Source organism: Ceratotherium simum, chromosome 25 (assembly GCF_057802395.1).
Source record: "Ceratotherium simum simum isolate JZ-2026a chromosome 25, ASM5780239v1, whole genome shotgun sequence".
NCBI lineage: Eukaryota > Metazoa > Chordata > Mammalia > Perissodactyla > Rhinocerotidae > Ceratotherium > Ceratotherium simum.
In genome coordinates this window covers 19,764,201-20,008,580 of record NC_141924.1, presented here as the reverse complement: position 1 = coordinate 20,008,580, position 244,380 = coordinate 19,764,201, and the positions used below count along the sequence as shown (strand labels likewise).

General features: G+C 42.5%; 6 protein-coding genes, 1 long non-coding RNA gene and 1 pseudogene across 11 annotated transcripts; 3 read left to right on the top strand and 5 right to left on the bottom strand.

The window, feature by feature from the left end:
• Window positions 1-1,793: 1,793 nt before the first annotated feature.
• NT5DC3 (5'-nucleotidase domain containing 3) lies at window positions 1,794-63,709 on the bottom strand. 3 transcript variants are annotated; one of them, XM_087449023.1, is made up of 14 exons: window positions 63,461-63,707; window positions 41,917-42,101; window positions 34,560-34,634; window positions 34,044-34,099; window positions 28,236-28,326; window positions 27,188-27,325; window positions 24,741-24,801; window positions 24,248-24,350; window positions 24,002-24,103; window positions 21,404-21,485; window positions 20,006-20,092; window positions 14,048-14,188; window positions 8,498-8,562; window positions 1,794-6,243 (listed from the first exon to the last, which is right to left on the bottom strand). In XM_087449023.1, exons 1-14 carry the CDS (start codon window positions 63,645-63,647, stop codon window positions 5,991-5,993), a joined length of 1,626 nt encoding a protein of 541 aa, XP_087305149.1. In that variant the 5' UTR covers window positions 63,648-63,707; the 3' UTR covers window positions 1,794-5,990. The 3 variants fall into 3 exon arrangements, with proteins under 3 accessions (XP_087305149.1, XP_087305151.1, XP_087305150.1); XM_087449025.1 differs by lacking the exon at window positions 63,461-63,707 and adding an exon at window positions 43,708-43,804; XM_087449024.1 differs by lacking the exon at window positions 20,006-20,092 and having other exon boundaries at window positions 63,461-63,709.
• LOC147913747 (putative tetratricopeptide repeat protein 41) lies at window positions 63,701-126,242 on the bottom strand (annotated as a pseudogene).
• Window positions 126,243-137,058: 10,816 nt separating this feature from the next.
• Window positions 137,059-148,532, bottom strand: LOC147913746 (putative tetratricopeptide repeat protein 41). Its single transcript, XM_087448609.1, is given in 4 exon segments — window positions 137,059-137,249; window positions 137,252-137,509; window positions 137,512-137,651; window positions 148,456-148,532. Coding segments are annotated over 4 exon segments (666 nt in total).
• A 1,013-nt stretch (window positions 148,533-149,545) lies between these two features.
• On the top strand, window positions 149,546-166,110 carry HSP90B1 (heat shock protein 90 beta family member 1). The gene is made up of 18 exons (XM_004418039.3): window positions 149,546-149,709; window positions 150,677-150,779; window positions 151,784-151,925; window positions 152,469-152,585; window positions 153,885-154,216; window positions 157,971-158,082; window positions 158,307-158,426; window positions 159,101-159,217; window positions 160,682-160,819; window positions 160,917-160,994; window positions 161,124-161,189; window positions 161,443-161,712; window positions 161,988-162,233; window positions 162,761-162,897; window positions 164,506-164,584; window positions 164,676-164,831; window positions 165,184-165,309; window positions 165,816-166,110. Exons 1-18 carry the CDS (start codon window positions 149,661-149,663, stop codon window positions 165,843-165,845), a joined length of 2,418 nt encoding a protein of 805 aa, XP_004418096.1. The 5' UTR covers window positions 149,546-149,660; the 3' UTR covers window positions 165,846-166,110.
• A 2,646-nt stretch (window positions 166,111-168,756) lies between these two features.
• Window positions 168,757-176,283, bottom strand: UQCC6 (ubiquinol-cytochrome c reductase complex assembly factor 6). The gene is made up of 2 exons (XM_004418040.3): window positions 175,876-176,283; window positions 168,757-169,868 (listed from the first exon to the last, which is right to left on the bottom strand). Exons 1-2 carry the CDS (start codon window positions 175,981-175,983, stop codon window positions 169,737-169,739), a joined length of 240 nt encoding a protein of 79 aa, XP_004418097.1. The 5' UTR covers window positions 175,984-176,283; the 3' UTR covers window positions 168,757-169,736.
• LOC147913745 (uncharacterized) lies at window positions 175,448-179,033 on the top strand. The gene is made up of 3 exons (XR_015556372.1): window positions 175,448-175,953; window positions 176,603-176,748; window positions 177,723-179,033. It is a non-coding gene; the product is annotated as an uncharacterized LOC147913745 (long non-coding RNA).
• An 837-nt stretch (window positions 179,034-179,870) lies between these two features.
• Window positions 179,871-198,519, top strand: TDG (thymine DNA glycosylase). Its single transcript, XM_004418041.3, has 10 exons — window positions 179,871-180,045; window positions 187,869-188,011; window positions 190,105-190,346; window positions 191,120-191,189; window positions 192,383-192,518; window positions 192,718-192,800; window positions 192,880-192,974; window positions 195,381-195,552; window positions 196,016-196,141; window positions 196,554-198,519. Exons 1-10 carry the CDS (start codon window positions 180,023-180,025, stop codon window positions 196,682-196,684), a joined length of 1,221 nt encoding a protein of 406 aa, XP_004418098.2. The 5' UTR covers window positions 179,871-180,022; the 3' UTR covers window positions 196,685-198,519.
• A 114-nt stretch (window positions 198,520-198,633) lies between these two features.
• On the bottom strand, window positions 198,634-236,623 carry GLT8D2 (glycosyltransferase 8 domain containing 2). 3 transcript variants are annotated; one of them, XM_004418042.3, is made up of 10 exons: window positions 236,230-236,623; window positions 221,231-221,275; window positions 219,032-219,124; window positions 212,623-212,794; window positions 208,622-208,739; window positions 207,365-207,449; window positions 206,397-206,509; window positions 204,028-204,194; window positions 202,740-202,852; window positions 198,634-199,240 (listed from the first exon to the last, which is right to left on the bottom strand). In XM_004418042.3, the coding sequence occupies exons 2-10, from the start codon at window positions 221,247-221,249 to the stop codon at window positions 199,068-199,070; spliced, it is 1,053 nt and encodes a 350-aa protein (XP_004418099.1). In that variant the 5' UTR covers window positions 221,250-221,275; window positions 236,230-236,623; the 3' UTR covers window positions 198,634-199,067. The 3 variants fall into 3 exon arrangements, with proteins under 3 accessions (XP_004418099.1, XP_087305147.1, XP_087305148.1); XM_087449021.1 differs by lacking the exon at window positions 236,230-236,623 and adding an exon at window positions 223,814-223,882; XM_087449022.1 differs by lacking the exons at window positions 202,740-202,852; window positions 236,230-236,623 and adding an exon at window positions 223,814-223,887.
• Window positions 236,624-244,380: the final 7,757 nt, after the last annotated feature.

Here is a 244,380-nt window from a genome sequence, read left to right as displayed (position 1 = left end):
TTCTTAATTCTGTTTTGTTTGCTTATTTGTGTGCTTATTTTAAGAAGACATGAGAACCACAATGAGTCACCATTTCACACCCACTAGGATGGCTATTAGCAAAAAGACAGACAATAACAAGCGTTGGCAAGGATGTGAAGAAATTGGAACCCTCATACATTGCTGGTGGGAATGTAAAATGGTGCAGCCACCTATGAAAACAGTTTGGTAATTCCTCATAAACTTATACATAGAGGTTACCATATGATCCAGGAATTCCACTCCTAGTCATATATCCAAGAGAAATGATAACAGGTCTACACAAAAACTTATATACTATGTATGTTCATAGGAGCATTATTCATAATAGCCAAGACGTGGAAACAACCCAAATGTCTATCAACTTATGAATGGATAACCAAATCATATAGTGAATCTGTATAAATTATATATCCACACAATGAAATATCATTACACTCTGAAAGGGAACTAAGTACTGATACATGCAACAACATGGATGAACCTTGAAAACGTTATGCTAAGTGAAAGGAGCCAGACACACAAAAGACCATATACTGTATGATTCCATTTATATGAAATTTCCAAAATAGGCAAATTCATGGAGACAGAAAGTAGATTAGTAGTTCCCAGGGACTGGGGAAGCGGGGAATGGGATTAACTGCTAAGAGGTACGGGGTTTCTTTTTGGGGTGATAAAAATGTTCTGGAATTTTACAGTGGTAATATGTTGGCTCCGGAGAGTTCTTCACTGCGCAATGCAGGATGTCTACCACACCATGTCCCTGCCCTCAAAATGCCAGAAGTGCCCTTCCCGTCACAGTGACAACTGAGCGCCCCCCAACCCACACACTTCCAAATTGTCCCTCGGGGGTAGTACTGGCCAGGCTTGGGAATCGCTGCTGGGGACAGAGAAGTGAGTGGCTGGGTTGAGCTATCTCAGACTCTCCTCTCTGTTGCCCTCATGGCCCAAATATCTTCATTCCACCTCATCGGGGTTTTCTTGAGCCAAGTCCAAAATTCTGGAAGCCCCAGAGTGTCCTGTAAGCTTTTTCACACCTCCAGGAAAGGGAAGAAGTCCCGGCTTCAGGCAGAGGAACAGCTTACCATCTCCTCCAGGACGACACGCCATGATGGGAGCAAGGCCGCCTTTCCAGGAAATCGCTCCCCGAAAAGAACATAGGACGGATTCCCTAGGGAGTACCACTACCACCATCATAGGCACAAAAAGGCACATGATTAAGAGGAAAAGCAGCAGGCTACCCGTGGGAGGAGTGAATGAGAGTAAGGGACAGACACAATGAGAGGTCAAGGATATTTAGATATTGAAACACACACACACATTTAAACAGTTAAAAAAAATAAACTCTTCAAAATACTTTTAAATTTATCCAAAACCCAGTAGTGAATTAACTTCACAGCATCTACTCCTAATTCAGTATTTTCTTCCCTTAAAATACTGCCTCCAATTTCCAGCTTTCCTGGTAATTCGATTGCAGACAAACCTGTGGATCACCATCTCCTCCTCGTTCTCAAGGAGAGAACTGTCTGGGAGAACAGAAATTCCAGATGGGTCACCTGCTGCCCACCTATAGCTAAGCTCACACCAACTACACAGTCTTCAAGCTCTGAACACAAGCAAGTGTGCTTTGCTGGGGGTGATGGGATGAGGTACAGAGAAATGAACCACAAATCTTTCACCCCTCCTCATGGGGATATTCTTTTTTGGGCATATTAGGATTTGATATGGCTTTGCCTCTAACTTAAGCACACAAAACAGATGCTTTACAATAAAACTGGATGATACAATTCAAACTTTTATTTGGCAATAAGTTCCATATCCTATGACATAAAATCAACATTCAAAATGAATAGCAAATTCACATTTAGAATAAATAGTAAGTCTACCTAGTTTGCATTTGTTGTGCCTGATGTCATACAGGCACAATTTGTCATTCTGCTAAATAATTAGAAAACAGTTTCTGAAGTCAGAGTTCAAGCCTGCAGAACTAGAAGAATACAGAAGCACTGTTGCCGGCTGGGTTCCCCGGAAAGACGCCGAGATGGAGATTCACGTGCAGGAAGTTCACAGGGAAGTGCTCTTGGGGTCAACAGCTGGGAAGGGAAGGGACAAGAGGGAAGGAGGCAGGGCTGGAAGGGGGAGGAGCTGGGCTGCCATGCAGACAGACAGGCCTCAGCTGATCCCGGGGACTCTGGAGCTGGGATGGGCCCTCAGAGTTGAGCAGTCACAGGTTACCGGCTGCTCCAGGAAGCGGGCGTGACCTTGTCCGAGGGCCTCCTCAGAGGGGAACTCTCAAAGAGGGCCAGCAGCTGCCGACGGTCAGCAGACAGCGCCCCCAGGAGTTAGGGGAGTAAGTCCTTCTGTCCTGAAGGTTATCTGGGCAGCCACGCCCATCACCCACTACCAGCACCATCACAGCCTAGTGCAATGAGAGGTATATCAACCAGTGCCCGAGCCTGGCGGCTCAATTACACACAAGGACAGCAACGCCATGGGCTGGGAACACAGGATTTTACCACTGGCCACACAAGTACATAGGCCCAGAGAGCAGCTCTTGGGGGATGGGGCACTTACCTACAGAGCTTCTTTCTTCCATCTGCACCCAACGGTAAGGTGTTCATCTGCAGGCTTTCAACAGGGTGATCCTGCCACTGCCACCAACTCAACCCACTAAAGCAGGAGTCAACAAACTATGGCCTGAGGACCAATCCAGCCTGAAGCCTGTTTGTCAATCAAGTTGTAATGGAACACAGCTGTGCCCGTTCCTAGAGTAGCAGCCACAGAATATGCCCCGCAAAGCCGAAAATGTTTACGACCTGGCCCTTTACAGGGCTGAACACTGCATTAGAGAAACTTCACTCCCTTTCCTTTCCTTAACCCACTAGTGGTGTTAAAAGTTAGCTGAACTTGGAGCCAACTTCCCAAACACTAATGAGAAAAAAAAGGAAACTGGTACCAAAGGAAATCGATATGAAGAGGGCAAAACATAAGCTCCCTAGTAGTTGAATCGAGCAATCAGCAGCCCTGGCTCTGGCCACATTTAGTCCTGGAGCATTCTAGACAAGGGCCCCCGAGTGGGTCTTTGGCAGCAAATGAGCACTCGGCATAGTGGAATTCAATTCCACTATTTAGCGCACTCTCGACTGCTTCAAAGGCCTTTGGGGTGGAAGAGAGAGGAAACGCCATTCAGATCACTCAAAGCTAAATTAGCTCAGAGGAAAGATGACTCCTCACTTCTCCTTTGCAACGCATTCAAAGCAACCAGTAATTCAGTCTGAGATGTGCCCAAATTAGTAACAGGTGGTTTATGTCACATGGTGATAGCAGAAAACGGAGCTGAAGAGAATTTAAAAGAGGAAAAAAGAGGCTATGTTAGGAGGAACGTGGGAGCTCTAAACCAAACTCCTAAAATATTTTAAAAGCCAGGTTTCATCTATAAAACCAGCTGGCATGGACTGTCCCTGGACTATGAATTTTTGTTCACATAATTCTTAGAAAATCAGTCTAACCAACGCTAAAAACAGAAAATATTTTTCAATGTGCAAACTAATTTTATTCTGTTCACTTTCCAAATTGATTTTTTAAGTGGTAGAAAATAGACTCACTTCCCTTATACCAATATGCTTTCAACAACGTGCACACCAGAGAACAAACTGGAAAGAACAAAATGCCCAGTGCAGTGCACCAAATCCCAGTAGAGTCATGGCAGCAACACATTAAAATCTATCTTGATTGAGCAGAGACAAGGAGAATGCCTCTGTCCTTCACATGGAGATGGCCGTCCTGCCCGGCGCTGCTGGCTCTGCCATGGGTTTGCAGTCTGCCAGGCGCACGCTTGGTGGGCCCTGCTGAGACAGATGCCAGGCTTCTGCCACACAGCAGCTCTCAATCCTACTGCCACATTCAGTGGCCCAGAGACTGAAACCTTAATTGGTAATAAATTGTAAAATTCATTATTCATACCCAGAAAATGTATTTCTCCCCTAAGGCTTGTGTCACCTGACCTAGCCATACATGAAAGCAGGTTTTAAAAGTAGTTCTACTTTATTCTTGAGTAAACAAAACACCTTGTAACTGGCACCTAGGAGATATCCAATGAATATCTGAGTAGATAAAATCTAAGAAATTTTTTAAAAAATAATACCTACTTCCTCACTCAGCCTCTCCAAAGCAGAAACCGTAAGACAAAAGCACTAGCGTCTCCTTTGCGGACCCCAACACCGAGCAGTTCTGAGCATCCCCCGCACCCCTTAAATGCCAGTCTGCAACACACTCTGATACTTAAAACACCTAGGAGCTAACAAATAGCCAACAAAATGCCCACCCCATTCCGAACAAGGAATGAGCCACTGTGTTTATAATAAAATATAGAAGAAAAAAGGGGCCTAGTTGGGTCCACTGGGTCTAAAAGGTCACCTTCACTATTAGAGTTAAATACACGAAAATATCACACGTAAAATCCCATGATAATGAGCGGCATTACAAAGCATGCTATATAACTCACTCACTCAATTTTTACATTCTGGAAGGAAGCCTATAGAATGCCAGGCTAGCATTTCATTAATAGCTGGCTCTGATACATTTATACATTAACATTGCTGAATAAGTGAGCACTCTGCACAGCCCCCTTCCTGTATCTGCCATCCTTTAGGTTTAAGGACATGTGTCACTTCACTGTCCTGAGAAAGAAACAAGAAATAGTTAGCTAAGTCATTTCCAACTCTTTTTCCCTTAGCTTGAATGCCCTTTATCCTCCCCCACCTTAAACACAGACACCTAAAGAAAAGCATCCAAACTCCAAAAATAGCCACACAAACATGGCAGCAAAGAAATCTGAGGGGAGGAGAGGTGGGAGATGGCTAAGCGGAGAGGTCCACCTCCCTCTCTGCACTGATTCAAGCACGTCTCCTCAGCTGATGTCCATGAGAGAGGCAGGCAGCTGACAGCTGCCCTCCAGACAGGGAGAGTTTCTGGTGATGCATACGTTTACCGAGATTCCAACACAACCCAGTGTGGGTCATGGCATGGTATTTCATTACAAGGACATTTTTTTTCTATTTCATTCTCTGTCCTCCAATGAGCACATTAAACCAACATGGGTGGCGTTTTCGGGTGTAAGAATCTCCGGGGAAACCCACCACAAATGCCTTGGCTCTTCCCACCTGCTCGTTTCTCGCAGCCTTGTTCTACAATATCTGTTCTACTAGCTGGAAATTTAACCAGAAGCTCTTCTCTCCTCACCTCCTTCTCCAAGGAAAAGAGTGAACCCGCCCAGCACATGCAGCACCTTCTGTCCTTCCCCAGGGTGGGGCAGGATACAGGAAGCGGACACTGAGGACAATTTGGGGTCAAGGACCTGCAACATCTCTTGTTTTTTCTCACTAAGACTTTCCAGGAGGCTGAGTCTCCTTTCAAGTGATGCTCCAGAATCCCAAAGTCCTCATGCCGAACAATGTGGGAGCCGCTGCTGTTTGGGGATCATCCTGCTACTGACTGTCGTGTTCTGCTATTGTAGACCTCACTAAATCATCGGCTTTCTGCACGCAGTTTATCACTGCACATCATCGTGGCCCTGCACTTCCCCAAGCACGGCCTGTAAATGCCCAGGACATTCCACGGAAGAGTCAAGCAAAACGTCACCTGCTGGAATACAGAGAGGGCATCAAGAAGTCTCACCTATTCCAGAAAAACTGACACCAGTCACAGTACCTTAGTAAACAAGAAGGCTGATCACAGTTTCAATATGAAGCTTGCCGTTCAGCCCTGCATGTACAGGAAGGCGTGACCAGGGGGCTGCTGGCTTCTGTCTTCACCACTGGGGGAGTATTCTCATAATGTACAAAATAAATATCAAAAGGCATATCTGTATCTTTTCCGAAGCAACACCCAGAGCCACACAAAGTCAACCCCATCATGTCTGCCCAATCTGGAACTGTCACTGTTTCTGCCTTTTTCCACAGGTGGGCACTTTGCTACTTGGCCTGGGCCTCCCGCAGGAGGGGGAGTCTGAAGGCGGGGGGCCTCTCTGACCAGGCGGGGAGTTCGTGCTGCAGTGGAGTCCTCCTGGGGTAGAACGTGTGGTTGACATCGTAGTTCAAGAGGCAGCTCAGAGATGCCATGTAGATGTCGGCAAATCGCGACAGGCGCCTCAGGAAGTAGGTGGGGTTCTGGTCTGTGCGGAACAAGCTTCCAAAGTGGGCGTTGAAGAAACTTTTGGTCATTTCTCTGAAGAAGCAAGAAAAGAGCGAAGCAACAGAGAACGATTCAAAAAAGACTTGTTTTTAAACAAAGTTACTGAAATCAAAATCACTTTTTCATTTTTATAGGACCCATTGGAGAGGAAAATTAGCCTAGAGCAGCCCCAACATCTAATCAGGAAAAGTCTGTCCATCCGCCCATCAAAATGGCTCTGATCACACTTGCCACTTAGGCAGCCCGAGAGAACGCTGTTTAAGGCTCCGGTTTCAATGTGTATGCCCTCTAAATAAGTGCACCACATTTTCCAATCAAAAACAGAGGAGGCACGTGCTGCTTCTGAAGGTACACAGAGAGACGCAGAGTGTTCTCAGAGTCTCCAAATTTCCCTCATCTACAGAATGGGATCAAGACCCCCTTTCTATAAAGTTACAGTGAGAACTGAGTAAGGTAAGTGAAATAAAAACATATTGTAAACTCTAAAGTACTTTGATGTCTGAGAAATTAAGGATTATTTTAGAGCAATGTATATAAATCTCCACCATCTGTTACACAGCTTCACACACCTCACTGCTTCCTCACAGCCTAGGTTACAAGCACTTTGCAAGGCTGTTCACCCCACCTCAGGCTCTAGGCCCCTGCAGGAATGTATGCATGCATCTGTGTGTAAATCAACACCCCATCAGACACACACACAGGATATGCACACCATCGGATGGCTGGGACCCCTACACACAGAATATTCCAGCAAAATGGATAAATACCATTTGACTGTTAATCGATCAGTTACAAAGACAGCAGAAAATGTAATCCTTTACACGACTGTATGATAAAAGCCACTAGTTGGTAGTAGTCTGTCATCATATAGTGACAGGAGATGCTATGACAACCAAAAAGTAGGAAATTAAAAGAACTCAATTAGGTTGGAGGGTTGAGCAACATAAATGGTTTTTAAACTTTTACTGAAAAATCTCATTGAGATGTGAAGCTGTTCAAGACTAGAATCCAAAACAAAATCTCTGACGGGTGAAATGGCTCCTTCATCTAATAATCTGAGGTCCCTGGAGTGTAGGACCCAGGTCTAGCCTTCTGGGGCGAGGCGCCTGGAGTCAAATCACATTATATGTCTTCTTCCCATCAGCCTCTCACCCAACATTTTTATACCAATGTTACAATAATAATCAAGTTAGAATAGGCCCCCAACAGGCAACCCCTGAGAGGGAGGAGGAAGGATTGATTCAATACAGCCGGGAGGGATGGAGTCTGTCCCCTCTCCATGCCCACCCCCCAAATCAGGCTGTCCATTGCTCAGAGGCTAGACCCAGGCAGTGACTGGTACTTCCAAACCTCAGAGACAGCTGCGCCCAGGGGAGGGGAGCCAAGCACAAGAGCAGAAATGGTCATGTAAATGGTCCACATACACAGCATCCTCTTAGAGAAGCACGATTGTCCACAAGGCCTCTTTTGAAGAGCTGTTCCCTTAAGACGCAAACCCACCAAACTTTCCTGACAGCAAGTGGGCCTTCTTCACTAGTAAACATTCTGATACTGAGTGTGCACACACTCCTGAAATAGCCGCGGGTACAAATAAGCACCTGGGTGGTAGGAGCCCCAAGAATTCACTGTCATTCAGAGCCCACCTCCACGGCTGTCCCAGCAGCCACACGGTGCGGCCAGTACTACCAACAACTGGCCACCAGCTGCCCAAACGGGAGAGTGGAGCAGGCAGGGAGGAAGGATGGGAAGGACAAGCTCCTTCAACCGTGGCCTTCTAACCAAGGGCAGGAGGTGCCATGGAGGTCACTGTTGCCTCAAGGAAATGTCACACATCACTAACAGTAGAAGGCTGGTTCTGGATAACAGGGGGGCAGGGGTGGGGGTGGGGGTGGGGTATCACATTCATACCTGGGAGCTAAAAAAGGATGTTTTGAAATATGCCTTGGGCCAGCCCTGGGAAGGTGTGAGTTGAGCACAGGCAGAAGGGGTGGTGGATTCACTGTATTCAAAACAGGCCGCTCTTGGCCTCGGCCCCATGGCCGAGTGGTTCAAGTTCCACGCGCTCCCTTTTGGCAGCCCGGGTTCACAGGTTTGGATCCCGGGCATGGACCTCCTCCACTTACCAGCCATGCTGTGGCAGTGTCCCACGTACAGAGTGGAGGAAGACAGGCACAGATGTTAACACAGGGCTAATCTTCCTCAATCAAAAAAAGAGGAGGATTGGCAGCGCATGTTAGCCCAGGACAAATCCTCCTCAGCAAAAAAAAAAAAAAAAGACCTCTCTTACCTCATCTCCTTTCTTTCCTTTTTCCACTCCTGCAAAACCAGCTGTGACTCAGCATCTCTGTGAACCTGCAGGACACAAGCTAATTATTGAGAGTGTTCTGGTTGTGAATAAACTCATTAGGTAATGAGAGATTTTTAATAGGCAATTTTTCTTGGAGGAATTTCATTCACGTCTAAGAGGCAGGCACTTGGATGAAATAATATATCTTCAGACTTCTCAGTTATAATTCTCCTTTCTTCACCGAAATAGTTTAAATGTCCAACATTAGAAACATGGTTTAACAAATTAAGGTGGAATATTATGAAGCTATTAAACAAGGCCCATATTAAACTAGAGACATTAAGCATTACTAAAGGCTATTGTATAAACATAATACATATGTATCCACATAAAATATATGTAAGTATCCATTACACATATGTATTACATATATAAACATATACTTAAAACATACTACCTATTACACATATTATATATTTACATGTACAAACATAAAAATGGCAGTTAAGTGGAAATAGCAGGTATAACAGTACATCCTAAATGCAAACTAATGGCAAGCATGTAAAAATATGTGCATATATTTGGAAATTAATGTGGAAATTTTTCTTTAATTTGTGCAATGGTAGGATTATAATGGATCTTAATTTTTTTCCTTTAATATATTATCTTTAAAGCATTTAAAAGAAAAATAAATTGTTTTTATAAAAGGCAAAGCGCTGGAAGCACTTCAACCCAATGGAAAAGCAGAGAATTTTCTGGTTGGGCTGAATGTGAGCAAACGGCAAACAGAAAATGACAGCTGCCCACAAGCTAACACATGGAATCTCACAGTCTCTGTCCCAGGCTCTCGTGGCTCAACAGAAGCACTCACGCCAGTGAGAGGTGCACACGATTGCAGGGGACAGGTGGGGCTCCCTGCAACTCACGGTCACGGGGGCAGCCTTAGAACCCGGAGGAAAACTCCAAACAAGCAAACCATCTGCTTTGACCTGGGAGCCAAGGCCCTTCTGTTTATCACGTCTGCCCAGCTCAACAGCCTGATTCACGGTCACCCGCTAAAGGCCTCTGTCACTTAGACAAAGCCCATACCGACAGAGCTTGTAACTTGGATTTCTCGCCTAACACCACTGCCTCCACCACCAGGAAGCAGCCACCACTGAACAACCACTGGCTGTGTGTTACTGGAGCACCAGAAGCCTGGTCCGGCTCTCCTGAGAGTGTTGATATAGGCTCTGTGAGCATAATTTGAATTAGCTGTCACATTGTAAACCAACAAATTACTCACTGCAGAATTTAGGTACTACAAAGTATGTGACCAGATCAAAAATCTGTAGAGTGCCACAAGGAATTTATATATATACACATGTATCTATATGTACATGCACATATACATACAGATATACACATACATTTACATCTGCATATACACGTGCATATACATGCACACATATATACACATACACGTGTATACAGATATACACCTACATTTACATGTGCATATACACGTACACACATATACACACATATATTTACATATGCATGTGCACGTGCATGCACACATATATACATACACATATGCACACATACACACACACACACATATATATATATTCGGCACCTACTATGTGCCAGGCACTGTGCTAAATGCTGAAGATAGAACAGAAGACAAGACGGAGGCCCTGGTGGGGGTCGTACCCAGGTAAGCAGACCATGAGAAAACAACGTGATGACGCACAGAATGGGGTTGATGTCGGTCTGTGGGAGGGACCCTCCCTCCACCTCTGCCCATACACCCTTCTTGGCCCATGAACTAGGCACTTGTGTCCAGTATGAAGGAGAAGCTTCTGCTCTCTTACTCTGGCCTGTATTTGCAAGAGGGGAGAATTTGGACTGGTGACCAGGATGAGGATTACCAAAGTTAATCTACTTGCTCTCTCTTTTTTGAAACTAGCTGCCACAGGCCAAGTGAGTTCTCCTCTCCACTCCTGCCCCTCAAGTGGGCCCCCAGGGCTCTCCCAGTTCAAGGTTTTTCCAGTGATGGAGCAGATATTATGTCAGCCCCACTCTGACACCTGCCTGTTTCCCTACAGGTCCTGAATCCGAGGGCAGCCACGGATGATGGAGTCCAAGGTTGCTAAAGAGACATGCAAAGGAGGAAGGCCCCAGAGATCTGAGGCCAGCGAGCATCCCCAGGGGAGAAACATCTGAGCTCTGTGGGTGTACGCCTTAAGCCAACCTCACCGCAGGCCCTGCCATCCAAGGCCCACCCAGCGCTTGGCTCCCTTCCCGGAACCTTTCTCCATCATTCATCATCTCTCCCATACGATCAACCTCCTCACCTGGATCCTTCCCACGAGCATTTAAACATGCTCAAGTCTCTCCCATCAAAAAATATATATATATTTATTTTCCCTGAACCACCCCATTCTCCAGCTGTTTCCCCTACAAAGCCAAACTTTGGAAAACAACAGCCTCAGATGTCTAAAATCTTCTTTAAAATACTTCCAACACAGTATGTGTTAATTAGTTTGGATTAACCTTTAAGTGAAACCATGCACTCCAGGGTGGGTAGTTTGCATCGGAAAAGACTACCCGGAAGCCCATACCAGAGGCTGATCCTACAGACACTTCAGCCAGCTTTAGCCCCCACGGTTAATCAGCATACTCGGCTCTTCATCGCTACAGTCTACAAACATGCAGACTGGCTACATGTACCGTACCGGCCCTCCCGCCCCTGTGTGGGCAGGAAATTACAGTCTGGCCAGCCCAACAGCCTACACCAGGGGAGGCCAAATCCAGCCCACCGCCCATTTTTCTATCCACCTCTGAGCTTAAGAATGGATTTTCCTTTTTAAGTGGTTGAAAACAAAATCAAAATAATAATTTCATGACACGTGAAAATGATATGAAATTCAAATTTCAGTTTCCACCAATGAAGTTACTGGGACCCAGCCACAACCAGTGGTTTACATATTGTCTACGGCTGCTTTTGTGCTACAAGTACAGAGCTGAGTGGTCGCCACAGAGACCAGATGGCCCGCACAGCCTGACATTTTGACTCTGCGGGCCTTCGCAGAAGTTTACCATTAACCAGCATTCCCACCATCAACCACACCCACTTTGGAGTGCACTTCAAGGCTCGTTAACAAAATCATTCTTTATAGCCACTTTCTTGAAACCAAAATTATATATTCTATTTAATTCATCTGACTTGGCTCCAAACGACACTCTGCTGGCTACAAAGAAAATCAAACCCAACCTCCAAGGACAAATCTTTCTCCTCAGAAAATAGTCCAAATAACGTGCTACATGCTCTGAAATCATCTCCAAAGGGGAGTTCTAGACACATGTGACACAGGATCACTGGAATAATTTCTAGCTTTTCAGATGAACAGGGGGGCGTGCGGAGAGTGGAAAGGGAACAGGGCGGATGTGAGAAATGACATTCATGTGGATATTTTTTAAACTATCAGCCACACTCCTCTATACCCTAGTGACTCCAACCGGACAGAATGCTGTAGAAAGTGTTAGCACCAGAGGTGACACAGCATGCACGTGAAGACTCTAGAGCCAGGGGGCCTGGGTCTAAGTCCCAGCATCACCCCCGACTTGAGCAGCTCCTTTTCTCCCCTGTGCCTCAGGTTCTTCGTCTGTAAAATGGGGATGATGTAGTGCCCCCCTCAAAGAGCTGCTGTGAGAATGAAACAAATGTAAGGCCCTTAGTATCTGGAACACAGTAAGTTCTCATTTCTGAATAGCCTGATTCTGCTGTTCACTAACTTTGGGATTCTGGAAAAGTTACTGATCTCTCAGCCTCAGTTTCTTCTCCCATAAAATGAAGTGGCAACGTAAATGTTAATTCCCTTTTCTTCCTTCCTTCACCTTACTCCTTGTATAATTAATTCTATAAATCACAGAGATATTTTCCGTACTTCCATTCTCTAAAACACACACTCCTTAATCATCAAACTTTTTCTAAAGGTCAGAAAGAGGAAAAACAAAAACTTTGACCCCACAGCTAACATGTAGTGACACCATCCACATGGAGGCTGCATTTGTGTCTCTGACCAGCATCACAGAGAGATTGCACCCAAGGAAAGAAGTCTCTGGCTACCCTCGAGACCTCTAAACCACCCAGCAGGGCAGCACTTCAGTGTAGTGCTCAAGGCATGGACTCCGTCATCACACAAGCCCAGGTTCAAGTTCTCGCTTTGTCATTTTCTGACCTTGGACATGTTACCTAACCTCTCACACACCAGTGTCCTTATTCTACAGTGGAAACATTGCACCCACCCGCACAGGACAGCTGTCACTGTTAAATGAATAATGTGTGTAGAGCAGGGACTCAGCACAATGCCTGGCACATAAAGAGTAACTATTATTACTGTATGACCTATGCGCAGACTCGAAGCTACTCAAATGCAGAATGGATGCCTTTTATTTTTAGAAAGTCATCTCACAGACAAGCACAGTAAGAGAAACAGAACAAGCCCTCGTCAGGGGGCCAAGAGCCAATGCAGCCAGAGCACGCTGGGAGCAAGGCCCGGGGGACGTGCGGGGCCCCACGCTCAGGAATGTGTGCGCCCCGGAGTGAGGACCTGGCCTGCCACTCCTGGCAGCTCTGCCTGAGCTCACTGCCAGCTGCTTCCACACAGGTGCCAGCTGGGCCAGGCAAGGCAGTTCCCTGGCCATTCCCAAAGGGGCTGGCAGGCCGTGGGCAACAGGCCAGAGGCTGCAGGTGTTTTAGCCAAGAGAGCGGGCATCCATGCCCCTTGTCCTCAGTCGGCACTCAAACTGAGATGGCCACAGGCCAGGCCAGCTGAACCAAGTGAGAAAGCAAGGTGTCTCATGAGACTGGAAGGACACCGCTGCAACAGAGGGGCGGCTTCCATGGGCCTGGAAATCACCGGTAAAAACAACATTCCTCACCACCTGCCCAAAACTGGCCACATAACTTACAGAAAGGAAAAACTGCCACTGCACTCCAATGAGCCAGCAAACTGCAGGTATTATCTCCAAAATCAAATGGAGGCTGCACACAGGGATCTCGACTCTTGCTCTGAGACTCTTTCCATTAAACCATGGTGCCTAGACTGAAGTGTTCATTCCACAGGACCCTTCATTTGACAGATGGGGAAACTGAGGCTAAGAATGGTGCAGTCCTACAGCAGGCTGACGGCAGAAGCAGGCCCAGACCCAAACATTGGCAGAGGTTCTTGAATCCCACTACCCCACAGGACATCTCCCTACAGGGCTTCAGTGGGGAAGTAAGGACACCGGATTTCCACTGATAGAGGAACGTAAACACCTGCGTTTCCACAGGCTCTTTCTCCAAATGGCTTTTGGGGGCATTTTTAAAGGTCCCTTCAGGGAAGTTGGCAAAAGTCTCTTAGGGGCAAAATAACCCCAGTAGTTATTCTACAGTTTACTGAGGATGACTTAAGCCTCATTCCTTATAATTACAATTAAACAGAGAATATTTGAAATTACTTTGACCAGTGGACTAACTTCAGGCTTAAAGAAAAAGTAGGAGAGAAAAAAATCCCAAACCTGCATCTGCTCCAATAACCCGGTGAGGGTCTGTAGCCAGGTCATGGTTTGAATGTACTGCTCCGTGTTCATGATTTTGAGCTCAGATCTTAATTCTGGGATAATAGCACCAGTTCGCCAGCCGTGCTTCAGGGTCAAATCCTGATTGCAAAGATCAGAAAAAGTCAACATTAATTTCAACGGAATTTAAACCATTTCACCACCCTTTCCAGACGCAACAGATATTCACTGAACTACTTTTTAATTGTAACGGTTAGTTATTAACCAAGCCAAATTCAATGAATTACATTTTATTAAAACCCATTTAGTCCTAGGCTTTGATCATTTCACCCCAAGAAAGTTTCTGCTGTTCTGGAAATAATTGCTGTGAATTACAGCCCCTGCAGAAACACAGGGTCTGGAATCATTAACCAAGGTCTGCAAAGCAACAATTAGGTCAGGGGCAGGAAGAGGCTCAACCTAAATGCTACTGAAGGTCTTCCTTCAATTCATCCACAGACGGCCGGGAGCACCCACTGTGTGCCAGGCCTTGGGGGTTACGCAGATCCCTGGAATCTCAGACTTGGAATGATCATACGTCATAAACACACATGATCACATTTTTCATCCCAAATATTGTAACCCCATGATTTGACAATAGGCCAGAATATGTGATATCAGTTAAGGCCTGGAAAATCTTAAGACAGACAATCACCATACTAAATGGTCATTCATTTTCTCATTTGGCAAATATTTATCAAATACTACTATTTGCCAGGCCCTGTTCTAGACACTGAGGGTAAAACAATGAACAAAAATTGACAAATCTCTGCCCTCGTGGGAAATACAGACAAAAAATAAGCAAGTAAATCACAATGGCAGGTGCTGATAAATACAACAGACAAAAATCAAGCAGAGTAGGAGGGGAAAGAGTTACCATTTTATACAGAGTGGTTAGGAAGACCATCTAATAAAGAGACATTTGAGCGGAGATCTAAAGAGAAGGAGAATGGCAGTATGAAAATATGTGAGAGGAGAAAAATGCTGGCAAAAAAAACAGCAAGTGCAAAGGCTCTGGGGCAGGCACATGCTGGGGGCAGGGGGTGCTAAGGAGCAGCAAGGCAGGGAGCCTAGAGCAGAGTAGGAGAGAGGGCAGAGGCAGGCGGTGCCTTCAGAGAGGTATGCTGGGGAAGGAGAGGTCAAGCAGAGCTTTGTGAGCATCTGTAGAAAATCAGGCTTTTACTCTGAGAGAGAAAGGAAAGCTTTGGGGTTTTAAGGAGAGAAGTGGTATATGGTTTACAATCTTAAAAGTTCACTCTAGGGCCGGCCCTGTGGCTTGGTGGTTAAGTGCGCGCGCTGCAATGCTGGTGGCCCGGGTTCGGATCCCGGGTGCGCATCGAGGCACCACTTCTCCGTCCATCCTGAGGCCGAGTCCCACATACAGCAACTAGAAGGATGTGCAGCTATGACATACAACTATCTACTGGGGCTTTGGGGGGAAAAAATAAAATAAATAAAATCTTTAAAAAAAAAAAAAAAAAAAGTTCACTCTGGCTACTCACCTAAAGATAGAATCCCTGCTCTGTAAGTCCTAAGGATGCCTACCTTCTTCACTGGTTGAATTTCTTTAAAACTTTCAATATCTCTCTTTCTCCTATAATACATGAAAACCTATAGCACAATCTTTTAAATATTCCCAATGGTGACAAACTTTTGAAGGTGGATTTTATTTCTGAAAATAGGTAAAAAATCATTTGGAAAATTCCTAAGACTAAAGTACATGATGATAAACTAATAATAATAAAACTAATTTTCTTCTATGCCTCAAACTGGTTCTCAAATCTATCACAAAGGGAGCATCCAAATGTATTTTGAGAAACAGCAGCAATACTGGAAGTATCTACATTCCCAAAGTGACTCCTTTGAAAGATAATGTTCATTGACCACATAATTTCTGACGTTAGTTAATGAATGGTCTTATCACTTTATAACAGTGGTTTTCAAACATTAGCAGGGGATCCAACTATATGCTGTCTCCAAGAGACTCATTTTAGATCTAAGGACACACATAGGCTGAAAGCAAAAGGATTAAAAAAGATATTCCATGCAAACAGTAACCAAAAGAGAACAGGAGTGGCTATACTAATATCAGACAAAATAGACTTTAAGTCAAAAACTGTTACAAGACACAAAGAACGGCATTATATAAAAGGGTCAATTCACCAAGAATATATAACAATTATAAGCATGTATGCACCAAACATCAGAGCTCCAAAACATATGAAGCAAATATTAATAGAACTGAAGGGAGCAATAGATAGTTCTATAATAATAGTAGGAGACTTCAATAGCCCACTTTCTATAATGGGTAAAAAACAACCCGACAGGGGCCGGCCCCGTGGTGCAAGCAGTTAAGCACGCGCACTCTGCTACGGTAGCCCAGGGTTCGCCGGTTCAGATCCCGGGCGAGCACCAATGCACCGCTTGGCAAGCCATGCTGTGGCAGCGTCCCACATAAAGTGGAAGAAGATTGGCATGGATGTTAGCCCAGGGCCAGTCTTCCTCAGCAGAAAAAAAAAGAGGAGGATTGGCAGATGTTAGCACAGGGCTGATCTTCCTCAAAAAAAAAAAAAAAAAAGTTAAAAAAAAAACAACCAGACAGATCAATCAGGAAATACAGGACTTTAACAATCTATTGTTAAACAACTGTTTAAGAACAATTGGTCTTTAAAGACAATTGGACGTAACAGACATACACAGAACATTCTACCCATCAAAAGCAACATACACATTTTTCTCAAGTGCACATGGAACATTCTCCAGGAGAGGCCGTATGTTAAGCTACAATACAAGTCTTAATACATTTTAAAAGACTGAAAGCACACACAGTTTCTTTTCTGATCCCAAGGAATGAAACTAAAAATCAACAGCTGAAGGAAAAACCGAAAAATTCACAAATACGTAGAAATTAAACAACATATCCTTAAACACAACCAACAGGTCAAAGAAAAAATCACAAGGGAAATTAGAAAATATCTTGAGACAAATTAAAATGCAAACACAACATACCAAAACTAATGGGATGCAACAAAAGCAGTTTGTTAGTACCATCAAGTTGATTCTGACTCCTAATGACCCTGCAGACAGCAGAGTGGAACCCTTTCCGGTCTTTTTACTCCATCCTCTCACCTTCCAGAGCTATAGCAGACATGCTCCACTGCGATTCATAGGGTTTTCATGGCCAATTTTTTTCAGAAGTGGGTGGCCAGGTCCTTCTTCCTAGTCTGTCTTAGTCTGGAAGCTCCGCTGAAACCTGTCAACCATGGGTGACCCTGCTGGTATTTGAAATCCTGGTGGCATAGCTTTCAGCATCACAGCAACACACAGCCACCACAGTATGACAACCAACAGCCGGATGGTGTGGTTCCCTGACCCAGAAACAAACCCAGGCCACAACAGTGAGAGCACTAAATCTTAACCACTAGATCCCCAGGGCTGGCTAACAAAAGCAGTACTAAGAGGGAAATTTATAGCTATACACATTCACATTAAAAAAGAAAGGTCTCAAATCAACAATGTAACTTTACACCTTAAGGAATCAGAAAAAGAAAAACAAACTAAACTGAAAGCTCACAGGACAAAGGAAATAATAAAGATTAGAGCAGAGATAAATAACATAGAGAACAGAAAAATAATAGAGAAAATCAACGAAATCAAGAGTTTGTTCTTCAAATGATTAACAAATTGACAAACTTTTAGCTTGACTAAGAGAAAAAAGAGAGAAGACTCAAATTACTAAAATCAGAAATGTAAGTGGTGACATTACTACTGATTCTATATAAATAAAAAGGACTATAAAAGAGTACTATAGGGCTGGCCCCGTGGCTTAGCAGTTAAGTGCGTGCGCTCCGCTGCTGGCGGCCCGGGTTCGGATCCCAGGCGCGCACCAACGCACTGCTTCTCCGGCCATGCTGAGGCCACGTGCCACATACAGCAACTAGAAGGATGTGCAACTATGACATAGAACTACCTACTGGGGCTTTGGGGTAAAAAAAGGAGGAGGATTGGCAATAGATGTTAGCTCAGAGCCAGTCTTCCTCAGCAAAAAGAGGAGGATTAGCATGGATGTTAGCTCAGGGCTGATCTTCCTCACAAAAAAAAATAATAATAAAAAAATAAATAAATAAATAAAAGAGTACTATAAACTATTGTATGCCAACAACTTGGACAACCTAGATGAAATGGAAAAATTCCTAGAAACACACAACCTACCAAGACTGAATCATGGAGAAACAGAAAATCTGAATAGATCTCTAACTAGTAAGGAGATTGCATTAGTAATCAAAAACCTTCCAACAATGAAAAGCCCAGGGCCAGATGGCTTCCCTGGTGAATTCCACCAAACACTTAAAGAAGAATTAACACCAATCCTTCTCAAAATCTTCCAAAAATGGAAGAGGAGGGGACACTTCCTAACTCGTTCTATGAGGCCAGCATTACCCGGATATCAAATTTTAGTGTGGAAGGCTGTTTAAAACACAGTTTCTGACTCAGTAGGTCTGGGGTGTGGCCTGAGAATCTGCATTTCTAACAAGTTCCCAGGTGATGCTGATGCTGCAGGGACCACACTTGAAGAACTATTGCTTTGTGGGTACCTCACATAATGCTAAGACCCCTATGCATGTGTGTCACCTCGCAGGGCCTTGTGTCACCTCACGTCTCTCAAGGGTAGCACACAGTCAGTTATCTCATCAGGACCCAAAGCCCCCATTTAGCAAGAGGCAGGTACCCATGATGCCACATCTCTTGGCCAGACTTTCTGAGGGTGCCAACATCCTGATAGTAGCACTTCATGTTTCCACTTTACTCAGCACTTTATATACATTATCTTATTTCACTCTGCTGAGGACATCAGGGCTTGAGGGATATGCCCTGGGTCACAAGCTAACATAGAGAAGAGCTGGGATGCAAACCTCAGTCCTCTAATCCTGAGCCCATGATTCCTTCCATTAGACCTCAGCCCACTGGACAGATGAGATGATACAGCAAGTGTGCTGGAATCACCCGGGAAGAGCGTCACCACAGACAGGTGCTGGAATCAACCCCTCTACCCCCACAACCACCAGTCTGAGTCCACCGACTTTGGTGGGGCTCAGGCACTATGCTCTGAAAACGCTCCCCAGACGGACCTACTGCACAGCCCGTTAAAGCCCACTGCTTCGACGGTGGGCAGACACAAGAGAGACAGAGACTTACACGCGTATACACGAGGCCAATCCAGCGTGGGCCAAAATACTCAGCAGTATCAACAATGGAGCCTGATCGCCACCACAACCCCATTCTGGTTACCTCCCTGACAGTGAGCTTCATTCAGACTTTACACACGCGCACCGTGCAACCCAGCTTAACCTAGGGTCACTTAAATACACATTCATTCCACAGGGAACCAAGAATGGTAATAAATGAGACTAACTCCATCTTGTTCCAATTATAGATCAAATCATAATCCAAGTCCTGCCACACTCCCCTGGTCATTCAGAGGGGCATGAAAAGCCTCACTTTCACATAATAGCTATTTCCTAGAAATGCCAGTTTTATACTCTTTCCAAGGGAGTGGCTGGCAAAAGAAGCCCTAACTGATGTTTAAGAGCTTTTATGTTGCATTTGTACGTTTCTGATGCTTAATAATAAGAGCACCAGGAAAGAACACTGGCATTTCTTTCTTGCCATTACTTAAACGGAAAAATTTTTCTGAGAAATTCTGAATACATTGCTAATTTCTATCATTTCCAAAAAAATTTATCTTTTTCACATCTCTGATCCATCCTGCTCTGTAAAAAATGAGATATAAAAAAAATGTGGCCTACTCCTGGTTTTTATGAAAGCATAAAAATTATCTTAGACAAACGATAAATTTCCTAATAAGTGGAACTAACATATCTGTCCCCAAACAAAGAAACAGGAAGAAAGGCTCCTCACCGCCAGGTCACTGTATATGTGGTCACCAAAATACAACACTTTGGATCCCCTCCATCCAGTAAGCTTCAAAAACTCATATAAATTGCCCTGCAATAACAGAAGAATATAGATATTATATCATATGACAGATAGAGAACTGTATAACCCATGCCCAAAATATCTATTTTTTTTTTTTTTAAAGATTTTATTTATTTATTTATTTTTTCCCCCAAAGCCCCAGTAGATAGTCGTATGTCATAGCTGCACATCCTTCTAGTTGCTGTATGTGGGACTCAGCCTCAGGATGGACGGAGAAGTGGTGCCTCGGTGCGCGCCCGGGATCCGAACCCGGGCCGCCAGCATCGGAGCGCAGGCACTTAACCACCAAGCCACGGGGCCGGCCCTCAAAATATCTATTTTTTAAAGCTTAAAAATTTTTTTGTGCTTTTATAATTTATTTTAAATATGAAAATATAAAGATAAAAATACCTTCATGTGAAATCTTTCAGGCCATTCTTCTAAGCCAAATGTACTTTTCAAAAAGGATTCATGTTGTACATACCTCTTTGGTAATGATCTTTTTATACTTAACATTCTGCGACCACATCAATAAATATTAATCTGCCATGTAATCTCAGTAGCTGAGAAGTATCATGATTCATTTATTTTACCAATTCCCTGATGTTGGACATTTACCTTGTTATCTATTTTGTAAATAACTTCATGATAAACATTCTTGTAGCAAAGTGTTAGCTATATCTTCATTTTCTTAGGCTAACTGCCTAGAAGGGGAAGGGCTGTATCAAAGCTAATCTTTCAAGGCCTAAAAAATATACTCAGTGCCAAATCCAGCAGTTTGTTGTATATCCACCAGGAATGTATCAGTATTTTTTTAAAAAACTGTATGGTACTCTTTTATAATTTATGTGTTACAAATATTACACAAATATAAAAATTTTTAAAGGATGAGATTAAAAAAACTAACTTCAATAACACAATAATGGCCGGTAATTCAATCATTTATTCAAATATTTTAGCTTTATGTGATAACAAAATATATTAAAATTATGCATTAAACAAAGCTCATCAGGAAATAATTACTAATTTGGGTAATATGCCACATGATTAAATGCTTCTCACAGAGAAATTTCCAAGGTTTACTACTGGCATCTTAAATTTTACATACTATGAACATAATGCTTTAAATTTCATTTTAAAAAACGGCTCAATTCTGAGTTAGATATAGCACACTGAAAATATATTGACTTAAGCTTAAATTCTGCTACCAAGTTATAAACAGTCGATTCAAGCAGAGCACTCAGAACCATGCCCGGCACACAGCAAGCCTCAACAAATGTTAGCTGTTATCATTACAACTGACCACAAAGCAACAAAAAAGATAAATTGGTCATGAGATACCTGCTTGTAAATCTGGCCTTTCTGCAACTTGTGGATTTTATCCCAGAGTAAGACACCTTTCTCATTCACCTTCCGGAAAGGTCTGACAACAGAAACGGGAAATGTTATGACATGTGGCAGCAGTGCAGGCTGTCTGCTGTATGAAATACTACACGGTTACTCACTGGAAACAGAGAGGAGCTCCACAAACCTGAAAAGGCCCCACAACAAAAATTCCACCCCCACATTCCCGGGCCTGGTGCAACAGATGCCAAACCGCGGACCCCGGTGTCCAAAGGCGATTAGAAAAAAAGAACTCGAGGGTCAACTAAATTTAGAAGACACTCTGCACTATCTATGCCCCTCTTAAAAAGTCACTGATGGCTCTGAAAAGCCCTCCTGTAAAGAAACTTCCTTTAACCCAGATTTCCTAAATTTATTTGACCATACAGAAAATGCTTCCCAAGAAAAGCTTATGGAAATACTGCCTCAGTCCATTTACCCTGCTTTGTACTTGAAATCCAGCCACTCTAGATATAAAACAAATCAGAGGACCAGGTGTACTATTTTATGATGGAACATGGCAAACAAGAATAAGGCCTCATTCCTGCCCTGCCGGTGCTAGTGCAAAGGGCACAGGGTTTGTCCTTTTTTTTAAGGTAACACTTACTTGGATTGTTTTTCTGATTAGAAAAATATTAACTCACTGCAAAAAATCTGGAAAATGCAGAAAAATATAATGAAAAAAAGGTAAGTCACCCATAATTCCAGTACCCAGGTATAAACACTTAACATTTCAGTAGATGGTCTTTCAGTCTTTACACATCTGTTATCTTTCTCTTTTTTATGACCATAAAATGAGAATCATTTGTGTATACTGATTTTTCTTTTTTTCTCTGATGTTGTGAGCAATTTCCCATGTGATTACATATTCTTCATACATCATTTTTCACAGTCATAAAACATGCCCACTGCTTTTCAAATACATCATTTTTAATGGCTGCATAATATCCCCTCATATGGATGTTCCTTTAGGTTGTTTCTGACCCGCATCATTATAAATCACACAGAGGGGGCCGGCCCAATGGTGCAAGCGGTCACATGCGCGTGCTCCACTGCGGCAGCCCGGGGTTCGCTGGTTCGGATCCCGGGCGCGCGCCGACGCACCACTTGTTAAGCCATGCTGTGGCAGCATCCCATATAAAGTAGAGGAAGATGGGCACGGATGTTAGCCCAGGGCCAGTCTTCCTCAGCAAAAAAAGAGGATTGGCATTGGATGTTAGCTCAGGGCTGATCTCACAAAAACAAAAAAATAAAAAAAATAAATAAATCACACAGGGATGAACATGTGTGGAGGATCATTCAGCTGTTATTCCAGGCATCCGGAGCAAAGACAACATAAACAGGTGCAGCAAGGGAGAGAGCTGTGCTGGACACCACTCCCCACACCCTCTCCACGCCCCGCACCCCAGGAAATGAGTCCAAGACACTGTTCTGCATGTGCATACTAGATGACAAAGGAGAGGAGGTCTGCGATGAAAGGAGAGACAGGGCCCTTCTCCTGACCACACCCTGACATCTAATGAGAAAATGCAGGAGAGCGTTTTGTCAGTGACAAAGCAGCAAGCCAGTATTTATTGCTGCTTTCAATCAACATCCGAGTTTTTCCTTCATTCTCTCAAATTCTCACTCACTCTCTGCACATGGTTCTTGGGTTTGCCTCTTCTTCAAGAGTCACTGCCACACTTGGAAAACTGGCATTTAGCATCGCAAGAGGAATTTAATCCATTCAACACTAACTACAGGGCGCTGCATTATGATACTGTAAATCACTCAAGAGGAGGGAAAGGCTGCCTGGTTACCAACTGCAGAATAGATAAATGTGGGTAAAAGTGTTTCAACAATAGCCCATTATTTTATAAATATTATGAGTTATTTTTACAACCCTAGTGCAATAACTCTCAACACTATTGACATTTGCGGGGGACGACTCTTGGTGAACAGGTTTGTCCCACAAGTTAAAAGACATTTTAGGATCCCTGACCCCCACCCACTAAAATGCTAAGAGCACACCCCAGTCACCGTCACAACCCAAAACTTCCCCGCTCCTCTATCTCCCAAGGCTACGGTGGCAGAAAGACAACCTGTAAGTCTCGGTAGAGACGTATACCACTTGATGCAAAACCTAGGTTGCAGAGAAGTTCTGCAAACTCCAACTGCAATTTTAAATGCACCATTTAGAGCTCTAATTAAAGCGATACCCACCAGGTGCTTTGCTGTTGCTGTAGTTTTGTTATGCATCCCGATGCATCTGCATCAAGAGATCTAATTTACTATGGAATATTAAGTTTGCATTTTTCATTGCTCTCAATTGCTTTCTTCAAGTCTGATTGAGGACTGAAGTAGCCCATGTTAAATCGAGAACCATTTTAGTAGGTGTAAGCTGTCTGTTATGTACTGATCCCACCCTCCGTGTAATTACTTGCTAGAATGGTTAAAAATCAAAAGCTATAATGTCAGATGTTGCGATTTTCCAACTGGATTTCACCAAAACACATTACCTTGGTATTCACAGCAGCAAATGAATCAAATCTAGTCCCCAGAAAGACACACACTCACCTCCGCTTATCATTAAAGAAGTTTGGTTTCTCGGCCTGAACGATGACCACATCAAACAGGTCCCTCCAATCTTTTCCAACAATATACCTCATCCCTTTGTCCCTGCAACAATGCGTCAGCCAGGTTAGTCTAACATGAAAGGGATTAATTATTTTCCAATTTTTTCTTCAAATTTCCAAGTGTTAAAATAAATGGAATACAAGATAAGTGAGCCAGAAGTCAGCAAAGGAACACAGAACAACTTACACAAAACTGCTGGGGCTGTTGGTGATGAGAAACATCTTCTTGCCATGATCAGCCAGTTTAGCCAGCACCGCACGGGTCTGCTCGGCGTAGCAGATGTATTTTTCTAAGAGCAAGAGAAAAATTTGCACACAGACTCAGCATGAGGTCAGTCGATCTGCAAGTGCTATCTCAACGGGGCATACGGGGCCAGCACTGTCCAGGGCACTTGGGGGAAGAAAAGCCTTAAGGGAGCTTGGTTCGGGGTGGTCTAGCAGGGCCCAGTGCATCAGTAACCAAGACCCCGCCTCCTCGGTCTAGGTGGAATCTCCTTTTGAGTCAGGATTAAGACAAAGAGGAGGAGACGCCTGAGACGCAAGGACGCGAGGTCCTCGCCCTGCACTCAGAAGTGTACTGCAGCCCCTCCTCAGTCCCTGGAATGAAGACAAGACACCTGCAGGGTCGCATAGCAAAGGGAAAGGCTGAACCGATCTTCCCCATAATGTCGAGTACATACCAATATCGGCTTCGATCGCTCTGTACATGATTCCTTTGATGTGCACGTCTCGAATTGAGTCCTGTCAAGAGAGACGTTTTTAATCAGGGAAGGTATCGCTGAGACAGCCTGAAATGGCATTGGTGATGTCTGTCTCAAGAAGCCTGGCAAGGCAAGCACTAAAGGAAATCTAAATTCTGGTCCATTTCGCATAGGCAGCCCCTTAGGGAAAACTTAAGTTTCCATGGTGATAGTGGCGGTTTCCAATGCAATTTTCAAAAGGGTCACTCGGAGGAGGTAATTTTCGTGAACAATTCTGAATAAAGTTCCAGATGATAAATAGAAATTTATATGCAGTATCATGAACAAATGATTCCAGGTCATCTGAACAAAGGGAATTATTGCTCTTTTCATCTTGGCATCCTTCCCTACACCCCAACAGTAGGTTCTGTAATCTAGAAAAAAGAGGCAGAGACAAATGACAGGATCCTCCTCTCTCCAGTGCTACCAATGAGGCGAGGAACTGTCAGAGATCGTAACTCAGGCCGAGACGTGGTCCAGACGGCAGACACCAGGAAGAGGGGGCAGCCAATCCCTTTGAAGCCCAGGGGTGTGGCAGCCTGATACCTGGCAGGTATCAGAGCACAACCCCACTCTCAGGTGGCACTACGCAGGTCTACTACATAGGTGGCACTCCTGGAGGCACATAGAAACCTTCTGGAGCCTGTAGCAGGGGACTGGGCTTCAGACAAAACTGGGCTATAAGCCTTAGAAAATTGGTAGGAGATTCCTGCCAAGAGTGAGCACCTCTGGACTGTGAACTCAACCTCGAATACCTTCCAGCCTGGGCTTGTTTCAACTTCACATCAGCAGAAGGCAGTGGTTAAGAGCAAGCCAGAGCCACACTTCCTGGCTTGACATCCAGACTCTGCAACTTACTAGCTGTGTGATCTTAGGCAAGCTACTCAACCTCTCTGTGCCTCAATTTCTTCACCTGTAAAATGAGGGTGGTAATAATAGTACCTACCTCAAGGCATTTTTGTGAGGACTTAATTAGTTAATATGCATAAAGCACTCAGAAAAACCAGTGCCTGGGACATGGTATACTCTACATAAGTGTTTACCAGTGGTGGCTGTAATATTTATAGCAAAAACTGAATTTTCAAATAAACACCTCTCCTCATGAATGCAAAGGGTTACATAACTACAAGTGATTCTTAAAGATTCTTAAAGATGAAGTATTTCTGTGCACAAAAAGGAAAATAGAAACTAAATATTTAAATTTAGTTCAAATAACACGACACTGATATTAAAAAAGTATAATCATCCTTTACCTTCCCAAAACCCATGTTTCAGGGTATCAAAATTTTAAGTTACCCATAAACATAAAATAAAAACATTATAGTATATAAATATGGATCCTTAAAAATACATATTTAAATAAATTATAAATAAACAAATATGTATTTCTAAATACATGCTTAGAAATTTATATTAGAAATAAATATATATTGGGACTGGCCCCGTGGCGTAGTGGTTCAGCGCGCTCCACTTTGATGGCCTGGGTTCGCGGGTTCAGATCCCGGGCATGGACCTACACCACTCATCAACCATGCTGTGGCAGAGACCCACATACAAAATAGAGGAAGACCGGCACAGATGTTAGCTCAGGGCTAATCTTCCTCAAGCAAAACAAGAGGAAGATTGGCAACAGATGTTAGCTCAGGGCGAATCTTCCTCAGTAAAAAAAAAAGAAAAAAAAAAGAAAAGAAAAAAGAAAGAAATATACATTAAATAAGTAATATATACACATATTTTTAAGTACTGAGAAAAGTTTAGACAGCTTAAAGAATATATATATAAACATGTGAATGTGAATATAAACTAAAATATATAAAAAGTTATATAAATGATGTGTGTATATATGCATATAAATGTTTATGTTTGTCTACACTCCTCTCTGATTGGATTTTTGCACAGCTTTTGCAGGGCCTGGGAAAGCCTGTACGCAACCTTTGTGTGCAAGAGAAAAAGGCGCCCCCTCTGGGCAACTGCAGTCCCCTGAGCCTGCAGCCTGGGCCTGCAGCCTGTGCCATGAACGCCACCCTTGTATGAGGAGTCACCCCTCCCCGAGGGCAGGCGCAGGGGTGAGCTGGGCACAGGCTGGACCTCAGCCACCACTCACCCCTCGGGCCGGGTAAACTGGCCCTGGCCTTTGGTCAGAAAGAATTAGAAATCCAGATAAACAATATGAGCACCTTCTCCTTGTAACAACAAATTTGACTGATTTCCAATTCTCCTCACATAACATCTTTCTTACAATTTTCAGAGTTAAATTGCAAATAACAGAGATCCCCTGGGAAGGACTGTTTCAAACACCTGACCTACAAAGGAGGCTAACGATTCTGCTACTTCTGCTGAGAAGCTGAAAGGGATGCGGCATCGTTATCCCTCACTGTCAACACCACCTTGACATCTTTGTACAGGTGCACAGGCTCATAGTCGATGTTGTTCTTCAGAAAGTACTCGTTCACACAGGACAGGAGGGTCATCTCTGGCAGGGAGAAGATGTCCATGAACTGCTTCATGGTGTTTCCGTGAGAACTCTGCAGGCAGGGGGGAAGGCTTTAGAAACGGAGGCTGACACCACAGCAGAGCTAGACTTTGCACTTACCGAGGGGGATTCTGGTCGTCAACTGCTGGATCCCACTCCACAAGACAAAAAAATTTAACGATAAGAAAGTAAAAATATTCACCTTGTTTTTTATGGTTCACGGCAGAGCTGACGCCACACTCTAAGCACAATCGGGAAATCCAAGACATGCCCCGATTTCCCCCAAAAGTCTAACCGCCCTTCCCCTTCCACTCTCCTTGGTGCCCCGTCCAACTTCCAGCTCACACCCTCATCGCAGAGGAAAGCTGGCAAGCAGATTATCGCCCCTGGAATGGCATAAAAAGCCACGTAACTCCCCTGAACTGGAGCACCCACACAGCCCATATGTCAGCTTGAAAAAGGGCATTTCTCTGAATGCCTGCGATTCATAACACTAAGTTTACCAGGTGACCGGGCACCTGCCACCGTATTTTGACAACGCAAGTAAGAGAGTGCATCTAAGAAGACAAGAAGCAAAAGTCTCGAGAGCAAAGAGAACTACAAAAGTTAGAAAAGCAGTTTATCCTTCAGGAGGGTAACTTGCTGCTCTCAGTTTCCGGGGGGGTGACAGCTAGTGACTTAATCCAGAAAGTGGGGACACATCCAGGGAGGCGGGGGCAAACAGGGGTAGGCACAAAGAAGGTGTAAAGAGCCTTCATCAGGTAGGACGGAAGAGGCTAAGAAGGGAGAATCGTGCAAGAACCAGGGGTGACTCTAACATACGGATCTCTCTCAAAACACAACCCCAAATTCCCTTATATGCGCGGTCAGAGTCCAGCAGTTCAAGATCCTCAATCTATGAGACCATGTTTCAAGAAGGAAAAAGACAAGCTACTTTAAATAAATAAAGCATTTCTCATTACCTTTCCATAAAAGTCGCTCATCTGCTCCAAAGGCACATGGGACCCCTCGTACATTTCAATGACTTCTTCATCAGGGACAACGCTGAGGCCTCTGGAAAAATCACAGGCAGTGCAGTTAAAGAGCTCAACTAGAGACGGCAATGATTTTCAGACCTCTGGCAACTGCTGGGACTTTTCAACCGAGGTGCAAGACGCTGTTATCACAAGCAGGTGAGATGTGCCACCAGTAATTGCTACAAATAACAGGCAAGATGCTACTACTATTACTACTGCTACTATTCTATTGGCAATAAGAGGAGGAAAAATAATAGCTAACACTACACGGCATCTACTGTATGCCAGATATGAACTCCACATAGTCATTCACTTAATTCTCAGCATTCCTAGGAGGGGGCACTATTATTCTTCTCATTTTTCAGCAGAGGCAACTGAGGCACAGAAAGGTCATGTACCCTGCCCAAGGTCACCAAAGTAGAAAGTGGTGGGTGAGGACTGGATCCCAGGCTTTCTGGTTGTATGGCCCAGGCTCTTCAACCACTAGGTCACACTGCCTCCCTCAACACGGTACAACACCTCCTAACGACTTGCTTTGGGTGGGCTGGGTGTTTTTTAATGTTCTTAATACATTAGGGAAAGAAAGGCTGGTTCTATCTCCAAGATCCTGCTGCCCTCTGATACTCTACCATCAGAAGATCAATGCTGAAGGAGAAAAAGTCATGCATGTGGCTCGGGTGGACTAAACCCCGTGACACAAGGCAGGAAACCTGGGCACCACCTCCGAGAGGGATGACCCCAAATGCTGTGACAGTGAAGGCCAATTTCTCCATCCGTAAAAAGCTAAGGTAACATCCGCCATCTCCCTGCCTCCGGGAGCTGCAGCTGAATCCACAAAAGAACCAGCTCCTCCACACGGGGGGAAATGAATTCTGGAGTCAGAGAGGTCTGGATTCACCCTAGCCTCTGCCACCAGGTGTTTTCACCTGGGATTCAGCGGTCTCACGGTTCCTCCCCCGGATCGCCCACTCTAGAGTGTTCTGAAGGGAGATGTCTGCTCCTCAACCCCCTTCTCTAGAGAAGGCGCCTGAGAAACAGACACCAATGACAAGGAAACCAGAGAATGAACGATGGAGACTCCACACTGGGCCACCGTGGGAGGATAAACAATCCAGTAAGAATTTTAGTTACTAATACAAACAGGCTGCTTATCATACAAAATCACTTGGCCAATATCAAAATACATATAAAGTATCATTTTTGTTTGATATATAACTTTAATGAAAATATAACTTCAGCCTCTTTCCTCCATTCTCCACCCTCATATTACTTTTAAAAATATCCAAGGGGATTCATTAATATTTTGCCTCTGATCTTGATTAACTTGTTACAACTACTGTGAAAAGAAAAGAGGCACTATACTTCCCTTTATCTTTGCTCCAGATACCAGATAAGACACTGGGACTAAACCAGATCATTCTAGACAGTAACCTTGGAAAACAGCTCTTGCTAAAGTAGCAGCAGTCAGCTGTGCACACTCCTAAGGCTCTAACACTTAGAAAGAAACAGAAGAAGTAAGAGAATCCTGCTGCTGGCTGAGTTATTTTTCTGCCCGCGCACTAGGCTCTGCCCAGTCCTTCGGAAGCCACTGCCACCTCTAAGACACATTCACAGGCACGTGGACGCACAAGCTGCATCTTTAAGGCCCAAGTAACCAAACGTCGGCTCAGAGCACCGATGAAATCAGTCGGCTGAATCCACAGGAGGCAGCTCCTGCAGGGGGAGCACCACCCAGAACCGCCAGGACGGGCGCACTGTCGGCCACGCTGCAATGCAGCCCATGCCAGCGCTGGAATCAAAATGAAAACCACTCTACACTGCCCTGTGTGGTTATGAAAAATATAAAGGTTAGGAGCACAGATCTGAACGAGTAGGCCCGGGGTTCAAATCCCAGCTCCCTTAATTACTAGGGGTATTACCTGGACAATTTAACCTCTTTGGGTCTCAGTGTCATTTTGAAAATGAGGAACGATAACAGCACCTACCTCCTGGCGTTACTGACAAGAGTACATGAGTTCCCACACACAGAACAGTAACCAGTGTGTAGTAAGCCTATCCAAGTTCACTGGTGTGACTGTGACAGGAACAACCCTGGCTTTTCACCAGGTTCCTATTAAGAACTTCAAACCTGGGCACAAGATGGCCTGCAGTGAGAGCCAGTCCTCCCCCTCCTCCGCCCAGCAGCACCCACTCCCACAGCCCAAAACATAAAATCCAGCTTGACGTAGGAACTGGAGACCCACAGCAGGTCTCAGAAATGGGGAGACTGAGACTGAAGCCTTCTTCCCCGCCATTCGCGCATCCATTCCCCCTTCTGAGGGGAAAAGGAAGAGAAGTGACAGTTAGGGGAGCCTATAATGCTTCAGGCACTGTTCCAAGCATGCTTTAGTCTTCAGGACAAGCCACCTGAGGTGGGCACTGGAATCGTGCCCATTTTACAGAGGGGCAAATCAAGGCTTTGAGACGGTCAAGAGCTTGCTCAAGCCACCCGCATGTGAGCGGTGGGGCCTGGGCTCACCCTCAGAAGTGTGACTCCAGAGCCCACGCACACACAACCCCGCCCCCTCAGCCCACCACACCCCCTCCTCTCTCAGCCCTGAGGCCACAGCGACCTTCCCAGGACCTAAATCTGAACACTTTCTCCCCTTTAAACGCCTCCACTGGCTCCTCCTCTAGCCCTGTCCATACTCCTTAACACGAGGGACAATTTATCTACAGAAAAAACAAGACAATTAGGAGTCACAGGATCATGTGGCCACAGAAGAGGAGAGAGAGACCACTTCAGGCTAAGGGGTGAGGAGAGGCCTCACCATAAGTCGGCCCTGAAGGAGGGCTAGGATTTCACGAAGCAGAGAGAAAGGAACACTGCATCCTGGTAGAACACCAGCATGAAGAGATGGCAAGCGGTGAGAAAGGAGAACTCAGAAGAAAGGAATATGTGTTGCTTTCGCCTGCCCAGAACCCACTCCCTCTGAGACTAGTTGAAACTGTTGGGAAGAGAAGCGTCCCTCTCCTCTCGACCTGGTTGGGGGACGGAAGTTTGGTATTGCCAGGGGTCACCACATGGAGGGGCTTCCCTGAGAGTGAGCTAACCCAGAGAGGAAAAGAGCCAAGAGATGGAAAGGGTTCTGACAACATAATTTTGCCCCTGGAGCCAGCCACACCTGCAACTGGCACCGTCCCTGGACTGTACAACTAGGGAGCCAATACTGTGTTCTTGATTAAGCCAGTTGGGGCTGGGTTTCAGTCACTTGCAACTAAGAGTCTTAACCAGTCCAGGACGTGAAGGAGCTGTGTACGGAAAACGGGGAAGCTAAGGGTCTGGAGTAGGCTGACTGAAAACCTAAGAGGCTTGGGCTCTATTCTCTAGACAGTGGGGAGCCATCTAGGATTTCAGAAGACAGGAGGGGGTTGTTGAGGGTAACACTTTAGGTAAGTCAGTCTAGCAACAATGTCCAGGATGGGATGCACTACAGAAAACCGCAAGAGCCAGGGGAGAGGGGGGGTAAGTGTCTGAGCCAGGGAGCTGGCGGTAGAAGCAGGGATGGAAGGACAGATTCAAAAGATCTGGCGAGGGACTTCCAGTTAACCCTTGTACCTTCAGAAAGGCCACACGGCATGCTGGGCAAGGGCACAGACTCTGAAGCCAGACTGCCTGGGTCTAAATTCTAGCTCAGGCACTTACTTCTTTGTGACCCTGAACAAGTTACTTAACATCTCTGGGACTAATAATAGTATCTACCTCATCAGGTTATTCTGAGGATCAAATGAGTTAACTCAAATAAAACCCTTACAGCAACGCCTGTCCCACTGCAAGACTCAAACTCTGTCAGCCACTATTTAGTATTACTAATATTATTATTCTCATCATCACCACCACCTCTTCTTCCTCCTGAAACACCACTAAAGCAACAGTAAAAGAGTAAAGTATAAACTGCTTAAAAGGTCAAAGGAAATAAGAGAAAAGACATCGGCAGACAAGACATTTCAACACATTTTTGGAAGAGAAATAGTGGATGAAAAGGAGGCACCTGACTTAGCAACACTGAGAACAGGGACCTGCAAGGGGGACGCCAACGAGAAGAACTGATTAACCACCAAAGATCCCCAGAAAGGCTCAGCCCTAGGAGGCACCAGGAAGCTACCGGAGGATGTGCTCCAGCAAAACGAGGGAGTAAAAGCAGCAAGAGGAGGAGATGGTAACCAGCGAACAGAGAAAGAGGCAAACGCAATCAGATTAGAGATTAGCACAGGAGGGGGTAGTCAATTAAAAAAAAAAAAAAGTGATAGATTACTTAAAACATTTGAATTGTTGGGAAATAAATACATGCTTGATATCTGTGAGGGAGCATTTAGAAAAAACTAGAGATACCTACACAGAAAACTAAGCAAAGAAAAGATGAAGTTATTATTAAATCTAAGAAAAACCAAACACTGTGCAAGAAAGGACACAATCACAGCGCACTGCTTGGCTTAAGAATGAACAAGCCCTGCAGAGTCATGATGCAAACGAGGATGGGGAAATAACCAGATACTGAGATCTCGGCGAGGTTAGAAGGATGAGGCTGGAGGAGGGAGTGCGTGTGCAAGAGAGCTAAATCCTCATCCCTCATAGCAGGGACGATGGCCAGAACTAATAAATTAGGAACTAGACAGAGGCCACCCTGGTGGCACAGTGGTTTAAGTTTGCTTTGGCGGCCCAGGGCTCCCAGGTTCAGATCCCTGGTAAGGACCTACACACCGCTCCTCAAGCCATGCTGTGGTGGCATCCCATATATAAAGTAGAGGAAGATGGGCACAGATGTTAGCTCAGCAACAATCTTCCTCAGCAAAAAGAGGAGGATTGGCAACAGATGTTAGCTCAGGGCAAATCCTCCTCACCAAAAAAAAAAAAAGGAAATCGAAGTACGAGCACTGATTAGAAATAGGAAGAAAAATACCAAAAAAAAACAATCTAAGAGATTACAGGCGTTCGGTGGGGAGTGGAGGACAGAGGACTGTTGTCCACTATGACATTTTTCATGCTATTTGATTGTAACTGTGCGTGTGTTTTACTTTGATAAAAAATATATATATACATATTAATTTTAACAGTTTGTAAGAGAGGAATCTAAGACACGCACACATCTTTTTTTAAGATACAATATATGAATCTAAATACAAACGACACTCCTAATCCCACCCCCAAATTTGAGAACTAGAAAAGGCAAAAAACTCTTCATTTTCAAAGTTACAAAGATTTCTAACTGAGCTAAGGGCTTCTACGAATTCTAAAAAACAGGGAAAAAAACTCTTAATATCCAAACTATATCAACTACCATGGTGGCAACAAGAACCTGTTCCCTCATCCCAGTATTCCCCCCCAAACCTCCTCTCCAGGACCCTCACTCAGCTGGCCCACCCTTGCCTCCGGAAAGCCTGTCCTCCCTCAGAGTCCTCCAGAGTGCTCCCTAATGGTCTGAGCACATGTCCATCATTGCCTCGGTCACTCAACTGCAGTCACCGCTTTACTGTGTGGCTTCCCATCTACACCCTGGGCTCCTTGAGGACATCCTTATAAGCTAAACCATTAGCATCTAGCGTGGTAGTAGGCCCCAACCAATGTTCTTGAAGGTGTGAGGGAAAGAGTGAATGAATGAATGAATCACAAACACACATTACAGCCCTTCTCATCACTAAAGAGTCAGTGGGTCTTAAAACCCAAAACCACTTGGTTACTTTGGGTGAATTAAATTTACCTCCTCTTACTCTTACCGGTAGACAGTTCCCAGCTGGATGTAATGAAAAGCATCAATCTTCATCAATACTGCCTTCAAAAACAGAAACACATGCGCAGGTAAATAACGTACAACAGTGTGCATATTTAATGACAATTCTGGTGCCATTGTAAACCTGATCAACAGTAAGTTGTTGTAACAAAGAAGCACACCGCATGTTTCTGAAAGGTTTGCTTGTGGATTAAAGCATTGTGCACCTCATCAAGGAAACAGTCTATCTGCAAAGAGGATATGACAACCGGCTCCTCCTCCAAACACCAAAAATGACTCCTGGAAATAAACAGTGTCTCCCAAATAGCTAAATGCAGTCATGCTTTTCTAATACACAGTTTCTCGAAAAAGACTTTATCCAAAGATGTTTTGAATAATTCAGTTCTGCAGGCTGAAAGAACATAATTTACAGTCAATTTATGTGTTCAGCAAAGAAAAGCACCGAGTACGCTTTATTCCCAAACACCGTTACACTGGAGGAAAACATGAGAATTAAACCTACCCGCTGCACATCATAATGAAGTCCACGAATTGCAAAACTTGGGTCATACTCGTACTTCCTGATTTCCACGGGATACTAAGAAGGAAGAAAGGAACCAGTTTTAGTTAACAATGTAGCAGTGAGTTCAAGATAGTGTCCAGATCTGATCCTTGCACAAAGGCCGAGGTGGCTGACGCGCTTGGGTCAGAAGGGACGGACCACAGCTTGTCCTTCTGCTTCCAGACCAAGCACCTCCTGGCCACAGAGCCGTATCCGCTCAAGCACAGGTGGGCCTCATCCCCTCCAATTTCTCTCCTCTTAAATCCCCCTCCCCTCCCTTCCCTCTGCCCCTAGACTCCCAGATCCCTGAGACCCCAGAAAGGCATCCACTTCTGCCTCCAATACGTCACTTCCTCCTACTGTGTCTAAGGCTGCTGAGGAGAAGGAGCTGGAAGGTCCCCTCAGTGAGAAGCACGACTTTTCCGAACATGTTGTCAACCATCCATTCATCTCACATTTTGAGCCCCTCAGTGTAGCAGATCCCTGGATGGCCCCACTACCAGGTTTCATGAAGAAACCCAAGGTGAAAACTTTTCAAAGGGATGCCCCCTCCATTTGGCTTTCACTGCTTTTCTTATCCGGACAGCTGGCAGCTGCCCACCCTCCAGGGGCTGGAGGGGCCCCTCAGCTGTCGGTACAGCCTTCCTCCCACTGGGTCCCAGAGAGGCCCCTTCTCAGCATGTGGCTCCCAGTCACTGCTCCAACACTGTCTGAGAACACACATGACTTCTGGAGGCAGCTCAGCTCCCCTGGCGTTTCCTAATTATTAAGCCATTCCTCAAACGATGGAAAAATCCGAGCCCTGTCTTATCTACTGCGCCAGGCATCCAGGTCCCTCCCTCCCTCCCCAGATCTCCGAGTTAGAACCCCAGCTATCCCGCCAACAGTACTGATAAGCCGGGCCCCGATTCTGCTGCTATGGCACAGCAGGCTCTGCAATGCCCATTTTACAGACGGGATATCAGAGACACCAGATAAAACAACTGGCCTGGGCCACAAAGCAGGGGCGCGGTGGGGCGGGGAGTCAGGCTCGGCCCTTTGCCCTTGCTCTCCACTCCCGTCCACCCTCGGAGCACAGACCTGCAGGACAGAATACCTATTCCTGAGTCTAGAGAGGTGATGTCACCAGGATCTTCCAATCATGATGTAAACTGCTTAAGTGAAAACCTAGACAACTATTAAGACACACAGGAAATCTCTTCACATAACTACACTAACTTTTCACAGCCAGGGTCACACCTGTGTGAGAACATTTCCCGGAACCACCAGGCTGAACCACGTGTGGTGAGTTTTCAATTCAAGCTCCATGAAGCACTGACAGACATGTCACATTTGGGTTCATTTATCTGACACCTGCCACGTGTGCCAAGAAATCACTAAATGACATTTGCACTCATGGGCGTTTCCAAGAACTCTGCACACTGTGCACGATTCTGCATTTTTACTGACGTACTTCACACACACACACACACACACACACACAGAACCCAACTCATGGTACCACGGTTCTGCTAATTAAAGTGAGGCCAAGGAACTTCACATCTCTGGAATCTCTTTTAAACTCAGGAGTAATGAGTAAGGGATACGACAGGAGGGAGATATTTAAAATATTTTTGAGAGAGGTGTTTTACTGAGCCTCGGCCATGTTCCACACACTGTTCTAGACACTTTCAGTGACTTTATCTACTCCTCACTACCCCAGCAAGGAGGTAGGGCACTTCATGCCTGTTCTACTGTTGCATAATCTGAGGAGCAGAGTCAACAAAGTTGCCCAGGTTCACAAAGATAACAGTGGCCAGGTCAATACTTGAAACCAGGTCCGTGTCACACCCAAGCCCACAGCTACCCAGCCTGTAACCAATTCCGAACCAACCGTGAACCACCATACTAGATGCCTGTCACCTAGTGGTGACGCCTCAGGGGGTTCAATAAGTTTGCTGAGGGGCCAGCCCAGTGGCGTGCTGGTTAAGTTTGCGTGCTCTGCTTCGTCAGCCCAAGGCTCGCAGGTTTGGATCCTGGACGCGGACCAATACACCATTCATTAAGCCATGCTATGGCAGTGTCCCACATATAAAGTAGAGGAAGATGGGCACGGATGTTAGCCCAGGGCCAATCTTCCTCAGCAAAAAGAGGAGGATTGGCAATGGATGTTAGCTCAGGGCTAATCTTCCTCACCAAAAAAAAAAAAAAAAATCTTTTTGTTTAGGCCCAATCTGGTTTCCTTGAGTACCTGGATTTTCTTCTAATTCCAGGTACAATCTGGGCAGGCTAGTGGGTGGGGATAAAGAAAAAGCAAGGTTTCCCCTAGAAAATGCTACAGAAAGGTCCCTTTCAGCTTCAAGCCAAGTTAATACTAAAATACTGCAGAGACCCCAGGGACTCCCCATGTGTAATTCCTACAGTTCTGCAGCTTGGCTGTGTGTCCTCTTCCTGGCTAATTACAGAGCTCTGGACCCAGCTAGTAACCTCTACATTACAAAACTGCCTGAGTTCCTGAGGTCCAGATGCCCATAAATATATCCATTTTGCAGAGGTCTCAGTTTGATATTTAAAGTAGCCTAAATTATAAGTCTAATTTAAGGCAGGGCAGAAGGGCATAAAAACAAGCTCTGAGAAACCCACACAAAACATGAAGCTTGGGCAAAATGAGCGGCACCAGAGTGGCAATTCCACATGAAGCACGATACTCTCACTTAACTGCAGAATTCAATGAAGATGTCAGAGGTTTACTGAGCATATACTTTGTGCCAGGGCCTGGGAATATGGCAGCGAACAAAACCGACACAGTCTCTGCCCCTAAGATGCTTCCATTCTGCTGTGGGGGGCAGACCATAAATAAATAAACAAAGGAACACACAGTATAGTGCCTCGTAGCGATAAGTACTACGAAGAAAAGGTAGTACAAGGGTTCAGAGATCTGAAAATAAAGAAAAAGAGAGAGAGGGGCCAGCCCCAGTGGCCTAGCGGTTAAGTTTGGCATGCTCCACTTCGGCAGCCCGGGTTGAGTTCCCAGGCACAGACCTACACCATTCATCTATCAGTAGCCATGCTGTGGTGGCGGCTCACGTACAAAAAAAAAGAGGAAGATTGGCAGTGGATGTTAGCTCAGGGTGAATCTTCCTCAGCCAAAAAAAAAAGAGGGAGAGGAGCAAGGCCTCAGGCTGCCTGGGGGCAGAAGGATGCTTTCAAGCAGAGGAAACGCACAAGCCTTTGCAAGTGCAAAGGCCCGGAGGTAGGAACGTGTTTGGTGGTTCCAGAAGCAGCAAGGAGGCTGGTGTGGTTGGAGCAGAATGAGGGCAGGTGGGAGGAGAGACTGCGAGGAAGCTGGGGGCCTGGGAGGCCTGCTCTGTCATTCCAAGTGTGATGGCAAAGCTTAAGGGGTTCTGAGTCCAGGAATGATGTGATTAATGTTTAAAGATTCTCTCTTGCTGCCAAATGGAGAGCAGACTAAGGGGCAAGAATAGAAGCAGCGAGACCAGGCAGGAGGCTACCGTACCGTCAGGTGGGAGTGATGGTGGCTTGGACCAGATGGTGGCAGTGGGGGAGGTGAGCAGTGGATGGAGTCAGGACACCTTTTGAATGAGTGAAGAGAGCGCACAGCTGCACAGAGTGATGCTCTCCCAAAGAGTACAGCGTGGAAAGAGAGAAAAGAGTAACTTTACAGTGGAGAGGCCTGACAAACCCTACCTCAGCCAGATGATCAAGGTCAACACCATCGGTGATAAGTCACGTTGATGGTATGAACCCTGGACATGACTGGTGAGAATGGCACTTTACAACTCTGTGGTCCTCCTCCCCAAATCCCATTACCCCAGTCTAATCACGAGAAAAACATCAGACAAATCCCAGGAAACGGGCATCCTAAAATATACCCAACGAGTAACCTTCAAAACTGTCCAAGTCATCAAAAACAAGGAAAGTCTGAGAAACTGTCAAAGCCAAGAAGAGCCTAAGGAGACGTGACAATTAAATGCAATGTAGTGTCCCGGACCAGGGGTCCCAGACCAGGAAAAGGATGTTAGATAAAAACTAAAGAAATCTGAATCAAGTAAGGAATTTAGTGAATAATAATTTATTAATATTGGTGCTTTAGTTGTAATAAATGTACCACAATAATGTAAAATGTTAGCATTAGGGGAAACTAGGTGTAGGGTATGTATACAGGAACTATTCTAACCCTCCCTTTGTATCCTTTGGTGGACATAAGAAATGAAAACACAGATACAGTTACCATCCAATATTTTTCATTTCCATTTTTGTAAAAATTTGTTCTTGTAAAAAAAAAAAAAGAAAAAGTAATTAAGAAGGGCTGCAACTTTTAGATTTGCTTTTTGGGAAGATGCTAAATTGCAAACTTACTGTTCTATGACTGTGCATCTCAAGAGCAGATGCCTTTCCATCTCTACAAGTACATTTAGTCTTGCCAGGAGAAATGGCACCAAACTCAATGCTTCCAGCAGCATCTTGGAAGAATTACTTTCAAATCCAAAGCAGGAGAAAAATCTGCACAAGCGTAATTGACTCTATTAATATGCCAGATATAATTAGTGTGATGACACACTTCTTTTATCAAAACAACAAACAGACATAACGGGAATGAAATTTCAATGATCTTAAATCTAGAAGCTTTTCTAATTATAACGATTGCACCTTTTTTCCCCAGAACTATTTCATCTCTCTTTCCCCACATTTCATAAATTTTTTATCTTCGTGAATATTTTATTTTCATATGAACAATAAACCCATAGAGTAGAAACAAAAGGTGTTGTTAGTCCCACAAGGGGCAACGTGGAATAAATGAGAGAGCATTTGCACCTTGGAAACAGATCTAAGTTCAAATCCTGGTTCTGCCTCCCACTGGTCTTGTGGCCTTGAACTACCGGCTTCACTTTATAAGCCTCAGTTCCCTCATCTGTAAAATAGACAATAGCTATTTGCAGGGTTGTCATGCAGATTAGAAATAATAGTAATAGCTAACATTTATTGAGTGTTTTCTATGCACCAGGCAGTTTTCATAAATTAACTCATCTAATTATCACAATAACATTGTGGGGTAAGTACTGTTACTGAGCCCATTTCACTGGGGAGGAAACTGAGGCCCAGAGAAATTAGGTGAGTTGCTCAAGATCACTGAAGAAATAAGTGGTGAAAGCCAGGATCTGAACCCCAGTGGTCAGGCTCTAGAATCTGTGTTTTCAGCACCTGGCAGACAATCAACAGACGGTGCTGTTAGTGTTATGACCCTCATTTTATAAGTGGTATCAGAGTCACAGAAAACGCTGCAGACGACCTGGGACTAGAATGCCTGCACCAACACAACACCCCCAGCAGGGTGATGGAGAGATGGTGCGGGCTGGCAGATGGGAGAGCAAGGGCAGGACCACCTAGTTCTTATTCTGCATCTATCCTCACAGCCAAGGGAAAGGATCAGGGGTTAACTGGAAGAGGAGAGAATCTCCTGAACAAATGGAGAAATGCAGCTGGATGGAAAGTGGCTAGATGAGTTTACATCTAGCAAAGAGGCCATTCCTAAAAAAAGCTGGCCATTGGCTTAGTGGCAGAAAAGAAGGTTATTTTTTGGCAAATGCCATTTCTGCATTTTGAATAAGGACAAAATGAGTTGCTCATTAAATCCACTGATAATCAAAAGCTAAGGGGATCAGGAAATATACTGGATCAAATGGTGAGGATCCAAAACTAATGGAAACTTTGGCTGCACAGAGGTGATGGTCTCCCTCTATTCTGCACTAGTCAGACCTGACCTGCAGTAACATCTTCAGTTCAGGGCCTCACATCTGAGAGGGATAAACCAGAGCACACACAAAGGAGGGTGACCAGGAAGATGAAAAGACTAGAAAACAGGACAAATAAGAATGGTTGAAAGAATAAGGATGATCGGCCCAGGAAAAGAGAAGTCTTGGTGGGCATAATGGCTGCTCTATTCAATACCCAGGCCATTACTTGGACAGTCAAGAATAAAACATGAGTTTCCATGATTTGGGTTTCTGGGTTACTCAACACCCACCCACTCCACCCACCCCAGTCCACCTTTGCTGACAAACTCCTTCTGGACCCCAATGAAGTAGCACCTTCTCTGTTGTTTTCTCCGATTCTCTCAGGCAGAGAAAGTTGTTCCAAGTATCCTCTACACATCCCTAGCTCTCTGTCGAGATGCCTGCAGAGGCCTCCACCAGGGGGCTGCATAATTCATCTGCTTACACAACTGGAACGAAGGAATGAAGAAAAGAGAACAATGGAGAAAGCTATATGAAGGCAGAATTCCTCAACCCACGGAAGAATTTCCCAAAAATCAGAACTGCCTCCAGGAGTAAGGCACTCCAGTCTGAGATGGAGATTCGAGCTGCCCTTTTCAGGATGCTTGGGGTCGGCGGTGGGAGGGAGGGTTCACAAAGGGCACAAAGGGCACTAGTCCAGATGACCTCTGAGGATGCTTCTCATCCTGGTTCCTGCAATGTGTACTCAAACTAGACTAGAGAAAAGAACGTTTGATTTTGAGTGTTTCTTTTTTCCTTCCTTATTATAAGCTCTTGACAATACTATGCATCAGAAGACATTCAAACATCTTTACATAAGAACACAATTCAAATCAGTGATGAGGGTAAAACACCGCCTATCATTTGAAGAATTCCTTTTAAAAGGAACTCAACAGGCTGCCCCTTCATCAGGCCTGGGAGAAACTACATCACTGCTCTGCAAGAAACAAGCGTGCCAACATCTCAGCTGAATCTCCACTAATGCATTGGACAGTCTTTTGTCAAAGAGACATCTAAAGATTTTTTTTAAAAAACAACTATCTTCTGGGTACAAAGTTTCAGTTATGCAAGATAAATAAGTTCTAGAGATCTATTATACGGCACAGTACCTATAGCTAACAATATTGTATTATATACTTTTTGCTAAGAGAGTAGATCTTATATTAAGTGTTCTTATCACACACACACAAAAACAACAATAATAATAATAAAGGGGGCAGGAGGAAACTTTGGGAGGTGATGGATAGTTTAAAACCTTGATGGGGGTGATGGTTTTACGGGTGTATACCTATCCCCAAACTCATCGAGTTGTATACATTAAATCTGTACAGCTTTTCACATGGCAATGTACCTCAATAAAACGGTTTAAAAAAAACTATCTTCCAGATAGAGTCATTTGGCATGGAACAAAATCTACTCATTCATTCAGCAATGTTTTACTAAATGGCGTCTATCTGCCAGGCACGAGACCAGGTCAGCTCACAGCTGTTCTTCAAATGTCTACAGGACGGGGGAGGACGACGGAAAGGTCCCCGTGCTCTCACCCGATGTTCATTGATGAGAAGGTCTCGAGCGGCATTAAATATCAGTGTGTGGAGGTGCTTTGAATAAAACACCAAGGTGTAGTCATAATCAAAGCCGTAGATTTCAATGTCCGACAGGCTCATCTCATTGTTTGAGAAAATGGCATCTGGATTCAACAAGTTGTTCATAATTGAAGGAACCAATTCTAGAAGTAAAGAAAAAAATACATTATACCATACAACAAATACGGGTAGCATGATTCCTAAATAAAATGAGTACACTAAAGTGCAAGAGTGATTTGCTTTACCTTGAAAACATTACGCTGAGTGGAGGAAGGCAGTCACAAAGGACTACACGTTGTATGATTCCATTTACATGAAATGTCTAGAATAGGCAGATCATAGACACAGAAAGTAGATCAGTGGTTTCCTAGGACTGGGGGGAAGGGGAGAAATGGAATGACTGCTAACGGGTATAGAGTTTCTTCTTGGGGATACGAAAATGTTCTAAAATTGATTATGGTGATATCTGAATAGCGGTTGTGAATATACTGAATGAGAGACTTTAAGTGGGTGAATTGTATGTGAATAATATCTTTTTTTTTTTTATTTTTTGTTTATTGCAGTAACATTGGTTTATAACACCGTAAAAATTTCAGGTGTACATCATTGTACTTCTATTTCTGCATAGATTACCTCATGTTCACCACCAAAATACTAATTACAACCCATCACCACACACATGTACTGATTTATCCCTTTCACCCTCCTCCCTCCCCCCTTCCCCTCTGGTAACCACCAATCCAATCTCTGTCCCTATGTGTTTGTTTATTGTTGTTATTATCTACTACTTAATGAAGGTCAAATACTGTATGTAAATAATATCTTAATAAAACTTATTAAAAAAGAATATTTGCTTCAACATCACAAAGGTTTGTTTTATTTAAAAAATAATACATGCTAGTTACAGATTTTAGAAGATAGAGAAATGTATAGATAATTTAAATATCACACATCATCTCATAACCCAGAAAAAAACTATTAACGTTTTATGTATTTGCTGCCAATATTGTTCTAAGTACAGTCATGCGTCACTTAGTGACAGGGATACATTCTGAGAAATGTGTTGTTAGGCAATTTCATCATTGTGTGAACATCACAGAGGGTACTTACACAAACCTAGATGATACAGTCTACTACACACCTAGGCTATATGGTACTCATCTTATGGGACCATCGTCATATTTGCGTTGTTATGCAGCCAGTACGTGACTATATATTTTACATAGTTGACCTCACACTGTATACACAGCTTTGTACTGTGCTTTCTTTTTTTTTTTTTTTTTTAAAGATTTTATTTATTTTTTGCCCCCAAAGCCCCAGTAGATAGTTGTATGTCACAGCTGCACATCCTTCTAGTTGCTGTATGTGGGACTCGGCCTCAGGCTGGACAGAGAAGTGGTGCCTCGATGCGCACCCGGGATCCGAACCCGGGCCGCCAGCATCGCAGCGCGCGCACTTAACCACCAAGCCACAGGGCCGGCCCTGTACTGTGCTTTCTAAATTTAATATTCTATCATGATTGTATTCTCCCATCATTACAGACTTTCTGAGAATATAACTTTAAACCAGTACATAAGATTTTGGTATATTACTGTACCATAATCAACCTATTACTCTATGTTATACATTCAGGTTTTTTCCTATTTTAAAAAAATAAGACTATAATGAGCATCTTCATATGTTAATCTTTGCCTTTCAGATTATTTATTTCAGATGGTTTGTTAAAAGTGTGATCAACCCCCAGCATACCATCAGGGTCCCCTGGATCCAATGTCAGTTTTGAGTTTCTTTTTTGAGCACTTCTACCTATTTGGAAGGATTGCTGTTTCATGACTTTCATTCTTTCTTGGAGGTCTTCCAAAAACTCATTCTACCTTACAGTTTCCAGGAGTCCACTGGACCCTTTTAAAAATCTAAAATGCAATATGAGATATTAGTGATCTTATTTTTCTGACATCTTGAAACATTTTGCTATTTTATCATTGTAGGAATTATTTCATCATTACTCATCAACTATTCCCACCTATGATTTTTTAAAAAGACTAAATTAAGAAAGCAGGAGACTGACAGAAGATCGTCTAAGATGGTGCAATGTGAAATAAATCATCAGCACGACATCATCCTTCAGGTTCCTCATTGCACTGCCCAAAGTATTACATAGTCTTCAAGAAGGTAGAAAAGAGGTCTGAAGATACCATCTTTGCAGTCATTTTTTTTAGCTTTCATGGAAAGCTAAATGAATGAATATCATCTCATTCATAATTTTTCATTTTCCATCCATAAGAGCAAAAGAAATAAAACTGACAGAGCAGGACATTTCACAATTATTAGATGAGTCAGAAGATGAACACAAAGAGACCGAGAGCAGCTCTCTAGGCTCTAATGATAATGGATAAATTGATCACATGAGCAAAATCTCAAACTGAATCTTCACTCACCATATCCTAGAGGAAATCTAGGATCAAAGACTGCACAATACATTTCTAAAGACAAAAAGGAAATGCGATATTCTCATCCAGTGAGCCATTTAATAAGAAGAATCTCATCGTCTAACATTTTGTGACAAGAACAGACCACCCTATTTTATTAAAAGGATATGTGACAGTATTCTTTCACCTTTTATGATGTTTGTGCACCAAAATTTACTTGAAACAGCTCATAAAGTAGGCAAATGCTGAAAAGAGGTGACTTTTTGGAGATAGATACAAAATAACCAACGCATGCACCCAAAAATCAAACGATGTCTTACTACTAAAATCCAACTGTCCGTATTTTATTACTCTTTATGTTACTAAGGACAACCTCCTGACTCCACTATAAGAGTTAATATTTATTAAGCACTTACCATGTACTACATGCTATCATAAGCACCTTATATCATCTCATTTAATCCTTACAACAACCTTATGAAGCAAATACCATGATATCCCCATGTTATATATGGGGATACTGGAGGCACACAGAAATTACCTAATCTGCTGAAGGACACACAACCACTAAATGGCAGAGCGGGGATTTGAACCCAGGAAGTCTGGCTCCAGAATCTATGCTCTTCACTCTCTTGCCCAGGATCATGGGAATCAACAAGCATTTGAGAAGGGTGCATTTTTCCAAAATAAAATGGAGTCAATCCTTCACCATTTCGGTACTTACCACAGGGTCTACAGTGCTCCCCCTGCCCTTCTGCTCACTTCTTTCTGACCAGGAATTTCACTCTAGGGGCCACCTGAAATACTCAAAAGGTACTACTTTCGCAGGGTGACAGCTCCATTCAGGGGACTGTGCCAGCCGCAATGCAGTATTCTGAGCATTTCAGAAGGGTCCTTACAGCTTTGGGGCTTGGGTCTCTCTGAGAACCTAACAGAGACTACAGAATCCTTTCTCCAGAAAAATGTACATACAGATTTTGCAGAAAATTTCAGGGCGGTTGACCCCTGAAGCCTATGCATGGTCACCAGGTAAGCTGTCATATTACACTAACTTAAAACCAAGCCTTTACATCCCCACACAGAATGTCCAGGCAAAGGAAGGCAGGAAGGACCGCATTTCTCTCCCACTGACAACCTAGATATGGAGAGTCTACTGGAAATCCAAAGAGTCGAGATACACCAACAATTCCCCTCCTTCATTAGCTTCTTTTGTCAAAATCAATGAGACAACAACCTTGGCTCTTTTTTTCTTTTGCAAACAAGACCAATCTGAAGACAGTAAACAGACAGTAACGTTCTAAGAAACTTGAAGGCAGACGGTTCACAAGAACTAGTCCTAAGGAAGGGAGAAGCTGGCAGTCCCGAGCTCTTTGGCATCCGACACCAAAGATCTCCTGGTCTTACATAATCCATGGGCCACTGCAGAGGATGCTATTTTCTGAATATGACCTTCACACGGCCCTGTCCTTGCAAAGTAAGTGAAGCGGGATCACTTACAGAGTGACCCAAAGCTCTACTTGCACAAGTGACCTTTGCAAGGGAAGTTCTAACAGCCCGTTTAAATTAGAAATTTATATTTAGAAACGGTGTCGGCAATAAAGTCTATCTCCCTTTCTACTACCTGAGAAGGATATGTGAAGCCCTCAAGGAAACACGACCACGATGGAAAATCACGAACAGCACATCTCCGAAAGCTGCCCAGGAATCCCCGCTGGAGGGAAAGCCGAGGTGCGTTACTCATATAACACCATTCCCAGAAAGCCTGGCTGTTTCATTTGTCATCACTCAAAATAAACGGGAGGAATATCAGAAGCTTAAAAGGGATCTCAACACTCCATGCAACCACTTCAAGAAAGTGCTAAGAAGAAAACGAATAATTATAAGGCAAGAGAGAAGAATGCCAACCACTCACAAAGAGGGAAACGACCTGTCAAGACTGCAGACTCTAAAGCATGAACGGAAGGGCCCTTGACGAGTCAGTTACGCACTTTCCCACAGCAGAAACAGGAGTGGGTACACATTTAGAAAGTGAATTCCGTTGCACATAAGGGATGATGACAGCAAGACTACACAATGAGCACAAAGAAGTGCAGAGACGGCTCTGACCGGAGCCCGGCGCCATCACAGCCACCGCAAGCGGGAAGCCGAGCTCTCAGGGGACAGTGCGGCCGACGGGGAACCCACGGGCACTCAGCAGTTCCCAGTTTTTCGTCTGCTAATCCCATGGAGCACTGGGAAATGTGGTCAACAACCTATAGGAAAAATTCATAAGCCTACTGGGTTTTGTTTTTTTTCTTTTTTTATTGTGGTAAAATACTCATAACAAAATCTACCATCTTAACCATCTTTAAGCGTACAGTTCAGTGGCATTAAGTCCATTCACATTGTTGTGCGACCACCACCACCATCCATCTCGAGAACTCTTTTCATCCTGCAAAACTGCAACTCTGTACCCATTAAACAATAACTCCCCATTCCCTCCTTCCCCTAGCCCCTGGCAACCACCATTCTACTTTCCGTCTCTATGACTTTGACTACTCTAGGTACCTCATATAAGAAAACTCCTATGGTATTTTTTGTCTTTTTGTGACTGGCTTATTTTATGTAGCATAATGTCCTCAATGTTAATCCATGTTGCAGCATGTGCAGAAATTTCCTCCTTTTTGAAGGCTGAAGAATATTCTATTGTATGTATATACCACATTTTGTTTATCCACTCATCTATCAACGGGACACTTGGGTTGCCTCCGCCTTTTGGCTATTGTGAATAACACTGCTGTGCACGTGGGTGTACAAATACCTCTTTGAGGCCCTGCTTTCACTTCTTTAGGGTATATACCCAGAAATGGAATTGCTGGATCATATGGTAATTTGACTTAATTTTTTGAGGAACCGCCATACTGCTTTCCACGGCCACTGCATTTTCTATATTGTTTTTTTTTAAGACCACCACAGAAGAATTCCTTCCTTGCCTAAATTTCATCTTTACCATTGACAGAGAATACAAATGAAGTCAGAACTTAGGTATAGAAGTTGGACGTTTTGCACCTATTCAAGGAAATATTTTTAAACTGCATAAAGATCTGAGTTTGGGAAAACAATTTTTGCCAAGTACTTCATCCCCTTCAATGCTCAGAAATGCTAAATGACTCTCTCTTAATAAAGGCCTCAAGCCTAACAGAGCAGCGTGTGGGGACAGTGCCAAGTAGAAATCCACGGCCTGAGTCATGTCAAGGAATATTCCCAATGTCCTCAGAAAGGCAACGTGGCTATCACTCAGCCCTTGGGTACTCAGCACTGGAAAGCTCTAAAAGTTTACCAAATATACTACTTGATCTCAGCATTAACCCAGGAACTAGTCAGATAAAGACAGAAGGGGCACAGGGGATGGGTCTGACAAACTGAGGTCCTAAAGGCAGCCTGTGGTAAGCAATGGTTGTGGGCACTGGTTGTTGGTACTCCCCCAGGGTGGTTCTGCCATCTCATGCTCACTCACATTCAGTTTGTCTCTCCTTCCAGACACACGGGAGGATTACAATCTCCCTCTACCTCACAACCCTGGCTCTGGCCAGCTCTGGCCAACAGACTGTGGGCTGAAGTGACATGAATCACTTCCAGACCAGAGCACTCCCTTCCCCTATTGTAGCTATCATGGAAACATGTGCTATGGAAACACCACAAGATAGAGGAAGCCTAGAAGCTAAGCTACCAAATGGAAGACAACTGCCCTGGAGAGTTGCCTGAGGCCCCAGTAGACTTTGCAAGAGTGAGAAATAAACTTTGGTTATAGATGTGTGTAGTAAGCCATTGAGATTTTGGTGTTGCTTGTCACTGCAGCATAACCTGGAATAACCTGACTGATACGCCTCCTGTTTCTTCAGTATGCAGAATTTCTTTGGGAATCTGCCCCTCCCCAACATTCAGACTGTATGGTCTCGGTGAGGATCCATTACAACTCTAGAAGGAGAGCATGTGACCCAGGCCTGGCCAAACAGACCACCTGGATTCCCTTTCCAATGCTGATTAGCTTGGGGCAGGCATGGGACCCCCTCTAGCCAATCACCATCAGCCAAAGTGAACCAATGAGTCCAATCAAAGAAATTTCTGGATTTGTAAGGGAATTTCAAGAAAGAGGCATTCTTTTCTTCCAAACTTGGACCTAAGAGGATATAAATCTGGAAATGTGAGAGGCCACTTCTAGGAACCTGAAAAAGAGGCCAATACGAAGAAAGCAAGGTCAAGAGACAGATGGAAGCCACCCAATGACATCACCTAAACTCGGATCAAGCCATGCTTGAAGCCAGTACTACCTCTGGATTTTTCAATTACACAAGCCCATAAAATTTCTTCTTTAAAAATTTTTTTGCTTATGTTAAATCATTTTGAGTTGGGTTTTTTATTGCTTGCAGCTGAAGAAGTCCTAACTAAAAGTTCATTTCAAAGATATTTAGCCACTCAAAGTTCTTAAACTCTTACTGCCTACAAGTTTTAACTTTTTAACCTGGCATCAAAAGCAGTCCCCATTTAGACTTTAATCCTCCTTTCCAATCTTAAATTCTCCTTCATATGCCCTATTTTCAACAAGATGGGTAATCTACTATTCTGTGTTCTCTACAATATATTGTAGTTGAGTACCAACAAATTAAATTTGCCTAGAATATCCAGTCTCTTCGTCTAACTAAATAAACACTGGTTAGCTTTATGAAAAGAATGTCAAGATTTTCCTTCACACCATACTGCAAAACAAACACCATGTGTATCAAAGAGTTAAATTTATTTAAAAACATTTTTAAAAGAAAAACACATAGATTATATTGATTTCACCTCTGAATAGAACATAACTTTTGAAATGTAAAAGCAATACAATAAATCACAAAAGGAAAACATCGACAGATTTACAACATAAAACTTCTAAACATCTGTATACCCAAAAATATCAAAAACAATAATTTGGGGGGAAGGGTTATTTATTGGACAGAAAATTAAAAGATAAACAGCAAAGGACTAATATCCTTAATATAAAAAATCCATACAAATCCAATAAATAAAAAGATAAGATATATCTCACAAGAGAGGAAATTAAATGGCTAATAAACATAAATGTCCAACCATTATAATTATTAAAAAAGAAGCAAATTAAAACAATTAGTTAACAGTAGCTCTCTCTCAAAGGTGGAATTGCAAACGATTTTACTGTATTTCATTTACGTTTTCTTCTATAATAAGCATGTGTTCCTTGGCTAAGGAATAAAAGTAAGATGCCATTCCCCCCTCTCAGATTGCAGTGGTGTTTTTGTGGCTATTGTTGTTGTTATTTGTAGGTGTTGTTTTAGGGGGGTTCTATTCTTGTTTTGTTTTTAGCAACAGAACACAGAGTTGGTGCTAGGAACAGGGCAGCCTCACTCCTTGCTGCTTAAGAATATAAATCAGTTCGAGCTTTCTGGAAAGCACGCTGGCAATAAGGATCAAGATCATCTTAAAAATATTCATACCCTTTGACCCAGTAAATCTCCTTCTAGGAATCTACACTAAGGAAATAGTCAGAGATGTGGATAAAGATTTATATACAGGGCCAGCCCCGTGGCTTAGTGGTTAAGTGCGCACGCTCTGCTGCTGGCGGCCCGGGTTCGGATCCCGGGCGCGCACGGACGCACCACTTCTCTGGCCATGCTGAGGCCACGTCCCACATACAGCAACTAGAAGGATATGCAACTATGACATACAACTATCTACTGGGGCTTTGGGGGAAAAATAAATAAATAAAATTATTAAAAAAAAAAAAAAGATTTATATGCAAAGAAATCCTTACAGTGACATTAATAAAGCAAAACCTGGGGAAAACATGCTCCCTTTGGAGCAGACGTATATCTCAGACATTTGAACTCAGGAACCAAAACGTCTAACAAGAATATGATCAGTAAGAAAAGCTGAAATGCACCTGAAAATCCTTGAAGTTCAATTTTTTGGTAATGCAAACCACAATCCTAGAGACATTAAGATTTCATTTTTCTTTATTTAATTAATTAGGATTTTTCTTTTTGGTGTACGTCCTATACTTCAAGCTGTTCTTCTAGAAAAAAAAAATATACAGATATGAAGTCCCTGAAGAAGAAAAGGAAGGGGAGGAAAAAGGGAGACAGAAACAATTTTTTTCTAGAGAATTTCAGAGCTCACAAAAAGAGGAGAAGCCTCCCTTCTCCCTCCACATACCACCACCAAGCTTTCTGTGCATCTCCCAGCGCCCAATGGACCGACAAATTATCCTAGAGGCTACAATTATGTGCATCTGCTGTGTGCTAGGCACCATATGAGGCAACGCACATGGACCTCACTTAATGCGAGTGCTAGTTATTATCCCCACTTTACAGAGGAGGAAGATGAGGATGAGGTGAGATTACCAGCTCAAGGTCACGTTTACTTCTTTGTAATGTATTTCTATGTTCCTACAACAACAAAAGTTAGAGCAGATTTAAAAATATTTGTTTTTCCCTAATTTGACCAAAGCTCAACGTGTGCTTATATTTCATAATACCCATATATTTCATGAATATTCATTAATATTCAAAATATTTTATGAATTATTTCATATTTATTTATCACAGCTTCAAATTCTCTTTTAAAAGTTCACATGTAGATTGAAAACAACTAGGTTTCAAAATTTCTTTTAAAAGTATATATACAGAATGAAAATACATGAAAAAAAGTATAGGGACTTTCTGTTTCTAAGGTGAAGCAGTATTTACATCTCCCCCACCGTCTCCACAACAGAAGACACCAAGTGTCCAAGGTATCCTTTTCACAACGAAGATGAACATCTATGGGGTTCCTTGCCCAGCACACCCCAACTCTTAGATGAGAAATGACCCTTCCCCAACTCTAAAAACAGAAGTTCTGGGTTCTTCCAGGACCCTGTCCCACCTCTCCAGCCGCCGCTGTTGGTCCAGGGTAGAATACCGGCCTCATGCTGGACCTCTCCTGGAGGCCTACCACCTGGGTAGGCACCTGCCTCAATCTAGGCTAAACCAGAGCCCTTCCCTTATTTCTTTGTTTTCATTTTATAGCTTTATTGAGGTACAAATGATGTATAATAAATTGCACACAAAGTATACTGTTTGATGAGGTCTGAAACATGGATATACCTGTGAAGCTAACACCCCCATAAACATTATGAGCATATCGAACATCCCCAACATTTCCTGCACCCCTTTGAATCTTATCCCTTCCCCTCCCTCCACCCCTGCCCATCACCAGGCAACTGCTGTTCCTCTTTTGGTCAGATTCATTTGCATTTTCTAGAATTTTCTATAAATGGGATCATACAGCATGTAGTATTTTGGTAAATTGGTTTCCCACTTACTCAACTGGCAGGAATTTTTTCAATAAGCACTTACTGTACACCTACTATATGCCAGACACCATACAGGGCACTGTGCAGGGATTATACACAAATAAAATAGTAAGCACCAACTCTGTCGTGAGCAACATCACAGGCAGTGAGGGAGACGGAGAAATGGCATGCTGACAGGTGGAGATGAGAGGGACTTAACACAGGGCTGGGAGTGCCCCCTGAGGAGCAGCAACTCAAACGTCATTTTTATTGCATCTATTCATCTAGAAAGAAGCTTTCATTCTTCCATTAGTTTAGATATTTTGCATCACCTCCAGGGAAAATCAATCCATGACAAACAGAATTACTCATCTGAATAAATAATGCATATGACATTTATACTACCTCCACTGAAAGTTAAAATTACATCTTTCATTACTCTGTAAGTAATATCTGTAATTGTGACTGCTCCATAGAAATTCAGTATGCTCGGGCTAGCCCGGTGGCGTAGTGGTTGAGTTCGTGCCCTCCGCTTTGGCGGTCCGTGGTTCGCAGGTTCGGATCCCGGGCACGGATCTGCGCACCGTGTATCGAGCCATGCTGTGGCAAGCGTCCCACGTCCCACATTAAAATAGAGAAGGATGGGCACGGCTGTTGGCCTGGGGCCAGTCTTTCTCAGCAAAAAAAAAAAGAAATTCAGTATGCATCCTAAAGTTCCAAATACAAAACTACACACAACTACATCTGAAATAAAATTATAGTCGTCCCTCAGTATCCGAGGGAGCTTGGTTCCAGGACCCCTGCAGATACCCAAATCCACAGATGCTCAAGTCCCTTCCATAAAATGGCGTAGTATTTGCATACAACCTACACACATCCTCCCGTATACTTTAAATCATCTCTAGATTACTTATAATGCCTAACACAATGTAAATGCTATGTAAATAGCTGTCATACGTACTGTATTGTTTAGGGAATAAGGACAAGAAAAAAGTCTGTACATGTTCAGTATAGACACAACCATCCGTCATAGACCTTTCAATCTGCAGTTGGTTGAATCCACGGATGTAGAACTCACAGATACGGAGGGCCAACCGTATACACAGCAATGGTTTAATGACAACCTAATCTTAAGATAAGTCATTTAATAAAAAACAAACTTAACTGCTCTAAAGAAAAGTAAATTTGGGGGGCTGGCCCAGTGGCATAGCGGTTAAGTGCGCGCGCTCCACTTCGGCGGCCCGGGGTTCGCAGGTTCAGATCTGGGAGCGCACCGAGGCACCGCTTGTCAAGCCACACTGTGGCAGCGTCCCACATAAAGTAGAGGAAGATGGGCATGGATGTTAGCTCAGGGCCAGTCTTCCTCAGCAAAAAGAGGAGGACTGGCAACAGATGTTAGCTCAGGGCTGATCTTCCTCACAAAAAAAAAAAAAAAGGAAACTTGTTTCAAGGGAAAAACTTCTTAGAAAATCTAATCATATCAAAAGACCAAATACTAGGCAAACTATCAAGAGTTTTTCATTGAAATACAGAGGAAGTAGAAAAGGAATAAATATCAATGCCTTCCATGTGCAGTGCATTGGGCACTTTTCATTATCTTAATTAACGTCACAAGAACTCCATGAGGTAAATACTGCTATTCCCAATTCGCAGATGAGAAAATAAGGCTGAGAAGTAATTGGTCCAAGGTCGCACAGCTATCAAACAATAAAACGCAGTTCGAATGCCTGGCAGAGTACTTAGCACATAATAGGTGCTTCATAAATGCCAGTCCATTTCTCTACTCATCCATTCAATTAATATTTTTCCTAGATTGGCATAATCCAGGAAACCCTCCATGTCCGTCCCCCACCCCCCTTCAGGGGATCTTTGAGGTCAAAACTATTTTTATAATAATACTAAAATCTGGTCGGCAGAATAACAGCTCTCCAAAGACATCCACATCCTAATCCCTGGAGGCTGTGAATGGGTCACCCTACATGGCAAGGGGGAACTAAGGTTGCAGACAGAATTACGGCTACTTATCAGTTGTCCTTAAAGAAAGTAGCCTGGGTTATCCAGGTGGGCCCAATGTAATCACAAGGGTCCTTAAGTGTGGAAAAGGAAGGCAGGAGACTCAGTGTCAGAGTGATGTGCTGTAGAAAGACCAACCGGCCATTGCTGGCTTTGAAAATGGAAGGGGCCATAAACCAAGGAGTGTGAGAAGCCTCTAGAAACTGGAAAGGGTAAGGAAACATTCTCTACTAGAGCCTCCAGAAAGGAATGCAGTCCCACCAATGCCTTGGTTTTAGCCCAGTGAGACCCATTGACTGCTGACCACCAGAAATACAAGATTATAAATTCGTGGTAAGTCACGAAATTTGCGGTAATTTGTTACAGGAGCGATAAGAATATAATACAGAGATTATTTGCCTTCTTCACTCTTGTTCTCTCACTAATGTACAGCGGAACTTTCCAGAGGCCACATGATGTCTGATACTGCAACAGACTGAACGCAGAATCAGATCTGAGGATCCAGCTGTCTTCTATTAATCCAGACATTACAGAAATTTGCAAAAATGTGAAACCATGACATCCTTCTAAAGTTCTTTTATTTTAGAAATTAGTCACTTTTCATAAAAAGTATGTCACTTATGTGACCAGGTAACAGATTTATTATTTTAAATTAATAAAGGCATATTTTAAAAATCTCTCGGTTTTGATTTCTAACACAGTCACTATCAGAATAACCTATACAAACAAAAACTTTGGGATCTTCAATAATTTTAAGTGTGTCAAAGAGTTCTAAGAGCAAAAAGTGTGAAAACTGATACCCTAGCTATGCCTGCCTTGCTCACTATTATAGCTAAAGTAACCAGCACATGGATAATACTCAAAAAATATTTGTTAAATAAATGGATACTCAAACAACGTTCTGATAGTCATATTAATTGTGTTTCTCAAGTAGATTTTCCTGCTCAAGGGAGCAAAAGAACATTCCAATCTACTTGGACAGTTATATTTCTAAATACAAATTAAAATTTTATTCAGGTTTATATATCAAAATCTTATAAATTCACTTAGTATATAAAACAGTTCCCCAAAACCCTAGTAAACTGAAAAAGATGAGTTTCTCCAAGGACCAACCCATTAAAGTACAAAAATTTCCTTTAAACCCAGCCTGATCAATCACCTCCGCCTCTCTTCTCTCTGCACCATCTCAACTACACAACATGCAGTATCTAACATTTTTAAAAAGTAAAAATAAAAACTATCATTTTCTTTGAAGCACTTGCAAATGTGTGACAGGCATATAAAGAAGCATTGGGGGAAAGAGTGCTCCTCTTCTTCAACCGGCTAAGCGCATTTTTTTAACATTTAGGAAATTAGAAGTTTTACAAAAGGTTTTTTTTTTTCTTTTTTCCTTCCTCTAAAATAGATCTTGTCAATACAGGAATGACACAGTCAGGATCCAGCTGATGGGAAACTGCACACAAATTAACCCACACTGGACTCTTAAGGTGTTCTAACAGAAGTACGATGCTCACCAGGGAAGAACCGATTGCTTCCCTCCACTTTGAACCCATCAGACCACAGGTGGCTTCCCGTGGTGAGGACCAAGTATCAACAAAGGGATATCGACAAACAAAACAATGAAGTCTAAGTGGAGAGGCAGTGACGATGTATGATTGCCATCTTCGTATTTAAGCAGCCATCGTATGGGAGGGGAATTAGAATTAGTCTCTGTGACTCAGGCCATCCAAAACAAAATTGGCAGCCTTGCGATCCTATGGCAAATTCAAGCAGATGCCAGATAGTCACTAACAAGGGCTATGGGAAAAGGGATTCCTTCTGCCAGCAGAGGACTGGACTCTATGGCCACTCGGGGCCCCTCTGGTTCTCTCCTAATTTAGGAATTTCTTTCCTACCTGAAAATGTGAAAATTATTACGTGGCATGTTTCTCTCTCAAGCCTTTCTGCTACTTTTACCTGTGGCCACAGGATCATCAATATCATACACCTAAACAAAAGAAGACTTTTAAATGTATCATGCTGTTTTTAAGACACAAAGCAAGGTATAAAGATAATACAGAGGAACCCACATCCCCACCACCTAGCTCAGGAAATTAACTCCTGAAGCCCTCACCTTCATTCCCCTCCTGCAGAAGAGGTAACCACCGCCTTGATTTTGGTGTTTATCATCCTCCTGTTTCTTGTTTTTTTTTAAATAATTTTACTTATTTATTTTTCCCCCAAAGCCCCAGTGGATAGTTGTATGTCATAGCTGCACATCCTTCTAGTTGCTGCATGTGGGACGTGGTCCCAGCATGGCCGGAGAAGTGGTGCGTCGGTGCGCGCCCGGGATCCGAACCCAGGCCGCCAGTAGCGGAGTGCGCGCACTTAACCGCTAAGCCACGGGGCTGGCGCACTCCTGCATTTCTTTAGACTTTTACCACACACACGTGGATCTCTACAAGTAATCTATAGCATTTTTTATGTGTTTTCAAACCTTTTTATGATTGGTATACGTCTGCAACTTGCCTTTTTTACTATTATTTTTGTGAGAGTCATCCATGATGATATATATGCATAGCTCTAGTCCAGGAGTCAACACACATTTTCTACAAAAGGCCAGTTAGTAAATATTTTGGGCTCTGCAGGCCATACAGTCTCTGTTGCAGCTACTCAACTCTGAGCACAAAAGGAGGCAAAATACATACATATATATATATATATATATATATATATATGAAGGAGTGGGTATGACTGTGTTCCAGTAAAACTTAATATACAAAAACGGACAGCAGGCTAGATCTGGCCCATGGACTGTACTTTGCAATTCTTCCTATAGTAAACATTCTTTCCTTTTCAATGCCATTTCAGTATTTGTCTGATATTAACACCTGCTGATTTTCTTTGGTTAGCATTTGCCCAAGATTATCTGCTCCCACTCTTAATTTCAACCTTTCTGCATCTTTGTTTTGGGGTATGTCTCTTATAAACAGCACCCAGCTAGATTTTGTTTCTTATATCTGATCTGACAATCTTTTAACCTGAGTTTATCGTGATTACTGATATATTTGGAATTACTTCCACCCCCACATTTTACGATAGTTCCTTTTTTTTCTATCTTTCTTTTATCTCCTCTCCTGCTCTCTTTTGCACTGATTTCTATATTGTCAATATCTGTTTAGGTTAACTCACCTGTCTACCATCTCTCCATTTGGGCCTGGGTTGAAGGTCTATTCAACCACGAGGAGTTTGCCGTTGCTTCTGTCAGGAATCCCAGGACACTGTCACCCTGGGACCACTCTTAGTTAATTTCTCAGCTTGAGATTACCAGACCACACAAGCAGAATAAATTCCAACCCAAACCCATGTGAGGACTAGCCTGTGATTACAGGGTCACAGGGAGACACCCACAACCTCCCCCCCCCAAACACAGGAAAAACCTAGAGCAGAGGCCAAGAGAGACGAGTGTCCTTACTGTCTCCCTGCACGGAGGGCAGCGCTCTGGGGGGCCCAGATTCACAGGAGTCCCAGACAGCATGCGGGTAAGGGCCCAAGGCAGCATGTGGGTTCTTCCCAGCAGGCACACCCAATGAAGCCCCACCACACCCCAGGACGGTGACACCGTCAGGGCTGCTCCCCACTCTTCATGTTCAGTCCCTGTGACTTTGTCAGAGCTCAGCTATGCCGTCAAAAGAATGTTCTTTGTACATTTTTCAGCACGTGAGTATCCTGTAAAAAAAGGTTTTTAGACTATCTATCTGGTCTACTAGATTGTTAAAAGCCAAAATCCAAAAGAAGAACTCTAGAACATAGAGGATATCTGTGTTTCCACATCTTCAAGAGCTCAATAAAACACTGGTTTCCAACCCCAGCTTGTGAAAATACAGAATCCTGGGCCCTCGCTCCACAGCCGATGAATCACAATCTCCAGGGTGAGGGCCTCGGAATCTCCAGTTTTGAACAAGCTCCCCAGGTGATTCTGACGTGCCACCAAGATTGAGAACTACTAAAAAAAATTTTAATTCTACGTACTTTCAAAGACTAGCAACAAAATTACCATTTCATCTTCTTTTTTACATTTTATCTCTTTTCGCTTCCTATTGATGCCCCCCAGGATGCCCCAGTGAAAGAAGACAAGGAATTCTAGATTTCAACCCCTCACTCTCTGCTGGTGGGTCACCCCGCCACCTTCACAACAGTTACAGAAACACTCAACACTCAGCAGTAAAAGGCCAAAGACACGTCATCATTCCAGGCAGACTTCTGGATCTTACGTGCAAATTTTAATCCAGAAAACAGTCTCCATGCTGAGTTCTACCTCCATAAACCTCCCACCGCATGTCAGTCCTTCCCACTCTCCTGAAGGGTAACAGAGGTTTAAGTGAGCACTGGGTTCACCAGATGAGACTGAGATGCTCCAGAAACCCCTAAAATTATACACAAACTAGTTTGTGTGTACTTGTGCTATGTGTAACTGTACAAATCTGTATTTTTCTAAAGACAGAATACACAGCTTTCTCCAGATTCGCCAAGGATCCCTGACTCCATTATTCTATATCCCTGTTGCATAGAAAAAGCACATCGTTGCATAGTCAAGCATCTTTGGGTATTATTAATATACATTCTTGTTACCAATATTTCCGAAACTTCCCGAAGTATATTCTTTAGAACCTCTATTTTGGGCTATTACCTCAAAAAAGGGGCTCCATGGTCAAATTTATTTGGAAAGTGCTACACCTACATCCTCCCTCTTGGAGATCCACGTCTTTTAAAGGCTCTGATTCACCAGCTCTGATAAGCCTACCTATAAAGAAGCTTAACACATCTTCCCCACATTTCTTTAACCACATGTCTCAGAAGATGGTGGAACACAGTCTGAGAAACACTGGTCTAATATAAAAATTATCTCACAAGTATCTCCTTAACCCACTGCAGTTCCTTGAGGGAGGGGTTTCCATTTTACACTGATTCGACACATGCTAAGCTTACATCATTGTGCTACACACAGTCCTTACTAAATACATAATTTTTGATTGAGTATTAAATGCTCTCAAGCAAGAACTCTGAAAAACTCCTTCAACATGCTGTAAAAGCTTCTAACACTTCACACTAATCCCCACAGTTCTTTCCACAACTTAATAAACTTCCTAGTCCCAGCAAAGGAACCAAATGTTCTAACTAGACCTGGCTCTGAGATGACTTCTAAAGTGGAGGGAAAAATCCACCAGGCTCTCCAAATGTATGGCTGGAGCAACTCCTCTTGGAAGAGTAGGATGCTTCCATTCTGTACCTAACAGGACACGATAATTACTTGATGAGAGCACAGGGCAGGCCAGAGATTAAGTCCAAAGAAAACGCACACGACATGCAGCATAACAGGAAACAGACCACACACCAATATATCCATCCCTTTACATTATAATCGCACAATGATTTCTTAGAATTCACCATTTTAGGACAAGCTTTCTCAATCTTGGCACCACCGACATTTGGGGCCAGATTATCCTTGGGGTGGCGGGGGCTGTTCTGCGCATTGCAGGATGCAATGCAGCATCCCTGGCCGCCACCACTAGATGCCAGCAGCAGCCCCTCTCCCAGAGGTGAGACAATCAAAAAGGTCTCCACACATTGCCAAATGTCCCCTAGGGGGCAAAACTGCCCCTCCCCCCCAAATCTGGGTGAGAACCGCGGTTCTATGGGAAATTTTTCCTAAAGGTTCTAAACTAATATTTCTTTCCCTAAAAATACAAAGAACATTTTCTTTGAGCTGAGTTTGATACAGGATGCATAAATATTAATGTAGTGTGCTATTCTGGATGGGATCCTGCAGAACAAAAGGACACTAGGTTAAAAACCGAATTAAGTATGGACTTTAGTTAATATTGATACAGATTGACAATGTATCAATATTGGTTCTTTAATTGTGACAAATGTACCATAGTCTTGTGAGAGGTTAATAATAGGGGAAACTGTGTATAGGGTTTAGAGAAACCACATAATTTTTCTGTAAATCTAAAACTAAACTAAAAATTAAAGCTTATTTTAAAAAAAAAACTTTTTAAAAATTAAAATTAAAAAGAAAAAGGGGTGGGAAAGAAAAGGTAAAATAGAGAGTAAAAATCATCTCTTCCCTGAGCAGGCTTCATTCTGGGAAACCTTCAAAGGGAAGACACCTGATCGGTTTGTTTGGATTACCGCAAGAGATCAAATGGCCAGCAAACAACAATCAGGAAGTGAGAAAACAAAATTCTGTTGTCCTCTTGTAAACTGGAAAAAAAAAAAATCTGTATGTTTTGGTATGAATATCAGCATTTCTTCTGACCTCTCATTCTTACAGACACAGCTCAAGTGTCAGCCTCGGCAAGCGTTTCCTGCACCCCAGCATCCCTGAGCAGTTATCTGCTCCGATGTCAGAGCCCAGGGGGCCCATTGTTTATCTCCCCCAACCTGGACTGTCACTTATCTGTCTCCTCATCCACACAACATGGGTCCCAATCTTGGGACAGGCTGGTGCTCAGCCACTGTGGGCCCCACCCTCTCAGACATGTCCATCTGTGAATCAACAGCCTTCGAGCCCACTGCTACATGCTCCGTAAATGCTTGGTGAATGAACACAAGTTCAGCGCGTACACTAGTACAGATTTCAGCTCAAGGGGGCTAGAGATGATGCAGCCCCAGACAGGGTGAAGAAAGAAAAGTCAAACTAAAGTCCCTGTGCTCTCGGGGGGAGACAGGGACCATGTGCTGGGGGCGTGAAGATGGGATGGGGCACCCTGACACCTGATTCACGGACCTGTACCACTTGAAAAGACTCAGACATTATTTAGTCCAGTGGCCTCATTCTACAGAGAAACCAAAGCCAGACAGATCAGATGGCTTGTTCAAGGCCCCCCAGCTAGTTACAGTGCTGCCCTAAGCTGAAGGAGACCTAGACCCTAGAGCTAACTAACCTATCTCCACCTCTTACTAAGCACGTGTCTAAAAGTGAGTTATTTAATAACCAATAACAACAGTTACTCTCTACTGAGCATCTGCTGGGTGCCAAGCCCACACCAAAACTCCTCACACGTTATCCTCCTATTACAATCGAGGAAACTGAGGTCAGAGAGGAAAGTAACTTGCTACCAAGGTCACAGAGCTAATACATCTCAAAATCTCCCTCAAGCTGGGCCTGCCTGGTGGCACAAGCAGTTAAGTGCTCACGTTCTGCTGTGGCTGCCTGGGGTTCGCCGGCCCGGATCCCGGGCGCACACCGACGCACCGCTTGTCAAGCCATGCTGTGGCAGCGTCCTGTGTAAAGTGGAGGAACATGGGTATGGACGTTAGCTCTGGGCTGCTCTTCCTCACAAAAAAAAAATCTCCCTCAAGCTGTCATACTCCAAAATCCCCCTGGGATGATCACATACCAAAATCCAAACTCTGGCCAAGGCTGATCTCTATCGCCAACGCCTCAGCTGGCTCATTCATCAAGCATTGTTCTAAACACCTTCCATGATGGACTCACTCTTTCTTGGCCACAACCCTGTGATGCTGGTACTACCAGCATCCCCATTTCACAGATGAGGAAACTGAACCTTTGTGATGTCCCCAGGTCTCACAGCCTGCAAATGGCAAACCTTATCCATAAAACAAGAAAGGCAAAAATTTTTGCCTGCAGTTTCTTATAAAACATGAAACTACCATTCAACCAAGCAATGGCATGGCATTCAGAGAAATGAAAATGTATGTTCACACAAACACATGTACAAAAATGTTTAAGAGCAGCTTTACTCCTAATAGCCAAAAACTGGGAGCAACCTAGATGTCCTTCAACAAGTGAACTGTGGTTAAACGGTTCACTGTGGTTAAACAATGGTTAACTGTGGTACATCCATACCATGGAATGCTACTCAGCAATAAAAAGGAGTGCTCTATTGACACAATACATGTGACAACTCAGATGAATCTCCAGAGAATTATGCTCAGTGAAAAAAAGCCAATTCCAAAAGATCACATACTGTATGATTCCATCTATATAACATTTTTGAAATGACAAAGTTTTAGAAATGGAGAACAGATAATGCCCCAGGGCTAAGGGGAGCAGCAGGAGGGAGGTGGGTGTGGTTTTAAAGACAATATGAGGGATCCTTGCAGTGAACTGTTCCGGATCTTGACTGTGATGCTGGATACATGAACCTCCATGTGATAAAACTGTATAGATCAAAATACACACACATACAAGTAAAATTAGAGAACTGTGAATAAGATCTGTGGATTGTATCAATGTCAATATCCTGGCTGTGATACTGTACTATTGTTTTGCAAAATGTTACCATTGGGAGAAACTGGGTAAAGGGCGTGCTGGATCTCCCTGAATTCATTCTTACAACTGCATGTAATTCTCTCAATTTAAAATTTCAATTAAAAAAAAATGCCTTGCTGGCCCAAAAGCTGGGCTAGATGATCTGTATTTCTTTCATCTAAGATCTGCCATTTCCAATGTCTCCAAAGCCAGTCCTCTTTCCAACATACCACACAACCACTTCAAAAACTGATGCAAAAGAAACTCTGAGCCAAGGAAAACCAAGAAAATAAGCCCTATTTCATAGAATCCTGCATTGTAAGCCACTTTGAGTTCCCTCAGAAAATTATTCCAATTGGTGAAAATAAGCCTCTTGCCTTCTTTCATTAGACTGACTTCTCGCCAAAAGATGGAAAATGTGATCCTGCAAAAAGTTCTCTCCCTCCAAATGTTCTCTCCCTATTTCTATGTGCCACCTCCACCCCTCCCCCCAAAAAAATCAGTATACAAATAGGATTCTAAATCTTCCCTGAAAGAAGCAGCACCAATGGATTATCACTGGGCCTTACACCAGTTCCCAAATGGTCAGCTGCTACTGGAAGGCAGAGCAGCGCATGAAACAGGACAGTGGGTTAGGGGCTGAGACAGACCAGAGGTCAAGGTGTGACCTTGGCCAGGTTCCTTAACCTTGAGTCTCGCCTTCCCCATTTACAGGATGGGGATGCAGCACCTCCCTTGGAGGTATGGGAAGAATTGAGGGAGACAATCTTTGTGCCTGGCACTAGTATGTACTCGGTTCTCTTTCCCTCTCTCCCCGTTTCCCTTAGTAACAACCGACCCAAGCTGACTTTATGTTCACCCGGCCACAAAGGAGTCACTCCCGGAATCCTCTCCTCACTGAGGTTAGTAGACAGCCCAGAACACTCCTATCCCGGACCCCTCCTATTTCAAACACAGCAAATCTTATCCCATCCCATAAAAAAAAAGAAGGAAAACAGATCAGCCTCTGGACACTGTCACCTGCCCAGCAGCCCGGCTCCAGGGTAACCCGCCGCCTGCCGGACTCGGGCTGTTACTATTATTACTGTTTGTTAATAACAATACCTAACGGTGCGGGAGGGTGACCGCCTCCCAAGCGATGTCTTGTGGACCCCCCGGGAGAGCCCAAAGCGCTTCCAATACAGATTGCCGGCTAAAACATCCCAAGAATTTATAAAACAGCTTTCCGGATAAGCAGAAAGGCAAGAATTGTAAAGTTCCTAGAGGCGCATTTTTCCGCGTCTCCCGCAATGGCACTGCAGAGGCGAGGTCCCCCACAGTGGGGGGTGGGGGCGACCGAGGGTCACGACAGGGGGACCTGCGCGGGCCGAGGGTGCCCGCTTCCCGGCAGACCGCCTCGGAGGGAACCTGGCGCCGCAGCCCGGCGGGAAGGCCCCCCAGGTTCCGGGGGCTCGGGGGCGCCGCCGCACTCACCGTCCGTGCTCCTCTTCGCCTCCTGGTAGCGCTCCCACAGGTAGCGCTTCCTGTCCGGGGCGGTCCCAGGCGCTGTGCACAGGGGCCGGGAGGAGCGCCCCCGGGCCGCGGTCCCGCAGCCGCCCCGCAGGCCCGCCGCCGCCGCCCTCGCCCCGACCCCGCGGGCCGCCGCCGCCGCCGTGGCCATGCTGCCGCCGCCCTGCTGCAAGTGGCGTCCCCGAGCAAGAGCTCTGCCCGCGCTCAGCCCCGCGGACTGGCGGGCAGGCGGCTCCCTGCGTCGGAGCACGTGGCGGCGCGGCCCCCCCCCTCGGCCGTCGGGGGCGGGGCCTTGCGGGGGCGCGGGCCCTGGAAGGGGCGGGGCGGGGCCTGGGAAGGGGCGGGGCGGGGCCTGGGAAGGGGCGGGGCGGGGCCGGGGAGGGGGCGGGGCGGGGCCTGGGAAGGGGCGGGGCGGGGCCTGGGAAGGGGCGGGGCGGGGCCTGGGAAGGGCGGGGCGGGGCGGGGCCGGGGGCGGGGCGGGGCGGGGCCGGGGCCGGGGCGGCGGGGGCCAAAGCCGAGCTGGCTGCGGTCACTACTTGACCCTGCTGCGCGCGGACGTGGTCGTGCGGTGGGGCGGCTGCCCGGTCACGCTGAGGCCACATGGAATGGGATGACTCGTCGTCGGCCCTAGGCCACGAGATGTGACCCCGGCGCCGCCCGCCGAGGTCCGCAGCACCTTCCTCCGTGGTCTCGGGCTGTCCCCCAACTCTGGCTGCACTGACAGTGCGCCTCTGGCCCCGGCTTCAGGAGGTGACCTCACTCCGCATTAGTGGCCTCTGAATTCTAGATCCTCCCTGGATTGCGGGGACGGGTCTGAAATGTCCCCGGATCCCCAGTTTGGATCCTTCCGGTGCCGCCCGTGACGGGGCAACGGACCGAGGCCCCACACGTGGGCTCATGTGTTTGAAGGGTACCCCTGCTGCTCAGCCTAGAAGGCCAGTGCCCCTCCCGAGATTTCTGCCTCGCAAGGGAGACCCGCGGCACACTGCCACCCAGCTCTTGCTCCTGCCCCCGCTCACGGGCCCAGTGCACCTGTCTTCTCTCAGATCTGTTTTGTGCCTTGTGGTTCCACCAAAGCCAAATACTAAACAGTAACCCCCACCATGAGACATTTCTGTGTGGACTGAGTCAGACATGCCTCCTGCAGGAAAGACGGATGCGGCCCACCCAGAACCCGGCTGAGCATCACTGAACTGCGAGGACTTCCCAAACTGTTGGTTACTGTTGAGCCGGGCATTGGGTGGAGTACCAGGAATAACTCAGAAGGCTGGCACTCTGCCTGGCAGACCATACTGCCTTATGTGAGATAGGTGGGGCATGATTTAAGAAAACCGAAAGCACTAGTGCATGCTTAAATTGTGGGCTGGAGGGGTCAGGAGATGCTTCATGGATAAAGGTGGCCTCTGGGTTAGACCATGACAGACAATAATAACTACTATTTATTGCTGTGTGCATTATCTCATGCAATCCTCTCAGTAATCCTGAAAAGTAGGTGCCATAATTTCTCCCATTTTATGAGTAAGAAAACTGAAGCTAAGAGAAGTGAAATAACTTTCATAAGGTCACACGGCTGAGTACATTCTTCCATTCGGTTTCCTAACGTAGTAGGTAGGACTTAGCTGGGTGACAAGGAAGAAGGTAGCCAATAAGTAACCCTTGACAGTTAATGGGTAATATCTTACAAACCACTGATAAAATGAGAGGCAATTAAAATGTTTACAACAGATATAACATCAAATCCATGGACTCTGGTACTTTAAACTTACTTTATGGTTTTAGTTTATTCCAATTCACATCTTTTCTTATTTATGTTTCATATAAAAGGCTTGGTGAGAGCAATTGTAAATTTTTTTACATAGAAAATTAATTCATAAACTCAAAATAGATAAACTATACCAATGTAACAGTAACACAATTAGAACTTTAATAACATTATTTCAGTATATTTTTAGTTATGGAACCCTGTAAGATCAACTTTCTTGTACCTATCCTAAAAATGTGAATCACTGAAAAATTGTTCTTTTTAGCTAAAATCTATTACAATAGTTTAAAGGGCTAAACCTCAGACCTTGATTATCATCACTCCTAAGAGTCTTAAAGGAAAATATCTCATCAAAGAATTCTAAACAAAGACAAGTAGAAAAAAATTAGACACAAAAGAGCCCATGATAATTTTTATTCTTTATTGGTATCATTTGAGGTCTTCAACAGTTTTGTTTCAAGCTGAGATCTTCTCTGCAAAAAAACACTTCTGAGGAACTGAACTGTAGTCTAGGCTATGAAAAAGCCACTCTTCCGAGATGAGCTCAGATATGGATTCCCAGGGATTGTTTGCGCGAAGAGGCCGTGGGAGGAGATGCCAGTAAATTGCAGCGGTTTGGCCTTTTCCACTCATGCTTTTAGCTGACAAAATCCTTTGCTGTGAAAGCTTTACTGCACCATCCATTTTACCCAAGGATAAAATCTTAGAGGAATCTTTCTTTCTCTTTGATGCTTCTTTTTCTGGGCCATTCCATATTTCATCATTATTTCTTGTCTTCTGTCGGGTCTTTTCCTCAGCAGAAATGGAAATAATGGGTCTTAATACATTTTTCCCTTTTCTGGAAGCACATTTTGATTTATCTGAAACTGTATGAGGTGCCAAGTCTGTCCTTTCAGCCCTCTTTAGCTTATCTGCATTCATGTACATTGCAGAGCTCACTGTATTAGAACTCTGAGCACTGTGGTAGCTCAATTCAGCAAGTGCTCCCATAATGAGGCACCATTCCTAGAACCCTCAGAACATTGCTAGATCATGTCTTGAGGCCAATATCTCCTGCCCCAGATCTGCTCAGTTTCCCTCAGAAGGCTGCAAAAGATCAGAGGTTGTCAAGAGGTCATATATATAACATGAATAACCAGAAGCGTATTTCTTTTTGAGACATAGAAGAGGAACTCACTGCAGGATTCCATGAATCAATGAATGAGAAGATCCCAGGTAGGTCACCCTTAAATCAAGTGATCTGTACAGATAGCCCACTGCCTCAGTCATGACATGATGACAAGAGGCACTTACCAATAACTGACCTGCTGGATATTTGAAAATAAGAATATTAGGGGCCGGCCCCGTGGCTTTGCGGTTAAGTGCGCGCGCTCCGCTGCTGGCGGCCCAGGTTCGGATCCCGGGCGCGCACCGACGCACCACTTCTCCAGCCATGCTGAGGCCGCTTCCCACATACAGCAACTAGAAGGATGTGCAGCTATGACATACAGCTATCTACTGGGGCTTTGGGGGAAAAATAAATAAATAAAATTAAAAAAAGAAAAGAAGAATATTAGAATTTTTAAAAATTACTCCTGGCTTCACATATTTAAAAGAGAAGGATAAAAAACATTTATAAAAGGTGGCATTGGAACATCACCTGTCGAGGTTTCCTGCCAAAAACATTTAACCTGAGTCTAATTATAAGGAAACAGTCAGACAAATACAAATTGAAGGACGTCGGGGCAGGGAGGGTAGGGCAGAACCTGACCTATACTCTTCAAAAATGTCAGTGTTTTGAAAGACAAAACAAACCTACTGAAATGTTCTAGACTAAAGGAGGCAACCAAAGGCAATGGAAGATCTTACATAGGATCCGAAATCAAAAAGTAAACAGCTATAAAGAACATTTACTAAGACACTTCGAGACATTTGAATATGGATTGTATGTTAAGATAATAGTCTTAGGTAATGGTTAAATTTCCTGGGTTGCATCATTGTATTGTGGTTATGCAGGAGAATGTCCTTGTACTCAGAAGACACATGCCGAAGTATTTAGAGATAAAAATGTCAGATCTGCAACTAACTTTCAAATAGTTCAGAAAAAAGTATGTGTATGTATGTATGTGTCTGTGCATTTGTGTGTGAAAGAGAGAAAGAACACAAATGTGGCAAAAACATTAACAATCGGTGAATATAGGCGAAGGGTATATAGGTGTTCAGTATACAATCCCAGATGCCATTGTCAATAATTTAATATGATTTTCTAAAATGTGTTAAAAGTAAAAAAAATATATATATATTTTACAATCTAATTTGCAAGAGGTACTCATTTATTCATTTTACCCACTTACAAGACTGCTTTTAAGGGGCTGAATTTATACCATTGATTATAATATAATGTAAGGCCAGTCCACGTAGGACAGCCATCTGGATACAAGATAAAGAGACTGCCGGGTATTTAACGACAAAAAACACTGACAGATGACCCAGCCAGTGTCCCTGTATTAATTATAATAATAACTGCAGTTTATGTGAGTAATTACCATCTACCAGGCCTGTGTAATCCTGTAACGTGTAAACTATCATCACTTGTCTTTTTTTATCATTTATTCTTTTTAATAGAACACACATCCACATGGTTCAAAAATGAAAAAGTATAAGGATACAAAGTGAAACATCTTTCCCATCTCAGTCCCCATCTGTGCAATCTGCTCCTAGAACATGTGTCCTTCCAGAAAATTTTTAGTGCGTGTTCATTGACTTATAAAGATGAGAAAACTGAAAGACGTTAAGTAACTTGCTCCGGCTGGTGGTAGAACAGTCTCGAGTGGGCCTCATCCCCAAGCCCATGCCCTTGGCTGCTACGTTAGGCTGCCTCTTCCCTCAGACCAGGTTGTCCTTCTGAGTATCAGCTGTGGCTTCTGTTGGAGTGTGGCTCTGCCTCATGAGTCATAGCCCGGGTCTCATGTTGCCCACAGCTACATCTGAAATCTGATAAGGAGTTTCAGCTTTTGTCTCTGCTTAGCAATCTGTGGCTCTTTTTCTTCTTTCTGAATTATATTCATGGCTCCCTATGATGTTCCCAGTTGCCCCAATCTAGCTCAGCAGAATGCACTTGTGAATTACCCCCACTCAGGACAGCCACAGTGCATTTGTCTTAACTGGCTTTAAAAGGTAAAGTGAAGGGGCCGGCCTGGTGGCACAAGCAGTTATATGCATGCGCTCCGCTTTGGCGGCCCGGGGTTCGCGGGCCTGGAACCCCGGGCGTGCACGGATGCACCGCTTGTCAGGCCATGCTGTGGCACTGTCCCATATAAAGTAGAGGAAGATGGGCACAGAAGTTAGCTCAGGGCCAATCTTCCTCCGCAAAAAAGAAGAGGATCAGCATCGGATGTTAGCTCAGGGCTGATCTCTCTCACAAAAGAAAAAAAAAAAGGTAAAGTGAAGAAAAATAGAACCAGAATGTCTCATGTGGTGGCTGAGCAAGAACTCATTCTCAGAGATCCTCTGGACGCCAATACCCAGATCCCGCAGACTGTTCGTTCAGCCCGAGGCCCTTTAAGAGGCTCTGACTTGCTTCGGGATTGAGATTGTCACACGGAGTGGCTGCTGGCATATTTCAGGCTCCTGCTCGCCAGACTCTCTCTTGGCCACGCACCTTGGTTCCCCAGGCCCCTTCACCCTCATGACCCATTCTAGGCCTGTACCTATCACCTTGACCTCAGAACTTTCTTGGACACAATCTGATTATTTCTGGCAGCAAGCACAGTAGCTTCTAGGAAAGGACATCTTGCCTTGGGCCCAACCCCCCCAGTCCACCATCCTCCCTCAGGGTGGGTACCAGCTGGGCAGCACTATCCAGCCTGGTCGGTCCTCCCAACCCAGGGAAGAGGAAAGACCAGGATGGGTTCATTTATTTATTTATTTATTTTAATTTTATTTATTTATTTATTTTTCCCCCCAAAGCCCCAGTAGATAGTTGTATGTCATAGCTGCACATCCTTCTAGTTGCTGTATGTGGGACGCGGCCTCAGCATGGCCGGAGAAGTGGTGCTTCGGTGCGCGCCCGGGATCCGAACCCTGGGCCGCCAGCAGCAGAGCGCGCGCACTTAACTGCTATGCCACGGGGCCGGCCCAGGATGGGTTCATTTAAACTGAAGAGAAGGCACTGAACCTCCATCCACTTCCAATGTTCGTTCTGGATGGGGAGCGAACATAACATTTAATTGTGCACTCACTCTGTTGGTTGTTTGGCATATGTCATCTCATTAAATCTTCAGAATAACCCTATAGCCCCTTTTGGCCGGCAAGAAAATTGAGTCTCAGAGAGGTTATGTCCACAAGCCCAGAAAATAGCAGAACTGGGATTCGAATTCAGATCCCTAGAATCCAAGGAGCATAACTTCTAGAAGAGGGAAAAGAGAACACTATCTTCCCTGTCGCATTGGTGCCTTGGGAGATTTTCCATTAAAATACCACTAGGAAGGAACTATCAGTAACCATTTTGTACTTCTGGACTAAGTCACACCCACCTTATTTCCAATAGAGTGTGAACTGGGGATGGGAATAGGGAAAAGTTCCCACTAGTCTCTTGAAAATCTGTTCTCAGATTTTTTTTTTTTTTTGGTGAGGAAGATTAGCCCTGAGCTAACATTTGTTGTCAATCCTCCTCTTTTTGCTGAGGAAGATTGGCCTTGGGCTAACATCCGTGCACATCTTCCTCTACTTTATATGTGGGACCCCTGCCACAGCATAGCTTGATAAGCGGCACATAGGTCTATGCCCGGGATCTGAACCTGTGAGCCCCGGGCCGCCAAAGCGGAGCACACGAACTTAACCACTATGCCACTGGGCTGGCCCCTGTTCTCAGATTTTAAATGGTAAGTTTTCCTAATGTTCCCCCTTTTTTTCAGTACTTAATGTTAAAAATAAAGTGGTATATTTATTATTTCCTCTGGAAAGAGAAAGCAAGACATTTTATCCAAAGACAGTCCTCTGTCCTTTTAAGTACAGTCATGTATCGCATAACGATGGGGATACATTCTGAGAAATACGTTGTTAGGTGATGTCGGCATTGTGTAAACACCGTAGAGCGTACTTACATACACAAACGTAGATGGTGTAGCCTACTACACACCTAGGCTATACAGTACTAATCTTATGGGACCACCGTCATAGATGTGGTCCATCGTTGACTGAAATGTCATTATGTGGCTCATAACTATAGTCTTCTAAAGTACAATTTTTCTAATCTTTATTCTATTGAAATTTAAGCCTGTTCCTCTTGCTTCACATAATATTTGCTGTCACCTAATAGGTGGCTTTTTGCAACGCCAGTCCTGTGTTTATTTCCTCCAGGGCTCACAGTGCAATTCAGGTGGTTGTCACCAGGTAACGAGGAAAATCTCACGTATCAGTGGAGGGCCTCAGGTGGTTCCCCTGAATGAGTCCAGACTCTGTGGACACTGCCCAACAATGAGCTTCCCCACTGTGCTGGGGTTAAGAAGTGGAGACAATCACAGCCTATATTCTCCATCCAGAAGATAGGCTGCAACTGTGTCATGAGGAAGAAGGATTATGCAGTATCTAAAGGTTATTTGTTGCAAGTTTCTTTTTGTTTGATAAGTATGTGCGGCTAAAGTTTCTTTGTCAGAAGTCCTTCAGTTTGAGAAATTAAGCTTGTTTGCTCATTCTTTCAATAAATGTGTATCTATAAACAGATTAGGGAAGGAGAAAACTGTCTATCATTGTCCCAAATAAAATAAAAGGTTGCAATTGGATGTCTCTATGGGCTTTTAATTTCTGCCCTAAAGAAAACAATACAAGAGGTTGTGTGTGTGTGTTTTGGGGGCGGTGGGGTGGTGAGGGGGTCCTTCACTCCACTCCTCTCCACTGAGACCATTACTGTGCTCAGAGGGACCTGGCTGCAGATGGCAAGCAGTGTTCCCTGTTGTCTGCCTCCAGTACGGCATAAGCTCACTCTGCACCAATTCAAGTGGCTAGTCCTGGGCAGGCCCCACCTCTGGGTAGAGGAAACAAATTCATTGTTCTCTCTTACACAGGCTTTGCTCCCTACCACTCCACCAAAACTGATTGTTCCCTGTAACCTCTATGTTGCTAAATGCAATGGTCTGTTCTCAATCTGGTAGTCAGTTCTCAGCCCTCTCCTCTCTTGGTTTCCATGATCTCATCCATTCTCAGCCTACCTTTAGAGCCATTCTTCATCTTTTGCTACAACTCCTTCCTCTGCCCACCCCTGAAATACTGGGCATTCTCCCAAGTTCTACCTCCTGCCATTTTCTTGCCTTGTATTCTTCTTGGCTCTTTCAACCAGTCTACAGGGTTGAGCCAACAAGTGTATGCTAAAGACTCCCACATGGGTTTTTCCAGTTCGGTCTTCTAGCTACTAAGCACCAGACTCATACATTCTACTGCCTACTGAATGTCTCCACTCGGATAAGAGACTCAAACTCAACATGCCCCAAATTAGCTCATCACGGCTCCCATCTCACCTCTCAACCTGTGCTTCCTATCTTGGAATGGCAAGAGCATCATCCACCCAGTTGCACTGTCCTATGGTCTAGCCATAAACTGGGGAATGCCTTTGATCCCTTTTCCTCACCTCCCATATCCAATCAAGCACTGAGCCCTCTTGGATTTACCTACCAAATCTCCAATACAACCCTTTCTCTCCATTTCTACTGTCCTGGTCTTAGTTAACACAGAAGACTCTCCAGTCTCCCCTCAACCAATTCCATCCTCTATCCATCCATGAGAGTGTTGTATCTAAGATACAAATCTACTCGTCACCCTTATGCTGGAAATCCTACAGCAGCTCCCCTGCTGAACCCTTGAATGTGGAGATAAGATTTTCCATGTCCTAAACCTTGGAGATTTCTGCAACACCATCTCCCAAGTCTCCCCATTCCAGAGGTCCACACCACCCTGCTTCTCCCTCCCTTGCCGTTGTTCATGCTGCTCCTTCTCGCTTGAAATGCTCTTCCTCACCTTCTGCACCCGGCGAACACCTGTCAGGACTCACAGCCAAGTCGCTTTCTCTGGAAAGTCTTCCTCACTGTTGCCTCTTTCATGTGCTTCCCCACAGCTTCTACCAATGTCTTTCACAGCACGTATCACATTGGATTTCACTTATCTTTTATGTGCTTATCTTCCCAGAAGGCCACAAACTCCTAGAGCCCACGAAAAGAGGAAAGAGCACGGGATTTAGGGTCAGAGGACTGGGTTCCAAGTCCTCAGTCTACTACTTACAAGCTGCAAGGTTTCAGAAAGTCACTTGGTCTTTCTGAGTCCCAATGATTCTAATATCTAATTCACAGGATTCTCTGATCAATTGTCCTGGGCCACGTCATATGACATATCTGCTATTTCCTCAACTTTAAAATTAGCTCAATCATCTCTAGAGTCCCTTCCAGGTTTAAAAGTTTTCTAAGCTTATGAGGGTTATTTGATGTTTTCCTGCAACCAAGAGCATTTACAAATTTACAACCTGTTAAAAATGATTAAACCTACACAACAAATAAAAAGGTAGCTCTGTTAACAGACATGAACTGGATTGCTGGATTAGCCAGGGTCCTCTATTTCTTCTGCAAAACATACTATCTGATGCCCAGAGCACACTAAACGCCTGTAGCTAGGAGGCCCATCTCTACTGTGCTGGCACACTTCTGTTCCTAACTGTTGGGTTCTACTATGACCAACAGTCAATTGGGTTTGTTAGTCTAATTTTGGTAATTGAATTAAATAGGGTACAAACTAATCAGATATGAGTGTGAAATGAAAGCAAGTTGTTTCCTATGAAAAAACAAGTTGAATGCTTGGAATTCTTTCAAATTATGAGTGGGCAAGACAACTGTAAAAGATTGAGGGAGGAAAAAGGTAGCACTCTAGAAGGATCCTGCACAGACTGCATCTCAACTGTCTAAGTTCTCACTCTACAGAAACCAAAACTGGAAATTGTGGGTGATGCATTTTGAGAAAGACATCTAATTCCAATCAGAGGATCCATTTAAAAAAAAAAAAAAAAAAAGTCTTGATTCTCAATTTAAAAGTTTGGGGAAAGAATTACATTTATATGTTTAAGTTAAAATTAAAATGCAAAGTTTGTCTATATCACTTACCTGCCTTTTTAGATTGAGGAGACATACTGTTGGGAGAAGAGGGCTCTGGCTGAGCCGAGCATTTCAAGAACAAATGAGGAGAAAGGGGCTGACTCACCCTACTGCAAGTCACTGGAGCCTTTGTTTAATTTGTTCCTTCTAAATTTGACAGAGATGGTTGGCATTTCTTTTTTAAAAGAATCCCACGGAGAGGGAAGTAACATATTTCATCCAAATGAAACAAGTCAGTACAGAACACTCAGCTTGATATAATGGAATCTGAAAAGCCACATTTCTGTTTTTTTCTCCCACTGAAATGGTTTCTCAATAGCAGATTTAAAACACTTGTCAGAGAAGGAGAACAATAAGATCGCTCTATGTCAGAGGTAGCTTGGAAAATAAAGCACAAAAACCCTCTTTTCATAGTCAGGATTAGTACTGAAATCTCTAGAATTAAGTTTTATTAGGTTAAGATTTGTTCTTGAAACTGGATTGAAGTTGAGAGGAGATGAGCTGTAAAGAATATATTAAACGGAAAGAGATTTCATTTTTGAATAAGTACCTCATGAAACTGATCAGAAGAAATAAAATTTAGGATTTTTTGCACTCTCACAAATCCATCGTTTTAATATGTACTTACTGTAATCTCATGCATAAAGACATGATGAGTATAATTAAAATCTGATTTATCATTGCTGGAAGCCCACTATTTTCGTACCCCTTGGAAGATTACACTGTATTCTCCATGTTGATCAAATGTAATAATAAAGGACTAAGGAAGGTGCCAAGACTTTCAAGCTAGCAATTAGCATAGTTAATCTGTAATCCAAACCCAAATCTGAAAAGTCAACTAAAGATTATGGTTTTCAATATGTTAAAATACAATTTGCATCACTTCTTTCAATGTTGTTAGCCTGGAGCAGAGCCATCACTTCTGTTGGATGCCCCCAGCAAATTGTGTAAATACCCAGAAGGAACCTGTTGATCCACTTCCTCACCCTCCCTGCACTGACAGAGCACTATGTACAGCCAACACTATTTCTGATGCTTTGAAGATACAAAGAATAAATGATAAGGCCCCTGCCCCCTGGAAGTTCACAGTCTGAGAGATCAAAATACTCACATTGGAAAGACATAGAAAATAAGTGTCAAAAAAGGATCCTTTGAGCTTCTTCATAACCCTGGAATATAATTTTGGCACACTGTATTAGAAATCTCTTGTGATGATTATACTAGAGGAATAAACGACTCTAGATTCCCAACACTCCCCCTGCTTTGCAAAAACCTTGCACTGGCTTTCAATTGCTCTCATGGTAACATCCGTAGGGGAGGAAGAACTATTCCTCTACACTCTAGGTTCTTCTGGCTGGTCTAAGAAGTAAATTGACACGAGAGAATAACAGGAGAAAATCAAACAAAGTTTAATTACATGTATATGTGGGAGAAACCCAGGAAAACTGAGTAACTTGCCAAAATGGCAGAAGCCACTACCTTAAATGCCATCTTCAGCTAAGGACAAAGGAGGATGCTGGGGGTGATGGTTTAGGACTTCAAAGGGGAAGAAGGCAATTCACATGCAGATGGAAAAGCAAATATTTTGTAAACAAATGTTTGTTGGGCCATCTGACTTTGATAAAAATGGGCCTTGCCAGATGCCTTTCTGTCTACCACACCTAGAGTTATCCACAGTAATAGCTCCTTCCTGGGACATGCCTTCTATCTTAAATTCTTTTAGGCAGTTAGGAGAAAGGTCAGAGTGTCTTTCTGAGTCTTTTGTCCTTAAAATAATCAAGCCAAAGAGACACAGTTTGGGGTGGCCAATTCTGATCCCTCACACATCCCAAATCCTTGATTGGGCCTAGGGGCCTGTGACCAGCCCTGACACCTCTCTGACATCCTCTTTGTGCACCTTCTCCCCCACATTGATCTCTGCATTCTAGCCACACTGCCCTTCTTAGCTCCTTCCAGCTTTGCAAATTCTGTTCCTGCTGCCTAGCTGACTCTTCCCCCCTCCCCCCACCGCTTGACTTAGCAAGAAACTTCTCATCCTTCAGATTCAGTGTCAGCATCACTTTCTAAGAGGCATCGCCAACATATCTCTCTCCACCTCACAGATCAAGGTCCCCTGTTAGGACGTGTATTTTGCCATGATAGCACTTTCCACAGTTGTCGTTAAGACATTGTGTATTTAGTTGTCTAACCACCATCCCCATGGTAGCACTTTCCACAGTTGCAGCTCAACAGCTTTGTATTTAGTTGCCTGACGGCCATCTGCTCAACATGAGCTCATGAAAGCAGCATTGGTCTCTGTCTGTCCTGTTGACTGCTGTATCCCCCAGAATTAAAACAGAGATTGTCACCTGACAAAGATTCTCTCATTGACAAATGCTACTCAGGCTCTCTGCACTCTTTTTCATCTAGGCCTGACTTTTGGGCTTCCTTGGGTTTGTCTCTTCATGGTCCAATTTTAGCAAGAATCCTGCTAAGGCAGTTCAGCCACCCTCAATATCTGATCACCCTCATCACCCTGGATATCTAGTCAATCTCCCAGGCAATGTCTGATCACGTGGCTGCCTTCCGCAAGAATCCTGTTAGGTCAGTTTAGCCAGAATCTCCCCCGTACCCCTCATGTTGCCTTTTAGTAATTTACCATCCACTGACCCTCACCCTTCTCCTTGGCTATAAATTCCCACTGGCCCATGCTATATTCAGAATTGAGCCTAGTTCTGTACTGAGGTCTCTTTTCCCCTATTGTAACAGTCTTGAACAAAATCTGTTTTTACTACTTTAAGGTGCAATAAATATTTGTTGAATTAATAAAAATGAATGATTGAATGAATAATGATAATGTAAGTAATTAACATTAAAATACCCTTAATAATCAATACTTGCTTTTCTGAAGTGACAGGTAAATCTGAATTAGCTAAGGCACTTCCTCTATCACACATTCATTCACTCAGCAAATGTTTATGGAGCACCTACCATGTGCCACTGTTATCAAAGCTGGGCATGCAATGGTGGAGAAGACAGATCAAGTCCCTTCTTTTCATAGCAAGAGAGGCAGATAAAAAACAACTAATAAACAAACAAATATATAATTTTAGGTAGTACTAAATACTGTGAAGAATAATAAAGCTGAGTGAAGGGATCAAGAGTAAAGAGGAAATGAGGGTCAGGGGTTAATTTATATCAGATGGACAGGGAATTGGCTTCACTCTGAACTTGTAGACAGACTTTAGACAGCATTGATGAGTATTAAATAAGTCTAAATAATTTCCAAAACAATCTCCTAAATAGAACAAGCCCATGAGAGGATCACTGGCACCCAAGCCTTCTTCCATCTTAAATCTCCACTTGCCCAAGAGCAGGATTGCCTTCAGATCAGCACGCTGCCTCAATTCTCCCACCACTGTCTGTTTTCCTACTTCTTCACCTCCTGTTCCACCTTTCTCCTAGCCCCCTGACAGCTCCTGATTCATCCCCTTCACATCTTTGTTTATTCCTCTTTTTTTTCAGGCAGATCCCCTGGCTAGATGTGCCCCCTGCTCTGCCAGTTCACATCCTCCACTTCCTTAAGAGTCCCTGCCAAGAGGGTCTCCCTGAAAAACCTCCCAGTACTGGGTAACTCTTCCTTTTAATGTAAGCATGGAATAGTAACTCTGCAAAGGGCCTCAAAGAACTCAACAGCCTATTGTACAGATGGGGCCCAGTGAGGTCGTGACTTGCCAAAGGTCACACGGCTGATTATGGCCAAGCTAAAACCAACCCCCAGTTCAGTCTCCTCCAATCGGGCTATGATTTAAGTCTTTCACATGTTATTGTTACCTCCCAAGGGGGGAGGTCATCTGCCCACCACAAGACATGCCAATAGTCAAGAGGCAAGGTGGTAGGAGAGAAAGGACTTTATTACAGCTTGCTAGCAAGAGGGAAGATGGCCAACTAATGTCATAAAGAATCATCTTACAGAATAAAGGCTATAGGCCAGTTATATAAGGGGCTGATCTCTGGGTGGGGGAGGCAGCTGGTCTTAGTTCCTGATAATCTTTTGTTTTACTGGATATGCATCAGGGGCCAGAGCAATGCCCTATACCCAGATCTTTTAGTTGTCATTGATGATGGCTATCAGCATAGACTCTCTGCCCAGGGGTCATCGCATTCCTAAGGAACTCAAAAGAAATAAGTCATCAACTTATTGCATCTGGGAAGGGGCCACAAAATCTACAGATCATGTATACCTCCTGGAGGGTTAGTTAATCAGAGGTCATTCAAAGTTACAATATGGTTTTTTCTACAATATGGCTTCCCTTATGTTAACCTTGTGTTGAGCCAGTATCATTATATCTCTCATTATAGGTTTGTTTTGCCCCCTAACAAAACAAGAAGTTGCTTGAAGGCAGAAGTTATCTTCTTTTGTTTTTACATCCCCCAGAACACTCAGGACAGTCCTTTGAGCAAAGGAAACCTAGTTTCCATCCATTTGTCTGTTTATCCATTACTGTATCCAGAAAAGACCAAGGCAGATTGTTACCAAATTTAGAAGGTATGTTTAGGATGATCTAAACTGAAATACAGGCCATATGACATTCATAAAATTCGAGTGGGGGATGTAGGAGGCCACTTCAAAGTGATAGGCAGCCCCCTGCATAGCACCCAAGGATGCCCCACAAGGGAGACAAGCTACAGACAAAGGAAACAAACAGTAGTTTCATACATGAGCCCCAATCCAAAGTCATAAAGGTAGATGCAAGCAATGATTTGCAACTGAGCTGCCATTCACATGGGCACCTTCAAGCTGAGTGCTCCAACAGGGGTGATAGGAGGCTTGTTTATCTCTATAGTGTGAATGATTCTTCCAAACCACCCAGATCTACAAACTAGTCAGGTAAGAGAATACATCCTTACAATTCCATCATGTATTACAACATATAAAGCTCTTAAAATAGATGCATACCGAATAAATACAGTGTAATCATCAGTTTACCATAGTTCTTTTTTTTTCCTCAATGCAAAAATACATAGCGTCGACTTCAAAGAGGACAGCTTTGATGCCTAATGTTTAATAATACTTCTACTGCGGGGGCCTAAGGCTTCTTTTAAAATGACTAATGGTGAGGAGTCTCAACTAGATGCAGCTCTGAATTACTTCTTATTTTATGGAGTCCACTCAGGCACATTTATATTTAGATAGAAGTTTTCCATTAAAAGTAGGCAAAGGGACTCAGGATAGGCCATCCCAAAACATGCCACACTGACATAAGAATTATTTTGAGCTGAAATCCTTTGAGTTCTTGAAATCTCTCATATACCTAAAGCAGAGCCTCCCAAAAGGACTCAAGTGTCATGAATGCCCTCCCCAGGAGCAACGCAAATCTTTTCTTCTCGGAGACAAGAAGCCAGCACCACACCCAGACAGACATTGTCCCAAGCTACATGTCATCTATTCATTTATCTTTCCCAGAAGTCATTTGCTTTTCCATAAGTGCCCATCCCCCAACATTTCCCCTGCTAAGTTAGGTAGATAGACTCCAAGTTCCAACCACACGTTGGAGTTATTCATCGCTGACCATGCCCGTGTGTAACTGTGATGCACACGCTAATAAACTTCCATTTGTTCTTCTGTTGTTAATCTGTCTTTTGTCAGTCTTATTTTACAGGGCCCCAGTGGGAGAACCTAGGAGGGTGAAGGAAAAAGTTTTTTCCTCCCCTACAGTTTTGGTGACAAAGATGGGATTCCATTGGCTGGGACACCTTGCTTGGTCCAGAAGCTGCAGTTAAGAGATCCTGGACCTCTGACAAAAGCTACAGAAGGTAAAACTTCTTGCCCAAGTCAGTATCCCAGATTTCTGTCTACAGGGTCCAATGGAATGAGGGTGGTAAAATCTCTTTGTCTTTTCAGTTTAATTTCCAGGCCCAGCTAGGGACTCTAAGAGGGTTGAGGAAAAGCTTTTTTTCCTCTACAGAGGAAAACTAAAAACATTTCTCATATATTGAAGGACAACTGATCCAAGGTCTCCATAAACCACCTACCTCCCCTCCCAACACTCTCATCCTCCTGTACTGAAGATACTGATAGGGTCTCACCATCATGGATTGAAACAAAAGCACCAGAATCTCACATTAACAGTTGAACTAACCATCTACAATATTCCTGTGGGCCAGAAGTCGGCCTTATGTTTAATGAATCAACTTCAATCAACAGCACGACATAAAAACAAATAAAATAGTGCCAAGAAGTGGCTCTTTACAGAAAAATACTTGATCATAACCACATTGACAACTGACTGCAAAACTGAAACGTATTGTAAAGACTTATTTAAGTAGTCACAAAAACACCGTAATTGCTATTATAGATGCCTCCTTATCCGAAAGTAAATGAATATATTACACTTCCATCATAGACCAGACACCAAAACTGGTAACAGAATTTTATAAGAAGCAACCAGATTAGATACACTAGTTCCTTTTCCATCAATTTTCTCTAGATTTGCATCTGCATTTTCTGTTTGTAAACAAAAGCCTTTCAGCGCTCAGCCTGGAAATACTTACTGAAAAAAAAGTACACACACACATGCTCCTAAACCTATAGACTGAAAATATTCTTTCCCTGCAGATATCAAATATTTTAAGCCTTTTTCCTCCACAGCAAATAACTAGGCTAAAAGCAATCATGATTGTCTATAAAATGGATGACAAATGTACATGCTGGGAAAAGTGTTCGGTTTAGGTCAGGGTTTCTCAGCCTCGGCACTGTTGACATTTTAGGCTGGATAATTTTTGGTCGTGGGGGCTGTCCTGGGCATTGTGGGGTGTTTTGCAGCCTCTCAGGCCTCCACCCACAAAATGACAGTAGCTCTCCCTGCCCCAAGTCATGACAATCAAAAGTTTCTCTAGACTTTTGTCCTGGGGGCCAAAGTCACCCTAGATGAAAATATCTCATTTAGATTGAAGTACAGTTTGTATATTTGTGGCAATGAGATTTCAAGGGCCCTGACAGTGCTTCAAAATTTTTCTAGTTGTAGCACTCACAGAAAATGAGATTCTTTTGTTTAGCCTCCTGGAAGAAATAAACAACACGCCCGAGGCTGGAGATGGCCAGTCCAGGGGCTCCACCTCTGCCCAGCTGCCCAAGGGCTGAGAGGTCTCTATTTGACACATCGGTAACCCACTCTTCGGAGGCACAACAGCTGAGAAGCTCTGCCCTGTGGGACTCACATCCCTGACTATCCTCACCCCACTCCATGCCCAGCCTATAGCTGTGACCCGTCTCCAGCTTTCTGCCCAAGCATGATTTGCAGCCTCCAGTTCAACCCTCCCTTCTCCTCAATTCCCAAGCGTAGCAGCAACACTCCAGGCAAATGGCAGGATCCATTGAGTGGCTACTATTTGCAGAGCAAGGTAACGGGCTACTGGGCCAAATAAGTGCTGAGAAAGTAAAAGATAAGGTCCAGCCACTCCGGTCCCTGGCAATAGCCGAGTCTGGAGAGTAGGACCCTGCTCTCATGGGGCCTCTGAGGAGTTCTTCAACAGTGATCCTGGAAGATGGCCCTTAAACTGTAAATAAATTCCACCTAACAGAGTTATTACCAGTGCAGAAGAAACTCAACATTCACTATAAACCACAGGTAAAAATATTAACATTTTGGTGGAAAAAACTCAATAAAAGAATCGGAACTCCTCCCATGAAGGGGAGCAAAACAGTCATAAGAGAAGCAACAAGCAGCAAGAGGAGTGAAGGACCTAACCGTCCCCCTCCTAGTAAGATAGAAGGGCAAATTTTTAATTTCAATTTTAGATTTTTATTTCATTTTAAGTTTTTAATTTGTATCTTTAATCAGAAAGTGCCTTCCAGTCACGGGGCCAGGTCTGAGGCACCGAGTGCTACGTTCTGTGAGTAAAATCCAGGGGCCGCGTGAAAAGCCCTCCTGCTATTTCCGGTCACGTGTTACTTTAGTGTCGCAGGTAAAAGTATGAAAAGGCTATTCCCAGACAAACAGTGTCTTAAAACAGAATTTGAAGAAAGAAGGGAACCTACACTGACGGGAGAGGGGTGTGGTTGGGCAAGGTGCTCAGCCTACAAAGGAATGAGAAATGGGATTGAAAATACTTTTATTTATTTTTGTGTGTGCGAGGAAGATCAGCCCTGAGCTAACATCTGATGCCAATCCTCCTCTTTTTTTGCTGAGGACGATTGGCCCTGGGCTAACATCCATGCCCATCTTCCTCTACTTTATATGGGACACCGCCACAGCATGACTTGACAAGTGGTGTGTCGGTGCGCGCCGGGGATCCAAACCTGCGAACCCCAGGCTGCTGAAACGGAGCACGCGCACTTTACCGCTTGCGCCACCGGGTGGCCCCTGGAAAGGACTTTTAAAAGATATCTTTCTCTTATGGTCTGAAAGGTTGTGTCCCCTTCAGATTCATGTGCTGACATCCTAACCCCTGATGTGATGGTATTAGGAGGGGGTGCCTTTGAGAGGTGATTAGGTCATGAGGTGGAGCCCTCATAAATGGGATTAGTGTCCTTATAAAAGGGACCACAGAGAGCTCCCTCGCCCCTTCACCATGTAAGGACCCAGTGAGAAGACGACCATCTGTGAACCAGGAAACAAGGCCTCACCAGGAAGCGGACCCTAACCAGACACCAAATCTGCTAGCACCTTGATCATGTACTTCCCAGCCTCCAGACTGTGAGAAATAAATTTCTGTTGTTTAGGCCACCCAGTCTGTGGTATTCTGTCACAGCAGCCCGAGCAGACTTAGACACCTTCCTAATGAGAGAAGGTAAATAAGTAGCAAAAAAATGTTGAAAGTCTGTGGACCACGAGTTGCTTGCTTCAAAAAATAAAGACATTTTTTAAATAAGCAAAGTATGCAGGTGAAACCAAAGGGGGAGTCACCCACTGCTAACAGAAATAGATCAGAGCAATTACCTAACTGACACGAGGCATCGCTTAGGCTGCGGCTCGGCGGCATCCTGACGAGCGAAGGGTTGGCCAGAGTGCCTGCACTGTCCTTTATTTTTATCACCTGTTCATAATATTCAATTCCTTGCTTCCTTTGGAATCTAGAAAAGAGAAATTTAAAGTTTTGCATCCAAGAAGCATTGCATTCATTCACTCAATAAGTGTTCACAGAATCCTGGTGCTTGGGCTGGATGCAAAGATGAGTAAAACTAATCCTTGCCCTCAGAGACTTTCCCGAGGGAGGAGCAGAGACTGGAGAGTGAAACAGGACTGACCACTCATGAAGGGCATTGAGTACAAACCTCAGGGTTTGGGGCTTTAATACTGAAGAATTTTCATTAAGAGAATGATGTGATCCGATTGGCATTTTAGAAAATTCACCTGGGTGCAAGCTTGGAGGATAAACTGAAGCAGGTGAGGCTATAGGCAGGGAGAGCAGTTAGTCCAGAGGAAGAATGATGAGGTTCTGAGCTAATGCAGTGGCCTTGGATGTGAAAGGAGATCTGCTAAGGCTTGGCGTCACATCGAATGTGCTGGTGCTGGTGCTGGGAGCGTTGGGGGCATCTTCACGTGCAGTAGAATGATGTGGTCAGGAGCCTGAGCTCTAAAGTAAGGCAGGCCTGGTGGTGGCCACAGGGCTTAGGCACAGAGGCTCTGCAATCAGACTCCCTGGGTACCAATTCCAGCTCTGCCACTTAAAAAGTGGGCAGACATCTTAATCTCCTAAATCTCATTGTTGTGAGGATTAAATGAGAAAATCCACGTAATGTACTTAGCACAGTGACTGATAATAAATGTCATTAAGATGATGCCATGGTGTCTGCACTGAGTGAGATGGGAGAAGAAGCATTTTGCAAGGGAGAGGGGGTGGATGTGTTCAGTCTTGAGAATGTTGATTCTGAAATGCCCAAATACTTTGGAATACTCAAATAGAGGCATCCAACAGGCAGATAGATGCACATATCTGCAGCTGACGATAGAGGTCTGAGAAGGCGATGGAGAAGAGAAGCCATCACCTTATGGAGTGATGGTTGAAGCTCTAGGCACAGGTGAGGTTGGGGTGCTAAGACTGATAAAGGAAAGAGCCAAGAACTGAAACCAAGAGAACACCACCATTTGAACAAGAGTCAGGGAGAGAAAGAAAACCCACAAAAGAAAGCATAATCAGAGAAGATATCCACAAAGGAGGGCATCTCAGAAACCAGGAGAGTATTGTTTCAGGAAGGGGGCCATCAACACAGTCAAATACTTCAGCAGGAGACAGACAACAAGATCAAAAAGTGCAAAGGGGCACATTGAGGATGTTCCTGATGACTTTCATAGGAGCAAACCAAATGGAGATGGGTGGGGGTAGAAGTCAAATGACAGTAAATGGGAAGTGAGGAAGTAAAGAAACTTGACCGTGAAGAGGACACTGAAGAAAGGATGGCTGCTGACGAATGGATACAAAGTTGAGAAAGAGTAGACGACACTTATTTTACTGAGAACATACCACTGTCCCTCTTAAGACAGTTTACTCATTTTCCTTTGTCTCGTTTTTTTAATTTCTTTTTTTTTTTGAGATTTTATTTATTCATTTTTTTCCCCCCAAAGCCCCAGTAGATAGCTGTATGTCATAGGTTCACATCCTTCTAGTTGCTGCACGTGGGACTCGGCCTCGCGTTGGACGGAGAAGCGGTGCCCTGGGGCGCGCCCGGGATCCGAACCCGGGCCGCCAGCATCAGAGCGCGCGCACTTAACCGCTAAGCCACGGAGCCGGCCCAAATTTCTTAATTTGACCTCATTTACCCAGCCCTACCCAGCCCCATTCTACAAGGCTCTCAGGATCCCACAGATCATTTCTGTAGTGTGTGAGAGCTGTCTCGAGGGCTCCTGGCCATCAGGACCAAGGATCTACACATTTGAAAGGTGAGTCGAGGTGCACAGCAAAATATCTCCTGGCCTTGACCAATGTTAAGAAAGATGTGGTCACCTAAGAACAACCTTCTACAAGGAAAAATGCTTCTCCATTGTTTCAGAAGGTTGACCATTGACAATGAGGCCTGGGAAGAAGGCATCCATGTATGGTCAGGTGTCTGTGATTCACACCCTACAGCTCTGGATCTGGGGTGGGACAGTTGGGCAGTAAAGATGACTCAGCCAGCATGCTACGTGTTTAGATTTTTCTTTGGCAAGGCAATGGTTCTCTGTCAAGGTTTTTGCTTTTCTAAAGAAAGTTCTGGGCTCTGCTCACAGTGCTGGTCTTAAAAGGAACAAAAAGAGGCTTATGTGGTGTCAAGTGACTCAAAAATTATCTGCTGGGAACAAAATAATAATACTAAGAACTCAATTTACTGAACTCTTTTAGTGTGCGCCAGAAATTCTGCTAAGCATTTTACATATAGGATCTCTGTTACCAATGAGGAAATGAATGAGACATCAAGCTGTTAACTATGTGCCCAAGTTCTCACTGTTACTAAGTGGCAGAAACAAAGCTGGAACCCAGGCAATCAGAGCCCACCATCTCACCACGACTATACAGCACCAGGAGAGATTACCAACATCACATTCTTCCTGGAACAAAAGCAAGAAGAGGTCATCTTCCCAGGTGAGAGGAAAATTATCCTGAGGAAAGTGGAAAGCTGAAAGTGAAAGGCAAGACAGGGAACAGGGAGGGGAGGGAGAAGAGCTACCAAAGCACAACTTCACAATTTAACCTAGAGCGTCGCCGGCCATTGAGTCAGCCAAATGGGCTATGAAGGGTGTAAGCCAGGCCAAAGGAAGAGTGTGGTGTATCTCTCTCTCTGTGGACTCACAAGGAACCTTCTCTCATACCAACCTGTCAAAAGGTGTGGTCAGATCTGGCAGATGCTAACACTGATTAGATCCAGAAGGTAATCCCTATAACCCTCTGTGAAACACAGATGCTGACAGAGTCTCTCTCCTTGACCAAACTTTGGTCAGGCTCTTCGGAGCAATTTTTCAACTAGGCCTCAACTTTTGGACTTCTGTGTTCATCTCTGCATTGTCCAATTTTAGCAAGAATCCTGCCAAGTCAGTTTAACCAGAAACCCCCACTCTTGATATCTGATCACCCCCAATATCTAATTGGGTTCCTCATTCCCCACCATCTCCCAGGTGACATCTGATCATCCTGGCTTGCCTTCAGCAAGAATCCTGTTAGGTCCATTTAGCCAAAATCCACACCACCCCAACCCTGACCTTACCCCTGATGTTTCTCTTAGTAACTTTCCATTCACCGACACCCCTCGCCCCCACTTTCCCGTGTTGTGTTCAGAATTGAGTCCAATCTCTCTCCCCCTACAACTACAAAAATCCATGGCAGTGGTCCCTACACTTACCACGAAGGCCTGAATAAAGTCCACTTACCTTTCTTCACCAAGCGTCGTGAATAATTTTTTCTTAACAGCTTTACCAATACCCCATCACAAGAGAACAAGAGGACTTCCTGAGCGAGGAGAGGTAGCAGGAAGGCACAGCCCGAGACACTGCAGGCTCTGGCCTAGGTCTTGCAGAAGACAGACCAGTGGAGTATGGTATTCTAGACACACACTGTACAGAGGTCCTAAAATAAATGCGTCTTCTTCACAAGGCCTGTGAGTGATGCTGGGAAACACACACAATGTCACGACACTCCTTTGTACTTTTCCTACCCGCCAAAACCTCGACACAGTTTGTGGGCTAAGAGTTTCCCTTGAATACATTATGGTCAATGTCCTGAAAAATAGATTGGGACAGAACTCTCAGGCACCCTGAGTCCCTCAGGTTTCTGAACAGGGCTGGAGCCAAAGAAGTGAGACACCCTGATGGGTGACCCCAGACCTCCCTGCCACTGGTGTTTTGTTGGGAGAAGGAGACCCACTACATGAAACCTACTTTTCACTTTCTCTTAGTGGAAAAAACAATAAATCTGCTAAAAATTCCATAATTCTCCAACTAGGATGTTTTTCTCATCAAACTTATCCCGATATTTAAACATTCTTGAAATTTTGTTTTTGCCAGACAAGTGTTTCCAGCAGCTAATCTGAAAATAAAACACAAATGTGTTATTTATTGGGCATGATAAATATCAGCTACCTTCATTGTGCTATCAAAAATAATTCTCATAAACATTCTTTATTTTATATAAAAATCTGTCCTGGAAGATACCAAACAGTAGAGCCGTTTATAACAGGAGAGATTCATGACCTTTAAAGTGATTTATAAGAAGATGTGTGGACATCTTTATAAAGAAACTAGAGCACTGATCTCAGCTTCAGCACTATTGGCATATTGGGCCGGATAATTCTTGGTTGTGGGGACCTGTCCTGTGCGTTGTAGGATGTTTAGCAGCGTCCTGGCCTCTACCAGTAGCAATGCCCCCAGTCATGACCAAAAATATCTCAGACATTGCCACAGGTCCCCTGGGGGGCAAAATCACTGCTGGTTGAGAAACACTGAACCAGAGGATGGAAATGCTGAAGTTAAGCATTGCTTAACCCAATCAGTTAGGTGGGAAATGGATTAATGAGTGTGGGTGAAGTATATTAACTGTAACAATAACAGCTAGTACAGAAAACAAAAATTTTTCGAGAAAAAATACATGTTTACCTCAGAACACCTTCGTTGTATTTCATGGTACCCTGATCACAGGGGTTGATGTCCAATAAGCTGGAAATTCCAGTAACTCATTCCAAAAAGTGATTTTCTTTTAAGTACTCCTCAGATGCTGACTTTGCCAGGTTGTTCAGCACTCTGCCTGCAGGGAAGAAATTTTGGCAAAGAAGAGGATGCTCAAGGTTTTTTTCCATAAAAGACTTAAGATGTCAATAAGCAGAGCGTTTAATATCATTTCTTCATCACTGCCAATAGCCAGGTTTTTTTTAATAAATCAATTACTGACCTACATTGCAAGGGGCTTGGTTTTCATACAACAAATTTGTGTGTGCACAGCAGTTATAGGGCCAAAGAGCTAAGACAATAGATTGAAACTGAACTTTGAGACTATTTTGCAAGTGAATGCGTCAGGAATAGAGTGAGAATGTGAATGTAGTGGAACCAGTCATCACCATGGTAACCAAATCCTACAGAAGGCAGCCAGTACAGTCTTGCAATAAGGAACAATAAAATGATACAGCCTCACAACAAGAAGCACATGAATAAGCCCCAAAACCTAATTAATAAATAATGGGCTTTACCTAGACACACATCACCTTGGGAAGGTACCCTCTGCAAAGGTCCAACATTTTGCTCCTTTATTGAGAGTTAAATATTCTGACAAAAATACAGACTCCTAAAAAGTATAAATTGTTTTCTAAGAAATGTTGAAGGGAGCCCTCCTACCTGAAACAAAAAGGCAAAGGTTTACAAAGCTTGAGCAAGGAAATAAATAGACAGACAAAATCAGAAAATTGCAGCTCTCTATCAGAATAGGTTAGCAAACACTTAATTATAACATAAAAGATAAAGGAAAGGAAAGCATCAAAAATAACTAAAAACACTTCAATTTAGTCACAAACTCACAACACAAAAAAGAATAATTTGTGACAACAATAACTCAGAAGGGGAAGAGGAAAGGAATGGAACCGCTTAAACTAATGGAGATAAGAGGCTATCAGAAAATGGACTATCTCATCTATGAGATCTTTTATACAAACCTCATGGCAACCACTAAACAAAAAATCAGAGCAGAACCACAAATCATAAATAAAGAGAAAACTGAGAAAAGTGTCACAGAAAACTACCAAACTGAAATGGCAGTCAGAAATACAAGGGAAAAGAAACAATGGAAACATAGAACAACCAGAAAATAAGAGATAAAATGGCAGTATTAAGCCCTCATATATCAACAATCACTCTAAATGTAAAGGGATTGAATTCTCCAGTCAAAAGACACAGAGTGGCTGAATGGATTAAAAAACAAGACCCAACAATATGCTGCCTCCAGGAAACACATCTCAGCTCTAAAGACAAACATAGGCTCAGAGTAAAGGAATGGAAGATGATACTCCAAGCGAATGGCAAGCAAAAGAAAGTGGGTGTAGCCATACTTATATCAGACAAAACAGACTTCAAGATAAAAAAGATAGTAAGAGACAAAGAGGGGCAGTATATAATGATAAAAAGAGATTCCACCAAGAGGACATACCACTTATTAATATATATGCACCTAACACAGGAGCACCAAAGTATATAAAACAACTATTAACAGACCTAAAGGGAGAAATTGACAGCAACACAATAATAGTAGGGGACCTCAACACCCCACTTATGTCAATGGATAGATCATCCAGACAGAAAGTTAACAAGGAAACTGTGGCCTTAAATGAAACACTAGACCAGATGGACTTAATACATATTTATAGAACATTCCACACAACAACAGCAGAATACACATTCTTCTCAAGTGCACATGAAACATTCTCAAAGATAGAGCATATGTTGGGAAACAAGGCAAGCCTCAACAAATTTAAGAAGATTGAAATCATTTCAGGCATCTTGTCTGACCACAATGCTATGAAACTAAAAATCAACTACAAGAAAAAAGCTGAGAAAGTTACAGATATGTGGAGACTAAACAGCATGCTACTGAACAACCATTGGATCAATGAAGAAATCAAAGGAGAAATCAAAAAATACCTGGAGATAAATGCAAATGAAAACACAACATACCAACTCTTATGGGATGCAGCAAAAGCAGGACTAAGAGGGAAATTTATAGCAATACAGGCCTACCTCAATAAACAAGAAAATTCTCAAATAAGTTATCTTAAACTACACCTAACAAAACTAGAAAAAGAAGAACAAACAAAGCTCAAAGTCAGCAGAAGGAAGGAAATAACAAAAACTAGAGCAGAAATAAATGAAATAGAGACTAAAAAAAAACAATAGAAAGGATCAATGAAACTAAGAGCTGGTTCTTTGAGAAGATAAACAAAATTAACAAACCCTTACCCAGACTCACAAGGAAAAAAAAAGAGTAGGCTCAAATAAATAAAATTAAAAATAAAAGAGGAGAAATTACAATGGATACCACAGAAATACAAAGGATTATAAGAGAATACTATGAAAAACTATATGCCAACAAATTGGATAACCTAGAAGAAATGGATAAATTCTTAGAATCATACGACCTCCCAAAACTGAATCAAGAAGAAATAGGGAGGGGCCGGCCCCGTGGCTTAGCGGTTAAGTGTGCGCGCTCCGATGCTGGCGGCCGGGGTTCGGATCCCGGGCGCACATCGACACACGGCTTCTCCCGCCATGCTGAGGCCGCGTCCCACATACAGCAACTAGAAGGTTGTGCAGCTGTGACATACAACTATCTACTGGGGCTTTGGGGGAAAAAAAATAAATAAATAAAAATAAAAAAATAAAAGAAGAAATAGGGAATCTGAAAAGACCAATCACAAGTAAAGAGATTGAAACAGTAATCAAAAACCTCCCAAAAAACAAAAGTCCAGGACCAGATGGTTTCTCTGGAGAATTCTACCAAACATTCAAAGAAGATTTAATACTTATCCTTCTCAAACTATTCTGAAAAATTGAAGAAGACGAGAAGCTTCCCAACACATTCTATGAGGCCAACATTACCCTGATACCAAAACCAGACAAGGACAACACAAAAAAGGAAAATTGCAGGCCAATATCACTGATGAACATAGATGCAAAAAGCCTCAACAAAATATTAGCAAATCAAATACAGCAATACATTAAAAGGATCATACACCATGATCAAGTGGGATTTATACCAGGGACACAGGGATGGTTCAACATCCGCAAATCAATCCATGTGATAACACCACATTAACAAAATGAGAAATAAAAATCACATGATCATCTCAATAGACGCAGAGAAAGCAATCAACAAGATCCAACATCCATTCATGATTAAAAAAACTCTCAATAAAATGGGTATAGAAGCAAAGTATCTCAACATAACAAAAGTCATATATGACAAACACACAGCCAACATCATACTTAATGGTGATAAACTGAAAGCCATCCCCCTGGGAACAGGAACAAGACAAGGGTGCCCACTCTCACCACTCTTATTCAACACAGTACTGGAGGTTTTGGCCAGAGCAATTAGGCAAGAAAAAGAAATAAAAGGCATCCAAATTGGAAAGGAAGAAGTAAAACTCTTGCTGTTTGCAGATGACATGATTCTATATATAGAAAACCCTAAAGAATCTACCAGAAAACTATTAGAAATAATCAACAACTACAGCAAAGTTGCAGGGTACAAAATTAACTTACAAAAATCGGTTGCATTTTTATACACTAATAACAAACTGCAGAAAAAGAAGTCAAGAATATAATCCCATTTACAACCACAACAAAAAGAATAAAGTATCTAGCAATAAATCTAACCAAGGAGGTGAAAGACCTATACACTGAAAACTATAAGACATTATTGAAAGAAGTCAAAGAAGACTTAAAGAAATGGAAAGATATTCCATGCACATGGATTGGAAGAATAAACATAGTTAAAATGTCCACATTACTTAAAGCAATCTACAGATTCAATACAATCCCGATCAGAATCTCAATGACATTCTTCATGGAAATATAACAAAGAAACCTAAAGAATTCTTTTGTTTATATGGAACAACAAAAGACCCCAAAGCAATCCTGAGCAAAAAGAACAAAGCTGGAGGTATCATACTCCCTGACTTCAAAATATACTACAAAGCTATAGTAATCAAAACAGCACGGTACTGGCACAAAAGCAGACACACAGATCAATGGAACAGAATTGAAAGCCCAGAAATAAAACCTCACATCCATGGACAGCTAATCTTAGACAAAGAAGCCAAGAACATACAATGGAGAAAGGAAAGTCTCTTCAATAAACTGTGTTTGGAAAACCAGACAGCCACCTGCAAAAGAATGAAAGTAGACCATTGTCTTACACCATACACAAGAATTAACTCAAGATGGATTAGACTTGACTGTAAGACCTGAAACCATAAAACTCCTAGAAGAAAATATAGGCAGTACACTCTTTGACATCGGTCTTAGCAGGATATTTTTGAGTATACCATGTCTACTCAGGCAATAGAAACAAAAGAAAAAATAAACAAATGGGACTACATCAGACTAAAAAGCTTCTGCAAAGCAAAGGAAACCATGAACAAAACAAAAAGACAACCCACCAACTGGAGAAAATATTTGCAAATCATATATCCGACAAGGGGTTAATTTCCAAAATTTATAAAGAACTCATACAACTCAACAACAAAAAAACAAACAACACAATCAAAGAATGGGCGGAGGATATAAACAGACATTTTTCCAAAGAAGATACACAGATGGCCAACAAGCACATGAAAAGATGCTCAACATCACTAATTATTAGGGAAATGCAAATCAAAACTACAATGAGATATTACCTCACACCCATCAGAATGACTGATATAATTAACAAGACAAAAAATAACAAATGTTGGAGAGGATATGGAGAAGAGGGAACCCTCACACACTGCTGGTGGGAATGCAAACTGGTGCAGTCACTATGGAAAACAGTATGGAGATTTCTCAAAAAAATTAAAAATAGAAATACCATATGACCCAGCTATCCCACTACTGGGTATTTATCCAAAAAATTTGTAATCAACAATTCAAAGAGATTTATGCACCCCTATGTTCATTGCAGCATTGTTCACAATAGCCAAGACTTGGAAGCAACCCAACTGCCCACCAACTGATGAATGGATACAGAAGATGTGGTATATATATACAATGGAATACTACTCAGCCCTAAAAGAAGACAAAATTGTCCAATCTGTGACAACATGGATGGACCTAGAGGGTATTATGCTAAGTGAAATAAGCCAGAGAGAGAAAGACAAACACCATAGGATTTCACTCATATGTGGAAGGTAAACAAACACACGGATAAGGAGAACAGAATAGTGGTTACCAGACGGGAAGAGGCAGGGGGAGGGTGAAAGAGGTAACAGGGCACATATGTGTGGTGACAGATAAAAACTAGACTATCGGGGGTGAACAAGATGCAGTCTATACAGAAACTGATATATAATAATGTACACCTGAAATTACACAATGTTATAAACCAATATGACCTCAATAAAATAATTTTAAAAATTAAAAAAAAAAGGTCGTGAGCGTAAAGTGCCTTATACATAGTAAGCATTGAACAAATGAGGACTCTGACTATGTGAGTGAATTAACAGATGAGAATCTAGAGAAAGTAGCTTGCCCAAGGTGACCTCTGATTGATAGCCATGGTGGTAGATTGTAAAAACAGCTGCAATTCTCCATGCCAACCTGTACCGAACTCCCCTTTGCAATGCTGCTCTGCACCTCCTCCCATAAAGAAGTGGAGTCTCTCTCTTCATCCTTGAATGAAGCCTGGTGAGCTCTGACCAGTCGAATGCAGCGGAATGGGGTGTGGTGCCAGCTCTGAACCCAGGCCCAGCCTTCTGTTCTCTCTCTGGGAATCCTGCGAGCCAAGTGAACAGCCCCGGGCTATCCTCCTAGGGGATGAGGAACACATGGCCCAGCCACCCCTGTCACCCCAGCCAGACAACCACCAGACATCTAAGTGAACCCCTCTCAGAATAGCCAGCCCCATGGGCCCTGCCAGCTGATCTCCGACTCTTGTGTGAGCCCAGCCTGGACCAGTGGATTCCCTCAGTCGACCTAGAGACCCGTGGGTGATAATAAACGGCTATTGCTTTAAACTGCTGAGAATGGGGTGATTTGTATGCAACAAAAGCTAACTCATACAGCCATTTAAATATGACATAAGTATAGGGTCCTTTAGTTTAGACTGATTGTTAACCCCTGGGTCAAAAATGCTTAATATCTTAATTCACTAAACATTCTTTGTCTCTGCTCTGTCCTCCACGGCAGCCTGAGGCATCAAATACTGGAGGATAAAATAACGGCTACCATTAGTGAGTACTTCGCTACGAGCCAGCCACAGTTCTGTGTGTTTACAGCCTCCCGTGACCGCTTTAGTCTCACAACAATGTGCAGTGTAGAGACTATTTTTATCCCTCCCTTACAAATATGAAAACCGTGACCCAGAGAGGTTAAGTCATGCGTCTGAAGGCGCAGAACTAGTAAGAGGAGAGGTGGATTTCAACCCAGAAAGGCTGGCGTCAGCGTCGAGCTCTGAACAGCCCCTCTTACTGCTCAAAGCCTCCCTTTCTGAGGCGCATCACAACAGCCTTTGATGAAAAGGGTGGTCTGTCAGAGGAGGAGTGCTTTATGGTCAACCTTCACACACCCACCAGCCCTCCAAAAAAATCAAGCAAACACAGCACACACATCCATTTCCCTTTCTTCATGAGCGGGAATACCTCAGGAGTCTGACTCTGAGACACAAGAGGCTATGCCCTCTGCACCTGTCTGCCACACCTTTTTGCTTCACTAAGTCCTTTAAGTTGTCTTTTAAGTCATTGAGTGAAGATTCCATCAGGTTCAACCATGCTTTCTGGAAATACTGGAACCCTTCCTGACTCATCCCTAATTCAAGATAGAGTTCTCCAATAGCATTCTGTACCTTCAGAAGCATTTCTGTCATCGACTGACTCCATACAAAATGAAAAAAATAAACCACTCCTGAGGGAACATAGCATCAGATCAGGCCCAGCCTCCAGACACCTGCCCGAGAAAGGCTCATTTCACAATGAACTTCCAAATATTGTACACTTTATATCATATCTCAGGGAATTCTAAATATTTATAAAATGATGGTGATAGTGAAACATTTATTGGGAGACACTACAAACTAAAAATAAATTTTGGAAAATGTTTTTCACAGGTTGTTAGTTAATGGTAATAAAAATTTTTGAAGATAAGAATAACATGACAATGCCTTGCATATGTTAGTGGTCCCAGAGGAGGTATTATCTAGAATTCAAATGAACACCTAAAAACACTGCCTACGTGACCCTTGAATTCAAGTGTGATCTGCTAACTTTACATACGACACATTTTTGCTTAGAGATTTAAATTTAAATTCTCTTTCCTGGTTTAGCATATTTATTTTAGCATATTTATTTCATTACCTTAAATCACTCGTCTTTCGAAACCTTATCAACACATAAGACTACTCTAGTTGGTTATAATCTTTTAAATGTCAAGTGCAAGAAATAAGAGTTAGTGATGACTTATCTTACTATTAGTAAGTCATTTCAGAAAATTTAATGTTAACAAGAATATATGTGCCTATGTCTGATAACTAATCAGGTCCTATACAATGGACAGCATTATCAGCATCGTTGGTTATGTAATACTTTATGTTATACCACAATGTTAGCCCAGGAAAGGATTGACTGAGCCCAGCTCCCTGGTGTGAATTTAAAGGCTTTGAGTCTTTCTAGTCTCCTGCATCTACTAAAAGTGCTCTTCCGTGTCAAACGGACCTTCTGCAGCTCGACCCAGAGCTTTCCAACAGGTGCCCTGCAAACTCGTTGCATCTACTCTGAGATCTTGATCTCCTCAGCCCTGGAGGCAGCCAGGTGTGGTACGGATCCCCGGGCCCATAGGCCTCTAGTTCTCTGACACATCCCTCAGGTGTATCTTTAAAAGTGTCCCACTCACAGCAGCTGTCCTAGATCTCATCCCTGTTGCTCATCCTTCCTGTCCTCCACTTCAAAGATGGTCTCCACGTTGACTTTACTGAGGTCACACCTACCCTGAAAGACTGCTCTCGGATATTGGTTAGGATTCCAACTGGCTGCTAGAAACAGAAAACTCAAATTAGCCGTGACTTCATTTCTCTCTCATGCAAAAGTCAGGAAGCGGGTGGCCAGGACTCTAGACACACCACAATATCAGAAATTCGGGTTCCTTTTATCTCGTTGTTTGCCCTTGGCCAACCTCCATTCCCAAGGACACCTTTTGGTCTAAAATGGCTTTCCCATCTCCAGACATCATATCCACAATCCAACCAGCAGGAAGGAGGAAAGAGGAGAAGAAGGGTACACCCTTCACCTCATGGAAACTTCTCAGAAGTTATCCACAGCACTTCCACTCACATCCCATCAGCCGAAACTTAGGCATGTGCTCATATCAAACTTCAAGGAAAGCTGGGAAATGTAGTCTTCTTTCCAAAGAGTCATTTGCTGGACTAAAAATTCAGGAAGGGGGGCTTACTATGTTTACATTGCTTACTATGAATGAAAGAGGGAATAGATATTGGGAAATTACAGTCTCTGGTACACCTCATATAGCTTTTTCTTTTAAATTTCAAATTAGCAGTATTTTCACCCATTTTCTTCCCTCCTGCCTATCCCAGAGGAAGGGATGCCCAACCTCCTTCCCAAGGACCTGCCCTTTCCCGAGCTCTGAGAGTCCTGTCCTCCTCACAGAGTCCCCACCAGCATCTCCAATCTGGCCCTCTCACTGGCTCATTTCCTGCTCCACACAAACACATAGATCCTGGATCAAACCTGCTCTGAACCCGACATTTTATCTTTTTCCTCTTAGTGACAAACTTCTTAAACAAGTATTGTAAAAGATGACATGACTGGAGCCTTATTAAAATAGAGCCAAAGCAGCCATTTCAGAGGAATTGCCTTGCACGTCTTGTTTTTTTTATCTTCCAAACTGGCCAAACCATCAACATTGCAAGAAGTCAGTAAGGACAAGAATATCCTGTTTGTAAGGACTGGTGAAACTGGACTTTGCTGGTGACCAAGTCACTAACCAATCAATGACGTACAAGTCTAGCCTTTTGCCTGAAGACCGAATCTCAAGCCAATCTACGATGTACAAAGCTACCCTTACCTCATTTAGCACCAACGAACTCTTCTTTAATACAACTTCCCTCGTCTTCCTCTCTTTTTCCCATAAAACTTTTTCCCATAAAAACTCTCCTGTAATCGGGACACTGGGTTTCTACCTGAATCTGTGCTCCCCGAATTGCCATTCTTCGATCCCACATAAATGCTTTGCCTCTTAAACTGGTTCTGTTTCTGTAGGTTGACAGTACCAATATGTGCTGCTTCTCCATTTCATCATCACACAGCACCTCTTACAGCCTTGCAGTCTGGCTCCTCCCACATGCACCCCCTTCCATCTCAGGGGTTACCACTGACCGGCACTCACAGACCTAGGGGACTTCTTTCAGTCCTCGTTTGTCCAGATCTCCTAGCAGCAGTCGATACTGTCAGCCACCCCCTCCTTGTTTTGGGGGAAACTATGATATCCTGATTCTCTTCCAATCTCTCACTCCTTCCCAAGTTCTTCTTTCCCTTTTCTCCTTTTAAGTATAAGTCATTTCCCAACAATGAATTCCTATTGTCATTCAGAGACCATATTTCCTCTTGCGGTTTCAGCATTCACATGTATGTAGATGTCTCCCCAGTCTCTCTCCAGATTTCCAGTCCCACATTTCCCCCAGCTGGCTGGACACGCCCCTTGGATATTTTTCCAGAACTGCAAACTCAGCAGTTTAAATGTTAAAAATTCATCATCTTCCTCTCCAAAGCCAGCTTCCTCTTTGGATTACCCCACTTCTGTCAACCAGACTCAAATTCTCAGGGTTTCCTTGATGCCTCCCTGTGTCATGGCCAATTTTCAATCTGTCTGAGTGGGACAGAAGCCCCTGTCACAGGGAGGCTGACAGCTCCCATCCCACCACCAGGCCACAGTGGTTCTTCCACCCCTAAGTCTCAACCGCCCACATGGCCGGAAATACTAATCGGCGTGTCAAACGCAGTCGTACAGAGTCGGCTTTCTCTTTGTGAAGACATGTCTTTTATCCTCCTCTTACTACAGATAATCTACTTCTTGAAGGCAGAGACCCCACAATCCCAGCACTGAGCTCTGTGCTTCATGGGCCTTCAGCAAGTACTGTTGATATTCACAGTGATTATGAAGCACAAATACACTCTCATTCTTAGGTCACAGTCCGTACTAGCCACTAACTCACACCATGCATGACCTCAACGGATATTTACAGAAACCCTAGGAAATAGGGGTTATTACTCCTCTACTACAGGTAGGGAAACTGAGGCTCAGTGAGGTTAAATAAATCACTCAAGCGCACATGGCTAGCAAGTAGAAGAGCAAGGATGTCTCCCCAGACCTGCCAATCTCCAAGGCTCTGCTCTGAACATTTTCTTAACAAGTGAGCCTCTGATGCACAAACAGAGGCCCTTTCACAGTGTATCCTTTGGTTTTCCCACTTCCCAGGGCAGCTACTGTGAAATAGTATGGGGGAGATTCATGAGACCTACTTTTTTAACAAACATCCCATTTAAATCGGAATTTCTCAACCTGAGCACCATTGACATTGGGGCAGGATAACTTTGTGCTGTGGGAGCTGCCCTGTGCACTGCAGGATGTTAGCAGCATCCTGGCCTCTACCACCGATATGCCCGTAGCACTCCCACTCAAATTGTGACAACCAAAAATGTCTCCAGCATTGCCAAATATTCCCTGGAGGGACAAAATTGCCTCTCCGTTGAAAACCATTGCATTAAAATTTTTAAATGACCTAAGCTGAGAAATTATAAAAGTGGTATAGTACAGAATATAGACATGACAAATAACAAGCCGTTTCCCCTCAAGAATGTTAGGCATGTATTTCAATGAAGTTATTGCCCAAAATGGTTTTAGAACTTCTCTTTTGGAAGAGCCCTCAGAGTCTAAAGAAAATTATTTTAATAGTCTCCATGTTGGCTAGTCCCAAAGAACTGTTGCAAAAATATTTTGAGAACAGACTCATAAGATTGATGCCTCTGAAAGGAGTGCTCTGAAGAGGGAAATTCTCTTTGAATGTCTAAGCTTTGGCACAACTCCTACAAAGCCGCCCTCCTCCTTTCAGGACCACACATTTCACAGGTCATCCCTCATCACTGATGTAGATAGGGCAGTGACTTCCAGCTAGACACTGTGCCTGCCTCGCTCGCCGCCATCATCCCAACTCCCGGCATGGGGCTGGGGGTAGGCAAGGCCCTGTTGGGGGAAGAGGGAGAATCTCCCTCTGCCCTTTTCCTTAAGGTTCTTATGGCTGGCCAAATAACTAACAAGACAGGTTAGCAAGAGAAAATAATACCAAGATTAATAACATGTATACATGGGAGAAACTCAGAAATGAGCAACTCGTCCCTCTGTCTAAGCTGCTTGCTTAAGTATTGCAGCTAAAGGCGAGGAACGTGTTGGGGGTGGGTAGTGGTCTGGGACTTCAGAGGCCAGGAAGACAATTCTTTTCAGGGTCATCTATAGATAATGCGGTCAGGGAAAGACAGAGTTTTTGATAAAAGAGGCTTGGTGCCTTTCCTATTGTAACCTCTATCCTACATTATCTCTACAGCCATCATGATAATAACTCCTTCCTGAAACAGATCTTTTGTTTTAAATTCTTTAGGCAGTTTGGGAGGGGAAACTCAAATATTCTTCCTGAGTTCTCTGAGTCCTTATTGTCTTCAGCTGGAAATAATCCGCATACCAGAGTGGTGCCTCCTGGGGTAGCTTGCCCTGAGCACCATCAGCCCTCAGTGAATGTTAGCCTGGTGAATGAATGAGTGAATGAATGCATGAATGAATGAGTGAATGACTGCCATTGGGCACTCAATGATTATCTAATAAAATAATTGGTGCTTTCCAGACAGACACATGTCAGTGATGAAAATGTGGACCCCGTGGGAAAAAAAAAATTGGTGCAAGGGGGAAATTCCATAACCATAACAGATACCAGACATTCATTGGACCCTACTCCCTGAAAGATGAAAGAGTGGTCAAAATAGCTTAAATCAAACTCTCTTATTATTTCTAACCTAGGCCTCAGGTACTTCATAACCCACAGACAGCAATAACAAAATAGCCACCAGTTCCTAAGATCTCACTACGTACCACACATTGTGTGAAGAGCCTTGGACACTTTCTCACTTGACCTGTTAACAGTCCACGAGACAGATATTAGAATCCTCAACAGTGAGAACTCGCTGAGTCAGAGGTTAAAATTCTTGCCAAGGTCCCTCGGCAGTAAGAGCCAGAGCACTTTAAATCTGGGTCAGTCTGAAAGCAGCCCATGCTCTATTCACGATTCTGTGCTACCTTCTAAAGACACAAAGTCTTTGCAAATTCAAATTGATGCATTCGTCACATTTATTAAGCACTTTCAGGTTGTAACATGCCATGCAGGATACAAAAACTGGTAAATAAGTATAGTCTCTGCCATCAAGGGACTTGCAATGTTCAGTCTTGTAAATCTCTGTAGATAGAATTCCTTCTATAAAGATGTGTGTCAATGCGGGTGAAGGCAGCATTTTATGAAAATCTGAAGTCTCTGTTTTAAAATAAAAACAGTTTTGTCTTGGGTTATATTACCCTTGGTCCATAAACTCCACTGAAATCAGTGAAAATTTATAATTTTTCTTAAAGGGCAGTTAAATGTCATCCTAAGCCTACTTATAGTTATATGTCGTGATCGAAACTTCCATTGTAGTCAACAAAGCCAAAAGTTCATATTTCAGGAAAAGTACATCAATATAGAGACAAGATAATCAACCAACCTTCCCCAACATCTTTATGAAAATATAATCAAGTCTTTACCCAGTCTTTCATTAGTTCATTTCAATCCACTACTCTATTTCCTTTTTGCTTTATGAATACCCCTTTTTCCTCCAAAATGACACTATTAGTATTCATTCATTCCATAATGACTCCCATCTATTTATTGCGTCTTGTCATTAACATACAGTTTGGGGCATGGATTAAAATCATTGCTTCCTCATTGATGAACATAATTAATTGATTCCTCTATTTGTGGACTAAATTGTAAAGGAACAAAGGTAAGTGATATGTGAACATCTCTGACACAAAAGGAATAATGTTTGAAGGATTTAAAATTATTTCCCACTTTACCTGCGCTAACGTGTTCTCAGCACTCAAGAATAACTTTCCACTTCCTTGGTCTTCCCCATAAGCTTCAGAAATCTCACAATAAACAACATTAATCGGCATTTGTCGGTGGTGGGAAAAAACCTGCATTCTAGCCCTGGAATGGAAAGAGAAGCAAACAACCCTGAGGCATAGTTAAAAGGGAACAAAGAGTGCCCATCCCTTAATCTCGATACAAGAGTAAAATACATCAGCCTTATTTCGGTGTGTCTCTCTCAACGGATCAGTACTTGCTTCTATTAAGGTTTACTTATACTCCCAAGTATTTTAAACTATGACATGAAAAATAACTCTAACGCTTTTAAATAATATTGGTATGTAAATTCTGAAAACCAGAGAGTCAAAAGAGAGTATTTCTATAGCTCAATTTGTTTATTGCTCTAATTTGTATTCGGGAGTGATTTTCAGGCAAGAAGAAAAAGGTGTTTAAATTGCCTACACAATTCTGCCCTCTGGTGCAACTATCTTGAATTGCTGGCTTTAACAAGAAGAACGAAATGCTAAAAGAATAAAATAGGGAGCATACCTCTTGTGTGAGCGCGTGTGTGCATGTGTAGTTATACCTTATTATACATAAGGGAAAATACTTAGAATTTTTGAACTTGAAGACCCAATTAAATACGTGGTACTGCAAAGTCTTCACTTTCAGAATTTCTCTTTCCAAACGTTCCTGTATTTAAACTTCCACATTTGTTCATTTGTTACATTTTAAATTATTGCGTCTAATGTATGCGACACAAATGTGCTCCTTGATCCTCATCCATTACTTTACCCATGCTGGAGGCCACCGTGAACACCCTCCTGCTTTCTTTCTACCAACTGTTCTGTGGATCACCATTCCCGCACAGAATATATGTTTATTGAATATTGACTCTGTGTCAGGCAGCATTCTAGGCTCTGAGCACCAGGCATAGCAGACAAGGTTGCCGCCCTCAGCACTCAGGGAGGCTGGGAGGCTTTAACCAGAGCTATGGTGCCTCAAGTCAGAAAGGAAAAACTAAAACAGAGCCAAGGGAGAGAGAGCGCTGAGGGCCAGAGTCCAAGACATTTGTCCCCAGTGGCCATCGGAGCAAAGGGGCCTGCAGTGCATGAGAACTGAGGGGTTGAGCCAAGTGACTGGGGAACCTAAAAGCCATAAGCAGAGCGGGCGCAGAGCAGGCAGAGGAGGGTGGTCTGACAAAGAGCTGAGGGATGGGCTCCTGCCCAGGGTGGGCTTCTGCACATTCCAGGAGGATTATTGGGCCCAGATTCCCGTAAGTGCTCGGGCTGGAATGGACAATGTCCATCACTGTGTTCATTACTTAATTCAACAATCTCATGTGCTCCAAGAAACTTTGGTTCACGAACCCTGCCTCCCACTGACCACATCATCATATTTACTCCCTTAGCTCCAACACATAGTTGGAACAGACAAGAAGGGAACTTTTTTTTTCCTATAATTGACTTTTTTGTGTGTGTGAGGAAGATCAGCGCTGAGCTAACATCCCTTGCCAATCTTCCTCTTTTTGCTGAGGAAGATTGGCCCTGAGCTAACATCCGCGCCCATCCTCCTCTACTTTATATGGGACGCCACCACAGCATGGCTTCACAAGCGGTGCAGCGGTGCATGCCCGGGATCCCAACCTGTGAACCCTGGGCCACTGAAGCAGAGCACATGCACTTAACCGCTGCACCACCGGGCCGGGCCCAAAGGGAACTTTTCTCATTGTAAAACTAACATTGTGCCAGCACCTTGAGATGGAGCTGAGACTTTATTTATTGAGGGGTAGGGGATGGGGGAGGTCCCTCCAAACTATTTGGGCCCAGCTCCCTTGGGTTCCACTGACACCCCTGTCCCCTGCCCAGAATGAAGTGCCATTCTCACTCTGGAGCCTTTATAAACTCCAGTTTCTTTCCAGAAAAAAATAAAAACGAAAAACTAATATGCGTATTATAGAAAAATTGGAAAACATACAAAAGGACAAAGAAAAAGAAAAATCACTCATAATTGCATCATTCAAAGATAATCTCTAATGTATTGCTGTATGTACTTCTGAACTTTTGCGTGTATCTACACTCAATTTTTTTTTAATTAAAATTGGGATGATCCTATACATAAGGTTTAATACCTGCTTTCTCATTTCCATGTTTAACAAATATTTATGTGTTAGTACTGTGCTAGATGTTGAATATGTATTGAACACAATATTTGTGGTTCCTGCCCTCACAGAGCTTACAGTCTATTGGAAAACATATTGTATTGCAAATATTTTTCTGTATCCTTAAATATTGTTTGGTAATACACGTATTTATGACTAGATTATATTCCATTTTACAGATTACCATTAGTCAGCTTTTCACTATTATAAAATGCTACCTAGTGAGAATTATTGGCAGAAATCCTTTTAAACATCCCTGATTATTTCCTTAGAGCAACTGTTAGAAATTGAATAAGCCACAGGCTATCAATATTTTTAAGACTTTGGATATATGTTGCCAAATTGCTCCCCAGAAAGATTGTCCCAATATAAACTCTTTCTTAGCATGTAAAAGTACCTATTTCCTCACACCTTTACCAATATTATTATTGTTTTTAAAAATCATTACAAAAAAAATCATTACCAATTTGGTACCTGAAAAATAGCATCTAACTATTGTTTTAATTTGCATTTCTTTGATTGTTAGTGAAACAGAATATCGTAATGTATTTATTAACAATTTATATGTTCTTCATCAACTCTAAGATGACATCAACTGCAAAATGCATCCTTATTTCAGAAATGTTAAGTTTTGAGAAAGCCTGCTTCTTAAAATCAATGAAATCTGGTAGGTATTCCTTAGTGAATTCATTCTTCCAACAACCATTTCCTGAGCACCCTGAGTACCTGCTGTGGGCCAGACACAGTCCTGGGTGAAGTAGATAAAGGACGAGCCCAAACAGACCTGGGCCCTGAGCTGGGCTATCAGAAAGGTGGAGGAGACAGACCAGCCCATAACCATAGAAATGAATATAAATTCGAACTATGAAAAGAACTATGAAAGAGATGTGATATGAACTGGAGAAGGTTTCTCCATGGAAAGGACAATTAAGCTGAGAGTTAAAAAAAAAAAAGAAAGAAAGAAAGAATAGAAGGTGTTGAGGCAGAAGGAGGGAGGGAGGGTATGGGAAACTCTGGGCAGAGGGAAGAACATAAGCAAAGGCTCTAGGGCAGGAAAAAGCATGGTGCTTAGAGAACTGAAAGATGGAGACTGAAGAGCTGAGAGAGCAAGGCGTGTGGTTCAAGGTCAGAGTGGAGACATAGGAAGGGCCATCCAGCACCCACACCATGTCCAGCGCTGCTCCAGGCACTGGGGATACAGTGATGAACACCAGAGGCAGAGTCCTACTCTTGAGGAGCTTCCATTCCAGCAGCTGGGAGGGTCAAGGGCAGGGATGGGGGAGCAGAGATAGATGGAAGAAAGGGAGGGAAGGAGGGAGGCAGGGAAGGAGGAAAGGAAGGGAGGAAGGAAGGAGGGAGAGAGGGAGGGAAGGGAGAGAGGGAGGGAAGGAAGGAAGGAAGGAAGGAAGGAAGGAAGGAAGGAAGGAAGGAAGGAAGGAAGGAAGGGGGAAAAAGACAAAGTCAGGTAGCAGTAAAAGCTATGCAACAAATTAAAACACGTTGACATGATAGAGAATGACTAGGTATAACATTAGATTGGGAAGGCCACTCTGAGAAATTAACACTTCAGCTGAGATCTAAATAACCAGAAAGAACTGGTACTACAAATATGAGTGGGGAGAACATTCCCAGCAGAGGGAACAGCTGGTGCCAAGGCCCAAAGGCAGAATATACTTGAAGGACGGAAAGAAGGCCAGGGTGGCTGGTATCTAGAGGTCAAGAGAAAGAATCTTATAAGATGATGCTACCCAAGCACGCAGGGGCCACATTATACAAAGCATTGTAAATTAAGCTGAGGAGGTTAGCTTTTAATATAAGCACGACAGCAGACCACCGGAGTTATCTTAATCTGGGAAGTGACATGATCTGGTTTACATTCGTAAAAGCTCATCCTGGCTACTGTGCAGACAAGGGACTTCATAGGAACAAAAATGAAAGTGGGAAGACCAGTTAGAAGGCTGTTACAATAGGCCACAGGAGAAGTGATGGTGGCTCGGGCTCACTAGAGTGATGCCAGTGAAGAGCTGCAGGTAGGTTGTCCTCTCTCCCCACTCCTATTCAACATCATACTGGGAGTTCTAGCTAGTGCAATAAGACAGGAAAAAGAAATAAAAGATATACATATTAGAAAGGAAGAAATAAAGTGGTCTTTGTTCACAAATGATATGATTATCTATGTAGAAATCCAAAAAATCAACAAAGAACTCCTGGAACTAATAAGCAATTATAGCAAGGTTACAGGATACAAGGTTAACATACAAAAGCCAATTGCTCTCCTATGTACCAGCAATGAACAATTGGAATTAGAAATTTAAAACACAATACCATTTATAATAGCACCCAAAAAATGAAATACTTAGGTATAAATATAACAAAATATGTACATGCTCTATATGCAGAAAACTACAAAACTCTGATGAAAGATATCAAATAATATCTAAATAAATAGATATTCCATGTTGATGGATTAGAAGACTCAATATTGTTAAGATGCTTGACCTACAGAATCAATGCAGTCCCAATAAAATCCTCTTAGAAGTCCAACTGATATTTGACAAAGTAGCAAAGACAATTCAATGGACATAGTCTAATTAATAAATGCTGCTGGGATAAGTGGACATCCATACGTAAAAAAAAAAATTAATCTGGGCCGGTCCCGTGGCTTAGCGGTTAAGTGCGCTCGCTCTGCTGCTGGCGGCCCAGGTTCGGATCCCGGGCGCGCACCGACGCCCCGCTTCTCTGGCCATGCTGAGGCCGCGTCCCACATACAGCAACTAGAAGGATGTGCAGCTATGACATACAACTATCTACTGGGCTTTGGGGGATAAAAAATAAATAAATAAAAATTAAAAAAAAATTAATCTAGATACAGACATTACACTTTTCACAAAAAATTTACTCAAAATGGATTATAGACCTAAATATAAAATGAAATACTATAAAACTTTTTTTGTGTGTGAGGAAGATTAGCCCTGAGCTAACATCCATGCCAATCCTCCCCTTTTCCTGAGGAAGACTGGCCTGGAGCTAACATCCGTGCCCATCTTCCTTCACTTTATATGGGACCCCACCACAGCATGACCTGACAAGCGGTGCATCAGTACGTGCCCGGGATCCAAACCCGGGCCACCAGCAGCAGAGTGCACGCATTTAACCGCTATGCCACAGGACCGGCCCACTGTAAAACTTTTAGAAGGAAACACAGAAGAAAAGCTATCTGACCTTGGATCTGGTAATGAGTTATTAAATACAACACCAAAAGCACAATCATGAAAGAAAATATTAATTTAGACTTTATTAAAATTAAAAACTTCTGCTCTGTGAAAGGCACTATCAAGAGAATGAAAAGACAAGCCACGAATTGGGAGAAAATATTTGTAAAATATATTTGATAAAGGACTTCTACCCAAAATATACAAAGAACGCTTAAAACTCAACAGTAAGATATGTAAAGATGCTCAACATTATTTGTCATTACGGAATTGCAAATTAAAACAACTATAAGATACCGCCACACACCTAGTAGAATGGCTAAAATATTTAAAAACTGACAATACCAAATGCTAGTGAGGACACAGAACAACAGGAACTCTCATTTATTGCTGGTGGGAATGCAAAATGGTACAGCCACCTTGGAAGACAGTTTGCCAGTTTCTTACAAAGCTAAACATAGTCCCACCATATGATCCAGCAATCATGTTCCTAGGTATTTACCCAACTGATTTAAAAAGTTACGTACCTATAAAAATTTAGATGCGAATATTTACAGCAGCTTTATTCATAATCACCAAAAGCTGGACATAATGAAAATGTCCTTCAATAGGTGAATAGATAAACAAACTGTGGTACATTCATACAATAGAATATTTTTCAGTGATAAAAAGAAATGAGCTATCAAGCCCTGAAAAGGCATGGAGGAACCTTAAATGCATATTGCTGACCTTCACAACTGTGTACGGCAGCCCTGACAGCTTAGAGAAGGGCGGTGGTGGTGGAGGCAGACAAGTGGACAAGTTTGAGAAACATTTAGGAAGTAAAAAAATGTCAGGGCTCAGAGATGAAACATATTTGGGGAGGGAGTGAAGGAGAGAAAGTGTCCAGGATTACTCCAAGGTAATAAATTGAGAGACAGTCCCTGGAAGAGAACCTGATTTTGGAGGGATGCTGGTGAGTTCAGTTTTAGTTGCGTTGGGTTTGAGGAGCTTTGGAGACATCACCCAAGTGGAGAGTTAAGTAGGTAGTTGGATATGTGGATCTGAGGCTCAGAGGCTAAGGGTGGCTCGGGAAATAAATGTGTGAGGCACGTGCACATGGAATGAAGTCATGTACATAGATAGTACGCTTAGAGTGGAATTAAGCATGAAAGGAGAAGAGCCTTAGAAACACTTAGAAGCCGGGTAGAACAGGAGGAACTAACAAAAGAGACAGAAAAGGAGCAGCCAGAGATGGAAGATGAACCGGGGGCGTGTTTATCAGCAAAGCCAAGAGACCAGCGTGTTTGGAAGAGGAGGGCACAGCCAAAAATATCCACTGATGCTGAGAGGCAAAGTCAGCAAGAACTGAAAAGGTTCTTTGGATGGCCTGCTCATGATCTTGCCTATTTTCATTGAAGTGTTCATCATTTCCTCACTGATTTTAAGAGCATTTCACACATTAGAAATGCTAATCCTTTGCCTGCTATGTATATTACAAATATTTTCCCAGTTACTCTCTTGCCTTATAATCGTGTTTCCGATTTTCTTAGAGTTGTTTTGGGTTGTTTTGTTTTACATATAGAAATTTCATGTGTTTATCTAGACAGATTTATCAATCACCTTCATGATTTACTCTGTTGCTTTCTTGCTTAGATTCATCTACATTTTCTTACAGTTGTTTTTTTTTTTAATATATAACTTCATTTTCTTATATTTAACTCACATCCTTCTGGAATTTGTTTTGGAGTAATGTTTCAGGTAATTTAACTTGTTAACAAATAGCGAACCATTATCACAGCACTATTTAGTCCCTAATCCACCTGACTGGAAAAGCTTCTACGACTCACTAATTTTTCATATCTATACCTCAGTCTGTGTCTGAGCTTCCTATTCTCTTCCATTGAGCTATTTTTGTTCCCAGTAGTATTTTTAAAATTATTATAGCTTCATAATATGTTTAAATCACTTGACATGCAAATTGCCTTCATTATTTTAAATTCTTATTCTAACATATTTTTTCTCCAAGAACTTGAGAATCATTTTGAAAATCTAGAAATGTTTTTCATAATTGTCTTATGTCTATAAATCAATTGAGGAAGAATTGATAACTTTACAACATTGAATTGCCCCATCCAAGAATATGGTATGTCTCCATATACACTGAAATCTTATTTTCTGTAATTCTGAAACTTTTTTTTTTTTAGTTTGATCATCTTGGCCTTTTTTTTTTTTTCATTTTTTTGAGGAAGATTAGCCCTGAGCTAACATCCGTTGCCAATCTTCCTCTTTTTCTTTTTTCTCCCCAAAGTCCCAGTACATAGTTGTATATCCTAGTTGTAGGCTGAATCGTGTGTGTGCGCGTGTGTGAAAGGAAGATTAGACCTGAGCTAACATCCTTTACCAATCCTCCTCTTTTTGCCCAGGGTAGGTGGGGGAAGATGGCCCTGGGCTCACATCCGTGCCCATCTTCCTCCACTTTATATGGGACGCCACCACAGCATGGCTTCACTACCTGTGCCTCCGAGCGCACAGGTCGAACCTGTGCGAACCACGCACAGGTGGGGTCGAACCACAAATCCCAGGCCTCCAAATCCGAGCCCATGCACTTAACCGCTATGCCACTGGGCCGGCCTCTGAAATTTTTTATAAAAATAAAGATCCTGCACATTTCTGGTTAAATTTATTCTTAGATATTTCATGTTTTCTTTTGTTCTTTTTATTTTTCTGTAGAGCTATTTTTAAAATTTTTTAATAAACGATTTTGTTCCATTTATCCAAAATATTTAGTTTTCTGAAGGCATCAAGAGCAAAGCTTCATACATCAGTCATGAAAAGCTAGTATTGTCGCATTTACCACAACCCTTTAACAAGATCCTGTACTGTAATGCATTTACCCTTTGCTCTAATAAGAAATCCTGCCTGTTAAAAACAAGATGACTCTCCCCACCCCACCACATCCGCCGCCTGGAGGGCAGCCAGCCATCGGTTAAGACGGAGCCATGCTGGGACACATCCTTCTGCCACATCTGCCTTAGTCTGTCTCTTCCCGTCTTTGACATTGTCCGAAAATGCCACTGGAGCCAGAAACGAGTTTTGCTCACTTTGATGTTACCCAGAGCTCCAGCCAAAAACAAGAGTATCATGTCACAGAGAAGCTATAAAAACTGATCCGACCATAAAAGTTGTCCTCTCGGCTCAAAGACCTCTCTACTGGCCATCAATCAGAGATGCAGCTTCCCCAGATGCGTCCCGCAAGGAGCGGGAAATTCCGGCGCAGGGTACACCGGCAGGAAGCATCTGGCGAGAAGCGGGTTCCAGACTGTTTCCAACCGCGCGTCATTCCATCAACCTAAGAAAGCTAGGCTGCTCGTTCTCGTCGCAGCCACGAGGGGGAGCCAAACCACGCAGGCCGACGGGAGACACTGAGACAGCTGGGCGTGCGCTCCATCCAACAGCCTCCTGGAGCCTGGAGAGGTATCAGACGCTTCTGCTCGCCCATCAAACTCGTGAGACTGGGCACCCTCGGAAAACTCTCCCTTTTTAAGGAACTTTCCAGAAGCAGGCAGGAGTCAGAAGGGTAAGTAGCCTAGTTATCTTTCAGGACAGAATGGGGATAATGAAGAATGAGACTCAAAATTGGAGTTCTTAATCATCTCCCTCACGGGGAGGGAGGCTAGGCTCTGTGGTTGGGAAGATGCTCCCACGGTCCCCAGGAATCCAGGCTTGCTTACTACTTTGAAGAGTGCCTTTCTGGAAGGCTCCTCTCCACCCAGCAGGGATATGGCTCTCCCCTTCTCAGGCCTCTTCTTCCTGCTGGTGGATTTGGGGAAAGGAATTTCTGTCCTGCATCCACTTCCACTGGGCCAGTCCCACTTCTCCAGCGATGCCCAGTCTACCTGTGCTCTCGGCCCTACACTGCTGCTCCCACCTGGACCCCACATCCCACCTGGGTTTGTGCTTCCCGTGGCAGCCTCCTGAGGCCTCTTGCTGTCGCCTCTCTGATCCACACTGCCTTAGATGGGGAACACCATGGATTCTCCTTCATGCCCCTAAACAATTTGTAACAGACTTTTACTCAAAATGTAGGGATATCAGAGGAGGGTTTTAACACAGCACAGAGAAGAAAATCATTTAAAATGGCATATTAGACATTTAATTAAATGCATGTAATTGAGATCCATCCTCGCTTTTGGGATTTCTAACTCCTTAGTCTCCTGGGTTTCCTCCTCCCCTCTGACTCCTCCTCCTCTGCTCACCCCTCTGAGCTTTGTCCTAGGCCCACCCCTCTTCTTCTTGCCCCTGGATGCTCTCATTCCCTCTCCTGGCTTCAGTCCCCACAACATGCATGTATCCCTGGCCCAGCTCTCTTTCTCGGAGCCCAGAGAATATCTCCTCCCAGCATGCTACAGTCACTCCAAACTCAGCCTGGCTTCCGCCCCCTAAACCTTCTCCTTTGCCAGTGTTTCCTGTTTTGGTCCATGGCGGTATCACCTACACAGTTGTTCAAGTCAGAACCACTGGAGGCGTCTTTGTCTCCTCCATCTCCTGGACCCACCTGATGATCAAGTCCTGCGGCTTCTACGTCCAAACCTTCCTCTGCGTCCCCACTGCCACCCCCTCGTCTAAGCCAGCATTGCCTCTCACCTGCGTTATTACCATTAGCAGATCTCCTAGAAGCCATGCTTGTCCCTTTCCATTTCATTCTTCATACCACACCCACAGCGACCTTTTAAAACCTGTCACCATCTTGCTTAAATCCCCGATGGCTTCCCACTGCTCTTGGGATAAGGGGCGAATCCTTAGCATGACCTTCTGTACTTGAGCTCCCACCTGCCCCTGCAGCCACGGACTCCCCTCCAGTGTCCACCATCTCTTGTACCCATCCTGGACTTGTTCATTCCTTCAGATTCACCCCTCTCGCTCTCAACTCTGGATCTTCAACCATGCTGTTCCCTCGGCCCTTTCTCCAATTAGCTCTCACTCATCCTCCAGTGAAATGTTACTTCTTTGGGGTGACGTCTACTATTCCCGAGACAAGACCACCTCTCCCTGCTCTAGGCTCCGTGCCAGCACTGTGTACCACTCCTCTCAGGCTGAATTTAGAGTGTCTATCTTTTACACTCCACCATAAGCTGCATTAAGGCAGGAACCGTGTCTGTCTTATCCACTGCTGCATCCCTGGCATCTAGCACCATGCCCGGCACAACGCAGGCACAGGAAATACAGTGAAGTAATTCGGAGGAGTGACAGCACGTGCCCAGACTCTTTATTAGAAAGGAGTACAGAGGGGAACTGGAAAGCAACTCCTGAGACTGCAGACTATAAAACAGGATTTCTCGAAAACCTCTTTGAAAGGATATTCCAGTTAAGGGCCTTGCCGCCAGCAGCACCCCAGGAAGACAGACTGACACAGGGCCGTGCGCAGCTACAGAACCATGGTAGAGAAAAAAATGTTGGGGAGGCCCAGACAGCCCGCCAGACCACAGTAATGCCTCCTGTGACTATTATAGGGGATGCTTGCTATAATTAAACAGTCCTGGGGGAACTTCAGGAAGGCCCCCCAAATGGCCATGGGCTGACTCTGCCAGCCATGGGGGGAGGTAAGACACAAAGGTGGACACGACAATATGCAGAGTGATTTGATCACAGCTTTGCTTTATGAAGATTATCAGAGAGAGGAAATGAGGGCCTGGGGGAGATGAGAGAATGGATGTGAGAGGCGTTATGGGAGTAAAATCTACCAGGCTTGGCCATGACGGAACATGAGGGGTGAGGAAGATGGAAGGTGTCAGAGGCAGTGATGGAGGCCAGGACTCCCTGCTGAGGAGCCCCTGGGGGTCCGGAGTGACACGGAGACTGAGCAGCAGCATCGTAGATGATTGTGCAAACAGCATCGTGCTCGCAGAATCACCAGAAGAGCCCTATGGATGTCTCCAGCCTAAGGGACATATCCCGAACTAGGTCCATTTACACCCAAAAAATCCTCGCACACTGAAAGATTAGGAGATTTCCTCCCACTTTCAACCCCCAGCCCCCAGCCCCTTCCACCACCATAACAACCACATTGTGACAGGCAGTTGTGACATTATCAGGAGGACTTTACCCCCACCTGGGAGATCTAATCTTCCTCTGGTTAGCGCCCAGCTTCCTATGATGTACAGAACTCCCCCCACCCCGTCTCTCGCCGCTCTGTCTCCTTCCCCAGCCCTATATCCCTAAGCACTGACCCATTTCCAGACATTTCCTGACTTTATTCAACACACTGGTATCCTTACAAGGATCACCTGGGTCCTTGCACATAGAGGATTAGTGGATCAGACAAATTCCAAAACGACACGTATCATACATGGCAATAAGAATAAAGGCAGAGGCTAGTCTTTAAGGATCAAGAAGGACAGAGGGATGGCCCAAATCCACTCCAAACTACCTGGAAGACCTTGGGCAACTTACCTCCCCTCTCCGAGACTTAGTCTCCTTAATGTCAACCAAGACACTAGTGGTATTATAGAGGCTTTATGAGAATTAAAAAAATAATACATGTGGAGTACCTAACCTAGAGCCTGGCACGTGGCAAATCCTCAAACTCTGTTATTATGATCACTAGATGGTAAACCCCACGAGGGCAGGGATTCCATGTGCCGAGTTCACTGCTATGTCAGCAGTGCCCAGCAAGTCCAGGGCCCAGGGAAGGTGCACAGTTAGTATTAGTTGAAAGAATGAATGAAGGTTATTACTGTTTGATAAGTCAGGAAATATAGGATGAAAGAGAGAGAGACAGGCAAAGAGAACACAAACTATGGAGAACAAAGGGAAGAAACATTAACAGAATGCTGTCCAAACCCAAGCCAACAGGCAGATAGTCTAGAAGAGCTGTCCCAGTGTCAACTGAGGATCCCTCAACAGTAATTGCGTGTTTCCAGGACTGAGCGATGGAGAGAGTTAGTGGCACCATCAGTAAATAGAGGGAACAGAGAAAGAAGAAGAAGTTTTGGGGGGAAATCTGAAATAATTTAGGGTTTGCATCTATTTAATTTGAATTGTCAACTGGTCACTCAGGAAAGCTGTTGGTAGAGCAATAATACTATTAGTAGCTCTCAGGAAATGGGGCATGTACCCTGATACTCCGAAAGGAGGTCAAGGCAGAAGTACAGATAAAGAAGGAAGATGTTAGGGGTGTGGTTGAAGCCATGAGAAAGTATAGAGAGAAAGATCGCTAAGGACAGACCCTAGGAAAACAGCCACAGCAGGAGGGTAAAGAGGAGCCATTTCAAAATTAACACTTTTCCCCAATTTCCTGTCTTCAGGAATTGTTGGCTTGAGTTGCGGGGAGGAGTATTCAGAGAAGTCTATTGGATTGATCAGAATTAGGTGAGTAACTCTTGGCCACTCTATATCCCAGCAAAATGGACTATTGAAACATCACGACTCACTGTACCTGAGAGTGGATATTTCTTCCTCATTTTATGGCACTTACCTGCTTTGATCTTGGCCACTGTGAGTAAACAGGCCCCAGCAGTGTCATATCCGGCTTCCGGTAATACATTCCAGTAGTGGATGAGGTCAGCCTTGTCCAGAAGCTTTGGATTTTTGATATAAAGTCTGTGATACTTATAACACAATGTATTAATGTAAGTCATTTTAGTTTTTCACACCTCGAAGGAAACTATTCTATTTACCACAATCCATTAGCCTATTCACAAACTTCTTAACTGATATGACTTTGGTGGGTCACTAGATAAATATGAACCTGTCACTCTTCAGCAGTCAAATAGTGCTGTCAAAGTCACTGCCACTCATATGTCTAGCAGGCCCCCTCCTCCAGGCAGCCTCCCTGAATCTGCTGGGCAGAGCGAGCCCTCCCTTTCCAAACTTGCACAGCTCTGTGTCATTGCTCTGATGAAGCATTTACCACCATGTAGAGCAATTCTGTGGCTCCACATCTTCCCCACTAGATGCAAAGCACCTAAGGGCTTGGGGCTGTATTCCATTCATTCCTGCATCCCCAGGGCCTAGAACAGTGTGGGGGACAGACTGGGTCAATGAGAGATGTTTGCCGAAGGAATGCCTAGGAGGACAAGAAGGAAGGGGAAGGGAAGGGAAGAAGGTAGGAGGGTCTAGTGTTACCGCCCAACGTGGGGCCTTCTGCTCGCCGCAAGACATGCCAGTAGTCAAGAAGCAAGGTGGTAGGAGAAATAGGACTTTATTATTACAGCTTGCTAGCAAGAGGGAAGATGGCCGACTCTTGTCCAAAAGAACCATCTTAAGGGGGCACGAAATCTTACAGCAGTTATATAGGCCATTGTGTTATTGGGGAGGGGGTTAGGAATGTTGACCTTCTGGTGTTACAGACTGGGAGTGGCCACACCAGATTTTTCAGTTTTCACTGATGATGGCTATCAACATAGATTCTCTGTTCGGGGGTCATCACATTCCTAAGGAACTCAAAAAAGCAGTTATCATCTTATCACAGCTGGGAGGTACATGCACAAGCAGGGGTTGTAAAATCTACAGGGCAGTTAGATCTCCTGGAGGGTGCGTGTCCAGCTGGGTTAATTTGTCAGAGGTCGTTCAAAGTTACAATAGAGTTTTTCTTTTCTACAATACGGCTTCCCTTACGTCAACCTTGTCTTGAGCCGGTATCACTAGCAGGAGAACATGGCCCATCCTTTATCCCTGCCCAACTACAAGTCCTCCTCTCTGTGGATGCGTCTTAACATTGAGAGCAATCCACGGGGACTCAGGAAGGGACAAGAACACTCTGCAGAGCCAGACGACCAAATGGAGCAACGCTGGGGACCCGTCAGCCATACAAGTTGATGCCCATTCCATTCCCATCAGAATGAATGAACTGGTGGTAGAATGAATAAATGAATGAATGTGTCTTGCTCAAGGGAACCCTGGGTATCTAAACACAATGCTTAGCAAAAGGAAAAGCTAACTGCCCAAACACAATGTAAAAACGACGAGACTTACCTGGGACTTGAGAGAAAGAAAGAGGCACCAATACCCCCCACGCCCCACCCCCACACCCTCCACCCCCCCCACCCCGCAGCCGCTCATCTGCATACACCCGCCCGGGCAGTTCTCCATACACTCTCCAGAGAGCAGTTTGCCGTTGGACATATGTGAGCTAGATTCGGTGAAAATGTGTTTTCTTGTGATTCATTGGGTTCTGAAAGGTATATGCATTGCTTTCTCTGACAGGAGTGATTACACCTATTAAAAATCAATTACAGTTGAACACATCTGACTTTTTAGTATATGAAAACACTACAGCAAACTGATAGCTCTGTGGTCATCATTAGAGACGATAAAAGTCAAAGTAGCTTGAAAAAAATTGAAATATTAAAAATGTATCTTCTTATAAGTCAGTCTGAACTGACCAAAAAATTAGTTACAGTTCTGAACACTGACCTAGATTTTGAGAAGCTTGTGAACATGTTGATTTTTCATGTTGAGCCTTTCCCCTCCCCCAAGGAAATATTTGTAACCTACTTTTCTATTTTAAATATACAGCATGGTTACTGCTTAAATAAGCACTTTCAAATATTTGAGGGCATGCATTTTGGAGAAGTTAATCCGTTGCCTGGATCTCATCTAGGCCAAGGGCTAGCTGAGCAAACTCATGGCCAATTGGATGTTGGAGCCAAGATCACTATATTTTCATTTCCAAAGAGAAATGGTTCCAACAGATCATACAACCCAGAAACAAGCTTCTCAAAAACAGAAGGATTTTGTTTGATTAAATCTGGGAGATATCTATCCTTGAAAACTGAAATAGAAGTATTTTTAATTTTTCTGCTTGACACTTTTTCTTGCAAGATGAATGGGCCACAAAGCTGGATGGCACACCCAGCCCAGCTCTTCATAAGAACTATAACAAAAGGGGACCCCATTGTTCACATCACCATTCTGCATTTCCGCTGAAATGATTTCCAGGTTTTCCACTCATTTGGAGAGACGACGCGCTAGCTGGTCTAAAGTGTGCGGATTTGCCCAGGTGACATGTGCTGTGCTTAAGAGACCCAGGGAAGAGAGAGAAGACTCCCCTCCCCCACTGTGGGTGGCAAAGGCATTTTTGTGGGTTGTAAATTGGGAAAGTGGGGGGTAGGAATGAGAAAGAGAACTGGGACAAATATTACCCTGAGTCCAAGATTTGGAGTGTTAAACACAATGCTCAAAGCGTACAAAGCATTTTCATAGAAAACGCTGAGTTTAGTTTTATCTTTTTACAAAATAACCTCGTGAAGAGGATAGGAAAATCCCTGTGATGGTTAGTTTTACATGTCAACTTGGCTGGGCTAAGGGATGCCCAGAGAGATGGTAAGATATTATTTCTGGGTGTGTCTGTAAGGGTGTTTCTGGAAAACATTAGCATTTGAATCAGCAGACCAAGTAAAGATCACCCTCACCAGCGCCGAGGAGCATCATCCGATTCACTGAAGGCCCAAATAGGAAAAAAAAAGGCAGAGGAAGGGCGAATTTGCTCTCTGCTTGAACTGGAACATCTACCTTCTCAGCAGTTCTGGTTCTCAGATCTTTGGACTTGGACCAGCATTGGCTCCCCTGGTTCTCAGGCCTTTGGACTGGGACGGGCGCTACACCACTGGCTTTCTTGGGCTTCCAGCTTACAGACAGCAAGACCCTGGGACTTCTCCGACTCCATAATCACGTGAGCCAATCCCTCATAATAAATCTTTTTCTATATATATGTGTCTATATCTATTGTTGTTAGTGCCATCCAGTTGATTCCGCCTCCTAGCACCTCTGTGGACAGCAGAGCAGAACTCTGTCGCCATCCTCTCACCTCCCGGCGCTATATCAGACAATGCCCCACTGCTATTCATAGGGTTTTCATGGCCAGTTTTTTCAGAAGTGGGTGGCCAGGTCCTTCTTCGTAGTCCCTCTTAGTCTAGAAGCTCCGCTGCAACCTGTCCACCATGGGTGACCCCGCTGGTATATGGTGGTGACACCCACGGCATAGCTTTCAGCATCACAGCAACACACAGTATGACAAGTGACAGCCAGGTGTTGTGGTTTCCTGACGGGGAAATGAACCCAGGCTGCGGCAGTGAGAGCGCCTAATCTTAACCACTAGACCACCAGGGCTGGCATCTATATCTGTATCTATATCTATATCTGTATCTATATCTATATCTCCTATTGGCCCTGTTTCTCTGGAGAACCCCGACTAATACACGCCCCATATGAAAAATAAAGCTACTTAAAATCAGACGGACCAGGTGGCTGGCCTCTGGTCAAGCACATTACTGGAGAAGCAGGATTCAAACCTCCTGACTCCTTTCCAGAGCTCCTCTGATCCCACGCGGGATGTGAGGAATGGCTCACCCACAGCATCATCTGTGCAAACAGCTCAGCACAGTTCTCACGGACAGACTCACTGGCTCACTACGTACATAGCGCTATCATCTCTCTCAACGGGCTAGATTATGCTGTGTGGACAGAAGACCCCAAAATCTCAGTGACTTCAAACAGCAAAGGTTTATCATGCCCATCACAGGTTGGCTGGACCTCCAAATCCAGGTCTCCTCACTCCAGGACTGATGGAGCAGCTGCCATCTTGAACACTGCCAGTCACCTTGAACAACTCATTGGACAGAACTAGTCACAAGGCACCACCCAACAAGGGGACCAGGAAGTGCTTCCCACGGTAGGGGGAGGGGCTGGAAATATTGGCAACTGGCTGTAATGGCCACCACAGTGCTTATTGTTGTGCCAGAGGCTGTATTAAGCACCTTACATTAAGCATACTTAGCATTTTTAATACCCTCAAGGTAAATACTGTTATTATCCCCATTTTGCAGGTGAGAAACTGAGTCTTAGAAAGTTAAGCACCTTGCACTAGGTCATGCCAGTTCTGTCAGATTCCAAAGCCCTTGCTCTTAACAAGAAATCATTTATAGTAGAAGCCGTGGTGATTGAGAAGGTGGACTCTTGTTTGCCAAACAGCATGCAGGCCTGGGAGTGAGGGGAGGGCCGGGTGAAATGAGGCTGCTCCTCTCCCATGACCACAGTGTCATGTGTGAGTGGCTCCCACCTCTTCTCCTGTGCTCAGCCCTCCAGATCCTGACTCCACTGCAGACAGACACCAGAGGCTGAGGTTCGGTCCTGGCTCTCAAGACAGTGGATATGGAGGTTTCTAGAAATGGCAGGCCCACAAAACCAGCAGCCAGGAATGAGATGAGGTTCAGCACTCATTCACCAAGCATCTATTGGGTGTAACTGGAGTGGGTCCCAGGGAATTCAGACCTGCTTGGGGGTGTCTGATGAAAGAGAATTATCCTTAGGCCAACAGAATTCAGGATCACCAGTTGATTTGCATGGGTCATCTTGGGAAAGGTGGTGGGCAGGAGGCCACAGGGGAGACAGGAAAACAAAGGGGGAGTTCATAATGGCTAATATTTCTTGAGAACATACTATGGGCCAGGCCCAGTCTAAGTGTTGTAATTACATGAATGAACTCATTGAATGCTCACAAGTAACAACCCATTGAGGTTGGTTAGCTTGTTGTTTTACGAATGACGGGTCTGGCTTAAGGTGTGGTTTGCTCACCAAGCAGGGGCGGTCATGAGGCACCCACATAGTAAGCAGAAACCAGAAGAGACTCTATGTGGTGACTACAGCCAACAGATGGGTGAGCACATGTGACACTGCCTGGGGACTCCCAGAGACACCTGGAGCAGGTGAGCACTTTCTAGGGGGCTGGTAGGAAACAGAATTGATACGACCTAGCCTAGGCTGAGGATGTTCTGGTTGCACAAGAAATAAATGATATAATGTATATAAACTGCCTGGCACAGTGAAAGCACTAAAAAAAAGTGGTGGCTATCATGGCCGGTATTAACAAGGTATGATAATGGCCCAGGGGCCCTAGGAGAGCCTGTCTCAGCTTTTCAGTTCTCCTCTCTAAGGGTCCTTTTCCTTTTCAGCCCCACTGATATGCATGCATGCACACACACATACACACATGTGCGCACACACACACAAACTATAAGACCAAATAAGCCTCAGTTTGGGTAACAAAAGGAGAAAGACGCTGCTCCATCATAGCCCAGGAATCTGTCTCTCTCTAGATTAGCCAGTTTGGGGCAGGAGTAATTTAAGTTACAAATTGAATCCAGTACTAGACAGAGTATCAACTTCAATGGAAGGAAGTAAGCGGGTACATATGGCTAAGAGACCAATTTGCCTCAAAGTAATTGATACGACATTTGGACAAAAGATAGCCGTTTACCAAAAAACGTCACAGCAGACTCAAGTCCAAGAGCTTCTGAATCTTTTCGTCCTTGTAGGATGGGCTTGTTTCTCATGTGTAGGCCCCATGAAAGTAAATTGTTGCAGTTACAATTCCTGGTGCCTCTAGCAAAGACTGGTATTCATGGCCTGATTCTGGAGCACGAGTTTTTTTTTTTCCTGATGATAGTGAATATTGCCAGCAGTGCTTTATTTTGGGGCTCACAGTGCAGAGAAGGGGTGTAGCACGTACCCAGAATTTTAGCAGCCACACCACGACATTTTAGTCCCTGCACCTCCAAGACTGTTACTGTTTTTGGGAGAATGGAGAAACTGAGTGCGTTGCAAACCATCATAGACCAAGGGAACAGAAGAGCCGACATTACGTCTAAGAATATCCTCATTCCTCGCCCTGCTCTCTTCTCCGCGTTATGTAACTTACGAGATGGTGGAAATGATTATAATGCAAGAGGGAAAGAATAAAAACTTTATCTTTTTAAAAAGGAAAGTAAGACAGAACATAGTAAACTTCAAAGGAAATTTGCACAGAGCTTAGAATCTTCCCAGAGGCTGTGAGTTAAAGGTTTTTAAAATCCTGACACCTGAAATTCTCTGTACAAGTAACTGTCCTAGAGTGCTCTGCTTCTAGGTCAGGTGTCTGTGATTGCCACAGTTTCTCGGATTCAGACCTGCAATCCTTTTCAGAAGGGGATAAGAATTTCATTTCAGAATTTGGACAGAGACTGCTAATTCCTATCCAATATCCGTTTCCCTCACCTTTGTTAGTAACAGACCCCACCTGGGTTTAAAGTAGCAACACAACCCGTTGAAACCTCTATTCCCCAACCTCCCTTGGCCAAATGATGAAGTTCTGGGTCAAAGAGACATAAGTAGAAATGTTGGTGGAAAACTTCTGGGAAAGCTCCTTAAAAGGAAATGCAAGCCCTTCTTCCTTCCTGTTGCCTGAAATGTGATGGCTGGAGCTCCAGCAGCTATACTGTTTCCAGCAGTCATAAGCATGAGGTTACCTTGAGAATGCAAGCTAGCGTAGTGAACCAGGGAATAGAAGGAGCTGGCTCCCAGATGACTTTGTGGAGCCAAGAGAGCAGCCCTGGACTGACTGCTTCCAGAAGTCTTTCATGTGAGAGAATAAACCCTGAGGTGTGAAGCCATTGAAGTCAGGTCTCTGTTACTCACAGCCAAGTACAAGCCCTAATTTATATAACCATTTTAATACATGTTTATAGATTCATTTCTCCTTGAGAAATGCCAGCTACAAGCTTTCCCTTGTGTGCAACCTTCCCTCCCCCTAACTAGCAGGTATTTGCACAGACTCAAGCCTTACCAAGAAGCTCTACAGCATTTCTCCAGGACTGGTGTCAGAAATACAGGAAGTCATTGGGCTTCTAGATCCACCGTTTGGTGGCATTGCGGAAGGCAGCCCAGTGCCATGTGGTCACTTGGTAATGATTCCTGTAGCCCAGCATGTCCAAAATCTAGAGAATCTCATCCTTGGCCAAGCCTCAATGCGAGATGCTCTACAAGCACAGAGTGTCAGCTACCAGCCATCCAGCCCTATGCAGACAACATAATGACGACAATGACGAAAAGAAGAGCTCACATGTGCCAGGCATCATTCTAAGTGCTTTATAGGACTGACAAACTTGTCTCCGTCAGTCACCCTACAGGTAGATACTATAACTGCCTCTGTCTTACAAGTGAGAAAAATGAAGTGCAGAGAAGTTAAATAACTTAGCCCGGGTCACACAGAAATAAGTGCAGAACGGGGATTTGAATGCAGACAGCCTGGCTTCAGAGCCCACACTCTTCGCCGCTAAGCTATCGCCTGTGTTGTCCCAGCTAACGTATCCGTGTTAGCTATGGTGACAAACTGGCACGCTTTCTGATCATTATACTTAGCGTTTCTGCTGAGCATCTTTATTAAGATTTCCAACCGTCACATTTGCATTTATGGGTGTGAGTGGCTTTTCTGTACGAACGCTGTCCTGCCACACACTCACAGACACCACTGCAGCCAGCTACTCCTTACTAACCTGACCGTCGATTTTTCCACCACAGCCGGATCTTCCACTGGCTTTCCTATCAACCAACACTAAAGAGATCCTTAAGACTCTGGAGAGAAATGACAACAAAGTCTATCTTTCTAAATTTATTTCCTCTGCTAGGATTGGAGAATGAGCTCAAAATACCTGCAGTCTTTAAAAGCAGAGGCAGCTGTTCAGGCCCGGCTGTACCAGCTTCCTCTGAGGATGACCCCAGTTTGACCAGGCTCTTCCTGCCCCTGTGGATGAGCCCCCGGGGCCCGAGCGGGGGTCAGTGGACAGTGCCCGGAAGAGGAAAGTCTCCTGGGAAAAGGAGCAGTTCTTGAGGGAGGGGGACCTGGGCTTTCCTGCACATCCTGGAGATGTAGGGATAGCTGTGGGCGCGGCCATGGGCCACTTTGCCTTAGTGACTCTTCTTGGGCCACAGAGACCTTGTTTCCACCTACTTGTGGTGGGGGAGGGCCTACTAAATTTAAAGTCAATTTTCTTTGCAGAAATGCAAACTCTAGAGCAAAAATTAAGGGACGAAAATACATCATAGTACCAAGCAATGTGTCTTTCATTCCAAGTATTTTCTGCTTCTCTCTCCCCACCCCCATGTCCCCATCCCTGCTCCATTCTAAATCATGCCTTTAAGAGAAGGTTATTGTAGAGCAGAAATGAAGAGGAAAAAACTCAAGTTTCAAAAGGGGCTTCTGAGGCTCACAGCAGAGACAATGGCCTGCGAGAACAAACTTTGACTCAAAAGCCCGATTGTTGCATTTCAAAAGACAAATTCCTGGCCAACTCGTGGAATAAATTTTTGCCACAAACAGCAGACTCAGACAATTACAGAATGAGCTAAAGTGGTCATTTTTTCCTACCCAGGAAGAAGAGGGATTTTGCTAAACTGAGAAAGGTGTAGGAGAGAGTGAGAGAAGAAAGCAATGGAGTTGCTCCAGTGGGTTTCTGAGAGGGGGCCTGTGCCCTCTGCTGAACCCAAGCCGGCTTTGGGCAGGGAGAGGTCGACTCACCAGATGCACCTGGACCCAACAGCACGGGGGACCTGAGCTTGGCTTCCATGGGAAGCCTGGAAGGCAGCAGCTCTGCAGATTTCCCAATGCCACCAGGGAGAACCAGAGAGGAGAAATAACTATGGGGACCACGGGGGAGCCCGATAGGGCCTGGGCCTCCGAGTGGTGCAGGGAACAGCCGACATTTTCGCTCAGGACTGTTGAGTACCTACAAGACTATAGGCTCCAGAAGAGTGCAGAAGTTAGCTGAGGAAAGGGGCCTCCTCACGTTAGGTTGAGGGAATGTGGCAGCAGATGGCAGCATAGATCGAGCAATCCAAGAACAGATGGGAACACAGGCATCCAAGAGGATGCCAAAAATGGGGGGACATCCATGTCTGTGGACCATCTGGGGCCACGACCACCTCAGTGGAAGACAGCAGGGACAGATGACAACCAAGGACACCCAGCATCAAGGCCCTCAGATCTAAGCTCAACCCGCTGGAGACACAGGAAGGACACAAATCCTCGCGTGACTGCAAACATCCTGAATTGACGGGAAACAAACTAAATTGATGGAATTAACCTGAATTAACCTGGTTTTTGCCATCGATTGGACTCTAGGCTCCAAAGAGAGATTAAATTGAGTTATAGAAATAATAAAGGCCCATTTCTTAGACCCCTGAAAAATGTGACTGAAATTTGTGCCTAATACGGGTCTCCTAGCAGTCAACACAGAGAGACCCCTAGATAGGGTTGCCAGATTTAGCAAATAAAAATACAGAGAATCCAGTTAAATCTGAATTTCAGATAAACAACAAATTAATTTTTAGTACAAGTATGTCCCATGCAATATCTGCTTTATACTAAAAGATTCTTTGTTGTTTCTCTGAAATTCAGATTTAATGGGCATCCTGTATTTTCTCTGACAATCCTATTCCTAGACCCTCCTCCTCTAGGTAGGGTCCACCACACATCTTTCTCCTTATGGATTCGTACCAAGTTGTCAATACCGCCCGAGGCCTACCTTCTTCTGAAGCCACAGTGTCTGAATTTGCCTTTTTTTGTTTACAAGTCCAACTATAGTCTTCCCAGAGCTCCCGAATAGAGACCACCTCCAAGTCTTCCTTCAGACACTGATGGCAATAAATTTGCAATGAGGAGACAGCAAGTACGGCAGCCAAGAAAAATCTTCTGCCTGATGGAGAGGGTCAAAGACATTTGAAGACTTTAAAACTACTTTGCTGATGGTTTTTAAACTTAGAGGAGGGGGAATATAGGGAGTAGTATAGGGTAAGTGTTGGGGTTATGGTTATTAATAGAAACTTGGAGACTTACAAAATACCAATTCACACTTCATAGAACCATAGTTGATGGACTCACTGATCTGTTATGAACTTGATAGTACAAATGTGGACACTAAAAGAGGTTCCTATAAGCAAGTGATTTAACAAAATCACAGACTTCTGAAGAACAGCCTACAGTGATGACCAAAGGAAACCTAAGAGAGTGCAAATTGAGCCATTCAATTGAAAAAGAAGACAGTGTTTTATGATGAAGAACGGTTGCTTTGTGCAGCAATACTGTCATAAGAGAAATGGTTTTATTTTGGAATAAAAGAAACACCTAGTAAGACCTTTCTAGATCCCTTTAACAGACTTTCCCAGCCCCCTTTGCCAATAGCGACTATCATACACTGACTGCTTTCTCTCAGCCCGGCATGGTGCTGAGTGTGTCTCCAGGTACTAACTATATTAACTGTGGTTTCTTATTTTCTGTATCTTGTGATGTTTTGACATTTCTCGGGGGCCGTACCGACCGAGAGAGACTGCTCCTCCTAGACCAGCTAAGTCCTGGAGGCAGGGGATGGTGTGTGTGGAGAGCTTGCCCTGAATGTGCCATTCACGTGCAGACCTGCCAATTCAAGACCATGCCCCCATCACCTCCTTATCTAACTCTCACCAAGCCAATATCTCCCCTGCCCTAAATCATCCCAGGGCCAGGTACTAGACAACTGCGGATAGCCCCGAAGCCCTAAAAGCCTTCCAGAATCATTCAAACGAGCCAGTCCTAAACTGTTTCCTCTGCCCTGCCTTGCCTCTCCCGTGGAAACCCCAATAAAGACTCTGGCCTCGGCTCTCCCCTGGCTCCTGTCTCCTGCCGCCTGACGACCCTGACACTTCCCCTGGGGCCCTGTGCAGCGTGGTGTGTCCCCTTCTCTCAGAAAATATAAGTAATAAATTCTCCTTTCAATGGCATTGGCTTCTCCATGCCATCACTCAGTTGCCCCTCTATAAATTAAATCCCGGGTATAAATCTAATACTCGAACTCATTCAGTCCTCTTAAGAACCCTCTAGAAAGTCAGAGGGGGAAACTGAAGCACAGAGGGGCTAAATGTCTTATCTAATTCATTCTGATAGTCAGCAGGAGAACTGGGATTCACACCGAGTCTAGCTCCAGAGGCTGGCGCCAACCCACTGCACTACACGGCCTCAGGTAACTGCCCGGACGTCCCTCCTCTTCCCACAGAGCTCTGCCTGTAGCCTGTCTTCCAGGAAGCCTTCCCCAAAGGTCAAGTCCTTTCATTAGAGGCTCTCACGACACTACATACTGATCCTTGGCAGCGCTAGTCACAGTAATTTTATACTTATTTGTGTGATGATGTCATTAACATCTGCCACTCCCTACCAGAATGAAAGCCTCATGTCATTGCAGGAACCATGTCTGTTTCTGCTCACAGTGCTTTCCCCATAGTAAGTGGTCAATAATTATTTGTTGAATGTATGGTGGTTGCCATGTATTAAATTAAAAAGCAGGTTACAAAACAGTATGAAGTGTAACTTCATTTGCACAAGCGTATATGTGTGTGTATAGACATCCACAGGAAAAAGAAGGCCACACACCAAAATGTTTAACAATGGTGAGACTGTAGTATGTTTAATTTACCATTTTCTTCTTCGTTTTTTCTATGAGAAACATGTTACATCATTTATAATTACATATATTTTTAAGTTTTAGAGAAAATGCTTCATAAAGTAATGACTGATACTAAGAAGTACTAGAGATTCCATTGATCCAGCATCACTTCAAACAGGAGAAAAACTAAAGACAGCAACCAGTCAATGGGATTTGGTTTGTGCAAAACCAGCGTAGATGAGGCAGATCAAAATATACAATATATATGAGGCCGGCCCGGTGGCATAGCGGTTGGATCTGCGCACTCCGCTTCAGCAGCCCGGGGTTCACAGGTTGGATCCTGGGTGCAGACCCACGCGCTGCTCACCAAGCCATGCTGTGCTGGTGTCCCATATAAAGTAGAGGAAGATGGGCACGGATGTTAGCCCAGGGCCAATCTTACTCAGCAAAAGGAGGAGGATTGGCATCGGATGTTAGCTCAGGGCTAATCCTCCTCACACACAAAAAATACATACAACATAAAGAATGTAGTAGGCCCAGTAAATGCCTGATCAAAGTACAAATAAAGGGGCAGAACCATGCAGGGGTAAAGGCCACGGTTTCTAGAACCAGACTGCCCATATCTGAATTCCAAGCCCACCACATCTAAGGCCCTTCAACAAGTGATCTGACATCTCCATGCTCAGTCCCCTCTGTGTAAACAGGGATGATGATCACAGTCTCTCTTCCATAAGGTTATTGTGAGAATTAAGTGCCTTACTATTTCTAGAGTTGCTAGAATGGCACCTGGCCCACTGTAAGTGCTATGTAAGTATTTGTTCAATAAAATATATGGCAGTAACTATAAGCAATGCTGACGATAACTATAGATATGAAATGCAATGGAAAGGTGTTATGTACATTCTAAATTATGGGATTTTCTTTTTATAAAATACGTATTATTTTAAAGAGCTTTCTGTCCTGAAATCCCATGAATGCCAATCATTTCTTCGATTCCATTACTAGTATACAGGGCTTTAAACTGATAGAAGCCATGAACACTTCTAGAGGAAGTGAAAAGACCAGGATATTTGAGTCTTCATGAGAATATCAGTTTTGAGCTGAGTACCTACAGCATAGAAATTTGTTCAAATTAGGTGACAACGTTTCCATCATTGCTATAGTATGCTAATGGGATGGGGAGGCAGAAGGGGTTGGGAACAGTGAGTGCTACTCACAGCTGTACAGCTGACACATATATGTATATGTGTGATTAGCAGTCTCAAAATATTCAACCCAAAAGGGATAATGATATTTACCACCAGATGTCTCCTATACATTTTCAGGATTTTATATAAAAAATATTTTGTATGATCCAAAGCATTACTCTCATTTTCCAAAATGCAAAAATAGATCCTGTTACAAAGAGTTGGATGGGAATAAAGAGAAGTCAGGCTGTGCTATCCTTGAAGTTTCTGTGGCCCCTTACTATCAGGTACCTGTTTAGGGGTCATGGCCAACACCCTGAGTGGTCCAGCACTGCACACACACAGCATCTCCCACCCACTGCCTAGTCTCTTTGGTCCTAGCCCATTTTAAACCTAACATAACCAATCCTAAATTACTTTACCCACAATATTGGACTCCAGACCTTGGATTATGGAAATTACCCAGGAAAATTAACCAGAAAAGGGTAAAGGAAGTAATTTGAGAGGACTAACTTTCAAACTGTGATGAAGAGACATAGTAGCGGCAAACCAAAATTGTAATCAGCTACCTAATATTCTAAGAGCATTTTACTACATACAACTTCTGTCTTGCTTTTGTTTTTCAAAAGTAATATATTCTGTAGAAATTTTGGTATATTAGAATCTAGAGGGCCGGCCCTGTGACTTAGCAGTTAAGTGCGTGCACTCCGCTGCTGGCGGCCCGGGTTCGGATCCTGGGCGCGCACTGACGCACCGCTTCTCCGGCCATGCTGAGGCCACGTCCCACATACAGCAACTAGAAGGATGTGCAGCTATGACATACAACTATCTACTGGGGCTTTGGGGGGAAAAATAAATAAAAAAAAAAGAATCTAGAAAATCAAGTTCTGCAAAGAAGCTGTAATGGATTAAGTCTCTCAGATGCATTAAGATTCTGTTAGAGTCATTGAGAGTAATTACGTTTAACAAATATTTATCAGTTACCTATTATGTGCAAGGTTCAGTGCTATATGCCTGGGACAGAGAGGAGATAAAATGATCTATAATATAAAGTCAAGGATTAAGGGAAGTTCTGTATACCAATAATCACATTTCGTAGCAGAGTATGAGTCTGAAGGCTACTGGTGTTTGATGCAGAACCATCACAATGAAGGAAAGCTTCGTGCAGAAGACATTTGAGATGAGCCTTGGAGAGTGCACAGGTAGAGTTCAGGGCAAGAGCATATCAGGTCAGACGAGGCACAGGGAAAGGCCCAGAGGTAGGAAAGCACGTGAACGTTCGAGAAACGGGAAGTTGTGTAGAGCAGTGGAACTCAGCAAGTGTGCTCCAGGAATTCTGGGCAGCCCACAGCACAGGACGGTCACACACAACAAAGCTTTGTCTCAGGGTCTGCCTGACTTCCAAATGTTCTGTCAGATGGTCACGTAATGGGGGCAACTTTATAATTACCTAGCCTAGAAACCAACTCCATTTTACATGTAAACACAAAGGATTTTTTGCACGGGTTTAAAACACATTGAATTTCCTAGGACTGTCTATATAAACTGATAGAAGATTAGATGTTGTTCTCTCTGAAATGATAACAAGATTTGTTCAGAAATTTCAGAAAATTACAACCCTGATAGCAATATTGCTTGTGATGTTTGAGCCTTGAATACAACACACCCACATCAGTCTACACGTATAGCTATTGCTTTCATGGCTGTTTTCCATATCGAGGCAGGCACCTGCCCACTCCACGGGGTCTTCTACTGGAATCACGTCTGAGCGTATACATGCTGAAATACATATTATTTTATAATAAATTACTTTATCTTCATCTTTTATATTACAGTAGAGTGTTGTGTTGATTTTTTTATTGAGGTATAATTGACACATCACATTATATTACTTTCAGGTGTACAACATAACGATTCTATACTTGTATACACTGCAAAATGACCACCACAATAAGTCTAGTTCCCATCCGTCATCATACATAGTGACAAAATTTTTTTTCTTGTGGGGAGAACTTTTAAGATTTAGTCTCTTAGCAACTTTCAAATATGTAATACAGATACAGTATTATTAACTGTAGTCACCATGCTGTACATTACATCCTCAGGACTTATTTATTTTATAACTGGATGTATTGATTTTTAAAGATATTTTTGTATCAGAAAATCACCATAAAATCAATGACTTGAAAGTTATATACGAATACGGGACATAAAGGAGGAGATGGTATCAAAAAAGATAGAGTCTGAGCTTGTGTCACAATGAAAAATATTTTTCAAGAACAAGAAGAGAAAAATTAATCTTGATGCTTCATCCTTTGAGGGTTTTTTAACAAAATCTTTAAAATATGGGCAATGTTGAGATTTCAGACCTTAAATGACAGAATTTCAGAGCAGAAGGGGTTCCTAGAGATCATCAAGTCTAGTCCAAACTCCTCATTTTGTAGATGAGGAAACTGAGGCCCAGACAGGTGAAGGGACTTGAACACACAGATCATCAGGAGCTTTTAAACCAGTTACATTTTTTTTTTTTTGAGGAAGATCAGCCCTGAGCTAACATCCATGCTAATCCTCCTCTTTTTGCTGAGGATGACCAGCTCTGAGCTAACATCTATTGCCAATCCTCCTCCTTTTTTTCCCCCAAAACCCCCAGTAGATAGTTGTATGTCATAGCTGCACATCCTTCTAGTTGCTGTATGTGGGACACGGCCTCAGCATGGCCAGAGAAGCGGTGCGTCGGTGCACGCCTGGGATCTGAACCCGGGCCACCAGTAGCGGAGCGTGCGCACTTAACCGCTAAGCCACAGGGCTGGCCCAAAACAGTTACTTTTTAAATAGTTTTTCCTCAAACAACAACAACTGATCATTTATAGAATACTACGTTTGAGTTTTCAAGCCGTGTGGGTCACCATTTCTTGGCGTATGAGGTTCATTAGGAGTCACATATGGGAGGCATGGATTGTTCACCTCTTTCATAAAACTCGTGTCAAGGTTAAGTGACAAAACAGATGTGAGTGAACCTCAAAAAATACACACAGCCTGACGATCATAAAGCATAATATCACTAATAATAATCAGCAAAAAATAATCCTAAGTAAAAATACTCAAAGATGATGCTTATGGGTTTATATCTTTGTATATGAAAGAAATGTTCAGGGTTTTTAAAATCACATTTTGGGTGATTAGAATTATTTTTCCTCAACATGATGTTAAAGATAAAGTCAGCATTACTAGCATTGCAAAATGATCCTAAACATTTCTCTTTATTCTGGCAGAACCAAACTGTTGCTACTAAATGACAGTGGCCCTTTGCCCAATTTAAGTGGTAACATCTCAAGTGTTTAAACACCCAGCAGGGACAGGTAAACTTATGGACAGAGAAAAAAATTGATATAATTCTATGATACTTTGTAACAAAATAACTTAGTGACTGACTAACTTTTTCACTTTTTGGCAGCGTTGTCTCTTATCATTCAACACAGATTTATTGAGAACTTTCCATGTGTCAGGCTCTGTGCCAGGCACTGGCTATGACAGTGGCCAATAAAATACACATGGTTCCCTGCACTCACGGACTCTAGAGGGAGACAATGAAATGGATAATGACAGGACCATGTGTATGTCATGAGGACCAGGAAGGCAAACTTGCAGTATTGCTGGGAGATACCCACGTAAACTAGAATACGATGTGACTAGGACTATCCTTGCCACCTGGTCAAAGTTGGGGGTGAGGGAGAGAGATACCCATCAGCCCCTCTTATAGAGAGAGTGACCTTTAAATAGGGCTTAAGGGATGAGAAGGATTTCGCTGACCTGAGAAAAGGGAGGGGCGTTCCACAAGAAGGAAACTGAATGGACAGGCATAGAGGGACAGAAGTGACTGGTTGCTCCAAGGAGACCAACCTCGTGGAGCAAAGGGTGAGAGACGAGGCTGGAGCAGTGGCTGGGCCCAGGGTGTGAGGCTTGGGAAACCCTGCCAAGGATCCCTGCTAGTATTTCTGCCCATTCCACACCACTGCCTTGAGTCCAGACTCTCCCGATAACCGACACTGGGAGAGCACCCTGATGGAGATTACCCCAAAGAGCAAAATGTCCCTCTGTTGGCTCAAGGAGGCAAGATAGTGCAGTCATGGGGACCAGGGACTTTGAGCTCAACAAAGACCGGGGTTTGAACTCCCTGCTCTGCCCACAGAAAGCTGTGTGACCCAGCCAGTCTGAGCCTCAGTCTCCTTATCTGGGACGATGACGCTGGATGTTGAGAGCATTAAATGAGATGCTGATAAAGCCCTTAGCACAGGGCCTGGCACTCAGAGAGCCAGCTCAACAAATGGAACTCATTGTCATTCAGAGCTGCCACCAGAGTACAGGGGGTAACAGGGTGAGGAAACACGTCAATAAGAAAGTCAGTGGCTCTACTCTGACATTCTGTGAAGCGGGTCACACAGAAAGAGTATCAGCTGCCCGCAAGGCAGTTGAGGGACGCAGGTATGGGGAGAGCTGGCTACAGGCAGTTCATGTCTGCAAGATCCCTTTATCCTGGCAAGCAGGGGTGAGGACAGAGGGGCAGAAATGTGAGCTTCACACAGGGGTGTTTTGGTGTCCCGACTACGGAGGGCCCCTGGCTCCCAGCCACACGGGAGCTGCAGCTGCAGAGAGCTGAGGCGGGCAGCAGGAAGAGGCTCTCTGCAAAGAGGCTGAGTCTGCTCCCAGTGCTTGACCTCTGGGCCCAGCTGTGCTCTCAGCAGCAGCTCCTCCTCCTCTGCCCACATCCACCTCAACCAGATGAAACCCAGCTTTGTGCTGAATGACCCTGGGCCAGCCTGCTGTGCTCACCCACCTCTTCCCCTCCCCGGAAGCAGTGATAGCTACAAAAGTCTAGCTGATGAACAGGAGTTTCTTGTTTCCCTTCGCATTCCCCCCACTCCCTCTTTCTCTAGCTCAGTGAGGAATAATAATAATAAATAACAAAGAATAACAACAACAATAATACTAATGACAACTGTATGCCAGGTACATTTTGAATTCTTTACATGCCTTGTCTCTTAATCCTCACACAGCCTTATGAGATAGGTACTATTAATCCCATCCCTATTTTACAGATGGGAAACTGAGGCACAGAATGCTTAAGTAAACTGCCCGAGATCACACAGCTTGTAAGTAGTGAAGCCAGATTGAAAATGCGGGCAGCCAAGTCCAGGACCACAGCCCTTCCCCTCAGCCTCCCGCCATTAATGAGGAGGGCTCCCCTTGCAGGGATGGAAGGGACAGGCTGGCTGTCGAATATTCATAGGCTGTTCCTGAATTTACTCACTGTTGTCAGCCTAAAGATCTGCTTGTTTGAAAGACAGCAGCTGTTTTTATTAGGAGCTTCCTGCATCTAAAAACACACATGAAAATAACAATTCACTTTGGGAATAAAGTCATAATGGGGCATATACATCATCAACCTGGCCAGCTGGCACCTTTGGGATGTGCCTGAGTAGGACTGTCGCCTTCTTATAGAGCCAGTCACACCTGCTGGTACTGAATTTGATTTCGCCCACTTTATACACCCTGAGAAACACAACCATAGAGAACTCATGCCCACATGTTCACCCCGTTTACTCACAGACACCCACCACGCACACGGAAAGGAGCTCAAATATCTGTCCCCTCACACGGAGATAATATACATCCATCAAAACTCACCGCGGGCCCCACACACTCACTCAGTACCCAGAGGCACACACAGGTACACGCCCTGCGTGAGATGAATAAGTTCCCCAAACTGATTTGAGGGATGAATTCCTCAAAGCAGGCAGAGTCAGAAACACACAGACATGTCAATACAAGGAGGTACCTAATAATAATAATACCAGCTAATATTTATCAGTGCTTACTGTGTGCCAAGCATTGTGCTAAGTGTCTTAGCTTTTCATACTTTATGTTCGTTAATTCTCTCAACTACCGATAAGGCACATTTTTTTTTTTATTATCCACATTTTGCAAATGGGAAAACTAAGCCACAGAGAGTTAAAATAACTCACCCAGGGCCGGCCCGGTGGTGTAGTAGTTAAGTTCACGTGCTCCGCTTCGGTAGACCAGGGTTCACCGGTTCAAATCCCAGGCGCGGACATACTCACTGGTCATCAAGCCATGCTGTGGCAGCATCCCATATACAAAATAGAGGAAGATGGGCACAGATGTTAGCTCAGAGCTAATCTTCTTCAGCAAAGAGAGGAAGATTGGCAATGGATGTTAGCTCAGGGCCAATCTTCCTCACCAAAAAAATAAATAAATAAAATAAAATAAGTCACCCAAGGTCACACAGATAATAAGTTCTGGCATGGGGTTTGAACGCAGGTGGTCAGGCTCCCCAACTGCTTCTAGAACAGAGGTAGGCCCAATGCAGATCCCACACGATTGTTATCATGCCCTGTATACACCTTGCACCTTAAATATCACACATCTAAAGCAGAATTCTTGATTCCCCTCAAAACCTGCTGCCCTTGCCCCACCAATGTTGTCCCATCTCAGTGAACTCCCTCACCATCCATCTAGTTTCCTAAAGCCCAAAACTAGGAGTTGTCCCCAATTCCTCCTTTTCCTTCAACCCCACATTCAATTCCTCAGCAAATTCTCAATCCAACCAAAGCCCTCACCTCCACTGCTCTTGCCCTCCTCTGAGGCACCACCATCTCTTGCTAGGACCATTGCAGTAGCCTCTAACAAATGTCCTGCCTCCATGCTTGCTCCTCTACATCCATTTTCCACACATCAGACTGATTTTGATCTTTTAAAAATATCAATCAAATCACGTCACACCCCTGCTTAAAACCCTCCACTGACCTCTCATTGCACTCAGTAGAATCCAAACCCAATATTCTGTCTACAAAGCCCAGATATGAAGTGGCCCGGCCTTCACCTCCCACTTCCTCTGGTACAACTCTGACTGCAGCCCACCTGAGTCTGGCCACCCTGGCCTTCTTTCCCTTCCTGACTCACTCAACTTTGTTTCCAGCTTGAGACTTGTATTAACGTTAGCTGTTCCCTCTGCCTGGAATGTTCTTTCTTCTGATCTCCACATGGCTGGCTCCTGCTTGTCCAGGAGATCTCCCCCTGAGAGTGTAGCAGGGATGGCTACCTTCCCTGCCACAGTTCATGCTCCCCCTTCCAGATGGTGGGGTTAGCTTTCTATACCCAGCCGATTCCCAGTGTGGCCATGTGGGCCCAGGGTGGCCAAGTTATTGCCAAAAGAACAGGAGGAGAAGTGATATGCCAGGCCGAGACTTTAAAGGAACAGGTGTGCCTTTTCCACTCTTTTTCCTCTTCCTCTAGCCAAAAGCAGATGACTCTGAGGCCCTAGGGGATGACACAGTCTCAAAATGCAAAGAGCCTGTGTCCCCAAATCACCACATGGAGGAAAGCCACTTGTTACCCAATTAGGAACCCCATATTGGACTGTTCCATGAGTGAGAAATAAACTTCTATTTGAGAAGTCACTGAAATGAGATTTATTTGTTACAGCAGCTAGAGTTACTCTAACACAGAGACATAGTTCCTGACCACGCAACCTAAATAGCCACCCTGTCACCTTATCACATCACTCTGCATGGCATGTATCATTATTTGATATGTCTCTTGTTTACCTGTAATCTGCCTTTCTCAACCAGAACATCACATGTATGGGAGCCATGACCTTATTTGCCTGATTCACTCCTATATCCCCAGAACCCAGAACAGCGCCTAGCACAGAACAGGCAACCAATAAATATTCTGAAATGAATGAATGAATGGGTGAGTGAGTGAATGAACATGCTCGATAACTAGTTATTGAATTAAACAGGGGGAGCAATAGTTGAGAGGCAAGTCCTGCCTCGAGGCCTTGCACTCGTTTCCTTTGACTGGAATGCTCTCCCTGAGACACCTACCTGGCTCCCTCCTTCAGGTATTTACTCAGATGACCCTTTCTCAGTGAGGCTTTCCCAGGCTACACTTTTAAAATCCTAACAGTTCTTACATACACACACTGCCTACCTTCTTTCTCTGCTTTATTCTTCTTCATAGAACTTACCATCATCAAACATTCTACATCTTCTATTTAGTTAACTTTTTGTCCTTCCCTCTCTCCAATAACGTTAAAACTCCATGAGGATAAGGGCTTTTGTCCATTTTGTTCTCTGTTCTCTCCCCACTGCCTATAATAGTGCCCTGGCACATAAAGGTACTCGATTAATATTTGGTGAAAGAATCAGGAAGGAAGAAAAGGAGGAAGGGACAGAGGGAGGGAGGGAGGGAGGAGGTAGGAAGGAAGGAAGGAAGGAAAAGAAAGAGAGAAAGAGAGGTAGTGAGGGAGGGAGGCAGGAAGAAGGAAGGAAGGAAGGGAGAGAAGGGGGGTGAGGGAGGAAGGAAGAAAATTTAACCCTGTGAGGGGAAAAGGTGGGTAGATATGTAGGTGACATGATACGGGGTTTAGACTGGAACAAGAGAAAAATAGCTATGTGAGCAGAAGAAAGAACAACACTAATTTCTAACAAAAATTTTCTGAATTAATTTAAAAGTCAGATTCTATTACCATAGTTTTTGTCCTGTAATTCTGTGATGACGTAAAGCATCACGGACATGACATCACTACCTCACAGGAGCTACCCCCACTAAATGAGGGATCATCAACACGCTGGGATATTTCTTTTATTTTTGGAGAGGAAGATTGGTCCTGAGCTAACATATGTGCCAATCTTCCTCTGTTTTGTATGTGGGATGCCACCACAGCGTGTCTTGATGAGTACTAAGTATGTCCGCCCCTGAGATCCGAACCTGTGAACCCCAGGCCGCCAAAGCAGAGCACACAAACTTAACCACTACACCATCAGGCCAGACCCTTGGGATATTTCTTTTTGAAATAATTCACCCAGGTGGCAATCAGAGTGGACTTCCCACAACTACATTCTCCAGACAAGAGCAAAGTAGACTTGTAAGTTGGAAGAGGATTTATTCTGAAAAACAAAAGGAGTAAAATGTAGTCGAGAGTGTTTAGGAAATAAGGAAGAAAGGAGGAAGGAAGGGAAAATTTTCCCGCAAATGTTTGTCCTAAGACATAAGAAATTCTAGTCCCTCAACTTTGATCTCAATTGGCTCCAAATAAGCCATTTTCCCTCTGGGCTTTAGCTTTGTCCTATGCAAAATTAGGAGAGTAGAGAGACATAACCACGCAAGACCCTTCCAGCTACACAGATCCTAGGGTTGTCCAATATGAACCTGGGCCAACCTGCCCAAAGGCCCAGGGAGGGGTATTCTACCATATCAGTCCACAGCTCTTATATCTGCCCTGGTCATCCTTTCCCGGAGTCATGGCCACCACCACCGGACTGGTCCTCCATACAACATCATATTAGGAGATCAATCACCAGTGATTGAGTCAGATAGAAGCATATGGTCCAGGTAAGGCTAATCAGAGACAGAAAGACTCAGCGCTAGGACTTTGAGCCATTTCTGCTGGACTTGAACTTGGAGCTGCTACAGCCATCTTCCTTCCATGATGAAGCCACCAAGGAGTCGAGGCAACATCAGGATAGCAGTGCCACGCTGAGAAATAGGGAGAAACCAGGGCTTGGTAACATCATTTGAGGCACTGGAGGAAGCCTGAGCTGAACCAGACCTAATCCTGGGCTTTAAAGTTACATAAGCTAATAAATTCCTTTTTTGTTGAAGCCAGTTTGAGTCACTTGCAACCAAAAGAGTTACGATTGATACAATATTCTTTTCCAGGACTCCAAAATGATTTGGTTTATAGGCAGTTTTGTTTGACCAGCACAGGTGGGATTTCACCCCCACCCCCAACACAGAATTTGAATGACTTGAGGTGAGTCAACTCTATCCTGCTTACCACAGATCCATCTGCTCCCTATCATATTACAAGGACTATTGCCTGGTCTCAGAAAGCAGTTGAGAATGCACCACCCACCGTCATTTTGCATCCCCACATTAATTGAGCTCTTATGACAGTAATTCATAACCTTTTTTGGGTCACTGAACCTTTTGAGAATCTGATCAAAGACACCGGCCAACTTCCTACCCCCCAAAACACACATATGCATATAAATGCTCTATTTTTCATATAATTTTAAGGGCATCACAGATCTGTCCCAAAGTCTGTCTAGGTGAAGAATCCCTGCCATACTCTGATATGGCTCTTCCCTTTTTAATCTGGTACATGTCCATGAAACACTATTTTTAAAAATAAAGGTAATCATTTCCAGGCAATATGATGTCAGGCGGTGCCTCACAAACTTTAATGTGCATGCAGATCACCTGGACATCTTATTAAAATGCAAATTCTAATTCGGTAGACCTGGAATGCATTTCTCACAAGCTCTCAGGTAATGCCAAGGCTGCTGGTCCATGGATTACCCTCTGAGAAGTAAGGGTGAAGGAAAACGAGCATGGATTTTGGAGTCAAAGGACCTGGGTTCAAATCCTGCAATGATCCCTCACTAGTGATGTGACGTTAGGCAAGTCACTGAACTGCTAAACAGCAGCTTCCATCTGCTCGTCTGTAAAACAGGAATTATAGTGCCTGCCTTGCAGGGTTCAACCTTGGCGATTAAATGTGACAACATGCAAAAAGCACTAGACAATTAATAAAAGTTCTCTTCCCTTTAGATCAGGGTGTCTCAACTTGGCATTATTGACATTTTGCGTTGGAAAATTCTTTCTTATGGGGGGCTGTCCTGTGCACTATGGGATGTTTAACAGTATCCCTGACCTCCACCTGTTAGATGACATAGCAGTCCCCCAACTGTGACACCAAAAATGTCTTCAGACATGGCCAAATCTCCCTTGGGGGCAAAATCAGCCCTAGTTGAGAACCTCTGCTTTAGATCTACATATTAACTGCCAGATATTTTAGGTCTTCTCTGAGTTCCTTAATTTCCTAAATAATCTTCCATGATCCATTATTTGCTCTTATTTTCAGTTTCAAAAACCTTCAAATGGAGAAATGCACGTTACAGGAATATGGTAACAGTTTTAAATGCTTATTTAAATATTTAAATATTTCCAATCATTTAAAAATTCCTTTCACAAGGAAGACATACAAAACACATTAACTTTATGTTGATGCTAGACTTAGCTATCTCCATATTTACTAACCTATATTTTCAATCATTAAAGTGGCTGGGTACAGTTTTCCTGTCATAACCCACCAGTCCTTGAAAAGCAGCTCACCCCAATCACGGAGATCTCTATCAAATCTGACAGGGAGCCCTTTGCTAATAATCTTGGCCTTAAGCTTTCCCATCCTTAATTTTTCCTCATCGTTTGCAGAGAAACTGAAAACAGCCTCTCCTCCTTTTCCTCACCTAAAGTCATCAGAAGTGTGGTTCCAGTCCTAAAGTAAAAATATTGAAATTGAGACTCATTCAGAAATGCAGCTTGGATGATCTCAAACTCCGTCAGACTGCAGCTGGGATTCTCCAGGACCCAAGGATAACCAGTTTTCACAGCACCATGGAGATTCTGTTCTACTGTGGATACACTTGACAAGTCAGTTGCTTTGGAGAACATGAAACGTGAGCGGTGAGGGAGAAAGTCCCAGATGTCTGACCCAGCATGCAGATGAAAAAGGGAAAGCAGCTGTTCACACAGTCGAGGCAGAGCTTGAGATGTTGGCAGTGGAGACAAGGATGCGGTCTAAACAGGCTGGAGGGTGAGGGTGCCCGCGCCTCCAACGCTGACCACCTCACAAATATTATATTTGTTATATTCACAAAATATAACACTTAAAATATAACAATTTTCATCCTGGTGCAGCCACCGACGTCCACTGCTTCTGAGACTTCCTCCTAATCATGTTGGCTACAAACAGATTGAAATCTTTCCCCAGAATTGTTTCTTTCTTATCAACATTTGAAGGTGAGAGATGCCAACCAATGGACACATCAGAGTTGAAAAACAATCTAGTTTAAGTTGGGACTGAAAAAGGAAAAACACATTCATTTGAGGATTACAGGAAGTTCAAGTCTCCCCTCTTCTCCCCAAAGCCTTTGCTGAAGAGCTGAGAACCCCGAGGGGGTGAGTGGGCACTGGACACAGGCCCTCCCTCTCTTCCACAGCCTCCCATTCCACCTTCCCAGTGTTCTTCAGCCAGCTGCTACTTCTGCCCCCTGTGAATTTGGAAATTATGCAAAGGGACTTGCTGAGAGTGTGAAAAGGAAGACAAATTCAGAAAAAGAGCCTAATGTATCTAGGAGCAGAATAAGCCAAGACCCATGACCGTGACCAGAAGCAAGAATGAAAATACGTATGATGTGGAGGTCAGGACAAGAGGAACGAATCAGAGTATCACAAGGCCCAAGACCAGTAAAGCACCTGGCATCTGAGAGGCAAGGAAGTCTGGAGCTGAGAACTAGGTGGAGTTCTGTGATATTTTTAATCTTAAATTGTGCTCATACAACATCCCATTCATCTCCATGCACTGGGAATTCAATTCCACTGAGCTAATGGAAAAACACACGCTCTCCAACAATGATGTAGATATGCTTGCACCTGGCTCAGAAGCAAAAAATTAAATGAAAACTACCTAGTTTTATGAGCTTTTTCTTGATGCAACTTATTTCCATACCAAATACTGCTTTTGTGGTTATGTTTGCTGCTTTTTCACCTGTGGAAAAACATATTGCGTTATCATGTTTAGGGCAATTTTTCATCAAGATCACCTGACAAGAATACAATAATGCAGTACCTTTTCAAAAAGTGTTAATCCTTTTGCATTTAATTGTTACAATCATCCTATGATACATAATATTACCACTCTGCTTTATGCACGAAGAAACAAAAGTTCAGACAGGATAAGCAACATGTCAGAAGTCACTTGGCTAGTAAGTGAAGAGCCAGGATGTAAACACAGTCAGCCTGACTCCAGAACACATACATTATAACTGCCTCCATATTATAGAGCTAAGACTCCAGGCCATGAAGATACCACAAATCAATGGGCAGGAAACACCTATCCAATAAACAATATTGTAATAAGTAGATGGCAATTTAAAAAAATAATTTAAACCATAATCTCACACTATTGGACCCAAAAAAAAAATTCTAAAAGATGACAGAATAAGTATCATGGATGCTTTATTAATAGACTTCTCACCTGCCATGTAGGGGCTGGAATTAGATTAACAGCACTTGCAAATATCCACCTTCTCCTATTCCCATGTGATCAGAGGTCATTTCTATCTTGGTCACTATCATGTACCCAACACCTCGTACAATGACTGGCTCAGAGTAGGTACTAGGTAAATATTTGCTGAAGGAAAGAATTTAATATAATTTTTTAAATAAAAAGAAAACATAATTAAAAATTTATCAAACCTAGAGAGGACTGTTAAAAACTTACAAGCTGTAGAAGAAATCACAAAAGAAAAGATGGACAGATATAACTACATTTTGAAAAGATTTAAAAGGCAAACAATAGGGGGCTGGCCCCGTGGCATAGTGATTAATTTCAGCACACTCTGCTTCGGCAGCCCAAGTTCACGGGTCCAGATCCCAGGCATGGACCTACACCACTCGTCAGCCATGCTGTGGCGGCAACCCACGTACACAATAGAGGAGGACCGGGACAGATGTTAGCTCAGGGCTAATCTTCCTCACCAAAAAAAAAAAGGCAAACAAAAGACTGTAAAAAATATTTGCCACAAATAAATTTATCTTTATTCTAAGAAAAATAATGACAACCTAGTAGACATATAAGATACAAATAAAAAGAAAAACAATACAAGAATAAATATAAAAGCATATTCAACCTTTCTAGCACTCAAATAAATTTAAAAATAAGCAATGATAGAGATTTTTTTTAAATCACAGCAATCTAAATATTGATGAAACTTTTATCTCATATATAGTTATGGAGTAACTTGGTAACTTTGGAAAGCAATTACAAGGTCTATTGGAAAGTAAATGGCAATACACTTCAAATTATATTAAAGTGTTTATAATTTTTTGACTCAATGATCCTACTTTCTGGGAATCATTCCAAGGAACTAATCCAAATAGGAAAGACTATAGACATGAAGATGTTCATTGCATTTTTTATTGTTTTCTTAGGAAAAAATAGTAAAAGAAAGAAAGGAAACTAAATGGTCTTCACGAAGGGAATGACTAAGAGGATAAAACCACTGATGGCAGGTTATGCATCTATTAAGAGACAGTCATGGACTTCTGCTGCCAGCATGATAGAGTAACAGGGACTAGACTTACATGCCCTCTTCAAAAGATTAGAGAACTAGACAAAATAGAAGAAGTAGCTGTTTTCAGATATTAATGCATCAGGCAGCACAGGTGCGCAATCCCTGAGAAGGAAAAATGAGATGGATCTTCTGATCATGCCATCGTTCAGCCTGGAAAGCCCTCCCAGATGATGATGCAAACAGAGGGATTCGGAGCAGAGCACAGTGGTCTTGCTAATTTGAGGAGACAGAGCTTGTGGTGCAGGGAGCCTGAGGAGCTATGCAGGAAAAGAGTTCCAGAAATCTGCATGGGGATCCCACTGAGTCTTGTCTGAATACCCAGCTGCATTGGGTGAAACTCCATAGAGCTTAGCAAGGAATGAATGGAGAACTCTAAACTCAGCAACCCCCAGGGCTTACAGGGGGCAGAGAGAATTGCCAGTTCCAATCAGCTAGAAAGAAGAGTCCTCATCCAAAGCATTTTGGTAGAGACCCAAGAAAGGTCACATCTTGGGCCAGCCCTGGTGGCCTAGTGGTTAAGTTCAGCACGCTCTGCTTCAGCAGCCTGGTTCAGTTCCCGGGTACAAACCTACACTAGTTGTCTGTCAGTGGCCAGGCTGTGGCAGCGGCTCACACTAAAAAAAGAAAGAGGAAGATTGGTAACAGATGTTAGCTCAGGGAGACTCTTCCTCAGCAAAAAAAAAAAAAGAAGAAAGAAGAAAGGTCACGTCTTAGTATTAAGGATAAATTATCCCTAGAGTAAAGGCTACTCTAGACCTTCCCTAAAAAAGCATAAAAACAAACCTCAAAAGGGTCGAGCTGATCCAGAGGTCATTTAACTGCCTGCTAGAAAAAAGCCCAATGCTCTCTAAAGGAAGACAACAAAACCTACACCTCAGCAACATATGGAAAAGGTAGATTAAGAGGTATTATTAGAGAGACATTTAAGACAAACTTGTACCAAACTGACAATCTCGTGGCATAATCCGAAAGGCTGATACAGAATTGAAAGGGTCCAACTCCTGGCCAGCGAATCGAAGTTATTTAATATCTGTCCCCAGCCCACCTGATGAGTAGCATCACAGTGACACCTCCCACAGTGCCGGGTACACTCCCAGAGGCTGAGCGTGGGCTTTGGAGTCATATAAACCCTGCCTTAAGGTCTGAGTCTGACTCTATAGTTTCTGCAGCTGTAAATCTGGAATAATGACCACAGCCATGTGGCAGGGACCTTGCATAATAAGCACCCAATAAACTTTTTTTTTTTGTTTTCTTTTAACATTGCTAAGGTGGACTTCTCATTAAGAAATATCCTTCAACAAATTTCTTAATCAAATTATCACTGTTTAATTTATATTTTAGAATCTGCAAGGTCCATACTAAGCCCTCAATAAATGTTTGCTATTCCTATTGTTGTTGTCAATGTTAATATTCCCTCTATTGCAAATGTTTGATTTCATATTTTACAATAAAGCAGCCTCAATAGTATCACTGTGTTTATCACTGTACTTTATAACTAAAAGTTATGAGAATACTTATTAACTAGTCAAAAGTTCCTCTGACCTTTTTCAGAAATTTCTCTAAATATTTTAAGGCTTAGAAATTTCTATATTCAAATGCCACACCTCCCACTCCCCACCCCCAATGACCACAGCGTCTAAGTTTAGTCATTTCACCCCCTGACAGTCCCAGGCTGTACTTTTCCTTTTCTCTTCTTTTTTTTTAAAGCTTTTTATGCTTAAAATGTAAATCGGTGGGAATGTAAATTGGTATAAATTGGTACAACTTTTCTAGAGGGCAATTTGTCGGTGTATATCAAAAGCCTTTTAATAAAAAACAAGTCATATATTCTTACCAAGCATTCCAATTTTAAGAATTTATTCTATTTGTCTATAAGGATTTACCTCTCAGGATTTTCATTAAAGCAAAATTTATAATGGTTTAAAAATTGGTAACAAACTAAAAGTCTAAGGATAACAAATTGAATAATTATGCCATAGTCATGACGTGAAATGGTGTACAACCATTAAAAGATATCTTGTAAAAATATTTAAATGTGAAAATGTTTACCATATATTGGCAAGTGAAAAAGACAGTTACAATACAGTATTACTGTGTGATCCTAATTTTAATTTAAAAATATATATGCTAAATATTAATAAAGAAACCAAGAAGCTAATAGCAATATATCTAATTAAGGTGTGTGGGTTATTTGTGTGTGTGTGTGTATGTGTGTGTGTGTGTGTGGAAGATCAGCCCTGAGCTAACATCCATGCCAATCCTCCTCTTTTTGCTGAGGAAGACTGGCCCTGGGCTAACATCTGTGCACATCTTCCTCCACTTTATATGGGACACCGCCACAGCATGGCCTGACAAGCGGTACGTGGGTGCGCACCCGGGATCCAAACGTGGGCCGCCAGCAGCGGAGCGTGCGCACTTAACTGCTGCGCCACGGGGCCAGCCCCGAGTGTGGGTTATTTTTAATTTTCTTCCTTGAACTTTTCTTAATTTCCGAATTGTTTATATTACACATTTGTGACTTGAAATCATAAAAAAATAAAATTTCTTTTTTTAAAAAAAGCCTTTCAAATTCTTTCAAGTAGTCAAGTCTAGCCACTTACATGTGGTGGCTAGAACAATGTAAGAAATTTTTTAAATATAGTTCCATTTTGTTCTGCCATTACTAACTCTGAGGCCTCATTTAATTTCTCTGGACCTCAAATTTCCCAAGCTTTTTAAAAAAGGGAGGCAGGGGAGGCTTGAGATGGGAGCATAAATTGGTATAGCCTTTTTTGTAGAGGAATTGGCAAATATCCATGGAATTTTGAATGCACATACTCTTCGACCTAACTATTCTAAAACTAAAAATTTATCCTCCAGATAAATCTGCACAAATACGAAAATCTGTGCCTATTAAAACATTCCCTGCAGTATTGACTATAGTAGCAACAAGCTGGAAACAATACAAATGCCTACCAAGTAGGTGAGCAGATAAAAATGAATGAGACATCCAAGATGTATTAACTGGAAGAAGCTAATGCATAGGGTATTGTTCCATTTATCTTTAAAAAACTAAAAATTTCATTTCTAATTTTATTACACACACATATGTACACACACACACACACATTTCTGGAAGGATGTATCAGGAACTTCTATCAGTAGTGACCTCTTGAGAATGGGAATAGTGGGGTGGGGAGAGTCTGGAACTTTTACCTTTGACCTTATACTTTTCTATACCAATCGGGTTTTTTTTAGCTATGAAAATATATTAGTTTTATAATTTAAAACTAAAGGGGAGGGCCGGCCCCGTGGCTTAGCGGTTAAGTGCGTGCGCTTCGCTGCTGGCGGCCCGGGTTCGGATCCCGGGCGCGCACCGACGCACCGCTTGTCTGGCCATGCTGAGGCCGCGTCCCACATACAGCAACTAGAAGGATGTGCAGCTATGACATACAACTATCTACTGGGGCTTTGGGGGAAAAAAATAAATAAATAAAATTAAAAAAAAAAAACTAAAGGGGAGAGTTGTGGAACCACATGATTTCTAAGATTCCTTCCAGCTCTAAAACTCTCTTTAAGTCCCTAATGTAAATTATCATCAACATGGTAGATTTGATCATGCAAATTATCAAATTCATTTACCACAATTTAAAATTTAATAAATCTCTTATTTGAAATTCAATTCCCCTGGTGCTCTGCTAGTGTCCAAAGTTGACAGGGGACAACAGGATAGATGTGTGTGTGTGTGTGTGTGTGTGTGTGTGAGGAAGACTGGCTCTGAGCTAACATCTGTGCCCATCTTCCTCTATTTTGTATATAGGATGCTGCCACAGCATGGCTTGATGAATGGTGCACATTGGTCCACGCCTGGAATTCAAACCTGTGAACCCCAGGCTGCCGAAGCAGAGCATGCGAACCCAACCACTACACCACTGGGCCAGCCCCAGATACTTTTTAATTGAACTGTTTTTCTAAGGCAGACTCTAGAAAGATGTTTCTTTTTAACTAATAGAAAATAAAATGTAAACTACAGGACTATGGGTGACTTTAATTTATGACAGGTTCAAACTTTCTGATTGCATGTATGAAAGTCACAGCATGCAGAAGTTTTATTAACAAATGCAGGTAACCATTTTATAAATTCAAAGTCCATTCTCCAGCACAGTAATGTGGTGGAATTAGGGCAGGAGATAGGGAGAAGATCACAAATAATCCAAAGTTGCAATTAAGACTATCCAAAAAGAGGGGCTGGCCCGGTGGCATAGTGGTTAAGTTCACACACACCACGCCAGCAGCCCAGGGTGCACGGATTTGGATCTCAGGCACAGACCTACACACCGCACATCAAGCCATGCTGTGGTGGTGTCCCACATACAAAATAGAGGACGATTGGCACAGATGTTAGTTAGCTCAGGGCCAATCTTCCTTGCAAAAAAAAGAACTATTCAAAAAGAAGATAATGTAAACTACAGTTACAATTACATTAAATATTTAGAAACACATTTTTTGTTCTATAACCAAAAATAATACAAGTTTCATAGTTTGGAAGCATTAAACATCATATAAATTGCTTGATGAAACACCACCAAAAAGTTAACATGAGAAAATAATTATAGTTGTTTAATGTCCTAGTTGAAACCTTATTTTTTTTGAAACCTTAAAATAGGACCAAGGACTTCTACATCTACTATGTAGTTCTACATGTACTTCTACATTCTACCACGATGGACAATTCGAGGGAGACCAACCCTCCCACCAAAACAACCAGAGAAGCTGGATAAGATATTTGAGAAGCTATTTAAAGGCGTCAGATAACTACCCAGGCAACCAGGATTTGAGGAGACAAGATTCCAGAAAGAAAGGAAGCTTTGAGAAGTGAGCTCTACATTTTCTAGTGCTTTCCCCCTCAAAGTACTTGCTGATTCTTATGCCACACAGAACCAATATTCTTAGAAGGTGCAAGGCTGAGAAAGCTCTAGCACCTCACAGTGCTAGAAAGACAAAAATTGTAGTTCAGGGCCCACCAACGAGGAGGCCTGATAAACAGCCTAGGCTTTCCGTTATATTTTCTGGATGCTCAATCTTGGTTAAGAAGGTCTCCCTCGTCCCTAGTGTGTGCTCACAGGCTCTCTTATTTTCGTCTAAGCTGGATTTATTTTTTATATGGAGTAAGATTACAGTCAATTTTATTTTGCTTGAGATGGACCACCAGAACATCCTTTATGAAATAAACTATCCTTTCCCCTCTAAACTGAAACATCACTTTTGTCATGTATTAAACTAAACGATCTAAACAATCTACTTCTGGATTCTCTCTTTTGTTGCACTGATCTGTTTGCATATTCAAACATGTAGTGGATATTTATCATTCTTTTCGACTGTGCAGCATCTGAATCCTCTTCCTATATTTGGGAAAATCCCCACCTTCTGATTCTTATCTCCACCTCGAGCCCATCCCTCACGAAAGAAGCTGAAGATATCAGACAGAGGCTTTCTCAGCTCCCCGTGAAGCTAGGGTAACGGCCACCTCCTAAAATGGCCCCAGTGATCTCTGACTTCTGGCACTCACATCCTTGTATAATCCTCTCTCTCATCGAGTAGGGTCATTGCAGAAATGATGGTGCATGACTTCTGAGGGTGATCACGAGTTACTGTGGCTCCTGCCTTGTTTTCTGACTCACGTCACCCACTCTGGAGAAAGCCAGCTGCCAGACCATGAGCACCCTCAAGGTCTGGAGAGGTCCATGTGGGGAGGAACTGAGACCTCCCATGCACAGCTATATGAATGAGCCATCGTGGAAGCAGATCCTCCGGCCCAATCAAGCCTTGGATGACTGTGGGCTCCTGAAAGACCCTGAGCCAGAACCACTCAGTGAAGTGCTCCTAGATTCCTGATAGACACACACTGTGTGAGATAATAAATGTTTATTGTTTTAAGCTGCCTAGTTTTGGGGTAATTTGTTACACAGCAGTAGATAATATAGGGTACCCAAGTTCTCCTTTTGTTTTATATTCTTCAACAAGATTTTATAGTTTTCTTCATAAAGGAACTGTCTTTCTTCTCAAGTTTATTCCTAAGTATTTTGTGGCTTTTGTCTCTTATATGAATGAAATTTATTAAAAATGTCCATTTCTATGTGTTTTTTGCAAGATTAGAGCAAGTCTATTGACGTTTATATATTTATCTTATAGTCAATAATCTACCAGTTCTTATATTCATTACATATACATTTTTTTTTCTAACTAGACTCTCTTGGGTTTCCAGGATATACAATCATTTCACCAGTAAGAAGGAATTTCAAAATAAAAGACTTCAACTTTTCTAAAATTAATGCCAATTACTTCTTTTACTTGTCTTACTGTTAAATCCTCCTAAACAACGTGGCATAATACTGACAATAGTGGGTATCTCTGTTTCCTGATCCCTACTGAAATGGGTTTTAGTGTTTTGTTGTTTAGAATGATAGTTGCTATTGGCTGTTTTGTTTTTTTTTTTTTTGATTGAGGTATAATTTACATATAACAAAATTCACTCTTTTTTAGGTGTACAGTTGGATGAGTTTTAACCACCACCAAAATCAAGGTTAAGAGCATTTCCATCACCCCAAAAAGTTCCCTCATACTCTTTTGGGGTCATTCTTTTATATCTCTGCTTCAGTTTAAATAAGATATATGCACTTTTGATGGAACTCCACTGTTAATATTTGTTCAAGCTCTGTACGAACAGAGAACATATCTATATTGCTCACCCCTATACTGCCAGCACCTTGCATAATACCTGACACATACCAGGTCCTCAACACTTGCTGAATTAATACACGAGTGAATAAATGAACCAATCAACCAACCAACAAATTCACCTTTGTGCTCAGCCCCATTCTTTAATGTTCCCTGATGCCAACTCCTTCCTGCCTTGATCTCCCCAGTCTGCATCCTCCCTGACTCCTCACTGCTGGACTACAACTGTCTACCAGGTGAGCTATCCATTGCCCCTAATGGCACCCCTTTACCTCGCTGGTTTTCTCTTCCAAGAAGAAACTTAACAACAACAATAACAAAAAACAACAAAGGTGGCTGTTTCCAGTAGCGTCCATGGACATATAGTTTCAAAAGGGAAAAACTAAAATTAGGAAGCAAGAGAATCAGATCCAAAGATAGGGAGCTTAATAATCTGGAGTGTAAGTTTTGGAGGAGCTAGACCAAGGGGGCATTGAGGATCAAGAATGGGTCAAAAGTCAGAAGTGGAGGCCACAGGGGAGAAACAGCAAGGCTGGGAACCGAGTAAGCTGCCTACTTCTTTTACAGGGTGCACAGCCAGGGATCCTGTCTTAAAGGGGCAGAGTTGAGCCAGGCAATGGCCAGCCATCTTCTGCCAGGCCACTGTCTTGCGTTCCGCCTGCCTCATAAATTCCCACCATCATCTGCAAAAACATCTACCCACAAGCAATGGATCTATTTTGGAGGGCAGGTCTCATTCTCAGTTCCCTCCAGGTGCAGCACAAGTGACCCACCACTGACCAGTGAAGATGGAATTTGCAGTTTCAGAACTGGTTGCTTACTTGTTCAGAGCTAGAGAAAAAGCTGAAAAAGCTGAGCTGTGAAATGCAGAAAAGTGAAGGAACTCATCTTTTTCTAAATACAAAAAAAAAAAAAAAACGAGTTAAAATATTAAAAAATGCGATTGAGATATCTGAAGGTAATTCACACGCTAGTATACTCTTTAAAAAAATGCAAGCACAGAGGCATAAAAAAAAAAGCTTTGTTAGCTAGCCTTTGTTCACCAATAACAAATGTAGCTAATTTGGGCAAATGTAAATAAGGCACCAACACAACGTGTAAAGGCCAACCACAGATTTAAGATTGGCATATCTAAATAGGGGAATTTATAAAGATTATGATAGACTGTCACTGAAAAGCTTCTCTTCAGAAATTCGGGAGATTATCTGAAAACAAATTCGAAGTTCAATTTTTCTAAAGAAAGCAATAAGGAAGGGAGTGTTTTTGTTGAAAACGGGGTGCGGGTCGAGGTGGAGGGCATGTAAACGTTAAGTTAAAGAGACATAGAAAGTATCTCCAAAGGCGCAAGCTTTAGTAGGGACTTCCCTCACAGGAAAGACACCTGGCGTTCTATGTGACTTTCTAAACGCTGCGTATTTCTATGAAGTTACAAAGCTGCACTCCCTCTCTCGTTTGCAGCCTCATCGGTTTTGCTTTCAAATATCTGCAGGTGTATCCTCCTGCACCCGTTAAACTAACAGTTTGTTTCTTTTCTGTGCTAGATCGGACTCGACGACCATGCTCGCCACCTGACTTACAGCAGGGACCCTAGGACCGCCGGGTCACCGCCTTTGAACTTTACGACGGAGTCGAAGGAGTCAAGGTTACACGCCATTTCCCAGACAGGAAAAAAAAAAGCCCCACTACCCTCTTCTGTAAACCGAATCAGAAAGGCCTCGGGATTCCGGCCACGGAACGCGCAGAGGCAGTGAAGGCGCAGACCGCCCAAGGGTCACGCGAGAAGCCAGATTTCGGAAACGCGTGTTCACCAGCCGGAGGCGGGAGCCCAGACTCGGGGAGGCCGACCCCCAGAACTTAGGGCGGCCTTAGCCAAGGCGTGATGGCTTTCTAAGCCCGCTTCTAAAGGCTGTGTACACTGGAGAGTCCTGGAATTGGTACAGATCGCTACTGCGATCAGAAAGCGACGTCAATTCTGAAACACGCAGCTCGGAGCTCCCGCAAAGACATGCTAGGAAAATGCGGAAGATTGGGCCAAACTACGCAGCTGGTCAAGGATCACGATTCCCAGCATTCAATAGTGTACCCCCTAGTACGTTGCATGCCGGGAACTGTAGTCCCTCACCACCCCCATCTAAAGGCTCTCCGGGGACTTTTCAACCTCTTACGTGTTTCTCTTTCCCGTGAAGCACTACCAAATAGAAAGTAACTGCGAAAAGTCGCTGTGGACTAATTCCCAACGTGACCCCAAGCGTAGACAGCCGAAAAGGTGAAGAATGCGTTGCCATGGCTACCGTTTCCCCGGTCACGGAATAAACGTGCTCCACGACCCGGAAGTAGTTCCCCAAAACGAGGGATGGTTTCTGTGCTGACGTTCATTGGACGGTTTCCCTTAGAGGCCAAAGCTTCCCAGGCAAAGGGGCGGTCCCGCGTGAGAGGGGCCCGCGGAGCCATCTGATTGGAGAAAGGAGACTACGAATGACCAATCGGAAGGAGCCACGCTTCGGGCGTCGGATACCGCACCTGGACAGCTCCGATTGGTGGACTGTGGTCCCCCCCCCCGCGAGTCCTCATTGGGTACAGGGGGTGCGTGGTGCGGCATGATTGGTGGGTTCGTGTTTCCCGTCCCCCGCCCCCGAGAAGTGGGGGTGAAAAGCGGCCGGACCTGCTTGGGGGGTAGTGGGCGGACCGCGCGGGTTGAGGTGTGAGCATCGGAGCCCGGGCGTGTGGGGGCGGAGGCGGCTCCTGCGATCGAAAGGGACTTGAGACTCCCCGGCCGCGCGCCATGAGGGCCCTGTGGGTGCTGGGGCTCTGCTGCGTCCTGCTGACCTTCGGTGAGTGATTTGGAGGAGGGGTCACCCCCGGACGCCCCCCTCCTGAAGCGCGGCCACTTCTCGAAGGTTCTGGGGGCGTTGAGCCTGGGAGGGGAATAACGGGGCCTGCGATGGCCCGAGGGGGTCCATAGACTTTCCTCGAAAGAGGGTTCGGGGATTTCCTGTGCTCTCTCCTCCGTTTGGAGAGAAAGAGAACGGAGTCGTTTAAATCCCCTGCAGAGCTCGTGGACCCGGCTCCTGGAGGTCTCCACCGCCGCGGGGTGGGGCTCCCCCGGGCGCTCGCCCCCCGGGAGCACTGCGCGTGCACCCCCCGGGGGACTTCGGTCGGACGCCGCAACCTTTGGCCGTCAGCTTGGGGACCCCCGCCCTCGGTCCTCCGACCCCTCGCGAGCGCGCGTTTTCTTTCTTAGGCGCGGGTCTGGGAGCGCGGGGCCGTGGGTTAGCGGAAAGGCAGTGTCAGCGGGTTTGATTCACTCTTGCTCGAGCTCCCTAACATCTTCCAATCTCTTACCATCTCTTCCCCTTCTCAGCCCCCTGGGCCCAATTTCAGTTCCCCTCGCCAGAGGTTGCAGAAATCCTATTTATATCCGACCTGTGATATTGAAGGCCTAAGTTTTGGCAGGGTCAGTTTGGAGGCCTTGTCTCGGCTGCGCGCAACACGTGTGAATGTGGAAGGGGCCTGGTGTCAGATCTGCTGGACGTTATTTATAAAGGATTCGGGTTTAGAAGTAATGGCTGCCTCCGAATCTACTGGGGGACCTCAGTATCTGGACTTGAAGAAGAAATATACGGACTTGGGTTAACCTTGGGCGCTTAAGCCAGTGGATCCGTTCTTCCGTCCCCACCTCCCATATTTACCAGCTGAATTTTTGCAACCCCTGCCCTTGCTCTGTTTGATCATATTCCTGCTGAGAAGTACGTGAAGCGATGATGCTTAAGAGTTTTCCGGTGTTAAATGTTCCTTCAGGGTCGGTCCGCGCTGACGATGAAGTCGATGTGGATGGTACAGTTGAAGAGGATCTGGGTAAAAGTAGAGAAGGCTCAAGGACAGATGATGAAGTGGTACAGAGGTTTGTGTTCCTTTGAAGCTATACTTACTGATAAGCCCTTGTGAACAGTGGAATCCAGTAGCTTCTTTTGTGTCTCTTCTCCCAACGTGCAGATAAACTGTAACACCCCGAATTTAAATATCTAAAAAATGGTCAGAAAAAATATTAGATGTAGCAAGCATGTGCATACCTAAGTACCTCCTAACTTGCCCCTAAGAGTGACAGATCAAAATTGAATGAATTCCTTTGAAAACTATTTTGATAACTATATTTCAGAATATTAGCACTGTAACCTTCCGAAGACCTTAGAAAAGACTTTGAGTTGGTTTTATACTTAGTAAAGTATGTACACTTAGTGATTTTTAAAAAGATTTCTGTCAGTTGAGCGATGTTTTAAAATTTGGCCTCTTAGAACCTATTGACAATTTTATAGGTCCTTAGAGGCCAAAGCTTCCCAGCCAAAGGGGCAGTCCCATGTGTGAGGGGACATAAATGTGTGTGTCCCCACGTGTGAGGGGACATAAATGAATATGAGTTTACTTTTTAGTAGAGGAAAGTTGGGTTTGTATTTCTGACAATTTTAAGAATTGAGCGTTTCCAATTCGGTGTTAAGGGTAACCTACAGGGCCGGCCCCGTGGCTTGGTGGTTAAGTGAGCGTGCTCCACTGCTGGCGACCCGGGTTCGGATCCCGGGCTCGCACCGAGGCGCTGCTTCTCTGGCCATGTTGAGGCCGCGTCCCACATACAGCAACTAGAAGGATGTGCAGCTATGACACACAACTATCTACTGGGGCTTTGGGGGGAAAAAATAAATAAATAAAATCTTTATTAAAAAAAAAAAAAAAAAGGTAACCTACAGCTGTGGTAAAATAATGATGAGACTAGTAATATTTTATAAAGGTTTCCATTTTACTCTTTTAACCCTTAAGACAGTCTTAAGAGACTACTGTGCTCTCATCACAGATCCTGTATTTTTGGAGGGAACTAAGCAATGCAGTATTTGTTTATCAAATTTATTTCCGTAGAGAGGAAGAAGCTATTCAGTTGGATGGATTGAATGCATCCCAAATAAGAGAACTTAGAGAGAAATCAGAAAAGTTTGCCTTCCAAGCTGAAGTTAACAGAATGATGAAACTTATCATCAATTCCTTGTATAAAAATAAAGAGGTAAGCAACACGTGGTTAGGATAATATTATTTTGTTTCTGTATGGTTGCATACTTGTTTACTTTCACAGTACATGTACTTGCATAGTAATACCAAATAGTTAGCGAAGTTTAAATACCCAGCATGTACAAGAATTGCTGCTAATACCTATTGTGTGTGTGGGGGGTGGTGAGGGGGAGGGTTGTTAGATATTGTCTCTCCTTTGTTTTACCTTTCCTCTCCACATATGTTCATGGCCTGCTGAACAGTTGTGAGACTTAAGAGCAGTCACACAAACTGAACCTCGTGTATTGTATACATAAAGATCACTAGTAGAGTAGTGTTACTACTCTTACCAGTTCAGGTCTTCTTGTAGTTTCTATAGTCCCTTGTGTAAAGAGCTGTACCTCCTTTTACCAAGAGAGTAAAGCCACTTCTGTATCATAAGAAGTCTTTATTTTTTAAAGAGTGCTTTTTCCGAGTATGGAAGAGAAGTAAAATGAGTTTGACATTAAATTTAATGTTTTGCTAATCTAAGTGTGTATTAAATCTGGCTTCCATTTAGATTTTCCTGAGGGAACTGATTTCAAATGCTTCTGACGCTCTAGATAAGATAAGGCTAATATCACTGACTGATGAAAATGCTCTTTCTGGAAATGAGGAACTAACGGTCAAAATTAAGGTAAGCTTAAAACAATTTTCTTTTTCTTTTAAAGTGAAAAGAATCCTTAGAGATAGGGAATCCATATCAGTCAAGTTAGGCTAGGTTATGCTGCAGTAACAAGTAGCCCACCAGTCTCAGGGGCTTAAATCAGGGGTCAGCAAAATATGACCTGTGGGCCGAATCCAACTTGCTGCCTGTTTTCTTATAAATAAAGTTTTATTGGAACACAGCCATGCCCGTTTGTATATTATCTGTGTGACTGCTTTTGTGCTACCAGGCAGAGTTGAGTAGTTTTGATAGAGACCATAGGGCCCACAAAGCCTAAAATATTTACTCTTTGCCCTTTTACAGAAAAAGTTTGCCAACCCCTGGCTTAAATCATCAATCACAGGCTGCCTGTGGCCTTTGCTTTGCGTCATCCTCCCGCCAGGACACAGGCTGATGGAGCAGCGCCATCTGGAGTGTAGCTGGTTGCTGAGTGCAGGGAGAGCTTGGAGGGTCTCAGGTCAATTAAAGGCTCCAGCCTCAAAGCCACACTCCTGACTCCCACTTGCAACTCGTTGGCCAGAACTAGTCACATGGTCTTACCCAACCACAAATCGAGAAAGTATATTCCTTCTGTGTTTCTGGAAGGCAGAGAGCCAGGAATATTTGGTGAAGAACACTGATCACCACAGATTCCAAATACAGAAGTCATTCAAGTTTTTAATCCTTTTATTTTCTATCAAAGAAATAGGCAATACGTAAAATTTTATTTTTCTTGAATTTTTTCTTCAAAAACAACTTGTTTTGTTTTGGTCTCTCTCTGCCCTTTGACATTTAGACCAGTCTCTGCCTCCTTTATATTGATACTTTCTCAGATACACTGAACTTAAAATTCTCTATAAAGAAAGATGCTTGTGGGCCGGCCCCGTGGCTTAGCGGTTAAGTGCGTGCACTCGGCTGCTGGCGGCCCGGGTTCGGATCCCGGGCGCGCACCGACGCACCGCTTCTCCGGCCATGCTGAGGCTGCATCCCACATACAGCAACTAGAAGGATGTGCAACTATGACATACAACTATCTACTGGGGCTTTGGGGGAAAAATACATAAATTAATTAATTAATGAAAAAAAAAAAGAAAGATGCTTGTACTTAAGATGTGCACTTTCTGAAAAGGCCATAAAATACAATATGGAGAAAAATATCTCAGGTTCATTTTCTGTATTGGAACTGATGTGGCCCAAACCTGGTAGTTTCGAAACAGATAGCTCAGTAGTTGCTTCTCAAACTGTGAGAGCTGAGCAAGTATGACTGTCTTGTTCGTGTCTTGCTTTTAGTGTGACAAGGAGAAGAACCTGCTGCATGTCACAGACACGGGTGTAGGAATGACCCGAGAAGAGTTGGTCAAAAACCTTGGTACCATAGCCAAATCGGGCACAAGCGAGTTTTTAAACAAAATGACTGAGGCACAAGAAGAAGGCCAGTCAACTTCTGAATTGATTGGTCAGTTTGGTGTTGGTTTCTATTCGGCCTTCCTTGTAGCAGATAAGGTTATTGTCACGTCAAAACACAACAACGATACCCAGCACATCTGGGAATCCGACTCCAATGAATTTTCTGTAATTGCTGACCCCAGAGGAAACACTCTAGGACGAGGAACGACAATTACGTGAGTATTACTAATTCCTAAGAAGAATTAATAGTCGTAGTGAGGAGCTTGACTCTCCCGTTCTGGCTCTCCGAGCAAATGGCTTATTCTGGGCCTTAATTACCTTGGTTATAACATGAGGAAATGGAACTGTTCTCATCACTTGAAGAACTATTTTAAGGTCCTGCTAAGGGCCAGACACAGAGTTAGGATGGCTGCTGTATGTGGAGGGCATAGAGTAGGAAGGGTTAGCTCTTCCAGGAGAGAAGGCAAATGGGAGGCCTCACAGAGAAGTGGCTTGGTCCAAGTTTTCCAGTTGAGCAAGACTTAGAAAAGTAGTGTCAAGTCTGTGGAGCATCGTGGATAAAGGTGCGGAGGCACCGCCTGTTCACAGGATTAAAGCAGTTCCTCTCAGGTGGTGGCAGTTACTGATGGAATTGTTGATGAACTTTTTTGAAGTTTTCTGAAGGTGGTGTGGAGGATGACAGGTCTGGATGAGGGGAGACTCTGGGTGACCATTGAAAACATTGAAGATCTGTGATAGTAACGGGAGTTGGGGGCAGGTTGGAGAGAGCAGGTACAGGTAAGGGCTTGAAGAAAGTTATGAAAGTTCTTTGGAAGAAATTGTCTCATTTGAGGATATTTGCAAATTACGAGATTCGAATAGGAGTTGGTTTTAAGGCAGTAACTCTTGTTGGTACAGAAGAGACAGATCTTATGCCCTGTACCTCATGGTGCTTGTTGTGAAGTAGGTGGGGCGACAGGGCAGCTTTTGCGTCCCCTTCAGCCCCCATCTCAGAGGTAAGGAAATTCCATTTCAGAGGTCACTTGACTCACCCAGTCCTGTCAAGTGAAATGTGCCTACAGCCTCAATTTTTCTTCTTAATTCAGTTTTAAATTTTCTCAACATTAAGGATTTTGAAATACTCAGGTAGGAAAGAAGGATATATCTATCATTTTGACCAATTTTCTTCACCCCAGAAGGTAACATTTCCTGTCTTCGTTGTTCACAGATGTTCCTTTAATGAAGACTAATTAGGTGACTGCACTTGAGTACTTTTACTAATTTATTGTTCCCAGTTTACCCTTCCCTTCCTTTGTTATTAACATGCACATTTCCCATTAGGAGGCATCACTAAGAGCTATACCTGGTGCCCTCTCTTGTTAGGTGTTAGGGGAGTTTTAGGTAAATCATGTGTCTTAACTAGAAAGAGGTAGAAAATGATGTCCTGAGAGGTGCTCGTGTCTTAGGGTGCTAAGAGACAGGCAGATTATCTAGATGTAAGCTCCATGAAAGCAAATGTTTTGATGACTGCTCCTTCCCAGAGGCTAACACTTGATTGGCAAATGTTTGTATGCGTGAATAAGGTAATCAGGACAGTTTCATGCAGGTGCAATGGGTGTTGATCAGTAAATGAAACGTTACAACAGGTTCTGCTTTCCCTGGGCAAAATTGCCTTTGTTCTTCAGGGCCTCCTACCCCACCCACCAACCCCAGCAGATCCCCATTTGAGTGCCTGTTACCTGCTGGGTAAGGCTACAGTAGAGAATACATGAATGAGGTTCCTGCTTTCACATGGCCCATTCTAGTAAGGGAGAAAAACATGAAAAAATTTGAGTGGCAAATGCCAGAATGGAAGCTAAGGGACACCTCCCTTATCAGAAAGCCTTTCTGAAATAGTGATAGGTTAGGTTCAGATATTCCAGGCAGCAAGCACAGCATGTTGCAAGTTCCAGAGGCAAGAGGCTCATTTGAGGAACTGAAAGTGTAGTATGGTAAGAGGAAAACGGAGAGCGAAGGCAAGGAAGTGACGAGACCAAGATCCTGCCCTGTATATATGACTTCGTCTTACATTTGACTAATAAAATAGAAGCTGTCAGACAGTTCAATTTCCTACCTACTGCTTCTGTTTGTACCCCCATATGAAGTCGTTGCTATACCCTTATGAGAGATTTTGTGAGGATTGAATGGGATGATGAAATTAGCATCCACTAAATGTTACCTGATAAAATTGCTTCTGTCCCTCCCACAACAAGGGAGGTATTCTACATTTTTCCCCTAAAGCTAGTCTCCACTTCTGATCTGTTGTCTTTCTCACCTTACCTCCTCAGGCACTAAGCATAAATTAATTCCTACCCCATCTTTTGAAGTCTGCCTTTCCCACACACCTCCCTCTTTCCCATGAAAGTGTAAACACGTTCAAGTCTCTGGGGGCAGGAGGGAAGACAGGTAGTGCCATGTTCCCTCCTACTTTCAGGCACATATACTCTTTCTCCTCCTTCTGCGGTTGAGCTTAGAGTACACTTGCCTTCCGTTCATGCCTCAACCCACTGTATTTTGACTTTATCCACCACCTTTCCATTGAAATAAGTCACCAGTAATCCTTGTTGCTAAATCCAGTGGATTTGGGTTTTTTTTTTAATTGACATTCCTCCTAGCAATAGATTCTTTTTAGTTTTTCTCTTGTGTTTTCTACAGGATTTGCTTTCTACTCTGCACTCCTTAAAGCAATCTACCAAGTACCTAGATTCCATGACCATGCATATCTTTTTTTTTATTTCCTTTGTCCGTTTTTTAAATGTTGATATTACCTTTCTTTTATTAAAAGTTAAGTTTCAGCCCTTTTCTCATTATCCTGTGTTCCTCATGCAGTCTTAGCACTGTCATGGATTCAGATACCAGCTTTTTCTCAGGGCTCTCAAATCTATATTCTTAGTCTAGATCAGGAGTCAGCAAACTTTTTCTTAAAGGGCTAGCTAATAAATATTTTAAGCTTGTGAACTATAAGAAGAAGCAGTGCTACAACTTTTTCGGTGTTGGAATTATCTAAACCAGTGCTGTTCGGTAGAACTCTGGTAGAAATACTCTATTTCTGCTCTGTCCAATACAGCAGCCACTGGCCACGTGTGACTATTGAGTACTTGGAATGTGGCAGTGCATCTGAAGAACTAACTTTAAATTTTATTTGCATAGTCACATGTGACTGGTGGCTACTGTTTTGGATAGTACGGATATAAACAATAATTCAGGGGCCGGCCCGGTGGCGTAGTGGTTAAGTTTGCACATTCTGCTGCAGCGGCCCAGGGTTCACAGGTTCGGATCCTAGGCGCAGACCTACACACTGCTTATCAAGCCATGCTGTGGCAGCGTCCCATGTATAAAGTAGAGGAAGATGGTAATGGATGTTAGCCCGGGCCCAATCTTCCTCAGCAAAAAGAGGAGGATTGACAACAGATGTTAACTCAGGGCTCATCTTCCTCACCAAGAAACAAAAAAAACTAACAAACAAAAAAAAACAATAATTCACGTTAATTTTCGACCTCTTTTAAGGACCTTAAAATGTTTTATTAGGGAGTTCACTATCTACAATAATTATTTGATTTCTAGAGTAACTATCAGAGTGCATATAATTCCACTTTTCTCCAGAATGTTTCAGTGCCTTCTTACCTTAAGCTATCTTAAGATTTCAATTCTTCAAATGAAAAAACCCAGCGTGTTCAGAAGATTGCTAGCATTTTCATTTTCTACTTGTAACTAAGGATATCCTCCACTTGAGGGAACGCAAGTAAGAGTCTTCCCTTTATTATACCCAAATTTGGTATATTTAGGTCACATTCGTTATTGGTGATGAGAATGCTTAACATGAATAACAGGACATCTTGAATTACACAGAATGGCTGGCTATTAGTGTTGTCATGAAAGTATTTAGATGAATTTATAATCAAATCTTCTAAACCATGGAGTGTCTCTAAAAACATCTTATTTTCTTTGCAGCCTTGTTTTAAAAGAAGAAGCATCTGATTACCTTGAATTGGATACAATTAAAAATCTCGTGAAAAAATATTCACAGTTCATAAACTTTCCTATTTATGTATGGAGCAGCAAGGTAAATCTATTGATAAAATTCATTTATATTACCCTGGCATATATTTAAATATTTAACACTTAAAGAATGAAGGTTGTGTGTGGTTTTTTCCGTTTAGAATATTCTCGGGCTTTCCTTACTGAAGGCCTATTTTTTGAGCTGTAGTTTTGTTTCGTATTCTGTAGACGAAGTCAGAATTATTAAACAAATGAGTTTAACCATAATTCTACTTTCTACTTCAACAGACTGAAACAGTTGAGGAAGCCGTGGAAGAAGAAGAAGCAGCGAAAGAAGAAAAAGAAGAATCTGATGATGAAGCTGCAGTGGAGGAAGAGGAGGAAGAAAAGAAACCAAAGACTAAGAAAGTAAGTCTGGTTCATCTCCCTGCTCAAAATATTATTCAGGATATATTAGGAAACCTAAGTGTGCACGGACTGACTTGAGGTAAGCTTCAGTTCTTAAAGGGTTAAGTAGCAAACACAGGTCATTTTTATGTAGAGTTTTTTGAATTCTGTATATTGCCCAGGACTGGTGGCTTATAATATGTTTTCAATTTTAAAATCTTAAAAAGCTTTCTGCATCTTCTTATGTTGTGTACGTATGAACTATAAAATTAGTTCTCTGGTCTGTTCAGGTAGCAGAATAGGTAGACGTAATGGTGGTGGGTTTTGAAGAATATTTATTGTAAGATGTTGGGTTTCTATAAGTCATGAAATAGGAATGTATAATATCCTTCTAACCTCAAAACAGATATTTTCAAGAAATAACATTTTAGCTGGTTAAAAACAATAGTGAAAAGAACCTTAATTGGCTTTTTATAAATTATGATAACCAATTGCCTTTTTTGTTTTAAATATCAGGCTTAAATGTTGAAGGAAACACTTTTGTTTTTAATTTTTGATCCACTTGGCAGGAACTGTACTAGATTAGAGATAACCTTTGATGCTTCTTGTGTTCTTTTGAAATGTCCTAATGCCATGTTACCACTTGTATGACTGTTGATGAGTGCTAGGAGACTAATTAGATACTGCAACTTCAGGTTGAAAAGACTGTCTGGGATTGGGAACTTATGAATGATATCAAACCGATATGGCAGAGACCATCAAAGGAAGTAGAAGATGATGAATACAAAGCTTTCTACAAATCATTTTCAAAGGTAAGTATTATTTGAGAATAATGTGATAATGAAACATCACTAAATCAAAAAATATGCTTTAAAACAGTTTTATAACTATTTCAACACAATTGGTTCCTTTTTAATACTGTGTGTTTTATATTATGTATTAAAAAAAATTTACTCAGAATCTTGAGGCTTCACCAGATTGCCAAGCGGCGGGGCGGGGAGGGGGTCTGTGTTACAAAAAGGATTAAGAACCAGTTACATAGGTAGAAGTTTGATTTCTACTGTAGAACCCATAAAACAAAATCATGTTATTGAATGGTTTTTAACATAATCTTTAAAGAGCTTGTTACAATAATATCCAATTGTGAGGTCGTATGCCTGGAATAGTTACTAAATCTGTGTCCTTGCATATATTTTTTTCTTTTATTGATCCCTTCTTGTAACTCTGAAGAATCCCAAACTAGCATTGATTAAGATTGTTTCAAGTCAATGTTTCCCCAAATAGCAGTTTATACAAAATAGAGTAGTTTAATGGACTTTAATATTAAGTTTTATCTAGCCATGCTATGATTGTATTTGTTCTTTATTCGTTATTCTATCTTGTTGATTTCTTGCTTGGCCTTTGTTTTCCTTATGTGAACATCCAACCATTCTTTAAGCTTTACTTCTAAAAACTGTCCCTTGGTTCTGCCTCCATTTTTATTCCCATGATCTCTAAAGTCCTAATGTGTATAAATGTCCTTTCATTTGGGGCAGTTGTATTAGAAGTATAATGTGAGCCACATATGATCTGAAATTTTTTAGAAGCCATGTTTTTTTTAAGACAGGTGAAGTTAATTTTTTAATATTTTTTTAACCCAACATACTGAAAATAGTATCATTTCAACATGTAATTAATAATGAAATATTTTACTTTTCTTTTTTTTTTTTTTAGTACAGTGTCTTCAAAGTCTGGTGTGTGTTTTACACCAGCACATCTAATTCAAATGAAGCACATTTTAAGTGCTCAATAGTCACATGTATGTATAGTAATGGATAATGCAGATATAGGGAATTTCTGTCTTCATACTTAATAGCTGTTTACATACCTCCTTATACGCACTGCTATAGTCCAAATTCCATGGAAGAAATTTCTTCCTGAGACTTTTTGTGGTTGATCAGTACACTCATAAAGTGTTGTATATTATTTTGTCATTTAGACAAGATGATGGTGTTCCTATCTTGTTCTCTCACACATGTGGAACCTATGCTCATCCATCCTTCCCCGAGTTAGGAGATAGAATGTTGACAGTCATCATCAAAACAACCACGTCTAGCCAGTTAGAACTGTAATCTTTGACATTTCTTCTTCCCTCCATGCCCCTCTCCCCTTTTTTGATAAGCAAACGTTTTTGTTAGTTAAATGCTAAAATGAATGTGGGCCACATAATAAATTGCTTTTCTTTGCACTGCCTTCTTCTTGTGCCTTTTGAATGACTAAGTACCAACTTCCCATAGGACAGTGATGATCCCATGGCTTATATCCATTTTACTGCTGAAGGGGAAGTTACCTTCAAATCGATTTTATTCGTACCCACATCTGCTCCACGTGGTCTGTTTGACGAGTATGGATCTAAGAAGAGCGATTATATTAAGGTGAGTTTTTAAGTAGTATAAACCGAGTTCAAAATTCGAAAGTTTAATTTCCTGAAAGTGACTTTTTTGTTTTGTTTTGTTTTTGGGCTCTCCTTAGCTGTATGTGCGCCGAGTATTCATCACAGACGACTTCCATGATATGATGCCCAAGTACCTTAATTTTGTCAAGGGTGTTGTAAGTATCTGAAGACTGGGGGCAGGGGGTTAGAGTCGGGGTCTGGAAGTGGGGCCTCTTTTGGGGAGTGGGTTTGGTGTTTGGAGTGTTTTTATTGCTAACTGAACTACTTTCTTTTGCCATCTAAAGGTGGACTCCGATGATCTCCCCTTGAATGTTTCCCGTGAGACTCTTCAGCAACATAAACTGCTTAAGGTGAGTGTCTCTGGAAAGAGACTGGCTGCTTTGCTCTTTGATTGGGCTTCAGAGGACAGGCTATATTAGTAGAGTCACCACATGTTGAGACTAGTCCTTGGCTCCTCAGATGAAGAACTTAATTTTACTCTGGAATTATCAAATCTGAGAATCTGATTGTTTTCACCACTGCTCCCCTGCTACCTTACATATTGTAGGTTCTCAAAAGTTTGAGATGAAGTTCTCTAATCAGTTATTCTTTAATTTTGTTCAGGTGATTAGAAAGAAGCTTGTCCGTAAAACTCTGGACATGATCAAAAAGATTGCTGATGAGAAATACAATGATACTTTTTGGAAAGAATTTGGTACCAACATCAAGCTTGGTGTGATTGAAGACCACTCAAATCGAACACGTCTTGCTAAACTTCTTAGGTTCCAGTCTTCTCATCACCCAAGTGACATTACTAGTCTAGACCAGTATGTGGAAAGAATGAAGGAGAAACAAGACAAAATCTACTTCATGGCTGGGTCCAGCAGAAAAGAGGTGAGGTGAACGCCAACTGTCAGGGATCCTGGTATGTAGCTGGGAATTTATAGCCAACTCTTGAGAAAAAAAGAAAAACTTAATTGTAGCTGTGAACTGGAGTAGTTAGGAGGCCTGGTCAGTCACTGACAGGAAAGTCGTTGATATTCTTTGCACCTTTTAATTTTCCACCTGTAAAATGGGATTGTTACTACTATATGAACATAGCTACTAGCATGAACAAATACATATACCAAGGCTAGACTTGGACAACTTTACTTCCCTTGATTTTGTAGGCCGAATCTTCTCCATTTGTTGAGCGACTTCTGAAAAAGGGCTATGAAGTGATTTATCTCACAGAACCTGTAGACGAATACTGCATTCAGGCACTTCCTGAGTTTGATGGGAAGAGGTTCCAGAATGTTGCCAAGGAAGGAGTGAAGTTTGATGAAAGTGAGAAAACTAAGGAGAGTCGTGAAGCAATTGAGAAAGAATTTGAGCCTCTGCTCAGTTGGATGAAAGATAAAGCCCTCAAGGACAAGGTATTCTTCTGGAAATTAGAAATTGTGAAAATTTTAGCCTCTGCATTTTTTGGAAAAAAGTGTTTTGTCAACAAATTAAACTTTGCAACTGGTTACTTTGTAACCGTTAAAAGTTGTGCAGGACATTTAATATTGTGGTTAAATTATTCGGAGGTTGAGAAAATTTGTGAACTACAAACAATTGAAAAGATGATAGTGGTTATTCTGTGTGTGGGTACTGGGTTCGTTGGTTGGTTTTTCTTTATAAATAAACTTTTCTGTAGTTTAATATTGCTTTCATAATAAATTTTTACGGGTTAAATTTAAGTTTTATATGTTTTTAAAAGTTGATGTTTAAGTATTTCTGACTGAAAAATTCAGATTATTAAATGACAGTGTCTCCTAAGGATCTGAATGAGAGGTACTTTTATGACCTGCCTCGGTGTATGATCTTAGGTGATGAATCCTTAAAGAGTTGAAATGCAATTACTGAATGCCCTTAACTGTTGATATTTATATGTATCTAACTTTTGATTTCTTATCCTAAGATTGAAAAGGCTGTGGTCTCTCAGCGCCTGACAGAGTCTCCGTGTGCTCTTGTGGCCAGCCAGTACGGATGGTCGGGGAACATGGAGAGAATCATGAAAGCTCAAGCATACCAAACAGGCAAGGACATCTCTACCAAGTAAGCATCCTCGGGAAAGCCCCTGCCAACGTGGTAGCTCTTGTCCAGCCTTCCTTGAGAAGATAATACCAGCTTCTCCACAAAGAACTGAGGTGTTTTAAGGGTCCACACTGTCTAGTATGTATTAGGTAGACAAGTTTACAAAGGGATTCCTGCTACATTAGATTGATAAAGAAAACGTCTTGGACTCATGATATTTTATAGTATTTTATATACAAATGGAAATTTTCTTAATCTGTTACACATATTGTCTTTACTTTTGCATTAGATTATATGCTTGGCCTGGTATCTGGATTTCTTGTACATTTTTAGATAATAGTTATAGATGAGGTTAGTGACAGTTACATTTCTCAAATGAGTTAGGTGCTTTTTCACCACCACCACCACCCAACAGTACACTTCACAAAATAAAGGGTAAAGGACCCTTGTGTTAAAAGGTCCTTGACTTATTTGAACTCAAGGGCCAAGTACTGGAGGTACAGTGGGTCTTTGGTACCCTTTATTTTCAAGAAATATATATTTCAAATTTATATTTTAATGTCACAGCAGTGGCTTGAAAATTACTTCTTCCCTGCTTTTATTCTCTCTTCTTCTACCTGAAAGATCTTCTGTCTTATTTACCACTTAATCGTACTTTTTTTCCCCAATGCTTAGCTTAAGGGTTCTTCTCACAAGTATAATCCATTGTTATAAATCCAAAACTCCATTAAATATATATATGTAATGTATTTCATAATTAGTTTGACTCACCAATGTATAATGTATATACAAAAAATGCTAAAATGCTGTTTTGCTTGTCTTGTTCTTTGTCTAGATAATAAATTTCAGGTGGAGAAAACCAAATTTCTGCAACTGTATAGTAGCCATTTAATAGATGCCCACCTATTTGAATCATTAACAGGAAATTACCTTCCATTCAACAAACATTTGAGCACCTACTGTGTCTATACACTAGTGGTCTAAAGTAAACATTGCTGCTGTTTTTGTGACATTCAGACTAGTCAGGATGACAAATCAAGTCGTGATCTTCTGAGCCTGGCATAGATAATGGATATACCAAGACAGAGATAGATGTGGTTCCTCCCTGTCCTCAGCATGCCGCTGTAGGAGGGAGAACAGTCACATCTGACAGTAGAATGCTCAAGATCATGAAGGTATGTTCAGAATGCATTGGGAACTGAGCTCAGATAAAAGAAGCAATTTTTCTTGGAATTACATTAGTGAAGGCATCACAGAGATGTTATTTAGCAGCAGCCAGAGGCTGCCTAGACGTTTCACAACTCTAGGAAACAGAGCTACAATTAAGGTAGTGAGAATAAATTAAGAGGGGATGAACAAAACATTAATTCAGTTCATCCACTCAACCAAGTGTTCTAGGCACTTGGGCTTCATTAGCAAATAAAATAATTCTCTTTATTTCATTCTTTAATCTAACCATGTCCATGTCCATCCCCCTTTAAAAGGGAAAGCATGATGTAGCAATATAAGCACGTTTTGATTTTTTTCCAAGAGTTATTCTCTGTAATTATGAAAGTTAGTAACAGAATAAGAGAAATGTATGGACCCCCAAATTGATATGTTTGTAAACGTTCGTTTTTGCCCTAACAGTTATTATGCCAGCCAGAAGAAAACATTTGAAATTAATCCCAGACATCCACTGATCAAAGACATGCTTCGACGAGTCAAGGTGAGTAATATTACAGCCATACTCCTCCGTCTTTTAATTTGGATACTTTCTACCTTTTAATATTAATCAATTGTGACTTCTTCCATTTCAGGAAGACGAAGATGACAAAACAGTTTCGGATCTTGCTGTGGTTTTGTTTGAAACAGCAACGCTGCGGTCAGGATATCTTTTACCAGACACTAAAGCATATGGAGATAGAATAGAGAGGATGCTGCGCCTCAGTTTAAACATTGACCCTGATGCAAAGGTTTGTGTGCTCAACCTTCCCACGTAGGCTTATTGCTGTTCTTCCTTCCTTTAGGAATAGGCTTCCCAGGATTAAGTGACATAGCTCTGAGAGGTTTGACTGATTTCTACTTTTTTTAAATAATATATTGAATTTTGAGTCCCCATTGACACACTGTGCTTGAAATTAATGAGAAATTCCCCTTTTACATCCTTTTTTTGTCTGTCTGTCTTTGTTAGCTTGACTATTAACTCTAATTAGAAGATTTACTTAGGTTCTGGATTAACAGGAGTGAAGTTCATTATGATCTTATACATTTAAATGAGCAGAGTGAAAACAGATCCATTAATGGGCTCATAAACGTTGCTCTTAGGTGGAAGAAGAACCAGAAGAAGAACCTGAGGAAACCACAGAGGACACCACAGACGACACGGAGCAAGACGAAGAAGAAGAAGAAGTGGACGTAGGAGCGGATGAAGAAGAACAAGAGGCAGCAGAGGTTAGCAAATCAAGAAGGGGACTCGCGCTTCTGGTTCTGGCAAAGTTAGGGCTGTGGGACTTACAGCAGTCAGACTTACAGACATCTGCCTGAAAAATAGGCATTTGATATCAAATTCAAAAGCTGGAGCAAATCACGTTTTTCTTTCAATAAAGTGTATGCTTTGCTCTTCCCACTTCCTTTATTCCAGCCATCCGTTCTTCAGATATTTTTAAACAGACCTCCTTAGCCCACAGTGCTTTTGTATTCTTTGCCACCTGCTTCTGCCTTGCTATATGGCAACATTAGCCTTTTTAACATTTTTGATTCTGTTTGGGGGCCGTTGATCTTGGTGGTGGGTTCTAAATTATTTTGCAGATCAGCAAGGTGTGAGGTTCTAGCCTACATCTGAAATAATGGAAATAGGCTGGGCCCATTTCAGTTGTTTTTTCCATACATGAACCTTCTCTGAGCTAAAGTTTTTTCTGCTAGCTTTTAATGTATTCTGATTTTTTTTGTCTTTCCAGAAATCCACAGCTGAAAAAGATGAATTGTAAATTATACTCGCACCATTTGGATCTTGTGTGGAGAGGAAATGTGAAATTTAAGTCATTTCTTTTGGGAGAGACTTGTTTTGGATGCTCCCCCCACCCCTTCTCCCCTGCACTGTAAAATGTTGGGTTTGTGGGTCACAGGAAGAAGTGGGTTTTTTTAGTTGAATTTTTTTTAACATTCCTCATGAATGTAAATTTGTACTATTTAACTGACTATTCTTGGTGTAAAATCTTGTCATGTGTATAAAAATAAAAAAGGTCCCAAATACTCAGTGTCTTGCCTGTCTTTTCATAATGTGTTGTGTGAAACTACCTATACTTGGCTGATTTTTTTTTTTTTTAAAGATTTTATTTATTTTATTTTTTCCCTCCAAAGCCCCAGTAGATAGTTGTATGTCATAGCTGCACATCCTTCTAGTTGCTGTATGTGGGACTCGGCCTCAGGATGGATGGAGAAGTGGTGCCTCGATGCGCACCCGGGATCCGAACCCGGGCCACCAGCATTGCAGCGCGCGCACTTAACCACCAAGCCACAGGGCCGGCCCCTGATATTTTTTTTAATCATGTGTCTTGGGTTTTTTTCCTCATAAAAGTAATTCATACTTATGAAGAAAAGTTTCTTAAAATCAAGTATTTTTAAAAATCACCCAGAGATAGGAGAATCTTCCTTACAGAAGAATCCCAGACAATAAATGTAGATGCTCCCCCTTCCAGGTGGAGCTTAATTCTCCTTTTCTTTTTGAGTGAAGGCTGGCATTGTCTTCTAAAGAATAGAGTATAGAAAGGAGAAACAGTAACTTTACAGCAGAGAAACCTGGCAGATGCTACCGTAACCAAGTGATCAAGATTAATATTACCAGTGATGTCTGTGTGTGTCCCCGGCCACGATATGATTCTTGCCAAAAACAACCTAATGAGAAAAAACATTAGACAAACCTAGAATACGTGAACCATACTCTTAAAAGTTTCGAGGTCAAGACCATAGAAAGAAATAGAGATTGAAAGGGACTAAGGAGACATGGCAACTAAATGCAGTGGAGTGCCCTAGATTAAAGCTGGTGAAATCCAAATGAAGTCTGGAGGATAACTGGTTCCTTAGCTTTGACATATGTACCATGTATGACAGCATTCATGGAAACGGGGGGAGAGGTATACGGGAATGCAGTACTGTCCAGTTTTTCTGTAAATCAAAACATTCCAAAATAAAAAAGGCTATCTTTAAAAAAATCACCCATGACCCTACCACGGAGATAACTATAGAGATTGAGGGAAGATCCTCATTGAGCTATCATTTAATTTCTTTTGAAATGTATTCTTATGGGAGAAAGTTTCTCTAATTTCACTAGTCAGATAGCCATCCGAAATGAGAGTCTTTTTCTATTTTTTAGCTGGCTAGGGGGAGAAAATCTTACTCAGCTGTATGTTTAGAGTCGTGTGTGTGAGAAAATTCTGTGGAACCTAATTTTATGTACTGTAAGTTTTGCTAGGGACTAAACAATTTTCTTGATAATCTAGGACCCCTTTCTGGGCTTCTCATATTTGTGTTCATCGTATGCTTCCCACCCTTCCCCCCAAGCTATTTTTCCAGGGTTAGCTTGCAATAATCATTTTGAAATTACCAGCTACTCTACTTGAATGTATATCTTTTTAAAAATCTGCCCTGCTTTTCTCTTACAAGAAATAAAATAGCTCAGTCATAGAGAAACATGCTGTAATTAAGGTATAGCTTCCTTTCATAATACAATGATGTTATATTAGCTATTAGCTGTAATTTGTTTCCAATTTTTTGGCCACTATAAAATTACCTTTTTTGTGTGTGTGAGGAGGATTAGCCCTGAGCTAACATCTGTTGCCAATCCTCTTTTTGCTGAGGAAGAGTGGCCCTGGGCTAACACCCGTGCCCATCTTCCTCTACTTTATATGGGACATCGTCACAGCCTGACTTGACAAGCGGTGCGTCGGTCTGCCGCTCCACGCCCGGTCTGCACCCAGGGTCTGAACCTGCGAACCCCGGGCTGCCAAAGTGGAGCACACGCGCTTAACCGCTACGCCACCAGGCCGGTCCCATATAAATTACCATTTTTAATGAAGATCGTTATGATATAGAAGTTAAAGTGATCAGATTGCATTAAATTAGTGACATCTGAAACTTTTGCTCTTCTAAATCCTCTAATTACAAATTTCCACTATTTCCAGCAGGAAGCATAAAAAGTATCATACTCCCTTTGTTTTTGGTAAAAACAAGCAGATATGTCTTAAATGCCTTGTACTATAACTGTTTAATTGACCTACTGTAATTTAAGTACCAAACAGGTTGCAACTGGTCTATTTTGGACTCCCCCCCCCCACAGCTTAATAAGGAATAATCTAATACTACTTTAATTTTTGGTTTGTTTATGTCACAGATTTGGTTCTCCAGGAAGCACTGGGATGGAGTTTAGTATTCAAGATGTTTATGAAGGAGTGCCCTTGGATCAACCCCTGTGGAAGGAAAGGAAATGGGATTGAGCAGAAGTTCAGCTGCAAGGCAGGTCCAAAGACAGCCTCAGTCACCCCCGTGGGGAGTTGAGCTCCAACAGGGCCCCTCAGAGCTGCCCTCCTCCCATCTGTGTCATGCTTAATGGCAGAAGGTGTGGCTTCGAGCAAGGTGCTGCTCGCTGAGGCAGTCCCTGCAGGAGCTGACAACTGAAGGCTGCTCGCCACAGCACTCAGCCTGGGGTGGCAAGCCTTTCCTTGGGGAATCTGGATGACATGTTTCCACGCCTGCCACAATGTGTATTTTTCACAATAGTGCTGAACAGAATGCCAACTGCTCTATCAATTACTTTCGTCCTGTATTTATAGACTCAGAAAAAGGTTGAAATGTTTGTTATTAGCTTCCTAGGGCTGACATAACAAAATACCACAAACTGGATGGCTTAAAACAACAGAAATTTATTCTCTCACAGTTTTGAAGGCCAGAAATCTGAAATCCAGGTGTCAGCAGGGCCGTGCTCTGAGACTCTGGGGAGAATCCTTCCTTGCCTCTTCCAAGCTTCCAGTGGTGGCTCTCAATCCTGTGTTCCCTGGCTTCTGGCTGCATCACTCCAATCTTTGCCTCTTGTCACACGGCATTCTCCCTGTGTATCCGTCTTTATGTAGCATCTTCCTCTTCTTATAAAGACACCAGTCATATTGGATTAGGGCCCACGCTAATGACCTCATCTTAACTTGGTTACATTTGCAAAGACCCTATTTCCAAATAAGGTCACATTCACAGGTACTAGGGGTTAGGACTTCAACATCTTTTGGGGGGGACACAATTCAACCCATTATAATACTCATTTATCAGTTATTTATAAATATGTTTTATAAGAAAAATTAAATGCCAACATGATTTCTCAAATTTGGGGTAAAGACGTTGTGACAGTCCAAGTCACAATTGTTATAATTTTGTTATGTACACAATTCCAAAAGAATTCAAACTTTAAATATTTCAATTTAATTCAGTTTAGTACAAATAGTACTTTCCTATATTTAGAGAAATATTAACTTCATACCATAAGCATTCATTGTCAATGTCACTTTTATTACAGTTTTTTATAATTTCCATTTGCCATTATAATCAAGCTTATTCAGAGAAATAAACCAGAATTATAAGGGCAGGAGTCAGTGCAAATACTCTATTTCACATGATTTTCAAGACTAAATATCTATCAAACCACATTTGGGAAGGTGACGATACAAGCTTTGGCAGTTTTCAAGAAACACTGGTCAAACCATAACTAATCCTCAGTGCATCAGTTAATATCTACTGAGCACCTTCCCTGCAGTTAGCAATGTATTAGGAGCTTAAGAACAAATACTTTGACTCAAAAAATTTTAAAAATACATATTTAAGACTTAAAATACTATTCACAGAGTTCTTGGCAGAGTTGTATCTTGAGGTTTCTTCTCCTGAGAAATTTGAGGTTTGTGTTGTCTCTCTTTCAGTCCCAAAAGCTCTGTTTTGAGTTCTCCACGCTTTGGTGGAATTTCAGGTATTGTCTATAAAAAAAAAAAATTAGGTATCAGTGCTTTCTTAGACTGTAGTTAAATGTGACCTGAAAGACTTCAAAGAAAGTAAAGAGTAAAAAAGAACAAAAAGTCCCCTGCCATTCAATGATAAATCTTTATTGTGAGATAAAGGTGATCTGAGTCCCTTTCTAGCCCTATATTTAAATGACTCTGTCTTCGGGCTATGTCTTAAGAACTACAGGAATCACAGAGGGAGAGTTTGCATCAATATCAATTGACAGATCACAAATTTGAATAAAGCTTTCCACGTTTGGAAATTCATTCCTGCACTATTTACTGACTCTCCACCATGTGCCTGGCACAGACAACAGGTATCAGGAATCAATTCATTTATTCAAAAACAGTAAGTGCCAATTATGTGCAAAGCATAAGGCAGTGAGCAAAAAAATACAAAACTGCCTTCAAGAAAGGTGGTCGGAAAAAGCCTGAGAAGGTGACTTTTTTTTGGTAACAGCTTTAGTGAGAGAGAATTCACACACTCTACCATTCACCCATTTAAAGCGTACAATTCGATGGCTTTTACTATATCCGCAAAGTTCCGCATCCATCACTACAATAAATTTTAGAACTTCTTCCTCACCCCAAAGAGAAAGCCCATACATACCCATTAGCAGTCACTCCCATTTCCACACCACCCTCCCCCTCACCAAGCCACTGCCCTAGGCAACCATTAATCTACTTTTTTCTATGGATTTGCCTGTTCTGGACATTTCATACAAATGGAATCATACAATATGTGGTCTTTTGTGACTAGTTTCTTTCACTTAGCATATTTTGAAGCTTCATCCATGTTGTCACATATATCAGTACTTCATTCCCTTTTAGGATGGAATAATATTCCATTATATGGATATACCACATTTTATTTATCCACTCATCAGTTTATTTATTTACCCACAATTTATTTATCCACTTTTTGGCTCTTATGAATAATACTTCTATGAACATTCGTGTCCAAGTTTTTGTGTGGATGTATGTTTTTATTTCTCTTTGATATAAACCTAGACGTGGAATAACTGAGTCATATAACTCTGTTTCACTGTTCGATGAACTGCCAGACTGTTTTACAAAGCAGCCGCACCATTTTACATTCTTAACAGCACTGCATGAGGGTTCCAATTTCCCCACATCCTCACCAACATCTGTCATTAGCTGTTTTTTTTTTTAATTATAGCCATCATAGTGGTTATGAAGTGGTATCTTATTGTGTTTTGATTTGCATTTCCCTGATGGCTAATGGTGCTGAGAATCTTTTCATGTGCTTATTGTCTGAAAAGGTGACTCTGAACAAAGACATGAAGGAAAATGAGACAGCCAGCCATGCAGATACTGAGGCATGTCTCGGGCAGATGGAACCAGAAACGCAGAGGACCTGAGGCAGGAATGTGCCTTGTGTTCAAGGAAAAGCGAGGTAGTCAACACAGCTGGTACACGGTGCTCCACGAGAGGTCAGGAGGGGAAAGGGGGTGCGGAGATGGGAAGTCACCGGAGAGTTTTGAGCAGAAAAGTGACATGACCCGACTCGAGTGTAATAAGGTGACAATGGTGGCTTTGTTGAGAATGGACTGCAGGAGAGCAAGGGTGGAGGGCAGAAGACAGGTCACGAAGGTAACACAATAACTGCGGTGAGAGAGAACTGACAGTGGCTTCAATTGGGCAGTAATACAGGAGGTGGTAAAAAGCGGTGAAATTCTGGATGTATTTTTCAAGTTAAGCCAATGGGATTTGCTGATACGCACAGTATGAGATAGGAGCTGAGGATGACGCCTAGGTTTTGGCCTGAACAACCAGAAGAATGGAGTCACCATTTATTGTGATAGGGAATACTTCAAGGAGAAGGGCAGGTCTGTTGGGGGAAGACCAGGAGCTCAATTTTGAACATGCTCACTGCACATGCAAGTGCAACTGTCAAGTGTGCAAGTAATAACCAAGTTTTAAGCTCAAGGGAGTGGTCCAGGCTGAAGTATATTGTTTTTGTATATAAATAATAACTACTGTTCTGAGCTTAGATGAGATCATGGAAGTGAAGGTAGACAGAAAAAAGGGGTCAAGGACTGAGCCCTGTGGCCCACCAAGGCTGGGAGGATAAGGAGATGAAGAGGAACCAGGAAAGACTGAGAAGCAGCAACCAGTGAGGAAGAGGAACCAAGAGAGAGTGACGTTCTAGAAGCTAAGCGAAGAAAGTGTTTCAAGGAGAGAGTATTCTATTGTGTCACACGCTACTGACAGGTCAAGAAAGAGGAAGACTGATAACTGACTCACAGGATTTAACAACATGGAGGTTATGGTGACTTTAAAAGGCATTTCAGTGAAGTATTCACATGCCTCCATCTCCAGGCCTTTGTGCATCCTGTTCTCTCCATCTGGAACGTCCCCTGCAAGTAATTCTTCCACATGGCCTCTCATATTGGCATTACCAAAATTCTTCTCATTAGCCAAGGCCCACCTCAGTGACACCTCAAGGAAGATGAAATGTGTCACTCCCTCCACTCCATTCCTGCCACACGTTGTTTACCCATCTCTGACCAGAGTTAACCCATGAGGTCCTATATCGTAATGATTAGAGGCATATGTATTTCTATCAGTTATCAGTGTATACTGCAAGGTCCCTGAGGAAAGGGACCACACCTTAATCTCCTCCTTATTTCTTACAACCCTATGAGAATGCCCCTCATTATAAGAGGCAGTCAGAAAGTGTGCTGAAGGAACAAATCAACAGACTTTCCTCAGGACTCCTATAAACTCATAAGATTAGAGAAATGAAATATTGACTCAAATTACACAAAACCGCAAGATTATTCTGGCATAGTTTCAATCATATCAGAAAACTTCAATAGCTTTTCAGCGTCTAAGTTCAAACACCTTGACATGGCTCATGCTACCCTTCTATCTCCTAATGATTAATTAACCCTAAAGAAATAAAATAGTTTAGGAAAGACTGTGGGGTTTGTGGTCAGGATAACAGGAGAGGTAAGGAGGTAAGTGATGTGCTACATAGCACCATTCTCATTTTGAAGTGAAAATGACTTTCTAAGAAATCAGTAACGGGAACTGGAATAAAAGCCAGAGTAACCTGTATGACAATTCCCTCTCTTAAAACCAGTCCTAGGATTTCGACATTTCAATCCCTTACTACAAGAAAAGAAGGTAGCTTGTTTCACGTTCATTAAACTGTGCAAACTAATTAACTTAGAATGGCCATTTTTTTCCCCAGGTCACAACAGGAAATTATGTGAAATCACAAAGCCCTATAAAATATAATCATAACATGTTTCAATTTTCTACAAAGTATTCACAACTACCCACTTACACACATACAAATTTGGAGTAACTTGAATTTCCAATACAGTATAAAGCTAAAATGACAATTTAACTTTTATTAAAAAAAAGATAGCACTTTTATTTACATACTAAATAAATAACCAATTTTTAAAAGACCAGTAAGTCTTTTGGCATCAAAAGTTATCAATGTTGTCAGAGGTTCTACACAGCCTGTTATGTGTATATGGGCGTGTTTGGAGACAACTAAAATGAATGCTTTAAAATGAGTCCAGAGACTGTCTCTTTTGACATACTATGCATTCAATAATAATAAGATTATAAATTAAAATAGAACAAGTAAATTAAAAATAAACTTTACAAACAATTATTGACTGGCTAATAAACTTAAGACCTTGGTCACTTCTTGCCAGGAGCCCTAGTGGCAGGGTTTCTCATCCTCTGTCCATGCTGCTTGAGGACTTGAGACAAGACGCAAAAGGGGAGCTCAAGCAAGAGGCACACTCTTTATTCCACGACAGAGCATCTGCCTTGAGTCCTCGCCTTCTTTCCCATTCTGAGGAGCTGAGCTCGACAACTAGAAAAAAGCGCCCTTAATGCTCCTCCCTTAGGACAGCACTGAGCACAAGCCCTGGGCAGCCGTCTCCTCTGCTCTGGACTCCACTCAGACCTTCCAGCTGTCCAGACTGAGAGACTCCTGGGAAGACCGGTGGTTGTTCACAATTACCAGCAGTGGCAGTAATTAGTGGAACACCACCAGCAGACGTAGGTGAAGAACACCAATTCCTTAAATGTGAGTAAGGTGTACAGCATCCTACACACAGCCAGCCAGGCCTGGCCTTCAAGTCCCTACAGAGGTGGGACCACCTATGTCATCACCCCATCAGGATGAGGTGGCCTGAGCCACTTCAGTATGCCCCTGCTAGAGAGTCTGGCTTCGTGCTGCCTCCTCTCAAGGTCCCGGTAGCTGCTGGTAACAACCCTTACACAATCCCACTTACAATGAGATGGGTGAATCAAAGGTCACCTTCCCACGGTCAAATCACAGGCATTCCTTCCTTCGTAAGGCCTGCCTGATATCTACTCCTGTGCCAGCTGCAGACTCAACTGTGTTTCTGTGGAAGGTTCTTACCCCTTTCTGTCTCCACTAGTATCCTTGATACTTCCCTAAAACTCAAAAAAGCAGTCTGAAGTGGTAAGAAACAGCTACTGCAACCCTGCTGCAGCAGATACCACCCAAATATCAACAGGGGATTGATTTATATATGGGACATCTATATTATGAAAGACTATGCACTGGTCATTTCTGACCAGGTCATTTCTGACCTTTTTTCTTTCGAAAAAAGACGATCAATATAAACAAACATCTTTTCATACAGATGTCACCAAAACAAGCAAGTAGCAGAGAAATGTGTATATGAACTCCTATTACATGGGGGAAAACACCCCAAAAATGTGTGTACGTGTGTGTATTTAACAACAGTAAAAATCTGGAAGGATATACACCAACCATCAATGGTAGTTATGTTTGAGGAGTAGACTGGAGAAAGGGGGTTGTAAGTGGGGGGATTTTTCACTTTTTACTCTACATACGTGAATTCAATTTGAATGTTTTACAAGGGTGTTGCATTATTTTATTAACGGAATCAAAAAAGAGAACACACTGAACAGAAAGCTTGGGCTTCAAATCCTCGCTAAGCTACGTGACCTTCGGAAATCACCTTCACTCTTCAAAACTCACTTTCCTCATCAGAAAACAAGAACACCTCCAAAACTGTAGTGACAATTAACTGAAATTAGAAACACAAATGGTTAGTTCTCTGTAAGTGTTGCCTGTGCAGAGACCAGGCAGAAATGACTGTTTCTTACACTGTGCTCCAAAGCACTCTATTCACCTCTAGAGCATAACACTTAGCACACTCTTGTAATTATTTGCACCATACTTCCTCTCCTCCACCTCCCCAAGAGTCTGACTCCTCAAAAGCACCTTTAATTCCTAGTTCCTAATTCCATGAATGCTTATTAAGATCAGTTTAAATGTCTCCCTCCTTTAAATGCCTACATTCACTCATTCTTCATTCAACACATAATTTATTGAGCATCTACTACAGTCTAAGCTCTTTTCTAGTGGTTGAGATACAAGAGTGAACCGGACAGGCACAGTTCCTTCGTGGAGATTACATTCTAGTGGAGGAAGCCTACAAGAACTAAACAAAGGAATAAAATAATTGCAAATTGTGAGAAGTGCTCTATGAAAACAAGACTGAGGCAGAATAGCAGAGGAGGAATCCTTTAGGAGCTATCTAAAGGACTCTATTGCTGGACGAGATATTTGAGCAGAGACCTGAAGTTGTGAAGAAGGAAATCAAGCCAAGATCTGGGAGAAGAGCATTCCAAGAAGGGAAGAAGCATGGCCTTGAGGTTAGGCTTGATGAGTTTGGGAAACAGCAAGGAAGCCCGTGTGGCTGCAAGAGAGGGAACGAGGTGGGGCATGGCAGAAGATAGGGCCAGGGGCAGGCAGGCGCCAGACCGTGGAAGACCTTAAGACTGTGTGAGAGCAGGCCATGCACTGCCCTAAACGCAACGGGACTCCATGATCACTTCTGGGCCAGCGCAGACACGCTAACCGCGTCGGCAGCTGACTTCTGCGGCCGTGCGGGGACCGAGCGTCCCGGCGGCCAAGGCCCCGCGCACTCACCAGGTCGGGCCGGTAGTACCTGTGCACCGCCTCGGCGCCGGCGCACATGGCCAGCAGGCTGGCGGCGAACATTTTCAGGTAGGCGGCCCAGGGCACGCCCGCGGGCATGGTCGGGGCTGGACGGGCAGGGAAGCGGGCGGCGTGAGAAGGCTCCGCGCCGGGAAACGGGCCGCACGGCAGCGGCGGGGCGGAGTCGGCACGACCGGGCCTCCCACGCCCGCGCCCCGTGTCCTCACTCAGGAAACGAGGGCGCGGAGGACGGACGCCCCTTCCCGGCCTAAGGTCAGCCTCAGGCCTAAGGCCAGCCTCCACTGGTCTCTCTGTGCGGGGGGGCGGGCCTTCAGAATTTAAAGGCAGCTCTTGCGGAGCAAGCGGGAGGCCGACACCGGGTGGTTTCCCCGCGCCCCTTCAGTTCAAACTCTAGGAGGAGGAACCGCACTCCCCACTGGCCCTACAGGCGCGCCCCTGGAGAAGCTGTACCGCGGGGAGCACGGGCGCTCGGCAGCGCGCTCGGCAGCCGGAAGGGACCGCCAGCGGGAGGGACCGAAAGAGCAGGGGCTGGGGGCCGCGCCGGACGCGAAAGCCAGGGCACTGCCGGCGCCGGGGCGGGCACGTGACCCGGGCGGAAGTGGGACTTTGGGCTGAGCCAGTGTCTATTTTTCTAACGAAGTCTCAGTCTCTTCCCCTCCCCGGGCTGTTGTCGCGCTCATCTCTCTCCGTGCGGTAGGAGTTCCCTGGCAGAGGCCGAGTCTTGGGCTCGGAGCTGGCTGGACCCGATGGGCGCATTCGTCCTGTGGCACGCACAAGGAGACGGCTCGCGTTTACCACCGTTAGGAGCGGGGGCAGATGGGACGCCGAGCCGTGCGTGCCGAGGTGAGGTCACCCCCGGGTGAGGGACGTTAACAGCACTCTCTGTGCTCGTGCCGGGCGTCCTCTGATACCTGAGGCAGAGCCACACCCGGGCGGCTCTGCCCTCGTGCTGCGAAGCTACTGGAAAAGAGGGAACCTGAAATCGACGTCATTGAATCCATGCATTTTTAGACTGTGCGTTGATTATGGAAGAGGAAACTTGAAATCGACGTCATTTAATCTATGCATTTTTAGATTGTGCGTCTTGTGCCTCTCCTCTTAGGAGGACACTGGTCGTTGAATTTAGGGCCCACCCTAATCCAGTTTGACTTCATCTTGCCTTGATTACATCTACTAAGACCTTCCAAACAAGGCCGCATTCACAGCTGTGAGGTGGACATGACTTTGGAGGAGACAGTATTTAACTCAGTACAAGCCCTTATGACCTACTCAAAACTTTTAAAAATATATAAATAAAAATTTAAACACTCACTGGAAAAAAAATGTTCAAGGGCTTCTAAATTTTAAGAATAAGAAAAATCAACTCTTTTGAAGTCCAGAAAATCTTGTATGCACCTCTAAAATGAATGTTCTTTAAAGCTCCCTGACACAGATTTCTTCCTAAATCATTTGTTTGAAACATGTAGCTATTCCCCCATGCTGACAACACAAGGCTCCCTTTTACAAAATATAGGTTAAAGTATTCAAGACCTGTAATAAAAGCAATTAACTGAGTAGATACAGGAGAATGCTTGAACTACAGGTCTCCTCATTTGCTCCCTGTCACTTGGAAGAAAAGCCCTATTACAATGGCTTTTCAAACTTTTTTGTTCATGATTCACAGTAAGAAATACTTTTAACATCAGGATCCTATCTGTACACGTGTACGTGTGTATGTGTGTGTGTAACAAAAGTCTTACAAAACAATAGTTATTACATATGAACACTGACACTTCCTCTTCTGTTCTGTTTCTTTTTTTATGCTTAATAAATTTCAGGACCCACTTGTGGATGAAAATATGCAGTTGGAAAAATCCCGCCCAGTCAAGAACCTTGTTGACACTAAGATGTAACTGACTAACAGCATATTAGTTCAGAAGGAAGCAAGCTTACCTAGGTTCTTGAAAGGGAGAGGAGGTACTGGGAGGAAGAGGAAAAAAAGGTGAAGTGGCTTGGCCCTTCTTCTCTTGTCCTATCATACAAGGTCTCTTTGAGGTACAGACATACTTGGCAAAGATAAGAGAAGGACATTTCTCCTAGGCTTCCCCAAGCTCTGGTGGGCAAGGCTCACAAGCAGAACAAGTTTGTCTTCCAGACTCAGATTCAGGGTGGGGACAGAGACCCTGATGGGACAGGAGCCACCTGGCTGCGACTGCTTCACCATTTCCAGGTTCAATCTCCTGCTCCAACTCTTCCAGTGAACTCATCCTTTTACAAGGCAAAACTGAACAGAGGCTCCTGGTCTGCAGAGATTATGAATGGAGCGGGCTGACCCAGAACGCACAGCACTCCATGGTTAGGGAGATCCTTGCTGCCCAAGGGTATCTCCTCCTGAGTAAACACTTCCTGAGAAAAGTTTGCAGCTCTTTACACACACTTTCAGTCACCAGAATCCTCTCAGAAATAACTGAGGGGCGCCGGCTCCATGGCTTAGCAATTAAGTGAGCGCGCTCCGCTACTGGTGGCCCGGGTTCGGATCCCAGGCGCGCACTGAGGCACCGCTTCTCCGGCCATGCTGAGGCCGCGTCCCACATACAGCAACTAGAAGGATGTGCAACCATGACATACAACTATCTACTGGGGCTTTGGGGACAAAAAGGAGGAGGATTGGCAATAGATGTTAGCTCAGAGCCGGTCTTCCTCAGCAAAAAAGAGGAGGATTGGCATGGATGTTAGCTCAGGGCTGATCTTCCTCACAAAAAAAAAGAAAAAAATAACTGAGGGAAGCTACCTGCTGTAAAACTTTTCTAGACTGTGGTCCTGAGTGATTAGAAAAACCAGAGAGAGAGAGAGAGAAAGAGGATGGGCTATTGTTTATTCATTCACTTCAGCAAATATTCACTGAATACCAACCATGAGTCAGGTTCTGAGGAGTATCTACTAACGGAGAGAGTATTTGTAAAAGTTCTGAAAAGTTTAAAAATATTAAGTTTCATTTAATCAATTGATAAGAATGCAAATAAATCATTCTGTATTTACTCATGAAAGCCCTTTCCTGGATCCCAGAATGAAGACACTTGAAGCACAGAGCCACAGCCCTCTCCCAGTCCACGTTACATTACTGAGAAATAAACCTTTGTTGCTGTAAACCACTGAGATTTGGGCAGTCATCTGTTACCACGGGTTAACTAGAGAAAGCTAAGTGATACAGCAGCCATGTTTTTCATCACGCAAACTAGAGCAACAGAAAAGCCTATCTCCATTAAGAGTTATTTAATGAACACACTGTACAAAAACCAGTGACAACTTGAGAACTAATGAAACAAAAACTAGCTGTAAGAGCCACTGAGAAACAAAACGGGCTGGTCTGGAAAGGTACAAGGAGGACTTGATGCCTGAAGGGCATCTATTTTAATCGACTTCAAATCTTAATATTTTTATGCATCCAAAGTAAAGCAGACAATGCTTTACCCTTTACAAAGCAGTTTTACAATCACCCTCGTTTTACAGATTAGGAAACTGAGGCCCCGACTCCCACTTTTGATTCCAAAGATTCCCCGATATCACACTTGATAATTAATACCTGATTATTAACGCAAAACACTGCTTTTAATCGGGATAAAATTTGGGGTGGAAAGGCCTGGATAATGCTGATAAGCACAGCCGCCCTATCTACACAGCACCCCCACACGACACCACCCTTGCACACCCTCGCACCCGCCCACCACCCAAGAGTCAGCGCTGTCTGAAAGTTACGTCAGCAGAGCGCGCCCTCTCCCACCCTTTATGGTCCTCCACCTTTCCCGATAGGCCAAGCGGCGAGCAGGAAAGCCAACAAGAGGCGAGCGAACGTGATTGGCTGCTCCGTGTCACGTGGCGACCATGAGGCGTGGGATTTGGCTCCAAGCAGGCGGAAGCGCCGCGCCGAGGTGGGGGGAGGGGGGGTGAGGGATGCAGGGGAGAGGGAACTAGGAACTTGGGGGAGGAGCTTGAGCGCCAGCCGCTGTCCCAGTTCTGCCGGCAATCGTGTCCAAGTCTCTGGTTACTGTGGTACCGCCGTTCGCACGCCGCGGTACTACAGAGACCAGTCGCTCGCTTGCCTGGCAGGAGCAGCCGCCCGCGCGAGCGGCAGCAGGGAATGGAAGCGGAGAACGCGGGCAGGTAAGGCCGGGGCGGAGCGCCGCCCCTCCCCCCGCGCCCCTCGCGGCGGGGCCGGCCGGCGGGCGCGCGCACGCACGCAGGGGTCTTTAAATGCCGCGGCCCGAGTACAAAGGCCGCGGTCGCGCGTGCGCACTGCCCGCCTGCTCGAACCTCTACCCGCCCAGGCTGCTCCGGCGCCGCGCGTAGTGCGCCTGCACCCGTCTTCAGGCTTTCCCGGCACCTAGCCGCCTTGAAAATGCGTTAATAAGCAACCAGCAGTCTCCGGCTGATGTTTCCTTCTGGTTGCTATTCTTGGCTATATTTCCCTTCACCTCCCCCCCACCTTATCATGCAAAGAGCTGTAAAGATGGAGTATCACACGTGTCACTCCAGGAGCCTGCCTTTTAGAGTTGGTAGATTTACTGTGGCTTCCTTCCGCGAAGGTTTACTGAAAGCAACATCCAGGGCCACGAGGTTGATAATATTGCCATATTAGCGCTCTTGAAGTCTGGAGCTATGAATAACACTCCCAAGAAGTCATGTAAGATGTCTTCTGGTCTTGGGGACGATCTTAGGAATTTACTATGTCCTTTAGGGAGTGTTGAGTACGTGGAGGGGACGTTCTGCAAAAGCAGAGATCTCGAGATTTGAACTCCAGACAGAAAGCCAAATGAAAAAATAAATATGTAGATATGGTGATAGGGTCTTTAAAAAGAAGAAAAGATAGTTTACATTGGAATAAAATACTTTTAGACCTGATGAAGAATTATCCTCTCAGTGACTCATGGGCCCTGAAATTAGGCAAGCGGCTTCACTTCTCTGGGCCTGTTCGTGTCTGTAAAATAGGGCATGTCTGGAATCCAGTTCTGACATGCTGTGAATCAGTGTTATGTGGAAGGGACATACGTAAGTAACCAAAATAAATTGTCTTGGAGTTTAGGAAAGAAGATATATGTAGATAAAGTGTAGACTTTATTCTGACTTTGTGGATAAGATCCTGAAATAAAGTACTCCACTTCTTTCCTAGAAGAACTTTACAAATAAAAGAATTCACCAGAACTTGCGGAAATTGCTCTCAGATGTTCAGATCAGAATCAAAAGCTAGGTAAAGCCTGCCATCAAATGAATTACACATTATAAGACCTTACTGTCTTACAGCAAAATAATACGCCTCTGGTACAGGGTTTAGCTCAAAACTGTCTGACTTAAATTCTGTCTTACCTTCATCCATACGATTATAGACCATTTTTTATTTTGACTCGCAAATCTTTCACCTCAGGAAATATGGAGAATTCTGTGTTAATACTCTTAGAGTTTATCCTTGGGAGTTCTGAAATGACTCAGGCCCTAGATAATCTGAGAAAGTGGTTGTCTGTCACCCTTGACTTTGTGCTAATCAAGAAATGGAATGGAATGCTGGGTATAATGAATTTACTTTTTATTTTGGAAGATTAATTTCAAAAAATTCTGTGGATATAGCCTCTTTTTTGTTTAAAAGAGAAGATAGTTCAAGAGTCATAACAAGCACTTACAGTCTGACCAAAGAGAAAAAAAGAAAGAAGAGGACCTTCTAATGAGCCGGACATGAAAAGGACATTTACCAACGTTGGAAAGTAGGATGCCACATCAGAAGACTGGAAAAGTGTGACACAGACTGGAAAAGTGTGGCACGGACCACTGAGAAGGAAGATAGGAAAGGTTAACCCTCAGATGAGATCAGCCTTTCTAGAAACGTTAGAGCCTAAGAAGAACTTTTTCAGTTAGGTGTGGACAAGAAGAAGGACGAGAAAGTTTGGGGTTTTCTGCCTAGTCCACTGGCATGGTGTTAGTCGATGACAGAAAACATAAGCACTTCATTCTGATTTTGATTTTTCATCTATGTTAAGAAGAATGATTGTAGACTGGAAATGGCAGAACGAAAGTCTCTAAGAGATTTAAAGCTCAAGATCAATGAGGGCATTTAAGAGAACTTTGAGCTACACTAATAGAAATCATATTTCCTGGCGTGGATAAATTGTATTTCAAGTGAGAGGCCAGATTACAGCAGTCCTTAAGAACTTGTAGACAATAGAGGGGCCTGAAGCCTGAAAAACACAGAGGTCCCTGTTTCTTCCAAGGGTGGAGTCTGTCCTCTATTGACTTTGATCCTAAACAAAATTTTTACTTCTCAGTGGCTATTGAGCATATTTAAAAGGAACTAATAACCACTAGGCCACAGTCGAAGTTCAGAAAAAAGCAAGACCTACCAAGCTGGGTTCATTTTCTTTTGGATAGTGATACTAGACTAGAGAGCATCAGGAGGTACCTGAAATATTTAATCATCTCCTGCTGTCTTTATTATTGTTAGAGCAAATTAACAATATACCAGGCACTGTTTTAAGTGTTTCACATGTGTTAAGTAATTTAATCCCCATAACCAATGAATTAGGCGTGACTATTCCTATTTTACAGATGTGGAAGCTGGGACATAAAGAGCTTAAGAAAGTTGCCTACAGAGCTAGTAAATGGCAGAGCTGAACTTTGAACCCAGGCAGTGTGGCTTCCAAGTCTGCCTCCCTAGCAACTGTGCCATGTATACCACTTCTTGTAGTGGGCAAGATGAAGATGGACTGACAACAGTACAGTTAGGTGAAACCAAACCTGGTTCACTACTGAAAGAATTGAGGGCAGGCTGAAGAGAGGTCTATACTGATGTGCCCTGTAGTTCTACCCCAGCTTTTTTCTTTTCGACAGTTTAACAACTCCAAGGTTCTGATGGCATGCTGGTAACATTTGTGAGTGACCCAACTTCGAGAGGGGTTTGTGGAATTGATAGGTCGATTTCAGAATCCAGATCAATCCCAACTCGCTGGAATGGTGAATCATCTTTTACAAAAAGAGGCACAATCCTGTGCTTATGTGCAGAAAAATCAAATGTGAGGTGAGGGAGAGGTGATAAAAGGGCACCTGTCATTGATGGAGAACGCAGTATGAATCAACAGTGTAATGTGGGTGCCAGTAAAGCTAGTGTAATGGATTCTGTAATATGGCTCCAGAATGAGGAAGTTGATAGCCCTCCTCAGTTTCAGAATGATGAGGCTATATCTGGAGTATTTTTATTTTGTTTGATTCTGAGCACCAAAAAATGACCAAATAGTGAGGAAACTTGAAATCATACTATATGAAGAAAAAATAGTTAAATGAACTGGGGACTCGGGCTTATTCTAAATCTTTGTGTTTACAGTTTTTAGTAGACTGCACAGTAAGTACCCACTAATGCATGGTGAATACACACACTTCCATTTAGCAGTATTGAATGTAGTCTTTGAATAGTTATGATGGTATTCCATCAGAGTTTACACAACTAGTCCCCTTTAGTTGAGCATTTGAATTATTTAGCACTGATTGTTATTTTGTAAGGAGTCAGTGTTGTATATGCTTGTTTAAATGAAAATCATAAAATTTTGCTCTAAACTGAATGTTTGTGTCCTTCCTGTTCCCCCGGTGTGGTGGTATTTGGAGGTGGGGCCTTTGGGAGGTGATTAGGTCATGAGGATGGAGTCCTCCTAAATGGGATCAATGTCTTTATAAAAGAGGCCCAGAGAGATCCCTCACCCCTTCCGCCAGGTGAGGACACAGCAAGAAGGGGGCCCTCACCAGAAACTACGTCTGCAGACGCCTTGCACTTGGACTTGCTAGCCTCCAAAACTATGAGAAATAAATATTTGTTGTTTATAAACCACACAGTCTATGGTGTTTTGTTAAGCAGCCCAAATGAACGAAGACAAATGTATTTAGAAAAGAGCAACTTAAATATTTAAAATAGTGGAAAATAACTGAGGATTAAAGAAGTTGGAGTTGTTCATTTTAGAGAAAACCTTAAAGAGTTAGTTTTTTGAAATACAGCAAAATCTGAATTAACTGGATTCTGTCCACTGTGTGTGTGTGTGTTTTGAGAAAGACTGTCAGAAAATACACAGCTCATTAGGAAAATATACAGTCCCTTGATTTCAGATGGCTTTAAAAACCAGTCCTTTGAGCACTTTTGTTCAGGAGAAGAGGGTACAGATGGAGGCTGGGAGAGAGGAAGGGGTTGACTGCAGGACAGAAGCGTGGTGGGGACAAACATAAATGACAGGAAAGAAAAGTGAACAAGGAGAAATAAAGCCATTCCTCGTGCTTGTAAGCTGGGTATCAGGGAGTTATAGAAAATAAAAACTCTTTGGGGTCTGTTCTGCATCTGGACTTGGTCCTGTTTCCTACACATTCTCCATATATGTAGAAGTCACTGACTCTCACCCTCATTTTCATAGTGAGGGAAGGGAGGTCCTGAGAGGATGAGTGACTTGACTAAATGCTCTTCTGTTGCTGTTCCTCTCATCCAGAGAAAATTACTGTTCAAAAACATTGTTGCAGAATTCTGAATTAGGAAGTGGCAGTTATCATATATAAATACAACAAACGTATTTAAGAAATATTTTCACATTAAGGTTAAAACAAGTTTATGCTGCTTACAAATTTAACTATTACTACATAATAGAAAACTAAATTATCCAGAACTCTTTAGTTCCCTGGCATTCAAGTTTATGAACGTTTTTGTACGAATGTAATGCTTTCTTCTGCCAAGTAATAAGAATGTTGTAATCCACCCTATTTCCTTTTATTCTGGCTGTTAGGAAGCTGTTAAGATGGTCAGGCTAAGCTGAACATCCGAAGATAGTATAATACCTCAGAATTTACACATTCTATTTTCCATTGCTATATTTTTCTGTTTCTGTTCTAATTTAACTTATTGTAAACTGCCAGAGATCATTTTTAGAAAGATTAAGGGACACCTTGATATTATAGGTAAGTTTCTGGATTTCTTTCAAAATTGATATATATCTCTAAAATAAAACTCCAGATTTTTTTCATCATTATTTTTCACTTTCTCTTCAGCCAACTGATTTCTAAAAATTTTTTTTTTTTTTTGGTGAGGAAGATTGGCCCTGAGCTAACATCTGTGCCCCTCTTCCTCTATTTTATATCTGGGGTGCCACCACAGCATGGCTTGATGAGCAGTTCGCAGGTCCACATCTGGGATCCAAACCTGGGAACCCCAGGCTCCTGAAGCAGAGCGCGAGAATTTAACCACTGCGCCACGGGGCCGGCCCTTGATTTCTAAAATTTTAATTTTCAGTTTCTGAGCCCCAGACTTTCTGAAGATGCTTAGTGACCCCTAAATATGCGAAGGGAGCCTCATTTTGGAAATTTACGTTTTAAAGTTCAGAATCCTTTTAAAAATGTGAATGGTGTCTCTGTAATTTATATACATATTTTAAGTTTGGATTTTTGTGAAGTACTCAAAATGGGACACATCTGTGAAACTCTGAGAGTGGTAGGTTGCCTTCCCGACAGTGTGACAGACTAAGAACAGACCTCGTGCATTCTTTTGGCCACTCGTTTATTGTGACCACATGTCTTTAGTTTTATATATTCCAGCTGAAAGCTGGAATTTTATATATTTTTATATATATATATAGTTTTATATATTCCAGCTGTTAGCATCTCAGAAATCTGCCACTGGCCACAACCAAAAGTTGCAGTCTGTTTTACTAGAATTTCCAGAGGGTAACTGCACATGATCTCGATGTAACCTAGCCATATCCAGCTCCTCATTAGAGTATTTAAATCATAAATACTGAACAACCAGTATTTTGACAATTTATTGCAAAGAGCTATGAATAGTTTTAAAGAAAAGTGTGAAAAAAGAGGACATTTTACTCTTTGCTAGACAGATTTCAGCGCTTCTCTTCATTGTTACATTTTAACTTCTAAAACTTACCTACGTATTTTTCTTATGTGCAGCCTTATTTCTATTTTGTATTCTTTTTCACTTTAAAATATAAAACATTTTCTGCACTTTTACAGAATATCAATAAATTTAATTTTTAGGAGCTATGTAGTATTTTTTCATGTTAATGTACTATAGTTTACTAAATCATTGTATTGTCTTTATTTTTTTATATAATTTGAGAACAATATATTTAAAGAAAAACCCTTAAGATATAGTTTAATATTTTTCTCACTAATTCTTAACCATTTCTTATCAACTTACCCTTAAAGATAGCTTGAAGTTAAATGCCTCTCCAGTGGTTTGTCATTGATAAATAAGAGATTGGGCCCCTGTTTTTCTTTGAGCATCCAGCACCCTTGCCCAGCCACCCATGGATAGTCTGTTACCTCGGGTCTGCCTTGGCCATTGAAGCTTATCCAGGGGAAAGCTTTGGTTTGCCTTTTTTAAAAACCATTTTATTAAGATATGATTTACATACTATAATGTTGACCCATTTAAAGTGTACTAGTTTGCCTTTTTCTTTTCTTTTTTTTTTGATTTTTGTGCTGAGGAAGATTCGCCCTGAGCTAACATCTGTTGCCAGTCTTCCTCTGTTTTGTATGTGGGTTGCCACCACAGTATGGCTGCTGACAGGTGGTGTAGGTCCATGCCTGGAACCAAACCCAGGCCACGGAAGCAGAGCACACTGAACTGAACCACTAGCCACTGGGCCAGCCCCTAGTTTGCCTTTTTAATCTCTACTTTCTGAGCTCCCTGTCTTCTTTCTCCACACGTCATGAAGAAAACTAGTAAGTAGAATATCTTGCCACAGAAAATAAGACTTTTCTCTGCAAATGATAAATGGCATTTATCCATTTTATTTGCTAGAATTTTTCTTCCTACCACATATTTATTGGCATTATTTGGCATTAGCGGTAACTTGAGTTTCATAAAATATGTGTTTACTTCCCTTGCTTTGTGCTGATGGCAACAGCTTGAAAGAGTGGTTTGTGGTCATCAGAAATATTTTTTGGAAGTTGTTTTCTGTGAGGGCCTGTGTTCCTTACATTGAACATTGAACTTTGTGAACAAAGTTTAAATCATGTTCAGAAGAGAGATTTAGAGTGGTTTTTTCCCATAAATTCATAGACATTTACAAAATATCTATTTCTAGTCCTCATTTAGTGGCCAAAAAACACCCCCCAAAACCAAGCAACAGTTAAAAACAGATTCAAATGAATAAGTAAGTAAATAGGCCAATAAACCAAAAGAGAACCATAAGTTAGATTGGAGGAGGGGTGGGAATGGGAGATGTCAGTCAAAGGGTACAAACTTCCAGTTATAAGATTAACAAGTTCTGGGGACTAATGTACAGCAGGGTGATTATAGCTAACAATACTCTTATATACTTGAAAATTGCTAAGAAAGTAGATCTTAAATGTTCTTACCATTAAAGAGAAATGGTAATTACGTGACCTGATAGAGGTGGTAGCGAAGGCTATGGTGGTAATCAGGCTATGGTGGTAATCGTTTTGCAATGTGTAAGTGTGTCAAATCAACACTTTGTACACCTTAAACTTACACAGTGTTATATGTCAGTTGGGGGGAAAAACATTAGATTGGAGGGGATCTTTGTGATAAGAGGATTAAATACTGAAGGTAGGGATACAAATTGTTTTGGGGGACATTTTAACCCTGTACAGTCTGGTGGGTCTTTCAAGTCTCTCTACTAGAAAATTCCCATGATCTCATTTCGGAGAAAGTACAGGCTGACTTGACAGGACTGGTAAGTTTTATTGATGACACATCTTGTCATTAAACAGTGTGAGAGTTAATTAATGTTTGCTTAGTGGGCACTCGGTAAAGGCTGGGTGAAGGTGTACATATGGGACTAGATCTGCCTCCTCTCTTTGCCCCTATTATCGACTCTAAATAAATACCACAGTCTGGTTACAAAATATTTGGGTCCTGAAGAGTTTTTACAGCTGATCATTTAAACTTACATTTGGGTAATTTTACCACCATATGTTACAGTTATTTGTTCTTTCAGCTACTGCCTTCAGCAAGTTCGAGCTTTTTATACATTTCCATTTCAACAAATGATGGCTGAAGCTCCTAATATGGCAGTGATGGATGAACAGCAAATGCCTGCAGAAGTTCCAGCCGCAGCTCCTGCTCAGGAACCTGTACAAGGTAGTTTTCACCAGGATAGTTTAGAAAGTTAGCTATTGGATTAGCCAACTTATTTAGAAAGGGCTTAATGATGAATTTTAGCTCTATTTTAGTGTTTAAAATTTAACCCGCTTTTTAAGTACTTAGTATGTGCCGGGCACTGTGATAGGTTTTGGGGAATAAAAGAACGTGGATCCTGCCCTCGAGTATCTCATAATCTGGTAGAGGAAAATAATAAGTAAACACACATTATGCCTCAGCACACTGAGCAGTGAAGAGGGGCGCAGGGTGCTGTGAGAGCTCACAGGGTTGGCACCTAACTGAGACTGAGGCTCAGAGGCAGCTTGCCAGAGCTCTCGTCACCTCAAGGGTGAGGAGACTTCAGGAGAATGAGAAGGGGAAGATTCCAGGCCAAGGGATCAGCATGCGCCAAAGCACAGACATGAAGAAGAACTGAGTGGTTCTGTGTCATTGGAGTCTGGGGGGAGCACAAAAATGGTGAGAGGTGAGGCTGGATGGGGGCAGTTGAGGCCTGTTTAACCTAAAAAATGTATGTTCTATCCTGAAAGCAATAGGGAGCTGTTGAGAGAATATAAGCAGAGGGTGGCTTAAATAGATTGACACTTGAAAAATCAGTCTGGAAATATTATAGAGGGTAGATTGGATGGTAGAGAGCAAGGCAGAACTTGGAGGCAAGCAGTGGATTAGAGACTGTTTGAATAATCTGGGGACAAATGAGGAAGACCTGAAGCGGTGGAGGACAGAGCTAGGAAATACGCAGGAGGTAAAATTACCTGGCCATGGTTAATGGATTTCATGTGGGGGATGAGAGAGAAAGAAGAATCTGGAAGTAACTCTCAGGCTATTGGATGAAGGAGGTACCACTCACCAAGACAGAAATTAGAAGAGAGGAGACTAGATTTGGGGATTGAGGGTGGGGGGTGGAGAGAAGTTAATGATTTTCTCCAGTGTAGCAGTGTTGTATGAGAAATATGCTCAGAGTTTCGGTGTATGATTCCAGGAACACATCTAACTCCACTGCATTGGAGAGACCCCTGCCCTTATCTTCTATTTTTCTGGGCAGGGAGCACTAGGATGTCCCCAGCTACAAGCCAATGGAGGTGGGTCCCTTGGCCTAGGGAGTGGCTAAAGCAGTGTGAGGTAGAAGAGAGGAAAGATGGCAGGCTCAGGCGGGGAGACGCCAAATAGTAGTAGAATGGGGTAGGGGCCCAAGAAATTAAGAGAGATGTTAAAGAATTAAGAGTAAGGAAACCAAGGCTTCCTATTGGGTAGCTTCCTGTTGGGTAACTTTAGGTTATCGGTTCTTGACCAGGTGTGATTTTACCCCCCAAGGGACATTTGGCATTATCTGGAGACGCCTTTGATTGTCATGACTGGCAGGGTGCTACTGGCATCTAGTGAATTGAGGCCAAGGTTGCTGTTAATCATTGTATAATGTACAGGACAGACCCCCCACAACCAAAAATTATTCAGCCTAAAATGTCAGTAGTGCCAAGATTGAGATACTGCTTTAGGTCCTAAAATTAGATTCCTAGTCCTGCCTTTTGAAAAATACTGCCAGCCCAGAGATTTCATCCTTAGCAACCTCTAAATTCACCTCCTTGGCTGTGTTTGGAACAGAATATACACTCGATCTCTACAGCAAGCCCACAAACCCGTGGAGGTTTTCAACTGCTGGAAATTATGGAGAAATTGAGTTAAAGTGTTTCCCTTCCTCCCTATTTTTCTATCTGTTCTTTCATTTGTTTACTTAACTATTTATGTATTTATATTTAGAATTCCTATAAAATGGTACATAGATACTTTGTATCCCTGGGGAGGCCAGGGTGCCAGGTTAGAGTGTGTGGAAAATCAATCTGTGATTATTATGGACATTTCATCCCAAGAACAGTTAGCAGAGGAAGAGGGTGGCGGATGGGGCCACGTGAACCATTTCTAGAGTGAAGGAAGGGGAAGATATTACAGAGGAGACTGATGTTGGGAAATAGAAGAGAAAGGAAAAAAGGATGTTGAAAGGGTGGCTTTTTTTGGGGAAAGCTTACTGAAGTTTGTAAGTTATGGCTTTCTGCATTAATACATCCATTGTGTTTCAGAGACTCCAAAAGGAAGGAAAAGAAAACCCAGAACAACAGAACCAAAAAAACCAGTGGAACCCAAAAAGCCTGCTGAGGCCAAAAAATCTGGCAAGTCCGCAAAATCAAAAGAAAAGCAAGAAAAAATTACAGACACGTTTAAAGTGAAAAGAAAAGTAGACCGTTTTAATGGTATTTCAGAAGCCGAACTTTTGACCAAGACTCTCCCGGACATTTTGACATTCAATCTGGACATTGTGATTGTAAGGATTTTTGTCCTCATTTGGTCTTATAAATAGTATTGGTGGATGAACTTTACTTAACCTTTATCCTTGCAAATAGCATTTTGCTGAAAAGAACCATTTCTAAGAATCCTTTTGGTAGCATGTGGTGTCACCTTCATGAGGTTGTATTATATGGGTGTGTTTAGGAGGATGTGATGCCATGTGGATGTGACTTTGGACAAGCCTTAACCTTCCTAAACACCAGTTTCCTCATTGGTGAAACAGGAGGGAGAATAGTACCTCCCTCATAGGGTTGCAATTAAATAAAATAATCCATAGATTGCATGACACTGGTGAGTTCTCCGTAAATGATGACACTGATTTTGAACTTTAATTTTTGTCTGTAACTGTAAGAGACATCAGTATGCAAACAGCTGTGTGGATGATGTGGGGTAAGCTGTTTGTTGCGAGTCGAGAAGCAGACTTGTGGCTGGACCTGAGCTCAGATTGATTGACTGCTCTAAGACCTCTCTCCAGCTAAGTTGGGTGGGGGTGGGGGCCTGGGGACATGAGGGAGTCAAACTGGTTTTTAAAAACAAGAGGAAAACTGTTAATACAAAGGGAATTTCTTTCCTCAAAATGGAATACTTGGTTCAGATCACGAGTAGGTAATCGATAAACAATATTGCTTATGATGCTGGATTAAATTTTTATTTTAATAAATTCAGCTTTGTCTGCCACTCCTCCACAGAAAGCTTAAGGCTTAAATCCTACTTTTCAAGACTAAAATGCATAAACATTTTGTGTTATAGATTGGCATAAACCCAGGACTAATGGCTGCTTACAAAGGGCATCATTACCCTGGACCTGGAAACCATTTTTGTAAGTGGTTACTTTTTTTATTATTTTACTTTTAAACTAGATATCTCTGTTAATAGTTTGGGTTGTTGTTTTGTTTTTTTTTAACCAAATTGTGTTTTAAAAAGAGAGGCTGTATATAGCTGTAAATATACATACATGTTTTCTATGTGTGTATACACGAAAATCAAAGGTTTGAAATGATATGTCACAGTTAACATTTTGGTGTACGAGAGTGGAGGGGCATGAAAAGGACTACTGTCTCTTCTGCTTGAATTGGTTTAGGTGAGTTGTACTACTTTCTTTTAATGATTTTCTTTTAGTTGTTATCTACAGACATAGTAGCAGTAGTACATTGTTGTGCCAGTGCAGACAGAATACTGACCTTTCCAGATTTCTACTCATCTTATTTCCTAGGAGAGATGAAATGCATTGATCATTGGTAATCAAGTTGTCATAGTTAACAAATACTGTGATTGGAGACATTCTCTACAGATACTTCATATCTGGCAGAAAATAGCATTAAAGACCCTCAGACTTGTAGAGTGAGCTTTAAAACCAAGTAAAGGGACTGTTATGTTGTCCTCTGTATGAGTCATCCTACCTCACACTGCCTCCTAGAACAAGGCATGCAGTATACTGGCCCTCAGGAAATACTAGTTGATTATCTAAGAGTAATATTAAAAGCATTTAAGGCAAATGATAGTAGTATGTTTTTGGAACTAATGACATTGTCTCCATTATTTAAAAAAAAAAAATTTCTAGAGCAGTTTGAACTTGACATTTTGTCCACTGTCGAGGTGTTTGAATGCTCTGAGTCCACTGGTGAATGTTCATCTGTTTGACGTATTCCAGGGGCAGGTGGTGGTATCACCAGTTATTAGAAAGGAAAAGAAACAGTTTCAAGGTGTCCTACATTGACTAGCTGTGTCTTTTCCACAGGCATTTACCTTAACCCGCTGTGGAGAGGAGATAATAATAGTAATATCTCATAAGGTAGTTAGGATGATTAAATGAGATAATTCGTGCAAGGGACTTAGCATGGTACCCAGCACACAGTAATTGCCTCATATGGTATTTGACCTATGTTATAATTTTTTAAATATCCTAAATCTTTTTTTTTTTTTTTAATTTCAAGAATAGAATGTAACTACCACATCAATTCATGAGGCAAAAACCTTTGACCTATTGAAATAAGCTGAACTCTCTTTTCACAGGGAAGTGTCTGTTTATGTCAGGGCTGAGTGAGGTCCAGCTGAACCATATGGATGATCACACTTTACCAGGGAAGTATGGTATTGGATTTACCAATATGGTGGAAAGGACAACACCGGGCAGCAAGGATCTTTCCAGGTAATTGTCTAACATTTATTTTTATGGGTTGGAACCTTGACCATGCTGGTGCCTCATATACTCTACGAACATCATATGTGTCTAGTGCAAGCTGAGCTTAACAAATATATGGATAGATCTTTTATTGAAAGCTATCTGGATTTAGCATATTATAAATATTTCCATTCTTATATTGTGATACTTTTTAATTCAATTTTAGTAAAGAATTTCGTGAAGGAGGACGTATTCTAGTGGAGAAATTACAGAAATATCAGCCACGAATAGCAGTGTTTAATGGAAAATGTAAGATTTACTTCTAAATTTTATCTTTTTTCTTTGCTAACGTTATGGGCAATGTAAATATGTTTATATTTCATTTTAGGTATTTATGAAATTTTTAGTAAAGAAGTTTTTGGAGTAAAGGTTAAGAACTTAGAATTTGGACTTCAACCCCATAAGATCCCAGACACAGAAACTGTAAGTCCTTAAAATTACATTTGTAAATCAGCTAAACATAAATTTTTTTTAGCTAGCTTCTCTTTTTTATTTGTCCATTGTTATTTATTATCCATTGTAATTTATGCCATGAAAAAAACCACACTGTGTTTTGTTGAATGATGTTTATATATCAACTTGAACTAATAGTTGCAAATTAATTCAGATACTGTTATAGTTTTATTAGAAAAAGAAACATTTGTCAGATAGATGTCTTAATGATGTTATGTTGAGCTGCTCACATACTAGATTCAAAATATACTTAATGGCATATACTTGTCAAATTCCAGTGGAGTTAGCTCTTGTTCAGTTGTGTAAATACATATATATTTACGTATATGTAAATATAGACATGATCCCGATTAGTAACACTGCTAATTGCCCCCTGTTTCTCTATCTTAGCCTAGTTTCACTTTAGAGCCATATAAACAGTACAGCCAGTTGCAGACAAGCATCCAACCTGACTGGCACTTGGTACAATTGTCTTAGACACAAAGGCATCATGAAGTAGCAGGGTGTTCAAACTCCGTCATTTCTGCAGAGCTTCTGCAGACTTTCGGTTCAAATTTTGCCTCTTAAATATAGTTTTAAGTTTTGTTTACCACTTTTTAAAAAACAACACACATACACAGACGCATGTGTTATAGACATTTTAAATGATGAAGAAGCTGGTGTGCTGACAGGTTATTGTGGAGGGCTCAGAATAAAGTTTCTGCCACCTACATAACATTTGAACTTCTTTTTAAATTCTTTCTGTTTTTAACTTCTTATAAATATGCAGTTGATAAAGTAGGTTGTAGCCTGGTCTTGCTTTAAATTCAGGCCTACCCTTGTCTACTTGGGTAAAATTGTCCAGGTGAGTTCACTGCTTCCTATGGAGTACTGCATCATTGTCCCTGAAATGCCAGATGAGGCTCAGGTCCATCCCTTGGATATATGTGATCACAGTGCAATAATAAATGAACTTGAATCATATCATGACAGGTAGTTCTAGCTCTTACAATGAGCTGTGAGTGCTTTTATCTTTTCAAATTTATTCTTTGTCATGAAATATTCACAGTTATTGATAGTGACTCAGCTTTGAAACAGAAGCTCTACTTTTTCAAATTTCTGGATCACTTGAATTGAAGAATATCTTGAAATTGGAAAATGTGCTATTACAAAACTTGGTAGCATTTGTACCTATATTTCTTGATGAATCAGGATTTTCTAAATGCTGCATAAACAAAACAAAATAAATATATAATATATATTTTTCTGTAATACATGGTATGGAGGGCAACTTAAAAATTGCAACTGGAAATTCCATTTTTTGTTACGCTCTATGAAGGACAGTTTGTCACCATCATCCAAAATGATAATTGCAAATGTCCTTTTCCCTATCCATTTTCCTTCTAGGAATTTATGCAACAGATATACTCACACATATTCTAAATTGAATATATATAAAGTTTTTCACTACAGCTTATAATATTAAAATATTGGAAACAACCTAAATGCCCACAGTTGGGTTCTGGTTAAATAAATATGAAAGTATTACACAGCTATAAAGAAGGAAGCTTGGGGGCCAGACCCATGGCGTAGTGGTTAAGTTTGTGCATTCCACTTTGGCAGCCTGTGGTTTGCGGGTTTGGATCCTGGGCGTGGACCTACACACTGCTGCTCATCAAGCCACGCTGTGGCGGTATCCTACATGTAAAATCGAGGAAGGTTGGCACAGATGTTAGCTCAGGGACAATCTTCCTCAAACGAAAAGAGGAGGATTGGCAACAGATGTTAGCTCAGGGCCAGTCTTCCTCACCAGAAAAAAAAACAACAACAACAAAACAGGAAGCTCTTTTTACTCTGATTTAGATATCTGATACAGAATTTTCTCTGAGATACATTAAGTAAGAAGGCAAGGTGCAGGATAGAGAATAGAGCAGGTTATCATTTGTGTGTTTTTTAAAGGGATGAGGGAGAGTACATATATCAGAAACATTTGATTGTACATTCATGGAATACCTCTGGAACTAGCAACTTTGATTGCCCTTGGGGGAGAGAACTAGGTGGATAGAGACAGAATTGGGAGGGAAGACTTTTTGTTGTATACTTATATGCCCTTTTGTACCTTTTGAATTGTGAATACTTACTATTAAAAAAAAAGACTGTTAATTGGTAGATGAACATCAATTGGGGGAGCCTCATTGTTTTTGATTTATTGACTTTGTCGTAAGTAAATATTACAAATTTGAACTCAAACACAACTGCTTTCATTGATTTTGCATATACTGATGTGTGATAAGTATCAAGTTATTAACCCAAAGAAAGATAAATTTTCTAATCTCAATATGAGTGGATTCAATAGAATTGTAAGATTTCTGTAACTATAAAATTTTATGATTCTAGCTCTGCTATGTTATGCCATCATCCAGTGCAAGATGTGCCCAGTTTCCTCGAGCCCAGGACAAAGTTCATTACTACATTAAGCTGAAAGACTTAAGAGATCAGTTGAAAGGCATTGAACGAAACACAGATGTTCAAGAGGTGCAATATACATTTGACCTACAGATGGCCCAAGGTATGTTAGAATTATCACTCCTTTTATTCATCTCATGTATATTACATGATAATATATATATATATATATAATGTATATATACACATTACAGAAAGTATTTTGTGAGTTTAAAAGCAGGAGGAAAGAAAACAATTATATTTGCAGCCAGAGTGCTCTGATAATGGATATTAGTCACTGTTAAAATCTCCTTCTACCAAGGTCTTCTATCTACGCTGGGTACTCCTACAGATGTTGAGGATATAAGAAACAGTAGCCCACTTAAAATTAAATCTAATAGGCTTTTACAGTTCTTGTGAGCTAATTTAGTATATGTTACAAAGAGTTTAAAAGTTTATAACAAAAGATGTATCTCAGTATATCTGAACATTCAAGAGAAAGATTTGTTCATGATGATTTCTGAATAAAGCTATTTTCAAAATTGTTGTACAAAATCAGTTTTAAATCCCTTTTACCCTCCTCACAGAGGATGCAAAGAAGATGGCTGTTAAGGAAGAAAAATATGATCCGGGTTATGAAGCAGCATATGGTGGTGCTTATAATGAAAATTCGTGCAATAGTGAACCTTGCAGCTTGTCTTCAAATGGGCTGAGTATGTTCCCCTCCATGTTTGTTCCTTTCAAAGACTTGGTTTTGTCAGTATTGAGAAAAAAAGGTTTTTAAAGAGAGTAAATTACTGAAGAATGGGAGTGGTAATATGAAAATCTATTTCACTTATAGTGAAAATTTGATGGTTATTTAAGGTTTAACTGTACCAACTTTTACAGCTCATTTTCTTTAAGTCACTGACTCTAGTCATCCTAGTTGCATTTTCCTCCTTGAATAACAAATGAGGATTTATCAGTTCTATATCTGAAAATAGAACAGAAACTTTACATTGTATTCAAGAAGTTTCCTTAACTATTTTATTAACAGTTCTCCTTCACTGGACTGTTGAAATCTCCTAATTTGATCTTTTAAAGCTTTTCAATAGAATAAACTAACATTCTTTTCCCGCCCCACAGCTGACAATGGAGAATCAACTTTCAATGACATTCCAAATGGGCAATGGATGACCCAGTCATTTACAGACCAGATTCCTTCCTTTAATAATCACTGTGGGACACAGGAACAGGAAGAAGGAAACCGTGCCTAAGAAGGGTGTTTCTCAGCTCTGCTTAAATGCTGCAGTTTTAATGCAGCTCTCAAGAAGTGGCCCTCAGTGTGCTAACTGAAGTGTTTTATTAGTATTTTACTCTGGTGATGTAATCATGGTACAGTTGTGTGGTGGAATCAACTGTACAAACCTAAGTCATTTGGAAGGAAAAACTAGGGTTTTTTGGTAGATGAGTTTTTGTAGTTGAATTAACCATCATTCCAGCTTTTTATAAACTATATTTCATTTATGAAGAAATTGATTGTCTTTTGGGTGTCACTTTTAATGTGTAATTTTAAAATGCAACAGTCTGAATATTTATACTTGATTATTAACTGCGCATAAACCTAGATAACACCATTATCCCTTTTATGCCTAAGAAGGGCATGTTAATAATAAGAATTACCACTGGTAAAGAGGCAAATGTGTTGATTTTCATACACAAGGTTAACCCTCAGTGGAGTCTCATTTGGTAGTTGTTAGCGGGGTTTGATGGGCTCCCCGAGAGGTATTCACACGCAGACCTCTTTGCTTTACCAGTGGGGAGCGTTTCTGTGAGTTCTTAGTAGCAGAAGCGTAGAACGTGGCCCTGCAGTAGCAAGGCTAACCCGGCCTCACCCGACAGGGCACAGGGCCCTGGCTTTGGCCTTGCACCCCTGTGTGTTAATCCTCTCGTAGGCAGAAACTATTCTGCTAGGACAGTAAGTTCCAGAAAATGCAGTAGACCTTTTAAATTTTGTTACTTCATCTGTGTTTTACTTGAGAAACATGTATTTGATAGAGAAGGAACTGCGTTTCTCTCTCAATATCTATCACCATTGTAATTTTATCCCCCTTGGTTTTATGTCATGGAAAGTGATGAGAAATGAACTTTCAGGCTGAGGCAACTAGGTGCTGGAAGTGTTTGATAATCTTATTTAAACTGGTGCTTTATGTACATGAGATGTACTAAAATACATAATGCAGAATTTTTCTTACCAGGTAAATCTAATAAGCCAGTAATTTAAAAAATTCTTTCTCTGCATCATTGCTGTTTGTTACTGTGGACTAAGTGAACCTCATGGCAAGGTTAGTTAGAAGTATGTACCTTAGTGATTTTCTAATGCATTTTCCATGGTGCTACAAAGAGTCCAGACTACTAGGCCTGGTGGATATTATTCGGAAATGCCCTTTGCATTTACTCCTGATCACTTCTGAATATTCTGATTTCATATATACCCAGGGAGCATGCTGGTTTTCAATATGAAAATATTTATGAGGTTTTTTTTTTTTCTAAGAGGTTGTATGGCTGGCTTGTTCTTCTCTTTATAATAAGAGAAACAAATGCTTGTTGTGAATCTTAACATGCTTTTTAGCTGTGGCTATGATGGATTTTATTTTTCCTTTAGTCTAGGTCAAACTGTGTAAGCCATTCATGTTATTTAAATCATGTACTGTACTGCTGTTTACATGGATGTTTTGTGCCGGTGCTTTGAAGTGCCTTGCATCAGGGATTAGGAGCAATCGAATTATTTTTTTCATGGGACTATGTAAAGCATGTAACTAGGTATTGTTTTGGTATATAACAATTGTAGCCTTAAAATAGATTTTTTTTTGAGTGGAGAATATACTCTTTAAATTATGATGGACGCTCACTGAAAAATGGGTTTGAGGATTTTCCGAGCATACAATATTGGTGTTTTTCATTACATATAACAGATGAGTAGTAAATGTTGATATATCCTCTACGTGACAATATGAGACTTTTTCATCAAATAATATTGAAAAAGTTTTTAAATTCTTTTGAAAGTCTGATGGTTTTTACAATAAAAAATATTAAGAATGATTATCCTTAAGTTGCAGGTTTTCCTGTAGCAAGACTTAACTGGTATTCTTTCCCCCTTTAAACCTAAGACCAATTTACCTTCTATTATATTTAACATGTAGAATAATATATATAATGAAAATCGTTAAAAATCTATGAATATTTTATTTTTTCAGACATCCATGTTTTAAATGTAATATATTCTACAAAAGACAAGATTGGTAACCTATTAAAAAAATACCTACAGGTGAAAAATACGTTTAGAAATTAAAAAACATTTGTGGATATAATTGCCATTCAGAGTTAAGCACATTGATTTCTAAAACCTAGATGGGTTTATTTTTTTCCAACAATATATTTCACTCACATAATCTTGATTTCCATAATCACCTCTTGTACTTAAGAAAGTAAATCAATACCCATATGATCCAAAGTACTATTTGCACACAGTAGTTTTTGTTTTTTATATTGTGGATCATATGTATCAAAGATACTGTTCATAAAGAACAGTGTTTTAGTAGGCTACAAATGAACAATTCCACATCTTTATACAGGAAATATTTAAAATGTCGATTTATATCAGCTGTTGTGGTGATTGAGTGTAAATATCCCTGCAGGGTCAGGAACAAACCAGCTTTCCCATAAGTCGTTGTGAACACTAGGGAAGTCCCAAGGCTTGTGTCTGCCATTCCAGTGCAGTAATTTTGCTTCCTGCAGAAAATGCTCTGAATATCTGGTATCTGGATTCCAGCCTTCATCGTGTTTAGAAGAAAATAATAGACTTGTTAGAAAATAAAATGTTTATATCAAAAATTGAATACAAGTTCATTGTAAAAAAAATAATAAACAAATCAGAGGGTACACAGTGAGGAATTGACCACCCACCCTAAATCTCCAAAATAACCACTGTTAGAGTGTCTCATGAAATCCTTCCAGTAATGTTCTACCGTATACCAGTATGTGTGTGTGTGTGTGTGTGTGTGTGTGTGTGTACGTATATATATATCTCTTTTGTACTTTGCCTTTTAAAACTACTATCTTAGGAAACTTTCCACAGTAGCACGTGTGGATTTACTGAATTATTTTTAATGACTGCCTAGAGTGGATGTATGATTATTTATTTAGCGAGTTCCTTCCTTATTAAGGACAGTAAGGTTCTTTCTATCCCTTCACTAGCATAAACAGTGCTACACTGAACAGTCTTCTCTGCATGTCCTGTGCGTGTATACAAATATATCTGTAGGATAAAATCTTGTAGGTAGAATGGCTAGATTGAAGGGTGTGTGCCTTTTAAATTTTGATGAGATTGCCAAATTGTCCCCCAAAGCACTTGAATCAGTTTCCTTCCCACTCAGAGTTTATAGAAGTTCTTGTTTCTCTACATTTTCCCTCCCTAATATGGCAACATTTTCTTTTAAATAGTCTTGTTTTTTTTTTGGGCCGGCCCCGTGGCTTAGCGGTTAAGTGCGTGCACTCCGCTGCCGGCGGCCCGGGTTCGGATCCCGGGTGCGCACCGAGGCACCACTCCTCCAGCCATGCTGAGGCCGCGTCCCACATACAGCAACTAGAAGGATGTGCAGCTATGACATACAACTATCTACTGGGGCTTTGGGGGAAAAATAAATAAAATCTTTAAAAAAAAAAAATAAATAAATAGTCTTGTTTTTACCATATGAAATGTAACTAAGATCTACTTTTTAACAAATAGCCATCTCTATTTGAATATTATTCCCCTTGTAAGTAATCACTTAGAGACTATGCATTTACCCTAATATTACCATTGCTCAGAATATTTTTAGAATATCTCTTCCAGAAGTACATTAAGATCTTTTGAATGTAATTTTTTTTAATATCCTCTATGGTGTTAAATTTTCTTTCTATTAAAGAAAATTCGATATTTTTAAAAAACAATAGAAAGTCCACTGAGTAAAAAGAGGGTGACTAGCTAGAGTTATGTTATTCTAGTTTAACATATGACGTAAGAAAAAAACAAAAACCAAAAACCCTGTCTTCTGTTATCTATAAACATAACTGTGAAGGCAATTGCAGAAGAGGAGCTGAGTGAAGCTATAGTAGCATAACTGGAGTAAATATCAGCTTCCAGAGAATCTCTACAAAGGAAATGCCTTCATGTGAGCAGTCTCTGCTAAGTCGGACATCATCTCTCGGCTCCATGGCTGAAGAGTTCTGTAGGGACTCGCAGTTTTGCTTTTAGCTACATATGTTTCATAAATTTTTAAAATCTTAAGCCAACGTGTTTAGACTCAAACTTAGTACCCATTAGTGTTACATTGCTTTCTGCTTCCAAAACACTCTAAAACCAAATCATTTTTCAAATGATTTCCTTGTAGATTTGCTTTGCAGACCATCCCTGATTCCAAAACCTTCAGCACAGATATAAGCTCTGTTCTACAAAGAAAAATTACTTCTGTCCCTTGGGAAGATTCTGCCCCTTCCTACTTGTCAATAAGTTAGGTATTTCATAAGATGTAATTCTAAGTCTCTGTCCCAAGATCCTAAAATGTTCTAAGCTTATCAATCTCAGCTCCTCATAGCTGTTCCTACACATTTTTTATAGACCGTCTACTTGAATAGGATTTTCTGCACATTCATTACATGGAAATGTTGATATTTGACCTGACAGTGAACCCAACATTAATATAAATCAATTCAGACGGAACACTAGCATCCTTAACTTCCCTGTGTCACTCTTATGTGCATACAGATGGTCAGGAAAATCAGGGAAGATTCTGGTAATGAGGCAGAAGCAAATCTACAGAATCATTCAGAGGAGAGAGGAATCCAGCTTCCACAGTTTTGTGTGTCTGTTCTTTTAAAAGGGTGAGCAAGGGCCATACCACCTTGCAGTATTGTTCTGAGAATCAGAAATAAGGTTCACCTTTATCACCAGAACCTAGCCCAGTTCTTGGCAGTTGTAGTGGATGTAAATATGTCTCCAATTCTAAAATAATCTCAAAATATCTGAAAACAAAAGGATTTTTTTTTTTTAATTTTTTTCTGAGGAAGATTGTCCCTGAGCTAACATCTGTGTCAGTCTTCCTCTATCTTGTATGTGGGACGCCACCACAGCACGGCTTGATGAGCAGTGTGTAGGTCCACGCCCGGGATCCGAACCTGTAAACCCTGGGCCGCGGAAGTGGAGCACGTGAGCTTAACCACTACACCATTGGGCCGGCCCCAAAAAGATTCTTAATAACTTCTTTGGCAGCAAAACCTAGGTCCCACTCAGGGTACTACATAACATAAGTATATGCACCACATTACCTTTTTAAAATTCAAAACCTTTCTAAATTTCTAAACCGGTCTGGCCCAGTGGTTTTGGCTAATGGATTGTGGCCATGTGTTTGAATGAATGTCAGTGTCTTCGGTGCCAGGCTCAGTTCTAAGCAATTTACATGTAGAGGTAATTTATTCCTTATAAAAACTTTACAAGGTTCTACTAGCTTCAGTTTACAAATGGAGAAACTAAGGCACAGAGAGGTTGAGTAACTTGCCCAACATCATAGGTAATAGCAGAGTTGGGATTCCCATCCATACTCTATAGCCTGCACTCCTGTAGTGAAGAGTGGATAAAAGACTGTTAAGGGACTCACGTGGTAGACAGTCAGTAAACAACTTCCTTCTAAAAGATAAACTCCAGGGGCCGGCCCGGTGGCGTAGTGGTTAAGTTTACGCGCTTTGCTTTGGCGGCCAGGGGTTCGCAGGGTCAGATCCTGGGCTTGGACCTACGCACCGCTTGTCAAGCTGTGCTGTGGCAGGCATCCCACACATAAAGTAGAGGAAGATATTAGCCCAGGACCAATCTTCCTCACCAAAAAAGATAATAAAAAAATAAAAATAAAAGATAAACTACCAGCTATCTAAATTCCTCGAAAGCCATTATGCTAATTTATTTGGTTTTGTCCACTGTAGGCTACTGCAAGAGGGCAGTAAAGGCACGTGAGAAAGTTTTGACAATGAAAGTTCTATCTTAACAATAGTTAATGTTTATCGAGCACATACTATAAAGCATGAGTCTAATTGGTTTTCATGAATTCCTAGAAACACACCCCTCAGGTGAACATTTTATCAGCGCATTTGCAGAATCTGGGCACTGAGGGTTAAATAAAGTGTCCAAGGTCACCTGGAGGATTTCAATTGAGGGACCTGGTGCTATAGCACACTGTCCTCACCTTGGTCCTCACTGGATCTATAAAATGCACATTTGCTTTGTTTTTCTAAAATACTCACCCAGGTGCCTTATGTGCCACAGGGGGTTGATTGTAGAGTATTTCCCATGGAACACGATCAGCATTGGGGAGGTGGCCACCCCTCCTCCCAGGGAGCTGCTGTAGAGATTTTCCCTAAGAAAAGGAATAGAAAAGCAACGCTTGGCCTGGAGCCCCACAGACTCCGATAAAGTAGAATCTAATAATTTTTAAAGATGTAAGACAGTCTCTCATTGTAGAAGACAACTATTGTCTTTCATTTTTCCCCAACTTTTTATTTTGAAAATTGTCAAAGCTACACAAAATTTTAAGAATACCATGAACTCCCATGTCTCACCCAGATTCACAGTGTTAATATTTTGCCATTTTAACTCTCAGCCTTTTTTATGGCAAATGTAGAAGATCAAATTCTGATCCTCCCTTATTTAGAATACCTACTCAAAAATTCAGGTTATGATGGTATTAAAGATATCCAGATAAAAAACATGGACAGGAAATACAATGAAATGATAATAGTGGTTGTGTTAGAGTTATTTCTCTTTTCTCTATTTTATTTATTTATTTATTTTTTATTTATTTATTTTGTGAGGAAGATCAGCCCTGAGCTAAAATCCGTGCTAATCCTCCTCTTTTTGCTGAGGAAGACCGGCTCTGAGCTAACATCTATTGCCAATCCTCCTCCTTTTTTTTCCCCCAAAGCCCCAGTAGGTAGTTGTCTGTCATAGTTGCACATCCTTCTAGTTGCTGTATGTGGGACACGGCCTCAGCATGGCCGGAGAAGCGGTGCGTGGGTGCGCGCCCGGGATCCGAACCCGGGCCGCCAGTAGTGGAGCGCTTGCACTTAACCGCTAAGCCACGGGGCCAGCCCCTCTTTTCTCTATTTTAAAACTTTGATAATGAAAAATGATAAATTTTTAAAAACGCAACCTTAAAAGACAAAGTTGACTTTATAAAATAATCCTTAAAAACATTAAAAACAAATCTGTACAAGAAGGAGAAACTTGACTAGGATAAATGATTTTCAGTGGAAAAGGTTCACGAGGATTCTGGGAGATGTAAAGTCACATTATTAAACAATTTATTAGAAAAGTTTGTATAATAAGGAATTCTGCAGGATCTCGCTCCCTCTGACATATCATTTGAGAATAAATTTTCATCTACTGCCCCCTTTTCTTTCTCAACATTCCTCTGTGAGCAAATCCAACTTAAGATGTCTGTGAAATATTTCTAGCCCCTGAGCTATGCATAGAAAATTAACTGAATAATTTTGTTCCCAAGCGTGGAAAAATAGCAGAGAGGTCTACACATACTCCACATTTTTTTGCATCCATTTCTCCAGTTGTTTGGTGATACGCTGGTGCTTCCATTCTGTCATGTTGGCAACAATCACGCCAGGATTGAAAGAGCAAGTGCTGGGGCTTATGCCAAGGTCTTTTATAGTCTTCTTCCGATAGTCCAGATAGCCCATATATGTATTCTAGAAAGGAACAGGATACGCATGCTTTTGAACAACAGATCTTGTTTCTGGAAAATGATCATTTTCTTGAAACCACTGTGCACTCTCTCTGGGTTTCCTCCTGTGTCTCTGGCCACTTCCCACTTCCTAATGCCCTTTGCTGGTTTCCCCTTGTTTCCCCAACGTCTAGAAGCTGAGTGCCCCTAGTCTCATTCCCAGCACCTGTTCCTTTCTCTAGCACCAGCTCCCTGGACAGCCTCATCCAGTCTCATGGCTCTGAATACTATCCGTGGAGACAGCCCTGACCTCTCCTCTGGATTTCCAACTCCTGCTACATCTGCCAACTCATAATGTCTCCTGGATGCTTAATGAGGCAGCTCCAACTTACATCGCAAAACAGATCCCAGTCCTATCCCAAACCTGTTTCCCTGCAACCTGCCCCACCTCAGTTAGTGGCAATTCTATCCTTCTAGTTACTTAGGCAAAAAACCCAGGGTCATTAGGTCATCCTTGATTCCTCTTTCTCACTCACTTTTCATCCAAATCTGTCAGCAAATCCTGTTGGTCCTATCTTTCAAAATATATCCAGAAGCCAACCACTTCTCACTGCCTCTACTGCTACCTTCCCGGTCCAGGCTGTAATTACCACTCACTGGATTTCTGCAAGCTCCTCCTAACCCGTGTCCCTGCCTCCACCCTTTTCAACTACACTCTATCTCTGTTACTCATCTGCTCAAAGCCCCTCCAATGTCTTCCCATCTCATTCAGAGTAAAAGCAGAGTTCCTAAAGTGGCCTGCCCTGCCCTACACCACCTGCCCCCACTACCTCTCCAACTTCTGTTATTCTCCCGTTGATCCCTCTGCCACACTGACCTCCTTGTTCCTTTAATACACCAGGCACACCCCTGCCTCAGGACCTTTACACTTGCATTACCTCTTCTTGGAATGTTTTCCCCTAAATATCTGCTTAGGTGGTTCCCTCAATTCCAGTGTAGGCTCAGTGACACCATCTCAGTGGAGCTTTCCCTGATCACCCAATTTAAAACACAACCCCACCTCCACCTGATCATCTGTTAAATAGTTTACTCGTTTACTGACTCTCTCTTCCCACTGGAATGTAAGCTACACAAAGGCAGGAGTTTTAGTTTTGTTTACTGTATTATCAGTATCTAAAACAGTGTCAGGCATGTAGTAAGCACTCAGTAGGTAGTTGTTGAATGAATGTAATATGAGGCAGGACATACTGTTTCACTCCTGTAGCTGTCATAATCCACCTTGGTGTGATGCTCAAATACGACACAGAAGTAATGGAAATACTTGAGCACTTTCTATGTGCCAGGCACTGTTCTAAGAACTTTACATGCATTACCTCATTAATTGCAAGCAATAACTTTACACGTATTAACTAATTTAATTCTCACCATAACTCTACAAGGGAAGTACTAGTATTACCTCTATTTGACAAATGAGGGAGAAAATGATTGGTTAAGCAACCTGCCCAAGGTCACAAAGCGACTAAGTGATGGCACCAAGATTTTGACAAAGTTGGGTCTGGCCCCAGAACCTAGGCCTTAAGGTGTGTCACATCTTAAATGTCACACATATGAAATTATTTCCTGGAACTCTTTTTGAAGAACAGCATTTGATTCTTAATAGTCTCCTGTATTTTAAAGCCATTCTTTTGGTTTCATATTACATATGGTTTCAACTTTCCTCCTTTCCACCAGGGTAAGGAGCTCTTGAAAAAAAATCACTATTTTCCTCTACTGAAAGGGGGAAAGAAAAGCGATGGTCAAAACTCTGAAAATAGATAAAAGCAAAGGTTCAGTGAGTCTCTTTTACAGAAAACACCATCTCTGATGCGGAGTGTGGTTACGAGTGATCTAGATAAAATCTGTCATTTCTGGAGCATTTACTACATACCGGACACTTTGACATCATGTTATTTCATCACAGCTCACAAAAACACAACAAAATAGGTATTACCGTTGCCTTGTTTCAGATAAGGAAAGTCGGACTTGCAGGGTTACGTAACTTGCCCCAGAGTCGGTAAGGAGCCGAGCTGGGCTGTGAATCGGAAGCCCAGGCCCTCTGCTGTTCTGCCTCCTAGCAGTCCAGACTGGAGGGTTCTCGAAGGTGTAGGTTACACTCCTTGTGAGTTGCGGGGAGGAGCAGGGGCGAGAGCAGCAGGGTGAAGGTAGGATTTTGAGACACTGTGCCCACCTGCAGCCCCACAAGTCGGTCTATGTCCTGAGCTGAGGGCAAATCGCAGTCATCTGAAAAGGCTGCCGCGTGGCCCAGGGCCAAAGTGGTGTCATACAGTTCTTGGATGTCACCTGAATTTAGAAACACCGGGAGTTAACATACTATCGCATCTGTTTTAGGGTTAGATGGAGCCTTAGAGCTTAAACAGTCTCTGATTTTGCTATGGAGGAAAAGTACGTGATCCCTGATTTCAAGTGGCTTAGCAATTTGAACGATAAGAATAGCTCATTCAATTTAAACAGCCACTTGGATGGGCCGGCCCTGTGGCTTGGTGGTTAAGTGCACGCGCTGCAATGCTGGTGGCCCGGGTTCGGATCCCGGGTGCGCATCGAGGCACCACTTCTCCCTCCATCCTGAGGCCGAGTCCCACATACAGCAACTAGAAGGATGTGCAGCTATGACATACAACTATCTACTGGGGCTTTGGGGGGAAAAAAATAAAATAAAATAAATAAAATCTTTAAAAAAAAAATAATAAAATAAACAGCCACTTGGTAATAAGCTCAGATGGGCATCGGTCAAATTTCTTTATTTCTGTTGCTATGTAGGTACCACACCAATGCTTATCTGATTTGCATGGGGAGAGAGAGAAGGCAACATTTAAATACCAAAACTTAGCTCACTTCCAAGAATGTCATCAGTGAGACTTCATTCTCCTAACGTTTTAGGAGCGTAGAGAAAGGAAAGGCTATCAAGCTATTTCTTACAGACTTCGACAGAGAGTGGCTCTCAGAAAGTCACTTGGATTGTCCCGGAAAGTGAGTATCAACCCATTATCCAAATATTCCCGAATTGACAACAATACGCCCAACTTTAATAGGAGTCAGAATCACTGGGCAGCTAGCTATTTTGAAAATGAAGAGAGACAGTCGTTCTACTTATCAGCTGCTCCTTCTCCGCACGTTCTTGGCCTTCGGCGAGTATACCTTGTACAATTATGTCATCGTCCAAATAGATGACTTTCTCATGTTGGTGGATAAGCAGAGGGAGATAAAATCGAACAAAGTTCAGCTGTTAAAACAACAAAAGAAGTGATGGTGGGAAGAGGCATTTGGCTCAGAGTCTTCCTGGGGTGCTGGAGGGTCGGCTTTGAGCACGGCCTCGGCTCAGCTCCAGGTTTGGAGCAGAGTAGAACAGAGGCGGCAGAGGTGCCTCGCCTGAGCTTCCTGGTGCCCGACCTACCTGGGCCCCAGGATGGGAACCAGTGCTGGTCAGCAGTTCTCCTAGATCCAACTCCCCCACTGCTAAAACTGTTACCACTTGCATCTCTCTAGACTGCTGCAGTGGGAGTCACAGAGCCACAAATTGCCTGCCTTCCTCTACACTCAGTAATGTGACTGTTGTCAACTAAATCAGCCTTACACACACACACACACACACACACACACACAGAGGCAACATCTCAACAAGTTCAACCACTTAGCTCCTTGAACCAGAAAAAGTCAGAGAAGCGAGGCCTGAGAGTGGGAGTCTTCAAGTTTTATTACCCACAACACTCTTTAATCCCAAGTCCCAACTCAGCCAGCACTCTTGATAATAAATATCTGGAATTGGGAAAAGTTCATGTCATTAGATAGAGGGCTTAGAATTTCGTAAATTTTCAAGGATGGATTTAAGTAACAATCTGCATTTTCTGTAAACCTGCCATCAAAAACACCACTCTTTGTCCTGGAGAGGGTCCCTTTTGTAAGAACTCTTGCAATAAAATACCTTAAGATTCCCAATTACAGGAAAACAGTTGGTGTCTCCCGCAAATATTATCTTAGTCGATACTATGAAGTATATAATCCATCAGGCTACTGTTTTTCTTTAGCCTTTAGATCCTCCGAACTGAATTTAATATCCAGTCACAGGACACACACAGCATATGGGTTGGGAATATTTTTTCTTGGCCTTACTACTTGGCCCCTCCCCCCCACCCCACAGGGATGTTCACATACAGAAGTGCATCCTACATTTTCTTATGCTCCATTTCTTCTTTAATAGCTTCAGTATGTTTATGTAAACCACCTTAAACCCTTTCTGCAGCAGGTGGCTCATAAATTATAAGTAAGCAGGGTTTGGGGAAATCTAACACTGTGAGGCTTCAAAAATACTCTGTCTGCATCCCGGTGGCTAGTGCTCCATACTGAACAAGGGTCTCACCGAGAACTGTCCCCAGCACATGCGTGATTCCTACTCACAGGCTGGAGCAACTCGGGCCTCGATGAGTCTGGTCTGATCTTCCCTTTGAGGACCGTAGGGTTGAATTCCACGATTTTAAAGTTTATTTCTCTCAGTTTAGAATGTTCGATCCATTTTCTAAAGAGATGACATAAAAAAAAACCCTCTCATACACACCTCCAACCTTTCCTCAATTTGCCTATTGCCTCAGAGGCAATCTGTTGCCTCCTTAGAAAGTTAAAAATAAGATGTGTGTAACCTTAGTAGAGTTTAGTCTATAAATCCCTCTTGATTTTTTCCCCCATCTGGTCTGGCTTCAAATCTTTCCTTTCTTTTTTTTTTTTTTCCCTCCATTCACATAACTCTTTCTGCAAAGGAAATGAAGCAAAATAGTAATAACCAAATATCTCCCCAGATCCACATAATCTCCACAGGAAACTGGAAAAACCAAATGCGTTCCTTCTTTCTTATAAAGCAGCATCTGTGGTTGCCAGAACTGTCTGCGCCATGTGCTCACAGCTCTGTGAGGTTATAAAGCAGGACATTCTGAACCTGCTGCTTTGACTGAAATCATTTTCACTCAGCTGTCCTGACTACAAGGATGATCTGAATCTACCTTTGTCTCCTCGTCTCTGTCGCTCAGTCTTCTCTGTCTGTCCTCGATCCCGGCCTTCTCTTCCTCCTTCTCCCGCCCTCTCCCCTTACATTTTCTCAGTCTTACAGAACTTCTGTCTTTTATCCAATTCACAATAAGATTCTTGGTAGAAATAATCTCAAAATAAAATTTCCAGTGACTAAAGCCACAGGTGGTAGGATTTTTTTCTTGATTAAAAATCAACCAAAGAATTAAATCTTCCAAGCAAAATTTACATCTGCAAAATTTGAACCATAAAAATCAATAATTTACACAACGTTATATGTCAGTTATATCTCAATAAAGCTGGGGTGGGGGGAACAGTCACATCAATAAGAAAAAGACCACCAACAGAAAAATAGGCAAGAGGCTTGAACATGCACATCCAAATGGCTGAGAAATGTGTGAAAAAAGTGCTCCACCTCAAGAAATAAAGGAACCTCAAATTAAAAGCACAATGAGGGGCTGGCCCGGGGAGTAGTAGTTAAGTTCGTGCGCTCTGCTTCGGTGGCCCAGGGTTCGCAGGCCTGGATCCCAGGCGGGGACCCGTGCACGGCTTATCAAGCCATGCTGTGGCAGGCGTCCCACATATAAAGTAGAGGAAGATGGGCACAGATGTTAGCCCAGGGCCAATCTTCCTCACCAAAAAAAAAAAAAAAAAACCCACAATGAGACACCCTGAACACCCATCAGAATGACAAAATTGAAAAGACTGACCATACCCAGTGCTGGCATGGTGGTTGTTACATGGGTTTGTTAACTTTGTGGTGATGCACTAAGTGTACACAGGATTCATACAATTTTCTTTTTTTGTGTTATACTTCAATGTAAAGAGTTTTTTAAATATTTTAAAACAGGGGTGGTGGACTAGACAACTAAGAACTGAGAAACAGTCCCTGCTCAGATGTCATAAAGTCCTGAAGCTCATGCCTTTTATTCAAGTACAAACCCTTACTCAGCACACATTATATATGCCTTCCTTTTGGGTTTGGTTATCTGATTTTCATACCCACAGATAATTAAACGGCTGTTAATGGCAGGCTAAGTGAATAATCTACAACAATAAATGACAGAAGAGTGAGAAATGAGACAGGAAAACTAGAAAGTACACATTAGCCCTCAAAACCCACAGCAGCCAAGGAGCATTCAGATTAGGAGCAAATGTCTTACATATTTCAGTACCTCCTAATGGTGCTATGAGCAAAAAATCTAATTATAAAAGTCATACATAAATACATTCTCCTTATAAATGATGGCAATAACACTGGAAATACCTTGAACTTCCTTCCTTTCATCATTGCTTTCCCCAATTCCTCCTTCCTCCCCAGAGATAGTCACTGTTAACAGTTGAAGATCTTTCTGAGTCTTTTTCTTTACAGAAACACATATATGTACATGTACTTATTTATAGTTTGGAGGTTTTGATTTTCATTGCTATAAACCAAATGTGTGTATCCCCTTCAAATTCATATGTTGAAACCTAATCCTTGACATGATAGTATTTGGAGGTGGGGCCTTTAGGAGGTGATGAGGTCCTGATGGGGGAGCCCTCATGAATGGGATTAGTGCCCTTATCAAAGAGCCTCCAGTGAACTCCCTTACTGTTTCAGCCGTGTGAGGACACAGCAAGAAGGTGGCCCTCTATGAACCAGGAAGTGGACCCTCGCCAGACATGGAATCTGCTAGCACCCAGATCTTGGGCTTCCCAGCCTCCAGAGCTGTGAGAAATAAATTTCTATTGTTCATAAGCCACCCAGTCTACGGCATTCTGTTATAGCAGCCTGAAGGGATAAAGACATTGATAAAGTGGATCATACTCTATGAAGTGTACTGCAACTTGCATTTTCCACTTCACAATATGCCTTGGGGATTGTCTATGTCAGTGTACACGGATTGTCTTCTTTTTTTTTAATAGCCAGATCATCTTCCATAGTTCATTTAAATATTCTTCCATTGATGGACATTTAAGCACTTAGCAACTTTTTTACTATTTCATATAATGCTGACATGAACACTCTTGTACATATATTTTGGCAATATTACTAGAATTTCTTTAGCACAGATTCCTAGCAGTGGAAATGGTATGGTGAGTCAAACTATATATGCATATAATGTTTTAATAGATATTGCCATATTGCCCTCTCAAAATGCTTTACCAATTTACAAAGTGTACATTGTAGAAACAAGGAATAAGCCTGTCCATTTTCCTGCACTGGATAGTGTTGTCCTATTTAATTTTTACCATCCTGATGATTGAAAAATTATATGTCATTGTTGTTTTAATTTGCATTTCCCTATTAGTAACATGGAACATCTTTTCATATTTATTGACCATTTATATTTTTTCTTCTTGAATTGTCTGTTTGTATTCCATGCTCATTTTTCTACTAGATGCCTGTATGTTTAAAATTTTTTTTGTAAGAATTCTTTATATATTTTGGATAGTAATCTTTCATCTATAATACATGTTGAAAATACTTTGCCTGATATATTATGTGATTAATTTTACTGACAGCGTTTTTCATCATTTAAAAGTTTTTAAATGTTATACGGTCAAATCTGTTAGTTTTTTTCTTATGATTTTTTGGCTCAGGGAGTCACCCTCCATACCAAAATTATACAGTTATCTCACATTTTTATAATACATTTAAATGTGATTTTCTGTTTACTTCTAAATCCAACTCCAATTTATTTTTTAGTGTGGTGTGTGATAGGAAAGAGATCTCTTTGCAGTTCAAAAATTATAATTTGTGATGATTCTGAGGCATATTAAAATAAATTATTTTAAATTATAATTAAATTATATAAAATAAAATTATATAATATTAATATTCTCTCAGGTTAAGAAAGCAGAAAAAAGAGAAACCATTTTAGAAAGAAAGACTTTCATATAAACTGCTTAAAGATTGGGATTCTTTAGTTCATTAGACAATTCACTTCTGCAGAATGATGCAGCGCCCTACCAGATTAATGGGGCTTTGCTGAAATTTCCTTAGCTAGACAACACGTGTGTCAGGTGACCAAGTAAACCTCAGGTCATCCCCTCATTATTTGTTTTTTTTTTTAAAGATTTTATTTATTCAGTTTTTTCCCCCCAAAGCCCCAGCAGATAGTTGCATGTCATAGCTGCACATCCTTCTAGTTGCTGTACGTGGGACTCGGCCTCACGTTGGACGGAGAAGTGGTGCCTCAGGGCGCTCCCGGGATCCGAACCCGGGCCGCCAGCATCAGAGCGCGCACACTTAACCGCTAAGCCACGGAGCCGGCCCTCCCCTCATTATTTGAATGACACTTATCAAACCAAAAAAATAAGGGAACCCATTTAAGGAAAGATATGGAAAATTAAAAGAAAGTAGGAAACTCCAAAGTCTATAGTACACAAATTACCGTATTCGGGACAGTGTGTTCCGGAGGCCAACTACATAGAACAAAATGTTGGCATCAGTGTTGCTGTAGATGCTGTTGATGGCAGCCATAGCAGCACCCATTCTCCCTGCTGCTGCACAAATCACCACAGGAATCTCATCTTCCGTTTCCTCAGGAACCTCAGAGTCATCATCTGGAAACATCAAAATCAGGGTCTTGGAACATGAAGGAATTGCACAGTAAAGCCACGTTAACTTGTCTTCCACACTCGGGGGAAGATAGCATAGTGTCAAAGAGACTGCCAATTGTTCTCCAATATCCAGTCTCTCCTTCTTTTCTTAAAAATAGAACATTGGAATTTTAGCTGGCACATAGCCAAGCACTAAGAATGCTTTTCCCAGACTCCCTCGCAGTTCTATGTGATCATGTTCTGACCAACGGGATGTTAGTGCAAGTCTGTGTGCAACCACCGGGTTTGCCTTTAAACGGAATTTGCTTACCCTTCCCTTTTCCATTCCCCCTTCCCATTGGCTGGAATATTGACATGATGACAGGTCCACCTTGGACCATGAGATGGAAGCTACCTCTCAGGACACCAAAACCACGAGATAGAAGGAATCTAGATCTGGATGATTGTGGAACTGACCCTTCAGACTTTCACTTGAGAGGGAAAATAAACTATTTCGCTTAAGTTGCTATTATTTTGGAGCTCTCTTACGGAAGCCAATCGGATAGCCTAACACAAACACACAGTTGAAAACTACGTGAAGAACTGAAAAGCCTCATTTGATTCAACAATTCCTCGACTCCTCAGCTCTCCCTTGAAGGGGAATATCTCCCCTGCCTATGCTGCTATAAAATAGACTGCTTGCCATCTTCCTTCTCTTATCCACCCTCTGGTAAGTGTCTCAAAAGTTGACAGCAAGAGAAGGGAGGTAAATGAGAGAGCATGACTAACACACAAGATGAATAATGGGTTATTCTTTTGCGCCTTGGCTATGATATAAAATACTGATGTCATAACATCATATTTTGGTACCATAATGCAACTTTTACGTATGAAGAATAATCATTATCAGTACGTAGAGTATCCACTATCAAATGCCCATCTAATTTTTACTTAAAACTTAGATCTCTCTCTTTTTACAGATATCTTTTGGCAAAATTTCTGTCACTCAGACCCAGGGTAGTTCTAGCTGATATTTAATCCAACAAACATTCATTAAACTAACCACCAGATGCTGTGCTTTGTGTAATTTAAGAAACATTGAAGGGCCTTTTCCTTCTCCTCCTACATCTCTTCCACCAGCTTGCCTCCAAATTTCCACCACTAGAATAATTTTGTTTTCACAGTATATTTACTGACATGAAAGAATGCGCATAGTATAATGTTAAGGGGGAAAAGAACACCAAATTCTCTCTAGTATTTGATCTCAATTCAATAAGTTCATATTTCAGATGGGTCTATGTCTATTTACAGAATTATGAGTTACATTAATTTCTGTATTTGTGTTTTTTGTATTTTCCAAATTCTCTAAAGTAAACATGGGTTACTTTTATAAACAGAAAATAAAATATTTCTTAAGGTATTGTTCCTTTTGGACCAAGTTGTCATCTGGGGAGGTTCCCTAATCATGTGGCAGGTTACCTGCAGGCAGTGAAGTTATCTGCCTAAAATGCACAATTTGACTACATTTTTCCACTGCTTAAGGTTTTCTAGTGGGTCCTATAAGGTAAAGCCACATTCCTTTGCCTGGCACACAGGGTCCCTCAGGATCCAGTCCCTGCTCATTTCTCTAGCCTCATCTCCCTCTATTCCAGCAATTCCACAAACTATTTGTGGTTCCCTGAATACTGCACCATGTTGTACCTTATCTCAATGCCTTTGCACATGCTGTTCCTGATGCCTGGAATGCACTTTCCATCCTTTCCTGCATCCTACACTTACATATTCATTCCAAATGCAGTACAGACATCAGATCCTGTGGGAAGCCTTTAACAGCTCTCCCTACACAAATTAGTTCACCCCCTCATCCATGCTCACTCTGTCCTTGCTTGTGGGTGGATTTACCAGCTGCACTGTAGTTTATTTGGTTGCATGTCTTTCCTCTCTCTCCTCTTACACTGGGAGCTCGACGAGAGCTGGGACAGTACCTTGTTCATCTCTATTCTCTGCAGCTAGCCCAGCACCTGGGACATGGTAGATTCTCAGTACATTTTGGATGGATGGATGGATGGATGGATGGATGGATGGATGGATGGATGGATGAATTTATTAGATACCTCTACTTGCATGGGGAGGATACCCACACTGCATGGGGAGAATCTATTCATGTGTCTGTCTCCTCCACTAGACTATAAGCTCATTACACTATCCCCACCGAGTCTGGCACCTAGCAAGCACTTAATGAAAGTTTCCTGAAATGAACTAAACTGAGCCGATGCATTGGCCTTAGAGAACAGGGTCCTGGAGGAATGATTCATAGGCTACTCTTACGGGCAAAGAGAGGGAAGAGTTGAAAATCTGGAGCAGTAGCTGGCTGTCAGGCTCAGGAAGAGGTCTTTATCAGGCGATGGGCAGAATGAGGTAGGAGGAAGGTGTCCCCACGAGAGAGGGGCACCCCAAGAGAAGGTCAAACACTGAGTTTACAGCTCTGCTGCAGACACATCACACTGCCAACACTTTGTAAGAGCCTCTGCCAGTCAGAGAAGCTGGGAGCTAACCTAAGCCGAAAACACTGCTCTCTGCCAAGAAGTCTTCCCTGGACAGAATGATGGATGAAGGCACATTGGAGAAAGGGTGGGAAGATCTTTCAACTGTAAATTCTTCACCAATGCTCTGCACTTGCAGCTTCTTTGGGAATCATCCAAGGTACTATTTGGATCCATTGTGCCAACTGGTGCCTGAGCCAACCTACTAAAAGGTTTAGCTATGGGAAGCCACTTGGTGCCCATAAAATCTCTAGAAAGCATCACAATGACAGCAGATTGGACGGGAAATTTATTGTGTTGCCCCACAAGCAACTCTTATCAAACCACGCCCATCCATAGAAGAGGTGAAATGTCTGCTCTCTCAATGCCAAATCCTTGAATCCCGTTTCAAATCAGAATTATTTTAGCCAAACAGATAAACCTGCCTCACCCTAAATGGACCAGGAGTGAATCACCAGCTTGCTGATCACAAGGAAATTATCAGGAGATTACATGGAATGTAATTATCAGATTACACAGAATGGCACCATGTTTTCTTTAGCACATGACTTCACAGGGCCTCTGGACATAATCGTATGACACTAGTTCTTTGAATTAATGTTTTTAAAATTATAAAAATTAATATAGAATAGGCAGAGCACAGAGGACTTTTAGGGCAGCAAAACTATTCTGTATTCTATAATTGAACATAAACGTCGTTATACACTTCTCAAAACCCATAGAATGCACACCACCAAGAGTGAACCCTAGTGTAAACTATGGACACTGGGTGATAATGTGTCAATGCAGGTTCATCAGTTGTAACAAATGTACCACTCTGGTGCCAGACATTAACAGCGGGAGAGGCTATGTGTGTGTAGTGGAAGGGAGTGTGTGGGAAATCTCTGTACCTTCCATTCCATTTTGCTATGAACCTACAACTGCTCTAAAAAAATAAAGTCTATTTAAAAAATTAATATGCACTTCTTGAAAAAATTCCAGCCCAAACATAAGAGTATCCGGTAAACAGTGATTATTTTCTGCAGACCTCTCCACCCCTATTCCAAAGGTAGACCTCTCTTACCAGTGTGCCTCTCAAACCCTTCTTCGTGTAAATACAAAAGGATAACTACCACATACATGTATTATTTTAAAACCAAAATGAAATCATACTTTTTGTAGTCTTGTGCAACTTGCTTTTTCCACTTAACATACCACGGACATCTTTCCATGTCAACACTACATTCTTTCGAATGGTATTTCATAACACTCATTGTTTTTTTTTATTTTAACACTGAATGGGATAAAAATGTGATACTGGATCCATTCATGTGGTGCAAACACTTTGTTTATCAGTATATAGCTGATTAATCAGTCAGGATGTGCATTTCCTTACAGTTCTTTTACCAGCTGTTATAAAAGCTACTCATTTCTTTCTGTGGAGAAAGGAGCTTGCAGTGGGATCAGCTGACGGAATGTGTTGGTTTATGGGCAGAGCATGGAGTGTGAGCAGTAAAGAGCTTGAAGTTCAGACAACATTTGACCTTGTACGACTTCCTTTCTCTCTCTCTCTCTTTTAAGAGTTTTGTTGAAGCATAATTTAGATACTGTTATGGACTGAATTGTGTACCCCTAAATTTCATATGTTGAAGCCCTAACCCCCAGTACCTCAGAATGTGACTGTATTTGCAGATAGGGCCTTTAAAGAGGTGATTAAATTAAAATGAGGCCATTAGGGTGGGACCTTAATCCAATATGGCTGGTGTTCTTATAAGAAGAGGAAGAGACACCAGGGATGTGAGCTCAGAGAAAAGGCCATGTGAGGACACAGCGAGAAGGCAGCCATCTGCAAGCCCAGGAGAGGGGCCTCAGGAGAAACCAACCCTGCTGACACCTTGATCTCGGACTTTCAGCCTCCAGAACTGTGAGAAAATAAGTGTCTGTTATTTAAGTCACCCAGTCTGTGGTATTTCGTTATGGCAACCCAGGCAGACTAATAGAGATTTCTTAAAATCTACCTATTGTGAGTATACAGTTCAATGATTTTTAGCAAATTCATACAGTCGTGCAACCATCACCACAATCCCACTTTAGAACATTTCCATCACCCCCAAAATTTCCCTTAAGCTGGTTGCAGTCAGTCCACTCCCACTCCCAGCCCCAGGCAACCACTGATCTGTCTTCTGGCTCCACAGATTTGCCTTTTCTAGAACTTTCATATAAATGGAATCATACAATATGTGGTCTTTGGGCCTGGCTTCTTTCACTTAGCATAATATTTGTGAGGTTTACCCATACTGTAGCATGTATTAGTAGTTTGTTCCTTTTTATTGTTGAAAAGTACTCCATTGTACCGATATACTACATTTTGTTGATCTATCTACTAGTTAGTCTACATGCAGATTGTTTCCAGTTTGGGTCTACAATGAATAATGCCTTATAAACATTTGCATACACATCTTTGTGTGGAAATCATTCTCTTTCCAGATGCTCCTGATGTTCATGTAGACCAGATTATACATGCTTTTGTTTTTTCAATGAATTTTTTATATTAAAAAAAAAAAGTTAGCATTGTGAGAACAGGGACATTGTTTTGTTCACTGTTATGTGTCCAGTGCCTAAGCCTTTGGCTTAAAAAAAAAAGTGGAATTAATGTATGTAATGCATCAAAATGTTAACTGTATTTGTCTTTGGCTGCTACAGCTACAGGTAATATTTTTCTCTTCTGTATTTTTCATAAATGAGTATATTTGCTTGACTACTATAAAAAGTAAATTAATTAAAAATATAATAAACATACTACCAGTGCTTCTTCATTTTTGTGTGGATTGGCTCTGTGTGTTTGGAGGTTGTAAAGGTGCCATAAGCAATTCGTTCCTGAGGAGGAAGTCCCCAGTGCAGCTGGAAAGGGATATAGGGTCAATGAAGGATCTTTCTTTAAGTTGAGAGTTATGAGGCTGTTTGTGTGCTAATGGGAATGAACCAGCAGGGAGAAAAGAGAGAGGGCAATTTTCATAAGCAAAATTATTGAGAGACTCCAAAGAAATGGAGGTAGAGCAGGCCACTCAACATGTGGTCCAAGAACCAACAGCATCGGCATCAACTGGGAGCTTATCAGAAATGCAAATTCTCAGGCCCCACCCTAAAACTACTGACTCAAAACCTGAGGCCAGTATTGTGTTTTAGCAAGCCCTCCATGTGATTCTTACATGTGCTAAAGTTTGAGTAGCACTGATCATTCTAGAACACAACTGAAAATTTGGCCTTGGGTGGATATTCTACAAGCAGGTCTTTGGGAGCTGACCAAATTTTGTTTGTCTCTGAAGCCAGCTATTGAAAGGACTTGAAGGAACACATTTAAACCATGTTCCTAGTATCCCATCTTGACAGATTTCATTCCTGCTTACCTGCTTCATTCTTTTTTTTAAATATTTTTTTATTGTAGTAAAATACACAACATAAAATTTACCATCTGAACCATTTTAAAGTGCATAGTTCAGTGGTATTGAATACATTCACACTGTCATACAACCATCACCGCCATCCATCCCCATAACTCTTTTCATCATGTAAAACTGAAACCCTATACCCATTAAACAATAACTCCTGATTTTCCCCTCCTTCCAGCCACCCAACCACCGTTATACTTTCTGTCCTTATGATTTTGACTAAGTACCTCATGTAAGTGGAATCACACAGTATTTGTCTTTTTGTGACTGACTTATTTCACTTTGCATACCTGTTTCATTCCTGAGCACTGTCCCCTTATGAACTTTCTTATACAGAATCCCACAGAGGGTCAAAATCAGAAGGAACAGCAACACCTGATTAACTGAAATAAAAATAGAAACATGTTCAAGTTTAACCTATTAAGCTGAAATTGTGGAAAAGTTTAGAATAGCCATGTGAGAGATGCCTTCCCTGACATACATAGGAGTGGTGGTCTGGGACCCTTCTTCAAGGAAATAGCCTATGGAGTAAAGAGTTAACCTGGGATACTGTTGATGCTCAAGGATACACAGATGTAGTTTAAGGAAGATCCTGGGCTAAACACAGGCAGTCTGATGGCCGAGGCTACAACCTTAATGACTACATGATGCTGCCTTTGGAGCCACTTTCTGTGCATGAATACTTTGTTTCAAACAATAGCCAACATTTACATAATGCTTATGATGAGGCAGTACTTATTATGAGTACATGTTCTTAGCCATCATAACACAGCGGCTTCTCAGTTAATTCAACCACTGGTCAAGGATGATGTACAGAAAATTCTTGCTGTACAAGAAGAGGTTAGAAGTAGTAAGAAGCTAATAAGAGGTTAGAAGACCCAATACCTCTTCCAGTTCTAAGCCTCCAGGACCAACTGTTCCAGAACAGTGATGCTTTTCGCTTGGAATCTACTGAGAAGCAGGGTGGTATAGGACTGTGTTTTGAGCACAGACCACTGGTTGTACACAAGATGATGTAGGAGGTTCACGTTCATAGCATTAAGTAACATTAAATCACAGCGTGAGAAATCAGTCCTAATTTCATACGCAGGCAAAAAAAAGCTACCCAGAATTGATTAGTATTATTCTATTCATATATATTTATACAATCACCTTCTTTTTATGATAGGAGATAACTGTTATTCTATTTACAGTAAGGATATACACTTTCTATTATAAAGTACAGTTATAATTTTTTAAATGAGTCAATTTAAAGAAAATAGTAAGTCATGCATAGAACAGAAGGAACACAGATGATGAAAAATTGAGAAGGTGGCACATTGCCATATGTGGTACCCAAGTGCCTGCAGTTTGGAAAACCTTGGTATAAGGGGAAAGGGCTGGATTTAAAGTCAGACTCAAGTTTCATTTCTACCACTTCCTAGCTGTGTGGCCTTGGACAGGTTACTTAACTTCTCTAAGCCTCAGTTTGCTTATCTGCTAAATGGGGATTGTAATAATAATCACTACCTCACAGGGGTGTTTTGGGAATTAACAAAGGCAATGTAGGCCCAATAAAGACTTTACAATTGTTGTGTATTGTTATTTATTATTTTTGAGCACAGAGATATTTACATTTATTGGCCTTATACTGATCTACTTTCTGGCCCCTAGGCCTTTGTCTTCATATTTGTAAAAGGAAGGAAGTGGACAATCTCCACGGATGCCTTCCAGAGCTACACTCCGTGGTGCAATGGTTGTACTTTGCTGACATCCAGCTCCTCTCTGCCTTTCTAGATTATCAGATTAAGCCAGAGACAACCAGATACTAAACTCAGTTTAAAATAAAACTGTAGAGAAGCAGAAGACAAGGGAGAAAGTTCTACAGTTTATCAATACATCTGATTAAAATGTCTATTACCATCTGACACTTTCTTTAGTATTAGTATGTCCCATGCAATATTTGGGATATACTTATACTAAAAAATTATTCAGTTTATCTGAAATTCAAATCTAACTGGATATCTTGTCTTTTCATCTGCTACATCAGGCAACTCTACCCTGAGGGTAACAGTAACACAATTAGGTTATTATGTTTCCCCCAGATTGATAAGCCACTGGATCTAAAATCAGGGGCAAATCCAGGTTTTGATGGGGTTTGAAGATTATATAATTTGAGATGGCTCTTTAAGAATAACAATATAAAATTACAAATGCTAAATCAGGCAGGAACATGAATGTTTATTTAAAATGAGAAAATAAATTATATGTGCAAGTTTTATAGAGATGTATGGCCCCTCTCATGGTAAATCCACCTTTGAACAAAATACTTAGCAACTTTGCATGGGAATCATTCTGAAATGATGACTCCAAGCATTGCCTATGGGAAAATTATCCATGAAAACCAGAGATTTTTTTAAAAATCTCTTTGATGCTGAGGGGACCCAGCATCAAAACAGTCCTCTAAAATATCTATTTTTAATCATGATTTTCAAAAGTTGTAATCTTACTTTTTCGTAACAAAGCCATGTGTTCACGTGGATAAAAACTGCGACCTGTGGATTAAAGAACAAAATTTTGTTTAAAAGAGAATCAATCCAGAAGTCATCATACAATTATCAGGGACTATGACTTTGACCCTCTGATATGTGGCAAATTGTCCAATCATTCTTTACCGTTCTGAACCTAGAATTTCAGAAACTAAATATGTCTTGAATGTATAGCTCACTTCTCCAAGTTGATTTCTCTGGCTGTTCAAATCGTACAAAGCCCCCCCAGAGGTAATCTTCTGTCTTCAAGTTTTTTTACCTTCTCCAAAAAGAATCCTGTCCGCTCTCTGAGTTAGCAGATTAGATGGTACTAACTAGAAGAAATGTCACACAAGAAGGTCTCCTTGATCTAAAATACCAACCCTATGCCAATTTTATGCTATCATAACTTCATTCCTTTGATAAGGAAGCTTTTACATCTTCAGGAATCCCTTGTGAAAACAGAACCATCCCTGAGAGGGGTGCACCTTACACTCAATTCAGCATTCATTCAGTAAGTACTTATTGCCATCCTACTAAAAGCCCAGCACTGTGCTATGTGCTGCGGATGCACCAAGGAACAAATCAGTCCTGGTTCCTATCATCATGGGGAAAGCAGATATTAAAATGTAACATAGGGCCGGCTCCGTGGCTTAGCGGTTAAGTGCGCGCGCTCTGATGCTGGCGGCCCGGGTTCGGATCCCGGGCGCGCCCTGAGGCACCACTTCTCCGTCCAACCCGGGGCCGAGTCCCACGTACAGCAACTAGAAGGATGCGGACCTATGACGTACAACTATCTACTGGGGCTTTGGGGGGAAAAAAATGAATAAATAAAATCTTTTAAAAAAATGTAACATATAAAATAATTAGGTTATGGTAAGTGATATGAAGGAAACAACAGAGATGCTGGGATAAAGATCAACAGAGGTGGAGAGTGCAGCAGGAAGAGAAATCAGGAAAAGCCTCACTGAGGAGACAGCGTTTGGAGCCAGTGGAGAGAATGCAGGAGAGCATCCCATCCCAAAGGCAACAGCAGGTGCAAAGGCTCTGTGGCTGAGAAGAGCTCTGAGTATTCTAAGTCCTGCAAGAAGGTCAATGTGGCCGGAACTCAGCGGACTAAGGGAGAGACTGGCCTGAAGAGGCTGGAGACAAACTGTAGGGTCTGTAAAGGAGTTTCCATTTTATTTTAAATGCATGTAATCCTCTCCATCAGTCTTTATCTTCACTGAAGTCCTAAAGCAATGTCTTTCAAACATTCCCACAGGAATTCTGATGGTAAAGGAGAGAGAACACTCAAAGTCATCCACTAAGAGGTCAAAATATCTTACAAGTTTCTTGTTTTACCTTCAAATTCATGTCAATTGTGCAAGAAGGTAGGAAAATAATAGCTCCGTTCATTGCTAGCAGAGTTCCCCTCAGGGAGAAAACTCTTGTTATGAAATCAGAGTCTTTTGTGCAGAGATGGGATGGGCAGAGATGAGAACAGGAAAGTGTTACATGGGTCTGAGTAAATGATGAGCTGGGATCCTGGAGTTTGGCAGCAGCCCAAGAACACTATGTGAGGAGGAGAAAGATCTCATGGCAGGGGCTGCCACTCGCCCAGGAGAACTTCTTTCCCTGTGGCAGGTGAGCCTCAGAGACTTTTCAAGAACTGGGATGTCCAATATTCAGTTCACAGTCTTCTACCATCCTTGGCACCTTCGAATCCCCACCTACGTCCACACTGCTTTTCCCTTTGGATCTAAAGACACGTGTCAATGCATTTGAGAGAAGTCAAGAGAAAGGGACCATGTTCCCCATTTTGAACACACAGCATGGGGGAGAGAAGCAACTGAGACAGAAAGTTCTATGGGCACCAGAAATGAGAATGTAAGCCATCAGGAATTTGTAGGACTTTTGGAGGGGTTATTGGATGGGGGAAAGGTGAGTTAATTTTATCTGAATCTCCAAATCTATGGCAGACGGCAGGAATCTTAATCTTTTTTGTGACATAAATATCTTGGAAGTCTGGTGAAGCCCATAGCCCTCTTCCCAGAATAATGTTTTTAAAAGCTTAAAAAATACATTACATTATAAATAAAACCAATTACAAAATTTTAGAAAAGAAAACCATCAGAATATTGGGGAAAAAACCCAAATTTGTGATATAGCAATAGATATGCTTCTTTATTAAGTAATAAGAACAGGTTTAATAGTTACTGTAATATTAACAGGTTTAATAGTTACTGTAACTTGAAGTAGTGATGAGCTTTAAAAAATGTGAGGTATCTGTGACAACTGTAATGTGATATGAAAATATCTGATTTCCACCAGTGATGAAGTTACTTCTGTGATTTGTTGCCGTCACTCCCAATTGAAGGAAATGCTCAATTTCAATTAGAGGTTAGTGAAAATAAAGATATATAATTTTTTTTCATATAAGTACATGAAATCCTTTGAAATGTATCCATGGACACATTGAGGGTCTGTGCACCCCAGGTTAAAGGTTAGAACCCCTGGGCTAGGTTGACCCAACCGATATCTAGGTTAAGATGTTATAAAAAAAGTGATGTTTTAAATGTTTACCATCTAGAAAAACTGCTGCTCTGAGAAGATTTGCCAGGTTTGTCCTGAGGCTTTTCATAGCCTGGGGCTCACGGCGAGATGCTCCAGGGCCATGCACTGCAGGCTGAGAAACAGGTCCCACGCAAACGTCAGGATGGGGCGGCTGACTCTCAGGGTGACTGCCAGAGGCAAGGGGCACAAACGGAAAGTAAAGCCCTCAAAGAAGACTGGAGGGATGCTACTGACAGATTTGAGATAAGATTTCCCTGTTTTGCATTGCTATACACTGTTGGAAGTAATTAAAATACCCACCTCTTTGCAATTTCATATAGACCAATGTTGAAAAGTCCTCTGCCTCTGAATTGCAGATTACAGAAAATAAAGGAGGGGCCAGGATACAAAACAGAGGGAGATTTTTCACTTGATATTCTTACAGGGCTTATGTTGAACTTATTTAATAACCAATATGGCCCTCGGCACCAATCAATTAAAATGGGCACCAGCTATAAATGGCTGGAACAGACCCGACTGGTGTGTTCTAATAAACAGCAGCCTTGGCACCTACGGAATGCTGAATCACATGAATGTATTATCGAGTAGATAATAAAACAAATAAACAAATAGTTAAGCACCAGAGATTCTAAATACACACACACACTGCATTATATTCTGATTAGCAAGGAGAGTTGCTGCCATGTATCGAACCATTCTCATATTCTACCAACCCAACTTTGTAGTTTTTACCCAGAGCCCTTGGCTTTGCATGAGACAAATTCAGGGCAAATTCCAAGAGGCCTATCAACTAGACATATTCCAGGAACAACTTCTTTTAACAGAAGAGGCCGACTGCTTCTTCAGAGAATGAAGAATTGGCCTTATGAGAACTATTTTTCTGCCAAGACATTTGATACATGCTGACAAGGTAATTTCTTTGTAGTCTCCTGGATTTCTATAAATTTCCTATTGCTAACTTCCATAATTAGAAAGGGTGCTTTACGTAGGGAAGCACAAATGGTGCTGTATAATAAATATTCGGTATACCTGTTTTTTATTTTTTTTTTTAAGTAGGCTTCCTTCCTGTGACACGTGTAATTTATTATAGGCATATTATCAGCTAAGCTTCAACTTTTGACTTTTTGACTTTTAAATGTTTAAATATTTACCTACAGTAGAATTCACTTTTGGGGGTGTATCATTCGATGAATTTTAACACTTGCATAAATTCTTGTAATACTCATAACAAACGGGATAGAGAACAATTCCAACACCCCCAAAGAATTCCCTTGTGCTGCCCTTTCGTAGGCAGACCCTGCCCAACACCTAGCCCCTGGCAACCACTGATCTGTCCTCTGTCCCTATAGTTTTGCCATTTCCAGCATGTCACATAAATGGAATCAGACAGTATACAAACTTTTGAGACTCTTCTCTTTCACTTAGCATAAGGCATTTGGGATTCATACGTGCTGTTGAGTGTATCAATAGTTCGTTCCTTTTTAGTGCTGAATAGTATTCCATTGGATGGATGTACCACAGTTTATTCATCCATTCACCTAGTGAAGGACATCTGAATTGTTTCCAGTGTTTTGTGATTATGAATAAAGCTTCTGTAAACACTTGTTTATAAGTTTTTGTGTGATTTAAACTTTTCACCTCTCTACAGTAAATACTTAGAAGTGAGATTGCTGGGGTCATTTGGTAGAGGTGTGTTTAACTTTATGAGAAACTGTCAATCTGTTTTCCTAAGTGGCTGTATCATTTTGCATTCCTACCAGCAATGTAAGACAATTCCAGTTGCTCTGCGTTCTTGTCAGCACTTGGTATTATCAGTACTTTTTTTGTGTGTGTGAGGAAGATCAGCCGTGAGATAACATCTATTGCTAATCCTCCTCTTTTTGCTGAGGAAGATAGGCCCTGAGCTAACATCCGTGCCCATCTTCCTCTACTTTATATGGGATGCCGCCACAGCATGGCTTGACAAGCGGTGCGTCGGTGCACGCCCGGGATTAGAACCTGCGAACTCCAGGCTGCTGAAGCAGAGCGTGCACACTTAACCACTTGCACCACTGGGCTGGCCCCATCAGTACTTTTTATTTTAGCTGTTCTAATAGGTATATTTCACCGTGGTTTTAATTTGTACTTCCCTAATGACTTGAACATCTTTTTTGTTGTTGTTGTTGTTGTGAGGAAGATTGTCCCTGAGCTAACATCTGTGCCAATCTTTCTCTATTTTGTGGGACGCTGCCAGAGCATGGCTTGATGAGCAGTGTGTAGGTCTGCGCCTGGGATCTGAACCTGTGAATCCCGAGCCACCAAAGCAGAGCATGCAAACTTAACCACTACCCCACTGGGCCAGTCCCTTGAGCATCTTTTTATGTGTTTATTTGCCATCTGTATATGGTTATGATAGTTAATTTTATGTGTCAACTTGACTGGGCCATGGGGTGCCCAGATATTTGGTCAAACATTCTGGGTGTTTCTGTGAGGGTGTTTTTGGATGAGATTAACATTAAATTGGCAGACTAAGTTAAGAAGATTGGCCTCTCTAATGTCGGTGGGCCTCATCCAACTAGTTGAAGTCTGAATAGAACAAAAAGGCTGACTGTCCCCCGAGAAAGAGAATTTCTCCAGTCTGACTGACAGCCTTTGAATTGGGACATTGGCTTTTGATACCTTTGACTTGAACTAAAACATATGCTATTCCTGGCTTTTGAGCCTGCCAGAATCAGACTGGAGGTACACCATCACTTCTCCTGGTTCTCATATCTTCAGACTCGGGCTGGAACTACACTATTGACTCTCTTGAGTTTCCAGCTTGCCAACTCACCCTGCAGATCTTGGGTCTGGTCAGTCTCCATAATCACACAAGCCAATTCCTTATAATAAATCTCTTCTACATATACATACATCCTATTGGTTCTGTTTGTCTGGAGAACCCTGACTAATACAATAGTGAAGTGTCTGCTTAAATCTTTTGTCTACCGGGGCCGGCCTGGTGGTGCAGCGGTTAAGTGCGTGCGCTCTGCTTTGGTGGCCCGGAGTTTACAGGTTTGGATCCCAGGCACGCACCGACACACCGCTTGTCAAGCCATGCTGTGGCAGCGTCCCATATAAAGTAGAGGAAGATGAGCACAGACATTAGTTAGCCCAGGGCCAATCTTCCTCAGCAAAAAAGAGGAGGATTGGCATTGGATGTTAGCTCAGGGCTAGTCTTCCTCACAAAAAAAAACGAAAAATCTTTTGCCTATTTTTTAATTGGGTCATTTTCTTATTTTTGAATTTTGAGAGTTCTTTATATATTCTGGATACAAGTCCTTAGTTGAATGTGTGATTTGCAAATACTTTCCCCCGGTACATGGCTTGTCTTTTCATTCTCTTAACAACCGATTTTGCAGAGCAAAAGTTTTTAATTTTAATGATGGAAAATTCATCAAATTTTTTCTTTTATGGATCATGCTTTTGGTGTAATATCTAAGAACTGTTGGCCTAACCCATGGTGAGTTTCTCCTATGTTTTCTTCCGAGAATTTTGTGGTTTTATATTTTATATTTACCTTTTGAATTAATTTTTGTATATGGCATGAGGCATAGGTTAAAGTTCATTTTTAAGCATATGGATATCCAGTTGTTCCAGAACCATTTGTTGAGATGACTGTCCTTTCCACTGAACTGATTTTTTTCTTTAATATTTCATTCTAATTTCAGGATGTCCAAAGGGAGACTTGAAATCTGTCAAGGAGTTTGAATCTAGAGGATGAAGTGTGGCCCAAAGAAGAGAGAGAGGGTTCAACTCAGGTTTTGGATTCTCTCCAATACTTCCTACAAGAAGGATTATAGATCTGGATAGACATCAGTGGCTAAAAAGTGAGTGATATCACCAAATAAAGATTCAGCAATGTTCTCAAAGTGGCACCAAGCTTAAGGAGGCAAGACAAGGGCTGATAACATCATGAAAAATTCAACCAAACATTTCCCCACATTCAAATCCTACCTTTGCACAAGATTCTGGACAATTTTATTTGTGCCTTGAAATCCAAGAAAGCTAACAAACTCTCTGTTCTTAAAATACACCTGTAACAACCCTGCTTCCTGGTTGTCCCAGTTCAGTTTATCTATATGCTTATTACAACACCTTATATGTTCATCAGAATAAGCAGGGGGCATTAGGAGAAGCAGAGGACAGCAGGGCAGGTTTGATGAAAAAATTAAGTTTAACCATTAGAAAAGAACTTTAGATTATAAAATTCATTTTAGTCTGAAAATTTAATATTCAAGTCTGTCACATTTATATGTTCATTCATTTCTTTGTGGCATTTTGCCAATCAGCCAAGATGCTGGAAACTGACTTCCTTTATCTTAAAAAAAAAAAAAAAAAGTTAATTTGCTATAAATAACAATTTGTCTTGAAAACTCAAAGTTTATTTTAAAATTAAGTTGATCCTTCTTCACTATGGTCCTTCAAAAGAACTTCTGAACTTGACGTTTGACTGGAGGCAGCAGTCAGCAAGCAGGGAATGGGAACCTTTAGAGACTGGCCACACCACAGAGACAGCCTGCAGGAGGCAATCAGGAAAGGCAGCACGTCATAGTACTCCCAGTTTTCTTTGTGAACCAAAGTGTTGTGAGGACTTGCTGGCAGTGGTCTAGGGAAACTCTTCAATAGGAATTTGATTCAAGTCTTTAAATCACTATAAAGAGCCAGCTACAATGTCCCTTTTATTTTCCCGGGATATAGACTCTACACCCAGGAGCTCTGAGTGTATTTACATCTGCACCTGGGAAAGAATCGAGTCAAAACAGCACACTACTTAGGATTCTTCTGAGACTGGTTTCAGGAACTTTTATCCATTTACGATTTTAGATGGTTAGCTGAATAGCTAACTTTTTGAGATGATGTAAGCCCAGAATGGTCTTTGACCACATGCTCCCTCCCGCCACTCCATGAAGGAAGGCCACAGGAGGAATGGGACACAGGAGAGAATGAGGGGGAAAAGCAGAAGGATTTGAGCTCGAGTCTTCGATGCCAGCTCTTGCCTGGGTGTCCCAGTGAGCCAAGCCAATAATTCCCCTTTTTTTCTTCCATTGCTTTGACATGAGGTTCACTGTCTTGCAAACAAGAGTCCTTTCAAATACATTCCCTGTGGGCAGAATGGTGTGCACATATGAGGAGACGTTTGCAAAGCCTAGATAAGAATAAGAGCCACCATTTATTGAAAGCTTCATTTGTGCCCAGCTCTATGCTCACCATTTAGGTACATTACCTTCTTTAAATTCTTACCACACCTTCAGGTGAATATATTCCTATCTCCAAGTTTCCAATGAGGAAACTGGCTCAGAGAGGTTCAGTAACTTGCTCAAAATCACACAGCTAGTAAACGGCAGAGCAGGGATTTAAAATTAGGACTCTTTGAGTTCAACGCCTATGCTTTTTAACCACAAGGTGCTGGAGCCCTTGAAGGGCTATCTTGGCTACCCCAGGAAGCAGGTGACAGATGCTGATGAAGTTTCACAGCTCACAGGCAAGGTTGGTCTGCTGGCTCCTGAATGGTCGGTTACTGTAACTACCGAGATCACGCCAGAAGCAGAGAAATACTACGTGCTGACTCATCTGAGAAGGGGGCTCATCTTTCCCCTGTCCAGCATGCTGCCAACTCTAAAATCTCTTTCAGATGAAACAAGAGGTTCCAGGAAACCGACAATGGCACATCTAATTACAAGGCCCAGCAGTGGTGAGCTAAGGACGGAAATTTCTGAAGCAGATTCTTGTAGGAAACCTTTAAGCCACTTTTAGAATACAAGGCAGGAGTGGATTCCTTGAGAAGCATGTACTTCTAAAAGAAAGCCTGTTTTATTAATTTTTTTAAAAACTATGAAATTGTATAAAGGTTCGGCATGCCTGATTGGCATCCTTCTCTCCCTGTTTACAATTTCATCTCATCTCTGATGGCGGCACTTTCTGTCTAACCTGCTGTAAATCGGTGTTTCTGGTACTTGTAGTCAAAAGCATTCTAATAGATGAAGTAGGTGCTCAAGAAATGTTTGCAGCTCCTAGATACGAGCTGAATGTGTGGATTTGGTGGAGGGATCAGAGCTGTCAAGAGGTAGGAAACTGATGGAGGAGGTCAGGGACCAGAGCTGGAGGGAGCGGAGGGAGGGACATCTTCAGAATGCGTAGACTAAGAGGCGGAGAGCTGGGGCCAAGAGAAACTGGAATGTCTGGGACAGAGCCTGGCAGAGCATCTTCTGGATTAACGTGGTTCCTGCCTGCAAGGAAACGCACCACAGGATTCATTCCCATGCGGGGACAAGGCCAGGATGCATGGGAAGTGCAGACCACCTGCCGGCTCTCTGCTCCTTCACATACTTCCTACACTGGCCTGCAGGACTCCACACTCAGCTGCTTTCCCGCTGCCTTTCTGACTGCTCTTTCTCAGTCTCTTTTGCTAGTTCTCTTTGTCTCCTGAACTTCTAAATGTTGGAACACCTCGGGACTCAGTTCCTGATTTCTTTTCTCTCTCTAAACTCTTTCCTTGGGAGACCTCATCCAGTCTCACGGCTTTAAATACCATTTGCATGCTGACAACTCCCACATGGCTGTCTCCAGCCCAGACCTCTCACACCAACTCCAGACTCCTAAAGCCAATTGCCCACTTGGCATCTCCAGTTGAAGACGTCCACCGGTCCAAAACTGAGCTCCTAATATTCCACCCCAGACATGCACTCCCATAATCTTTTCCAGCTCAGTTAATGGCAACTCCATTTTTCTAATTCCTCAAAAATATTTACAGGGGCCAGCCCTGTAGCGTAGTGGTTAAGTTTGTGTGCTCCGCTTCAGCAGCCCTGGGTTCGTGGGTTTGGATTTTGGGCACGGACCTACACCACTCATCAAGCCATGTTGTGGCAGCGACCCACATACAAAATAGAGCAAGATTGGGGCCAGCCCAGTGGTGCAAGCAGTTAAGTGCGTGCGCTCCACTGTGGCGGCCCGGGGTTCACCAGTTCGGATCCCGGGCATGTACCAACGCACCGCTTATTAAGCCATGCTGTGGCGGCATCCCATATAAAATAGAGGAAGATGGGCACAGATGTTAGTTAGCCCAGGGCCAGTCTTCCTTAGCAAAAAAGAGGAGGATTGGCATTGGATGTTACCTCAGGGCTGGTCCTCCTCACAAAAAAAAAAAAAAAAATAGAGGAAGACTGGCACAGATGTTAGCTCAGGGCTAATCTTCCTCAGTAAGAAAAAAAAATGAATAAAAAATATTTACCGACTGAAGGGATGAATATCTGACCCTCTCGCCTAGGATGTCACACAGCACCACAAACGTCATATTTCACAACTGAAACCAGCACCTCCACCAGAAAAGCTTCTCCTCTGGTGTTCTCTGAGCCTCCTCTTCAACTTCCCTCTCCTAATCCCTCATTCAATCAATCACTGATTCCTAAATGTCACCTCCTAAGTGTTTCTTACATCCCTCTCCTTTCTACTCTGCCTCATCTCACTCACTGACTCTGCAGTAACTTCCCACCTGGCCTCCCTGCCTCTAGAATTTCTGCTCCCTCTCCTTCCCCAATCTGTCATTGGTACAACTGCCATAGCGACTATTTTTGTTGTTTGATAATTATAGTAAATTAATTTTAAATATACATGCTGTTTGTGTACCCTTAATTTTGTGTTTGATTTTCCTTTTCTTCTTATCACTTGAAACATTTCAAGTCTACCAAAAAGTTGAAAGAATAAATTCTCACATACCCTACCCCAGATTCACCAATTGCTAACATGTTGCCATATATGCTTTCTTATTTCTCTCTCTCTCTCTGATAGAAAGACAGATATATCAGACATCATGACACTTGACCCCTAAATACTTCAGTGAGCATCTCTAAGAACAAGGATATCCTCTCACATAACCACAATGCCATTATCACACCTAGGAAAAATAAAATAACAATAATTTATTAACGTCCAATAAGCAGTCCATATTCAAATTTCCCCCATTATTCCAATATTGTCTTTTACAGTTTTGTTGTCATCACTTCAGTTTCTTTTACTTTTGATCAGTCCCACTCCACCCACACTGCCTTTTATTTTTCATGACCTTAATTTTTTTGAAGAAGACAAGCCAGTTGTCTTGTAGAATTCTACTGACTGATTTGAAACACAACTCTGAGTGTCCCTTTTCCGCCTAAAGCCCTTCACTGGGACCCCACTACCCCAAGGTTAAGGTTGGAGCTTAAGATGCCCGTAGGTCCTCCATGCTATGCCTTCTGTCTAAGCTGAACTGCTTAGAGGATAGTCTCCAGCCCTCCACTGTCTTCCGCACCCAAGTCTATGCTTTTCTTGCCTCTGGACTTGGGTTCATGCTGTCCCCTCTGCCTGGAACGCCCTTTCCCCTCTTCTTTCGCCAGCAAATTGTTACTTGTGTCTTAAAGACTCCATTCAGGCATCACCTCCTTCAGGAAGTCTCACCTGATTACCCTGCCTGGGTGCTCCCCTGATCACCATTCCTGTCCCTATCCCTGTACTCAGAACACTGTGATCTAGTACTATGGGTGTGCCTGTCTCCTCTGCTAGCTCATGAGATGATTGAGGACGGGGCTGTGGCTTACCCACCTCTGTGAGCCTCAGTAAATGTGTGCGGAATGAATGAGTGAGAAACAGGAGAGAGGAAGAAAGGGAAAGAGGCTCTTGTGGTCTTTAATCCCAGGAAGAAAGGGGTCAGTAGACCTTCACTAAGGAAGAAAGGCAGAAGGAGGGGACTGTTGATGGTCCCATTCCAGGGATAAAAGCAGAGGGCTCTGATCTTCTTATTGGCCTTTCTCACACCATCACAATAAGGAGCCCCAGAACTGTGTCCTCTGCACCTTTGTAAGCTTTCCCAGGCTGAGTAACTTCCGTGTTGTTCCCTTGTAGTAATAAATAGTCAAGCACGTAGCATTAAAGAGTCTGTAGGCTTGTCTTGAAGACAGCAAGAAAGATAGAGCTGGGGAGTCACCCTGCAGCCAGTGTTGGAGGGAAGAATTCCCTAGGCAAGGCACTGGATAGCGGCAGCTTCAAAGCGGGGAGAAAAGTAGGCTGAGGTCCTGGGGCCTGTGACTAGGAAGAAGAGGAGAGCTTACCAAATTGGTCTGGACCTGCTGGGGACCCGGAGAAGTATCTGTTAAGCTTAAAAACAGACCCCTGAAGGCCTTGCATGGGGAGCTACTTTACCAGGTGCCAAAGAGTTTGGGCCTGTAGCCAAATCTGGAAAGAATGTTTTAAGACCTGGCAGTGGCTAAGGGGATTACTTCTGCCTTGAAGAAAAGGCAAAAGTGGGAAGGACTCCAGAAAAATATTCCAAAAATCAGAGCCCCTAAGTTTTATTCTACATGCCAACTGCAATCAATTGGTAGGGGCTTTCAGTATTGCTAAATTGAGAAGGAATCTAAAGCCATCATGAGATGTTGTGGGGGGTGGGGAGCTGTGATTGATTAATCATGTCTGCCATGGGTTCAGGTGCAGAGGAAGAGGAAAGGACCTGAGAATCAAAAGGGAAGATAAAAGAGGAGGCAGCTAAAAGGTACTGTTGAATGACTTAAATCTGTCACAGCATGTACCTGAGTGGAAATATCACGGGCTTTGTCATTACATAGAGCTGACTTTGAGTCCTGGTTCTGCCCCATGTCTTAGCTGTGTATCTTAGGCAACTTACAAAACCCAATCTGTAAAATGGGATGTTCTGCAGATTAAATTAAATAACCTATAATAATAATAGGTAACACTTAGACAGCAACATCTATATGCCAGGCGCTGTTCTAAGACCTTTACGTATATTAATTAATTCAATTCTCATGACAACCCTATAAGGTTATTATCCCAAATTTACCAATGATGAAACTGAAGTTCAGGGACGTTAAGAGACCTGCGAAGGGTGACACAACGAATGAGTGGCAGAGCCAGGCTTCACACGCAGGCAGTCTGGCTCTAAGTTCATATTCTTAACCACTTTCATACCACTTTCCATTGCTGATTGTTATCACTATGTGTCAAGCAACTAACATAATCTCTGTGATTTAACTTAACTCCATAAGACTTGAACCCTGAAGTTTGCACCTGCATAAAACACATTCAATAGAGTACTTCATCTTAAACCATGCAAGCTGCAGAGTTGTGAACAGGAAAACAGCATGAGTTCACCAGAAGAAAAGAGAGGGGAAAAAAAAAAAAAAATCAGGACTCCGGAATTTGGCCTACAACAAAGCGTCTCTGGCCTTTTTGGTTTTTGCTATCGCATGAAAGGTTTACTCAAGATCCATCAAAATACACAGGACAGGGAAACCAGATGTGGGAGTCCTTAGTTTGTGGAGGACCCATTCTGCTTTTTCCTGTGTTGGAATGAGTCATTTTCTCCCAAAATGGCTCGTACCAGGTGTCAACAAACTACGGCCCTTGGGCCAAATCCTGCCCATCACCAGTGTTTGTAAATAAAGTTCTATAGGAACATAGCCAGGCTTATTCTTTGATGTTTTGTCTATGGCTATTTTCACATTACAACAGCAGATCTGAGCAATTTCAATGGAGACCACAGAGTCTGCACAGCCACCTATCTGGCCCTTTGAAGAAAATTTGCTGGTCCCTGCTGTCCACTTTAGGCCAGATTTTCCATATATCAACATGGCACATGTGATCAATCTTATGCCCTTAACTAGGGGAGGAAGAACAAGACATCCCCTTGGGTATTCACCAGGGGAGGTATGAAGTAGACTGTCCATAAGAGGAACCAAATAAAAACAGATGTGGCCAGAATAGGATATAGTAGAGTGTGCTCTGAGATGTGTTGATGTTATGTGATAAAATGGTTCACAGGTCAACTGGGAACCACTCTGCTAAACAACTATAAGCAGATTTCTCTACTGCGGGACTTCTCAGGACCTTTAAAATGCCATTACGCCTTGAGATTTCTGAGAAGGTGATATAGTTCACAGAGTATATTTTTCCCGTGAGACTATCTTCTTCAGAACATTCTTTCATAAATGCTGAAACAAAAGAAGGCTTTAGTATCATTCTCCACGGGAACTAGAAATGAAAACTATGAGGGCTGTGGCTTAATGAGCATGTCTTTCTCTCAGCAAGGAAAGAGAGAGAACAAAGAAGAAATAAAGAGAGCCAGAATGGAAAAAAAGAAAGAGACATGTTTGAAAGGAGGAAGGAAGAAAGCAGGGTCCTGGAGAGACAGCGTGTGAGGACATGAGGAACACTTGGATGACCAGAGTATCAGAGGGAACACGTGTCAAAAGCAGGGCTGCTGCCCGATGCGGGATGTGTGGTCATTTTCATCATCACCATCGTCGTCATCAGCACCACCAGAGAAGCTAACCTCCCCTGAGGCCTCACTGAGTTATGTCCTTTAGACATATGGTGTCACTTAATTCCCATTTTACATTTGAGGAAATAGAGTCCCAGGCAAGTTAAATAGCTCACCAAGAGTCAAAGCTTATAAAGCTTAGAAGTGGCAGTGCATAGATAGATTCAACTTGGTGAGTAGGACCCCAGAGCCCATGTTCTCACCACTGCCCGGCACTGTTCTCCTGCTGACTGCATGAGATGGAGGGCTGGAATTCCATTACATAACACAAAAAGGATACTACACAGAAATGCAACACCAAGACGTTGGGAAGAAAAGACAAAACAAACAAACTAATGTCACTTTGGATATCTGGCTGCAGAGGACTGATTTTCTCCCACAGCACATCCAGATCTTCAGATATCATCACATTTTCTTCCTCTCTCACTTTTTACTCTTGTGCTTACTACCCCTTCTTAACTTACATCATAAGTTATATATATATATATATATATATCAGGCTATATCAGGCTTATCCAATGTATTACATTTGCTTATAAAATGAACATAACATTTTTTGAATGTTAAAAAGCATTTTCAACCCAAACGCTTTGACTATTGTATTTACAATAAGCCTCATTTAGATTTCCACAACTGCCAGTTCCTTTTTTGGGGGACCGAGGCCCTCAGAACAGCCTAGGACAGATTCCAAAAACATGAAGCACAGCTCAATTAAATCTTTTGTGGCTCAGAAACATACCTGCATTAAATGCTAGCATTTATCTGCGTCCTAGCTAACCACTGATTTCCATGCTCAAAACCTGATGCAAAGAGCATGTCACACTATTTTGGGTGGGGGGGAGGGGTTAAACCCCAGTCTGGAAAAGCAGTCCAGGGTGTGAAAAACTTGCACATTGAATATCCTGGATTTGCTGCCATGGAACAGTAAGGCTCCGTTGGAATGCTGCAAACAGCGGCTGGGGGCTCCTGAAGGCAAAGTTTGTGTGGGACGGTCTAAGTCTGATTTACTTTTTGGAATCTGTAGCAAAATAAAGGCGCGCTGCAGGCGGGCCAGGGTAAAATGGAAAGGCTGCCATGCTGCACGTAGATTTCCGTTTACCTGGTGAATGGTGAAGGCAGGGTTTTGGGCTCCTCGGTCCAGAAGAGCTGCAGGGCAGAGCGTTCAAATCGTGGCTGGCCCCGGGCTGCCGCCCTTCACACTGCTTCTGCTGCTTCTAAGATCCCATTGGAAACCCCAAAGGGCTGGGGAGCCCCAAGGCCAATATAACGTTTCCAAGAGTATTCCTCCCCCTCCCCACCCCTCTGTGCTTGCGTTGACTTGGAGCAGCTCGGGTTTCTTCCACTCCTGCGCGGAGCAGCTGGGAATCCAGGCGCTGCGCTGGCAGAGTGAGGCGGCCGAAAACACTTCCAGATGTGCTTGGCAGGCCGGCTGGGACGGGCCAGACTTCCTCTTGAATCCTCCTCCAGCAGTCTGTGTGCAGAGCATTTCGAAAACAAGGCTGCTCTGCAGGAAAAGATTTAAAATCAGAGAAAAGCAAATGCATGGAGGGTGAATTTCTACCATACGTGGTGTCTAAGGTAAACTTTGAAACAGCAGAAGTGAAAAAATTAAGTTCATAATGATTTTAAGAATATCTTCCTGGCTGGCTTCTGAAATCTCCTAGTCATTAAGACGCTGTCGTCCCCAAATCAAAGCCCAGATAAGAACCATGGTCTCTCATCTGATCAAGGCAATGATAGTTAGTGGCAGAAGTTTCAAGATGGTGTGTTTTGTGCCTGAATATGGAAAAGAATCAGGCGGGGAATCAACTCCACCCAGCTCTGTGCTGTTCTGTTTTTCTGCCATTGATTCTCAGAAACCCAGGAAATGTGCCAGCACTTTGCCTGGGATCATGGAATGTATTTCTGCCATGGCTCTCTCCCTAGTTCCCATAAGGAAATGAGGAGCCCTCTGCTCACAACCTCTTTCTGAAGTGGTGTGGCCTAATTGAAATATAATGCAAGCCACATTGTAATTTTAAATTTTCTAGTAGTCACTTTAAGAAAAGTACAAAGATGTGAAATTAGTTTTAATGATATATTTCATTTAACCCAATATATAAAATATTATTTCAATAGGTAATCAATATAAAACATTATTAACAAGGCATTTTACATTCTTTGTGTGTGTGTGTTAAATCTTTGAAATCTGGTGTGTATTTTACACTTGCAGCACGTCTCAATTCAAACACTAGGGCTGGCCCTGTGGCTTAGCGGTTAAGTGCGCGCGCTCTGCTGCTGGCTGCCGGGGTTTGGATCCCGGGCGAGCACTGACACACCGCTTCTCCGGCCATGCTGAGGCCGCGTCCCACATACAGCAACTAGAAGGATGTGCAACTATGACATACAACTATCTACTGGGGCTTTGGGGGAAAAATAAATAAATAAAATCTTTAAAAAAAATAAATAAAAAAATAAAAAAATTCAAACACTAAATTTCATCAGAAACAATTGATGTATTTTGATTTTATAAAATTTGCAGTTTAAAAAGTAGATTCACATACTCAGTTTGTTCCAAGCACACTTAAAAGTCTTCCAATGACTGAATCGAGCATCAATTTTTCAATTTAAATTCATTTAAACTAAGTAAAATTTAAAATTCAGTTCCTCAGTTGCCCTAGTCACATGTTAAGTACTCAATAGCCAATGTGGCTAGTGGCTACTATACTGCACAGTGCAGCTCTAAAGGATTTAGTGGGGTTTTTTCAGACTTGAACTTGGACAGTGGGAGTATCCTGAATAGCTCCCACCTGTATAGAACTTTGAACACTGACAAAGCATTTGCACATCTTCTATTTCGTTTTAGTCTCACAACATTCCTGTTAGGGAAGTTGAGCAGATGTTGTTTGCCCCAATTCGCAGATGAGCAAACTGAGGCTTGAGCGAGTTGAAGTCCAAGTTCCCAAAGCAAGTTAGTAATAAAGCCAGGACTGCAATTCCTGTTCAGCTCTTCTCAACTGTTTCTTACTTGAGGCACGTTTCAAATAGTAGGACTTTGGGCCACAACTCTAGGGTTCAGTTGCATCCCCAGTGACTGCACTCTTCACTTGGTCATCCTTCAGCACCAAGTCACTGTGTGTATAGACTTACTGGCTGCCCTGGTGGCATTCCCTTATGTACTCCTGTCCTAAAGCCCTCACACAATCCAGCAAGTGTGTCATTTTTCTTTGGAGCAGGCTTGACATGATGTTATTCCTCTTCTCTCTTTACTCTCAGCAAGTTGTACTCTTTTTAAACCACAACTCTACTCAATGTTTTAGCTAACAGGCATGGTTGTGAGATATATATCTTTGGTGGCGGCAAAGATACATTGTATACATCCATCACCGGTGGGAAGTCAGATGGTTCAGCGGCAGCAAAGGGTATGGTGCTCTAACTCCTGCTCCAGTTCCTAATAGTACCCACGTGAGCAAAAATATCAGCATTTCTTGGCTCAGGGCTTGAAACTGCCCTTCCAGAATCACGTGCTGTCAGGAGCAGCAGCAGCGTGGTGGAAAACACTCCAAGCTGGCTCCTGCCCATTTCAGCTTCCTCCAAAGACTGGGTTTTCTCCCCCTTTGCATCTCTCATGCACTTAGCAGAATGCCTGCCCCAGTGTAAGAGCTGGTGGGTAAGTCCGTTCAGAGAGTATGACAACTAAAGCCCCTAACAGGGGGACTTGGAATTGAAATAGTAATTACATTGTGTTCACGGACTCTGCTTGCTGTTCTGATTAATTTCCACATGAACCCAAATCTCTCTGGTCTTTGTTCTTTGTACACTTTCTCCCTGCCCCTCTACTGTCTCCAACTCCAGATTCTTTCTCTTTTATTTCTGCTGGGCCATGTTCTGAGGATGCAAGAGGCTTATTACTTATGACCTAGATTTCCACAGTGTATGCACAGATTATTCCCTGTGGAAGAAATGAGAAGAACAGAAAGAGACACAGAAGATAAGGGACACTCTGGTAAGTGCAGTGGCTACCAGCACACGCTCTGCAGACAGACAGACAGACCTAGATGTTTGCTCAGGTATTATAGTTGCACATTACTGAAAATCTCACCTTCAGTTTCCTCGTCTATAAAGTGGGGAAGCCTCAAACGACTCGTGTGAGGGTTAAAAGACATCACGCATGTAAAGCACTCAGGAAGAGCTCAATAAATCAAGTTAATATTATTATTATTGCATGAAGACACCCCAAGGTATGAACTAGGGAAGGGAATTGTAACAGTAAGTTATTTGTAACTTAAAAAAAAATCTAAATGAGTTATATGATGTTGCAAACACTGCTGGTGGCCTATTTAATAACCCTCCTGCTTCTTCCCTTCAAATAGAAACACTCTTTCATTTGGGCCAGTAATTGCCCAGTTAAAAATACTCACCTCTCAGACCGCCTGCAGCTAGAGCGACATATAAGCAGAAGTCAGCTGTCTGCCACTTCCTAGAAAGCTAATATTCTCCTGGCAAAGAGCTGTTTGGCGCCTCTTGCCCTTTCTTCCTGTCTGAAATCCAGCCTCGATGCCTGGAGGTGGAGCAGCCATCTTGCAGTTCTGAGGAGAAAAGGCCCACACTGTGCTGGGGCATATGGCCACACAGGCTCTGCACAGACTGCAGCGTTGAGTCAGTCAGCGTCTTGGCAGGACACAGATGGCTCACTCCAGTAGGCTAATGGTGGAGACTTTGAAAAAAGGCGCCATTTGAAAAGGTGTAGCTGGTATTAGCGAAACATCATGAAGAGATGGTGCAATAGCCTGGGGTTAGCAATTGCAGGGAGCCATTACCACCTCTAGCCCTGAAGGGCAAGGGAAGGGAATGGTTAACAGGACTGGGAGAAAGGAGCTGTATGGACAAGGCTGCCCCACAGAAGCAGCCTGTGTTGACCCACACAAAAGGGACTAGGGGGCTAATTACCCCAACCTTACAATCTCCTCTTGGTGGTGCCTCCCATTGGCCAAACCCAACCGGAAGTCAGAGGGCAGGGGAGCTCACGTGATGTAGTACATATAAGTCAGCCTCTCAGGGCACTGAATAAGTTGAAGAGTGGAGAGTAGATCTGTATAAGCAAATGGAAAATATCCTTGCACAGTGTGGCTAGGGTTCCCCGGCATGGTGTGAGCCGGCAGCCCTGCACCTGTTAAGGAGGGCAGAGCAAGAACGTAGGAGGAGCCTAAGTCCCTGATGGCATTGGGGGCCCTGAACTAACTGCTTATGGGACATCTAACTATGTGAGGAAAATAAACGCTTATGTGGTTAAGCCACTTTGTCAGGTCTCAGTTATATGCCTGAAAGCAGTCCTTTGTGATCTATATACATTTTAAATTTGCGGTATCATTAGTCAACACAATGTATATCTGAGTCATTATTAGTCCATGTCTATTTCTTACTAGTTGCAAGTCCAAAGTTCATCATTTCCTCTTACTCAATGGGCCTGCCTTGGCTGAGTGTATTACTTTGTAGATAAGGTCTTAGATAAAATCTATTAAGGCTGATAAAAGTGAGTGAAGGAAAGGAGGAAGCACTCTGTTAGCAACAGTAATCACTACACTGGGTCAGGCTGACAAGCCTCTATTCATTGCCTCTGTCTCCCAGGGCTGGGCTCCAAAATCACCCACATGGGGCAGGAACTACAACCACAGGAGCCTCAATTCCCTCTCTTTTGCCCTGTGGGGCTCAATGATGGATCATCTCCTTGTCTGGAGCTCAGGTGCTCTGGGCTCTTCCCTGCCGCCCCCTGAGCTGCAGCCATTGCTCCTGCACCTGACTCTTTGCACCTGGGGTCCCTGTCTCCCACGAGATGACTGTTTTTGTTTCTTGGCTCTTGTGCCAGATCCCTGTTCTGGTAACTGGTGTAGGCTCTACCTGGCCTAGAATCCTGCCTTGCTCTTGCCAGCTGCCCTCTCCATGCCTTGGCTGCCGCTTCAGCCAAGACCCATGGCCGGAGCCCTGTGATCTGTGAACAGACACAATCTGCTTCCTCTTGGGAACAGTGCCTGCCCAGGCTCTCTGTTGTTGAGTTCTGTCTACCTGCTGGCACTCCCCAAACCCCTTCTCAGACCTCTGCCTATAAGCCCTTGGCCTGAGGCCTCAAGTGAGATTAAGGTATCCCTCGGACATGGCAATTTATACTCTTGGCTGAAAACACAGCACTGTCTGCCACCTCCCAGCACCAGCCCCTCCCTCTCGGGCTGACTCCTCAGTGGCCTATAGCCCAGGAGGAAGAGTAGAAACAGTAGCAATATAGTGAAAATGATGATGATGATAGAAGTAAAACAATCTACTGCTTCCTACAGGCCAGGCACCGCATCAGTGCAGCACAGTCTTTGCTTTGCATGGCAACAGCACAAATTTCAGCTACCATGGTTTAGTTTAATAACATCAGTCCCCCAACAAATCTGTTACCACAATATATTAACTGTGAGTAAATGCATAAGTACAAACTTTGCTGCTAGATTTTCAGTTCACATAATTACTATGCAAATATCAGATCCACATCATGATCAGCACCCAATCATGTCACTTCTCTGACAGTCTGTTGGTGACTGGTCACTGGACATCTATTATTCAGTTTATGGACAGAGCGAGGCATGAAGTTCTGTTGCTTCCTTAATTCCCAGTGATAAACCCATGTAATATTTACAAAAATGGATAATAGAATTGGCCAACAAAGATAAAAGTGCAGCAAAGAAACAAAATGTGATAATAGTGGGAGTGAAGTTCAAATCAAAGGTAAATGGAGGGAGAGAAGAAATAGCTGGCCACGGCATGATGCTGTCACTATTCAACTCTAGATAAGCAGTCAGAAAAATTTAGTACAAGTGAATTTATGAACATAAATGAGGAAAGAGGTTGTGATGAAAATGATGAAGACTCTCCAGAGGAAGTGACATGGGCAAAAACTTCACATTAAAGGAACTCTCAAAGATACTGCATGACATTGAAAGTGCAACGCATAAAATATGGGAAGCTGATCCAAACTTAGAAAGGAGTGTGACAATTTGCTATGGCACAGAAAAGATGCTCACTCCATACAGAAAGTTATATGACAAGAAGGTAAGCACTGCTCCAACTACTCCTGGTAAGTTTTATACCAAAAAATAAAACATTTATTTCTCAATGTTTCTAATGTTTTAAATTACAGTGTAACAAATAAATATTAGGTCTAATAATTTTTTCATTTCCATAGACATTTAAAACCAACAGTAAGAGAGTTTTAAATATTTTGACAGAAATTTTTAAAGATCACAGAACAATTGTAATACTTCCCATTGAGAATTAAGATTGCTTTGCAGGGTTTCAAGTTGAGTGGTCATTTTTACAGAACTGTACTACCATATAAAGCTAGGACTGCCTGTATTCTACATATATTATCTCATTTCATCTTCAAAATAACCCTAAAAAATAGATGCTATTATCATCCCCATTTTATAGACAAGAATCTGAGGCTCAAAGAGGATACATAATTTGACCAAGATCACAAGTAAATAGTTATGCCTATTGAATCCTGAATCCCAGGATCTTAACCCCTTTGCAATACTGTGAGTCCAGGTATATGACAGCTGTTTGATACAGGGGACGGGAGTGAAGGAGAGAAAGTGGTGAGAGATGAAGGTACTTTCTCTAATGTAATCTCAAAAGGCTAGAGCAGCATTGTCCAATAGAGCTTTCTGTTTTTTATTACATATTTATAGATTATAAATATTTACATAATTTATAATATAGAACTATAATATATTCAACATTATTATACACGTAAATCGACATGTAGTTCTGAATCCATCTTTTCTTGATCCTCCAGGATCTTGCTCCCTCAAGTTTTACCTCTCCCTGAGGCCGGCCTAGTTGGTTAGCTTGCCCAACTCTCATTTCCATCTTCTTTATCATTATCATCATTTCCATCTTCTTCCTTGTCTGCTTCTCATTTGTTGAAGGGCTGAAAACAAACAAACAACCACTTTCCCAGACTCCTGTAGCTACCCTTCTGCAAGATGACCCCCAGTGTCTGCTCTCCTCATCTTTCTCTGTAACAGAATCTTGAAATTAGCTGGGCACATGGCCATTGTAAATAAAAACTACATTTCCCAAACTTCCTTCAACCAGCTGTGGCCTTGTAACTAAATATTGGTTTATGGGATGTAAGCAGAAATAATATGTGTAATTCTTGAATGTGTTCTGGAGAGGGAACATTCCTTTCCCTTACACTTTCCTGCTGGCTGGAATGTAGATGCAACAGCTAGAGCTGGAGCAGCCATCTTGGACCATGAGTTGGAAGGAGGAATTCCAATCCACAAAGTCTACATATGCCTGAGGACTTGGTGAAATAGAGCCGCCACTCTGTCTTTGGACTGCCACCTCCAAAATCCATTTATATGAGAGAAACAAACTTTTATTTACTTTATTATTTTTTTTAACAGTTTTATTTATTTATTTATTTTTTTTTTTGTGAGGAAGATCAGCCCTGAGCTAACATCCATGCTAAGCCTCCTCTTTTTGCTAAGGAAGACTGGCTCTGAGCTAACATCTGTTGCCCATCCTCCTCCTTTCCCGCCCCCCCCCAAAGCCCCAGTAGATAGTTGTATGTCATAGCTGCACAGCCTTCTAGTTGCTGTATGTGGGACACGGCCTCAGCATGGCCAGAGAAGCGGTGCATCAGTGCACGCCTGGGATCCGAACCCGGGCCTCCAGTAGCGGAGCGTGCACACTTAACCACTAAACCACGGGGCCGGCCCAGAAACAAACTTTTAAAGCCATTATTATTTGGTATTTCTGTTGGTCACTACAGCTAACGTAATCTTAATATACCAAATACCCCAGTTTTGGCCAATGAAACCTAAGGGCAAGTATGCTGGGTGGCTTCTGGGCAAGATGCTTTTCCTCATGCTGGCTGTGCTCCTGCTTCATGCCTTTGGGCATGGTTGTGTGAGGACACAATGCTCAGAGCTGCAACAGTCTTCTTCTTCTTCTTTTTTTATTTTTGAGGAAGATTGGCCCTGAGCTAACATCTGTTGCCAATCTTCCTCTTTTTCTTTCTCCCCAAAACCCCAGTACATAGCTGTATATCCTACTTATAGGTCCCCCTAGTTCTTCTATGTGGGATGCCACCTCAGCATGACTTGATGAATGGGGCATAGGTCCGTGCCCAGGAGCTGAAATGGCGAGCCCCAGGCCACCGAACCAGAGTGCACGAACTTAACCGCTATGCCATGGGGCTGGCCCCTGCAACAGTCTTCTTATG

Excerpts from the sequence above, each read along its gene's own strand:
- TDG (XM_004418041.3), top strand. The coding sequence starts at position 180,023 with ATGGAAGCGGAGAACGCGGGCAG. Across the intron at positions 192,801-192,879 it reads AGCAGTGTTTAATGGAAAAT|GTATTTATGAAATTTTTAGT; the intron begins GTAAGATTTACT and ends ATTTCATTTTAG. Across the intron at positions 195,553-196,015 it reads TGACCTACAGATGGCCCAAG|AGGATGCAAAGAAGATGGCT; the intron begins GTATGTTAGAAT and ends CCCTCCTCACAG.
- NT5DC3 (XM_087449023.1), bottom strand. The coding sequence starts at position 63,647 with ATGGCCACGGCGGCGGCGGCGGCCCGCGGGGTCGGGGCGAGGGCGGCG. Across the intron at positions 34,635-41,916 it reads TTCTCATCAATGAACATCGG|TATCCCGTGGAAATCAGGAA; the intron begins GTGAGAGCACGG and ends CTTCCTTCTTAG. Across the intron at positions 21,486-24,001 it reads TTCTTTAATGATAAGCGGAG|ACCTTTCCGGAAGGTGAATG; the intron begins GTGAGTGTGTGT and ends TTCTGTTGTCAG.
- HSP90B1 (XM_004418039.3), top strand. The coding sequence starts at position 149,661 with ATGAGGGCCCTGTGGGTGCTGGGGCTCTGCTGCGTCCTGCTGACCTTC. Across the intron at positions 160,995-161,123 it reads TTAATTTTGTCAAGGGTGTT|GTGGACTCCGATGATCTCCC; the intron begins GTAAGTATCTGA and ends TGCCATCTAAAG. Across the intron at positions 161,190-161,442 it reads AGCAACATAAACTGCTTAAG|GTGATTAGAAAGAAGCTTGT; the intron begins GTGAGTGTCTCT and ends AATTTTGTTCAG.
- UQCC6 (XM_004418040.3), bottom strand. The coding sequence starts at position 175,983 with ATGCCCGCGGGCGTGCCCTGGGCCGCCTACCTGAAAATGTTCGCCGCC. Across the intron at positions 169,869-175,875 it reads GGTACTACCGGCCCGACCTG|ACAATACCTGAAATTCCACC; the intron begins GTGAGTGCGCGG and ends TTTTTTTTATAG.
- GLT8D2 (XM_087449021.1), bottom strand. The coding sequence starts at position 223,871 with ATGAAAAGCCTCAGGACAAACCTGGCAAATCTTCTCAGAGCAGCAGTT. Across the intron at positions 206,510-207,364 it reads CGATGACATAATTGTACAAG|GTGACATCCAAGAACTGTAT; the intron begins GTATACTCGCCG and ends TTCTAAATTCAG. Across the intron at positions 204,195-206,396 it reads ACCGACTTGTGGGGCTGCAG|AATACATATATGGGCTATCT; the intron begins GTGGGCACAGTG and ends GTTCCTTTCTAG.